Source organism: Acipenser ruthenus, chromosome 12 (assembly GCF_902713425.1).
Source record: "Acipenser ruthenus chromosome 12, fAciRut3.2 maternal haplotype, whole genome shotgun sequence".
NCBI classification, from domain to species: Eukaryota; Metazoa; Chordata; class Actinopteri; order Acipenseriformes; family Acipenseridae; genus Acipenser; species Acipenser ruthenus.
In genome coordinates, this window is record NC_081200.1 from 193,599 (window position 1) to 476,247 (window position 282,649).

The 282,649-nt window shown below is 46.3% G+C and overlaps 16 protein-coding genes across 41 annotated transcripts in view; 7 read left to right on the forward strand and 9 right to left on the reverse strand.

Moving 5' to 3' along the window:
• The window catches only part of LOC117419277 (IgGFc-binding protein-like), a 31,429-nt gene extending 16,284 nt beyond the window's left edge, over window positions 1-15,145 (forward strand). Inside the window, exons 37-66 of the mRNA XM_059034188.1 lie at window positions 1-213; window positions 453-1,017; window positions 1,124-1,323; window positions 2,172-2,461; window positions 2,583-2,857; window positions 2,969-3,025; window positions 3,238-3,375; window positions 3,547-3,803; window positions 3,908-4,091; window positions 4,557-4,804; window positions 5,011-5,188; window positions 5,444-5,552; window positions 5,677-5,777; window positions 6,188-6,364; window positions 6,761-6,963; window positions 7,511-7,655; window positions 8,046-8,287; window positions 8,577-8,741; window positions 8,985-9,112; window positions 9,205-9,473; window positions 9,788-9,996; window positions 10,275-10,419; window positions 10,777-11,024; window positions 11,528-11,657; window positions 11,872-12,034; window positions 12,429-12,608; window positions 13,660-13,790; window positions 13,952-14,151; window positions 14,337-14,472; window positions 14,794-15,145. The exon at window positions 1-213 is cut by the window's left edge and continues 386 nt beyond it. Of these exons, the coding sequence (XP_058890171.1) occupies window positions 1-213; window positions 453-1,017; window positions 1,124-1,323; window positions 2,172-2,461; window positions 2,583-2,857; window positions 2,969-3,025; window positions 3,238-3,375; window positions 3,547-3,803; window positions 3,908-4,091; window positions 4,557-4,804; window positions 5,011-5,188; window positions 5,444-5,552; window positions 5,677-5,777; window positions 6,188-6,364; window positions 6,761-6,963; window positions 7,511-7,655; window positions 8,046-8,287; window positions 8,577-8,741; window positions 8,985-9,112; window positions 9,205-9,473; window positions 9,788-9,996; window positions 10,275-10,419; window positions 10,777-11,024; window positions 11,528-11,657; window positions 11,872-12,034; window positions 12,429-12,608; window positions 13,660-13,790; window positions 13,952-14,151; window positions 14,337-14,472; window positions 14,794-14,819 (5,712 nt within the window). The 3' untranslated portion in view covers window positions 14,820-15,145. The remainder of the gene's footprint in view (window positions 214-452; window positions 1,018-1,123; window positions 1,324-2,171; window positions 2,462-2,582; window positions 2,858-2,968; window positions 3,026-3,237; window positions 3,376-3,546; window positions 3,804-3,907; window positions 4,092-4,556; window positions 4,805-5,010; window positions 5,189-5,443; window positions 5,553-5,676; window positions 5,778-6,187; window positions 6,365-6,760; window positions 6,964-7,510; window positions 7,656-8,045; window positions 8,288-8,576; window positions 8,742-8,984; window positions 9,113-9,204; window positions 9,474-9,787; window positions 9,997-10,274; window positions 10,420-10,776; window positions 11,025-11,527; window positions 11,658-11,871; window positions 12,035-12,428; window positions 12,609-13,659; window positions 13,791-13,951; window positions 14,152-14,336; window positions 14,473-14,793) is intronic.
• Window positions 15,146-19,320: 4,175 nt separating this feature from the next.
• On the forward strand, window positions 19,321-29,774 carry LOC117416736 (mucin-2-like). Its single transcript, XM_034924728.2, has 5 exons — window positions 19,321-19,511; window positions 20,415-20,546; window positions 20,960-27,571; window positions 27,858-27,946; window positions 28,388-29,774. Exons 1-5 carry the CDS (start codon window positions 19,454-19,456, stop codon window positions 28,460-28,462), a joined length of 6,966 nt encoding a protein of 2,321 aa, XP_034780619.2. The 5' UTR covers window positions 19,321-19,453; the 3' UTR covers window positions 28,463-29,774.
• Window positions 29,775-30,073: 299 nt separating this feature from the next.
• On the forward strand, window positions 30,074-38,047 carry capn10 (calpain 10). The gene is made up of 13 exons (XM_034028242.3): window positions 30,074-30,433; window positions 31,203-31,424; window positions 31,614-31,745; window positions 32,004-32,200; window positions 32,430-32,653; window positions 33,056-33,197; window positions 33,477-33,643; window positions 33,974-34,233; window positions 34,316-34,518; window positions 34,743-34,998; window positions 35,459-35,658; window positions 36,400-36,445; window positions 37,284-38,047. The coding sequence occupies exons 2-13, from the start codon at window positions 31,278-31,280 to the stop codon at window positions 37,311-37,313; spliced, it is 2,004 nt and encodes a 667-aa protein (XP_033884133.1). The 5' UTR covers window positions 30,074-30,433; window positions 31,203-31,277; the 3' UTR covers window positions 37,314-38,047.
• A 506-nt stretch (window positions 38,048-38,553) lies between these two features.
• On the reverse strand, window positions 38,554-44,423 carry LOC117416435 (phospholipid scramblase family member 5). The gene is made up of 8 exons (XM_034027490.3): window positions 44,298-44,423; window positions 42,523-42,832; window positions 42,202-42,276; window positions 41,044-41,236; window positions 40,500-40,611; window positions 40,263-40,362; window positions 39,932-39,990; window positions 38,554-39,533 (listed from the first exon to the last, which is right to left on the reverse strand). The coding sequence occupies exons 2-8, from the start codon at window positions 42,827-42,829 to the stop codon at window positions 39,507-39,509; spliced, it is 873 nt and encodes a 290-aa protein (XP_033883381.3). The 5' UTR covers window positions 42,830-42,832; window positions 44,298-44,423; the 3' UTR covers window positions 38,554-39,506.
• A 1,330-nt stretch (window positions 44,424-45,753) lies between these two features.
• chrng (cholinergic receptor, nicotinic, gamma) lies at window positions 45,754-56,620 on the reverse strand. Its single transcript, XM_059034221.1, has 12 exons — window positions 56,507-56,620; window positions 52,953-53,092; window positions 51,849-51,893; window positions 50,929-51,038; window positions 50,675-50,830; window positions 50,463-50,575; window positions 49,894-50,094; window positions 49,467-49,581; window positions 49,101-49,215; window positions 47,901-48,114; window positions 46,530-46,663; window positions 45,754-46,237 (listed from the first exon to the last, which is right to left on the reverse strand). Exons 1-12 carry the CDS (start codon window positions 56,562-56,564, stop codon window positions 46,073-46,075), a joined length of 1,566 nt encoding a protein of 521 aa, XP_058890204.1. The 5' UTR covers window positions 56,565-56,620; the 3' UTR covers window positions 45,754-46,072.
• A 594-nt stretch (window positions 56,621-57,214) lies between these two features.
• LOC117417397 (acetylcholine receptor subunit delta-like) lies at window positions 57,215-66,642 on the reverse strand. Of its 2 annotated transcripts, XM_059034222.1 has the most exons (12): window positions 66,435-66,642; window positions 65,353-65,498; window positions 65,123-65,167; window positions 64,358-64,467; window positions 63,512-63,667; window positions 63,091-63,206; window positions 61,423-61,623; window positions 60,257-60,368; window positions 59,200-59,314; window positions 58,807-59,017; window positions 58,355-58,479; window positions 57,215-57,616 (listed from the first exon to the last, which is right to left on the reverse strand). In XM_059034222.1, exons 1-12 carry the CDS (start codon window positions 66,490-66,492, stop codon window positions 57,434-57,436), a joined length of 1,578 nt encoding a protein of 525 aa, XP_058890205.1. In that variant the 5' UTR covers window positions 66,493-66,642; the 3' UTR covers window positions 57,215-57,433. The 2 variants fall into 2 exon arrangements, with proteins under 2 accessions (XP_058890205.1, XP_058890206.1); XM_059034223.1 differs by lacking the exons at window positions 64,358-64,467; window positions 66,435-66,642 and having other exon boundaries at window positions 57,216-57,616; window positions 65,353-65,482.
• Window positions 66,643-67,372: 730 nt separating this feature from the next.
• Window positions 67,373-78,011, reverse strand: prss56 (serine protease 56). Of its 2 annotated transcripts, none has more exons than XM_059034225.1 (16): window positions 77,736-78,011; window positions 76,059-76,217; window positions 75,619-75,807; window positions 75,391-75,444; window positions 75,103-75,289; window positions 74,669-74,777; window positions 74,399-74,558; window positions 73,951-74,093; window positions 73,472-73,631; window positions 73,003-73,176; window positions 72,006-72,176; window positions 71,472-71,656; window positions 71,145-71,349; window positions 70,848-70,910; window positions 70,368-70,474; window positions 67,373-69,511 (listed from the first exon to the last, which is right to left on the reverse strand). In XM_059034225.1, the coding sequence occupies exons 1-16, from the start codon at window positions 77,827-77,829 to the stop codon at window positions 68,354-68,356; spliced, it is 3,318 nt and encodes a 1,105-aa protein (XP_058890208.1). In that variant the 5' UTR covers window positions 77,830-78,011; the 3' UTR covers window positions 67,373-68,353. The 2 variants fall into 2 exon arrangements, with proteins under 2 accessions (XP_058890208.1, XP_058890207.1); XM_059034224.1 differs by having other exon boundaries at window positions 75,619-75,810.
• A 2,521-nt stretch (window positions 78,012-80,532) lies between these two features.
• Window positions 80,533-86,353, reverse strand: LOC117416860 (COP9 signalosome complex subunit 7b-like). 3 transcript variants are annotated; one of them, XM_034028298.3, is made up of 7 exons: window positions 86,068-86,353; window positions 84,877-85,049; window positions 82,674-82,749; window positions 82,493-82,581; window positions 81,984-82,189; window positions 81,479-81,584; window positions 80,533-81,117 (listed from the first exon to the last, which is right to left on the reverse strand). In XM_034028298.3, the coding sequence occupies exons 2-7, from the start codon at window positions 85,036-85,038 to the stop codon at window positions 80,959-80,961; spliced, it is 798 nt and encodes a 265-aa protein (XP_033884189.1). In that variant the 5' UTR covers window positions 85,039-85,049; window positions 86,068-86,353; the 3' UTR covers window positions 80,533-80,958. The 3 variants fall into 3 exon arrangements, with proteins under 3 accessions (XP_033884189.1, XP_033884190.1, XP_033884187.1); XM_034028299.3 differs by having other exon boundaries at window positions 81,984-82,186; window positions 86,057-86,350; XM_034028296.3 differs by having other exon boundaries at window positions 86,057-86,350.
• Window positions 86,354-98,527: 12,174 nt separating this feature from the next.
• Window positions 98,528-116,712, forward strand: vwa5b2 (von Willebrand factor A domain containing 5B2). 2 transcript variants are annotated; one of them, XM_034029131.3, is made up of 22 exons: window positions 98,528-98,825; window positions 103,645-103,810; window positions 104,111-104,272; window positions 104,544-104,769; window positions 104,868-105,016; window positions 106,252-106,383; window positions 106,705-106,829; window positions 107,354-107,530; window positions 108,028-108,138; window positions 109,976-110,178; window positions 110,719-110,833; window positions 110,974-111,159; window positions 111,394-111,583; window positions 111,867-112,117; window positions 112,344-112,569; window positions 113,013-113,333; window positions 113,545-113,682; window positions 113,782-113,910; window positions 114,006-114,056; window positions 114,836-114,935; window positions 115,214-115,337; window positions 115,491-116,712. In XM_034029131.3, the coding sequence occupies exons 2-22, from the start codon at window positions 103,672-103,674 to the stop codon at window positions 116,163-116,165; spliced, it is 3,930 nt and encodes a 1,309-aa protein (XP_033885022.3). In that variant the 5' UTR covers window positions 98,528-98,825; window positions 103,645-103,671; the 3' UTR covers window positions 116,166-116,712. The 2 variants fall into 2 exon arrangements, with proteins under 2 accessions (XP_033885022.3, XP_058890209.1); XM_059034226.1 differs by having other exon boundaries at window positions 111,397-111,583.
• A 791-nt stretch (window positions 116,713-117,503) lies between these two features.
• On the reverse strand, window positions 117,504-124,898 carry alg3 (ALG3 alpha-1,3- mannosyltransferase). Of its 2 annotated transcripts, none has more exons than XM_059034254.1 (9): window positions 124,546-124,898; window positions 123,327-123,426; window positions 122,222-122,369; window positions 121,400-121,560; window positions 120,764-120,884; window positions 120,402-120,607; window positions 119,928-120,005; window positions 119,495-119,638; window positions 117,504-118,260 (listed from the first exon to the last, which is right to left on the reverse strand). In XM_059034254.1, exons 1-9 carry the CDS (start codon window positions 124,733-124,735, stop codon window positions 118,110-118,112), a joined length of 1,299 nt encoding a protein of 432 aa, XP_058890237.1. In that variant the 5' UTR covers window positions 124,736-124,898; the 3' UTR covers window positions 117,504-118,109. The 2 variants fall into 2 exon arrangements, with proteins under 2 accessions (XP_058890237.1, XP_058890238.1); XM_059034255.1 differs by having other exon boundaries at window positions 118,119-118,260; window positions 119,495-119,647; window positions 119,893-120,005.
• A 147-nt stretch (window positions 124,899-125,045) lies between these two features.
• Window positions 125,046-174,472, forward strand: ece2a (endothelin converting enzyme 2a). Its single transcript, XM_034029161.3, has 3 exons — window positions 125,046-125,438; window positions 148,007-148,290; window positions 169,676-174,472. The coding sequence occupies exons 1-3, from the start codon at window positions 125,279-125,281 to the stop codon at window positions 169,958-169,960; spliced, it is 729 nt and encodes a 242-aa protein (XP_033885052.1). The 5' UTR covers window positions 125,046-125,278; the 3' UTR covers window positions 169,961-174,472.
• A 1,575-nt stretch (window positions 174,473-176,047) lies between these two features.
• camk2n1a (calcium/calmodulin-dependent protein kinase II inhibitor 1a) lies at window positions 176,048-179,062 on the reverse strand. Its single transcript, XM_034029162.3, has 2 exons — window positions 178,559-179,062; window positions 176,048-177,129 (listed from the first exon to the last, which is right to left on the reverse strand). Exons 1-2 carry the CDS (start codon window positions 178,722-178,724, stop codon window positions 177,059-177,061), a joined length of 237 nt encoding a protein of 78 aa, XP_033885053.1. The 5' UTR covers window positions 178,725-179,062; the 3' UTR covers window positions 176,048-177,058.
• Window positions 179,063-183,488: 4,426 nt separating this feature from the next.
• LOC117417178 (mitochondrial ubiquitin ligase activator of nfkb 1-A) lies at window positions 183,489-191,207 on the reverse strand. 4 transcript variants are annotated; one of them, XM_034924730.2, is made up of 5 exons: window positions 190,929-191,207; window positions 189,018-189,168; window positions 187,313-187,394; window positions 187,044-187,164; window positions 183,489-186,680 (listed from the first exon to the last, which is right to left on the reverse strand). In XM_034924730.2, exons 2-5 carry the CDS (start codon window positions 189,132-189,134, stop codon window positions 185,936-185,938), a joined length of 1,065 nt encoding a protein of 354 aa, XP_034780621.2. In that variant the 5' UTR covers window positions 189,135-189,168; window positions 190,929-191,207; the 3' UTR covers window positions 183,489-185,935. The 4 variants fall into 4 exon arrangements, with proteins under 4 accessions (XP_034780621.2, XP_034780620.2, XP_033885047.3 ...); XM_034924729.2 differs by having other exon boundaries at window positions 189,018-189,165; window positions 190,929-191,206; XM_034029156.3 differs by lacking the exon at window positions 190,929-191,207 and adding an exon at window positions 189,511-189,710 and having other exon boundaries at window positions 189,018-189,165.
• A 2,295-nt stretch (window positions 191,208-193,502) lies between these two features.
• On the reverse strand, window positions 193,503-233,910 carry LOC117417172 (endothelin-converting enzyme 2-like). 5 transcript variants are annotated; one of them, XR_009330657.1, is made up of 19 exons: window positions 215,189-215,332; window positions 212,518-212,662; window positions 211,997-212,212; window positions 206,508-206,632; window positions 205,541-205,687; window positions 204,936-205,001; window positions 203,826-204,014; window positions 200,977-201,119; window positions 200,543-200,657; window positions 199,841-199,951; window positions 199,150-199,248; window positions 198,910-198,987; window positions 198,632-198,735; window positions 197,804-197,914; window positions 197,377-197,444; window positions 196,946-197,136; window positions 196,488-196,583; window positions 194,072-196,161; window positions 193,503-193,890 (listed from the first exon to the last, which is right to left on the reverse strand). XR_009330657.1 is itself a non-coding variant. In XM_059034248.1 (19 exons), exons 1-19 carry the CDS (start codon window positions 233,544-233,546, stop codon window positions 195,985-195,987), a joined length of 2,301 nt encoding a protein of 766 aa, XP_058890231.1. In that variant the 5' UTR covers window positions 233,547-233,910; the 3' UTR covers window positions 193,503-195,984. The 5 variants fall into 5 exon arrangements, 3 of the variants coding, with proteins under 3 accessions (XP_058890231.1, XP_058890232.1, XP_058890230.1); XR_009330656.1 differs by having other exon boundaries at window positions 193,503-193,968; XM_059034248.1 differs by adding an exon at window positions 233,514-233,910 and having other exon boundaries at window positions 193,503-196,161; window positions 215,189-215,275.
• Window positions 233,911-242,240: 8,330 nt separating this feature from the next.
• Window positions 242,241-254,851, forward strand: LOC117417171 (26S proteasome non-ATPase regulatory subunit 2). Its single transcript, XM_059034246.1, has 21 exons — window positions 242,241-242,482; window positions 243,501-243,557; window positions 243,996-244,160; window positions 244,386-244,507; window positions 244,728-244,952; window positions 245,306-245,464; window positions 245,595-245,739; window positions 246,014-246,074; window positions 246,344-246,490; window positions 246,938-247,044; window positions 248,822-248,949; window positions 249,963-250,050; window positions 250,639-250,801; window positions 251,111-251,212; window positions 251,577-251,722; window positions 251,904-251,987; window positions 252,544-252,712; window positions 252,955-253,049; window positions 253,474-253,600; window positions 253,786-253,904; window positions 254,375-254,851. Exons 1-21 carry the CDS (start codon window positions 242,354-242,356, stop codon window positions 254,555-254,557), a joined length of 2,721 nt encoding a protein of 906 aa, XP_058890229.1. The 5' UTR covers window positions 242,241-242,353; the 3' UTR covers window positions 254,558-254,851.
• A 4,194-nt stretch (window positions 254,852-259,045) lies between these two features.
• The window catches only part of LOC117417165 (eukaryotic translation initiation factor 4 gamma 1-like), a 44,712-nt gene continuing 21,108 nt past the window's right edge, over window positions 259,046-282,649 (forward strand). Inside the window, exons 1-9 of one of the 13 annotated variants that reach the window (XM_059034228.1) lie at window positions 259,046-259,149; window positions 259,347-259,522; window positions 273,155-273,272; window positions 273,740-273,826; window positions 274,296-274,328; window positions 275,649-275,669; window positions 276,290-276,466; window positions 277,422-277,521; window positions 281,567-281,694. In XM_059034228.1, coding sequence (XP_058890211.1) covers window positions 273,198-273,272; window positions 273,740-273,826; window positions 274,296-274,328; window positions 275,649-275,669; window positions 276,290-276,466; window positions 277,422-277,521; window positions 281,567-281,694 — 621 coding nt within the window. In that variant the 5' untranslated portion in view covers window positions 259,046-259,149; window positions 259,347-259,522; window positions 273,155-273,197. Of the gene's footprint in view, window positions 259,523-264,149; window positions 264,171-273,154; window positions 273,273-273,424; window positions 273,481-273,739; window positions 273,877-274,295; window positions 274,329-275,648; window positions 275,670-276,289; window positions 276,467-277,421; window positions 277,522-281,566; window positions 281,695-282,649 lie in introns of those variants that run through there. The other 12 variants (XM_059034230.1, XM_059034227.1, XM_059034233.1 and 9 more) reach the window with 12 other exon arrangements.

Genomic DNA, 282,649 nt, shown 5'->3' on the forward strand with positions numbered 1-282,649 from the left:
AACACATTCGATAAAGCTACCCATCACTTCATGGGCACCTGCACCTATACATTAGCCAAGCTCTGCACTAATTCATCCTCGCTCCCATACTTCAACGTCGAAGCCAAGAATGAAAATCGGGGCCATCCTTCCATTTCCTATGTGCAGCAAGTTCACGTAGATGTTTACAATCACAGAATATCCATAGTGAGAGGGAACACTAGTAGAGTCTTGGTAAGTGTTGTGCCTTTCTTCCACAGCAGTATTTCAGCAAACCTCGAATGAGTGAAAACATAATGAAATATATATATATATATATATATATATATATATATATATATACTGTATATATATATATTCTTTTAATCATTTGTAAATCGAAAATGAAAACTTCCAAAACCCTGGCATGTCACATTTCTAGAGCTTGTATTTATTGCTTTTCTGGTATAATGTATTTCACCATTTCTCTCCAGGTTGATGGTGTTTGGAGGACTCTTCCTGTCACGCTACTTGGAGGGGCGATAACTGCGGGCAGGAGTGGGAGATATGTAGTTTTGGGGACCGATTTCAAGCTCACAGTTTCTTATGATACTGATCACACTGTGGAAGTGAAAGTGCCCAGCTCTTATTTCAATGGGACTTGTGGCATGTGTGGCAATTACAACAATCTAAGAGCAGACGAGTACATGAAACCTGATGGGTCACAAGCAAAAGATAGTAATGAGCTTGGAAACAGTTGGCAAGTTGAAGATGGTGATTCCAGCTGTATGCCCAATCCACCCCCAGACTTCTGTCTGCCAGAAGCAGAGGAGCTCTATGAAAGTGACCGTTTCTGTGGTCTGATCACTAAAAAGGATGGCCCTTTTGCCAACTGTCTCTCTGTTGTTAATCCGGAGAGCTTCTTTGAGAGCTGTGTTTTTGATATGTGTGCATTATCTGGAGCCCAGCATTTGCTGTGTGATGCTTTACAAGCATATGCAGATGCCTGCCAGAGTGCTGGGGTGAACATTCCTCCATGGAGAAATACTACCTTCTGTCGTAAGCAATTCCTCTTTACTTAACACCCACTATTCAAAACATAACAGCTGTAACATAATCGGAACCCTTTCGACAGTTAACCTTGTTTCATTTGCATTTGTTTTAGAAATCCCATGCCCAGCGAACAGTCATTACAACGTCTGCTCAAGCGCCTGTCCTGCAACCTGCACAGATCAGGGCGCGCCAGAGAACTGCAGCAGACCCTGCGTGGAGGGATGCGAGTGCAACAGAGGGTTTGTACTCAGTGGAGGGAGATGTGTTTCTCTTGACGCCTGTGGCTGCTGGCATAATGGCCAGTACTACGAGGTAAGGAGACTAATTGCACTTTGGAACTTCCTATTGGATGTTCTTGATAGACTTCGCACATAGACTTGCGTAAAAGCCAAGGCAATTTGTGTTCTGAGAGGAATACAACTAGCAAGAAGCAGCTTAGATACAGAAATGGTCAGCTTTGTTATTTTCTGATGAGTTACTTTTTGATGAGTTACTTTCTATATTTACACAGTGAAAACTATTTTACTCTCCTCTAAAAATCTGCCTTTGCTTTTGCTTTAAAACAGGGCCCTACCTGTTCAGTAATTCCATTTTCCTGCATTTTGTTGACAGAAAGATGAAGTTCTCATGGAAGAAAACTGTGAAAGAAGGTGTCAATGCCTGGGAAATTCATGGGCTTGCACACCAATGTCCTGTGGTCCTCAAGAAATCTGCAAAGTTCTAAATGGGCATTTGGGGTGTTATCCAGAAAGCACTGCTACTTGCCACATCTACGGTGACCCACACTATAAAACCTTTGATGGGAAACTTTACCATTTCCAGGGCGCTTGTAACTATACAGTGACGGAGACCTGTGGAAATACATCCGTCAGCTTCACAGTTACGACTCGAAACGAGCACAGGGGTAATCCAACGTGGACGGCCATCAACTCTGTTGCTCTTAAACTTGAAGATGTGCATATAGCTGTGAGAAAGAACAATCTGGTTTATGTGAGTTACATTTCACTGAACGGCTTTGCTTCACAATGCCTCTTCTTTTATGTAAACAGTTACAATCACCTTGGAATCGTTCATTCATATGTAAATCATTCATTCTTAAGAAAGTATGCACTTTCTCTGTTTCAGTTCTCTGCACAGTCATTTCAATTCATGTTTTGTAGGTGGACGATGTCCTGAAGACCACTCTTCCTTGGAGTCCCCGACCAGGGATAAGTGTATCTCAGAGTGGCTCTTATGTGGTGATTGACACCCACTTTGGCCTGCAGCTGAAGTTCAATGGAGACCATGAGCTTCTAGTCCACGTGACGGAGAGGTACCAAGGGAAGCTGTGTGGACTGTGTGGCACTTACACCAACAGCCAGAAAGATGACTTTATGAGGCCAGATAAAGTTGTGGTTCAGGATTTCAATGAGTTTGGGCACAGCTGGAGGGTGTCTGATGACAAGTGGCCGTAAGTGTTCTTTACTTTATGTTCGTACTTTACCTTCCATTAAAAGTTAGTAGGTGTGATAGATATATTTGTCCAGTATTCAAGGGAACTGGCCAGTGATCTGTTTCTGTTTTGTAAAAAGATGTGCTTCTGATCCGCCCCCACCTCCACCACTGTGCCCCCCAATCTTGGAACAAGAGGCTGAGCAGCACTGTGGGGTCCTCCTGGCTAAAGACGGACCATTTCAAACTTGCCATTCGTACATCCCACCGGTACAGTACTTTGAGAGCTGCGTCTATGACCAGTGTGCTACAACTGGAAGCACTGAACAGCTCTGCAATGCACTGGAATCATATGCTGCAGCCTGTGAAAATGCAGGAGTGAACCTTGGGGACTGGGAGAAAGACACTGTTTGCGGTAAACAGAATATCCTTTCTTATTATGAGACCGTCATGTTGTCCTAGCAGTATTATCCTAACTTCACCCAGCAGAATTATTATTCATTTGAATATAATTATTTCTTTGCAGAACGTCCCATCATCACAACACCAACTGCTGCATCAACTCCAACAGCCCTACCAGGAGGTACTGCACTAGTTGAAGTGTAATTCTTAAAACGCTCCAGTTGTTGTTTAAAAAGTTTGAACTTTGTAAGATAGCATACTGAGAGCACGTAAACAGCATGGTGATGAAACTGAAATTGATTCTGATTCGCCATTAATCAGATTGTTCATTATTACTTATAGAAGTGCATTATTACAATTCCATGTCCCACAATGTCATTGATCACATTCTAGGTTGTCCTATGGACTGCAACTTTGACAGTGGCTTATGTGAATGGACCCAGTCTACAACAGACAGGTTTGACTGGACAAGAATGCAAGGCGCAACACCTTCCCCGTACACAGGGCCATCTTATGACCACACCTCTGGAGGTAAGTGGCAGTGAAACATGTTGGATTAATGAGTGGTAGTCATGCTTTACTGGTTTCCTGCACAGATATATATATATATAAAATAAAAACTATAGAATTGATTCTGTTATTCATTTCAGGCAATGTTCTCTTACGTGGAAGTTATTTTATGATGTTGTTCTTGCTTTGCAGGCGGCCACTACGTTTATATTGAAGGCAATCTTGCTGACACAGGAGATGTAGCTCAACTGGTCAGTCCTGAATGCACGGCTACGGGGCCTCATTGCTTCCGATTCTGGTATCACATGTATGGAGTTGCTCGCACCATGGCCCTGAATGTGTATCTGGTTGAAAATTCAACTCCAGTACTGATGTGGACAGAAACAGGCAACAAAGGAGACAGGTGGAATTCAGCAGAGGTTGAACTGAACATCTCAGGAAGATTTAAGGTAAAGATTGTGCTTGGAAATACAACTGGGAATCACACCTTATCTGTACACTACAGGGTTACCATGCTTTTCTGATGCACACAATGAAAACATTCATTTTACAGATTATCTTAGAAGGAGTGAGGGGCAATGATTATCGATCTGATGTTGCTGTGGATGATGTGTCCATTGAATTCAGATCCTGCTCAGGTACTCCGACAGTCACGCCCCCCACACCCTCACCATCAACCACAACTACAACAGCAACAACCGTCACAACAATAGGATCCACGACTTCCGTGGAAACAGGTAAGGATTAGGGCCCACATGGTAAGAAACTGGAAACATTGTATCAATACATTCTACAGAGGTTTCATACAAAATGGACTCTATTTACCAGTTGCCAAAACCACCACAGCCCCATGGAGATACTGATCATGCAGGTTTCATTGCATATCTGAGTATGCAGAATTGAACAACCTGCTGACAATATAGCGATGGTACATTGTTCATATTTATATTAATTTATGTATATGTATTTTTATTTTTGAACTATATTTATAAACCTGTACTACAGATCTTATAGAGAAGAAAGAGATTCATAATCATCTTTATATACACAACAATGTCTTATCTTTGCTACGAAGCTCTTTGAATGAAGGGTTTGAATGCAGTAAAGGCTCTTGAGTCCATACAGTAGCAATCATTTAAAACACATTCCCTCAATCTGAAAGCTGCTAATCAATGCTGACTGCTCTTCAATTTTCCTCACAGGTCGCAAGAACTGCATTGCCTATGGAGATCCTCACTACACCACGTTTGACAACAGAGCCCACCACTTCATGGGAACATGCACCTACACCCTCGCCAAACTCTGCAGTGAATCATCTGCTCTGCCCTTCTTTGAAGTAACAACGACAAACGAGCACAGAGGAGGAAACACCAAAGTGTCTTATGTAAATTCAGTGCATGTAGATGTCTACAACAACACCATCTCAATGCTCAAGGCTAACAAAGTCAATGTAAGTGCTTTAATATTCTCCAACAGCTGAAATAGCTGTTATGAACTGATGTCAATGTCTTGGTTTGAACAATGGTAAAGTTTGGGGTTAGGAAAATATTTTAGTTTCATCATATTGGCCAAGGTAATGAATTATTAAACAAGTAATGATTCTTGTAATCATTCTTCATAGTGTTATTGTTCTCCTTGTTTGTGTGTTTTTAACAGCTAAATGGAAAGAGGGTAAATCTGCCAGTGTCGATAAAGGGGCAGCTAACAGTTGGTTTCAGTGGCCATCATGTTATGTTGGAAACTGACTTTGGGCTCTGGGTAAAGTTCGATGGAAACCATTTTGTTGAAGTATCATTGCCAGAGATATTCTCAGGACTCCTCTGTGGTTTATGTGGTAGGTACAGCTTAATAACACACATGCCTATCTGCAGCCAGTGCTTGTACCGTTTGTGTTTAGTCCTGGTCTCTCTTCTTGATGAATGTTTGTTAAATATATGCTGTGTCAAACTTAACCAATGCTCTAAAGCATTTGTGACATTGTAGAATTGTAGGATAGAACAACATTGTCTCAGTTGCTTTGTAGCAGGAGGTTTATAAAAGAAAACAAATACCAGTGAAGCAAACACAGTATGAAATGTTTGTGTTTTAGGGAATAACAACCATGACCCTGCTGATGACATCATCAAGCCTGATGGAAGCTTGGCAAACAGTTCCACTGCCCTTGGTAACAGCTGGAGAGTGCCAGATAACGACACAGAGTATGTCTGTTTTCTTTGCAAATGTACATAAAAACACATTGCAGTACAACAGCAATGTGTTTTTATAATATATTATCCTACTCAAAGTGTTAACAAATTGCCATGTCCTGCTTTATTACTAAAGGTGCTCTGATGGTACTGTTGGTGACACTGGTACATGTGATCCTGATGTTGAAACTAACGCACAGAAAAACACTGCCTGCGGAATCATCTCTGATCCAACAGGTACAACACGAAAGACACCAATAGACCTTTTCACAGGTTCTGAAGTACGACAGGTAACATACCTGGAAGTGATTACGATTACAATGAGCCCAAGCTGGACTTTAAGTTAAAGTGGTTGCACTTTAGATTACTGTATGTATATTAACCATATTTAACAGGGTAATAACTAGATAATTACCAATGGTTCCTGCTTTTGCATGATAAGTGTGTAATAACATGGACATGTTCTTTACCATGATTTTACCATGTAATTACATACAACACACAGCATATTAACCACTGTACATAAGAGCCAGGCTTGTATGCACAAGCAGTTTATGGAGCTTTGAGATTAACTGTTGCATATACACAGCACAGTCGCCTATAACATGATTAATCTGATGTTCCTGTTTTCCTCTGATTTTAACAAGGTGTGTTCCAGCACTGCCATGCTAAAGTACCTCCTGAGAATTTCTTTGAAAGCTGTGTGATGGACATGTGTGCTTCTGGAGGAGAGCCATCTTCCTTGTGCTCAGCTCTGCAGTCCTATGCTGACATGTGCACTCAAGCTGGAGTCTGTGTAGAATGGAGAAGCAGCACCTTCTGTCGTAAGTCACCTTCATGACTCAGAAAACAGTGCATTCAAACACAATGTATGGCTAGCAATAAAGAATGTACTATTCCTGTTTATTGTAATCTTGATTATTAAAACAAAATACACTTTACGTACAGTATTGAAAAAGTCCAGTTAATTCCAAAACGTTTTGAACTTAAACCATGAGGTTTAGAAGCCTGTTTGTTTCCTCTGCCTTCCTTTAATGGAACCTGCAGATGACTTTGCTTTTCCCAGGATATATCCATCAGTATGTGTCCTGAAGACTGGCTCCCTGCAGGCTTTCATTCAGTCTCCAGCTTGCTTTACAGCCCCCATGCATTAGTGTGTGTCTTTCTCGATTCTAGAGCCAGCATTACTAATTGTAACATTTCATTTTGTTTCTGTACAGCAATGTTATGCCCTGCTAGCAGTGAATTCAGGAGCTGTGGCACAGGATGCCCAGCTACATGCACTGATGTCACTGCTCCCAATAAATGCAGCCTTCCTCCAGCCGAAGGCTGCTTCTGTAAAGATGGGTACGTCCTGAGTGGAGATCGATGTGTTCCTCAGAGTGAGTGTGGCTGCAGAGATGAGAACAATGATTACCATCAGGTAACATTATTATTGATAAATACTTTGTATAGTTTTCGTATGATGTTACTGTTCAAAATTGATAATGTTACTCTATGATGTCACTTATTAAGTGATCAATTAAAAAGCTAGGGGTTTCAGATGACTACAAACGGCAGGACCTCCAATAACACACTGCTTTAGGACGAGTACTAGCGCAATACCTGTTCAAAGTATGTAGTGTATAGTGCGATGTGTTATTTCGTAAATGTCCAGTAGACGTGTTTATTGGGCAGCAGTGAGGAGTAGCGGTTAGGGCTCTGGACTCTTGACCGGAGGGTCGTGGGTTCAATCCCAGGTGGGGGACACTGCTGCTGTACCCTTCAGCAAGGTACTTTACCTAGATTGCTCCAGTAAAAACCCAACTGTATAAATGGGTAATTGTATGTAAAAATAATGTGTAAAAAAATAATGTAATTGTATGTAAAAATAATGTGATCTCTTGTTAGTCGCCCTGGATAAGGGTGTCTGCTAAGAAATAAATAATAATAATAATACTCTTCATTTTCTAATTGGATCTTCCCCCTAGCTTGGAGAGAGCTGGTTTACCTATGATAACTGCATTGAGCGCTGCCTGTGCAATGGGACCAACACAATCATGTGTGCAGAGTGGCAGTGCGGAGTTCAGGAGAGATGCGGAGTGCAGGATGGGGTTCTGGGCTGCCACACCACTGGTAATCCATTCATCTTGTCAACTTGCTTTTATACTTAAAAATATACTGTGTCTGTAAGAGATTTTCAAATCCCAAATAAAGTCTGCCATTGTTGTTTTCTAAACAGAATTGTGCAGTATACGCTTTTAACAGATCTTCTGGCGTTGATTTGATTAGCTTGTACCACCCCACAGCTGCTCCCCATTGCTCTGGGGCTTCATCCTGAATTGCAGCAACCAAAGTATTGTTGATGCAAACTAGGAGACTCCCTGCTGCTGCAAAGTACTTTATACTGTTGGCTTAATAAGTGCTGGTATGTCTCCACCTGCTTTATTGAATGGCAGTAAGTGTGCTGTAAATCATATGAAATGATTGGTACTGCTATAGAAAAGGCCTCTGTTTTAATTGCAGGAAGTGCTTCATGCCACGTTGCAGGAGACCCCCATTACTTCACCTTTGACAAGGTGATGCACACCTTCATGGGAACCTGTGCCTACACACTGGTGCGTGTGTGTGACGCCCGCAGTGTGACTCCCGTGACAATCACAGGGCTGAATGAGTACCGAGGGCAACCAGGAGCCACATACCTCAGAGAAGTCTATATCGACGTGTACAACACCAGGGTCACTGTGCAGAAAGGCAAAGCACTCTTGGTATGTCAAATCTTTATTTACAAAGACCATCTGCTCTTGCTCCTGTTGCATATTTTTTATATATATATATATATATATATATATATATATATATATATATATATATATATATATATACTGTATGTATATATATATATATGTATATATATATATATATATATATATATATATATATATATATATATATACTGTATATATATATATATATATATATATATATATATATATATATATATATATATATATACTGTATATATATTAACAAAATGTTTCCGTTGTGTCCTTTTAGTGGAATGGCCGGAGCATCAGCCCCCTGTCCCGCACCTTTAAAAGAGGAATCACAGTTACTACTCAAGGACTGTACACGCTGGTCCAGACTGATTTTGGAATGTCTGTCAAATTTGATGGAAATCACCACCTAGAAATAATTCTCCCGCATTCATATTCTTCCAAGGTATTGAACAGCCTTCTGAAACAATGGTTGTGACTTTTGTGAGCACCTAATATTTAACACTTTCCATAAACTACAGCACTGAGTAATCTAATCAAACAGTGCATACAAATCTCATCCTAAAATGTATATTTTACATCGTAGTTTTTGAAATTATATCTTAACATGATTTTTTCTTTTTGTTTTTGTTTTTAGCTCTTACCTTGCACAAGGCAATCTTGAAACCTGTATTTATTTTTTCTGCAGGTGTGTGGCATGTGTGGAAATTACAATGGTCTGCAGAATGATGAATTGCTCATGCCCGGCGGGCAGATGGCACACAACGTCTCCCAGTTTGGAAACAGCTGGAAGTCAGCTGCAGACAGTCCCTCAGGGTAAGAGAAGGGAATCTTCCATCTCTCAGCATTTCCAGCTGTCTTTCCTAAGGGGTGGATTTCATTTGTGCTGCTGTGTCTCATCACTGTAGGTGCCTGCCTGATGAGAGAGAGCACCTGGGCCCGCTCTGCACTGCGCTGGAGAAGCCTGAGATTGAAACGCAGTGCAAGGTGCTGCTGTCCGACACATTTAAACCTTGCCATCATTTGATCAGACCAGACCTTTTCATTGATAACTGTGTCTACGACATGTGCAAATATCATGGCATGGTGTCGACGTTGTGTGACATGATCCAAGTGTACGTAGACGGCTGTGTGAGTGAGGGGGTCCACATCAAATGGAGGAACAGCACCTTCTGTCGTAAGTTATGAATAAATCCTGAAATGTTCCTAGCTATTAATTGATGATCGTGTTACAGTATCTCTTCTATTGATCTCTACTAATGGAATACAGTAACAAGGCCTTTTCAGAATCCAGCATGGCTCTGCCTGTCAAAAGTACAGGTCATTTAGAGTAAGGCTGGCTGAAAGAGTGCATGGCAACCACATCCTATCCAGTAATATCCCACAGCTCCAAGGTCCCAGCAACAGCATTGATCTGGTTTGCCTCTGTTTCTTCATCCACCCTCCACACACAGAGCATGTTCTCATGCGCCTTTGTGTTTTCTGTTGCAGCTTTGTCATGCCCACAGAACAGCCACTACACACACTGTGTGCCTGCCTGCCAGCTCACCTGCAGTGACATCCATGAGTCGACTCCCTGTGATGAGCTAGCAGCATGCCGGGAAGGCTGCATGTGCAGCCAGGGCTATGTCCTGAGCGATGGCCAATGCGTTCCTGTGAGGGAGTGTGGTTGCAGGGATGAGGCCGGTAACTACTACAACGTAGGTGACTCTTGAAGAGTGTCCCACTGAACTGTATGGCATAAGAATTACACCCTGTATTGCCATGTGTTCTACAATGAATATTGTTCAGTGTTGTATATAGAATATTGTTTGCTGTATGTATACTGTATGTATGATTGTGTATATAGAATATTGTTTGATATATATATATATATATATATATATATATATATATATATATATATATATATATATATATATATCAAACAATATTCTATATAAACTATATATTAATTGTACCATTTGAAATGCTTCAGGCTGGCGATACCTGGATCACTGCCCATTGTGCCCAGACATGCAGATGTGGAGAAGGAGCACAGATCCAGTGTGATCCCTACAGCTGTGAAGCAGGGTCAATCTGCACCCTAAACAACAAAGGAGAGTTCAGATGCAAACCTACAGGTATGCAAGGCTTCTACAGACAGGCTTCATGACAGCCTGTGCCTCTCTCAAGACACATTTCTTTAAGCACAGTCAGTTAGTTGGTTGTTGTTTGGTTAGCAAATCTAATTTAACTGTAAAACCTGACAGCTATGTTGCTTTCCTGTTTCATTTCCCATTGCCCAGATTGTTTTGCATGATGTACCAATGGGAATGTTTTCTACAATAACTTGCTCGTGGGAGGATGGAAGGAATGACCAATGCTGTGTTTGCATGATATTCAAATATGAATGTTCCTCAATACAATGTGCTACAATGTTAAATTGGATTGTGCTGAATTGCAGTCTTGCTTTTGTCTCATTTGATTGGTGTTTTCAGGGTTTTCAAGGTGCTCTGTGAATGGGGATCCCCATTACCACACCTTCGACGGGCTTCTTCACCACTTCCAAGGCAATGAATCCTACACACTGGTCCGCACCTCAGATCTGCCCCAGAATCTGCCAGCATTCCACATAGCGGGCAGAAATGAACCCGTGAAGGAGAACAAAAAGCTCACCAACCTCCGGGAGCTCCGAGTGGAGGTGTACAACCACACGGTGCAGCTGCAACAGAGAAAGACCGTGGTGGTACGCTGGCATCTCTAGAAGCATGTGGCATGTTAGCTATAGTAAAACAGCATCTGCTCTTCTTAACAATTGCATAACTATAAAAGTAACGCTAGCTAACAAAACAATTCCATTAATCTTCCCCATTTTGCACTTCCATTGGCTACATAGGTCTTAATTTGGTTATTGACAGGAAAGAAGCTCTAGAGGAAATGACGCAGGTGCAAGGCAGTCTATAAACATGGCTTGCAAACAGAGATTTATTTAACCTAGTGCAGAAGCAGATATCACTTTTTAAAATGAAAATACATGTTTACTAAAAAAAGGTTTTTTTCAAAACTGCACATTTGAGCCCAATATAAAGAATGGATGAGCATGGCGGAGAACATGTGGTCAGCTACAATTACTTTAAGATACGCTTAGCAGGCAGAGCACCCCCTACCCTCGCAGGTGCTGCAGCATCTAACGGATTCCCGCTCACACGTCCGTACGCATGGCAATCTGTTCATCTTTCTTTCTTCCAGTTGGATGGTGAGAGAGTGTTCCCTCCAGCCTTCCCTCACGATGGACTCCGAGTCACTCTCAGAACCTCCAGGATACTCCTGGAGACGGACTTTGGCTTGTCGGTAGCCTTTGATGGAGCAGGGAATGCAGGTAACATAAGAACATAAGAACATAGCATGCTGCTGCCCCTGTGTGGTTATTCAAGCGTCATGTTAAACACAGTGTTGCGCTTGTATTGGCAGAAAGATCGTAATAGAGGGAGATTTTAAGCTGTCTGCAAATTGAACTGAGACATCTTAATTAAGATGGTCTTTAATTTCACTGGAATTGATTCTGTGTTTTTCCTTTTATTTCCTTTTATTAGATATAACTCTTCCCAACACGTACAAGAAAAGAGTAGGGGGCCTGTGTGGAGATTTTGATGGAAAGTACAAAAACGATTTTAGGAAGCCAGATGGCACCCGAGTTACAGATGTGAACGAGTTTGGAGAAAGTTGGAACGATCAGAAGAGTGCATTGATCATCAGGTACGAAGAACACAGCTTTGTAATTCTACTCCATTGAATAACCATTATCGATTATGTACAATCTTAGTGTCATTTCTTTCCCTGGTATTACAATATGTGTTTGACTACATTGGACCACATTTATCGAGGTAAAAGTAAACCTTGTAATCTTACAGAACAAGCAACAAACTACTTGGAAGGTTCATATAAGGATTTAAAATCATGTCATTTTTTTTAGTAATGTGAAATTATCAGATTTATTGTTCTTTAACAAAAAATTGCATTTTGGTGCCGAAACCATGGCCTGTATTTTCCATTATGTGCAACTTGCTGGTAACTTGCAAACTCCATTGTAGAACCTCGGGCCCATAGCGTCTGTGTAACAGTAACTTGATTCTCCATTACTGGTTCACAGCAGGGTAAGGGCGGCTCCAGAGGAACACGCTGATGATACTGAACTGAATACTGGCAGCATCACTGAGTGCGCAATGCAGATAAGTGTGATCACCAGCTCCCTCTACTGTGGAGCAATCTCCGACCCCCTGGGTCCGTTCCACCCCTGTCACAACGCCATTCCACCTGAAGTGTACCAAGCGTGAGTACATCAAGTGAACAGGGAGTGACATAATACAGCATCTATAGATGATCAACTCCTAAAAGAAAATGTTTTTATTATTCTACCAGCACAATTAAAAATTGGACTTTAAACCCCTTCAGAGACTGCAGTGCAGGGCTAGATTGGTCTAGGCAGTATCAATGTCCTTCTCTATTGCTCTAGGCAGTATCAGTGTTCTTCTCTATTGCTCTAGGTAGTCTCAGTGGTCTTCTCTATTGCTCTAGGCAGTATCAGTGTACTTCTCTATTGCTCTAGGTAGTCTCAGTGTTCTTCTCTATTGCTCTAGGCAGTCTCAGTGTCCTTCTCTATTGCTCTCGGCAGTCTCAGTGTCCTTCTCTATTGCTCTAGGCAGTCTCAGTGTACTTCTCTATTGCTCTAGGTAGTCTCAGTGTACTTCTCTATTGCTCTAGGCAGTATCAGTGTACTTCTCTATTGCTCTAGGCAGTCTCAGTGTACTTCTCTATTGCTCTAGGCAGTCTCAGTGTACTTCTCTATTGCTCTAGGCAGTCTCAGTGTCCTTCTCTATTGCCCTAGGCAGTCTCAGTGTACTTCTCTATTGCCCTAGGCAGTATCAGTGTACTTCTCTATTGCTCTAGGCAGTCTCAGTGCCCTTCTCTATTGCTCTAGGCAGTCTCAGTGTTCTTATCTATTGCTCTAGGCAGTCTCAGTGTTCTTCTCTATTGCTCTAGGCAGTCTCAGTGTCCTTCTCTATTGCTCTAGGCAGTCTCAGTGTCCTTCTCTATTGCTCTAGGCATTCTCAGTGTACTTCTCTATTGCTCTAGGCAGTCTCAGTGTCCTTCTCTATTGCTCTAGGCAGTCTCAGTGTTCTTATCTTCTGCATGACACTGTTCAGCAATGCACAATAAAAATGAGGAATTATGAATGTATTGCAAAATACCAGTAAGTAGGGTAAAATGAATAATGTTCTGAAGATTTCAGGGTTAGGGTTTTATGGAACGATGTACCAAAGCAGCAGTACTTTATTAAGCATATACCAGTTTCCAATTGAATTGTGTTGTGTCTCTTTTAGGAACTGTGTCTTTGACCAGTGCTCTTCATTCAATGACACTGGAATGCTGTGTTCCAGTCTGGAGCAGTATGCACTGGCCTGTCAGGAAAGAGGGATTGCCTTAGGAAACTGGAGAGAGATAACTCCTTGTGGTAATAACTAAAAACTACCATTCATAAATATAGTATGCTTAAGATATGTTATGGGCTCACCCGACAATTGCAGGGCTAGTCTGCCCAGTGAAACCTTGCACAGAAGAGAAGAGAACAGCTTTGTCCCTTTCAGCTTGAAGAGTCATGTTTCTCTTCCGCAGAGAGGAGGTGCCCAGTGAACAGTCAGTACAACGCCTGTGCCACTGCCTGCCCTGCCTCTTGCGGGGACCTGGCTGCCCCTTGGGATTGTGAAGCTCCATGTCTGGAGGGCTGTGAGTGTCTGCCTGGCTTTGTGCTCAGTGGCCTGGACTGTGTGCCCTACAAGGAGTGTGGCTGTCTCTACCGGAACATGTACTACAAGGTAAGAGCTGCGCTATATTCTATTGTAATGTCTAGCCTCTCCAGATGAACCAGGCTTCGTTAAGGAGCAGATACTGAGCTGCTGTTGATACAGTGGCTCCTGCTCTCTGAATCACTTAATACAGCAACGCTGTTGGAGTTTGTTTCACGGTGCACTGTGAACAATCTCTTTGTGTTTCCATGCAGGCTGGGGAGAGTTTCATCACAGTGGATTGCACTCAGAACTGCACCTGCACTCACACTTCAGTTCACTGTGTCCCAATGCAGTGTGCCTCCGATCAGATCTGCACCACTGCCAGCTTCATTCGAGGATGCTACAACGGTAAGAAAGGCTCACACTGGGGGGCGTGTTCTTGGTTGGCTGCTTGTTTTTAACACTGGAACACAGAACGTCATGTAAAAAAAAGCAAAGCTCAGTCTTCTTTAAGAAAAGTACCAGGGACTTATTCTTATAGTGAAACAAGATAATGAACAGCGGAGTGTTTTATAATAATGAACAAGTCTTATAATCTTAGACAGTGCTATGTGGTCAAGCTGTAAACATTCAGAAGTAAAATGTTGAATAAACTCCCTTCTGTAGACCTGTTAGTGCAGAGCTTGTTTGCAGCCCTGTTCTCAGTTTGCTGTAACCTTTCCCTTGTAGGGCTGCAGGGAAATGATCTGCTGTGAAGGGGAGGAGTGTTTCTACTAACCACAGTGAGTCTTGGAAAACCATCACACAGGCTCCAAACTGCCAGGGAACCCAGACAAACACACAAGCTTCTAACCCTGCATTTCATGAGAGCAGAAACAAATCTTATTATTAATAATAATAATAATAATAATAATAATAATAATAATAATAATAATAATAATAATAATAAAATCAGGAATGTGTGGAGTGCTTTTCGCTTTTTTAAAATTGTATTTGCGTTCTGTTAAAATGAAAGCTGTTTTGTAGGTTCATAGTAGTGGAGCGCTTGTAATTGCATTTAATAAACTCTTTTTTTTCTTAACATCTAGGAGTCTTTTCTTTATTAGCATGTTTGGTGTTATTATGTGATTATTGCAGGACTGAGCAGCAGCCCAAACAAGTTTCTTACTGTGCATATAGGATAGTTTCTTACTGTGCATATAGGATAGTTTCTTACTGTGCATATAGGATAGTTTCTTACTGTGCATATAGGATAGTTTCTTACTGTGCATATAGAATAGTTTCTTACTGTGCATATAGGATAGTTTCTTACTGTGCATATAGGATAGTTTCTTACTGTGCATATAGGATAGTTTCTTACTGTGCATATAGAATAGTTTCTTACTGTGCATATAGGATAGTTTCTTACTGTGCATATAGAATAGTTTCTTACTGTGCATATAGGATAGTTTCTTACTGTGCATATAGCATAGTTTCTTACTGTGCATATAGGATAGTTTCTTACTGTGCATATAGGATAGTTTCTTACTGTGCATATAGGATAGTTTCTTACTGTGCATATAGGATAGTTTCTTACTGTGCATATAGGATAGTTTCTTACTGTGCATATAGGATAGTTTCTTACTGTGCATATAGGATAGTTTCTTACTGTGCATATAGGATAGTTTCTTACTGTGCATATAGGATAGTTTCTTACTGTGCATATAGAATAGTTTCTTACTGTGCATATAGGATAGTTTCTTACTGTGCATATAGGATAGTTTCTTACTGTGCATATAGCATAGTTTCTTACTGTGCATATAGGATAGTTTCTTACTGTGCATATAGGATAGTTTCTTACTGTGCATATAGGATAGTTTCTTACTGTGCATATAGGATAGTTTCTTACTGTGCATATAGGATAGTTTCTTACTGTGCATATAGGATAGTTTCTTACTGTGCATATAGGATAGTTTCTTACTGTGCATATAGGATAGTTTCTTACTGTGCATATAGGATAGTTTCTTACTGTGCATATAGGATAGTTTCTTACTGTGCATATAGGATAGTTTCTTACTGTGCATATGGGATAGAGATACCCAATCACCCTCAAACACACAACTTCCCTGTCCGACAGCCACTTCCATCTTAATCTGAAAACAGAAAAACAAGAGCAGTCTTTCACAACACAATACTATCTAAACCAGGGTCGTCCAGCCACAAAATCAGCAACACCAATGGAACAGAATGTGAACACTGAGACTGTGACTGCAAACAGGTGTGGGCTATTCACACTACAAAGCTGACTTCATACTGTAGTTGACACTAAGACACTGCTTCAGTTTTCTTTGTGCTGTGTTAGTTGAGTTGTGTTTTGATTGTACCTTTTGAATACTGTACATGAAACCCATGAACTGTCTCAATGTGAATACTGCACGTGAAACCCATGAACGGTCTCAATGAGGTGAACACAGTACATTCCCTGTTTAGGCATTTCATTCCAACTACTTTGTGGCATTACTGTTGTCTACAGTTGATAAAAGTTCCTTTGATTCAACTGTGCTTCAAATTCCTCAGAGCTCTTAGAAAACATGAAAGATAAAAGCCTGTTGGTATTGTAAGAATGCCTGAAGCCACAACAGATTGTCAGACAGCTTTCCTGTGTGCTCTCAAGGAACACTACAAGGAAACAGACAAGGATGAAGAATGAAAAGAGAAGTCAAGTCCAGCACGTTTCAGACAGTGTGTCTTTCTAAAGACAGGAGTGAAGAATGAAAAGAGAAGTCAAGTCCAGCACGTTTCAGACAGTGTGTCTTTCTAAAGACAGGAGTGAAGAATGAAAAGAGAAGTCAAGTCCAGCACGTTTCAGACAGTGTGTCTTTCTAAAGACAGGAGTGAAGAATGAAAAGAGAAGTCAAGTCCAGCACGTTTCAGACAGTGTGTCTTTCTAAAGACAGGAGTGAAGAATGAAAAGAGAAGTCAAGTCCAGCACGTTTCAGACAGTGTGTCTTTCTAAAGACAGGAGTGAAGAATGAAAAGAGAAGTCAAGTCCAGCACGTTTCAGACAGTGTGTCTTTCTTCAGCTGGATGCAGTGTCTTGTGAATAGTGAGGTGGGGTTGATAATTACATGGCCTGTTCTTTAACAGAGCATGCACTTAACATTTCCTCATTGTTTAAGTGTCACCTGTGATAAAGATCTATCCATTCTGACAGTCCCAGAAGAAAAGCAGGGACAAAAACTCACGGTTGGGTTACTAAATACAGTAATGACATAGTCTGGCTTTAAAAAGAGCCAGAGGCATATTGCTTTGCAAAGAACAAAGAACAATGAGGGACAATCACAAAGGTAAAGCCCTTCCAAAAAAAAAAGTATTAGAAACAAATCGCAAACAGTGTGTGGCAGCAAGCAGGGCACTCAATGGTGTAAGGGAAAATTGGTGAAAACTGAAAAACAATATTAGTGAAAGTCAAAAATATGTTTATTGGTGTAATACAAGAATAGAACTATTTGAAGAAAGCAGAGACAAATGCTCTGGGTCACAGCGGGTGGAATCTGTGCCACAGACAATGGCTGCAATCACTTTTTAATAAAATAGAACACCCCCATAATGACATCATTTGAGACCCTCCCCACCTAAACCTGTGTACGTGGCCAGTCGCCAAGTCTCTGTTATCTCTGAGATTCTCCCATCCCCCCATGCAACCAAAACAGAGCAGAACAGAGACCCTTTCCACAAATGCCCATAAATGGTCATATTTGCTGTCCCTGCATTCCAAAATACCCCACCTAAACTCTGTGCTCAATATCTCTCTATTGAATGTACCATACATCCCAAATATTAATATGGACTATCAAATTTCCTTACACTGAGGAGAGGTGAGGGACTGTGTGTCTTTACAATACTCACTGGGGAGGGGTGAGGGACTGTGTGTCTTTACAATACTCACTGGGGAGAGGTGAGGGACTGTGTGTCTTTACAATACTCACTGGGGAGGGGTGAGGGACTGTGTGTCTTTACAATACTCACTGGGGAGGGGTGAGGGACTGTGTGTCTTTACAATACTCACTGGGGAGGGGTGAGGGACTGTGTGTCTTTACAATACTCACTGGGGAGGGGTGAGGGACTGTGTGTCTTTACAATACTCACTGGGGAGGGGTGAGGGACTGTGTGTCTTTACAATACTCACTGGGGAGGGGTGAGGGACTGTGTGTCTTTACAATACTCACTGGGGAGGGGTGAGGGACTGTGTGTCTTTACAATACTCACTGGGGAGGGGTGAGGGACTGTGTGTCTTTACAATACTCACTGGGGAGGGGTGAGGGACTGTGTGTCTTTACAATACTCACTGGGGAGGGGTGAGGGACTGTGTGTCTTTACAATACTCACTGGGGAGGGGTGAGGGACTGTGTGTCTTTACAATACTCACTGGGGAGGGGTGAGGGACTGTGTGTCTTTACAATACTCACTAGGGAGGGGTGAGGGACTGTGTGTCTTCCACTGCCAGTGCTAAACACACTGGGATAGAGGTGTTAGAGCTCAGAAACTGTTCCTTATTGTTTTTCTAAAGCAAAGTAAGTAGGACTAAGAAACCAAACAGAATAAACAGACAGAGACAGTAAATTGTTTATGTACTGCAAAGTGTACCTTTAACAAAGTTTAAATACATTTGATCAGTTCCTGGAAATGTTTAAAGCCTATAGATTTCAGATTCAGGGTAAGTATACTGCATGTAGGTAAAGCATTGCAAGAAGCCAAGTTAAAAGGTTAGCTATTAAGACTGCCACTACAATCTGTGTATGTTATTTGCTTGTGCTGTTTACAGTGAAGTAAGCTTTGGGTGGGAGGACTATCGTATGGGCCAGGCAGCTCCTTGCAGTGCGACCGAGGGCTGAATGAAACAGCAGGCTAGCAGCGGTTCATTGAACTTCGCATTCATGTGGAGTAGATCTTCCCAAGCTTGTATCATGTGTTGTGCTTTGCCATGGTTCCCCATGGTTTTAACAATGCTACACCATTCCCATCTGGCTTGCATGTGCTTTTGCTATGGTTTATTACACATTTACCATGGTATACCGCAGTGAGCTTTAATAAGAGAGGCATGCAGTTAAAGGGCTAATGAGCCGAGTCCTGAGTTGAACTATTTTGTGCACTAAGCAAGGCCAATTTAAAGGCTGCATGTAAACAAAATCAAACAGTGAGTGAAAAGAGGTAGTGAGTTCTGCTGTGCGTGGAAACAAGGGGCTTCCTTGTTCTTTGTTTTTCTCAAAGCAAACTGGCACCTTTAATAAAAGGAGTGGCTGTACAGAATCCTGGGAGGAAAGATTAAAACAAGAGGTTTCAAATCTTTTCTAAGATTGCAACCATGTGAGACTGGAAGAGAATACAGCTCCCATCTCCTGCTGTCACAATGTGGATCATTTTCCTGTGGCTTCTTACCCAAAACACTGATAGTCAGACCCCAGCAGGTAAGCAACTGTATATTAGTATACATATAGCATTGGAGTTATACAGTGAATGTACAGTTTTATCTTTTACCGCAGTGATATATTGGGGTTGTTTCACAATATTAACTAAAGCATTAGGTTTCATGATCTGTGTTTATGTATTTATTACTATTATTTGTGAAGGCAGGAAACACAGCTGCTGGTTTGCAGGCAGTTGTTCTGGTTCAAGAGCTGACCATGCTGGTGTAAAATACGGTTGGACCAGGGCTTCATTTAGAGTCTCTTTCTATAGCTTATTGAAAGGGGGTTATACAGTGGGGCCGCTTTACTGTTTCATGATTCTTGTGTTGCTAAGCTCTAGTACTGATTTGTAAATGCATAGAGAGTTATTCTTGAAATATAATTTGAGCATAGTTCATACAAAACCTGATCGTCAGATCACAAGACTTCAAACTACTATGATCGAGTAGAAATGTCACAACCTGCTGACTAATGCAATGCTCACACATTATTTTCACTTCTACTAATACTTTGTAGCGTTCGTGGGCATCTGTCCTCACAGATTCCCAGAACCACATTACTTTCTATGTCTTGTAGTGAGTGATTGTCAACATGCAGAGCTTTGCTATTGTAGTAAAGAGGATACATGGGAGCGGTGAAAGAGTCCAATGTTTTGAATTAATAGATGTTTTGAATGTGTAATCTTTGATCTGCTTCTGTTTTTTAATGCCATAGCAGTATGTTTGCAAGTAAATAAAGCAGAAAGTTATTTGTTTTTCAGTAACTATTATATATATATATTTTTTTTTTTTTTTTTTTTGAAGAGAGAACCTAAATATTTCTTTATACTTTTTCATATACTGTGAAATAGAGCAATTTAAGGTTTAGATTGCAATGAATTTGAACTTTATTTTTTCTGCTCAGGACAGTGTTCTGTGTCACCTACACTATGCTGTGCTGGATTGAATAACACCTGTCGGAGAGGACGCTGCTATTGTGATGAACAGTGTCTTCAAAGCAAGGACTGCTGCAGTGATTATATCAGCACATGTGCAGGTCAGGGGAGATGGCTTCAGGGTTTTAAGAAGCACAGATTGGCCTGTGGCTTACGTGCTCCACGAAGGCATTCCTGCAAAATGACTTTGTCCAAATTATTTAAAAAACTGGTAAAGTCTTGGGCCACCATCTTGGGGAAATTCAATTCTTTATATATTATTGCAAAATAGAATCAGCTGCATCAAAATTGGATATCTAAAAAAATATGATATCTCAGTGAAGTTATAAAAAATGGCCAAGTTAAAAATACAATTGGGACTAACTAAGCCATTCTTAATATATGTTCATGTTGATCTAGCTGTCTTTATGTCTATCAACAGTATGGTATCTAGCCTTTCTGAAGCATTTTGTGATTCAAATGAAATCTGAGTAAATACTTTTTTTTTTTTTTTTTATTTTGTTTTCAAATGCAGGAAAACAGACAGTAAGAACATCAGTATCAACAACTTTGGAAACACTGCCCACTCTCCAATCTACAGACACAACCACTCTGACCACATCTATCCCTGTGACCACTGTGGAAACACAGCCCACTCTCGACTCTTCACATACACCCACTCTGACTACATCTATCCCTATGACAACTGTGGAAACACTGCCCACTCTTGACTCTACAGATACAACCACTCTGACTACATCTATCCCTATAACAACTCTGGAAACACTGCCCACTCTTGACTCTACTGACACAACCACTATGACTACATCTACTCCTGTGACCACTGAGGAAACACAGTCCACCCTTGACTTTACAGATACAACCACTCTGACTACATCTATCTCTGTGACCACTGTGGAAACACTGCCCATTCTCCACTCTACAGACACTACCACTCTGACCACATCTATCCCTGTGACCACTGTGGAAACATTGCCCACTCTCCACTCTAGAGATACAACCACTCTGACTACATCTATCCCTATGACCGCTGTGGAAACACTGCCCACTCTCCACTCTACAGACACCACCACTCTGACTACATCTATCCCTATGACCGCTGTGGAAACACAGTCCACTCACCACTCTCCACATACAACCACTTTGACTACACCTTCTCCTGTGACAACTATGGAAACACAGCCCACTCTCCACTCTACAGACACCACCACTCTGACTATATCTACTCCTGTGACCACTATGGAAACACAGCCCACTCTCCACTCTACAGACACCACCACTCTGACTACATCTATCCCTGTGACCACTGTGGAAACACAGCCCACTCTCCACTCTACACATACAACCACTTTGACTACATCTACTCCCGTGACCACAATGGAAACACTGCCCACTCTCGACTCTACAGATACACCCACTCTGCCTACATCTATCCCTGTGACCACTGTGGAAACACAGCCCACTCTCCACTCTAGAGATACTACCACTCTGACCACATCTACTCCTGTGACCAAAGTGGAAACACTGCCCACTCTCGACTCTACAGACACCACCACTCTGACTACATCTAGTCCTGTGACCACTGTGGAAACACTGCCCACTCTCCACTCTACAGATACAACCACTTTGAATATATCTATCCCTGTAACTACTATGGAAACACTGCCCACTCTCCACTCTACAGACACTAGCACTCTGACTACATCTATCACTGTTACCACTAGTGAAACACAGCCCACCCTCCACTCTACAGACACCACCACTTTGACTACATCTTCTCCTGTGACAACTAGTGAAACACTGCCCACTCTCCACTCTACAGACACCACCACTCTGACTATATCTATTCCTGTGACCACTGTGGAAACACTGCCCACTCTCCACTCTACAGAAACAATCACTCCGACTACATCTAGTTCTTTGACCACTGTGGAAACACAGCGTACTCTCCACTCTACGGACACCACCACTCTGACTACATCTATCCCTGTGACCACTGTGGAAACACAGCCCACTCTCCACTCTACACATACAACCACTTTGACTACATCTACTCCCGTGACCACAATGGAAACACTGCCCACTCTCGACTCTACAGATACACCCACTCTGACTACATCTAGTCCTGTGACCACTGTGGAAACACAGCCCACTCTCCACTCTACACATACAATCACTTTGACTACATCTATTCCTGTGACCACTATGGAAACACTGCCCACTCTCCACTCTACAGACACTACCACTCTGACTACATCTCTGACTACATCTACATCTCTGACTACATCTACTCCCGTGACCACAATGGAAACACTGCCCACTCTCGACTCTACAGATACACCCACTCTGACTAAATCTACTCCTGTGACCACTATGGAAACACTGCCCACTCTCCACTCTACAGACACCACCACTCTGACTACATCTATCCCTGTGACCACTGTGGAAACACTGCCCACTCTCCACTCTACAGACACCACCACTCTGACTACATCTATCCCTGTGACCACTAGTGAAACACAGCCCACCCTCCACTCTACAGACACAATCACTCTGACTACATCTAGTCCTGTGACCACTGTGGAAACACTGCCCACTCTCCACTCTACAGACACCACCACTCTGACTACATCTATCCCTGTGACCACTAGTGAAACACAGCCCACCCTCCACTCTACAGACACAATCACTCTGTCTACATCTAGTCCTTTGACCACTGTGGAAACACAGCCCACTCTCCACTCTACACATACAACCACTTTGACAACATCTTCTCCTGTGACCACTAGTGAAACACTGCCCACTCTCCACTCTACAGACACCACCACTCTGACTACATCTATCCCTGTGACCACTGTGGAAACACTGCCCACTCTCCACTCTACAGACACAATCACTCCGACTACATCTAGTTCTTTGACCACTGTGGAAACACAGCCCACTCTCCACTCTACAGACACAATCACTCCGACTACATCTATCCCTGTGACCACTGTGGAAACACAGCCCACTCTCCACTCTACAGAAACCACCACTCTGACTACATCTATCCCTGTGACCACTGTGGAAACACTGCCCACTCTCCACTCTACAGACACAATCACTCTGACTAAATCTACTCCTGTGTCCACTATGGAAACACTGCCCACTCTCCACTCTACAGACACCACCACTCTGACTACATCTATCCCTGTGACCACTGTGGAAACACTGCCCACTCTCCACTCTACAGACACCACCACTCTGACTACATCTATCCCTGTGACCACTAGTGAAACACAGCCCACCCTCCACTCTACAGACACAATCACTCTGACTACATCTAGTCCTGTGACCACTGTGGAAACACTGCCCACTCTCCACTCTACAGACACCACCACTCTGACTACATCTATCCCTGTGACCACTAGTGAAACACAGCCCACCCTCCACTCTACAGACACAATCACTCTGACTACATCTAGTCCTTTGACCACTGTGGAAACACAGCCCACTCTCCACTCTACACATACAACCACTTTGACAACATCTTCTCCTGTGACCACTAGTGAAACACTGCCCACTCTCCACTCTACAGACACCACCACTCTGACTACATCTATCCCTGTGACCACTGTGGAAACACTGCCCACTCTCCACTCTACAGACACAATCACTCCGACTACATCTAGTTCTTTGACCACTGTGGAAACACAGCCCACTCTCCACTATACAGACACAATCACTCCGACTACATCTATCCCTGTGACCACTGTGGAAACACAGCCCACTCTCCACTCTACAGACACCACCACTCTGACTACATCTATCCCTGTGACCACTGTGGAAACACTGCCCACTCTCCACTCTACAGACACAATCACTCTGACTACATCTACTCCTGTGTCCACTATGGAAACACTGCCCACTCTCCACTCTACAGACACCACCACTCTGACTACATCTATCCTTGTGACCACTGTGGAAACACTGCCCACTCTCCACTCTACAGATACAACCACTTTGAATATATCTATCCCTGTGACTACTATGGAAACAAAGCCCACTCTCCACTCTACAGACACCACCACTCTGACTACATCTATCCCTGTGACCACTGTGGAAACACTGCCCACTCTCCACTCTACAGACACCACCACTCTGACTACATCTATCCCTGTGACCACTGTGGAAACACTGCCCACTCTCCACTCTACAGACACAATCACTCCGACTACATCTAGTTCTTTGACCACTGTGGAAACACAGCCCACTCTCGACTCTACAGATACACCCACTCTGACTAAATCTACTCCTGTGACCACTATGGAAACACTGCCCACTCTCCACTCTACAGACACCACCACTCTGACTACATCTATCCCTGTGACCACTGTGGAAACACTGCCCACTCTCCACTCTACAGACACCACCACTCTGACTACATCTATCCCTGTGACCACTAGTGAAACACAGCCCACCCTCCACTCTACAGACACAATCACTCTGACTACATCTAGTCCTGTGACCACTGTGGAAACACTGCCCACTCTCCACTCTACAGACACCACCACTCTGACTACATCTATCCCTGTGACCACTAGTGAAACACAGCCCACCCTCCACTCTACAGACACAATCACTCTGACTACATCTAGTCCTTTGACCACTGTGGAAACACAGCCCACTCTCCACTCTACACATACAACCACTTTGACTACATCTTCTCCTGTGACCACTAGTGAAACACTGCCCACTCTCCACTCTACAGACACCACCACTCTGACTACATCTATCCCTGTGACCACTGTGGAAACACTGCCCACTCTCCACTCTACAGACACAATCACTCCGACTACATCTAGTTCTTTGACCACTATGGAAACACAGCCCACTCTCCACTCTACAGACACCACCACTCTGACTACATCTATCCCTGTGACCACTGTGGAAACACAGCCCACTCTCCACTCTACACATACAACCACTTTGACTACATCTACTCCCGTGACCACAATGGAAACACTGCTCACTCTCGACTCTACAGATACACCCACTCTGACTACATCTAGTCCTGTGACCACTGTGGAAACACAGCCCACTCTCCACTCTACACATACAATCACTTTGACTACATCTATTCCTGTGACCACTATGGAAACACTGCCCACTCTCCACTCTACAGACACTACCACTCTGACTACATCTCTTACTACATCTACATCTCTGACTACATCTACTCCCGTGACAACAATGGAAACACTGCCCACTCTCGACTCTACAGACACCACCACTCTGACTACATCTATCCCTGTGACCACTGTGGAAACACTGCCCACTCTACACTCTACAGATACAACCACTTTGAATATATCTATCCCTGTGACTACTATGGAAACACAGCCCACTCTCCACTCTACAGACACCACCACTCTGACTACATCTATCCCTGTGACCACTGTGGAAACACTGCCCACTCTCCACTCTACAGACACCACCACTCTGACTACATCTATCCCTTTGACCACTGTGGAAACACTGCCCACTCTCCACTCTACAGACACCACCACTCTGACTACATCTATCCCTGTGACCACTGTGGAAACACAGCCCACCCTCCACTCTACAGACACAATCACTCTGACTACATCTAGTCCTTTGACCACTGTGGAAACACAGCCCACTCTCCACTCTACACATACAACCACTTTGACAACATCTTCTCCTGTGACCACTAGTGAAACACTGCCCACTCTCCACTCTACAGACACCACCACTCTGACTACATCTATCCCTGTGACCACTGTGGAAACACTGCCCACTCTCCACTCTACAGACACAATCACTCCGACTACATCTAGTTCTTTGACCACTGTGGAAACACAGCCCACTCTCCACTCTACAGTCACAATCACTCCGACTACATCTATCCCTGTGACCACTGTGGAAACACAGCCCACTCTCCACTCTACAGACACCACCACTCTGACTACATCTATCCCTGTGACCACTGTGGAAACACTGCCCACTCTCCACTCTACAGACACAATCACTCTGACTACATCTACTCCTGTGACCACTATGGAAACACAGCCCTCTCTCCACTCTACAGACACCACCTCTCTGACTACATCTATCCCTGTGACCACTGTGGAAACACAGCACACTCTCCACTCTAGAGATACCACCACTCTGACTACATCTACTCCTGTGACCACTATGGAAACACAGCCCACTCTCCACTCTACAGACACCACCACTCTGACTACATCTATCCCTGTGACCACTATGAATATAGTGTCTACCCTCGACTCTACAGATAACACCACGCTGAGTCCAATTATGAATACAACCTTCTTGACTACATCTGTGCTAGTAAGCACAACCCCTCTGAGTCCAGCTGTGAATACACTGCCTGCCCTTGTCTCAAAAGATATTACCTCTACCATAACCACTACACAACTGACAAACAACTCAACTACACTGTTTAAAAACATTACAAGTTCTTTGGACAACACACCACTTCCTGTCCTTGCAACCACAACAAATGCAACTCTGCTGAACAGTGCTGTTAATGATATAGAGACAAAGTCCTCTGCAAGCACATCTTCAGTTGTACCAGCTTCATCAACTCTTACTTCACCTGTCCCAGTCATGACCACAACTACAATGCCTCCACCTGACCCTACAAATAACACCCCCCTCACTACGAGAGTGACCAATTCTACAGCAACTAGCACTGCGACTAGTAATCATCTGACTGTGGCTAACATCACTGTAGTGACCTCAACACCAGCAGGAAGACAGCCTATAACTAGCCGTACAACTACCACAAGCAGGAAAGTTACTGAAATAGCAAACGCCATACAGAATGCATCTCATGTCACTACAGCTGTGACATTAACAGCTGCTGATGCAATCACAGCAACAACAATTCAGGATTCCGTTACAATGGAGAGAACAACCTGGACTTCATCTGCAGCAGCAGCAACCCCCAGTGTAACAACAGGGCAGAGTGGGACGAGTACAACCACAGAGGCTACAAATCAGATTCCTGAAGTAACAACAAAACAACCGGCAGACCTTTCCACAGCCCAAAGTGAGCCAGCAAAAGAAAAGGTAGCGAACAGCCTGGCACAACCCACAGGTGAATCTCAGAAAGCTTTGTTTGAAGGACAGCAGCATGGAGCATTCGTTTGGCAAAACACATTTTCATTTTGAGTTGATTCTTTTTGCATTCATTCACATCAAATAATGTTTTAATTACAAATGAGATTGTTAAAGTTTACATCATCTCACTGGCATGCATTTGCTTTAGACATCAGAAAAAGCATTGTAGCATCCATGTCTTATCCAGTATGTCTGATAAAACTAAAGTAACCTTCATGAATACTTTTTTAATCTAAACTATTTACCTTGCTTTTGTTTTGTAGGCACTCAGACACATGTTTTAAGAATGAATGTGTCCCTCCTCGCTTCTAACACAATAAATAATGAAACAGTAGAGAAAGCTATGGAATATGTAAGTATTGAAACAAGCTCACTTTATACTGCTAGTATACCCTCTCCTGGAGGTCAGGACCATCCAAACTTACACTCGTTGCATCCTCATGTAACAGTGTTTGAGGATATTGGTAATGTTCCAATGAAAAGAACGTTCAATGGAAAAAGTGATTAAAAATGAACTCTTTTAATCAGTGTCTGGTGTTTAGGCTGCCACATTCCCATATTTTTGGTAAGCCTGAACAGAAACATTTAAGCGATGGACGGGGCATTCTCAAGAAAATAAATAGTGGTATATTAAATTAAAAAAATTAAAAAATAAAATAGACATGAATTTACAATTGAGAATGAAACAGTATTTTACACTGGGGGTGGGGTTATTTTTACACAAGGGCTTGTCAATTGTCTATCGTATTTAATGTATTTTAAATTATATTTCCTCCTTTGTTTTTTTTTTCAGCTAAAAAACATCATGCAAGATCATTTCAAAGATGAACATTACACATTTAGGATTCTGAAAATACAGAAGAAATGAACTATACATGTTTTTATTCTCTTTATGAATCTGCAGCTCTAGACAAAATCTACATATTTTTGGAAGCTTGGCAACAAATCAAGGCCACTTTCTTTAGGAGTTAATGTGAAGCAGAATGCATTACTAATCTGTTTATCTTAAATCAGTATTCATGTAATCTAATATTTTGATGTATTAAACATTCTTACTAACTATTCCAGCTGGTTTTCTGAAGTCAAGCAGAATATTAGCATTGCTCTGTGCACAAGCCCACAGGTGAAGCATTCTGCACTGAAACCTGTGCAACACTGATATCGTTCCCCACCTTACTTCCCCAAGAAACAGCCTTTCAAAAGCCATCTTGCTGGAATAGTTAGTAAGCATGGCAAACACTGACCTAATCAGAAACAGCAACAGATACTAGTCATACAGAACACACAATATGATATTAAACCGTTAAGAAGTGTTGTATCAGGGGAATTGAGAGGACTCAAATTCTCTTTCGTTTTATTGGATTGGTACCACTGGTTCATGTTTAGCACTAAAGACATTTTATCATAACACATGAAAACATGAAGTGCACCCATTGCTTTATACTGTGTTGAATATGAACATTTTGCCTTTATTTGATTTAAAATATATATATATTTCTTAAAACTGGTGTTTCTTCACATTGTTAAATGTAACATTGTGTGCGTGTGTGCGTGTGTGCGTGCGTGCGTGTGTGTGTGTGTGTGTGTGTGTGATTGTATCTGCTATAAGGATACAAGTGTAAGATCACCTCTGTAATTTGTAATCTGGGTGGGTTATAAATACATGCAATACTTTAAAAACTGGATTATTAATACATCTTCACTGTACATATCTACACTACATTTCTTTTACTTTTATATTTCCAGTCCACTTTTGAGGAGTTGTATAAATGTGTAGGGAACCTGCAATAACCTTCAGATACTGTTCACCACAAAGCTGTTCTCACCACTACAAACTCGGGTTCAACAGGTAACTAGGCATGATGGGCAAGCTATCCCATGCATGAAGTGGCATCCAAAACCTTCGCCATTCTCTACTCTTGTTAAATGGGAATTTCCTCTCTATAATTTACAGAAAATACAGGTATACTGATATACCTCCTCTGGTCACCTCTCTAAATCTCAGTGTTCACAGGAAGCTGCAGTAGTGGTAGGCTCAGATGGGGTAGTTTTTATAAGACTAGTAAAGTTCAAAACGTATGACAGAATACGAATAATGTGTCTTTATTATTTTAAACCAGCACTTCCGAATGTTTGGCTGTGGCTTCCTTTTTGATAACGTGTCTCTTTACATTTCCACTTGCACCTTAAGAGGAGGCTTTTGAGGTCCTGAAAGAGGGTGATTCTAATAAACGCTATGACATCTTCAAATATATTAAATATATTGTGTTATTTGTTCATTATTAAAGTACCAATTGAATTAGTAAAATCTGCAAATGCCAGTTTTTGGTGCAAATATCATATTGACCCTTTTCAAGAGCAGTAAAAACGTTTAAAAAGAAGAAACCGATTTATTATTGTGATTAATTGATATACAAAACGAGTTTCAATTTAAACAAAGACGTCCCTGTCGCACTTCTTGGATGTATATGGTCAGCATCTGCTGCATGCAGTCTGGTGACGCTTGTGTCAGTGTGTTTGCAGGAAGCATCATCACTTTTCGTTTGCGAAAACTAAATAAAAATAAGAAAATACTTTTATAATAAGCAAGTGTGCTTTGGTTCAATGCACTGTGGTACACGCCTGCCTTTTTCTCATAGACCAACGTGTGGAGCATTCTGATGACATTTAAATTATATTTGAATATTTTCGCTGCTATATTCTATTTCTCCAGGAAGGAAGGGCTGGGAGGAGAATCCTCGGCGCTCGAGTGGCGGAGGTTCCGGGGAGGAGTTTGCACACCTCGGCAGAGACCGTCTTACAAAACAACTGCCTCTTGGATAAAAAAAAAGATAAAAAGGTATTTTTATGATATTTCTAAAAGGTTACTTTGTATGCAGTGATGTCTAAACGTAAAGAATAATGGAGAATATACGTCCACTTATACTAGACATCGACAACAATACTGGGTACATTATTATGTTTGTAAAACCGAGACAATATAGATATTTGGATTGTAAAAGCAGATCGTTTATTTACATGTGAAAATAAGGCTTTGCTAGAAAGAGTATAATACTAGAAATCCCGTTACTTGTATCAGCTAGTCATTCGTTTTCAGTTCCTTGTTTTGGCTCCCAGGCATTTCCCTTGCTGTCGTGTCGGCTGTCGAGATGCTTAGATTAATCTCGTCATGTTAGCTATCTGCCCTACCTGATCAAGCTGTAGTTTAAGGATTGAAGAGCATAATACATCTGTTTTTGCAAATGTGTTTATTTATTGATATACCGTCCTTACAAAATATTTGAACCGAACACATTATCTATGCGACTTGTGTCTGGATGCTGTCTGTAGCGCCCAGGTTGTGTAGACGCCCGTGACCTTACTGTCCAGACCGAGTCCAGCAGGTTCCCCAGGTTTAATTTAGCCTCCTGGGAGAGAGATTTTAGTAAATGTTCATCACTTACTTAACAGGTGTTAAATGCAGCGGCAGGTCAGATTGCTACTAGTATAGGAGGTCGACTTTAGTTTAAAGGGTGGATGTGAACTAATGTTTATACCAATGAATCACCAGTGCCTCTTTATCAAAAAGCACCTAATGCATCACAACTTGAATGATTTGTATTTTTCAGAAATGGCAGGACGATGAGGCAGTGCAGGGGTAAGGGTGAAGGACAAGGAAAGAGAAGGAGCGAGGCAGGCTGGAAATGGAGCTGAGGGGGCAGAGGAGGGCGCATGAGGAGGGAAATTTGTTCCAAGATCCTGATTTTCCTGCAGAGAACTCGTCCCTCTTTTCATGCTACTCCACTCCCATTTCGAAATTCCAGAGTCAGATCTCCTGGCTGCGCCCACAGGTGAGGATGAACTGGGAAGAAAATAAACAGAGTGAAACTGGATTGAGAGCTCGTCCCTGGCTGCTGTTTTCTTTGATACTTAATTTCACACACACAAAAAAAAAACATGCCGTGACTGTTTGGTGGCGAGTTACATGAATATAACATTAATACACTTATACATTTTTTTTTAAATATGTATATATCTAGGAACAGTGCCAGTCCCCGAGACTATTTTCTCCGATCCCTCAGGAGAGCCATGTGAAGCAGGGAATCCTGGGAGACTGCTGGTTCCTGTGTGCCTGCACCATGCTGGAAAAGAATAGACACCTGCTGGACAAGGTAGGACCCCCCAGTGCAGTCATACTGTATTGTTGCGGGTCCCATACAGTAATACAGGACTGTGTTGATACAATTCCGCAATAAAACTGTCTGGCCTGAAGAGATTGGGGGAGCAGGCTATGGAATGTTTGAATTCTGTTTACTCTCTTAATTCAGCTTTTCCATTAGTGAAACTTTTGATATTATAGTACAACAGTGTAGGCAGTGTAGCATAACAGTGCGTGTAAATGCTGCAGTATGACTGACGTGGTGTTGCAGGTGGTCCCATCTGGCCAGGCGGAGTGGGGAGACCAGGGCTACAGCGGCCGGTTCTGGTTCCGGTTCTGGCAGTTTGGCCACTGGGTGGAGGTGGAGGTGGACGATCGCTTACCCTGCATCGCAGACAGGCTGTGCTTCTCTCACTGCCGGTCCAGCAGCGTGTTCTGGGTCTCGCTGCTGGAAAAGGCGTACGCCAAGTAAGTGAATAGCAGCACTTGATCTGGGTTCCAAGGAGGATGAACTGTTCCCGCTGACACTTGTGGGATTGTTTTGCAGGCTCCGTGGCTCGTGTGAGACCCGCTGACACTTGTGGGATAGTTTTGCAGGCTCCATGGCTCGTGTGAGACCCGCTGATGCTTGTGGGATTGTTTTGCAGGCTCCGTGGCTCGTGTGAGACCCGCTGATGCTTGTGGGATTGTTTTGTAGGCTCCGTGGCTCGTACGAGAGGCTGTGGGCAGGGCAGGTCGCAGAGGCACTTGTTGATCTCACGGGAGGGCTGGCGGAGAGGTGGAGCCTGAAGGATTGCAGGAAGGAGGAGGAGGAGAGGGTGGAAGGGAACAGCCTCGTCCCGGAGAAACTGACGCTGGACAGCCTGGTGGACGTGAAGGATGGATGTGTAATGAGCTGCTCCGTTCACAGCTCCCCTGGAGGTAAGTGCTGTGGAGAGGGCAAAAAGGGGAGGCAGTTGGTTTGATAAACCCATAGAAATAATAACTGATGTTGGATGAAGTGAAAATACAGTAAACCAGCACAGACCAAGCCCAAGCAGGGTGCAGGCTGTCAGACATGAAAGACGGATGTAGCTCAGTGGTAAGAGCTGAGGGACTAGTAGTAGTGGTAGTAGTAGTGGTAGTGGTATCTAGCAGGTAGAAAGTGGTTAAAATTGAGTAAGTGCCAGACGGCCTGTCATAATCAATTTAAAAAATATTTCTGCCGTGACTTTCACTCGTCAAACTGGAGTCAGGATCAGAAGGAGGGATACCAGTAGCAGTTGTGTTTCAGTTCTGAATTGGGTCTGAAGGTGAATGGACTGGTCTCTCTCTGTGTTCCAGGTGCCAGTGAGCTGGGGGAATACCATGCCTACAATGTGATGGAGTGGGTTGATGTGAAGCTGCTGGGGGACCACAGGGTCCGGCTGCTGCGGATCCGCAATCCCTGGGGCCGGCGCTGCCGTGGGGGCCCCTGGGGGGCCAGGTCAGTCAGTGAGTCCATGTACAGGGGAGGGGAGGGGAGGGGAGGGAGGAGTCTGCATTCAGTGGAACTTTGGACTTGTGAAAAATAAGTCTAAATAAACAAGACACACAGGAACTGACTGCAAAGTTCATCTGGCATCTTGTACAACAGGAAAAAGGAAAAGGAAACATCTGGCTGTAATTCACATCTTTTTAATTCAAACCCCAGCAGGAATGGCATCATGTCACCCATGGCAGTGTAGTGCTAAAGCCTCCCGTTTGCTCTGGTTGTTTTCTGTAGTGGGCAGGGTTGGGGTCGGCTGGAGCTTGACTCTGCCGCTCGTCTGTTGTCTCACACCGAGGAGGGTGAATTCTGGGTAGAGGAAGAAGAGTTTTTCAAGGAGTTTGATGAGATCACTGTGGGTTATCCAATCGATGATAATGGACACCTTCGAAGCCTTCATACAGGTAGGCACCTGAAAACTGCAGTGTCCCTCTCTCCTTGTCAGTCTTACTGTGAAAAGTAATGTTCTTGTTTGTTTACTACATTCTTTCATAGTTTACCGTTCTATATGAAAACCACTATGTCCCTAACCCCAACCCCAACCCCAACCAGAAAACATTGCAGTATTCTAAGTGCATCACACAACCTCAAACTACATTTCTGGCCAAGCATTCCGTTTTCCTTTAAAATTTCCTCCCCATATTGCCAGGTTACTGAATGCATTGAGTCCTGTACAACTCCAAGGCCTTTCCATATGTGTTTATTGCTGTCCTCTTATCTGAAATTGCTTGCAGGGAAGGTGCTAACCCACAGCCAGCAGGTGCATGGGTCCTGGGTCAAAGGTCACTCTGCCGGAGGTTGCCGTAACAACAGCAGTTTTGTCAGCAACCCCAAGTTCTGGCTGCATGTGTGTGAGGCTGGGGAGGTGCTGGTCTCTGTGCTCCAGCGGTGTGTCTCGGGCTCCAGTGAAAATTGCAAGGTCGAGGGGAGGCAGCCAGGGGGCAGCACTGAACAGCACCAGCACTGCCAAGCAATAGGGCTGCATATATGGAAGGTAGGTGCCTCAACCGCACTCATTACCAGTACAAAGCTGAAAGCTGGAGATGTAATGTCAATGGTAATGATTGGTGTCCCAGGTGGAGAAAAGGCGTCTGAACCTGCAGAAGACCCTGAGTAAGACCCCCTGTGTGTTCACGCGCTGCCACGCCTACGACCGCGAGGTCACCCTGCGCTGCCAGCTCTCCCCCGGGTATTACCTCGTCATCCCCAGCACCTTCCTGCAGGACGTGGAGGCCACATTCCTGCTGCGGGTCTTCTCAGCCGGGACAGTCTCGCTCAGGTAGGGCTGCAACACCTCAGATAGCATCTCTCTGCAATCCTTTGGGTGTCCTTCTACATGCTGTGTTGTTACAGTTAATCTGCAGCCTATTTCAAACATATTATATGTCAGAAACCATTTGAGAGACAGACTTTATATTAGCAGGAGTTGACCACCAGTCTCATGGCTGCCATATTGCCTTTGTGTGAATTGTACATTGAGGGGCAGTAGTTTCTCTCCCACAGTGCAGTGAAGCTTCCCCCCTCTCCAGTGACCCCGATGGGCAGCCTCAGTGATGGAGAGTGGGAGACCAGCAGCTTGGAGGGGAAGTGGCTCAGAGGTGAGAGCACAGGGGGCAGCAGGAACTTCCCCACCCACCTGTTGAATCCACGCCTGCCCCTCACTGTGGCCTCGGAGCCAGGGCAACCCAACACCAGGATCACCCTGCGCCAGCACTGCCCTCCTGGGGAGTGCCAGGCCATTGGCTTCCATATCTACCAGGTAAGAGCAGCACCCAACACTGGCAATGTGTTTCAGATGGCATGGACTCTGTCAACCTTGAGCTGGACACGCTCCATCGTACTCTGGTTCAGTGTGTTTCAGATCGCATGGACTCTCTCAACCTTGAGCTCGTACTCTGGTTTATTCTAAACAGGTTTAGCCGAAAATGTCCAGTTTTATGAGGATCTTAAATATTTATTCAAAAAGTTTAATTATTTTTAGCACGTTGATGCATTGAGATCCACTGCCATTGCGTACACTGGTGAAAATCGGTGTAACATTTTAAATAAATACAAAAGTAAAACTTTATGTCTATCAAAACTAAGTCAAGTCTATTTTTTCTTGTAATTGTATGTTAGATTAAATGGTAAATGGCCATCCACAAAGAATGTTTAAAAGTTGAATCTATGAAACCTTCATTTGTGGTTTAAACTGTGTTAATAGGAATGTTGTGTTCCAGGTCCCGGGAGGCACTGAAGACCAGGATCAGGAATCTTTCCAGGATCGGGAGCCTCGGGCCAGCTGTGTCCCTCATCGCTACACACAGGAAGTGAGCATGTGGTGCTCCCTGTCTCCAGGAAGTTACATCATTGTTCCCTCCACATACCAGCCCGATTGCGAGGGATGCTTCACAGTCACCATATCAACCAAAATAGACAGGTACCAAAATAAGGTGGACCCTGTTCAGATTTGTAAAACTCTTAAAGCAGTAACAATGTCATAAAGAATGGGGCTGGGTATGTTGGTTCATGGCTGGTACAGGCATGGAATATCCATAAAGAATGGGGCTGGGTATGTTAGTTCATGGCTGGTACAGGCATGGAATATCCATAAAGAATGGGGCTGGGTATGTTAGTTCATGGCTGGTACAGGCATGGAATATCCATAAAGAATGGGGCTGGGTATGTTAGTTCATGGCTGGTACAGGCATGGAATATCCATAAAGAATGGGGCTGGGTATGTTAGTTCATGGCTGGTACAGGGAGTTTTGCTTGTGTAATGACTTTCTTTAACCGTGTAAAGCAAAGCCTTCCTGGCATTGCTGCGCTGACTCCCATCGGTCCTGACGCACACATAGGAGTGCAGTCAGTAAAACTGGCTGTCACTAGGGGTCGCTGATGCTTCAGTTAGGAATATAGATTTAGTTTGTGGAAGCAGATCATTAAAATGTTTGTAATGGAACAAATACCAGTAAACATTTCTTTCTTTTTTGCATATTTAGGATTCTGTATCAATGTTTAGAGTTTTTGGAAAATTCCAGTATTGAGCTGAGACAAATAGCAATGTTACGGATTTCAACAAACTTTAAATCGTCAAATAAAAAGGTGGATATTTTATAATATAATAAATTTGCATTTACTCGTCCTAATGAATAAATGTATATTTTTTGCTGTTATTTAGAAAACCAGTGAGAAGCAGAGAGAGTCTGGGACGACTCTTACAAGAGGTAGGTCCTTCCATCAGCCTTTGTACACTGAGAACGGGAGTGTAATGATCATCGCTTATCATTCAGTGGACATTCTGCATCATGCAAGCAGTCAATCTGGGGCATATTTTCTAAATCTTGAACTCCTATTGTTTTGAAAGGAGTATATCCCGTGGTAATATTCCGACCTGAGTAAGTTAAGAATGCAAGAGCTGCTGTTTGTTTTCTGCTCTGATTACGATATGCAGCTGGATGGAGACCAAGCTGTTCTATCGATGACATCCCTGTGCCACCTCAACCCAAACCAGCTGAACTAAATACAAGTCCCAGGGAGATCACTGAACGGGCATGCCTTTAGGGAGGGGGGGTTTGTAGGGTTAGGGGAGTTGATATGTCTCTCAGCTTGCATGCAGCCTGGTCCTTAGGGTTGACATGTCTCTCAGCTTGCATGCACCCTGCACCGCATGCAGCCTGGTCCTTAAGGTTGACATGTCTCTCAGCTTGCATGCACCCTGCACCGCATGCAGCCTGGTCCTTAAGGTTGACATGTCTCTCAGCTTGCATGCAGCCTGGTCCTTAGGGTTGACATGTCTCTCATTTTCTGTGTTCCACATTCATTATTTTTATTCTTCATTAAAAAAATAACATTTTACTTACAATAGATTACATAGACTATCATAAACAAATGTTTGATGTTTCATTTTCTATATTTTATAAAATGAGTAACAGAATGATTTCTATGTACTGTAGTTGCACATTTCCATGCAGTCCCATTCAAAGTGTTTGAGCAAGGCTTCACAGCTGAGAGAGTGGGTTTTAAAGCTGTACTGTGTCCCCTGTCTCTCACCCCTCGGGGCAGGTTTCCTACATCTCGGTGATGCGGAGCTAGGGATGGGAAGCTGTGATGACGTCAGCTCAGCGTTTGGCCACAGATGAAAGGGCCTGAGCAGGTCACAGCAGAACAAGGCCGGGAGCCTTTATTTTCCACTGGTGCCGCTTGAGATTTGCACATCACAGCCCTTCCATTCCCCTGGCACTAATCTGAGGCGACGTGACTCAGCGGTGTAAACAAGCAGCCCCGATTTGAAGAGGCTGAAACAAAAACAATCTCCTCCTCCCTTGACTCTGCAGAGAGAGTTCCTAGAGTGCTTTGAAGTTTTCCTGGGATGTACAGAGGAGAACCAAAGAGCCCGACCCAAAGCGACATGGTTCAGTGGGAAATTCCCATGTGTGACTGGACTCTCAGATTTGCTTCATCAGAAGAAGTTTTTCCATTCACAGATGCTGGATTCATGGCTTTCCACCTGACTGAACACCCTCATCGCCCCCCAGCTGATTACAGCACATATTGTAACATTTCCAGGGATGGAACTAGGACTCCTTTTGAATAGCAGTTTTAATATGTGCTTGATTAGCCCCAGTATATGCTGTAGGTAACAAGCTTGGGTGTGTCTCATGAAACTCGTGGTAAAACCAGTAATGGATCAAACTGTTATGCAATGGGAGTCTTATTTGCATTCCTGCATTTCACTTGCACACAGTTTACAAGACAAGCTTGTTTGTTTTATTTGTGCCTTTTTGTAGTTCACATTATTATTCATTAAAATAAATGAAATGATAGAAGTTGTGGCTGGTTGAGTGTGTGTGGGAGGGTAATGCTTATACTGTGTATAGTTTTATTATTTCACTTGTGAGTAACAGTACAAGCTTCATTTCTACCGGATGAATCTGGACTTTGTCTGTACTGCACAGGGTTACACTTCTCTTTTAAATCCCTCCTGTACATCTTAACTGGAAATCCATGCTGCTTTTCCTCTGGACGTTGAACTGGTAGCTTAGCCTACTGTACTGATACTGAACTAGCTAGAAACGCCCGCGTGTGTGTGTGTGTGTGTGTGACGGTACTGAGGAAGGAGGGGAGGTGTGTTTTTGTGTGTGTGATGGTGCTGAGGGAGGAGGGGAGGTGTGTGTGTGTGTGATTGTGGCCACAATTTGTGTGCTGCCCACATCTGCTCCTAAAGGGACTTGGACACACGTTGTACTTTGTTGGACGGATACTTCACAGCAAGACTGAATATTCCAAGACTAGGTTGAAGAATTTCTGAATATACAAACTCGACCAGCTTGGGTCAGTATTTTACAAAATCGTTTTTATTTATCAAATTAAAAAAGAAAAAGCATGAAAAGAAGGCTATTCTGAGTCTTGATTCAGAGGTGGCTGTAAACATGTAGCTCCTGCAATCAGTCAGTCACATGCAGGTACATGTTGCAGATCAGTATATACTGTAGTACAACACATGATTAGTAATGTGAGCCTCACCACATTGAGGAGCACAGATCAGGATATACTGTAGTACAACACAAGATTAGTAATGTGAGCCTCACCACATTGAGGAGCACAGATCAGGATATACTGTAGTACAACACATGATTAGTAATGTGAGCCTCACCACATTGAGGAGCACAGATCAGGATATACTGTAGTACAACACAAGATTAGTAATGTGAGCCTCACCACATTGAGGAGCACAGATCAGGATATACTGTAGTACAACACAAGATTAGTAATGTGAGCCTCACCACATTGAGGAGCACAGTGTGCTGCTCATGTTAACATACTGTACCTGCTTACATCAACATGCTGTCATTGTATAAAGTCCGGTGCCATTACATGCTTATGATGTCCTGAAGGGGGCTCCTTTGCTCTTTAAAGGTAGATTTTTTCAGGGCACTTTTTATGACACAGATTTCAGCTGGAATGATCCATAGGATTTCGATCTCAGGGTGAGCAGGTATGTGTCTGGTATTGGATTAAAGTTGAGTGCTTTACATTAGTTGAATATGCTGTGGGTGATCTAACCCTTCTGCGCATTGTCTGAATGGGGCTCTTGCACTGTGAATGCCTCTGTTAATAATCCTATCCATGCCCTGGCATTCAAACTGCTGCAATAATGTTTTCCGATACAAACGTGATTCTTAACGTTACTCCTTGTGCAGCCACTGTGACACCTTTCATTGTGACATCATGATCTCTCTGTGCTCCCATTGGTCAGGGCTGGCGCTCTGTACTCTTCCAGTATGTTCAGCTCATCTCAAAGAACATGTAGTTCTGTGTGTGAAAACAAAACACAGTAAACACAGTTATCCTTTTAAAATCCCAGCACAGAACTCCAACCTGTGTTTACAATGCAACAAAGAGTACATTTAAAAAAAAATATATATTATTCGTTAAAAACAGTTGTTTTGTTTTTTGTTGTTTGGGTTTTGTACCAAAACTGCATCATATCCCGGTGTGCTGAAATAAACTCCATCATATCCCAGTGTGCAGTAACAAGAGAACAGAACTCTTCTTGACTGAAATATTCATGAATTAGCTTGAGAGTCCTCTTGACAAACCAAGCCTTGCTGTTACTCATTCAGATTCCCACAGACAGTGTTTGTACTGAGCTGGATGTGAATATCCGCTCTGCAATGCAGGTGTGTATCTGTGTGTAGTTTCATACTTACCAGTAAGAACGCAGCAGCCAGTAACAGCACTTTGGTTTCCGGGCTCATTTCAGCTGGGACTGCAGAGAGAATAAGGGTGCTGTGTATTAATGGTGTGGATGGAGATTGTGACAATCCTCGTCTCGTAGCTGATCAGAGGGACTGCAGAAATAACAACTTGAAAACAGACCTGGATCCCTAGCCAGTGCTTATTTGAATTCCAGTTACTGCCATCCAAAATCTTATCTACAGCTACATAAAAACCGTTTGTAGATATTGTTACAGTTTCATTCATCAGTACAGAGGAAAGCAGAGTGAGGAGAGCTCACTATGTTAAGATAAGAAATCTTACCATCCAGCCCGAAGTATTCGTGGTCCATGTTGTACTCTTCATTGAAGCCAGGCCATTTTTTCCAAATCTTTCCCAATTTGTCTCCAATCTTGGACACCACCTGATTATTATTTGTTTTAAAAAGAAGGTTTTGTTTTTTATATAATTAGACACTAGTAATGAAATGATATTGTAAAACAAAATGTATTGAAAATAAAGTGTGTGAATATTCCATGTATACAGGAGGGGCTCCAGTACCTGAAACTCCTGGCTGGAGTAGCAACGACAGGGGCAGCAGGGGCCCTGAATCCTGATATAGGACGTCCCGTCCGAGTCGCTGAGCTCCATGAGGGGGGTAAACATGCTCCACCTGCAGCAGATGGACATGCAGGATTCAGGACACGAGCACACTGAGATTTTGTTGTAAAGATAAAGATAGCTGCTCATTTTCTCATGCTTCTAACAATCGTTTATTATTTTACGTGTCTATATATATATATATAATTTTTGTAGCCTGCAGTATTTAAATAATTGATTTAAAAAGCCAAAGAAAACAATTCAATATTTTAATCAGACAATTTGATCAGAACACCTACATAGATATGCAGTGCCGTGCAATATGTGTTCCTCCTCATAGCAAGAATATGTGCTAATGGCATTACGGGGCAAACTGAAGCCATGACCATATATGCTTATAACCTGTTCCACGATACAAAGGGGGCCACCTTCTAATGAGAGAGTGCTGTAAGATCTAGATAGATAAATAGGTATTGCACACAGACACCAATCACCCGTCCCTTACTTCTGACGCACAGTCCCGATGAGCTGGTGGTCAGGTGTGAACACTTGCATTTCCATCAGGCAGCAGCCCAGACAGCACGCATCAGCCCTCAGGGGCCTCTCAAACAGGAAGACCTCCTGCGCCATTCTGTCATACCCTCGGAGAGAGCAGGAGCGAGCGGGACCGCAGGAGAGCAGACACAGGCATGACGTGTCTGAGAGAGAGGGAGAGAGCAGACACAGGCATGACGTGTCTGAGAGAGAGAGGGAGAGAGCAGACACAGGCATGACGTGTCTGAGAGAGAGGGAGAGAGCAGACACAGGCATGACGTGTCTGAGAGAGAGGGAGAGAGCAGACACAGGCATGACGTGTCTGAGAGAGAGGGAGAGAGAGCAGACACAGGCATGACGTGTCTGAGAGAGAGGGAGAGAGCAGACACAGGCATGACGTGTCTGAGAGAGAGGGAGAGAGAGCAGACACAGGCATGACATGTCTGAGAGAGAGGGAGAGAGAGCAGACACAGGCATGACGTGTCTGAGAGAGAGGGAGAGAGCAGACACAGGCATGATGTGTCTGAGAGAGAGGGAGAGAGCAGACACAGGCATGACGTGTCTGAGAGAGAGGGAGAGAGCAGACACAGGCATGACGTGTCTGAGAGAGAGGGAGAGAGCAGACACAGGCATGACGTGTCTGAGAGAGAGGGAGAGAGCAGACACAGGCATGACGTGTCTGAGAGAGAGGGAGAGAGCAGACACAGGCATGACGTGTCTGAGAGAGAGGGAGAGAGCAGACACAGGCATGATGTGTCTGAGAGAGAGAGGGAGAGAGCAGACACAGGCATGACGTGTCTGAGAGAGAGGGAGAGAGAGCAGATACAGGCATGACGTGTCTGAGAGAGAGAGGGAGAGAGCAGACACAGGCATGATGTGTCTGAGAGAGAGGGAGAGAGAGCAGACACAGGCATGACGTGTCTGAGAGAGAGAGGGAGAGAGCAGACACAGGCATGACGTGTCTGAGAGAGAGGGAGAGCGGAGACACAGGCATGATGTCTCTGAGAGAGAGAGAGGAGGGGGTATGAGAGAGAGAGCAGACACAGGCATGATGTGTCTGAGAGAGAGGGAGAGAGGATCCGGGTGTTAGAGGCACAGGAATGACTGGGAGGATGTACAGGGCACTTACCTTCGACCACCACGTAGAGCTGACTCCCGGAAGCTGTGGAGATGCTGTAGGTCCTCCCAGGCTCACAGGCCAGTCCTGCAAAGCACAGTAAATCAACACATCAGCAGCTTTGACGGTTTAGAGATTCATACAAATACAACACAGTTTTAAGAGAAGACACTAGTCCAATCTAGCAACTTGGAATTTATCAAGGAGTGTTTTTTGTATTCGTAAAGCATTCATTAAAGCACCGTATAACAGGAATAGTTAAATAAAGAGTTACTGACACATGGCACCTGCAGATCTCTAATAGACTCAAGCAGAGTGCAGTGTTCCTCTCACCTTGGAGCCCCGGCCTGGCTATGATGCACAGCTGCTCCACGTCCGCTAAGAGAGCCAGGCTCTGCTCGCTGCTCTCCGTGGCGCCCGCTGGCTTGAGGACTCTGGGGATGCTGGACTGGGCCTCCGGCTCCGTCGTGCAACGCAGCTCCAGTGTCTCAGAGTCCCCCTGTCCTGCCTCCTCTCCCAGACTGTGCCGTGGCTCCTGGGACCCCCTTCTCCCTTGGCGTAAGGACCTGAAGAGCTGTTCGATGTGCTTCTCCCTCTGCAGCCTGCCGAAGGGGGGCGGCTGGGCCGTGATCACCGGCATCCTCTGAAATAGCACAGAAACATAAGAATAGAGCTATATCTTAATGGAGTGCATGCCAGCTGCTTAAAGGGATTCTAGCTGCTAGAAATCTTGCCCTGTCGAGAACGTCCTTCCATTCGCTATGCAGGGTCTTGAATGTGTGTGTGTGTGTGTGTGTGTGTGTGCGTGCGTGTGTGTCTGCATGTCTATGTGAGTGTGTGTGTGTCTGCATGTGTGAGTGTGTGTGCGCGAGTGTGTGTGTGTGTGTGTGTGTGTGTGTGTCTGCGTGTCTGCGTGTCTATATGAGTGTGTGCGTGTGTGTGTGTGTGTGTGTCTGCATGTCTATGTGAGTGTGTGTGTCTGCGTGTCTATATGAGTGTGTGCGTGTGTGTGTGAGTGTGTGTCTGCATGTCTATGTGAGTGTGTGTGTCTGCGTGTCTATGTGTGCGTGTGTGTGTCTGCATGTCTATGTGAGTGTGGGTGTGTGTCTGTGTGTGTGTGTGTGTGTGTCTGCATGTCTATGTGAGAGTGTGTGTGTGTGTGTCTGCGTGTCTATGTGTGCCTGTGTGTGTGTGTGTCTGCATGTCTATCTGAGTGTGTGCGTGTGTGTCTGCATGTCTATGTGAATGTGTGTGTGTCTGTGTGCATGTCTATGTGAGTGTGTGTGTGTCCGTGTGCATGTGTGTGTGTGTCTGCGTGTCTATGTGAGTGTGTGTGTGTCCGTGTGCATGTGTTCAGCGTGGCAGTTAGACTGAGATCTGGTCAGTCAAGAGCTCTGACCCCACTGGGTGAAACGTGGCTATGGTGGTGTGCACCCCTGCTTCACACATAGCAGTTGGTAAGACCTGTTCAGTGAAAGATATACATTTTCAACTATATCACAGTCTAACCTCATTTATTAATAATATAGTAAAATCGCCTTGTAGTTCTTTGTGCCCCGAACCAGTTTAGCAAAAAACATTCCTCGTATGATCGTCCAGCCCGTTCTCTGGAATGATGAGGCCCATCCACACAATAAATAAGCATTCCTCATTCATCGTCCAGCCCATTCTCCTCGTATCATCGTCCAGCCCGTTCTCTGGAATGATGAGGCCCATCCACACAATAAAAAAGCATTCCTCGTATCATCGTCCAGCCCGTTCTCTGGAATGATGAGGCCCATCCACACAATAAAAAAGCATTCCTCGTATGATCGTCCAGCCCGTTCTCTGGAATGATGAGGCCCATCCACACAATAAAAAAGCATTCCTCGTATCATCGTCCAGCCCGTTCTCCTCGTATCATTGTCCAGCCCGTTCTACAGTGTATTACATTGGAATGTTACACCCTGTCTGCAATCAACTATGCTATGCAGTTATTCAGTAGTTTGGTTTTACTCTCTCAAAGATACTGTGTCTACCTACAGTTTCATCACTGAATCACTCCTGAGAATGGAGCTGTGAGCGCCCAGAACAGAGTAGCACTTTAAAATCAATAAGAAACAGTTTACCTTTAAATCCTTCCACCCAGCCACAAGTGAACTGTGTCCTGTACGGTAGATCACAGAGGATGAAGCTTGCCTTCTGTTCTCAAGTCGCTGCTCTCTCTGTCTCCGATCCCTCTCTGTGTTCACTAACTTTCCCCTTCATCCCCCCTTCCCCACACATCCCTCGTTTCCATGCCAGCCAGCCGGATCTGTCTATTGTGACGGGATAAAGCCTGCACTCATCCATGAAGTCAGGATCCTCCTCCCAGGGGGTGGGGGTGGGGATCAGTACCCCTCTGGAGACTCCTGAGAGGGTGAAGTGAGGTGGGTCCCATAAAACAAGATTTACAGCCAATTAGGTCGAGCACTTGTAGTGTATCAGCAGGCATTGTAGGGGCCAAGTGGGACTATAAATACAGAAACGAGCTTCATGCCAAATCCAGGGTACTAGAACTCAGTTCTGTCCATGCTTCTGTGCAGAGCTTATCAAACTAACATCACAAGCAAAGAACCATTTCCATTTAACCACCGGACCACACAGCCTCGAGGAATGAGCCTTAATTGTGGACATGTAACTCGGCTGTGTGTTGATTCTTTTTGTACGTGAGAAATGTCTGGGTCAGATAGGTGTTGGAGGAGGATAAGGTTTTAGAGAGGAGTAGAGATAGCCAGAAACCTCAAAGTATATTTTCATTTGATAGAGGAGGAAAGATAACCAGAAATCTTTTAATTTCATACGCCACAGAATGGTATTTTAAGGGTTCAATTGACCGTTGCTATGATAACAGCCTATATTAGAATTGGAACTGGACAGATCCTAAAAGGCCCACACTTAAAAAATCAACACGTTTTACAAATTAAACCATGCAAATTGCTGCCAGACCCCCTCAAAAACCGCTTCCCCTCCCCTTGTATTTTCTTTTTCATCTTGCTGCCTTAGTGACAGCGTTTAAATCTCGTTGGACAAACACAGTGAGAGTGAGAGCGAGAGAAACGGCTGGGGAAGAAGCAGCAGTCTGTGTTTAACTAGCTAAAGAGAATGAAGGGGGTTGCTCAATAAACGCTAGCTGCCAGCAGTGTATCACAGACCACACAAAGGGGGCGAAGTGTGGATAGGCACTGTGACAGCCCCAATAAAACAGCTGCATATACTTCATTAACACTCCATAAGCTTTCTCAAAGACAAGACAAACAGACAAAGCAGTTTGAACATTTAATATGAAACTAATGGGCTGAACCAGCCGAGCCCCTACTGGCTGTCAGACAGACAGGCAGATCCAATCCTGACAGCGACACGCAGGAGGAAATGTGAGTCTGAGATCCAGTATCTCTTTAAAGCCAGGGCTTGCAGCTAACAGGGGGCAGGCTACACTGACAGATCCAACACTCCTGTCTCTCCAGACTGGAGCTGCCCAGTTTCATATGGCATACACTGTGAGAAACCCAATTCATCTAGACAAAAAAAACAGCATGGGAGAGGACTTCATCTTTTAATAGCATAGCACCAAAACCGTCCAATAAGACAAATAACAATAGCAATGGTGACAACTGCAAGAAGAAATAAAACCAACAACAAAAAGTCTCATCTGCAGCACTGCTATCTTTACCCCGAGGAAAACAGATTTCCTGGACTCAGGTCTCCATACAGTTGCTCTGCAGATCAGTGGCACCCCCATCCCCATCCCCATTCCCAGGCAGCAGTTCTGTAGCTTTGCAGATAAGAGTTCCCAGCTCCTCGGTTCAGTCTGTCAGTGAGGGACTCCCAGTGCCTCGCTTTCCCCAGTCCAGTGACTCTGCAGTTAGGGTAGGTACTTCTTGGGGTCCCCGGGGAAAGGCATGGAGGGCGCCTGGTTGAAGTGCCCCATGAGGAAGATGCCAATGGTGCCCAGGATGAAGAGCAGTGACATCACAAAGAAACACACCCTGTCAATCACCCGGCCCACCAGAAACCACTCCTCGTTCTCCTGAGAACACAGAACACAGGAGAGTCAGTTTCCTTCATTGAAACGACAGAACGTGACCACACGGAGCACTCCATTCTAACATTGAACTGTCATCTGCTTTAAATAACATGAGAACTAAGTAAGAATCCTCAGAACTGACAGGTTTCTTTTTTTCTCATCTATAGTTTTTAAGTGATGGAGAATCTGCAGTCTAACTGCACTTGGACTTGTCCCAACTTGGTACTTTTTCTTTCTTTAGTTTTCAGAAAACAATGTAAGTATATTTAATAAAATGAATAAATAAATTACTCACGCTGTCAAAATCATTCTGCTGGCGAGTTGCGGCCGCGATGTGAGCGCAGGAGTTGACACAGGAGCGAATCTCGGGCGCGGCGTGCGCCAGGCTGGTACACAGGTCCAGCGCAGTGCCCACCTCCAACTCTTGAGCTGGGGCATCAGGAGAGACTCACAAGATCAGCAGAGTGGTCTCTTTACTGCATGCTGTGCTATCTGAGATCCATTTCTTTAAATACTCATCATTTAAATACTCATCATTTAAATACTCATTGCTGATTTTCAAATGCAAAATTAATTTGTGTAAAATAACCCTCTGGATTGGGACAGCAGGCTGTTAAGTTGTCTGTTTACAGTACAGCCTGAATGATTTACTAGTTCACATTGTCTGCATTCAGAGTACAGTACATTCCATCTGACCCTTTGTGAATACAGACAGCCTGTAACTGACTTGTGTCTGTGTCTGTGTGCGTGTCTGTGTGCATGTCTGTGTCTGTGTGCGTGTGTGTGTGTCTGTGTCTGTGTGCGTGTCTGTGTGCATGTCTGTGTCTGTGTCTGTGTCTTTGTGTGTGTCTGTGTGTGTGTCTGTGTCTGTGTGTCTGTGTCTGTGTGCGTGCCTGTGTCTGTGTGCATGTTTGTGTCTGTGTGCTTGTCTGTGTGTGTGTCTGTGTCCGTGTCTGTGTGTGTGTCCGTGTCTGTGTGTGTGTCTGTGTCCGTGTGCGTGTCTGTGTCCATGTGCGTGTGTGTGTCTGTGTGTGTCTGTGTCCGTGTGCATGTCTGTGTGCGTGTGTCTGTGCTACAGAAACAGATCATCCAATGTGATTAATATTCTTTTGATTGCTTCTTTAGAGCAACCCATGGCAAGTGGTGCCACATGAGGAATAATTGCCATCATTTGGACTAATTTACTGTTGCAGTTAAAGCAATAATAGAGCAAAAGTGTCCAATGAAGTATTTAAACACCTGGTTGGAATTGACTTAAACAGTGAGTACACTGCAGTGTATCAATATGAAACCCTAACCCACCTGCACTGCAGTGTATCAATATGAAACCCTAACCCACCTGCACTGCAGCGTATCAATATGAAACCCTAACCCACCTGCACTGCAGCGTATCAATATGAAACCCTAACCCACCTGCACTGCAGTGTATCAATATGAAACCCTAACCCACCTGCACTGCAGTGTATCAATATGAAACCCTAACCCACCTGCACTGCAGTGTATCAATATGAAACCCTAACCCACCTGCACTGCAGTGTATCAATATGAAACCCTAACCCACCTGCACTGCAGCGTATCAATATGAAACCCTAACCCACCTGCACTGCAGCGTATCAATATGAAACCCTAACCCACCTGCACTGTTAGGCTCTTGAGAATTACTCACTGATCTTCTGCAGCACAGCCTTCATCAGCCCTTCCCTCTCTTTCTGATTCTTGAACATGAGCTCCGTGCGGGGGGTCTTCAGGACGTACTCGTCCGCCTTGGTGATGAGTCCCAGCGAGCTGCGCCTCCGCGGGGGGGCGGACCCGCAGGACTCCCCCTCCACGGACGGACGCATCTGCATGCGCAGGAGACGAGGCAGCAGATTCAGGAAGATCTGGGGGCAGACGCAGGAAGAGAGCTGTCAGCACTGCCATGTGGGCAGAAGGGCTGGGTCCAAATAACCAGCCGGCAGGAATCCGCCGACAAAACAATCATTCAACTCCAAACGAAGGATTGGGGTTAGTTTTTCTTAATGGGTACAAGCCACGTTAGTGAATACAGTGCATTTTAATGATCTTTAGCAAATCCTCTTTACAGAGAGCTGAGCTGAGCTGAGCTGAGCTGAGATGAGCTCTCTTACCTGCCGGACCTGTCTGGACATGCCGTGTGTGTGCTGGGCTGGGCTGGGCTGGGCTGGGCTGAGCTCTCTTACCTGCCGGACCTGTCTGGACATGCCGTGTGTGTGCTGGGCTGGGCTGGGCTGGGCTGGGCTGAGCTCTCTTACCTGCCGGACCTGTCTGGACATGCCGTGTGTGTGTTGGGCTGGGCTGGGCTGGGCTGGGCTGAGCTCTCTTACCTGCCGGACCTGTCTGGACATGCCGTGTGTGTGTTGGGCTGGGCTGGGCTGGGCTGGGCTGAGCTCTCTTACCTGCTGGACCTGTCTGGATATGCCGTGTGTGTGCTGGGCTGGGCTGGGCTGGGCTGAGCTGAGCTCTCTTACCTGCCGGACCTGTCTGGATATGCCGTGTGTGTGCTGGGCTGGGCTGGGCTGGGCTGAGTTGAGCTCTCTTACCTGCCGGACCTGTCTGGATATGCCGTGTGTGTGCTGGGCTGGGCTGGGCTGGGCTGGGCTGAGCTGAGCTCTCTTACCTGCCGGACCTGTCTGGATATGCCGTGTGTGTGCTGGGCTGGGCTGGGCTGGGCTGGGCTGGGCTGAGCTCTCTTACCTGCCGGACCTGTCTGGACATGCCATGTGTGGGCTGGGCTGGGCTGGGCTGGGCTGGGCTGGGCTGAGCTGAGCTCTCTTACCTGCCGGACCTGTCTGGACATGCCATGTGTGGGCTGGGCTGGGCTGGGCTGGGCTGAGCTGAGCTCTCTTACCTGCCGGACCTGTCTGGGCATGCCGTGTGTGTTGGGCGTCCGCAGAGAGATGTTTAACACGAGGACGCAGTTCATCACGGTGATGGTGGCCACACTCATTATGAACATCAGGTACCTGGGGAGAGGTTTACAGAGAAACACTGTTTCAGGGATACCTGGGGAGAGGTTTACAGAGAAACACTGTTTCAGGGATACCTGGGGAGAGGTTTACAGAGAAACACTGTTTCAGGGATACCTGGGGAGAGGTTTACAGAGAAACACTGTTTCAGGGATACCTGGGGAGAGGTTTACACCATGTATTTATTTAACTGCAGGAGACTCTAGGTGGGATTGGTGGGAGGTGGGGGGGAGTACAAGAGGTCTTACTTCCCAATGAGAGGCACAGCCAGGGAAGTTTCTGGAACCTTCTGCGCAATGAGGAAAAGGAAGACAGTCTGAGCCAGCAAGATGGAGATGGATACTGTGCACTTCTGTCCGCCCGCTAGGAGAAGAGAGAGAAAGAGAGAGAGAGAGAGAGAGAGAAAGGTGAATTCACTGATGGATGCAGAGACAGACAGGAGGGCCTGCAGGCACACTGTGTCGGGGGGACAGACAGGAGGGCCTGCAGGCACACTGTGTCGGGGGCACAGACAGGAGGGCCTGCAGGCACACTGTGTCGGGGGCACAGACAGGAGGGCCTGCAGGCACACTGTGTCAGGGGCACAGACAGGAGGGCCTGCAGGCACACTGTGTCGGGGGGGGGGGGGGGGACGGACAGACAGGAGGGCCTGCAGGCACACTGTGTCGGACGGACCCTTGGCAGGCAGGTAGTAGACGAGCAGTCCGAGTGAGGAGATGAGCACACAGGGCACGATCATGTTGATGATGTAGAAGAGAGGCTTCCTCTGGATGATCAGGAAGAACACCACCTCCTGGTACTCCAGCTCATCCTTGCTGAACCGCTCACTGATCACTTTCTTCGCTGGACGGTGCTTGATCGCCCACTCTCCATTCTCTGAAAATGAAAACAAGAACGTATTGCAATTTATTTATTTGGAAAATCCAACCTTAAATCACTGCCGTTATGTCTTCTCTTACAAATCCCTTTAAGAGATCAAGAGAACCTATTCAATTGCACTGTATTCTGTCCAAGGTTAGGTGTACAGAGGCTTGTGTATAATAGATCATCAGAACTAGATCACCATAGGTCTCTCGGATTCATTAGCAGGTTGCAAGAGCCCTGTATTGTAAGCTTGCCGGCCAGGTAGAGGTGTGTTTTTTTATATAGATCCCAATACTCTGGAGATGTGGAAATGCTAAATAGTATTACCACAGAAGCTTCAGCATCGTCAGTGCAGGCTGTGCCCCATGCTTGTGTCCTACCTGTAAAGGCAGCAGGGTCGATATCAATCCACTCAATGGTTTGTGTCTCCCCTGGTTTTATCTCCTCTTCTGTGAGAACCAGGTGGATCTCGTTGGCACTGTATGTCCGTGAGCTGAGAGAGAGACAGAAGGACAGAAAAGGAGAGAAGAAGAGTGGTTATAGAGAGATAGTAAAACTGAGAACATAAACTCACACGAGCACAGAGCCTCACCGGAAGACCATGGAGCAGTTCTGCCAGTCAAAGGGGAAGTAGTCGACGGTGATGGAGCAGGCACTGCGGTAGATAGCAGGGGGCAGCCAGTAGATGCAGCCAGAGGAGTATACCAGGGCATTGGCATAGAGTGCAATCTCAAAGTTACCATCCACACTGCAGGGGAGAGAAGGAGCAGTCAATGATTCAATAAGATACACCACTATGTTAGTTCTGCAGCTGTAGTTGGCACTGGCGCTGTGTTGGGCTCTCACTTGTTCTCCAGGACGATGTCTGGCAGCCAGATGCTCTTGGAAGGAACGCGGAGCAGCTCGATGTCCTCATGCTGAGAGCTGTTCCACTTCAGCCGGTAGTCACACCATTGCTGGGGTGGGAGACGGACATTACAGTGAGCTGGAGGTGGCGGACAGGGGGGCAAATATGAGCTGCCAGCTTGCTACTAATCAACTTAATTTCAGTTTCAGATCCCTGCTCTTGATCTGGTTCCAGTTTCAGATCCCTGCTCTTGATCTGGTTTCAGTTTCAGATCTCTGCTCTTGATCTAGTTCCAATTTTAGATCCCTGCTCTTGATCTGGTTTCAGTTTCAGATCTATGCTCTTGATCTGGTTCCAGTTTTAGATCCATGCTCTTGATCTGGTTTCAGTTTCAGATCCCTGCTCTTGATCTGGTTCCAGTTTTAGATCCCTGCTCTTGATCTGGTTTCAGTTTTAGATCCCTGATCTTGATCTGGTTTCAGTTTTGGATCTCTGTTCTTGATCTGGTTCCAGTTTCAGATCCCTGCTCTTGATCTGGTTTCAGTTTCAGACCTCTGCGCTTGATCTGGTTCCAGTTTTAGATCCATGCTCTTGATCTGGTTTCAGTTTCAGATCCCTGCTCTTGATCTGGTTTCAGTTTCAGATCCCTGCTCTTGATCTGGTTCCAGTTTCAGATCCCTGCTCTTGATCTGGTTTCAGTTTCAGATCCCTGCTCTTGATCTGGTTTCAGTTTCAGATCCCTGCTCTTGATCTGGTTTCAGTTTTAAATCTCTGCTCTTGATCTGGTTTCAGTTTCAGATCCCTGCTCTTGATTTGGTTCCCCTCAGCTCTTACTGCTAGACCACACTGCCCCTCCCACCCAGTTCCTCAGCACTAATCAATAGGTTTTGGTATTTCACTGTGTTGTGCAGTCAGTTACCATTTCAATCCACACGTTGGTCGTGAGAGTCTCTTCTCGTTCTTTCTGCAAATTAACAAAATAAAGGTTAAACCTCTGGATGGCAGAACCCATACACATCTCCCATACTTCTTTCATTTCCACCCCGTCTCTGGTTGCTGTGAACTTCTAACATGTGCATGCACGCATCCCCACCAGCAGACACTGGGATGCTCCAGGGTAAAGTCAGGCACACAATGAAAGCTAGCATGCACAGAGCACTCAGTAACTCTGGCCTGGACTGGGCTTCCCTCTCTTGAATACCTCTGGGATTGCTTCTCTAGTCTGGGAGGTAATGCGAAAGCAGCCACAGGGTCACAGGGTCACAGGGTCACAGGGTCACCCCCTGTCTCCTCCATTTAGATCATTTACTAATAATAACCGAGGTAGTGCCCGTCCCATCGTCTCCGGGATCATTCCCATGGATGTCAAGTCTCAAGGTTTACCCGTGAAACTCACGTTTTTTTGAGAGTCTCACAGCCATGCAATGGATTCTCATGTTTGTGCATAAGTTTGTTATTGTTTGCGAGGCTACAAAACCCTTTATACATGATACAGCGCTAAATCCAATACAACTGTCCAAGCGGATTATTTCATTTGGGGGGGGGGGTCACCATGAAGAGGTGTACATTACCATTCTATATTCCTGTAGCTGCTATGCAAACTCCCCCCTTACTCCAAAGATAGAATTGCCTTCTCAAAATGGCGGGTTTGTCTGTGCAAGCCTTCTATGTTTTTGTACACAACACGTCATTACTCGGACAGAGTCGAAGAAGAGGCTGCGTCACACTGTCACTGTCTCGTTCACTATTTCTATTTTTTATTTCTGTTTCTTTGTTTTATTTATTTTATTTCATCTTCACAAAAGGAGCAAAAACAGACAGTATTTTCTTTTCATGATAGTTGTTTTCTGTTATTCATGTCGTGTGTTTATGTCGTGTGTTCATGTCATGTGTTCATGTCGTGTGTTCATGTCGTGTGTTCATATCGTGTATTCATGTCGTGTGTTCATGTCGTGTGTTCATGTCGTGTATTCATGTTGTGTGCTTCACTCTCCGATAGCAGTGCTTGTGTTGCTGGACTCACCAGTGAGATGAGGTTGGTCAGGGTCATTTTCAGGGTGACCTGGATGACGTCCTCGTTGCGCTCGGCAGGTCGGATGTTCTTGTTGTACCCCTTCATCAGGTCCTTCAGCAGGGTCTCCTCCTGGTTTCGACTCAGCACCACTGAAACACCAGGTACTCGGCATAACTAACAAGCACGACACTGACCCCCCCCCCCCCCCCCTTCACTTACAGGGTGGAATCCATGCATTTACAATGCAACCCCCCCCCCCACCCCCCTTCACTTACAGGGTGGAATCCATGCATTTACAATGCAACCCCCACCCCACCCCCCTTCACTTACAGGGTGGAATCCATGCATTTACAATGCAACCCCCACCCCACCCCCCTTCACTTACAGGGTGGAATCCATGCATTTACAATGCAACCCCCCCCCCCACCCCCCTTCACTTACAGGGTGGAATCCATGCATTTACAATGCAACCCCCACCCCACCCCCCCTTCACTTACAGGGTGGAATCCATGCATTTACAATGCAACCCCCACCCCACCCCCCTTCACTTACAGGGTGGAATCCATGCATTTACAATGCAACCCCCACCCCACCCCCCTTCACTTACAGGGTGGAATCCATGCATTTACAATGCAACCCCCCCCCCCACCCCCCTTCACTTACAGGGTGGAATCCATGCATTTACAATGCAACCCCCCCCCCACCCCCCTTCACTTACAGGGTGGAATCCATGCATTTACAATGCAACCCCCACCCCACCCCCCTTCACTTACAGGGTGGAATCCATGCATTTACAATGCAACCCCCCCCCCCCCCACCCCCCTTCACTTACAGGGTGGAATCCATGCATTTACAATGCAACCCCCACCCCACCCCCCTTCACTTACAGGGTGGAATCCATGCATTTACAATGCAACCCCCCCCCCCCACCCCCCTTCACTTACAGGGTGGAATCCATGCATTTACAATGCAACCCCCCCCCCCACCCCCCTTCACTTACAGGGTGGAATCCATGCATTTACAATGCAACCCCCCCCCCCCCCCACCCCCCTTCACTTACAGGGTGGAATCCATGCATTTACAATGCAACCCCCACCCCACCCCCCTTCACTTACAGGGTGGAATCCATGCATTTACAATGCAACCCCCACCCCACCCCCCTTCACTTACAGGGTGGAATCCATGCATTTACAATGCAACCCCCCCCCCCCCACCCCCCTTCACTTACAGGGTGGAATCCATGCATTTACAATGCAACCCCCACCCCACCCCCCTTCACTTACAGGGTGGAATCCATGCATTTACAATGCAACCCCCCCCCCCACCCCCCTTCACTTACAGGGTGGAATCCATGCATTTACAATGCAACCCCCCCCCCCCACCCCCCTTCACTTACAGGGTGGAATCCATGCATTTACAATGCAACCCCCCCCCCACCCCCCTTCACTTACAGGGTGGAATCCATGCATTTACAATGCAACCCCCACCCCACCCCCCTTCACTTACAGGGTGGAATCCATGCATTTACAATGCAACCCCCACCCCACCCCCCTTCACTTACAGGGTGGAATCCATGCATTTACAATGCAACCCCCCCCCCCACCCCCCTTCACTTACAGGGTGGAATCCATGCATTTACAATGCAACCCCCCCCCCCACCCCCCTTCACTTACAGGGTGGAATCCATGCATTTACAATGCAACCCCCACCCCACTCCCCTTCACTTACAGGGTGGAATCCATGCATTTACAATGCAACCCCCCCCCCCCACCCCCCTTCACTTACAGGGTGGAATCCATGCATTTACAATGCAACCCCCACCCCACCCCCCTTCACTTACAGGGTGGAATCCATGCATTTACAATGCAACCCCCCCCCCCACCCCCCTTCACTTACAGGGTGGAAACCATGCATTTACAATGCAACCCCCCCCCCCACCCCCCTTCACTTACAGGGTGGAATCCATGCATTTACAATGCAACCCCCACCCCACCCCCCTTCACTTACAGGGTGGAATCCATGCATTTACAATGCAACCCCCACCCCACCCCCCTTCACTTACAGGGTGGAATCCATGCATTTACAATGCAACCCCCCCCCCCCCCCACCCCCCTTCACTTACAGGGTGGAATCCATGCATTTACAATGCAACCCCCCCCCCCCACCCCCCTTCACTTACAGGGTGGAATCCATGCATTTACAATGCAACCCCCACCCCACCCCCCTTCACTTACAGGGTGGAATCCATGCATTTACAATGCAACCCCCACCCCACCCCCCTTCACTTACAGGGTGGAATCCATGCATTTACAATGCAACCACCCCCCCACCCCCCTTCACTTACAGGGTGGAATCCATGCATTTACAATGCAACCCCCCCCCACCCCCCTTCACTTACAGGGAGGAATCCATGCATTTACAATGCAACCCCCACCCCACCCCCCCTTCACTTACAGGGTGGAATCCATGCATTTACAATGCAACCCCCACCCCACCCCCCTTCACTTACAGGGTGGAATCCATGCATTTACAATGCAATAGAGACACAAATGAATGATGTCTTAATGGAACCTGAGCCCCATGAAGAAATGGTTGAATCTGTTCAGATAACTGGGGGGGGGGGGCAGTTCTTGTTGTAATTGAATAGGTTTTCTCAATAAATTGTCAAGTCTAGATGATAATGTATTCCATAAAGTAGGTTAGCCCTTCTCAGGAAGAAGAAGCAATCACAACTGTGCATCCAAATGGTTCATTCACCTAGACTCTATAGACAAACGTTTAGCATCACCTAGAATTTCAGGATTGAGACATCATTAAATATATATATGAACATAATGAAATCTTTTATTAAACATTTGTGTCAGTATATGGAAAACTATGAAACGGTGTGTAATGCAATATGTTAACATAACATTATTCAGCAGGTTTCATTTGACTTTATGAAGCAGAATGAGTTCATTCTATAGGGCGATTCGAAACGTTTCCCATAGCTGTACTGTATCAAATCTAAATCTAAACAGCAGTTACTAAGTTATGATAAATGTCTTTACAAAAACGTGGTGCAGTTTTATTTTTTTTATCACAGCACTGTTATACCAGTCAAAAATACCAGCCAGCAGTTCAGCTAGAGTGATTTACTGCTGTGCATCGGAGACTCAATGTCAGAGCTGTCCCAACCACGTCTTACATTGTGTGCAATGAAAACTGAGGCCCCTGCAGCTCGCAAGACAAATAAAGAGGCTTCACTTCGAGACCCCGGAGTATCTTTCCAATCTGAGTAATAGCATGCCCCTCCCTGACCTCAAACAGTAGATAGATATATATATATACATACTTGAGAACAACAACAGAAAGTGAATGGATCCAGGCTCATCCCTTGCTATGCTGAGACAACTCAATTGTTTCAGCAATGCCTGTGCAGAACAATATATTCCACACATTTCTCTGCGCTTTCTCAGCTCTGTCATTCTTTCATTCGTGTCTAGTCCTGCCCTCCATGCTGAGCTTGACACTGTGATGAGCACTTTCACTCTATTATCCTAGACATTAGAGGGGAAGCGTACCTGTGTGCGAGCAGAGTATCAGGACCAGGGCCAGGGGAGGCAGTGCTGGAGTCCCCATGGCAGCAGCTTCTTCTGTGGAAGTGTCCGGGGCTGTGCTGTCCGTCTGTCTGTCTGTCTGTGTGTCTGTCACACAGCACCTCAGGGAGGGAGGGCAGTGTGTTTGTGGTGGGAAGATTATTTTGGGATCCCTGGCCTGTGCTCAGGGCCTGACCCAGCTGTCCTCCTGTGCATTGTCAGCTGTTAAAACAAACCCGGAGGGGACAGACAGGCAGGACGATGAGACGAAGGAAAAAGAAAGGCTGAGGAATCTATTGGGTCCACCTGCTGCATTGTGTATTACACAGTGCTGACTGCCGAGAAACACAATGTGTCACAGTTACAACTCCATGTGGATTCAAAGTTGTTCAGCTAAGTTATAAAAGTTTGAAATCACTTCTGCCCCTTTTCAAATTGAAGAGAGAAAAGCCAGACAGACTGGGGTGTGTGTGTGAGTGTGTTTTCGAGGAGGGCGCTGCGGATAGTACCCAGGTGCTCTGCAGTTTCACTCTGTGCCTGGAAGAGCTCAGACAGCTGGTCCTTCACACCGCACCAGCTGCAGCACCTCCATGCCAGGGTTAGACAGAGAACGACAGAGTGTGTCCGTCTCCAATGAATACTGAAACCTCCAACAATGAAAGGGTCTTGGTGTTAGATTTGTTTTAATGTTTCTGTTTATTCATTTATTTTACAATTGTCTTACACAGAAAAAAAGGATGAAAAATACATGCCCATGTAAAAAAAAAAAACAACCAAACAACCAAACAAACCCAGTGAGAGGCTTCCTGCAGCAGAGCAGAGCTGCTTCACAGCAGTACTTTCACATTAACGCTTCAGTCCTGCTGTTGTTTCCTGTTTGTTTAGCCCGATGTAACGATGAGTGGGGCGCCCCTAGAGGACCCGTCTGTTGCTCTCCAGGTAGTCGTAGGGGTCCCCTTCGAAGGGCAGGGGCGGAGGGTGGTTGTACATCCCCATAAAGAAGATGACGATGGTCCCCAGGATCATGACAGGCGTCACCAGGACGAGACAGAGTCGGTCCACAGTCCTTGCAATGCTGTTCCAGTTATCCTTCTCCTACACGGGAGGACAAGACTACTGTTACTCCAGCACTGCATGACAAAGCCAGCTGGACTGTCCAAGCTTATCAGAGCTTCCACACTGGCGTAACACACACAATCCCTCTGCCTGTATCTACACACACTCCCTCTACAGCCTCCCTCTGCCTGTATCTACACTGGAGTAACACACACACTCAATGCAGCCCCCCTCTGCAGTAACACACACACTCAATGCAGCCCCCCTCTGCAGTAACACACACTCTCAATACAGCCTCCCTCTGCAGTAACACACACTCTCAATACAGCCCCCCTCTGCAGTAACACACACTCTCAATACAGCCCCCCTCTGCAGTAACACACACTCTCAATACAGCCCCCCTCTGCAGTAACACACACTCTCAATACAGCCCCCCTCTGCAGTAACACACACTCTCAATACAGCCCCCCTCTGCAGTAACACACACTCTCAATACAGCCTCCCTCTGCAGTAACACACACTCTCAATACAGCCTCCCTCTGCAGTAACACACACTCTCAATACAGCCCCCCTCTGGAGTAACACACACTCTCAATACAGCCTCCCTCTGCACTAACACACACTCTCAATACAGCCCCCCTCTGGAGTAACACACACTCTCAATACAGCCTCCCTCTGCAGTAACACACACTCTCAATACAGCCTCCCTCTGACCGTATGATTGCAGGTTTAGATTTTGCAGGGTAGGTGACGTCACTGGCCGTTGCTGTTAGTTACCTCATTGTAATCGTTCTTGTCCTTCATGTTCTCGACGATATAGTTCGCCCCATCCACCGCAGGCTTCATCTCCGCCAACAGCTGGTCAGTCATGTCCAACTCGCTCTTGGCATTCGGTCTGTGTGCTGAAAGAGAAAAGCAAGCAAATTGCAGGGGTCAGAAAAAGAAAAGGCATCTACTGGAAATGCTGCCAGTACTGTATGTGTATCTCTTTATGTGTGTGTGTCGATGTGCATGTTTTTGTATATGAGTATGTGTGTGTGGGGGGGGGGGGGGGAGAGGTCTCAGTATGTGTGTGTGTGTGTCTCAGTGTGTGTGTGTGTGTCTCAGTGTGTGTGTGTGTGTGTGTCTCAGTGTGTGTGTGTGTGTGTCTCAGTGTGTGTGTGTGTGTGTCTCAGTGTGTGTGTGTGTGTCAGTGTGTCTCAGTGTGTGCCTCTCAGCAGCACATATACCTGCAGCAGGAGTGGCTCGACTGGTCAGACCGTGCCTCTCTGACTGCTTCTCGAACATGAGTTCGCTGCGGGACTTGACAGTGAAGTACTCCTCTGCCTTGGCGATGTATCCCACGGAGCTGCTGCGCCGCTGCAGGGCTCCCTCCCACTGCGGCTCGGAGTCTGCCGGGCGAGACATGTGCAGCAGCCTGGGCAAGCGCTCCAGGAAGAACTGTCCCGAGAAGCAAACATTTCACTGTTAATAATTAGTGTTACTGATATCAGAGCAGCCTCAACTCCTTAAAACAGCATCAATCTTGTAAGTTATGTGTGTCCAGCTCAATACACATTTCTGTTTGTGAATGGATTTTTGCTATATCAAGAAGGCTCTAGCTGTAGTGACACTGCAGATACCTCTTTGGTCCAGTCTGTCATGACGTGTGTGCTGGGCGTGCGGAAGTGAAGGTTCAGCACGATGACGCAGTTCAGCACCACCACTGTGACCAGCACCATGATGAACATCAGATACCTGCAGAGCAGGGGTGACACCAGCAACGTGTGAGTGACCACAAAGCACCCGAAATCACACCAGCAACGTGTGAGTGACCACAAAGCACTGGAAATCACACCAGCAACGTGTGAGTGCACACAAAGCACTGGAAATCACACCAGCAACGTGTGAGTGACCACAAAGCACCCGAAATCACACCAGCAACGTGTGAGTGACCACAAAGCACTGGAAATCACACCAGCAACGTGTGAGTGACCACAAAGCACCCGAAATCGCACCAGCAACGTGTGAGTGACCATAAAGCACTGGAAATCACACCAGCAACGTGTGAGTGCACACAAAGCACTGGAAATCACACCAGCAACGTGTGAGTGCACACAAAGCACTGGAAATCACACCAGCAATGTGTGAGTGACCACAAAGCACCCGAAATCACACCAGCAACGTGTGAGTGACCACAAAGCACTGGAAATCACACCAGCAACGTGTGAGTGACCACAAATCACCCGAAATCGCACCAGCAACGTGTGAGTGACCATAAAGCACTGGAAATCACACCAGCAACGTGTGAGTGCACACAAAGCACTGGAAATCACACCAGCAACGTGTGAGTGACCACAAAGCACCCGAAATCACACCAGCAACGTGTGAGTGACCACAAAGCACCCGAAATCACACCAGCAACGTGTGAGTGAACACAAAGCACCCGAAATCGCACCAGCAACGTGTGAGTGACCACAAAGCACTGGAAATCACACCTGCAACGTGTGAGTGACCACAAAGCACTGGAAATCACACCTGCAACGTGTGAGTGACCACAAAGCACCCGAAATCACACCTGCAACGTGTGAGTGACCACAAAGCACTGGAAATCACACCACAGTCCCAGGAATACATGATTTCCTCTTTTGTATGCATTTCTGCCTGTGTGTTACTGTGTGGCATTGTTAGGGCACCTACTTGACGATGAGGGGGATGGCCATTGAGGTCTCGGGCAGCCGCTGTGAGACAAGCAGCAGGAACACAGACTGAGCGAGGAGCACTGAGATCGACAGGGTCATCTTCTCACCACCTGCAGGGACACACACACACAGGATAATGAGATCAGTACCTCGAGCACACACACACACACACACACACACACAGACTGAGCGAGGAGCACTGAGATCGACAGGGTCATCTTCTCACCACCTGCAGGGACACACACACACAGGATAATGAGATCAGTACCTCGAGCACACACACACACACACACACACACACACACACACACAGACTGAGCGAGGAGCACTGAGATCGACAGGGTCATCTTCTCACCACCTGCAGGGACACACACACACAGGATAATGAGATCAGTACCTCGAGCACACACACACACACACACACACACACACACACACACACACACACACACACACACACACACACACAGACTGAGCGAGGAGCACTGAAGCTGGCACCTCCAGAAGACACAGTGTTCAGCTCCCCTATCCATTTAACTGGGCTGGAAGTTGCATTTCAGTGGACAGGTTCAGCATTTCAATTAACATATCTTCAATTAAACGCACTAATGAAAGCGTGCTAGACCAGACAAAGAGGGGGTTCTGATTGGTTGAAGTAGATGCAGATGCACCCAGATACCCAGCGATGAGTGTGTGTGTGTGTGTGTGTGTGTGTGTGTGTGTGTGTGTGTGTGAGTGTGTGTCTGTGTGGGTGGGTGTGTGTACGGGTGTGTGGGTGTGAGTGTGTGTCTGTGTGGGTGGGTGTGTGAGTGTGTGTGTGTGTGTGTGTGTGTGTGTGTGTGTGTGTGTGTGAGTGTGTGTCTGTGTGGGTGGGTGTGTGTACGGGTGTGTGGGTGTGAGTGTGTGTCTGTGTGTGTGGGTGTGAGTGTGTGTGTGTGTGTGTGTGTGTGTGAGTGTGTGTGTGTGTGTGTGTGTGTGTGTGTGTGTGTGTGAGTGTGTGTCTGTGTGGGTGGGTGTGTGTACGGGTGTGTGGGTGTGAGTGTGTGTGTGTGTGTGAGTGTGTGTGAGTGTGTGTGTGTGTGTGTTAGTGTGTGTGTGTGTGTGTGTGTGTGTGTGTGTGTATGTGGGTGTATGTGTCAGCGTGCGTGTGTGTGAGAGACTCACTGTCAGCTGGGAGGTAGTACACCAGCGATGCCATGAAGGAGATGAGGATGCTGGGTATGATGATGTTGATGATGTAGAACAGAGGCTTGCGCTTGATGATGAGGTAGAAGGTGATGTCCTGGTGCTTGCTGCTGTCCAGAGGGACGTCCTTGTGAATGTTCTTCCTGGCTGGTTTGTGGATAATCTCCCACTCGCCATTCTCTTCATGAGGGAGACAAAACAGTTAATTAAACTTTCATTCCTATTGGGAAAGTACTTTATTGGTTCTTATTTAATTGAACAAAAACTTTTCAACCTGTTCAAATAAAAACATAAGACGCTTCCAGTATTTTGGAAGATATTATAACCTCTTGAATATTAATCTTCATCGCTCATAGAATTGACAGATTGGTGAGCAGGCTGCAGGTTTACCGGAAGCACAGGACCTGCCTGCTGTGTTCAGCGTATTCCTGTAATACTGTCTTGCTATATTTCTTCGTCTGTTTAGCAGGGTTGGCAAGTTTATCCTGGAGCACAAAGTGTGTCTCTACAGAGTCTTTCTAGAGAGTCTCTACAGAGTCTCTACAGTGTCGCCACAGAGTGTCTCTACAGAGTCTTTCTAGAGAGTCTCTACAGAGTGTCTCTACAGAGTGTCTCTACAGAGTCTCTACAGTGTCTCCACAGAGTGTCTCTACAGAGTGTCTCTACAGTGTCTCTACAGTGTCCCTACAATGTCTCTACAGAGTGTCTATACAGTGTGTCTATACAGAGTGACTCTATAGAGTCTCTCTACAGAGTCTCTCTACAGAGTCTCTACAGTGTCCCTACAGAGTCTCTACAGTGTCTCCACAGAGTGTCTCTACAGAGTCTTTCTACAGAGTCTCTCTACAGTGTCTCTACAGTGTCTCTACAGAGTGTCTCTACAGAGTCTCTCTACAGTGTCTCTACAGAGTCTCTACAGAGTGTCTCTACAGAGTCTCTACAGTGTCTCTACAGAGTGTCTCTACAGAGTCCCTACAGTGTCTCTACAGAGTGTCTCTACAGTGTCTCTACAGAGTGTCCCTATAATGTCTCTACAGAGTGTCTATACAGAGTGTCTCTACAGAGTGTCCCTACAATGTCTCTACAGAGTGTCTATACAGTGTGTCTATACAGTGACTCTACAGAGTCTCTCTACAGAGTCTCTACAGAGTGCCCCTACAATGTCTCTACAGAGTGTCCCTGCAGAGTCTCTACAGTGTGTGTCTACAGAGTGTCCCTGCAGAGTCTCTACAGAGTGTCTCTACAGAGTCCCTACAGTGTCTCTACAGAGTCTCTCTACAGAGTCTCTACAGAGTGTCCCTACAATGTCTCTACAGTGTCTATTCAGTGTGACTCTACAGAGTGTCTCTACAGAGTCTCTACAGAGTGACTCTACAGAGTGTCTATACAGTGTCTATACAGAGTGACTCTACAGAGTGTCTCTACAGTGTCTCTACAGAGTGTCTCTACGGTGTCTATACAGTGTCTCTACAGTGTGTCTCTACAGAGTGTCTCTACAGACTCTCTACAGTGTGTCTCTACAGAGTGTCTCTACGGTGGCTCTACAGTGTGTCTCTACAGACTCTCTACAGTGTGTCTCTACAATTGTCTCTACGGTGTATCTACAGAGCCACACTAGCTGGTATCCAGAAGGAGACACACTGGTACCTGTGAAGCCAGCAGGATCAATGATAATCCACTCCACAGGGAAGTTCTCTGCAGTGTCTGGGTCCGTCTCCACCTTCAAGTGCATTCTTATCTCCTTGGCATTGTAGGTCAGAGAGCTGCATGAGAGAGCAGAGGAAAAAGGGACATGTGTGAGAGGAGAGAGAACAGAGGAGGTCATTTGAAAAACTTCTATTGCAGGAAAAATCCAAAACGTAGTGGAATTGGTTTCAAAATCTCAGACTGCAATTGCAATGCTGCTTTCAGGGCAGTTAAACAGGATACAGCACATTAGCATGAATATCTTTCAGAGGCTGTTTCCTCAGAAACCGCAATGAAAACTGCTGAGAATCTGGATGCACAGAGTATGATTTCTGATCCCTGACCCCCAGCTTTCAAACCCAAGCAGCACTGCCCTTACTACCTGAACTTGAGGGTGCAGTTCTGCCAGTCGAAAGGGAAGAAGTTGACGTTGATGGCACAGGAGCTCCGGAAGATAGCAGGAGGGAGCCAGTACATGTAGCCAGAGGGGTCCACCAGGACATTACAGTAATAGGCAACTTGGAACTGGGCATCGTTACTGCAGGGAGGAAGAAATAGATTTGAGCAATCTGAGAGACCCAGGGAGGAATAGACTTGAGCAATCTGAGAGACCCGGGGAGGAACAGACTTGAGCAATCTGAGAGACCCAGGGAGGAACAGACTTGAGCAATCTGAGAGACCCAGGGAGGAATAGACTTGAGCAATCTGAGAGACCCAGGGAGGAACAGACTTGAGCAATCTGAGAGACCCAGGGAGGAATAGACTTGAGCAATCTGAGAGACCCGGGGAGGAACATACTTGAGCAATCTGAGAGACCCAGGGAGGAACAGACTTGAGCAATCTGAGAGACCCGGGGAGGAAAAGACTTGAGCAATCTGAGAGACCAAGGGAGGAACAGACTTGAGCAATCTGAGAGACCAGGGAGGAACAGACTTGAGCAATCTGAGAGACCAAGGGAGGAACAGACTTGAGCAATCTGAGAGTCCCAGGGAGGAACAGACTTGAGCAATATGAGAGACCTCCAAAATAGACTGTAGAGGAATGCTATAGGGCCTGAACGTCATTCTCTTCAGAAGTGTAGGATCAAATACAAAGGAACTTATAGCATGATCTTTACCAGTACATACCAATGGTCACACGCTGGAGTAAATGGTCACATGATCCCCACGTGTACTGTATGCTTGGAATAATAAAGAACTACTGGAGGGGATCTCTGCAAGACTCTTACTTGTTCTCCAAGACGATCTCTGGGAGCCATACCAGTCTGGAAGGCAGCCTCAGAATGGAGATGTCATCAAACTCACTTGCATTCCAGGAGAGCCTGTGGTCATACCAGCCCTTCACAAAGGTATGAAAAGCAAGGCTTTAGGGTGGCGTCCAAGCTGGGGTAAGACTTCCTAACATAGCATCTTATTGATTGAGTAGTGCTTTGTACAGAGAAGACATCAGCACTAGAGTATTGCAGTGGGTCCAGAGGGGCAAGGCGACCCCAACCTGCAGAATGGGTCACTGCGATGAGGATTTAGATAGGGTCACTGTGATGAGGATTTAGATAGGGTCACTGTGATGAGGATTTAGATAGGGTCACTGCGATGAGGATTTAGATAGGGTCACTGCGATGAGGATTTAGATAGGGTCACTGCGATGAGGATTTAGATAGGGTCACTGCGATGAGGATTTAGATAGGGTCACTGCGATGAGGATTTAGATAGGGTCACTGCGATGAGGATTTAGATAGGGTCACTGCGATGAGGATTTAGATAGGGTCACTGCGATGAGGATTTAGATAGGGTCACTGCGATGAGGATTTAGATAGGGTCACTGCGATGAGGATTTAGATAGGGTCACTGCGATGAGGATTTAGATAGGGTCACTGCGATGAGGATTTAGATAGGGTCACTGCGATGATGACTGGTCTCTAAGACAGAGACAGATTATGTGACCACAGGGGGCGCTGACAGACAGACAGAAAGATTGAAATATATCCACTTACGTGCTCGATCCATACATTTGTGGTTAGCGTTTCATCGACTTCTTTCTACAAGATAAACATCATTCACAAGTCTACACCAGCAGCATCTTTGACACACAGCTACAGAGAGAACCTCCACATCATGAATTTCTAAGATTATTATAGAAATATGTTGTGCTACATAACTGAGTGAAGTTTTAATTAGAAGGAAGCTGCCTTGCTCCCGGGAGGGAGAGGCTGTGTGACTGTACCAGAGAGATGAGGTTGGAGAGGGTCAGAGCCAGGTACACGTCCACCACCTCATCCTGGGACTGGACGGGCCTCTGCTCCTTGTTGTAGGCGCGGTCCTTGAACAGGTGATTGAGGAGCCGCTCCTCCTGATTCCTGGCAGTGCTGACTGAAACACAGCAAAGCAGCAGACACTGTTACACACACACACAGATATACATGGACACACACACACACTGACACAGACACAGAGAGACACACACACGGACACAGAGACACAGAGAGACACACACAAACACGCACTGACACAGAGACACACAGTGAGACACACACACACACTTCAGGGCAGCTCATTGTCCTCATTTTCTCACTCCAGAAAGTCGTGTGAGTCGACAGAACAGAACATGTTGAGACACGACAGCCATTCAGAGTCAGGAGTTACGAAGCAGAAAACGCCAGGCCCTTTCCCAATCATAGTGCTGTCATTGCAAGAAATAACAAAGGTCCCATTCAAAGTGGGATCCTGTCGCTAAGCAGTGTCTAAGCTGCGTAAGGCCCTTCATAGACGTGTTTTGAAATGGATTCATTTCCGAGGGAAGGTAATGTGAGAGACACTGCTGGGGCTCGATTTACAGCAGGGAGCACATTTTCCTCTTTCTTAGCTCATCTATTGCTGGGTTGTATTTTCTAGTAGATTTGCACTGTAGCCTGTTCTGTGTGATTCAGGTATTATCAGTGTATCAGAAGTGTGAAAAATAGTGTGACAACAAGGGAGTAGCTGCACTAACAGCAACATCAATTACTTTCATCAGCACAAAAGGGAAAGATTACTCAGCACTTGTTTACAAGGGTAATATTCCATTAGATTATCAGTTCATACGAGGGGATCCTTCTAGAATGGAGGAGTGATTAACCCACAATATCTAGGTTACATTTAAGTGTATTTGATCACATTGCTGCTAGAAAGTGGGGCTCTGTTAATCAGCTTGGATGGAGTTGGTTCCTCCACTCCAGCTCTAGCTGGGAACGCTAAACAAACTGTCATTGTAGCTTTTGTTCCACCCAAGACTCCTACCTCCAAGAAAAAGATGAAATCTGTGCTTACCTGACACGCAAAGGGTCAACACCAGAGCAATGGACAGATAAAGATAAAGAGCTCTCATTGTTTGAATAAATGAGTTTCCACAGCAGTTCTCTTAGGCCCCTCAGCTCGCTTTGTGTGTTTCCTCAAGGACAGAGCCTCTGAAATTCACACAGGGGCTCGCAAAGTCTGACGGAGAGCAACAGGTGGGGAGAAACAGAAATGGGATCTACAGCTTCCTCCTGCAGGGGGAGGTGGGCAGATTGGATCTCCGAGCGAGTGTGGGGAGGGCTCTGGGAGAGTGATATGATGGTATGGTCTGCTGCCAGTTATCTGCAGGCTCAGTCCCCCAGTTGTAACCCTCAATCAGACTGCCTACCCCCTGTCAAACTGCAGTAAAGAGCTTGTGGGTTTAGGGGCAGGGCGTGTCCCCACAGTGGCCTCTCTCTCACTCGGTGCTGTCTGTTATTGGTGCCCCTGGGAGTTGTGGGCAAGGCGCTGTCAATCAAATCCTATAACAGCTGCTGTTCGGAAAGGCACAGGCCCAGAAACTCATTACCTTGAGCAGGCACAGTGCTCCCTGGGGTAGGGGTGAGACAATGAAAACACAGTTAAACCACAGGGTAGGGCAGACATTACCTTGAGTAGGCACAGTGCTCCCTGGGGTAGGGGTGAGACAATGAAAACACAGTTAAACCACAGGGTAGGGCAGACAGAAAGCCCTGGTACTTCTTACTCTTGCAGTGATATGTTTTTGCAAAGGGTTTTATTAGCAGCATATTTACTAAGTTTTGTGACAATGCAGAATTTTCATAAAACGGCATCACTGTGCAGAATGTTGAATTTAGAAAGAAATTGTGCAAACAAACACCACACAGAGTACATTAGAAAACACCAAGTTTATTTATTTTTTATTTTTTTTATTAAAAATGTTTAACAAAAATACAATATAATGCTCTCTATACAAATAAATATTTATTGGAAACTGCAGTCAAATTAGAAATTAGATTTCCAACGTTTTGAAAGGGTGAGCTTACAATATAAAAATATACATATACAAACAGCTGTACACTGCTATTAACATATATATATATATATATATATATATATATATATATATATATATATATATATATATATATATACACACACACACACACTGAACATCAAAATAAACTTATCACTATTATAACACATTTATTTTCGAAAAAAATAAGGTATATAAATGATGGACATTGACAACATGCTTTTGGTTTCTTTTTAATCACTCGATCATTCATCCTTGACCATGACACGCTTGAGTGACTATGACTGAAGCATATGCACTTAATCACCTCATTAGTGAGACAGTTGATTGGACGCTGGATATGGAGTGATTTCAGCTGTTGAATTGCAAGCTTGAATAAAAGCAATAAAGAAAATCACGGAAAAAAACAATATGCTGTCTGTCAAGAGAGCAGCGCCTTCGTGCAATCGGCATGTTGGAGGCTGGACTAGGGCAGCGTACTCTGGCTCGCCATCTTGGGTGCTCACAGCCAGCAATTTCAAACCTGGCGAGATGGTATAACCAGACACACCAAGAGCCATAACACCTACCCACCTGCCCAACACCTGCCCAAGATCGACAGATTATTTTGCAGCACCTTTGTGATGTCAATTATTAATCAGCACAATAAAAAGTCACTGCACCTGCTCTAAAAGAAAGTTTGTCATTTTTCAATGAATATGATTTTTCAATGAATTTTTCTAGTGAATTTTATCCAAATATAAGTGATAAGTTTCTTTTGATACTCAGTATATATATAACAGCATGACTTCCTTCAGTGTAGCTCACAGAAATGACTGGTCTGGATCGCACCCTAGGAGAACCCTTCCGATTCCTCCAGTGACACATTGTTCTTGCAGGGTTCTGTATTAAGTATTAAATATGCAATACTGTGTGGTCAGTGACTGGCTAGCCCCAGCCTTGTGGTTTCTCCGGCTCGCTCTGCTGCTCTGCTGCTCCTGCCTTGCAGTTTCTCCGGCTCACTCTGCTGCTCTGCTGCTCTGTTACTCCTGCCTTGCGGTTTCTCTGGCTCGTTCTGCTGCTCTGCTGCTCTGTTACTCCTGCCTTGCGGTTTCTCTGGCTCGCTCTGCTGCTCTGCTGCTCTGTTACTCCTGCCTTGCAGTTTCTCTGGCTCGCTCTGCTGCTCTGCTGCTCTGTTACTCCTGCCTTGCAGTTTCTCTGGCTCGCTCTGCTGCTCTGCTGCTCTGTTACTCCTGTCTTGCAGTTTCTCTGGCTCGCTCCACTGCTCTGCTGCTCTGTTGCTCCTGCCTTGCAGTTTCTCCGGCTCACTCTGCTGCTCTGCTGCTCTGCTGCTCCTGCCTTGCGGTTTCTCTGGCTCGCTCTGCTGCTCTGCTGCTCTGCTGCTCCTGCCTTGCGGTTTCTCTGGCTCGCTCTGCTGCTCTGCTGCTCTGTTACTCCTGCCTTGCAGTTTCTCTGGCTCGCTCTGCTGCTCTGCTGCTCTGTTACTCCTGCCTTGCAGTTTCTCTGGCTCGCTCTGCTGCTCTGCTGCTCTGTTACTCCTGCCTTGTGGTTTCTCTGGCTCGTTCTGCTGCTCTGCTGCTCTGTTGCTCCTGCCTTGCGGTTTCTCTGGCTCGCTCTGCTGCTCTGCTGCTCTGTTACTCCTGCCTTGCAGTTTCTCTGGCTCGCTCCACTGCTCTGCTGCTCTGTTGCTCCTGCCTTGCGGTTTCTCTGGCTCGCTCTGCTGCTCTGCTGCTCTGTTACTCCTGCCTTGCAGTTTCTCTGGCTCGCTCTGCTGCTCTGCTGCTCTGTTACTCCTGCCTTGCAGTTTCTCTGGCTCGCTCCACTGCTCTGCTGCTCTGTTGCTCCTGCCTTGCGGTTTCTCTGGCTCGTTCTGCTGCTCTGCTGCTCTGCTGCTCCTGCCTTGCGTCTTGGTGGCGTCCAGCGCCAGTGCGATGACCCTCGGCACGCTGCGGTAGAACGAGTCGCTCTCCAGCCCCACCAGACTGTAGAAGGTGACCTGGTGCCCCCCCACGGTGGCGTGAACCCGCGCCTCGTACAGACCCTTCTGATTCTTCGAGGCCATGTCCACCAGGACCTGAACGCACACAAACAAACACAAGCTCATTACATAACCACACTGTCTGGGATTTATTTCAGAATGGCTTTTGTCCACCTCCAACAGATTACACATTTATTCATTACTAATAGTGTTTAATATTACACATCTATTCATTGCTGATAGTGTTTAATATTACACATTTATTCATTACTGATAGTGTTTAATATTACACATTTATTCATTACTGATAGTGTTTAATATTACACATCTGTTCATTACTGATAGTGTTTAATATTACACATTTATTCATTACTGATAGTGTTTAATATTACACATTTATTCATTACTGATAGTGTTTAATATTACACATCTGTTCATTACTGATAGTGTTTAATATTACACATCTGTTCATTACTGATAGTGTTCAATATTACACATCTGTTCATCACTGATAGTGTTTAATATTACACATCTGTTCATTACTGATAGCGTTTAATATTACACATAATGTATAATACTGCCCCACAATCATGCAGAAAACCACTTGCTGGACATTCTAGGGATGCAGATTCTGCCAGATCTCTACTGATACCTTGCCTCCCACGAACACACCCCAGCATTGCCAGCAGTGAAACACTGGTACTGTGCTGGATCACACCGGGGTATACTGCTTCATAGCTGCCCAACTAAATATATATATATATATATATATATATTGTATACACACTACAGCTGACTGCTATATTTGACATGCATGCTTTGGATATTAACGGTTTAGGGAAAATACTAAACTAAAGAAATTGGAAAATGTTTTAAGGTTTAAGCTGTAAACTATTAACACCTCTGTGTGGTACCAGTCCTCCACCAGCGGGGGTGCTGTGCTTGTGCTCACCTCCTGGAAGGACATGGAGAGGCTGTGGGGGGGGATTCCGAGGATCCAGCAGTGCATTTCTCTCAGCAGACTGACGCGGAGGGCAGCCTCTCTGAGCGCGGGGCAACCTGCCACACACACACACACACACACATCACTTTGTTGAGCTAAACAAACAAGTTGATATGTAAAGTAAAACATTAAGTAGAGGTCAGGGGTCGTACTGCCATGAGAATGGTGCATTTTATACCAACGTCTGGCGCTGATCGCCATGACGATCACAAAGTGAGGCGCACTGTGGTAGCAGACAGGCCATCAAATGCAATGCTAACATGCCTATGATATATACCTGTCTTGACTTTTGGATAGCCCTGTCACTCCAGCAAGCATTTTTTTATATATTTTTGCACTATACTGTATGCTTGCTACATTTAATAGAAGCTATGAACCTCTTAACTTTATAGTGCAAACACAGGGTTCAGTCTCAGATGCCACCCTTACCCTTGCTGTTTTCCCCCAGTGCTTCCCTCCTGTGCCTGGCCCAGCGTTTCCTCCGATTCTCCCCTGCAAAGGACCCATTATTCATTATTCACTTATTCGCTTTGTAAGAAGTGCTCTTGCAAATACCTGCCCAGCAGCACTGACAGGCTGGGGGAGGTGGAGGTCAACAGAAACAACCCAGTAACCCTCAAACACCCCGAGTAATACTTCAGCAATCAAAACATTAAGCCTACATCTCTGCACAACAGCGCCACCCCCTGTCAGAATTGTAAAAGACACAAGAGAAGGGCTTCTTACCTCTGAGGTCAGAGGAAGGCCCTGCAGACTGGGTGGCTGGACTGGGTGCTGAGGAGGCTGCAGCAGGTCTGTGTGACACAGTGAACGCTGTGGATTCCTCCAGGCTGATCCGATCCTCAGTGCTGCTGGAGCCGAGCTGCACTCGCAATGTGTTTATTAGAGAGCGATAGTCTCCTTCCAGGCTCTGCAGCTCTGAGGCATCCTCCTGCAAGCAATTCAGACCAGAGGACTTCTTAACAATCAGGTCCCCACACTTTCATTTTGTGCTTTGATTGACTCCGTCCTCATGGTTTCAGCACTAAAACACAACAATCACTCTGGAATAACCTGAAGAAACAGCTGCTCCTCCAGCCCCAGTGTCTTAGCATCTCCGGCAATGGGGTCTTTATCCAGGTCCTCTGCCATCCCTCTGAGGTACTCCACCCAGTCCTCCATGCGTGGCCCCACCCCACCGAACAGGGCAGGGGGGTGGGGGGCAGTCTGCTGGGGCAGTGCAGTCTCCTGGACCTGCTCTTTTAGAAGAATAGTCCTGTTACTTAAGAGCTGGGCAGCATTGGGAGAATGAACAGAACTGAAGGTGTTTCTCAGGCATGAGCAGCTCACAAAATAAATAATGAATAGGGGAACAGCTACGAGCAAAAGCCAGTGACAGGACCTCTCAATACACGCCCAGCACCCAGTCATGCTGCAAGCTACAGGGTAGTCATGACTGCACTGCTGCAAACTGCTTTCATAAACTTTGCATCTTGGTGTATGTATGGAAAGGATTCCTCCGTGTTTGACCCCCCAGCAATTACAGTACAGCTGCTTGTAAAGCCTGCCTGCCTAATAATTCTGCTTATCCCTCTGTGGTTGCTGTACCTGTCTGTGAGGGAGCGTCCCTGCGCTCTCGCCTAGCGAAGGTGCTGCTGTAGATCTGCTCCATGAACTGCGGCAGGGTCTGTGTGAAGAAGGTCAGGTCCACCTTGTCTCTGATGAAATCCTCCGCCTGACGCAGCAGCTCCAGCAGGGTCTGCAGGAACGAACGCAGCTCTGCAAACACAACACGGGGGCCATGAGACAGATCCTCACACCAGCATACAGGGTGTGAGCAGAGAAGCTCAAAGCAGTCTGCAGGGCACTGAGCAGACAGGCTCAAACCAGCCTGCAGGGCACTGAGCAGAGAGAGGTTCAAACCAGCCTGCAGGGCACTGAGCAGAGAGAGACTCAAACCAGCCAGCAGGGCACTGAGCAGAGAGAGACTCAAACCAGCCTGCAGGGCACTGAGCAGAGAGAGACTCAAAACAGCCTGCGGGGCACTGAGCAGACAGGCTCAAACCAGCCTGCAGGGCACTGAACAGAGAGAGACTCAAACCAGCCTGCAGGGCACTGAGCAGAGAGAGACTCAAACCAGCCTGCAGGGCACTGAGCAGAGAGAGACTCAAAACCAGCCTGCGGGGAACTGAGCAGAGAGAATCTCAAACCAGCCTGCGGGGCACTGAGCAGAGAGAGACTCAAACCAGCCTGCAGGGCACTGAGCAGAGAGAGACTCAAACCAGCCTGCGGGGAACTGAGCAGAGAGAATCTCAAACCAGCCTGCAGGGCACTGAGCAGACAGGCTCAAACCAGCCTGCGGGGAACTGAGCAGAGAGAATCTCAAACCAGCCTGCGGGGCACTGAGCAGAGAGAGACTCAAACCAGCCTGCAGGGCACTGAGCAAAGAGACTCAAACCAGCCTGCAGGGCACTGAGCAGACAGGTTCAAACCAGCCTGCGGGGCACTGAGCAGAGAGACTCAAACCAGCCTGCGGGGCACTGAGCACAGGACCCTGTAAGCACTATAAACGAGCCCACACACCCACAACCACACACACACTTACGGCACTTCTTGTGCTGGCTGTGGCACTTCTCCTCAGCCAGGCGGGTGCAGGCAGTGTCCCCCAACGAGGGCGGGCAGGAGCCAGTGTAGAACTGGCACAGGTGGCCGAACTCTGACCTCTTCTGCTCTGCCTTCAACAGCTCAGGACAGGTAGGCTCCCGGCTCCCAGAGGCCTCTGGGAAAATAACAGTACAGCACATCAAACACTGCAAACCAGCGAGCCACTAAACTGGGATTTGAAAAGGAGATAGTCATGCTGTAGTGCTTGCCAGTCCCCCTGTTAGTGTTGCATATAACATGCCTTAAATACACGGGGCCCAATGTAACAGACTCACCTTCCCAAGCCATCCCATCTCTTGTTAACACAAAGAAAAGTTGCCTCAAGAATCACCAAAGGAGAGTGAGCGAGAGAGTGAAGCCAGCCAGATGGACAGCCAGAGACAGACAGTGTGATAGACAGAAGGACTCACTTTGTATCTCTGTGCTGACCCAGTCTGAGAAGGCTGTGAAGCGAGTGTACACGCCAGGCTTCCCTCGCTCCCCGCAGCCGTTCCCCCATGACGTGATCCCATAGAGCTGGAAGAGGCCAGTCTGAGGGTCCTGGCACATCAGAGGGCCCCCCGAATCACCCTGCCGAGGAGAAGAGATCCTGATCCAGTAACAAGAAGTGAGGTGCTCACTGCTCATCAAAAACATCTCAATATAAACTTCAGAAGATACATGCTTTATAACGTACATTCCTGTGGCTATTATACCGAGTGCCTCAAGTCATTAGTCCCAGCACAGTGGGATTTTAATTGCGACAGTGACTTTCAAGAACATACAGCACAAGTCACTAAGCACAGTAACACCTTGGCCAAAAACAGGGAAGACAGACGGCTTCAGATCGGAGCCTGGCTGCACTGAAGAAAGCAGTTAAAGAAGCATTAGGAAACACACTGAGAATAACCTGGCAGGAGTCGATGCCCCCAGAGAGGTACCCTGCACAGAACATAGTGCTGGTGAGAAGCTCCTTCCCCAGTGCGCTCTTACAGGTGCCCTGAGACAGGACTGGCACCTTGGCTTCCATCACCACATCTGCAGAGGGGCCATCTGTGTGAGAGAGTGAGAGAACGAGAGTGAGAGAACGAGAGCGAGAGACAGAGAGCGAGAGAGAGAGAGAGAGAGAGAGAGAGAGAGAGAGAGAGAGAGAGAGAGAGAGAGAGAGAGAGAGAGACATCAAACACTCCATCAGAGACATGCCAGGTAGACTAGCGTCAGGTCAAACGGATTCCCCAGAGACAGAATGTGAAAGAGTCTAAAAGGAAAACTAAAAGATCTAAAGAAGAATGCTAAAGCACTTAGAAAGAAAGAGATTATTTTGCGTGGTTATGTCAAACTAAGTGACAGTATCTCACCCTCGTACAGAGAGCCCCAGCCTGCCACGTAGCAGGCTGTGCCGACAGCGGGCTCCCCTTCTGCTGACGGGAGGCACACAGGGGCCACGTGACGGGACACGGGCACTGAAGAGGTCAGCTCCACCAGCGCAATGTCATTGTTGAAGCTCTTCTGGTTAAACTGAAAACAGAACAGCACTGTCAGTATACACACACTGCCTGGCAGGGAGCTCTGAACAGACACAAGGATGACATTGCAGTGCTCAGGAGGCAGGCAGGTCAGGGGCGTACCTTGGGGTGCGTGAGGATGCGATTCACCTGCAGGACCTGCTCCTCAGGGTCAGTCTGGGTGAGATCGTACTCTCCTACCACCACGCTCCACGAGTTCTCATTACGACTCCTGAAAGCACACAGCACGAGTTTAACCAGACTTCTTAATCCCTGCCGCAGGGTCACAGGAAACAGGGCTAGCACCGCCTGAGAGTGCCAAGAGATAGAGCAATAAGCAATTCGATTTCCTGAACATGAATGTCTCAAAACTGCTTTTTTCATATTATTCAGGCTGTCAGTTGACCCTCCATATTTACAGTCAGTTTTATAAATCCATGCACACTTTCATTTATCTAAAACCCCACCTCTGTACTGGATCAGCTACAACCCAGGACTATAAACAGGACAGTGGAGGGGCCACAAGAAAGGCAATGTGGACTGCAGTGTGGACTGACCCGGTGAAGCAGTGAGCCGCAGTCAGCACCCAGGATCTGTCCACCAGCACCCCCCCGCACATCATCCCTCCGTCCAGCTGCAGCGACACCAGCCAGGGCCACCCCCCCAGGGCCGCTGGAGACCCCCCCATGATACGGGAGCGAGGCTGCGTGACATTGGAAACCACTGCCTGCCGGCCACACACTCCTACAGAGAGAGGGGGAGGGGGGGTTAGCGTTCCAGAAAACCTCACATGCTTCAGCTCCTCTGCCTGACATGCCTTGTGATGTGCCAGCTGCAGTGCTCACCTTGGGTTTTAGTAGAGAAAACGGGTTCTAAATTCTTCACGGTGTTCATTAAACCTAAGAGAAGAAGAAACACAGTTACTTATTAAATATGCAAGTACAATGTGGAGTTTCATGGGATATGCTGCACTGGAATTCACTATATCTGAGCTACCCAACTCCATAACTCACTGCACTATACTGAACCCTGCTGCACAGTGGTTGTGCTGGAATGGACAGTGTGTAACTCACTGCACTGCAGAACGCGTGCGCTGCAGCTCTCCCTCATTACTCTCAGACAGCTCTCCTCAGCTGGGCAGCGCCGCCGGTAGAAACGGCACGTCTGACTCAGCGCCCAGTTCCGCTCCCTCTCATCTGATTGGCCCTGCGCTTGCCCAATCTCCTCGCAGCTTGGCTCCGCAGGCGGGACTGCTGGGGCAGCTACTGAGGAAATAGAAGAGATTCACCATATGGGTGCCGCCACATGCTGGGATAAAATCAATTCCTTTCATATCAAGGGTGTTCACATATCAATATCTAGTTGGAAAGCAATGCTGTTTGAGCTAAAGGGATCAGTAAAACTAAGTCATAAAACATAATTGCATTTCAGCAACCTTGTAACTAAAGCTGATTACAGTGTTTTACAAATGGCAGAGCAGAGGTAGGTGCTGCAGTGAATGTGTCCTCCTTACCGCAGGGACCGCTCCACTGTCCACAGTCCTGATACAGGCAGGGTGCACAGCCCTCACACTCCCGCTCCACCCGACTGCTCTCCGACACGGCGACATTCACAGCTGAGAGGGCACCAGCCAGGGCAGCCTCCAACACCACTGTGCCCCTCTCTGACAGGGCTGCAATCAGACAGAGACCATGAGCAAAGAGGAGCAGAGAGAGAAAGGGGGTGTGACAGAGAGAGAGAGAGAGAGAGGGAGAGGGAGAGAAAGAGAAAGGGGGTGAGAGGGAGGGAGAGAGAGAGGGAGAGGGAGAGAAAGAGAAAGAGAAAGGGGGTGAGAGGGAGGGAGAGAGAGAGGGGGAGAGAAAGAGAAAGGGGGGGAGGGAGAGAGGGAGAGAGAGAAGGGGTGTGAGGGAGAGAGTGAGAGGGAGAGAAAGGGGGTGAAAGGGAGAGAGAGGGGGCAGAGAGAAAGGGGTGAGAGGGAGAGAGAGAGAGGTGGTAAGAAGGAGATATGGAGAGAAAGAAGACTCAATCATTGCTGTACCACAATAAGTTATTGCAAGACAAAAGGAGAAGTGGGTTAAAGGTACACAGGGATGAAGAGAAAGAGGGAGAGAGAAAGGGAGACAGAGTCATTGACTCGTCCCCAGGGCTGAAATAATATCATCATGAGTCCCAGGGCAGCTGAACCAGTGTGGAGCAGTGATGAGTTCAGCTGAGCATCTTCAAACATGCTGCCCCTGTTACATGACAACACAGAGAGCCGCTAACGACGGGCAGCCTGGCTCAGGGTTTAATTAGACTGCCAGGGAAGCCCTTGCCAATCCTCTATGTAGCGTAGATATACATCAAGGGATCACGGGCTGGGTCTACAAAACAGCACAGGCTGTTCCAATGACAAGACAGAACGTGTGAAGGATATCTATCTGGGAATGTCTGAGATGGATACAATATTACAATCTGTAACTCTTTACCAACCACTAACTCTCCCTCAATGTGTACCCCTCTGTACTGTAACAGAGCCCCCAACTCTCCCTCAATCTCTACCCTACCTTACCCCAACACCCCCCTCTACACTTTAGACTAAAACACTAGACTCTTCTACAGTGTGTTCCATTGCTATTCTGTGAAAGCACATGGTCTGCTGCTTGGGAAGGTTGGTCCCTTCCTTTCTCAAGCAGCTCCTTTTTCTCAGACGACAACCTGAGGGACGCTGCAGAGAAACAGCGCAACTGGACCTCTGGTTTGTTTTTCAGCAGGCCTTCGGAGCACTTGGGAATTTGTGTTTCATGTTCCGGGGGTTATGCTGCGAAGGGAATAGAAAGCAGGCAATCCAGCCAGTGCTGCTCCTATCAGGCTGAAAACTCATCACTGCTTGTACTTTATTATAAAATCTCTACCGAGTCATTGAAGAATACATTAACCTTGTGCAATACACGCATAATCCCTGCATCTCTAAACATGAAACCCTTTACCATGAATACCAACCAGAACATCATCACACCAGCGCATCACCACGCTCCTGCAGGAGCAGACAGGCTGCTCCAGACAAACAGCAGGGTGATGGCAGAACAGAACATCACACCAGCGCATCACCACGCTCCTGCAGGAGCAGACAGGATGCTCCAGACAAACAGCAGGGCGATTGCAGAAGCAAGCAGCACAGTAACCAGCAGTAAAATAGTAAAACTCCCACCTTGCAGGGCGCTCTGGGGAAGCCGGGTCACTTCTCTGCCCGTTGGTGCAGCAGAACAGCAGGCCAGCATCAGCAACAAAAACACCAGCAGCATGGTCACCAGGATCAATATATTAATAATCTATACACTTTTATTGAGTTATTTACTGATGCAGATATTCCAAAACACTTCTCCCTTTGTTGAATGTGTGTCTCTCTCGTGCCTGTGCTGTAGGACGGAATCCCTTGTATTCTTTGCAAAGCTTTGCTCCCGCACTCACTCAGTGCGCATCTGTCTGCGAGTTTACATGGGGGACAATAGGTAGAGTGGAGCGGGGTATATATAGAGTACTCCGGGGCAGAGCAGAGGGGGGCTGTTTGGGGTTCCCATGGCCAATGCACAAACAGCTGAATTCATTAAGACAGTGACAGCAGAGCGAGTGTCACTTGCCAAGGCTGGAAATGAAAAGGGGTTTGGTGCTGTGCAGGGAAAAGGAGGGGGGCTGGGTGGGGGGATTGTTGTTTGAATTCATTAGCGCACGAGAAAGTTGGGGAGAGATGGCTTCGATCACACTGCTTGGAAGAGAGAGAAAGAGAGGGGACGTCTGCCATTCTGCCTGTTTCTCAAAGAAGGCATTGTCCTCTCGGTCCCTCTGAGCTGCCTACTTCAAAGCCGGCCCTTAACGATCACAGGACAGCCGCCTCCATTGATCATTTTCACGCTTTTATCTCCCAGAATAAAATATTGTCAGTTCAGATCACTTCTTTTAATCTTATTGGGTCGACTGGTTTATTATATAAATAAATTAACAATTAAATTTAAAAAAATAATAATAATCTCAGGATCTACCAAAGAGCAACCCAGTTTTTTTACTACAGCATTCCTTTTCATAAGAACACGAGTCTACCTGGAAATAACCAGGACACACCAGAGCATCACAAGGGGAATGAAACAAAGAGATGACAGCTGGGAGTAGAGACACCCATGAACTGATCTGTGGCTGCTTACCTGATACTTATAGGAACAATGTTCGAGAACGAACAGAAGGTAATGAAAGCATGCAGCACTATTATCATGAGGGAGGGGGCAGCGTCGACACAATAATCACTTAAAACAAACCGCTTACTAAAAATAAAAAGGTTTGGTAAAATGATTACAAAGCTGCTCTGAAATAATGAAGATCTTTGTTTGTTTCACAGCTGTTAAATAGTTCTAAAATCATTGAAACAAAAACCTTTCAATAATTCGTATTCATTTTCACAAACTTTTTGCCAAAGAGCTGCTCACCCCTAATGAGTGTCCTAACCCTGTCCCTCTCTTGCACATTTCCCAAGGGAAAAGGAATATTGCTTTTCCCTGTGGAGATGTGATGGGTTTTGTAAGGGCGTCAGTTCTTTCTCACTCCCCCTGCACTCATTAAAGCAGTCCAGATGAGCCCGTACTGAGCTAATTGTGCAGATGGTTATTTTATTCCTGTAATTACCCCTCGGCAGGGGGCTGCTGTGTGATTGTCCCTCACTAGCAGAGTCCCTGGAATTTCCCGAGGAGTAAAATAACTCTCATATCTGCACAGTCTGGGGGCTGACGCACTTTCAGAGCCAGCTGCAGGGTCCCTAGACCGCTCCTGCAGTTTAATAAGAGTTTGTCATGTGAGGTAGTTGCATAAAAAGATAACAATGATACAAATACAATGATAGAACCCCCAACGCCCTTGCTGAACAGTGAACAGAACTCCAGGTGCTTTAGGCCTGCTTATGAAATGATTACCCATTGTCCCAAACAAAGGGAACAATGAGAAGCAGGCTGCAGGGTTGAGAAAAAAAAAGCAACAGGACCTTGAGAATTACAAATGAACACTGAAGTCTGTTACACAATTGTTACTTGTAGTAATGATGGTCACATTGTACCATTAAATAGCAGTTAAAGTAGTAGTGTGTGATTTAAAAGGAAAAATAACAGTATTGAAAGTATTAAATGAGTAACACCACTGTATTAAATAAAAGGCATCCCTGAAAAAAGAGTGCAAGCAACCAAACTTTATTACACTTAAAAAAAACACAATACAAAAAAAAGTGTATCAAGTATTTTTCTTAGGCTCTTAACAGGTGTAAACTTTTGTTTGTTCAGCTAAAAAAAAAAAAAAAACCTTCAGCACAGGGATCCTTATCTAGAGCCCCTTTCACACTGGCACTCCTACCCTGCGTGAAGGTTTCACTTCCGCAAGGAACGTTTCTGTTTAGCCATATTTTTGTTGCTGAAGACACACCATGAGCCAGATTGCAGCAGGGATGAAGAAACATTTGCTCTAATCTACATTTGGACGGTTCAATCCAGAAAAGCTTGGATGGACGCGCCAGTAACAAGCTGCTTCCGGGGCATTGATACACGCATTGTGTACTTGCGTCTGTCACCCAGGTCAACCTGGCTTTATCAAAAGCAGTGTGAAATCACATACCCGACCCACATGACACCAGACCCTGACTCAGGTAGGTTCTGAGCCGGGTAGATCATGCCAGTGCGAAAGCGGCTTAAGAGATCAATGAAGGAAGAATTGTTCTTATTGGAATTAACAAACCAGCTTCTGCCAGCTGCAAATACAGAGAATTCACTGGGGGTCCTCTCTGCTCTATCGACAGCACATACTGTAGGCCATCCAGCTTGGGTCTGCAAAACAAGGCTATTTGAGAACTTTCTGAATTTCATTTTCCACAATCCAATAGCACACAGCATCGCTGGAACGAGAAACGATAAAGAAACTCAGAAACAAAAGAAAAAAACAAAAAACAGAAAAAACAAAAACACAAAAAACACTGCAAATGCCTGAAAAAAGTATTTATTCTTTTTCTTTTTTCCAGTCTGGCTCGGTGTGGTGGTGATCAGTGTGGAACAGGCTGGGGGGAGTTTGAGTCATAGCAGAGCATTCCCTGGTGGGGTGCTAGTGGCGGATGGGTGGTCAGTGTGGAACAGGCTGGGGGGAGTTTGAGTCGTAGCAGAGCATTCCCTGGTGGGGTGCTAGTGGCGGATGGGTGGTCAGTGTGGAACAGGCTGGGGGGAGTTTGAGTCGTAGCAGAGCATTCCCTGGTGGGGTGCTAGTGGCGGATGGGTGGTCAGTGTGGAACAGGCTGGGGGGAGTTTGAGTCGTAGCAGAGCATTCCCTGGTGGGGTGCTAGTGGCGGATGGGTGGTCAGTGTGGAACAGGCTGGGGGGAGTTTGAGTCGTAGCAGAGCATTCCCTGGTGGGGTGCTAGTGGCGGATGGGCACCAGCCCCTTCACTTTGGACATTTTCTTGAGGGGCTGTCTCTGCTCAGCGGGCTGAGCTGCATCCCGCTCCATCAGCTGGGGGTCCACTTCCTGGCTGGAGGTCGATGCCGAAGCTTTCAACGTCTTCTTTATATTTGTAACCTTGAAAAAATGAAGAGTGAATATTAGGGAACTGACAATGCATTGACACTTACAGGAGCCCCTTTTTCATTTTCATACATTCACTCTGGAGGAGGTATGCTTGTCTGTAATTCACCCATGTTGTCGCACTTGATTAGTGTGGAGTGTGGCAGTTTTAACTGGAACCTCTTTTATAAGAGCCATATTCTTTAAATGTGCCCCTTGGCTTAAGGATCTAGTCTTCTTTGCAGTGTACATTTTTCTGTGGGTGCAGCAGCAGGCAATGTGCTGCAAGGCACAAAGCTTCCTCCAGTGTTCTCATTATGTGGACACAAATGAGAAGGCACAACACTATGCTAACACATGAGTGGGCGCTGTTTACCTCTGTTTCCATTTGCTGCTGGGTCCTGTTGTGATTCTCTCTGCACAGATTGGCTCGGAGGACTTGCTGCTCAATACCCGACAAGACCGCCTCACAGCCGTCGCACCTGTAACATGAAGATATGCAAGTTGCAGAACATCAACCCAACACAACGTATCCTCCCTCCAGAGCAGGGACCAGAGCACCTGCAGGCTCCACTAAAGGCTGCCAATCCCATCTGGAACACAGGATAGAAGGGTAACAAAAGTTCACACATCATCCTAAATATTGCACAACACTGGTTGTGTTCTTGATCATCTAAAATAATGGTTGTGTTCTTGATCATTTAAAGGGTCTGAGAAGTTCTGGTTTGAGGACTTTCTCAACCTTGTTCAAGTAAAAGGACACTCCACAGTGCCTCTACCACTGTGTGTGTGTGTCTTTGACAGCCCTGTTTTAATGCTAGTAACAGCCACAGTATTCAGAGAGTCTGAACAGCAGCACTGTTTGAACGGACTCCACTGACCACTCCTGCAGCGTCTTCACGATGTCGCTGCTGTCCTTCCTCTGGATGTCACGTCCGATGCAGAGATCCACCTCAAACAGCTGGCTGCGCTGGTCCAGCTTCCCCTGGATGATGTCACTGTATACGGCTTCAATGATCAGATCCTCCAGCTCTCGCAGGTTCTTCATCTCCAGGTCTTTCAGCAGCACAGAATAAGGAATGCACTGCTAACCACAAGGCAGAGAATGATATTAACACACAAGAAAGAAGTGCAAAAGTACTGCTGTGTGAAAAGTCACATCACCTGCGAGTGTGGGCAACACAGTGAGAAGGTGCATAAAAACCACAATTCTCAGCCAAGCAGCTGTCATTATAGAACTGCTTGAACGTTACTGTCACAACCAATCAGATGCAAGAAAAAATTGCACATGGATGAGTGGTTTTTTGTAAGTTTTAAAAATCTCCCTGTTCTGGGGGATTATTGAAGTTTATTAAACAGTGCAATACAAATACAGGAGAAATCCCCATACCTTCATCCTGGCAGCCAGGCTAACTATGGTCAGGTGCTTCAATTTGTTCTTCTGGACTCCAGATAACTCAGGGAGACTTTCTTTATTCGCTGAAAGTAACCAAACAAAAAACACACACTATTTTAGTGTTATTTTCATTTATAAATAAGTGTTTGATATTTTATTGAATATATTGGTTTACCTGTATAATCAGGGTATGTTCCATAAGCAAACAGATTTAACAGCTGAAAATATCCTGCATAAGGTCCATTTGACAGCTAAGGAAAGAAATCAGATATATTACTTTGTGCCCTGCATGTACTCCTATCCAAGAGACAGAGACTCTCTACAAACAGCCATAGCTGTGAAAAACGTACTTTAACATGACAGGAGACTAGTTCTCATAAATTCACTAGCAACGTATTGCGACCTCTTGTGGTTATTGCAGTATTGCATGCATTATTCAAAAAACACAAAATTCTGTTTGTTACAAAATAATAAAATACAGCTAAACTATAATAGATACACTGATGATCTTAAAAAAAAAAAAAAAGGGGAACATTTTATCAGCAGTCGAAACGATACAAATTCTCTAATGATATGAAAGGCAAGTCTGTAAATAACAGATCCATGTTTTACATGCCCCACTTTCATGCTCACAGTACCCTGAAACTGTATAGACTGATCTCACTGCGACTGATTGAGAGATTTAAACAGGACTGGTTTAGGGTGCTGCAGGGTATACAGCATATTTAAAAAAAGGAAAACAATGTACAAAAAACAAAAAGAGATTGTTACTCAGTCACGTCACAAAAGTATTAACTTGTAGTTTTGCTGAAGTGAAGATAGGGTATGATTGATACGAGGGACATTCCATGACAAATCACCCCAGAAAGTTACTTTTAAAACCCTACTGTCTCCGATTTACATCAGACTTGGTTCAGTTTCATAAATCTCGACCACTATAAACTGGACTTCAACTTGGATGCAAAATGGAATTTGTTTGCAACTTCGCATGGCAAAGGCCCTTGTGGTGGTATTGGGGGGAAAAGTAAAGCGAAGACTGCAAAAACAAGCTTGCAGCATCCCACTGAGCCCTGAAGACATGGATTCATTCTGCAAGACTGCCTTCGACAGCATGACCTTCATCTGTGTGTCTGGAAAAGACATCACGGCCAATGCTGAACACCTAATACATGGGTTCAAGTCTGCATTAACCATAAAGGGCACTAAACGCCTGCATAGATTAATCCCCATTTCCCACACAGCTTCACCATATGTGACTCTGAAACTGTAAGCATCTCCTGGGATGGCTCTGATGAGTCCAAAGCTGGGGAAGAACATGCAGTTTTATATCAGAGAGGATGTTTTGTTTCTGTCATCTATGCAGATACATACTGGATGGGTCTGATTGAAAATGTCTAAGGCATTTGAGGACACTTACATCCAATTCACAGCAGTATGGCTGGCCAGTAAATGATGACGAATGCGGGGTACCCTGAGGCAACATTCTCTGCAGTGTTACGCTACGTTCCCGCTAGCCGCTTGCCACAAGCGAAATGTTTTCTCTTGTGGCTCAACTACTTTTCACCAAGTTCGTCACGGTGGCGAAGGCTTTGAAAAATGTACTTGTGTAAGACTACCAGCACAATAACTTTAAACGTGTGCTGGTAGAACGAATCAATACAGACTGTTTAGTTTGATTTCATTTCGTCCAATGAAAGCCCTTTAGCTTGTTCACGTAAAAATGTATGCAACAAACATTGTGCTTGGTGGGAGGACAGAGGTTCTAATTAGAAACAGTCAGCGGACAGCGCTGCTTGTAAAAACTTTTTTTTTTAAATCATGGCATCCGACTGGAAAAATTCTTGACGTTTTAAAAAAAATATTAATAAAATAAAAAAAGTTTGTTTTTTATTTAGTTGTTTGCTATCTCTTTAAAATGTGTTGAAATATATTTTGGAAATTGTAACAGTGGATTCGAAAGAAGAACAATTTAATAAAAAAAAAAAAACATTTATTATTTTAAGAAGGATTCGTCTCACTACGATATATTGAGTTTTAATGTCAGAATTGGTGCAATATTACTGCCAGTAGTCCCAGGTGAAAGAACACAGTGTTTTTCTAAGCACAGTAGTGGCTGTACCATCCTACCAATATTACTAATCACATTAGTACAAGCTTGTGTAACTAGAGCTGTGGTTGGTCAGGTAGGCATTAATATTAACATACACTAATAGCACTGTCCTGCAGTGGAAAGAAAACTGTGTCACAGTCAAAATAATGTAAAGCATTATGCAGTACATGAATATCTCTGCAAACCTATTCTGAATTTAGGAAACCTGTAATGACTGTAACCTGCTGGGTGATTAGTCACGGAATAAGCCATGATCAAACAGACTTGCCTCCTGGATGCAGGGCAGCTCCAGAAGCTCTCCGAAGACGTAGACCCCGGGGGCCTCCAGCACCTGGGTGATGAGAGCAGTCAGAGCGGCGCCTTTAGCACGCTTTGCTAACAGAATGAACTGCTCCAGAGGATTGTGGGTGGGTTTCTGCCCCTCTGCCATTACAAACAAATCTAAACAATTAAGAAAAAAAAAGACATTTCAGCAATCTTTCTCCTGCATCCTTTCATAACTTCCACTAGCATCAATAACCTTGTGCATGTTTACAGAACAACAATTTCAACTTATTCACACCAGCATGCCGGGAAAACCTTCTGACATCAGCTAAAAGACAAGAGTGTCCATTATCATAACAATGACATGAACACACAGCAATACACACCCATATCAAATAGAACATGTCCTCCATCCTGTTTGGCTGCTAACTGTGCAGTGTCAGATAGTTAAGAGGAGAACCAGCTGCTGAAATCTCATTTCATTCCGATGAGGGAAATCACCGTTTCAAAGGCATCATTTTAGAAGCTCAATAACACACTAGAAGGCGTGGGTTGATCTGATAACACACTTGTCAGGTTGTGAAGACACTCGGCTGTGCCTTATCAGTACAAGCCACTCCTCCTCACGTGCGGTATTGCTTACTGCTAACATTTCACCAAAGAACCTGAACACCTGTAATCTTATTTTTTCTTGAACCTTGAATTTAAAGGCTGTCTACAGGGTTAGAAACGATTGTTCCTGTGCATCCACTCCCTGACCCTCCCAAGCTGGCCTCAACCCCCTGTTTGGAAACCACTTTCACCCATGGAAAAGGAAATCTGAACCAGTGCAGTAGTGAACTGGCACTGGAGAGTACAATGTGGAAAACAGGAAAGATATAGAACAGACCGGGACACACCTGGGACAATTACAAATACAAACAAAAAAAACTGCACATGTAAACTTGCCATTAATTCACTATCGTTACACGCTTTAACAAATCTGTAAGAGAGCCCGATTTGAAATTATACTGTTGTTTTAAAAATACTGTAATTAGAATTCAAAGCGCGACAGTTTCATGTTTGGAGATAGTAAATCCAGCCGCTCACATTCCGGTTAACTAGAAATGTATTTATTTACAAGACAAAATAAAACTACACAGAGGTGCAGCTGGTATTAACGACAAATAATGTGTACGCTGTACCCGGATTTCACCTCTCGCTGGTAGGAAGTATGCTGTGTGACGATTTTGACTGGTCTTGTGTGCGTTTCTAAATATACTGTTTCCTCAACATGTTATCAAGCAGCCAAGGTGCAATCTTCCCGTCACACACGCGCACTTCTCTCTTTAGAACACAGTCCACACGGAAACACAGACCGCCTTATGCGCAACTTAAGGTTCCGGTGTTAGGAGAATTCCCTATTTCATAAAGAATGAATACTGTACATAGATTAAGCATATGCTGATGTACAACCCTGAGATCTTTGTTATATTGAATTCGTGTTCATTTCCAGGATTGAAATGGCCACCCCGACCTTACACCGAGCTTGCGAGATAAAAGACTGAAAGTACCAGCATGCATTGGGTGGGAGTTCAAACCACATATTAAAAAATAATAGTGTGAGAATACCTGTTGTCACTGCATGTTGATAACAGCAGTAACCACAGTATATGATTTAGAAACACGCACGCACTGTCTGCGTCCTTTTCACAGCGCTGTATCTGAACATTCCGTTTTTAAAATCCTGGATTAGATAACGTTCTTGACTTTATGCACGAAATTGTAGATGGTTGTCAGTAAAACAAGTGTTTCAACAGTTTGCTGTCGTGGTATAAATATTATTATATATTTCTTAGTAGATTTACAATTGTTACAAGTTATCACATTATTTTTACATATAATTACCCATTTATATAATTGGGTTTTTATTGGAACAATCTAGCTAAAGTACCTTACTCAAGGGTACAGCAGCAGTGTCCCCCACCTGGGATTGAACCCACGACCTTCCGGTCAAGAGTCCAGAGCCCTAACCACTACTCTACACTGCTGCCCTATGAATGCTAATCTTGCCGTTGAAAGGCGTGTGTATAACCGATCAGACTGCCAATGCTGGATTATTGATTATCGAAGGGAGTTGATGTGTTCTGTATATTCTATAGCGTGCTGGACCTGCATTCACTCTGTAGCTTCTTGTCACGTCACACAGTCCTGTGGCTGGGCAGTTTCCATGGAAACAACGTTTCGGTCCTCACAGTGTAACGAGGCAACAGAGGACATATGTTGTCTTTAAATCTGTCTATAATCAACTTGCCTTAAACACGCTGTATGAAGATGCCGCTCACTTAGTACTGTAAGAAAAGCGCTGTAAAAAAAATAAACTACAAACAACAACACCAGATATTCGTCATTACTTCCTGATGTAGCTGCTTGTGATTAAGGCCATGGTCAGTGCATCCTAGTGATGTGCCGTTCGTGAACGATTCGTTCTTTTTGAACGACTCATTACGATGAATCATAGGAATCGGATCAGAGTCCCGTCTGAATCGGTTCTTTTGATTGATCCAATGAACGAATTGCGTGACACACAGGAGTCGAGTTAACAGCCTATCAAAACTCATGATTCAGAAACGCTCGAGTCCGGCTGATTCATTGTAACAAGGAAACTGGGTTGTCTATCCCGTAGAGAATTATGAAACTGACCTGTATGGCCCATGTTTGTCGTGTGCAGAGGGTTAACGGTTTTGCTTCAAATAATTTGTATGTTTACCAGACAGTTCATATATTGCAGCAAAATGTAATATTGTTTGTCAAACTATATTTCATTTCATGTTTAAGAACCCAGACAACCAATTATATATTCTAGCTAACTATTTCCCGTTAGTGATGTGCATTTCGTGAACGATTCGTTCTTTTCCGTTCAAATAAACCTTCCTAACCAAGTGATCAGTCTACATTGATTGGTTTTGTTTCATTGAATCAGTGAATCAGATGAACGAATCTTTTGAATCGACTCAACAAACTGAATCAAATCTAAGACTGAATTGAAGCTGCTTGATGAGATTCTGGGATCAATAAGCTGCTAACAACCAAGCGAGCAAGAGAGGCCGAATGGCCTCCTCTCGTTTGTAAACTTTCTTATGTTCTTATGTTCTTAAATGAATCGAGTCAGTAAAAAGAATAGAACTGCGCACCACTAGTGCCTCTCTCCCCCGCTCCCCCTCCCCCTCCCTCTCTCCCCCGCTCCCCCTCCCCCTCCCTCTCTCCCCCGCTCTCCCTCCCTCTCCCTCTCTCCCTCTCTCCCCCGCTCCCCCTCCCTCTCCCTCTCTCCCCCGCTCCCCCTCCCTCTCTCCCCCGCTCCCCCTCCCTCTCCCTCTCTCCCCCGCTCTCCCTCCCTCTCCCTCTCTCCCCCGCTCTCCCTCCCTCTCTCCCCCGCTCCCCCTCCCTCTCTCCCCCGCTCCCCCTCCCCCTCCCTCTCTCCCCCGCTCCCCCTCCCCCTCCCTCTCTCCCCCGCTCTCCCTCCCTCTCCCTCTCTCCCCCGCTCCCCCTCCCTCTCTCCCCCGCTCCCCCTCCCCCTCCCTCTCTCCCCCGCTCCCCCTCCCTCTCCCTCTCTCCCCCGCCCCCGCTCCCCCTCCCTCTCTCCCCCGCTCCCCCTCCCCCTCCCTCTCTCCCCCGCTCTCCCTCCCTCTCCCTCTCTCCCTCTCTCCCCCGCTCCCCCTCCCTCTCCCTCTCTCCCCCGCTCCCTCTCCCTCTCTCCCCCGCCCCCCCTCCCTCTCTCCCCCGCTCCCCCTCCCTCTCCCTCTCTCCCCCGCTCCCCCTCCCTCTCTCCCCCTCCCCCTCCCTCTCTCCCCCGCTCTCCCTCCCTCTCCCTCTCTCCCCCGCTCCCTCTCCCTCTCTCCCCCACTCTCCCTCCCTCTCTCCCCCGCTCCCCCTCCCTCTCCCCCGCTCCCCCGCTCCCCCTCCCTCTCTCCCCCGCTCCCCCTCCCTCTCCCTCTCTCCCCCGCTCCCCCTCCCTCTCCCCCGCTCCCCCTCCCTCTCCCTCTCTCCCCCGCTCCCCCTCCCTCTCTCCCCCGCTCCCCCTCCCCCTCTTCCTCTCTTCCTCTCCCCCGCTCCCCCTCCCTCTCTCCCCCGCTCCCCCTCTCCCTCTCTCCCCCGCTCCCCCTCTCCCTCTCTCCCCCGCTCCCCCTCCCTCTCTCCCCCGCTCCCCCTCCCTCTCTCCCTCTCTTCCTCTCCCCCACTCCCTCTCCCTCTCTCCCCCGCTCTCTCTCCCTCTCTCCCCCGCTTCCCCTCCCTCTCTCCCTCTCTTCCTCTCCCCCGCTCCCCCGCTCCCCCTCCCTCTCTCCCCCGCTCCCCCTCCCTCCCTCTCTCTCTCTCCCCCTCCCTCTCAATTCAAATTCAAATTAAAATTAAAAAAATGCTTTATTGGCATGACAAATGGAATTGAGTTTTGCCAAAGCAATTCAACAATGAACATTATCACAAAACAATCCAGACAATACAATACAACAACAACCCTCCCATTTCCCTCTCTCCCACTCTCCCTCTCTCCCTCGCTCCCTCTCCCTCCCTCCCTCCCTCCCTCCCTCCCTCCCTGAGCTGGCACAGTGCTGCGGGCTCCATACCATGTTCCTCGCCTTTGTTTATTTATACATGATGCAAGTATTCATGCATTTGTTTATTTTCCTCCAGCTTGGAGTCTCCAAGGCAGCAGGTACACAGCACAGGCACTCCCGCTGCAGCCACAGCAGGGGAGAGGAAACATCCAGACTGCAGCTCAGCAAGGTGTGCAGACGGACCGCCCTGTACTGCCCGGCAGGATGACGGAGCTACAGCTCTTCTGATGGACTGGCACTGAACTCTAAAAAGGTAGCAAGTTTATTTCTTTTTTATCTATATATTTTTACTTTTGGAATGAGAGTTTGAGTGTTTTATGGTTATTTCCAAATTGTGTTGTAAAATAATTGTTAAGCAAGCAAGCTCAAGCTTGGAGTATATAAAAACCAAAGCTCTGACTGCAGGTTTTACTGCGCATTACTCTGAAGTGTAGTCGACACCTGTTAATATTGTTACTAAAGCCGTGCTGCTAGCAGGATACAGCTAGGAGCACTCCAGAGTCCTTCACTTAACCTTGTTGCTCACTAGCTTTCTAACGTTACCACGTCACAAACCTGGTGCCAGTGGCGCTCTGCAACAGGGTCCTGGAACTCAGAGACAGCTCCTTGCTGAAAGCTAGATAAAGGAGCTTGTGTCCGCGTCCAGCCTTCTTGAACACACTGACCTGTGAGTAGGACTGGAGCTTGTGTCCACGTCCAGCCTTCTTGAACACACTGACCTGTGAGTAGGACTGGAGCTTGTGTCCACGTCCAGCCTTCTTGAACACACTGACCTGTGAGTAAGACTGGAGCTTGTGTCCACGTCCAGCCTTCTTGAACACACTGACCTGTGAGTAGGACTGGAGCTTGTGTCCACGTCCAGCCTTCTTGAAGGACTGCAGAGAGTTCTGCATGGCTGTCTATTCTGCTGCTTTTTCTAAGCTGCTCCAGTCTGATGCTTCTCTCTGTGGATCTCTCCCCCAGCCCTCAGGCTCAGGGATTAGGTTATAAAGGCTTCAGTAACTGTGAGTGTGACTGCATTAACATTACCTGTACAGTAAAGCTTTCATAAAATAGAGAAGCTGAGGGAAACGGTTATGGTTAGCTTAATCATTAATCTGCAGGTGATAAAGATTATGAAGCAGCGCAGCAGTAAACTGCAAGATCAATAATCAGGGCCAGTGATGAGTTCCACTGCTACCACAAGCCTGGTGTGCAGAATTTATTCCAGACAGTGCCCTGGTGTCTTTACCAAGCTGTAATGAAGAAGAGTTTGAACTGCAGTCAAGCCCAGTCGTTGCAGCAGTTCTCATTCTCCATGTGTATTTTAAATTGAAGTACAACAGCAACGCTTTTCATCTATTTATTTACTCTGTACCAGCAAAGCACTGGCGCAGATTCACAATGCAAACACAATTAGAAAACGAACCAGCTCAGATGCTGACAAAGCAAACACAAGGAGATGCAATGAGATTAATGGATGGCCAGTCTAGCCTCCTCCTCCCTATTCAACCCCAGCTCTCATCTCTATCTCCTCTTTATTCAACCCCAGCTCTCATCTCTCTCTCTCCTCCCTATTCAACCCCAGCTCTCATCTCTCTTTCTCCTCCCTATTCAACCCCAGCTGATCGCTCTCTCTTCCTCTCTGACCTTCACAGACCCTCACAAGTACCGATGGAGCGTCAGCGATCGAGAAGCATCCCCATCCACAGTGCCACCTTGGGGCAGGAGGACCCTGCGAGCTGGAACGCTGTGGTCAGGCCCAAGTCTGCCAAGGGGCGCCGGCGATCCTCCCTGCAGATCCAAAGTGCTGGATACAGAGCACCGGACCCACCTCCCAGCATGCGAACAAGCAGAGCCAGGAGAAGCAGCCAGGAAAGCGATGGGCACAGCGATGGGCATAGCTACAGCGGACACAGTGATGGGCACAGCTACAGTGAGCCGCCACCTGACCCCACCATCGACCCTGAGGCCTGCCAGGGCTCGTACCTGGGGCAGAGTGGAAACTTGAGGAGAGGCAGCAGACAGGAGCAGGGCCCAGCCTGCAGGGGCCACAACAGGAGTGGGGCTCCCTCAGCCCCTGTAGACTTTGAACCCTTCCTCCTTCCCAGAACCACCCCCACCTTGAACAAGTACAGTGTGCTGCCTTCCATCAGACAAGGAGGCAGAGCCCTTACCCTGAACCATGAGGAGGGGCAGAGGAACAGAGGACAGGAGGCAGAGCCCTTACCTGAACCATGAGGGGGGGGGGGGCAGGGGACAGGAGGCAGAGCCCTTGCCCTGAACCATGAGGGGGGGGCAGGGGACAGGAGGCAGAGCCCTTACCCTGAACCATGAGGAGGGGCAGAGGAACAGAGGACAGGAGGCAGAGCCCTTGCCCTGAACAATGAGGGGGGGCAGAGGACAGGGGAGAGAACACAGCAGGACTGGATAAACAGTGTGTAAACTTGTGCACCACAATGTACTTTCTTGCTGTGTAACAATAAGAATATTAAAGCATGACAACGTTTTGTTCTCTGTACCAGGAAGCACAGTGTGTGTCGTGCCAATTGCTAAAACTATAATTCCCTGAATTTGTAGGTGCGCGAGTTCCCCTATAAACCTGCTTGCCACTAGATTACTGCCGGGCTCACAAAGCATGCTCTTGTTGCCACTTGCAGCAGCAGGGTGTTATAAAATGATCCGCTGTATAATATTAAAATAACCTTACAGCAGTTTTTGTATTTTTGTTTTCAATGTATTACTGTTAGTTTGAATTGTTACGCATTTTTAAAATGATAAAGTCATTGAGAAGCATGTGGCATTCATTTGCTTGAATGCCACAGTGCAATGAGTAGGCCTGTGACAGAGCCATGCAAGGGTGTCATGTCAGACACATTCCACTAGATGGCGCCAGCTCCCTGCTTGCTTGTTTGTTTGAGGACATGCAGCAGCACCTGGGAATATATTCTAGATTAATAAATATTGTATTGTGATGCTGTATTTTAAGGGTTCTTGGATGTGCCAGATGAAGTCAGTAAACAGCAAGGTAAAGCATGGTAGAAATGGGAAAAGCAACACGACCATGGAAAGGCGGCCCTCTGGGATGTCTTGCTTTGTGCATGCTGACACTTGGTGGATGATTGTTGTAGATCTGCTGTCACTGTGTTCGGTGCTTCAGTGACCTTGCTTGGTATCTCCCATTTTGTGTCAAATAGGTTCGTTTTAAGGGTGTTGAACTCTTTACCAGCAGCAGTGTAACCAGCCTGTCAATTCTCGAGACAGAAACACATAGCACCACACACACAGTAAAGACATCTTCATTTTTCTATTATTCTTTTTTTTTTTTATCTTAGACAAAAGCAAATGTGATAAAAACTTTGTTCCTTGCGTTTGGCCATGGTGAGGGGTACAGAAAGAGAGGCCAGTTCCCCTCATCAGCTCTCCTGCCCAACAGTGCAGCTGGAGACTGGGAGATTAGCTGGCATCAGGAATGGTCTTTGGTATAGAGGAGATTAGCTGGCATCAGGAATGGTCTTCGATATAGAGGAGATTAGCTGGCATCAGGAATGGTCTGCGGTATAGAGGAGATTAGCTGGCATCAGGAATGGTCTTCGATATAGAGGAGATTAGCTGGCATCAGGAATGGTCTGCGGTATAGAGGAGATTAGCTGGCATCAGGAATGGTCTGCGGTATAGAGGAGATTAGCTGGCATCAGGAATGGTCTGCGGTATAGAGGAGATTAGCTGGTATCAGGAATGGTCTGCGGTATAGAGGAGATTAGCTGGCATCAGGAATGGTCTGCGGTATAGAGGAGATTAGCTGGCATCAGGAATGGTCTGCGGTATAGAGGAGATTAGCTGGCATCAGGAATGGTCTTCGATATAGAGGAGATTAGCTGGCATCAGGAATGGAGGTCTGCGGTATAGAGGAGATTAGCTGGCATCAGGAATGGTCTGCGGTATAGAGGAGATTAGCTGGCATCAGGAATGGTCTTCGATATAGAGGAGATTAGCTGGCATCAGGAATGGAGGTCTTCGATATAGAGGAGATTAGCTGGCATCAGGAATGGTCTGCGGTATAGAGGAGATTAGCTGGCATCAGGAATGGTCTTTGGTATAGAGGAGATTAGCTGGCATCAGGAATGGTCTGCGGTATAGAGGAGATTAGCTGGTATCAGGAATGGTCGAGGAATGGAAAAGAAGAGGAACTATTATAATATATTCAGCGCTTCTCAGCCAGTCTCCTGTTGTGTCAATTATATAAATCTGGGAGAATGCTCTGTGCTACTCTCCGCTGACATTACTGGTTGCCTTGATTGTTTTGTAAAGAGCTTGGGTTGAGATGACATGATTAGTCATGGGAAGGCAGTGTTGGGTAACCAGGATGGTGCAATACCTCCTGTACAGAGTGAAACAAACAAGCAGCTGCAGTGAAAGTGAGGAACAGAGGCTGAGCCCTCCCTGGATACACACAGGGGGGTCTGACTGCATACACAGAGAGAGACAGACAGCAGAGTTACACTGCATCTGAGTGAGGAACAGAGGCTGAGCCCTCCCTGGATACACACAGGGGGGTCTGACTGCATACACAGAGAGAGACAGACAGCAGAGTTACACTGCATCTGAGAGAGGAACAGAGGCTGAGCCCTCCCTGGAGACACACAGGGGGGTCTGACTGTATACACAGAGAGAGACAGACAGCAGAGTTACACTGCATCTGAGAGAGGAACAGAGGCTGAGCCCTCCCTGGATACACACAGGGGGTCTGACTGCATACACAGAGAGACAGACAGCAGAGTTACACTGCATCTGAGAGAGGAACAGAGGCTGAGCCCTCCCTGGATACACACAGGGGGGTCTGACTGCATACACAGAGAGAGACAGACAGCAGAGTTACACTGCATCTGAGAGAGGAACAGAGGCTGAGCCCTCCCTGGATACACACAGGGGGTCTGACTGCATACACAGAGAGAGAGACAGACAGCAGAGTTACACTGCATCTGAGAGAGGAACAGAGGCTGAGCCCTCCCTGGATACACACAGGGGGTCTGACTGCATACACAGAGAGAGAGACAGACAGCAGAGTTACACTGCATCTGAGAGAGGAACAGAGGCTGAGCCCTCCCTGGATACACACAGGGGGGTCTGACTGCATACACAGAGAGAGACAGACAGCAGAGTTACACTGCTTATGAGTGAGGAACAGAGGCTGAGCCCTCCCTGGATACACACAGGGGGTCTGACTGCATACACAGAGAGAGAGACAGACAGCAGAGTTACACTGCATCTGAGAGAGGAACAGAGGCTGAGCCCTCCCTGGATACACACAGGGGGGTCTGACTGCATACACAGAGAGAGAGACAGACAGCAGAGTTACACTGCATCTGAGAGAGGAACAGAGGCTGAGCCCTCCCTGGATACACACAGGGGGTCTGACTGCATGCAGAGAGAGACAGACAGCAGAGTTACACTGCTTATGAGCTGCACTAGTCCTTGTGGTTTATTCACTCACTGAAAACAATGTGAAGCACAGGGAGGCTGTTAAGCGAGTATATGAGCCTTCCATTCTCTCTCCACCAGCACAGTGCAGAGAAGAGTGTGGCTGTAAACGAAGAAGTCATATAGATAGAGTGGTTGTGACAGGCCATTCTCCCCCAGGTCTATAAAGAAGTATTTAATGGCTGCAGGAGCAGGATGGGACATGGCTGAAACAAACTTCATCAGCGTTACTGTGAGACTGAGAGTTTGTGAGCTTGTGGATGAGTGTAAGAGCGCCCCCTGTACTGCTCCCCCAGCACAGAGCCGTATCTGTGAAATTCTGGAGAGATGGTTAAGCATGGTTGGCTATTTTTAATCATTCAAATGAATCTTCCTTTGGATTGAATTGCACTCTATTGTCCTCACTTAATCACCTGTAAACTTGAAGCAGAAGGATTTTTTCTTTGCGGTTTGACAAGCTGGCCTTTGCTCTACAGTTTCATGAAAACTCAGTGCATACGTTTAGCAGCCTTGATTGGAAACCTTGTCTTAGAACAGACTGTCCCCTGCCAGAGGGATTAACAGGGAGGAGAGAACCAGGTGCATTTTCATACTTGTCACACAAACAAAAAGCATCTCCCTCAGCAGAATACATGTTAATACCAGACTGCTGTAGAAACACAGCCAGCATCTCCCTCAGCAGAATACATGTTAATACCAGACTGCTGTAGAAACACAGCGAGCATCTCCCTCAGCAGAATACATGTTAATACCAGACTGCTGTAGAAACACAGCCAGCATCTCCCTCAGCAGAATACATGTTAATACCAGACTGCTGTAGAAACACAGCCAGCATCTCCCTCAGCAGAATACATGTGAATACCAGACTGCTGTAGAAACACAGCCAGCATCTCCCTCAGCAGAATACATGTTAATACCAGACTGCTGTAGAAACACAGCCAGCATCTCCCTCAGCAGAATACATGTTAATACCAGACTGCTGTAGAAACACAGCCAGCATCTCCCTCAGCAGAATACATGTTAATACCAGACTGCTGTAGAAACACAGCGAGCATCTCCCTCAGCAGAATACATGTGAATACCAGACTGCTGTAGAAACACAGCCAGCATCTCCCTCAGCAGAATACATGTTAATACCAGACTGCTCTAGAAACACAGCCAGCATCTCCCTCAGCAGAATACATGTTAATACCAGACTGCTGTAGAAACACAGCCAGCATCTCCCTCAGCAGAATACATGTTAATACCAGACTGCTGTAGAAACACAGCCAGCATCTCCCTCAGCAGAATACATGTTAATACCAGACTGCTGTAGAAACACAGCCAGCATCTCCCTCAGCAGAATACATGTTAATACCAGACTGCTGTAGAAACACAGCGAGCATCTCCCTCAGCAGAATACATGTGAATACCAGACTGCTGTAGAAACACAGCCAGCATCTCCCTCAGCAGAATACATGTTAATACCAGACTGCTGTAGAAACACAGCGAGCATCTCCCTCAGCAGAATACATGTGAATACCAGACTGCTGTAGAAACACAGCCAGCATCTCCCTCAGCAGAATACATGTTAATACCAGACTGCTGTAGAAACACAGCCAGCATCTCCCTCAGCAGAATACATGTTAATACCAGACTGCTGTAGAAACACAGCGAGCATCTCCCTCAGCAGAATACATGTTAATACCAGACTGCTGTAGAAACACAGCCAGCATCTCCCTCAGCAGAATACATGTTAATACCAGACTGCTGTAGAAACACAGCCAGCATCTCCCTCAGCAGAATACATGTTAATACCAGACTGCTGTAGAAACACAGCCAGCATCTCCCTCAGCAGAATACATGTTAATACCAGACTGCTGTAGAAACACAGCCAGCATCTCCCTCAGCAGAATACATGTTAATACCAGACTGCTGTAGAAACACAGCCAGCATCTCCCTCAGCAGAATACATGTTAATACCAGACTGCTGTAGAAACACAGCCAGCATCTCCCTCAGCAGAATACATGTTAATACCAGACTGCTGTAGAAACACAGCCAGCATCTCCCTCAGCAGAATACATGTTAATACCAGACTGCTGTAGAAACACAGCGAGCATCTCCCTCAGCAGAATACATGTTAATACCAGACTGCTGTAGAAACACAGCCAGCATCTCCCTCAGCAGAATACATGTTAATACCAGACTGCTGTAGAAACACAGCCAGCATCTCCCTCAGCAGAATACATGTTAATACCAGACTGCTGTAGAAACACAGCCAGCATCTCCCTCAGCAGAATACATGTTAATACCAGACTGCTGTAGAAACACAGCCAGTTTGAAGGTGTTCTATCTGTTCTCATTCATCATGCATGTTCCTGGAGGACTTAATAGAAGTAACGTATTATCAAAAACAAACCTCAAATCATTCAACTTGACGCATCAGTGTTCTATCACTTGCACAACTTACACCATTAGCTTATGTGATCCCCTGTGAGGCGAGGCCAGGCAGCTCTTTGCATTAATGAGAGTGTTGTTATGTGGGTTGAATGAAATCTGAACTGTCATGCACTTTGTATGCACCATGTAGGTCTCACATGTGCTGTGTAGCAGGAAGCATGTGTAACAGCAATAGCAATTAAACACAAATATCATACAAGATTAAAGAAAGATCTTGGTTTGCATGCCTTACCGTCCGGTCGTCTGTTATACACTTGCACTTCCTAGGTCATTTCAGCAGGAAGTGACATTGTCATGACCACTCGAACACCCTCTTTCAGCAGGAAGTAATATTTCTTACTTGTCACCCATAAACACTGCTGAGATGAAATGACATAGACAGTGCCACAGATTACCTGAAAGTAAGGAATACAAAGGGGGAGCTTTCTTTAACCTATATGGTACCAGACTAGATTTAGACAGTGAAATCTACAAACATCATGTTAACATGCAGCATGCAGGACGCATGGTCTTGTTATTGTTGAGATGCTGTATCTTTAAAACTGATTGCACATGGTTACAGTATCGTCTCACTCACCAGCAAGTCAGTGCGTGCAGACAGCCGCGCCACACCCTCTCCTCTCCATACATTACAATGTTATTTAATCTTGTACAGCTCAAACTAAATACATATGATTGTATTGCATTCTAGAGGACCACAGGGCTGATCGGTACTGACTCCACAATGCTGGGAATGTTCTGGACATGGAAAGGCTTTGTGACAGATCACAGAGCCAGCACTGGCTGCAGCAGGGCTGCACTGAAGTGAATTATCAGTTAGAGTCAAAAGCAATTACCTGGACATGTAACCAGCTGCCACACACTGTATTGTGTTCCTCTACTGATTTCTATATATACATACATACAGCAGGTATTAGGAATATGTAACTGGAATATGTATTTATCCTTTTCATATCATTAAATATTTAAAAAATGACTATAAAAAGGCATGCAACATGTAACTATGCATTTGAGAGAGAGAGAGAGAGAGGAGAGAGAGGAGAGAGAGAGAGAGGAGGAGAAAGGAGAGAGAGAGGAGAGAGAGTAGGAAAAAGGAGAGAGAGAGGGAGGGAGGAGAGAGAGAGGAGATAGAGAGGGAGGAGAGAGAGAGAGAGAGAGAGAGAGAGAGGAGAGAGAGAGAGAGGGAGGGAGCAGGGTAGCAGTAGGGAGCTTGCTCCTTGTATTCCTAGCACAGTCTTTGCACTGTAATGCGCGTTACTAGTATCTGATGGGCATCAAAGACTGTCAGACTTCTCTAGACTCAACAATAAGTAAAGAGAAAGTGGAAACCTCTAACAGAAAAGAATAAGACGTTTGCTACAAAAAGCAGGTAAGAAAGAAAGAAAGAAAGAAAGAAAGAAAGAAAGAAAGAAAGAAAGAAAGAAAACAAACCTGGATGAAATATTAAAAGCAGACGGCAAGGTAAGTAAGAGTGAGTTTCTTTTTCATTATTGTGTAACTTGAGAGGGAGGGACCAGCGGCGGTCTGTTCTCTTTGTGTCGAAACCAAGGCTTTAAACACATACTAGCTCACTGGATACAGTTGAGACTCTTTTCATTATGTAGGAAAGTGATTAGGCTTTAATACTGGCAACATGCTCTTTCAGGCTATTATTCTTAACTACTTCTCATAACGTGGTATCTTGAAAACTTAGTAAAAGAACATTATATATATATATATATATATATATATATATATATATATATATATATATATATATATATACACACTAAATACAACTTATATAACTCAGGTCCTGTTAGTGTTTCATTCAGCTATTGCCCATTTTCTCAATATGTGCTTTCAGTAATTTGGATTAATGTTGCTGGACCATTTAAGATTTCCTTGCTTTTTATATCTTTCTGTCTTGTTAATGCATTGATTTATCATTCGAATCAGAATCTCCATACGGTATGTTTTCAATTCTATCGATTTTAAAGACAACAAGATGCACAACAATCAAGTCATTAAAATGACACTGACTTGTATGTCAACTCATATATTATTATTATTATTATTATTACAAGCTGAAATTATATGAAATGATTCCAAATTGGTATTACAAAGTGAGAGTGTGTTTTGATCACTTCTGTACTTGGCTGGATGCAAGCTGTTGATCGATCTTGAGGCAGAATGGAACATATATTTATATAGTAGCTTTCACCAGGAGGGAGGCTGAGAGCACATGAGCTCGTTTAACACTGGTGCCCCGGCTCCAGCATCCCACATTGTCAAACCGAGTCCCAGCCAGCCCCCCTAACATACTGTCCTTGAACTGGAAGCTCATCTCACATTGAAAGGGTTGGTCGCTTTGTCGCCTGCTATGCACCTCACTTTCTCCTCAAACTCAGGAAGACTTTGTGTTAACCCTGTGTCTGTGTGTGTGGACAGGAGTAATTCATGAAACAATCTGAGTCCTTCTCAAAAAGCTTGTGGCGCTGCTCTGATCCTGCCCACTGATATCAGGCTCATTGGGGATTAATCTGTCCTGGCATGAGGCAGGGCTGCCAGTCAAAGAGGGGAGGGGGCTGGAATACTGCCTGGAGGCTACCAAGAGACAAGGAAAAGCCTGGCTCCAAAACTGGGCTGAGACACAGGACTAATTTATTAGCTGTTATGATTTACTTTATTCAGGCGTTAGTTCTGTGCTGGTGGTGTTTGTGAGTGTTGGTGTCTGAGTCAGTGAGTCAGGCTGCTTGTTGCAAAATCACATTTAAGATTCCCATTGTAGGGCCATTAGACTCGCTGCAGCTTTTACAATTCTATTTTCAAAATTCCATTCATTTCATGAGACCACGACTCGACTCATACTAAACCTGGGAATGGCTAACATTGCTGTTAAAACTTCAGCTGTACAATTGTAAGGAGAGTAGTGATTCCCCTAATACAAAGATTCATGGCAAGGAGTAAATGGCATTCAACCCATTACAAGCACGCCCTTGTGTGTCCTGGGCAGGCTCTCCACCCCAAACCTGTCTCTCCACACCATCAAGCAGGCTCTCCACCCCAAACCTGTCTCTCCACACCATCAAGCAGGCTCTCCACCCCAAACCTGTCTCTCCACACCATCAAGCTGGCTCTCCACCCCAAACCTGTGTCTCCACACCATCAAGCAGGCTCTCCACCCCATCAAGCAGGCTCTCCACTCCAAACCTGTCTCTCCACCCCATCAAGCAGGCTCTCCACCCCAAACCTGTCTCTACACACCATTAAGCAGGCTCTCCACCCCAAACTTGTCTCTCCACACCATCAAGCAGGCTCTCCACCCCAAACCTGTCTCTCCACACCATCAAGCAGACTCTCCACCCCAAACCTGTCTCTCCACACCATCAAGCAGGCTCTCCACCCCAAACCTGTCTCTCCACACCATCAAGCAGGCTCTCCACCCCAAACCTGTCTCTCCACACCATCAAGCAGGCTCTCCACCCCATAAAGCAGGCTCTCCACCCCAAACCTGTCTCTCCAGCACATCATCAATTGGCTCTGAAGTCCTCATCTAATGTTGCTAATGTGAATAAAACTGCCAGATGGGCTTTGTTGACTGGGGTTTGAATACAAATCTAAAAAGGCCATGTCCTTGGCTTGAGCAAACAGTTACCTGTGCTTCTGTAATCAAAGCTTTACTCAGCTGCACAGAACTTAATCATCCAAGAGAACGGATTCATTTTTGCACTCTGATTAGTTTTCTGTTGCTAAGTATTATGAATATTTATATGTATGTATTTATTTATTTATGTGCTTGTGTAAAGGGACCCTGGCAGCTGCCACTAGATTTACAATTAATTTATTAAGTGCCTCCTGGTGGTGATGAGAAAGACTGCAGTCACTCTAGTAATAGCAGTAGTACAGTAGTACCTAGCCAGCACTGCAGTAATACAAATAATAATAATACTAATGGAATTTCTTGAAAAAAAAACCTTGTATCGTTTTTAAATGAAGAAAACTCATAATTCAACAAATTAGAAGATGAAGTGTTCAGTGGTGCAGACTCCAGTAAAACTCTGCCTGTAAACTGTCTTGTTCCTGATGCCTGGACCAGTACTTGAGTAAACAGGATGAAGGATGTCATTGTGCAGCACCAGTGAACCAGCCTGGGTTGCAGCACCTCTGGTTTATTGGGTGTATCCAGGGATAGGGGGCTGGTACAACGCAGGATGGTTCCGCGGTGTTGTATCCCAGCGAGGTGCAGGTTAATCAGATCAGCCTCTTAGAGCTGGAAGCACCAGAGTGAGTCTTTGCTGAGAAGGAATGCAGCATGTTTCACAAGTCTGCTAAATAAACAAGTCTGGACCCAGCAGTCAAAGGGAAAGCAGGATGCTGCAGGGAGGGGGTTGTGCATGAGCCTGTGTAACACAAGAGATATACAGCGCAATGCTGGTTGGCTTTTTGTTTAAGCGTTATGAAATGCTAAAACACACCTGTGCAAGCCTAGAGAATAGAGTACAGCAGTTTGCTATGGTAGCCACACCTAAGCATGGATACCTTTGCTAATAACAATTTAACGCAGAATATTTGCTTTAAATATTTGCAGTTTCACACACATTTACTGCTCCTTACAATGATTAACCATTCTTGTACCATGCTTTACCACAGTTCCCAGTTAGCATGCTTTACTACACTCTTGTATGCTTTTACCACAGTGTAGAGCTTCTTCTCTATACAGTGGCGTATTACTCAGCACAGTAGCATCATGACTGAAATGGGTACCCATGGGATAATAACTGCTGGATGAGAAAGTAAAAGAATAGGTTTTCCATCAGGCTGCCCAGGTTTACTGTGAGTGTTGACCTAGCGGTTAATAAGTGAGCACAGTGTCAACAGGACCGCCTGCCTCCCTCCTCTGTTTCCACACAGCTGGAGGCTGCGATAGCCCGGCAACCAGCCGCCTGCATCTGTGCAAACACCGCGCCGCACTGAGAGCAAACCTGAAATGCATTCAAGTCTTTCATATGAGTGGGGCTCTTTATTTATCAGGCAGCTCACTTTGTGGCACTGATACTGCTGGAGAGGCAGCTGCCTGGTTCATACAGGACTCAGTGGCACTGATACTGCTGGAGAGGCAGCTGCCTGGTCCATACAGGACTCAGTGACACTGATACTGCTGGAGAGGCAGCTGCCTGGTTCATACAGGACTCAGTGGCACTGATACTGCTGGAGAGGCAGCTGTCTGATTCATACAGGACTCAGTGGCACTGATACTGCTGGAGAGGCAGCTGCCTGGTTCATACAGGACTCAGTGACACTGATACTGCTGGAGAGGCAGCTGTCTGATTCATACAGGACTCAGTGGCACTGATACTGCTGGAGAGGCAGCTGTCTGGTTCATACAGGACTCAGTGGCACTGATACTGCTGGAGAGGCAGCTGTCTGGTTCATACAGGACTCAGTGGCACTGATACTGCTGGAGAGGCAGCTGTCTGGTTCATACAGGACTCAGTGGCACTGATACTGCTGGAGAGGCAGCTGCCTGGTTCATACAGGACTCAGTGGCACTGATACTGCTGGAGAGGCAGCTGCTTGGTTCATACAGGACTCAGTGGCACTGATACTGCTAGAGAGGCAGCTGCCTGGTTCATACAGGACTCAGTGACACTGATACTGCTGGAGAGGCAGCTGTCTGGTTCATACAGGACTCAGTGGCACTGATACTGCTGGAGAGGCAGCTGCCTGGTTCATACAGGACTCAGTGACACTGATACTGCTGGAGAGGCAGCTGCCTGGTTCATACAGGACTCAGTGGCACTGATACTGCTGGAGAGGCAGCTGCCTGGTTCATACAGGACTCAGTGACACTGATACTGCTGGGGAGGCAGCTGCCTGGTTCATACAGGACTCAGTGGCACTGATACTGCTGGAGAGGCAGCTGCCTGGTTCATACAGGACTCAGTGACACTGTGACAGTGAGCTGCTTGGGTTCCTGCAGGATGCTGGAGAAGCAGAAGATGGCTGTGAAAGGAGTCAGAGGACAGAGTTACTTTGCAGTAGCACTGCAGACTATCTAGACTAGAAGGTAGGTTTTCACAGGAACAACTGCAGGAGAGTTTTTGAAAAGGGATCGGGGTGTTATGTAGGACAATATAAAGTTCATGTAAAATGTTTATAGCTGACTGCAACGTATGCCCAATGCTTTCCCTCATCTCCACTCTCCCGCTGTAGCGTATGCCCAATGCTTTCCCTCATCTCCACTCTCCCGCTGTAGCGTATGCCCATGTTTTCCCTCATTTCCACTCTCCTGCTGTAGGGTCTCTCTCTCTCTCGCTGGGTGAGGATGCCAGGACTGCTGAACCGCTCCTCCTGGGCTCCTCTGCTGCTCAAAGCCTCCTGTGTGAAGTCCTGTGCCAATGGCTACTTCCTGGGCCTCAATGCCCACCTCACCTACACCAACCCCGACAGCGAGCCCGTGGAAGGTAAGGAGCTGCTAGATGCCCTTGAGAGCACTGTGTAACAGCCTTGTGTCTGAAGGCTCTGTATCCCTGTGTGTCTGAAGGCTCTGTATCCCTGTGTGTCTGAAGGCTCTGTATCCCTATGTGTCTGAAGGCTCTGTATACCTGTGTGTCTGAAGGCTCTGTATCCGTGTGTCTGAAGGCTCTGTGTCCTGCATATCTGAAGGCTCTGTCCCTGTGTGTCCTGTGATCCTGTGTATCTGACAGCTCTGTGCCATGTCCCGTGTCCCTGCGTATCTGACTTCTCTGTGTCCCTGTGTGCAGGTGTGTTCGTGTACCCCCTGCAGGAGAGGGAGGTGGTGGTCGGGTTCGAGGCCATGACCGCGGGGAGGGTGCTCAGTGTTCAGATCCAGAGCCGAGCCAGGCCTGAAGACTGCTCTCTGGACTGCTGCGGGAGCTCCAGCATGGAGCTGCAGTGCACGAACGGTGAGCATCGGAGCTCACAAACTGTCCTTCTCTTGCTCCATGACTAGCTCAGAGCTTTTAGTCAAACCCCACACACAATAGGATTCTTTAGAAATGAACCTTTTGACCTGAATATCTGTCTGGTATTAAAATTACTGAGGGCAGGGAATTAGTAAAGGGTCCTTACACAGTAAAGAACAGCATGTGTGCATTTTACATTTTACCCTCAACATGGCAATGCACACATTCCCAGGCTGCGAAGAGGATATGAACAGTGTTCTTGTGCTTTTAGGACACCTGATTCTGGATGAAGACACGGAGCGAACCACTTTCATCATTGGCATTGGGGTGATCAGCCCCCTGGATATTGTGACAGTGATCATCAGCACCACCCAGGAGCTCCCCACGCTGGAGAATGGCGCAATCCACCTGCTGTTCCCTTCAGTGTTCACTCCCATAGTGACAGGCGAGACAGTGCAGACCAAGAGCGAGTCAGGGGGGAGTTGTGATGAGAACGGGTATGCAGATCAATATGAGCTTTGTTATATGAACATGTATTTGTTGTGCTGTTTTACTGTTTTTACTCTCTCTCTCTCTCTCGTTGTGTGCCCACCAGCTGTTTCAGAGCGGTGCCTGGGAAACAGGACAAACCGTCTGACTCTGCCCAGCTGTGTGCCCACACTATCTTCACAGGACAGGCAACGAATCCACAGCCCTACGAGATGAACTTCGAGCTGCTCGTCAGAGGGGCCTGTCTACTGGCCGGTAGGTCACTATGACACAGACAGAGAGGTGCTGGATAGGAGGAGAGGAGAGAAGAGAAGAGAGAGGGGTGCTGAATAACACAGGGAAGGGAGAGAAGAGAACAGAGACAGAGAGGGGTGCTGGATAACACAGGGAGAGAAAAGAGAGAGGAGGCACTGGATAACACAGGATGAGGAAGATGAGAGGAGAGAAGAGAATAGAGAGGGGTGCTGTATAACATAATGAGAGAAGAGAGGGAGAGAGAGTGGAGGACAGAGAGAAAAACAGACTGAGCTGCTGAATAACACAGGGAGAGAGAGTAAGAAGAGAGAGAGAAACAGATATACACAAATAGAGTAGAGACATAGAGAGAGACACTCAGAGAGTGAGAGACACATAGCGAGTGAGATATACAGAGTGAGAGTTACAGAGTGAGAGACACACAGAGAGTGACACATACAGAGTGAGAGATAGTGAGAGACACAGAGAGTGAGAGACACACAGAGTGTGAGAGATACACAGACTCATAGCAGATGACACTATAGAAGGTAGTCTGCTTGACATCTGCAATGTCTTTACCAAGCCATTAGACTCTTGATCTTGCATATCTTTTACTCAAGTCTCTGAAGCAGTAAATACTGTTTAAAGAACCGCACATTAGATTCACGAAGCCAGAAAACAATCAATCTAATTATCCCTGGAAAACCCCCTCCTCCCAACCCCGCTCCCCCCACAGTCACCCCTCTTGTGTGATTGTTCACAATCTTTTACAATAAAATATTCACTTAAGGGAAGGGGAGCCTAAAAGGCAAGGCAATCAATAGTCTGAGTCAGTGTAATAAAGTGATTTACCACAGGACACGATTCGCACCGACAGTCGTCTTTGTGAAATATGTCGGTGGGCTGGATTGCTTCAGTGCAGATTTGGAACGCTTCCAAATTCTGTTAGAGGGATGAGGAAGTGGTGAACTACAGTATTTAATCAGGATCAATTGGGCTCCTGGGGGAGGGAGGAAACCTTTCAGTGCTCTTGTTTTAATCAGACGGATTGGAGGAGCTGCTACTCTTTAGCACTCTGGCAGGGAAGACTGTGGACTATCCAAGTGAACGTGAATAACTGAACAGTTTGGTTATGTTGTGCTAGTGGTTAAAGTGTCCTTGGGGAAAGACACATGGTTGATTTCTGAGCCGATACCATGTTGAGTAGACCTGCATCAGTCATGCCTGAGCCTCACAGAGGGTCGCTGTTGTTTCAGGGTTGGAGAGCCCCACTCACGCCCTGAGAGCCGACGGGGACCCCAGTGCCAAGTCCGCCTCCGCCACCTACATCACACTGGCTGAAGAGCATCCCTACAACTGCAACCTGGAGATCATCCTGCACCTGAGCGGTGAGGCCACCGGGGGCGCTGTCTGGGGAGGGGAGGGAGAGGAGGAGGGGCTTCCAGTCAGGGTCTGAATCTGTGGTTCATTATTCTTTCTCCAGTGTTTCTTGGTCTAATGGACCCCAAGCACTTACTTTAATACTTGCCAGTAATACTTGGGCATAGATAAAGGGCAGTGTTAATCGTAGGGAAAACAAAACCAACGAGAGACAATGCAGACAGTACAAAGAGCACAGATCTGTGTGAAAACTGTAGATCTAGCTGTGTATTCCTAATTCAATAGCTTGTGTTCTCGCCCTGTACTGGTGGTGCTGTGCTGCTGCTCAGAGCCTCATACCCCCCATGTGCTGCTGGAAGAGGGGCGGCTCACCTTCCAGGAGTACGAACAGCACATCCGCGGCCGGAGAGACTTCATTCACTGCAGCAGGAAGGAGGCCGAGTCGGACAAGAGGGTGAGCGGGAGAGGGGCCAGAGAGAGGGGGGGAGCATCGAGGGGAGGGTCCCAGGGGAGCCGAGTGGAGGGCCAGGGAGAGCTGAGGGGAGGGGCCAGGGAGATTAAGGGTAGGGGCCAGGGAGAGCCGTGGGGAGAGTCGAGGGGAGGTGTCAAGGGGGGGCCCGAAAGCACTAGCATTAATTTAAATTTCACAGAGCACTAATATTGCTGTGTATGCATTACCCACACCTATAGTATGCATTTGTTCTATGCACAAACTGCTACAGCTACAGCTACAGCTTTGATCTGTTTATGCCACGGCATGCTACAGCACACATTTTAAAAGGATTTACTGCAGGTTTCTTTATTGGAAGGAACCAAGAACAGGTTTTTCAAGTCAGGAGAAAAATCCCAAGGCCGGGTTTAAGCAGGACTTTTGGAAGAACACAAAGGCTCTTAGCACTGAGGAAAGTCTTAAGAGAGCAGGAGATGTGGATTCTTTGTTGCTTGTTTTTGGTTTAACCACTTCACTCGTTCTCTCAGCTGGAGCTCGTGCGGAAGCGCTTCCACAAGGACATCCTGTTGAACCCGGTCCTGATGCTGAACTTCTGCCCAGACCTGCGTGGAGCCCCCGGCGACCTCCACAGGGTCACGCGGGAGCTGGTGTTCCTCATCGACCGGAGCGGCAGCATGAGCGGAGCCAACATCCACAAGATCAAGGTACCCAAGCCAGACCTCCCATTACCACTAATCCTAACCCTAACCCAACATCTACAAGATCAAGGTACCCGAGCCAGATCTCCCACTACCACTAACCCTAACCCAGCATCCACAAGATCAAGGTACCCGAGCCAGACCTCCCATTACCACTAATCCTAACCCTGACCCAACATCTACAAGATCAAGGTACCCAAGCCAGACCTCCCATTACCACTAATCCTAACCCTAACCCAACATCTACAAGATCAAGGTACCTGAGCCAGACCTCCCATTACCACTAACCCTAACCCAACATCTACAAGATCAAGGTACCCGAGCCAGATCTCCCACTACCACTAACCCTAACCCAGCATCCACAAGATCAAGGTACCCGAGCCAGACCTCCCACTCCCACTCCCACTACCACTACCACTGCAGACTTAATGGGCCTCAGCCTATGAAGTCAGTCCCAAAGTCTCTGAGCTGGACAGGTGTCCTCTCTTCCTCTCTCCTGACAGGAGGCGATGATCCTGGCTATCAAGAGCCTGCCCCCCGGGACCCTGCTGAACATCGTGGGCTTCGGATCCACCATCAAGACCCTCTTCTCCGCCAGCAGGGTCTGCAGTGAGGTGAGAGATCTGCAGTGTGCATGGGGACTTAGCCAGGACTCCATGGGTATCACCCTGCTCCTCTTGACTGAGAGAGTGGCCATGCAGTAGATTCATCCAGGACTCCATGGGTATCACCCTGCTCCTCTTCACTGAGAGAGTGTCCATGCAGCAGATTCAGCCAGAACTCCATGGGTATCACCCTGCTCCTTTTCACTGAGAGAGTGTCCATGCAGCAGATTCAGCCAGGACTCCATGGGTATCACCCTGCTCCTCTTCACTGAGAGAATGTCCATGCAGTAGATTCAGCCAGGACTCCATGGGTATCACCCTGCTCCTCCTCACTGAGAGAATGTCCATGCAGTAGATTCAGCCAGGACTCCATGGGTATCATCCTGCTCCTCCACTGAGAGAGTGTCCATGCAGCAGATCAAGGCACGTTGTACAGCCCCATAGCACCATACTGAATGTTTCACATAGGGATCATTGTACTGCTACTGTATGGATGAAGTCCTGCCAGTCCTGTTCTCTGGAGCATAAATGGATAGCTGAAATGCAGGCGTGCCTCCCAGCAATGTTCCCTCTAATTTCTTTTTGTACTGAGCGGACTACAAACTTCTCTGAGCACTACTTTTCTGTCAATGGGCAGCTTAGTTGAAAACTAAATAAGTGACGTCATAGTTAATATAAACTGCCCTACCAAACAATGATCACCAACAAACGTGATTGTCAGCAAATGCAACAAATAAACTCGAAAATATCAGCAAGAACAAGGCACTATAAATGTTCAAGATTTTAAATAAGGTTTTAACATCGTCCGACCACACCTTCCATCCTTTCAACGCCTTCCTATGAATTACCAAACAAAACCGCACTCACACACAGTATTACCTACAATCAAAGAGAAACGCAGGAAGCACACACCCATGCACTTATCAAAGAGAAACGCAGGAAGCACACCCCCATGCACTTATCAAAAAGTCCACGTACTACTATGACCAAACTTTTCTGCATTTGTATTTTTTTTTTTTAAATGGTGGTGTAAAGATGTTGCCATCTCTTTGAGTTTTAAGATAGTGAGGTCACATCTGTTGTAGGGATTTATGTTTCTATGTACTAAAAAAAATATACAATTTATTCCCATTTTTATAAAAAATACCGCCTACCTTTTCTTCTTTCCTTTGTGTTCGTTGTGGTAACTTAACATGCAGTCCAAATGAATAATAATAATACTAATACTAATAATAATAATAATAATAATAATAATGATTTGCAAGAGCCGTCTTCTCATCAGTGTTAAGTTTTACATGTCGAGAGATCAGTGGGTGGGCACTGCATGTCTTAAAACACACTCGATTGGCTATTGCTAGGTAGCTCTTTGTTTCTCTTAACCAATAGGATTTCCTTGATGTCCAAACTGATATATGCAAAGCAGGTGATTGATAACTCCCTGGCGGTGCAGCATTTATATCCAGAAAAAAATATATATTTTTAGAGTCCTAAAGCTAGAGGAGTGCTGTGTGTTACATTTTATGAAGTCAGCATGTGCGGTGCTGCACTGCCTGATATTATTCGTGCGTGGCCCCGCGAGTGTTCGCAGCTTAGAGGGAACATTGCCTCCCAGGTATCCCATTACAATAAGAGTTCTTATGCCTGAGTGAAACCCTGTCTCTCCGGGTGCCTGGACCCTGTAGCATGAAGGACACAGCTGTGTTCTCTCTCTCTGGAAGAAGCAGCAGGTTTGGTTCGGACACACTAGAGCAAGGTGGGGGCTGTTTAATATGCTAGAGAACACACATTTCCTTGAAGCCATCAACAGCAGCATCAGTGATGCTCAGTGTGTGTTTGGTGTTACCAGGACGCCCTCTCCTTGGCCTGCGAGTACCTTCAGAAGATGAGAGCTGACATGGGGGGCACCAACATACTGGGGGCTCTGAGCTGGGTGTTCCAGCAGCCAGTGCACCGGGGATACCCGCGGCAACTCTTCATCCTCACCGACGGCAAGGCCAGCAATGCAGGCAAGGTGATCGAGCTGGTGAGGAGGCACGCCAGCACTGCCAGGTAGCCACAGAATCATTCACTCATCTTTCCACCCTGCAGGGACGTTTCTACCTGGTTTAATGCTTCTGCACGCAATATTGATTGAGAAAGGTTTTGATAAATCTGCACAAACTAGGCTAGGAGTGCAATAAAGGAATATATTAAGGGCCAGACGTTAGCCTGGGTGCTGACATGTTACATGTTTTTCCGTTTCTAGCTCTGATGACAGTGCGGGATGTTGCTTCTAAATTCTTATTTCAGAAAGGTCCCACACAGCAATCACACTAAGTGTTTTTTCCTAAAGTCACAGTTAAACCGCTCACTGCGCTACAACTCCCCAGGGTACAACAGCAAACCTTTCAAGCTAATTTAATTTCCCCTGCATCTGTATTCTAGTGCTGGTAGCTCAGCGACAGCATTAAGGAATAGCTGAATGCCTTCCTGCTGGTGTTTTTAAATGTCTCCTCAGCTTCAGTACAATACTGTTGTCACTGCGGCTCCTCTTGTTGTACAGTCACACTCTTCTCTATCGTATCACGACTCCTCCGCCTCTCTCCTCAGGTGCTTCAGTATAGGGCTGGGTCCTCATGTCTGCCCTCGGCTTCTGAGGGGCGTGTCCAGGGTGACAGGTGGGACAGCAGAGTTCCTCAGCGATGGTGAGAGGGTGCAGCCCAAGGTGAGAACACACACACACTGCCCTCTAGTGCAGTGGAATAGACATTGCGAGGGGGTCCTGAAATAAAACGCTTTGGGGCTGATTCTGGTTCACTGATTGAGACTCCACTGGAAACCTGCTGTTCCTGCTCTCTACCTCAGCTCATCAAATCTCTTAAGAAAGCATTGGAACCAGCCCTCAGCGACGTGCGGATAGACTGGTACGTGCCAGACAATGTGGAGGCCCTGCTCTCGCCCAATGAGATTGCTCCTTTGTACCCGGGGGACCGCCTCATTGGTTACTGCACTGTTTACGACGTTTCTGCCTTTCGGAGCAAGAAGGCTGGTGTGAGTACAAAGTAAAGAGGGGTTAGGGGTATTTTAGAAAGAACATTGAGATTTCATTTGTATAGATGGCAACTCCAGAGCCAGACTGTATGCATACATTTCTTCATAGAAGTTTGGGTTAGGATTATGCGTAACTGTTTTTTAACATCCCCTATTATAGACTGATCTCTTACTCAAGGAAGTTCATATACTAGTCTCTATTATCAATACTCTTGCCTCTCCTCTCACTGTCAGCAGTCGAAGGCGCGGGGCTCAAAGGGGCAGGCACGGGGCTCGGTCAGCTCCGTGTCCCAGGATGACCTGTCCACCCCCTCGGCTGGAGAGCTCTGCCGCCCCCCTGAGCGCATTGACATCGAGGAGGCCCTGTGTGAGATCTCCCGCGAGATTTCATCTGAGTTCTCCTGCGCCAGCACGGCAGACACAGGTATTTATAGAACCACATTCAAGCTCCAGGAGGAATTTGCTTTACTTTGGGTTTCAGTCTCCCTTAGTAAGGTGAACCACACTTTGTTCTCTGGGTTTCTGCCATAAGAATGGAAGAGATGTCACGGCACTAATCCCTAACCAGCTTGTACTGGAGACGCCTCTGTTAAAGTCTACGTCAAATGAGTTCATTATGAACCCCCGAATTCAGCTGTGTGTCAGTTCATGAGATTGCACAGGGAATGGAAGCATTGCTTGGTTTCTGTATCCAGTGTCCGTTGCAGGTGGAGAGCTGGATTTCTCGAGTGACATTCGCAGACGGATCCTGCAGTCCTCTTATGTCCAGGAGCAGTACATCCTGACGCGGTGCTCAGTCAGCAGCGAGTCGCCCAGCTCTCGCGAGATCACCATGGAGACGGGCTCGCTGCCACAGGGTCTGGAGAAGGTGTCCCAGCAAGGCCCAAGGAGCCTGTCACGCTGGGAGTCACCATGGAAACCACCACAGCAAACCGAGGCAGGAGGAGTGAAACCTGAGGTATAAGAATGCCTCTCTCTAGGGTTAATACAGTAAAAGCAATGCCCAGAACCAGGCTGAGAGCAGCAGACACACACAGAATGAATTGAATGAACTTCCCCGCTCCAATGGCAGGCACAGACCCTCTGCTCTTGTCTGGTTCAGTGAGAGTTCCTGCTCCAATGGCAGGCACAGACCCTCTGCTCTTGTCTGGTTCAGTGAGACCCCCTGCTCTTGTCTGTTGCAGGTGACCATGGCGTCGGGCAGCTCGGAGGAGGCTCAGCGGAAGCAGAGGTCCCTGGCCCGCTCTGCCCTGTCCAGCCGCAGCTTCTCCTCCCCGCAGGGAGAGCTGGACATGCACCGGCTGAGACGCGCACTGGAGAAGGTGTCCTTCGACCAGGTTATGGGCGGGAGGCTGGAGGAGAGCGATGGGGCGACGCACTCCATGCCACGCAAGAGCCTGACCGGCTCCAGTGAGTACTGGCTTCTGAACGGCCTCTAATGCCAATGAAGATGTTTTTTTATTGCATTATGTTATTGTATTCTTCTGCAATCCAAATCTACAACGCTACAAAAATGAAGAGACTGCAAGTGACCTGTGTGTTACACATTCTCTTTCAGCATGCACATTCGTCTTAGCACCTGTCTTGGGGTTCTCACTCTGCTTGTGCTGGAATCTCCTTCTTGCAGATTCACTTTTCAGCACAGATTTGAAGAGACCTTTACTGTACGCCCTATAAAACACATCTCATCGGAGACCTGCAGCACGTGGCCAAACGCATCGCTGTTCTGCTTCTTACCATTTCATTTTTACAAGGGCAAATTTTAGCCTGTCCACAACAGCCTCCATTTTGTTGTTTGCATGGTGTCCTGGGCTTGACTAGTTTTTGAATGATGTTCCTCCTCTCACACACAGACAGCCTGCTGTTCCCTGCCTCCCCTCTAGACTGGGACTCCTTCACCGACCCTGAGTATCTCTTCTCTGCCCTGCCCCCCGAGGAGGCAGCCCCGCCTGGGACTGACGCCCCCACGATGCACTGCCGCTCCCTCATTCACGGCCTGATTGGTGGGGAGCCTGTGTCCTGGGAGGCGACAGCCAGTCTGGTGTCTCTGTTTGCTCCCAGGGCGGCGAGCAACCGGGGGGATGTCTGGGATGAGATGGGGCACCAACTGACCGCGCGCTCCGTCATCCGAGACTTCGAGATCATGGCAGAGAAAGAGGTGGAAATCGAGCATGGTGAGAATGCAGAACTGCAGAGATTAAACCAGCCAACCAAGTCAAGTTAAGAAAAGCATTGCCCCTTTCAGGATTGCCTACTGGAGATCCAAACACTTGGAGCAATTGAGTTTCAGATGCTTGTGTTTTCGAGCTATAACCATGCAAAGTGATGTTGGGAACGTGACGGTCTGTGCCGCTGCAGTTCAAATGTTTTCTGTCTTCTTCCCAGGGCCTGCCAAGAGGAACCGTCTGAAAGCCATTCAGACCAGCAAAGGCTGCAACACCATCTCCATGTACACCACCTTCACAGCGGTGGACTCCAGCACACAGGAGGGACTGCCTGCCTCGGTGGAAGTGCGCAATGCAGGTACTGCACTCACGCATTTCTTATTACAAACAGGCCTGTCAGCTTTCCCAGTCTATCTGCCAGTCGGGAGGTTTCGAACGCTCTTCATTCCCGTTGCAGGAGTGCGGTTCGGTCCTCGCAGGGGTTCTCGTTCAGGGAGCCGCCGTCAGAGAGCGTACTCCGTGGGTCTGGGGCGCCGGCCGTCCAGCCGGGACTCTGAGGAGCTGGACGATGCCTTCGCACCCACAGGTACCCGTCCCCGTACCCATCCCCGTACCCATCCCTTCCCCTCCCCCTCCCTCTCTTTGTAATGTTTTTTTTATTGTTTGTTCTCTCTTCCCCAGAGAGAGATGACACTCCAGCCTCTCCCTGCAGCACGATCTCCTGGGACAGCAGTGAGTGCCTCTCATCACCATCGACACGCTCATGAAAAGATTACTCACAAGAAACCTTGTGTCAGGGAAACAAGGACACTTTGCAAGAAAGCCTTCAGTCACTGACTATCCCATAGGGGTGCTTCCTCAAAGCAAATACAGACCTTTAAAAGAAGGGAGTGCAGCATAACATGCAAAAGAAATTCAGAAATATAGCCCAATATATAAGCCAGTAATAACCTTACTTTAAGAAATATTCTAATATCCACATAACCAGACCTATTTTGTTGCCAAACGAGAGAGACAGAGACAGAGAGTGAGAACAGTCCAGCAGCGAGTAATGCAAACAAGACCAATATATACAATAGTTCTTATACTAACCCTAACGCTAACGCTCTTCTCTCCCTGGTTGAAAGGTGAGGGTTAACGCTCTTCTCTCCCGGGTTGAAGGGTGAGGGTTAACGCTCTTCTCTCCCGGGTTGAAGGGTGAGGGTTAACGCTCTTCTCTCCCGGGTTGAAGGGTGAGGGTTAACGCTCTTCTCTCCCGGGTTGAAGGGTGAGGGTTAACGCTCTTCTCTCCCGTGTTGAAGGGTGAAGGTTAACGCTCTTCTCTCCAGTGTTGAAGGGTGAGGGTTAACTCTCTTCTCTCCCGGGTTGAAGGGTGAGGGTTAACGCTCTTCTCTCCAGTGTTGAAGGGTGAGGGTTAACGCTCTTCTCTCCCGGGTTGAAGGGTGAGGGTTAACGCTCTTCTCTCCAGTGTTGAAGGGTGAGGGTTAACGCTCTTCTCTCCCGTGTTGAAGGTCTCGGGGGCAGCTGGTACCCAGGCAGTCCCTCCGCCATGTCTGTGCGATCGCAGCCCTCGGTGGAGAGCAAGACTGTAGAGAGCTTCTTTGGGTCCAGGTGGGGAACGCCTCTTCAGTTACAGATTGTATTTTTTATTGGATAATGGCACTCAGTTCCTGGAAGCTAATTGGTCGTAAGTCAGGCCTTATTGCTTTGTAATGGCGCTTACAATTCTAAACTGAATAAGAATATAATTTTTAAAACAATGGCCACCAAAAAAAGCAGGAGTTTGCACTTTAAATATACATTTTGATTCAATAAAATATTTTATAACTTAACAATTTTCTTTCTGTCTTCCAAACAATTGACCCCTATTATCCCGTCTGTGTGTCCAGGTTCAGCCTGTCCAGGTTTCGGGGCTCCAGTTCTTCAGGAAAGCCACCACCCCTCAAACCGCAGTGTGTCTCAGCTGAGATGGAGGAGTCTCCTGAGACAGAGACCACAGACTACCTCTCTCTGGTAAGACCGGCTTCCACGTTCCTTCTCCGCAAGCACCCTGCTTGCGGAGATTCGTGGTTCATCAGGAACATGGAAGAGCTGTGAACTTGATAGCTGCTAGAGATTCCTCTGTGCAATATGGAAGTGCTAACCCCAACTCTCATCTCTCTCTAGGTGCGTCTCCAGCTGGCGTCGGGGGCGTTCCTCTTGAATGATCTCTACTCCGAGAAGGTCCAGATACCCCTGGAGCGTCTGAAGAGAGCATCTCCCTTCACCAGCCACCGCTCCAGCCTCAGCCCCCCATCCTGCTGCACCTCCCCACGGGCAGCAGCAGGCAGCACCCCCAAACCCACACTTTCCCAGCAGGAGCCTGGGAGCCTTAAAACCAACAACCGCAGAACCACCGGGGGTCCCTTTACTGAAGGGGACACCATCACCCTCCTTGACCCTGCACTGACCTCGGCTCCAGATTTCAGCGGAGTGCTGCAGCAGGCAGACAGCGGGCGCGGCTCCGAGACAGACGTGTGCGAGGGCTCCCCTGTCCAATCAGAGGCAGGCGTGGCGCCCTTCGACCTCTCCAGCGAGCAGCAGGCAGAGAGGGACCTGGAGGGCTCAAGCTGGGCGACGGCAGTGGCTCTGGCCTGGCTGGAGCACCGCTGCGCCGGCTTCTTCGTGGAGTGGGAGCTGGTCGCCGCCAAGGCCGACTCCTGGCTGCGCGCCCAGCAGCTGCCCGAGGGCATGGACCAGGCTGGCCTGAAGGGGGCAGCACGCCAGCTGTTCCTGCTGCTGCGCCACTGGGACGAGAACATCAAGCTCAACATTCTGTGCTACAACCCCAACAACATGTGAAACCAGCCCGCCCACTGCAAGGAAGATGAAGTGGTGTAAAGGTTACAACAGTCTCCTTACTGGCCCAAGACACCAGCCCATGTGAAATGAGTTCTGCTGGCCTCATTCGGTCTCAGAAATAAACCAAAAGAATAATAATCAAATATATAGGAGGCAGCACTTCAGTGAATCCTCGATGATCCAGTTGCACAGTGTTTGTGAATAGCTTGGAGATCCGATGTGGATGAAAGACACTACATACATGCAAAATGACAAACTATATACAAACCTCTCTCTGTAACAACCTCCACGGCCACTGATTCCAGTCTACTACAGGTAATCCTTGCATTGCAGGTCGATCCTGGCCCGCTATGTCTACGATTGCAATGCTGTGCTCAGTGATGCCTTAACAATCACCAAAAAGAAAATGATTCTATGAGACTGCAGGATGATCCCATGACGTGCATATTACATATAGTTTAAACATGCTCTTCATATATTGTAATGTTAGCTTATGTACAGCAACTTGCCAATTGCCCCATTAAAATTGTTTGTTTTAAAATGTTAATCTGCTTGTCTACTTGAATTGAATTTTTGAAAGTGCATTTCTAACAGTAAATACAGCAGCACACATAGAGCATCTAATAAAAGTACATGTCAGCTGCTTGCCTGGGTGTTGACTGAAGTCTTTTCAGTTTCTCTGCAAGCCTGTGAGTGAGAGGCTCCCCTGTAGTTTCAGGGATTGGGAATATCTTTAAAACTTTACAGTCAGACCAGACAAGACAACTGTAATGAAAAAACAGGTACTTTGCACTTACCTGTGAAATTCAGACATTTTGAAGTTGAAACTCAGCATAGCAATGCAATGTGATGCAAGACCCAGGGCCCGCAAACATCACCACAATCCTGGCTTGAAAATGAACAGATGAATAGATCCAGCCCCACCCCAGAAAGGAAAGCTACATTTGAAAGCATCAGTGCAAACTCCAGAAACAGAAAGCAGAAAGACTGGTTTGTTTTATTTTTTAAATATCAATATTGCTCAGTCACAGAATCCCCCAGTGGAAGCTCTCAGTGTTTCACACACTGTCCCGTCACACTGGAACCCACTTCTCATCCCGTGTGGGTCAGGGAGCTCCCTAATGCTGATCATCGACAGCACAGTGCAATGCAGCTGAAACACACACTGTCCCCTCGCACTGGAATCCTGTGTGGGTCAGGGAGCTCCCTAATGCTGAATCGTGGGCTCAACGACAGCACAGAAACACACACTGCAGGAAAAGCACCGTTCTTTTCTATTAAGTGTTTTTTAACCCCCCAAGCCCCCCCCCCCCCATTTTAAAAACCAAACAAAAAAGGTTGCACATGGAAAACTGAAACTTTATTAGAAACGAGTATTAGAAATGAGATTCTACTTTTTTGGGGTCCTTGTCAGTTTTCTTTGGCTCTTTGTCGCTGTTACTTCAGCAGCAGGTCGACTGGTGTCGAGTCTGTTTCCTATTCAAACACATTCTCAGAATATCAGATACAGCCTTTTCATCCAGTTAGCCACATTCAGCAAAAATAAACTCAAATGAAAAAAAAAGAAAACAATAAAACTATCACAAGGTCTTTTTCCCACGTCCAGCATTCTCAGGTTAATCTCAAGAGTCCCGATTGAACTGGCGAGGTGTGGAACAGCATTCCATACACTGCTGAAACCTGTTAAAGGTTTCAGATACAGAAATACCAATAGCACTGCATAGGGTCTCATGGGGGATAGCTTTAGCCTTGTACTCTCCTACCACTAGAGCACACTGCCGTTCCTTCCCTCAGAACATTCTGCTGAGTAGAGACTGAGAAAGCGCTGGACGGCTAGATTACACTAAGACTGGACTCTCTGTGCTTGCACTCTCCTTCTCCTCGTATGGGACTGGACGGGGAAGGGCCTGTTTGAACGGTCCTCCCATGGTGCTGGACGGGGGATCACTTGCGTTTGTGGAGGTCGACGGCAGCCTCCTCTCCGTACCACAGAGACAGCAGGATGATGAGATGGCAGGCGTGCAGCACAGCCGAGCTGTACACCGTGGAGGGATAGGTGTTCCAGGACAGCTCCACCAGCCCCAGGATCAGCACCCTGCAAACAGATATTCAATCACTGATCAAATCAGCACCTGCAAACAGATATTCAATCACTGATCAATCAGCACCCTGCAAACAGATATTCAATCACTGATCAATCAGCACCTGCAAACAGATAATCAATCACTGATCAATCAGCACCCTGCAAACAGATATTCAATCACTGATCAATCAGCACCCTGCAAACAGATATTCAATCACTGATCAATCAGCACCCTGCAAACAGATATTCAATCACTGATCAATCAGCACCTGCAAACAGATATTCAATCACTGATCAATCAGCACCCTGCAAACAGATATTCAATCACTGATCAATCAGCACCCTGCAAACAGTTATTCAATCACTGATCAATCAGCACCCTGCAAACAGATATTCAATCACTGATCAATCAGCACCTGCAAACAGATATTCAATCACTGATCAATCAGCACCCTGCAAACAGATATTCAATCACTGATCAATCAGCACCTGCAAACAGATATTCAATCACTGATCAATCAGCACCTGCAAACAGATATTCAATCACTGATCACCCTCTCAAAAGTGACATGCAATGCAGAGCAGATCACTTCTCCAATTAACTCCACAGGTACATTATTATTTTTATTATTATTATTTATTTCTTAGCAGACGCCCTTATCCAGGGCAACTTACAATTGTTACAAGATATCACATTATTTTTACATACAATTACCCATTTATATAGTTGGGTTTTTACTGGAGCAATCTAGGTAAAGTACCTTGCTCAAGGGTACAGCATCAGTGTCCCCCACCTGGGATTGAACCCACAACCCTCTGGTCAAGAGTCCAGAGCCCTGACCACTACTCCACACTGCTGCCATTAAACATACAAAAAGAATAAAGAAATAAAACTAGGACTGGTGCTTGATGCAAACATACTTCCAGAAAACATTTCAAATCAGTAATTTGAAATAAGGAAAATGACATTCACCTAGTTGATTATTTATTTTTACTGATTACAGCACTGCCCCTAGTAGCAAAACAGGAAATGACTGGCCTGTCTAAAATATCCCGTCTGGCCCCGGATCCACAAATAAAATGATGTGTTATACATAGAAAATGACTTGTGTAAAATCCTGGGACTGGAAGGACTCTTCTTAGTGCAGAATCCCATAGGGCTGTGGTGGGACTGTATTTAGCAGGGTTGTTTCATTGCACATGTGTTATCATCCTGGCACACGTCTCTGAATCAGAGGGGTCCTACCTGAGCAAGGGAGCCAGCTTTGTGACCCGGCCACTCCACAGCAGGTAGGGCAGCGTGTGGAAGTACCACACATAGAACTGGTAGTGCAGCGAGCGGCTGAAACACACCCCGATGAAGTTGGAGGTGAACAGCGTGTAGGTGATCTGTGCTGCGCTGTCAAGGAAGGGAAGTGGAACGATATGCAATGAGCGAGAAGACAGACAGACAGACACAGACAGACAGACAGGCAGACAGACAGACAGGCAGACAGGCAGGCAGGCAGACAGCCAGGCAGACAGGCAGGCAGGCAGACAGGCAAGCAGACATACATACATGACACGGCCACGTCTTAGTGATCTGAATCAGGCTCAAGTCTAAGCACTGAAGCCATGCCGGGAGACTCTGTAAATGAAACCCACTGTCTGAATTCCAGCAGTGCACCAATACAAGGATATGGTCAGCAGTGAGCTTCGGCGAGGTGTGTTTGCGCTGGGCTGGGTCCTTCAGCAGGGCGATGATGCTCTCCTCAGACCTGAAATACAACCAGGGGCACGGCTCAGTCCTGGGGCAGGGTGTGTGTGTGTGTGTGTGTGTGTGTGTGTGTGTGTGTGTGTGTGTGTGTGTGTGTGTGTGTGTGTGTGTGTGTGTATTATATATAGAGGCGAATCCTGCCAGTCCTGAAAGCAGCTCCCTGACTTTTCTGTGTGTGTGTGTGTGTGTGTGCGCGTGCGTGCGTGTGTATTATATATAGAGGCGAATCCTGCCAGTACTGAAAGCAGCTCCCTGACTTTTCTGTGTGTGTGTGCATGTATTATATATAGAGGCGAATCCTGCCAGTACTGAAAGCAGCTCCCTGACTTTTCTGTGTGTGTGTGCATGTATTATATATAGAGGCGAATCCTGCCAGTACTGAAAGCAGCTCCCTGACCTGTTCCAGCGGTAGAGAGTGAAGAGCAGCAGCATGGAGAGGTGCGCCCCCAGCAGGGCCAGGTGGAAATAGCGGCTGAGGAAGATCTCCTCCGGGAGGAAGCGCCAGTTCACAGTCCACTCGAAGAGGAACTGCCGGCCCAGGTCAAAGGAGCGGCTCACGTAGCCCAGCGGGTTCTCCAGCAGGAAGGGGAGGCCCAGCGCCACCTGGGGGCAAACAGAGCACAGCGTTCCACTTGGCAATAAAAAAAGTGACCAACTGCAGCTTACTTACACAAAATTACACACTACTGCTTACACACTATTACACACTATACCCAAGACAAGCAAGCTGCAGAATCTCTGTATTCACAGTAACTGTACCTGTATAGCTGCACAGAGGGAGAGCCTGGGGATGCTCCTCAGCAGCCCGAACTCACAGAGCAGCAGAAACAGCAGCCCGGGAGCGAACAGCAACACATTCATCTTCACAGACACTGCCAGACTGGAGGGAGGGGGACAGGGACAATGAGAGAGGAAGAAAGAGGCAGGGGCAGAGGGAGAGAGAGAGGCAGAAGGAGAGGGAGAGGCAGGGGCAGAGGGAGAGAGAGGCAGAAGGAGAGAGAGAGGCAGGGGCAGAAGGAGAGGGAGAGGCAGAAGGAGAGGGAGAGGCAGGGGCAGAGGGAAAGGGGGCAAGTTAATCAGGGCACTCCTTTCACAGACACTGCCAGACTGTGCAACAGGGGGAGGGGTACGCTAATCAATTAATAATTTAATCCTGTGAAACACGCTGGCATGCCCACTCCCTGTGTATTTTTAACCTGTTTCTAGACATATTTCTGCAGTGAAGGTGGCCTCCTGATGGTGAACTGCTATAACTGTTCTTATCCCCCTGTACCTTTTCAATTCCCCAGTGTACTACACTGAGTCCCCCTTTCACACTGCTGGCACTAACGTGTATCTGCATCATATTGCCTTGCGCTAACAGCCTCCCTGCAGCTCAGAGACCGCAGGACTTACCTGTAGAAGCAGCAGCCCAGCGTCCAGCGGCCATCCAGGAAGAGGTTGACCGCCACGAAGAGAAGCATCATGGCCACGGGGTCATTGAAGAGCCGCAGGATGAAGATGGAGTGGATCCGATAGGAGGCACAGCACATGAAGAAGAATACGAAGGGGGGCACCTGACGAACAGCATGAGGGTTAGGAGCAGCAGACAGGGAGTGTGGGAGAAACAGACAGGGAGTGTGGGAGAGACAGGCAGGGAGTGTGGGAGAGACAGGCAGGGAGGCAGGGAGTGTGGGAGAGACAGGCAGGCAGGGAGTGCGGGAGAGAGACAGGCAGGCAGGGAGGAGAGTGTGGGAGAGACAGGCAGGCAGGGAGGAGACTGTGGGAGGGACAGGCAGGCAGGCCGGCAGGGAGTGTGGGAGGGACAGGCAGGCAGGCAGGCCGACAGGGAGTGTGGGAGAGACAGGCAGGCAGGCAGGGAGTGAGACAGGCAGGGAGGAAGGCAAGGAGTGTGGGAGAGACAGGCAGGGAGTGTGGGAGAGACAGGCAGGGAGGCAGGCAAGGAGTGTGGGAGTGTGGCAAAGACAGAGGAACAGGGGAGTCTGGCAGACAGGCAGGCACAGAGACAGAGCTGTGACACAGGCAGGCCTTTCTTGTGCATGCAGATCAGACCAAATCTGAACAAATGCAAGAAGAAACTGAGCCACTCTGGACATTACAAAAGCAAAACAGACAAGAGAATTATTTCTCTTGTTCACAAATAAAGTGTATACAGATTTGCTTGAACCGTATAACAGGTTACAAGTAACAGAAAGCTTGTTTTGGGTCCTTGCTGACCTTGCTGGTGCGGAGGTAGATACGAAACACCAGGAGCAGCGTGATGAGGTAGAAGACAGCGAAGAGGTACTGACCCAGCCGAACATCCCTCCCCCGGCCAGTCACGTAGTACAGCACTGTGAAGATGTACACAAAGCCAGCTGGGTACCTGGGAAGAACAGAGCAACAGACTCAGGGACATGCGAGCACTGCAACACATACCAGAGCAACAGCATTCAGGGACATGCGAGCACAGCAACACATACCAGAGCAACAGGACTCAGGGACATGCGAGCACTGCAACACATACCAGAGCAACAGCATTCAGGGACATGCGAGCACAGCAACACATACCAGAGCAACAGCACTCAGGGACATGCAAGCACTGCAACACATACCAGAGCAACAGGACTCAGGGACATGCAAGCACAGCAACACATACCAGAGCAACAGGACTCAGGGACATGTGAGCACAGCAACACATACCAGAGCAACAGGACTCAGGGACATGCGAGCACAGCAACACCAGAGCAACAGGACTCAGGGACATGTGAGCACAGCAACACATACCAGAGCAACAGGACTCAGGGACATGCGAGCACAGCAACACATACCAGAGCAACAGGACTCAGGGACATGCGAGCACAGCCACACCTCACCACAGTCACTGCTTGCTCCCCAGGGACACAGAGCAGGGTGAACACGCTTTGGAATTCAGCTGCTGTAGCGACGGAGCTGTATAACCAGTGCACTGCACATGTGACCCCAGACTGACCCCTGAGCAACACCCTCTCATGCATACGTTTCAGGAAATCTTGCTGCCTGTATTAACATGGATTAGTGTGGAGATCCTGTGACTCAGTGAACAGTGAACAGCACAGCAGCTGCGGCAAAGAAACTCGCTCACTCTGAAAAAACACAAAGCGCTTTGCAACAGCTGCTCCACCTCCTTGTGATGTTTTTATTGAAGCACTGCGTTCAAATCTAAACCACGGTTAGTTCTACAACTCAGTGGCATAGTAGATTTGAGATCTAAGCACCTAGACACACTACTCCAGCGTAACAGCGGCGTGCAGTTTGAGTTCCTGTGCAGTGTTGAGAGTTGTATCTGTCAGTCAGCACTTACACCAAGGGGCCAGTGTCTCCTTTCAGCTGAGTGTAATCGTACGTTCCATTGATAACCCCCTCCACCTCATCCATGTAGGCTTTCCAATCAATCTCTGTATCTGAAAACACAACACAGCAGCTGGGCACTTACACACTGTACAGTATTGAGAGATACAAAGGGCAGCAGACTCCAGGGTACTGACTGGGACCTGATGCTTCCTTATTAGCACAATGGTCTCTCCAAAGTGAAATGTGTAGGAGAGTAGTCTGGGCTCTACAGTGCAACAGCAAAGCATGCATTATTCGCAAAGATAACCAGATTCTTCATCATAATTAAAGCTATACTGTATTTGGAATCCGTGTTGGAATACAAAAGCTCCCACAGATCATGTTTCTATTTGATTCTATTATTTTTCTAGCAGTTCTGAAACACAGCCCATGCTTGAATGGACAAGAGCAGCCACTGTAGCACGTGGGCAGCCTACAGTAGGTCTGAAGAGATACATTGATCTCACTATTTATACTTTCCAGATGAGCCAGTGCGGTGTTACTGTGCGTGCCGCACACACACACACGCACGCACTGACACGCACTGGTGTATTTCTAGAATCGACTGCACGGTTTCATGTGTATCGTGTGGATGCACAATGGAGGGGATCACGGCTCAAACAGACAGCAGCAGCAGTTTGGGAAGCGCGAGTCCAGCACCGCGGTAAAGTTAGCTCGACGCTCGATATTTGACATCATTAGTTTGATATTCTCACTGCATAGTGCATACAGACCCGGCATGTGGAAAAAGCCTTTTTTTAACCTTATTTACAGCCGCTATAGAGCTTTCAAAACAACTGGACATTAAGGAAGACTAATTGTGAATGATATCAAACTTATGTCGAATATTCGAACATCAAGCAACTTCAGTCCAGCTGCTGTGGAGGATTATGTGTGGGACACGGATAGGCACGCCGGCCACGCTACTCCGTGTGTTTGTACGTGTCACTGCAGTTACTAGATGCTGTGTTTTTGTTTGTTGTTTGTTAAAAACGAGTTGCACTGGGAGTTTCGTATCACAATGCAACAACGGTTTTCACTCGCCGCACTTCCTGATATCTGGATTTGCAGTTTTGCATTTCGCGGATTAGTTAAATAAACTATCTCCGTGGCAGCGGCTGTGCAAGGGAAGTACTCTTCTACAGCACTAGTGTCAGTACTGAGTGTGTATCGGGTGCAGTTTCACTTACATTCAACTCGGTGGATCACCCAGGCATTGATCCCGATCTCGGCGATCCAAAGTGCCGCGGTCACGAGCAGGGTATACTCGGGTTTGAACAGAACCCGCTGCTTATCCTTCCATAGAGCGCGCAGGGTCCCCCAAATCGGAGATGGGGGTCCCGCAGATCTCTTTCTCGCACCTCCTGCTCCAGCTGCCATCTCTCTGATTGACTCCTCGCTCTCTGCAGCCCACAGTGTCACGGCATAAAGTATCCCCCTCAGAAACACTTCCTGTGGCCGGGTCTGTAACTTACCCAGCCTTGTCGTGCCGTATTAATGGAGTGACGTTTCGCACGTTAACCAACGAATCTGTAGCCATTAAACTACACTACATCTTCACCTACCATGTGCCCAAAGAATTAAAAAAAGACGAAGAAAAGACAGGTACAGCCTCCGGTAGGCGGCGCGTATCAGCTTTGCACTTCCGGATGCTCCACGTGTGCATTTAAAGCCGGCTGACTCGCTGTCACTGAGTTGTTCGTGTTGTCCGCTTTTGGGGGTTCTGTCTAGCAGTGTCAATTTGTACTGCAAAAGGTCGCTGCCTTTGTTGCCAGTTTTTTGCTCAGATCTACAGAGGGAGGTGCTGTTCTGTCATCAGAGCGTCCCGTGCAGCTCTTTGTGTCTGCTCACGTGTGGAATCGCGGCGTTGTGCAACACCGGTAATACAGGAAAGCAGCACATTTTATCAAACAAGAACTGACAATGGAGCATTTGCCCGATAGCAACTCCAGATACAAAGACGTGGATTACTGGGACGAGAGGTACAAGCACGAAGAGTCGTTCGAGTGGTTTGGGAATTTCTATAACTTCAAACACTTACTGGAGCTGCATGTGGGCAAAGAAGACAGGATACTGGTGCTCGGTATGTACACGTGTCTGTATCTTTTACAGTAGAACGCGTGCGTGTTACAGTAGAACGCGTGCGTGTTACAGTAGAACGCGTGTTACAGCAGTACGCGTGCGTGTTACAGCAGTACGCGTGCGTGTTACAGCAGTACGCGTGCGTGTTACAGCAGTACGCGTGCGTGTTACAGCAGTACGCGTGCGTGTTACAGCAGTACGCGTGCGTGTTACAGCAGAACGCGTGCGTGTTACAGCAGAACGCGTGCGTGTTATAGCAGTACGCGTGCGTGTTACAGTAGAACGCGTGTTACAGCAGTACGTGTGAGTGTTAGGGGGAGGGTCCCATTTACTTCTAGCAGCCTAGCTTATGTTGCATTTCTCCGAGGCTGTTTTAAGAATATATATATATATGATATGTGTTTGTTGTTTGCGCTTTACCCTCAGAACTTCAAATCACATTTCACCTTCCATTTTCATGTATTTCAAACACATTTTCCATCCGACTAGTAAACCAATGCGGGTTTCACTGGAGTCTAACTCTCATACATGCAGGGTCTCCGTGGTCAACCAGACTCTCCGACACTAATAGGGAATGCCTGTAGAACCAAGTCCTTGCTCCACACCAGCATAATAAGCGTATCTGCTATCTCTCAGAATCTCTGCTAAACATACACGAAGTGGGGATGAAGTAACGAGACTACTTGCAATAGCACTTTTATACCACAAGGTGTCAGTGTAATAACGCGCCTGGGAAATCCGGCAGATACTCCGGATAGTTTACATGCAAATATTATAATATTACATATACAGTGCAAACCGCTTGCGCCAGAGTGCTGTGATACCCCTTACGCGCAAGTGTGCATGCTGTAATGTAAAATTAAATGTATTGGTTGGTGGGTAGTAATAAGCAATCAGCCCTCAGTAGACTGTATAGAAATATTTAGTATACTTGTCAACTCCACCAGAGGGCAGTGTTGCTCTGTCTTCTCTTCAGCACGCAAAGCAAGGCAGGCTGTATTGTGATTAGCACGAGTGAGGTTTACAGTTTGTGTCAGAGTGACTGGGGTTTTTCTAATGGTCCATTGCAGCAATGCACATAGCCCCCACTGATCTCTATGCTGTTTTCATGTTTTATGTGCTTAGCGTTTTATATTGGTGTATAGGTCTATCTATCAGCACTGATCTCTATGCTGTTTTCATGTTTTATGTGCTTAGCGCTTCATATTGGTGTATAGGTCTATCTATCAGGTGCTTGCTGCTTACGACGGAGTGCAGTTTGTTTTTATATAATCATTATTTGAAGAGTGGCAAAGCTGAAAACACACACACATAGTTGGGCTTCCACTTGCTGTCACATTTCTTCTGAAGGACTGTGATCCTAAAACCGCTGTGCCATGACACACACGCACACACACTAACGCACACACAAACACACACTGACACCAACACACACACACACACACACACACACACTGACACCAACACACACACACACACACACACTGACACAAACACACACACACACACATACACACACACACACACACACTGACACCAACACACACACACACACACACACACACACACACACACACGATTATATGAGACAGTCTTTCCTGAGGGGGACATGAAGGGCAGTGAAGAGGTTATGACTATTTTAACAAGCAAGCACACATTCTGCACAAATCCTTTTAAGAAAACCAGCTGCGTCAAGATAGAGTTCTCTTGTCTGTATTGCCGTGAAGCAGGCATGCTGTGATAGGATATCGAATGGAAAGATGTTTAAATGAATGTGAAAGAAGACCTGGAAATGAGCGCTTTTCTGATGTCACAGACTGGGATCAAGTATTGCATTGCTCTCCATGAGTACTGCTCTGAAACTGTGTGCACAGCACGTTGATGTGTTCAGACATGCGTTGGAGAAACATCCCTCCAGCCTGGTTGCATTGATTACAAATTCAATGAGAGTTTGACACGAGTTCTGAGTGCAGCAGAGGCAAGCCAGTCCATCTGCATGAAAAATGGCTGCTTTAATAATGAACATTGATTTGAATTGGGGTTACACTTTTGATTGCAAAGACCATGGCTCGCTTTTCAATAAGGCTTCATTGATGGAACTCGTTTTGGGGGGGGTTCTATTGCACGTTACTGCGCTGTTGAATGACTTTAATGTGACCGTGTCTGTCCATGACTGGCTCTTCAATTGAACTGAAACAAGGATCGGGCTGCTTTGAATGAGGGTGGCTGTCCAGGGCAGGGAGTAACTGTTTGTGATCTGGTTTTAATGTGGTGTGTATTGAGGGGAGTGAGTAACTGATGTGTTCTAGAACTGGAATTCTGTATACAGTGCATGTTCTTCTTATTTTATAGAAATTTACGTTTCAGATTTAATTATTTTCTCCCAGTTTGGAATGGCCAATTATTTTATTATACTCAGCTCACCGCTACCACCCCTGCCCTGACTCGGGAGGGCGAAGACGAACACACACTGTCCTCTGAAGCGTGTGCCGTCAGCCGACCGCTTTTTTTCACACTGCAGACTCGCCATGCAGCCACCCAAGAGCTACAGTGTCAGAGGACGACGCAGCTCCGGGCAGCTCAACACAAAAATAGGAGGAGTGGCAAACACTGTTGCAAAGGAATAGCCTGGACTCGAGCTTGCGACGTCCAGACTATTGGGCGCATCCTGCACTCTACGCAAGTGCTCTTACTGGATGCGCCACTCGGGAGCCCCACAGTGCATGTTTTCTGAGTTTTAGGATGGGGGGGGGGGTGTTGAATGAGGAGGAGGAGGATGGCAGTGTTGGAGGATGGGGAGTGTTGAAAGAGGATGTGGGTTGAAGGAGGATGGGGCTATTGAATGAGGAGGATGGGGGTGTTGGATGAGGAGGAGGATGGAGGTATTGAAGGAGGATGGGGGTGGGGGGTGTTTGAAGGAGGATGGGGGTGTTTGAAGGCGGATGGGGGTATTTGAAGGAGAAGGAGGATGGGGGGTGTTGAAGGAGAAGGAGGATGGGGCGGTGTTGAAGGAGGATGGGGGGTGTTTGAAGGCGGATGGGGGGGTGTTGAAGGCGGACGGGGGTGTTGAATGAGGAGGAGGATGGGGGTGTTTGAAGGAGGATGGGGTTGTTGAATGAGGAGGAGGATGGGGCGGTGTTGAAGGAGGATGGGGGTGTTTGAAGGCGGATGGGGGGGTGTTGAATGAGGAGGAGGAGGATGGGGGTGTTTTGAAGGCGGATGGGGGTGTTGAATGAGGAGGAGGATGGGGGGTGTTGAAGGAGGATGGGGGTGTTGAATGAGGAGGAGGATGGGGGGTGTTTTGAAGGCGGATGGGGGTGTTTGGCGGAGAAGGAGGATGGGGCGGTGTTGATGGAGAATGCTGTTCTTTCTGCAGTTCCGCTCCATGCTATTGTGCATTCAGGTCAGCGTTCCTTGTGAATGGAGATTGCCTTCGATCTCAGTCAGCTCAGCAAGCAAATGGAACCCTCCCTGCTCCAGGCAGGCAGGCGCTCGGAATACTAACTGCGTTTCCCGGGCAACAGAGTGGATAACGGATTGGTCTGGCACCGATCAGCACTCACGTAGAGGGAGCGCTGTGTGAGGGGATTGCCATTGTTAATGGTTAAATTTATCTAGGGCTTTTATACAGCTTTTCAAAAGCACATTACGTAACACAAAAAAACCCCGAAAATATGTTTATTTGCCGTAAGACGCAATCTTGTGTTGGCGGAGGACTGGACGGGGGATTATTAATAATAATAATAATAATAAGTTTAACATAGACTTGGACATAAACAGAGATCACATAATCCGTATTGTCTGTGTGTATCTGTGTAGTTTGTCATAGCGTATTTTGTGTGTGTGTGTGTGTGTGTGTGTGTGGTGACAGTGCTGGTCACCACACACACAGGAAAAGTGTGCACAGTGCTGGTCATCACACCACAGTGCTGGTCACCACACCACAGTGCTGGTCAAGGCTGGGATCGCCCTTGAGAGTGAGTGGTGTCCGGCAGGGCTACCAGAATGATCATATACAACATGGTGCTCACCCAGAGCAGCTATGTTATACAGTGTGTGTGACTCTCATCTAGCTTTAGTCTACTCCTTTTGCCTGTTTTTATAATGGCAAACTGTTCAAGCTTTTCTGTAAGGGCTGCTCTGGTTTGACTACAGATACGATCAGTCTGTCAAATCCTGATTATAATAATATGCAATTTTTCTCCAGTAAATATGAGAGCTGTCAGTTAGAAGGAAAAACTATTTGGTGTGTGTCAGAAAGGAAAGGAGACGAGTGTTGCTGACAGAAGCAGGTCATTAGAAGCAGCTTCTGCAGGATCCCTTTCTGCTTTTAATAAGCGAGAGCAGCACCTTTTCTTTTTTCCAACTGCATCTAAAATGCTGGCAGCGCTTGTGTTCGTTTTTAGGTTCCATATTAAACGTTTCGCTTTCAAAACCTTCTCTCTGTTACTCAGTATTTGGGCCGCTAGCTTCTCTAATTAGGGGTTTGTATTGTTTTACGCATGGCTTCACAGCACGGTCTCAATCTGCTTTTGTTTTTATTTATAATAATTTTTCCTTTTTTTGGACTTGAGCCATATAATATAAAACCTGCATTCAAAACAAACCTATTTCTTATGGGCTCCAGGTCCTAAAAATGAATAAAGACACAATCAACACAGATGACCTCAAAGTCTCAAACTGTGCCTATGCCTCCTCGGGGAGTTCATATCATTGCCACAGATGCCAGTGCAGGTTGAGTGTGGTGTAAGATCCCAGTGCTGTAGGTGTCAGCCCTTTCTCAAATAGCACTGCATGCAGATTCGGGAGAGACTTTCCACACAACTTCACAGTGCTTTTCAAAACACTTTTTCTTTTGCTTAATCTGTGTTTTTATTTCTCCTTGACTTTCTCTTAGCTTCAGGTAGTAATTGCAGTGCAGTTTGAGCTTCTCACAGTCTGTATTCAGAGTGCCATTTTACCTGATAACTTTCATAGTTTTAATCAGTGATCACTGAGGCTGAGAACAGTATTGACCGGATGACTATTGTATAACTAGAACGTCTGTAACTCGGTAGTGATTCAGTGGTGTATTCTTGGTCTCAACATGTAATATTGTATTTGTATGAATTAAATACATATAAAACCATTTTGGATGTATTTTATTTTAGTCACGTTTAGGGATGATCCTCTTTTTTGATCCTCCATCCAGACTGATTAAATGCTTTTACAGAAAGCATTTAAAGAGGTGAAGCACAACCCTTTAAAAACAATTGCTAGTATATTAGCCAGGATTTAGGATAAGAGAGCAGATGCCAGATGTGCACAACCAGAGACGTTGAAAGCATGTGGGATACAACAGCGGCGCAGTTTAACCTTCACAGAAATGCTTTCCATGAGAGGGAATGAGCCGATCCACTGACAATTCAATAAACCTTTTATACACCCTGAGATCACCAAGTCATCCATCAGCTTGAAGTCCATCTGAAACCGCTGTTGTCTTTCCCATGAAAAGAGCTTCCTCACCATTGGCCACCATTGGGTTGAGATGCAGTGAATGAGATGTGCAGGTGCCTGCACTGTGTGGGTTGAGATGCAGTGAATGAGCTGTGCAGGTGTCTGCACTGTGTGGGTTGAGATGCAGTGAATGAAATGTGCAGGTGCCTGCACTGTGTGGGTTGAGATGCAGTGAATGAGCTGTGCAGGTGTCTGCACTGTGTGGGTTGAGATGCAGTGAATGAGCTGTGCAGGTGTCTGCACTGTGTGGGTTGAGATGCAGTGAATGAGCTGTGCAGGTGTCTGCACTGTGTGGGTTGAGATGCAGTGAATGAGCTGTGCAGGCGTCTGCACTGTGTGGGTTGAGATGAAGTGAATGAGCTGTGCAGGTGTCTGCACTGTGCTCCTCAAACCATTCAAGCCTGACCCCTCTTGCCTGGTGGATAGGCACTTGTATTGTCTTGGCAGTACCCACTCCCATCTGAAACAATGGAAGCATGGCATTCAGAACAGCAGCTGCTACCACGTTACTCTGTCATTGCCCTACCATTGGATGAGGCCCATGCCATGACAAACTGGAAACCAATCCATGGCCAAATGTGTTTAAGCTGTTTGACCACGTACTACAGCAGGGAGGGGAAGAAGACATGCCTGTGTGACCCATTCTGTCGTTTCCTCGGTATGCTGTGCCTAATTAAGCACACAGTAAAACCTGGAATGGCTCAAATGCAGGGAACGGACAAAAATGCTGACCCAGTGCTGACCACAGGGAGTTTGTCCAGAGACTGTTGGTGTGTAATAATCACAAGCGTACTGTTTGTGTTTTTGTGACGTGGGTGGAATTCATCTTCCGAGACAGAGAAATGAAATTGCAATAACTTCCTGATTTATGTATGATCACTGATCTGGGGTGTGGTTAACCTGAGATCACAGGGTTCTGTCCACCTGGGCTTCACACTCTGCTGTGTTTGAAGGACGCTGTTGCTGGTTCTGTTGCTCCTGGGCTTCACACTGTGCTGTGTTTGCAGGATGCTGTTGCTGGTTCTGTTGCTCCTGGGCTTCACACTGTGCTGTGTTTGCAGGACGCTGTTGCTGGTTCTGTTGCTCCTGGGCTTCACACTGTACTGTGTTTGCAGGACGCTGTTGCTGGTTCTGTTGCTCCTGGGCTTCACACTGTGCTGTGTTTGCAGGACGCTGTTGCTGGTTCTGTTGCTCCTGGGTTTCACACTGTACTGTGTTTGCAGGATGCTGTTGCTGGTTCTGTTGTTCCTGGGCTTCACACTCTGCTGTTGCTGTCAGGGTTGTTCTTGTGTGCATGGGAGTGTGAAAGCAATCCCCTTGAGCCCCCAGTTATTCTATCCGCTCTGGCAGGAGTGCACCGTGGCTTTGCATGGATGACAGTTTGTCAATTTGATACAAGAGCCGGAATTGCTATCTAATTAATTACATTGCTGGATGATACAGAGCTGGGAGTTTCATTTGTCAAGGATAGACGTTTTATTATTTTACCCCCACCACCTCACCCCATAGTGTTGTGTTTTTTTTTGTTTGTTTGTTTGTTTGTTTTTTTTTAATAAGGAATATATTGAGCCAGAACACAGCTTTTGAGGTTCAGTCTCGCCTTCTGTGTGGAACAAGACAGTCTATGTTGGAGCTCAGATTTAAAGAGAGAAAGGACTTGTATCCCTGTCCTGGGACGACCTGGCCATCCTCTGACACAGATTCCCCAAGGGATCTCAGAGCTGCTCAGGTAGAGGGGTCCTCCTTGGAATGACAAGTTCAATCCATGTCTTGTCTCCTTTCATTTCTCACAATCTGCATCAGGAAGCGTTGGCTGATTTGCATATTGCTTTTCCCAACAGATAGTCTAATTGAACTGTAGCTTTCCTGTTGTTCTCAAATGAGTTCCCTTGCTGTGAACCTGCAGAGCTCAGTGCAGCTGCTCATTCACAATGCGCTCTTCAGAGTCCCCCTTTGCACCAGTGTGGAGAAACTGCACTGCAAACACAATGGGTGGATTTCAGTGTTGAATATGCATTGTCTGTAAGAGACCTAGTGTATGACTCAGACCCTTCGTCTCATTAATGGATTGCCCTGGCGGTCCCTAGACAGGGCAGGCACTGGGATGCACAGCCAGATTGCCCAATGAATCATTTCCAAGCCAGACATTGGGGGGCTCCTGATGTTTCTGGGCTGGATACACTTTGCTGCTCAGCGATTAGTGTCGGCTCTATTCCAGCAATGCTGCAGCACCGGCACGTCTTTACAGCTTGTCATTAGAGGGTGTTCTAGGCCCGTGTTTTAAATAAACAAAACTCAGCTCTGAATAGCAGCCAATCAGAGCTCCATGCCTGATATTGGCTTGAAGGGTCAGTAAAAGCAGGGCTGTGTGCTCCAAATCACAGCCAACTAATAACATGGGATTAATGCAGCGCTGTTTAAATGATAACGTGGGATTCATGCAGCTCTATAAATAACGTGGGATTAATGCAGCTCTTTTGTAAATAATGTGGGATTAATGCAGCTCTGTTCCATTCCCTGAGAATAGGAGTTCTTTCTCTTAACGCACTGATTTAAAAACTATGATCACATGCAGATTTGCAGAGGCAGACGAAGGCTTTAATTCAGATGCAGTCAGCAAACGCTGTACACAGGGAGAATCAGCTGCATCTGCTCAGTCCAGTAAATTACAAGGGCTTGGACTTCACCCTGAACCATACTGCCTTCGCTCTGCTTGCAACCTCGCTCCCTGGGCCCCCTCATCGCATCCTATGGTTTCTCATACCATTTCTATGCTGATGATGCTCAGATTTTCTCTCCTTCCCCACCTCTGACTCCACCATCTCCTCCTGTATCTCTACCTGTCTGTCTGCTATTTCCTCCTGGATGCACTCGCATCACCTCAAACTCAACCTCTCTAAATCTGACCTCCTTTTCTTTCCCTCCTTCTCCCCCTCCTCTGATCTCTCTATCTCTGTTCCTCTGGAATCTACCACAATCTCTCCCTCTTCCTCAGCTAAGAACCTTGGAGTCACCCTGGACCCCTGCCTCTCTTATTCCCAGCACATCTCCACTCTGGCACGCACTTGCCGATTCTTCCTGAGCAACATCCGAAGAATCCGACCCTTCCTCACCAACTATGCTACCCAGTTCCTGGTCCAGGCCCTGGTACTCTCCCGCCTAGACTACTGCAACTCCCTCCTGGCTGGCCTCCCTGCGTCCGCCACCCGTCCGCTCCAGCTCATCCCGAACTCCGCTGCCCGCCTGGTGTTCTCTCTGCCTCGCTTCTCCCACGCAACTCCACTACTCCGCTCACTCCACTGGCTACCGATCACCGCTCGCATCCAGTTCAAGACTCTTGTACTAGCCTACAGATGCCTTGACCAGACTGCACCCACTCTACCTCCAGACCCTCATCTCTCCCTACACCCCCACTCGACCTCTCCGCTCCGCCTGCACTAGAAGACTAGCTCTACCTCCGCTACGCTCCCCTGCCTCCAGAGCCCGCTCCTTCTCCACCCTTGCTCCGCAGTGGTGGAATGACCTTCCTACAGATGTCAGGACTGCCCAGTCCCTGACCACATTCTGGCGCCTCCTTAAGACTCGCCTCTTCAAACAGCACCTGTAGAACTCCTCTGTTTGTATCCTGGGACATTATCACCCTTCATGTAAATGTGCTTTATTTTGCTCTTATCTGCCCCCTATTTTACTGCATTTAATCCTGTACTTCAGAATACTGTAATCTGCCAAGTGTTTAACCTGTAGTACTTTGTATTTAATCATACCCTGATGTAACTATCACTATTATCTGCTGTATTATTGAATTGTGGTTTGTCACACTTATACTTTACTTGAACAAAAGTTATTGTATTTCTTGCTCTTATTGTATTACTTGTATTGTAACACTTGAAATGTATTTGCTTACGATTGTAAGTCGCCCTGGATAAGGGCGTCTGCTAAGAAATAAATAATAATAATAATAATAATTCTGAAATGAAGACGTCTCTCTTCTGCAGAAACTTCAATTATAAGAAACCTCCCCAGACAGGTTTGATGCACGCTTAATTTGTGCTTGGCCTTGGCGACATTAACTGTTTCTTCCTGGTATCCAATCACTTTTTGTGCGGTGGGTCACGTGACCTGAGTGCAGGTAGACCATGGGAATGAAACAGCACAGGTAGTGATTTACCAGAAGAAAAGAGGAGCTGGTGATGACACTCTGTTAAAACTTGCAGTGTGGTATGGGGAGATGTGGCAGCTGCTTAGGAAAGGTAGGTTTGGTCTGCCAGGTAACAGGGCTAGGCAGTGACAACCCATCTTCCTTACTGAGACAGTGCTGCATCTGCTAACATCTGGAGCATTCTAATCCCAGTGCCTGTCACCTGATCACACAGAGAGAGAGAGAGAGAGAGAGAAAGAATAAAGCAGATTCAATCAAATCCCTTTCCCGGGAAGCCTGCCAGAGACTGTCCCCTGTGCTAGATTAAACCTATTAGAAAAACCCTTCCAAGCGTAGCCTGACAGCAGGAGCTGGGATGTCAAGTACTGCATTAACTCCTTCACTGTGCTCACTGCACTGGAGCCCAGCAGACTCCTCATTAGGGTTTCCAAAGGGATAGAATTCCAGGCCCGGGGTTTGGGGGATTTAAAATTGATGTAAAATCCCTCATGGGCAATGGGGGGGGGGGGGGGGAGTCTTCAATATGGAACAGTATAAGCATGCACTGGCTTCATACAGTCTCTCACTGTAAGCTTGTCCGACTGCGCTTCTCTCTCTCTCCCTCATCAGACTGCTTGCTCAGTCAAACAACTGCAGCTTATTGCGTGTTGTGCTTGCAGCACGGTGCGTGTGTCGCCTTCCCTTGCAGGTGCACGCCTTGTCCTGTCACGCTGTTACTTTAAAAACTGTGATCTGATAGATTTTACAAACTCTTTGGCTTTTATGTTTTAATGCCCTTATTTGATTCTCATGCTAAAACCCAAATCGCCAGTTCAATAAAATCCGAATTCAACAAGCTAACCCTAAAAAAGCAAAATAATAGGCTAACGTCTTTCTTTGTGTCGGTAATTTTATTTTATGTGGAGCTGAAATTGAAAATGAACTCCTTTTATGTTGTAGTTATTATTATTTATTCACATAGTTACTGTATGTATTGATCATTTATATAAGGTCATGCATGATAAACACTTAAATGGACAAATATAACCTAACATAAAAGAAAAAAAATCTGCCAAGTACTAAGTCCATTAACCAGTTAAATTGCAAGTTTAGTTGTTCACAAGTAGCCTGACGCTTCAATAACATAAATAACTTAAATACATAGGCCTAATATGGAGTATGACTCCAGTAGAAAGTGGAGAAAGCAGGTCATCATCACTGTCATCTTGAAGCCATCACATGTTTCTGAAGAAACTTTTCATTTTTTTGTTGGAAGGTTAGAAGATTTTTACACAGTAGGCTCTAGTTGTGATCATCTTTTATGACGTCATCCCGTCGTCTTCGTCCGAGTCGGATTCCGAATCGGCTTCTTTCTCTGCTGCTGGTACTTCGGCTCGAGAGTTTGTGGGCTGCTTGGCATAAAGAACGTCCACCACAGCAAGATGAATGCCATGCGCGTAACATGATTCAGCAGGTATCAGCTTACCCACCTTCGCCATAACGGAGGCTCCATCGGCTGTCACACACACTCTGGGAAGACGGTTTATTCTCAACTAGTTCAACACAGGTTTCAGCTGGCATTCTACCATGTACACAAACAAGGCCTAAATTCCAACTTTTTCCTCCACTTTTTTTAAATTCTTCAGCGTCATACACATTGACATTCATGTACCGTCCACGTGCTGACGTATACTCCTCGCAAGTCAAACTAAATCTTTTGCCCTCTTCTTTCCTCTGAGCGATCTCTAACAGCGCTAAGCTGCGTAACTGATTACTATAATCCACCACTAACTTCTGAATAGTTGTAGGTGATTTTGGTGTATCTGAAAACCCTCTGGCTTCCATAGCTTCTCGCAAATCTGGCGATGTACAAAACGCTCTGAATGGCAATCCATTTCTGGCAGGCATCTGCGATAGTGTAGCTGCAAGTGATTTTGTCATTCACATTATAGTAATCAGTTATTTTTCTTTTTTCCAATGCTGACTCTCCAGCACTTGACTCCGTTTTTACTGTCTCTTGTGTAGATGTAGCAGGACCAGCAGCCTATTTCTTCGTAACTGTTTTGTGAACAGACTGTAGATGGGTATGAAGCGACTTTGTAGAGCCACCAGATTTAACCAGTGTGTGATCATGGAGTTCTGGGTTTCAGGTTTGGAATATAAGCTAATGTAAAGTACAACTGGAAAGCAGCATGTCGTTTGCAAGGCAATTTAGGGGTGGGTCCTGCAAACTGCATGTAATCCAGCGCCTGTCCAAACGGACCAGGCTGGCACGGATATTTGTTTTAGTAGCACATGTTTAGGAACGTTTAATATGAAGCTCCAGTTCTATTTTTCCTCTGGTCCGATGCCAGCCCGATAAGCGCCTACAATATATTTCCCTTGACACACAAATGAGAGAAATATAAAAACAAGTGTTTGATTAGTTTCTTCGAATCTCCTGAGTCGTTTCCCTGATCCTGCCTCGGGAGCAGCTCCAATAGATGATTAAATATCAGGGTCAGGCTAAGGATCCTCTCGCCTCCTCCCCCTCAAACTGCGGCTATAGCAATCTGCTCGGCACACCAGTGCTGGCATCTTGTTTGTGCTTTTCATGCCATGTGTTAATTGTTTCTCCTTGTCCTGTTCTTCCTGAAAGGAGGATAGGTAGTTTTTGAATATGTTTTTCACAGATATGCTTTCACACCTAGAGTCACAGAAAACTCAACTGAGAGAAAGTGTAATGCACTGGAATGGTGGTGCAAATCCCACCACAGTGTGAGCTGAGAAGTGTATCATCTGTGGATTGACCATGCTGCAGGCAGATAGACTTATGAAGAAGAAACAGGACGCCGGACTGAAAGCTACTTTGCAAGTAACCACAACATGTTCATTTTGCATTTCCAGTATCTGTGCTTGTGCCAGTGTTGCACATGTATTCACTGGATACGGAGGTTGCCCTGGTATACGGGTGCTGCTTCTGAGCTGGGATGATTACACCAAAGCCCTCCAGTTAAGCCATTTCTTTTGTCTGTTGTAATTACTAAGGCATAACAGCTGGGAGTCGGTTCTTGCATTCGCGAATATTCTCATGGATGTCTCATGATTTAAAAAAGCCACCTCCTGCCCTGTGATGTAACCGTTCTGGGGGGGGGGGGGGGGTTGCTGTGATTGTAAAAATGAGACTCTCTCTCTCTCTCTCTGCTCTACCGGCACAGCAGGGGAGCTACGGGGGGCGGGGTTGCTGTGATTGTAAATATGAGACCCTTTCTCTGCTCCACCGGCACCAGGGAGGGGGGCTTGCTGTGATTGTAAACTTGTAATAAATCTGTATCTGCAGTCTAACTCCATGACTCCTGCAGCTCTTTCATTCGGGGCTGCTGTTGCATCAGAGGCCTCTTTGCTGACATCCTCATCTTCTCACTGCGGCTCCGATGTCTTGGTATTCCCCTCCAGTGCAGCGTCAGGGTCTCTGTGCATTTGTGTGCAGGACACAAAACACTAACCCTGCAGCAGTCAGAGCACAGCACCGTGTTGCAGCTGCAGTAATCTGCCTTGATAAAGCTGGAGTATCTAGAAGCTTCCTTGTTCCAGTAATGGCATAGAGCTCTCTTTTGATATGCACACTAATACTGCAAAATATTACACAGCAGATTATTTGAGTCTGGTTAAATATGAAAAGCAATAACCACCTGTCATGAGACTAATAATAGCAGTCTGTGTGTCCTTTATATATAGTGTGTGTGTGTGTGTGTATATATATATATATATATATATATATATATATATATATATATATAATAAATATATATGGCAATAAAAAATGAAAACTATAATGCCATCTATAAACCACAAACCAGACAAAACCTTCACAGTGTAGTCTGGGCTGCTCTACTTTTTTGTGTAGAAGAATAACTGTCTGTTTTTTTTTAATTACATTGGGAAACTGGGGATTTGGCCTCCAAAGAGCTTGCGTCCTCTTTTCTCTCTCCCATGGTGGTGTTGGCTCACCTTAGTGGAAGATTTCGATGCTGGCGGCTGGGCAGGTGGGTTCCCATCCCAGCAGGATGCCCGTGTTTAATTTGCCCCTGATGGTTGTCCTTGTACCAGTTTATCCTGTGCTTCACTGCAGTACTTCCTGAGTCAGGAGAGCTGTTTGCTGACTGCAGGCATTGTCTTTAACCCGAGCCGTGGCTTGAGCTCTGCCTTCAGTAAGTTTCCTTTCACCAGGGAACTCGTTCTTTAATGCTGTCTCGCTAGTGATGTTAGAAATAAACAGAGCAGCCCTCTGCTGGGAAGCAGGTCTCGGGCAGGCTCCATCGTGCCTGATCATTCCACACTGAGCTGCAGGTGGTCCTTCACAGGGAAGTGGGGAAAGGTCCGTTCACCCCAGCATGCGTGCACACACACACACACACTGTGCTCCCTGTGAGGGACATACCCGTTCACCCCCCACGCGCACACACACGCGCACACCGTGCTCCCTGTGAGGGACATACCCGTTCACCCCCCACGCGCACACACACGCGCACACTGTGCTCCCTGTGAGGGACAGACCCGTTCACCTCGATATACACACACACACCGTGCTCCCTGTGAGGGACAGACCTGTTCACCCCGACACACACACACACACCATGCTCCCTGTGAGGGACAGACCCGTTCACCCCGGCACACACACACACACACACACCATGATCCCTGTGACGGACAGACCCGTTCACCCCAACACACACATACACATACACATACACATACACACACACACACACACACACCATGCTCCCTGTGAGGGACAGACCTGTTCACCCCAACACACACACACACACACTTTTTGCTCCCTGTGAGTGACAGCAGTTGGATTAGACCTCTACAGATCTCTCCAATGGATTAGATCTCTACAGCGATCTCCAACACCATTCTTTCTAAGAAACCTGATTTTAAATAATAATCATTTGTCACTTTTAGCGCTGTCTACCCATGACACCAGTCTGTCCCCTCCCAGTTCTGCAGTCATTGCCTCGCTTTTGTGACAGCTCCAACTGTGCAACCACATTCTGAAACTAATGCCAGTACCCTAGTATGATGTACAAAATCTGACCAAGCAAGGCATTCCTACTGGCTGTTGAACGATGTGGGTAAAACTGTGGTGTATAAACTATAGCATGTGTGTCATGCTAGTTATACCACCTGAAGCAGACATGTTTCTAGAACAATACTGGGGGAAAACAACTCTGAGGAGCAGCTGCTGCTATTGTTTCTATTCTGTGTCAGTGTGAAATTATAGGAAAGAAATGGGGAGAGAAATCTCCTTCTAGCCTAAATCCTCGTTTAGCACTGTATTCTCTCTCTCGTTATTGTACAATGGGAGTGGGTTCCTTGCATAATTAACAGCTCTTCAAAAGAATGCTGTTCCCCCTCCCTCCCACACACATGTACCATCCCATTGACACAATTCAGTATCCTGCAGGCAGATCTGACTGAGGGATCTGTTTTAAACAGCTCCCTCCCTCCTGGTGAGTACCTGAGTCAGAGTCTGCAGTACTGGAAAGAGAGAGAGGAGTCTGTAGTACTGGAAAGAGAGAGAGAGGAGTCTGTAGTACTGGAGAGAAGCAGACAGAGGAACGAGAGAGAGGGGGTGAGAAGGGAGTCTGCAGTACTGGAGAGAGAGGAGTCTGCAGTACTGGAGAGAGAGAGAGAGAGAGAGAGCGGAGAGTCTGCAGTACTGGAGAGAGCAGAGAGTCTACAGTACTAGAGAAAGAGAGGAGAGTCTGCAGTACTAGAGAGAGAGAGAGGAGAGTCTGCAGTACTGGAGAGAAGCAGGCAGAGGAGAGAGAGAGGGGGGGGTGAGAAGGGAGTCTGCAGTACTGGGGAGAAGCAGGTGGAGGAGAGAGAGAGAGACTAAGAGACTGCTGCTGCTGCTGGCACAGTGCCACTGGTCCAGTCATTTATTAATCACATCTTATTAAAGACAATTCCGTTGACACGCAGGGGCCAGCTCCCCCCAACCCTTTCCAATTCACACCTTGACAAGCAAGCAGTGAAAAATGTGGATCGTACTATAGCAGCAGAGTCCTCCTGGGAACCATCTTAGCGCTTATGTTAGTGTCATTCTTTAAAAGAGCGCTTGCCAGCTTTTCTTATCACATTAACATGGGTAGCATTGTCACTGTCGAAAAAGCCTGTGGGGTTCCAGAAGCATTCCGACCCAGCGGACAGCACACGAAACCCTGAGTATGTATAGAGGAGCGACTCCTGACACAGCTCCAACTCTTCATGAGCTTCTTAAGAGCCGAGCACTGACTGAACATGCCAAAGATCTTGAACCAGTAGCTGAGCGCTGTAAGATAGGCTTTCATCGTCCTGTCCAGGACATTAACATAACATTCAGAAGAACACAGTATGGCAGGGAATAGGTATTTGTGTGAGGCTTCAGACTGGAAGTGCATCATATAAAATGCAATCCACAAGGAAAATAATCACCATGGAAACGCAGGGTAGCAACTCAGGCTGCTCCTACATGCACAATTCTGAACATTTACTGAAGTAGGAGCTGCTGTTTGTTTATCTATATGTGTGTATATATATGTGTGTGTGTGTGTGTGTGTATGTATATGTGTGTATATATATAATGTGTGTAATGTGTATATATGCAATATATATAAGTCTGCTAAAATACAAACGCAGTATAATCAAGATTTATATGAAGATGCAATAAACCCATACATAACAATCATTGTCAGTCTCGTAGGCAAAGAAACTCCACACTAAAGTATTATTGAACCATTTTATTCCATTCACTGGTGTTCAGGTACCAAACGCTATTTGCATGCTGTGTTAAGTTTGGTGCTACTGGCCAGCTGTAAAGTGTTGCCCGTGTCATGCTGACAGTAGCTTTTGTTTTGAGAGATGCACATGTGGCGGGTTTCATTGAATTTTGTCCGTGTGATTTACTGGCGCCGTGGTTTAAATGGCAGCTTTCCATATTATAAACAGGATGTACTCTTTAGACATGAAAACAGTAAAACACATCTCAAAATAACGGCATGACACCATACTTCATGCTTTTAGAGGCGTCAGCATTCATGCGCAGAGCAGCTGAAGATTCAGTTACTTCCAGAATGGCTAGAAAATTAAAAACCCAAAAGTCTAGAATCATAAAAGAGAACAAGACCTTTGTTTTTCTCCATATATTGTGAAACAAAGCAGCACTAAGTTACAGTAAGTTGCTATTCACATGTAAATATCTGTTACGTATTTATTTATTTTTATATATATATATATATATATATATATATATATATATATATATATATATATATATCGAAATTGTGTGATTTATATTTCTGTGTTTTGGAAGACTTCAGTATAATATATATATAAAAATGCATGCACAATATTGATATAACATTTTCATATTGTTGCCCACCACTAATATTTCTATACTGTATATTGTAAAATATTTGTTATACTGACTTACCATGTAAGCGGATCAGTGCAGTGAGACTATATGAAGTAGGGTTTACCAGGTAAGCAGATCCATTGATTCCTGCAGAGGAGGTTTGACTTTGTGGTAATCCTTAAACATATCTGGCACCTCCATAGATTTGCCACAGAATCCGGTTTTAGTTCAGTGGAGAGGACATCACGATGCAGAGTCTTAATTCCAGGTATACCATGGGTTATTTACCCCAGTTCTGTTGTTTCCTGCAGCTTACCATGCTGTGCTTTACTATGGTTCAGAAATACTGTTCTGCTTTTCCGAACACATTGAGCTGGAAATAATAATTAAGCATTGTGTGGCTTACGTACTGTTCAGTGACCTCCTGAGTCCCTCAGGTCAGGCTGGATGAAGACTTCTGTTTTTATTAATCTTAATGGACTCCACATGCTTTGACAAGGAAACAAGCAACAAAAGGCTAGCAATTGGAAACGAATGACACTCTGCAGCCGGTCACATGCCCTCCTGCAGCTCCTTCTCTTACTGTACATGCAGTCCCTACCCCACTCACAAGGGTGAACCTGCCCAGCATGTTTCAGTTTTCGAAGCTCTTTAAAGGCTTGTTAGTTGTGTATGACGCAGCTGCAGTGTTCCAATGTTTGTGCTGTGGTCTGTTACCTTCCTGTTCCCCTGAGCAGATCAGCGGCTGTGCTCTGTCTTGCTGATGGAGGCTGGAGTCTGGCCTGTCCAGCTGTGGTGTATTGATGATGGCTCATGAATAAGGCCTGTTGGGCTGCAACTTGCTTTGAGCAAGACTAAGAGCTTCTAGATCCAGTGTACAGCATGGGTACAGCGCGGGGGTACAGCGCAGGTACAGCATTACAGATAAAGCATCGTTTTGTTTGTATACAGTGTTTCCCTCGCTATTCCATGATTTGGTAGTTTATGAATTTAATAATAATTTGCTTTTAGGCCATGTTGTACAGGTACTGTATTTAACTGGATATGGATCCTTTGCTAATTTTGCTGCTTTTCCATATTTCATAAGCAAACAGAGGCTTGATAGCAATATATTTGTAGAAGAAGATAGTTGGCTGATTTATAATGGTTCAGGTGCAGGTTTGAGATTTGGAAAACGTCCAGGAGCACCGTGCCTTATCCTTGGCATCTCCTGTCAACGTTCAACACACATGAGCAGGTTCATATCACCTCTCAAGGGGAAGGATGTTATTCCTAACCCCAGGCTGATGCTGTCTCTGTTGAAGGCTCCAGTCACCGCTGATAAACCAGGCAGTCAAGAGCTCCACAGCTTCCCCAGGTACTGCATGGCTGGGATGCCTGGGTCGCCACGGTAACGGGGATGAATCAGACGTGACATTTCGAATGCCAGCCTCATAGATTGGGTGACATTCAGTCTCTTGAGAGAGCGAGTGCGTCTGTAAAATAACAGGAACCTTTTAACTCATCCCCTCCTGGGAACCAGCTCCCCTTTTTGATAAATCTAGTGCACCACAATGTGATGATTTGACCTGGAAAGCCATCTCATCGTTTACCCTTTTCAAATATTTTATCTTTTCTGTGCCTTCTAAAGTATGTTTTATCTCAGTTTTCAACTGACAAAAAATCTATTAATTTCTCATTTTGAGCCGTTCCAGGTTTCGCTTCAAGCGTTAATTGTCAAGTGACCTCTGCGCTGATGCTGTGCAGCTCATTGGAATACCTGGAATGGATGAAAACATCCTGGAAGTGGAACTCCATGTGCCACATCCCTTGTTTCCACTGTGCACACGTCATCCTTTTGGAACCCTCATTGCAACTTTCTGACTGGCCCCCAGTCCTGCATCCGGGTTCGATTCCTCGCCTGCTTCACATATTTCATATTGTGCTCTATTAGTACAGGGAGGTGAGGATGGGGAGGTGTTGCATTAGAGGTGTGAGTGCTGCAAGCATGAGACGCCTCATTAGGAGGCTAATCCTCTGTGTGGAGCCGCTATCTTCTAATGACTTCCGGGGGGTGTTAATAAGCGTTAGTCACAGTGTTTAAAATATCAGCATTTCTCAGGGGTGTCGGAGAAAGGAAACCGCACAGCCCTTCATCTTCATGTCGCACCTTCTCACTTGCATGCCTGGCAGCTTGTGCTGTGAGCGCGCTGGCTGCAAGCCTCTCTACTCCTTACTGTGTTGTGTGTCCATGCTGTAATGGGCTGTCATTTTCAGGGACTACAGCAGAGACGGACGCAGCAGCAGTCCAGGTACTCCCCACACAGCACAGCATCAGCAGGCATCTTTTCAAATGGGTTTTGCAGTCTTCCATGGTGTATGGAACGCAGGTATTGAAAGGGACATACTGTCTTTGTGAACAAATCCCTTCTACAAGGAAGCCCATTGAAACTTACGGGTACCTACATCTCCCAAGTAGAGGACTATCTCCAAGTGTTTACAGATCCTTCCCCAGCACATTCACACACAGGCAGGACAGTCTGTCACACACAATGAAGTTTATTTACTTCTTTTATCACCAGGTTTGTGATTTTATTAAGTGTTTGTGAAAAGTGACAGATGGGCATCAGTGGAGACTGGAGTCGGCTGTTTATGTGAAGGAACAGTAAGTTACATTTCATTGAAACACACGCACACTTAGACACACATACAGAGCCAACTAGTCTCTACAATAGTGTAAACACAGAACGAAAACAAATACAAAAATAAACCTTGCCTAACTCATAATGTGTCACAAAGCCCTTTACTGTGGCATGAATGTAGAGACCTAATTCCAACACAAATGATTGCTTACATCTTATTGAAACACGCTTTCAGTTGGGATTTCCAAACAGACATGCTGTGAGTGATCTGATTCTAAACGTTTGGTGCTCGGCGAGCAAGTGCCCCTCCACCCTGCCCTGAATACCTGCTATTGAGTCCTGGCCACAGTGTGGATCAGAAGAGTGTACAGTGAGCTCTGCAGGGTGAGTTTGCACTCTGAGGGAGGGGGTGCTGCTCCAGCGGGTTGGATGTGAATGGGGTTTGCACTCTGATGGGGAGGGGGTGCTGCTCCAGCGGGTTGGATGTGAATGGGGTTTGCACTCTGATGGGGAGGGGGTGGTGCTCCAGCGGGTTGGATGTGAATGGGGTTTGCACTCTGAGGGAGGGGGGGCTGCTCCAGCGGGTTGGATGTGAATGGGGTTTGCATTCTGAGGGAGGGGGGGCTGCTCCAGCGGGTTGGATGTGAATGGGGTTTGCACTCTGAGGGAGGGGGGGCTGCTCCAGCGGGTTGGATGTGAATGGGGTTTGCACTCTGAGGGAGGGGGGGCTGCTCCAGCGGGTTGGATGTGAATGGGGTTTGCACTCTGAGGGAGGGGGTGGTGCTCCAGCGGGTTGGATGTGAATGGGGTTTGCACTCTGAGGGAGGGGGGGCTGCTCCAGCGGGTTGGATGTGAATGGGGTTTGCACTCTGAGGGAGGGGGGGCTGCTCCAGCGGGTTGGATGTGAATGGGGTTTGCACTCTGAGGGAGGGGGGGCTGTTCCAGCGGGTTGGATGTGAATGGGGTTTGCACTCTGAGGGAGGGGGGGCTGTTCCAGCGGGTTGGATGTGAATGGGGTTTGCACTCTGAGGGAGGGGGTGGTGCTCCAGCGGGTTGGATGTGAATGGGGTTTGCACTCTGAGGGAGGGGGGGCTGCTCCAGCGGGTTGGATGTGAATGGGGTTTGCACTCTGAGGGAGGGGGTGGTGCTCCAGTGGGTTGGATGTGAATGGGGTTTGCACTCTGAGGGAGGGGGTGGTGCTCCAGTGGGTTGGATGTGAATGGGGTTTGCACTCTGAGGGAGGGGGTGGTGCTCCAGCGGGTTGGATGTGAATGGGGTTTGCATTCTGAGGGAGGGGGGGCTGCTCCAGCGGGTTGGATGTGAATGGGGTTTGCACTCTGAGGGAGGGGGGGCTGCTCCAGCGGGTTGGATGTGAATGGGGTTTGCACTCTGAGGGAGGGGGGGCTGCTCCAGCGGGTTGGATGTGAATGGGGTTTGCACTCTGAGGGAGGGGGTGGTGCTCCAGCGGGTTGGATGTGAATGGGGTTTGCACTCTGAGGGAGGGGGTGGTGCTCCAGCGGGTTGGATGTGAATGGGATTTGCACTCTGAGGGAGGGGGGGCTGCTCCAGCGGGTTGGATGTGAATGGGGTTTGCACTCTGAGGGAGGGGGGGCTGCTCCAGCTGGTTGGATGTGAATGGGGTTTGTCCAGTTGGTTACTGTTTGTGTGAGTGAAGGTGGACCTGACCTGATCCCCGGATAGGATCGTATTTTTGACAGAGTTTTCTCTGCTGTTTGTTGCTGATTGACTGTTAAGCGTTCTTTGTGTGATTCTGGGTTCTGAATGAGGGCAGGTGTATCAGTAAGCAATAATCACAAATCTGCTGTATATCGTTCAAAACACTTCCCAATGCAAATTATTTGGGAATATTGTAGCGGTCTAAATACCAACATTGTTTAAACGCTGTGTACTCCTGTTGGGCAGCATGTGCCGTGAAGAGATTCATTCAGGGGATGCTCTGTTAGAGTGCAGTTTTGTTTCCAAACCGACATGTTGTGTGCGCTTATTAGTTGTGTAACTCTGAGCCTCAGCCTGCCAGCATGAGGGATAAAGTTGCATTACTGAGAGAGGGCTGTTTGGAAGCCGGAGCCTGTTGTTGTTGTTTGAATCATACTGGGCTCCAGATTGTATTGTTTGAGGCACTCGAGTGTGATGTTGATTCTGACAGTTTCACAATCCCTCGGTTAGATTGGCCCATATGGCGTGCTGCTGCAGTGATTTAAATTCACCTGCTGACAGAGTGTCTGTCTGTCTGTCTGTCTGTCTGTCTGTCTGTCTGTCTCTCTTTCTTTCTTTCTCTCTTGCTCGCTCTGTCTGTCTGTGTGTCTCTCTCTCTCTCTCTCTCGCTCTGTCTGTCTGTGTCTCTCTCTCTCTGTCTGTCTGTCTCTCTCTCTCTCTGTGTCTCTCATTGCAGTGGATCACTTATGATTCAGAGTATTTCATTATTTCACTACACTCTCACATTTGCAGAGAACATGGTTTGATAATTCTTACTTTATTGTGCGTGATTGTAAAACATGCTTTCCGTCCATTCATCCTTCCAAGAGACCAAATAGATAAGATCTGTGTGTGTCCTTCACCCTGCGTTACTCAGTAAGGAGATAGAGCTTATTGGCACACAGGGGCGCAAGGTGACATGCAAGCACTTGCACTTTTCAGCTCCAGGTCAGCTTTGGGTCTTGGTCCCTGTTGATTTTTCACGTCAATCTGTAAAGCAGAAGGAGGTCATGCCCCCCATGTTTTACAAGCCGCAGTGCGGATGCTTCGACGCTGTTGTCTGTGTAAAGCAATGGCAGCAGATACCAGCACACTAACTGACTATAACTGGAGTTGGAATAGCGAATTCATAATCCGCACTTGCTACGGCTCCACATGCTTGCATTACCTGTGCTGTCGAGTGCAGTCATGTGAATGTTCCTGTTCTTCTGCTGCAGGCTGTGGGAACAGTTCGATGAGCTCCGACATGCACAGCTGTGGCTTCACCTCCATCACCAACATCGACTACTCTGCAGTGTGCATCGAGGCCATGGCAGCGCGGCACAGAGGCTGCCCAGGAATGGACTGGCATCAGATGGACGCCCGCTCACTAACGTTTGCAGAGGGCAGCTTTGACGTGGTGCTGGAGAAGGGAACGCTGGACGCCATGATGGTGGAGGAGAAAGACCCCTGGCGCGTGTCTCCGGAGACCAGCGAGATGGTGCAGCAGGTTCTCAAGCAGGTATGAGACACAGCTGCACAAATACATACACTGTAGTGAAAGCACAGCAATGTGAAAGCATAGTAAATCATAGGGAAGCATTGTAAAGCATAGGGGAGGTATTCCAAAGCATAGTAAAAAGCCGGGTCGGAGTTTCCCAAAAACATAGCAAAGTGTATTAAAGCACAGTGAAAGCATGGTAAAGCACAGGGATGCCAAGTAAAGCACAGACAGTTCTGGTAAATTAGCCAGTCCAAAAACATGGCAAACCAGAAAGTTACTGAGTTCCTCCAGTCTGTGTCCACAGATCTCTCTGCTGGTACAGGCTGCTCCCCTTGTGCAGTACCAGCATAAACCAGTATGTGTGGGTGGGTGTCTGTGTGGTTGGTTCGTGCGGGTGGGTGGGTGTGGGTCGATGAGGTTCGTGCGGGTGGGTGTGATTCGTGAGAGTGTGTGCGCGTGTACATGCATACACACAGAGCTTTGTAGTACAAGTGGGTTACGTCTAGCCTTTTTATTTCTCCAATCAGATTGTATTTTTGACAAACCCTTCCTCCTCTTGTGTGTAGCACTGCATGCTGTACCAAATCTACACCCGTGATCTACATTATGTAATTAAGCAACTGATATGGGTTTGGTGACCAGCATGTAGATTGAGAGACTGAGAGGTACTTCTGTGCTTTTAAATGTTCCGGCTAAACAAGGGAATGAGGATTTCATATTGAATTCACCCCCCCACCCCCCCCCGAGAGCGAGGCTGACAGTGAGCTAATGAGCAGCGGGCTCTGCGAGACCCAGAGACGCTGAGAGCAGGAGCAGCACTTTCATCAGGAGCCACTTTGTGAATTTTACATTATATAAAAAAAAAAAAAAAAAAAAATCCTTTTGAAAATTGTCAGCGTGACGCAAATGAAACTGGCTTTGTAGAGGCTTCAAAAGCCCCTCTACTCCCCTGCATTAAAACACAGCTCAGTCTGGAAAGCACATTCTTACAATATAACCCTCCTGTGTCATATGTCTATACTGCACTGTACCTGACCTGCACAGACACCACTGCAAACAAACAACGTCCTGCTTTGGCTATGGGATTTATTTCAGGAAGTGCACACAAAGCCACAAACTCAAGTAGCTCTCAACTTGTCTATGAGCAAACAAGACAGGAGAGTCTGAAGGCAGAGGGAATTCTCCCTGAAACAGCTCTCCTCTTGAGCACAGTGAGAGGGGCTTCTTCCTGTACCTTGGGACTCCAAGACAAGTGCCTTGACTAATTGCCTCTAATGCTTGCATTAGGCACAGTTCTGTATTAATAATGAAGTCTGTGTGGTGCTGCAGTGTGCAGACTGGGAGGAATGTGCAGACAGGGAGTGTCTGAGCTGTGTGGTGCTACAGTGTGCAGACTGGGAGGAATGTGCAGACAGGGAGTGTCTGAGCTGTGTGGTGCTACAGTGTGCAGACAGGGAGTTGTTTCTTGTCACCTCCCCTCCTCCCTAACTGCATATTGTCCCCATGCAGGGGGAGCTGATTACAGTAGAGGAAGTAGATCAGGGTATACTTTTAGTCCAGCAAGGGCTCCCAACACACACACGCCCACCCACACACACATTTTGTTATCCCTAAACACTGTGGCACTGAGCCCTCCACTCTCCCCCCCCCCCCCCCCCATTCCTCCCACACCTCGCAGGGTTAACTCCACAGCCCGGCTCACTGAGATGTGAAATGTGTTTCTCAGCCTTGCATCCAGCATGAGTCACCCTCTCCGTTGCCAGGACAACACTCCTGGTATATCGGCGTCTACAAACACTTTGAATCCCTAACCTTTAGTCTTGTTTACAGTGCATTGACAATGCTGAGTGATGGCACTGCGTATACTCGTTTTGAAGGAGCTCTCTCTCTCTCTCTCTCTCTCTCTCTCTCTCTCATTTGCCAAATTACCCTTAAATAATGACATTAAAGACTAGGGATGGCAAGCTGCACAGTAAACAGTAGATTGTGTAAACCGCAGGCCATGTCTGATTCATTTTAATAAGCTTTCTACCCCCGCGCTCTCTTTGCAAATTACCTTTGTTCTGTTATATCAGTTGTATTGTTGCAGCTTGCTTGCTTGCTTTCTTTGTTTCTTTCTTTCTTTCTTTCTTTCTTGATTTCTTTCTTTCTTTTTCTCTCCTATCCTCCGTCACACTCGCTCCTGTGTTCTTTTCTCTTTACCCTCCTGTTTTACATCACCCTTGTTACTTCTACCCTCTCCCTCTCTCCCCTTTGCCCTGCCTCTCATCCTCCTCTCCCCCTTCTCCCTGCCTCTCTCCCTCTTCTCCCCCTTCTCCCTGCCTCTCATCCTCCTCCTCTCCCTCTCTCCCTCTTCTCCCCCTTCTCCCTGCCTCTCATCCTCCTCCTCTCCCTCTCTGCCTCTTCTCCCCCTTCTCCCTGCCTCTCCATCCTCCCCCTCTCCCCTTCGCCCTGCCTCTCATCCTCCCCCTCCCTCTCTCCCTGGAGGACAAAGTCGCCAAAATGAATGGTACATACTGAGTAAAAAGTGCCAGCCCCTGAAATACACTCCTATACCCAGATTGTGCATTGGCATGCAAGCAGGTATGATCTGAACTGTAAAGAGTGCAGATGTAACCCAGCTGTTCCTGTAAGACTGTGCTGCTTTAGAGCAACTCGGTCCCAGTGGCAGAGATGAAAAGCATGAGGGGAGGCATCAGACTTCCATCCAGTGATTATGTTGTGCCCTCTGCCTGTTCGAGGGGTGTGGATTGTTTCAGAGTGGATATTACCATTCCCTGGCTTACTGCTGTATCCGCTGTGCCCCCCTCTCGCTCCCTGTCTCTGTGTGTGTGTGCTGCAGTGGGTACTGCAGCTCCCTGCTGCATCAGCACTGTGGCGAAGGGACTGATTGCTGGCTAATCATTCGGCTCCAGTTCAGAGGAGCCACAAGGACAGAGAGTGAGGGGAATGCCAACACAGGGCTGAGTCACTGGCAGGGATCATGAGGGGTGTGTGTGTCTGTGGGGGGGGGGGGGGGGCAAGCAGGTTTGATGTTGAATCGCTTTACTCTCTGTGACACACTCACTGTCGCCTCGTTCTTCCATTTGTTTTTCTTCACCTCCTCCCTACACCTTCAGCCATCTGTTTAAAATACAAACAAACAAAAACTGAAATGAAAGTACTTTCAAAGTGGCTCAGTATACATCCTGAGCCCATCTGTCCAGCTCACATTGTGGCCATATCAACAACCATAGCCAATGCTGAACTCCAGGAGAGAAATGGTCCTCACAGACCGTTGATTTGCAGAACCCAGGTCAGTCTAATGGAGTAGCTCTCCTGAGTCTTCACTGAACCCAGTCTATTATAAAGTGCTTCCATTGGCTTGTGATATGAGCTGACCCCTCTGCTGTCTTTATTCGTGTGCTGTTTGTAGAGAGCTGCAGGTGTGTCTCACAGGGTCACAGCCTGCTCACTGTGGTCATTTAGAACAGTGTGAGGAAATGGCGCATGATGTAACATATCATAAAGAACTGCATTTACAAAGAGCCATTCAGTCCACTGGGGTAAGGACCATACGCTGGCTGCAGGAACGTGACTGAAATGGCATTTTCAGATGACTTGCTCGTTCAATCTCGGATTGGGCGACAGTGTTCCTGAGGTGGAGAGCAAAGCCGCTATGAAGAGCCATTCTTCACAGTTGACATTTCATTGATTCGTTCCTGCTTTACTTCCAGGAACTGATTATCCACAGTCATTGGAAAAACAGACTACAGTGGGCCACCTTTCATTACATTTAAAAGGGGAGTCATTTGGAGAGAGCACCGTGACCGCCCTCACCATTGCTCTGTTAACCTTTTCAGGTACACGGTCAGGTGCATAGTGTCTGCATTCAATTCCTTTAGATCTCCAGTACCTGTCTTCTGAGGGTAAGGTGCTGGGAATGTATTCCTGATCAGCTGCAGGTCGTACAGGAGGCAGTGGAGTGCGAGTGAGGCTGCAGATCGTACAGGAGGCAGTGGAGTGCGAGTGAGGCTGCAGATCGTACAGGAGGCAGTGGAGTGCGAGTGAGGCTGCAGATCGTACAGGAGGCAGTGGAGTGTGAGTGAGGCTGCAGATCGCACAGGAGGCAGTGGAGTGCGAGTGAGGCTGCAAATCGTACAGGAGGCAGTGGAGTGCGAGTGAGGCTGCAGATCGTACAGGAGGCAGTGGAGTGCGAGTGAGGCTGCAGATCGTACAGGAGGCAGTGGAGTGTGAGTGAGGCTGCAGATCGTACAGGAGGCAGTGGAGTGTGAGTGAGGCTGCAGATCGTACAGGAGGCAGTGGAGTGTGGGTGATGAAGCTGCAAATCCGTCACACTGGAGTTGAGAGATGAGGACCTGAGGGCTCAGCTTACTCAGCTTTCCTGACTCTGCCGAACTGCTAAAGGCAAAAACAAAACTGTTCATGTAACCAGAAACCATTAGGAGAGCATTGGAATTCTTAAAGCAACAGTAACAATTTACTGTTCCCCAGGACTTCAAACAGCACATCTGTGAACGTGTCTTTTATTCTTCATTTATCTGGCATAAAACTGTGGTGTCGCCTCAATACCATTTTTGAACTGGATCAGTGACAACGACTGTAGCAGCACGCTTGTCTATTTTGTATTAACATAACTTCATGTCCGTTTCATATCTATTGCAGTATTTAAAAAATAAGTCACTCGATGTAGACCAGCTGTGTTGGTAAAGTTTGGTTTGGATTGCCGCGGTGCTCAGTTACAGCACAGCCCTGGTACAACACATACAGTAGCAGGACTCTGTGCCGAAGCAATTGAAGCCAGATTGTGTGATTCTACGACACACACGCAGTCCTGGATGAGAGCTCATTCCCACAGGTTTGATAATGCTTGGGCGTTTCTATTGCGTTCTGGAAGCTGCTTTAATTGTTTCTGTGAGCAGATCAGGCAGTATTGTCGAGCAAGGTGCTTCCATTCTCTGTGCTTGTATTGAAGACCTGGAATGAGTTCCTGATGCTGCTTTCTGTCATGCTAGGTACTGAATTCAAGTCTGAGTCATAGAGGCATGGTAACAGGCAGGCCTGCTGTTTAGATAGGTTTTATGTAATGCATTCCAGACACACAAAGCACATTGCTGTTGCAGTTTCCTGGTCTGGCAGATCTCCAATGCAGGCAGCAGCAACCCTCTCCAGCTGTATTCGAGCCCCTGCAGGCTCTGCTGATGCCCCTAATAATTCTGACCTGGACCCCCATCATTCCTGAACCTATCCCAACCAGACAGAGACTGACAGCTGTGCTACTGCGTGCTGAACTGCGCTTTGTGTTCTGAATGTAAAATGGAGAGTGCTATCGGAATGGTGTGCAGCAATAGCCCTATTCTGTATCTCTAAGTGTCCTCAGGTTAATCCAATGGTATTATATTGGTACTGCAATGGAAGATGGAATGAAGCAGTAATTAGAAATGCATACAGGTAGTGAACAAAAAAATGGAAACAGCAATGTAAAGTCACTTAATAGGGCGTTGGGCCACTATGGTATCCTGCTCTGTGGAGTTCTCGGCGGACCGTTTTTGATGAAACTGGCTGCTCGCGCCCCAGGTTGAAATTTGCAGTTAATTGATCTGCAGTTGCTCGCCTGTTTTGCCTTGCACTTCAAATTAATGCACGGATATCACGATCCTGGAGTATGCGCTTCCGCCCACTGTTGCTCTTTGCTGATGATGTCTTTCCCTCGGAGTTCCACGCCGATGTCACCTTAGACACCGTTGCTCATGAAACATCAGCAAGTTGAGCTGTCTTGGTCATTGAAGCTCCTGCCAAACGCGCCCCAACAAACGCCCCTCTTTCAAAGTCAGCGAGGTCTCCTCTTGCAGCCATGCTAGCCATAATTATAGGCAACCAGGCCTCTCCAGCATTTTTATACATGACCCTAAGCATGCTGGGATGTTGTTTGCTTAATTAACCCATGAGCCACACCTGTGTGGAAGCCCTTGCTTTCAGTATACTTGGTGTCCCTCATTTACCCAGGTGTTTCCATTTTTTTAATTCAATACCTGTAGTTTATTGAGTTAGGCAACGAAGGCTAAGAAATTCTACGGTTCTCTACAGAAAACCAAGAACAAATTGTACATGCTAACACAGAGACTGACACACACACACACACACGCCTGAGCCCATCCTTCTGTTCCAGCGTTCTGTGTTCTCTGCGGATTAGGAGGAGGGGATTATTTGTTCCTGTACTGATGGTTACACTGCGATCCAGACACATCTGCCAGCTGCTTTTGTTTGGAGGGTTTGCCGCTTCAAGTGCTTTTAAAGGTGTAGCACTGCATTGACTTAAAAAAGAATTGAAGGTGCAGTGCTGGGAAAAGCATCATGTATTTGAGAGACATTGTCAGAGAGGGGCACTGGGGGAGGAAGCTTCAGCACATGTTTAATAATCCACCTCTACTGCTGAATGATTTTACCCCAGTTTTTCTCCCCAATTTGGAATCGGCAGTTGTATTTTTATTAATCCCAGTTCACCGCTGCAACCCCCCCGGCGACTCGGGGAACGGCAGCTGACACACGCGTCCTCCGAAACGTGTCCCTGCCTAGCCGTCTTTTTTCACACTGCAGATCCACAGCGAAGCCATCAGACCTATAGTGCCGGAAGACAACAGAGATCTGAATGGCTCCACAGCAGGCCCACAGGCACCCTATCAGCCACAGGAGTCGCTGGTGCGCGTTGAACCATGGATTGTCCTGCCGACCTAAGCCCTCCCTACCCGGGCAGCGCTCGACCAATTGTGCGCCACCCTCTGGGAACTCCCGGTCATGGTCGGCATTGACATAGCCTGGTTTCGAACCTTTGCATGTTTTGAAAAGATGGTCAGGAATAAAGCTAATACTGGTCAGAGAGGTGCAGCTGTCACTAGATATCTCACTGCTTGAGCTTGAGTTGCATCAATTTAACATTTTTAACACCTTAACTGGGTTTTAGTTATGGAATAATTAGGGTTCTGCTGGTCTTACCCGAGTCTTAATGATCTTGTGAGCCTGGCTGCATTCACAGCATTATAAAGCAGGAACTGTTCCAGCCGCAGTAACGAGTGGAATCCAGAACTTTCAGACACAACATTCACTGGGGCTCGGCTCTTATCTCGGTTTCCATGGAAACGAGCATCCGGTATTGACTAAGTGATGTTGCTATGGAAACGCGAGATGCCTACAGGGCTGCCATTAATTGGAAGGAATGAAATATGCGATTCCTGCTTTGGTGCAGTGGTCTGCTCACACTTTTCTGTTTTGAGGGGGTGACGAGGATTATGAGAGGAGGGGAATGTGGATGAGGATTATGAGAGGAGGGGAATGTGGATGAGGATTAAGAGAGGGAATGTGAATGAGGATTACGAGAGGGAATGTGGATGAAGATTATGAAAGCAGTTTCACCTCATAGTCCAAGTGAAAGCACAAAAGCAGCTCTTTCCACAGCACTTGCCATGGCTCTGTCCGGCGCACCCATCAGAGAGACTGTTGGCCACACGATTTGGAATTCAATGAGGATTCTTGGAGTCCTTCAGTGAAGGGCTTGCCAGATCATGTACCTTAAATCATGTACCTTAAATCATGTACCCTGAACACGACCAGCAGAGAGGCAGATCAGATCCAGTACCGCAGCTACAACCTGACTGTTCAAGTCTGCCCAGTCCTGGTGGATCAAGTTCAAAACCTGGACAAAATGTGCGTCTTTGATACAGAGCAGCTCCTGTGGGTCTGGATTGAAAACACATTGGTAAAGGAATTAAGACCTCTTTTGCACCCTGGCAATACTTGCATGTGCTTTGCTGTATTTATATAGATATAGATATAGATATTTATCTTTAGATGTTGACAAGTTTAGACAAGTTGTAAATGCTTCCAGTATTGTAACACTGAATTTAGTTTCACAATAAGTTGTGAAGCATTTCAAGTAAGTACAAAAGAGAAGAGGTCTTCATTCCTTTACCAGTTTTTTTTTTTTTTTTTTCCCCCACATTCGGAAAGAAGGTATTGAAAGAATCATCGGCTCAAGGCAATAGCACTCCAGTCAGATGCAGCGCCTGCCATCCCCTGCTGCTGCTGCTGCTTCAGTGTTTCAAACCTCATTTTGCTTTGGAGAGGAGAATAGAAAAATAATGGAATAATAATACAAGAAGGAGATGTGAGTGAGTGGTTTAATGAGCCTGGGGGCGAGCTGAGAGAGAGCCTCTCTGTCTGCTTCGTTAGTCTCTCATCACAGCTCTCTGTGTGAAGATCGCGCCGTTCCCCTGAGAACCTGTGCGCGGGACCAATACAAAAGCAATCATCCAGCCTGAAAAGTGGTGCCTGCCAATCTCAACCCTCGAAATCTGTCAGGGGAGAGAAAGAGAACAAGAGAAACGGCACTGAAGAACGCAGTGAGAATCAGTGAGGGAATGAAAGAGCACTGCAACCCAGCACTGAGCTAGTCAAACCCACCCGTCTTCTACACCACAGCCCAGCACTAATCACTGAGCTCCTCAAACCCACCGTCTTCTACACCACAGCCCAGCACTAACCACTGAGCTCCTCAAACCCACCATTTTCTACACCACAGCCCAGCACTAACCACTGAGCTCCTCAAACCCACCGTCTTCTACACCACAGCCCAGCACTAACCACTGAGCTCCTCAAACCCACTGTCTTCTACACTACACCACAGCCCAGCACTAACCTTTGAGCTCCTCAAACCCACCGTCTTCTACACCACAGCCCAGCACTAACCATTGAGCTAGTCAAACCCACCGTCTTCTACACCACAGCCCAGCACTAACCACTGAGCTCCTCAAACCCACCGTCTGTTTATTTCTGATCACCAGAGATCTGTCCATTTGAGGTGACAGCAGGGGAACAGGGAGCTCAATGAAAGGGGATCACATTTTTTTGTTTTCTTATATATTAGTTTTATTTTATTGCTGTTGCATCTGTAACCTACAAAATCATTTAAATTGCAAAGCAGATGTTATTTTTATGATCAGTTTCAGGGTATGAAATGAGCATTAGCTGTGAGCGACAGCACGGCTGCTGATCTGCATGGTGATCAGTGCAAATGTAGTTTGCAGTGTGCCTGCAGAAAGACAGCTTCACACTCTATACTGGGAAACTTCAAAGCACTTTCATATAAAAAACAAATGACAGCCGCAAACTAACATTGCAACTTTAAAGCAATGGAGACTGCCTGCAGATTGTTAGCCTAAACTTTCCACCAATTAAGACAAAACTTCTTTTACGAAACAAACAACCCTCACTGAAAACATGTATTAAGTTTGCTTGCATAAATATAGACTGGAAAATTTTTTGTCCTTTTCTGTTTCTTTTGTTTCCACTGCGTAGTGCAATCATTCTAACCACTGAGCTCCTCAAACCCACTGCCTTCCACACTGCAGCCCAGCACTCTAACCACTGAGCTACTCAAACCCACTGCCTTCCACACTGCAGCCCAGCACTAACCACTGAGCTCCTCAAACCCACTGCCTTCCACACTGCAGCCCAGCACTCTAACCACTGAGCTACTCAAACCCACTGCCTTCCACACTGCAGCCCAGCACTAACCACTGAGCTACTCAAACCCACTGCCTTCCACACTGCAGCCCAGCACTCTAACCACTGAGCTACTCAAACCCACTGCCTTCCACACTGCAGCCCAGCACTCTAACCACTGAGCTACTCAAACCCCCTGCCTTCCACACTGCAGCCCAGCACTAATCACTGAGCTACTCAAACCCACTGCCTTCCACACTGCAGCCCAGCACTCTAACCACTGAGCTACTCAAACCCACTGCCTTCCACACTGCAGCCCAGCACTAACCACTGAGCTACTCAAACCCACTGCCTTCCACACTGCAGCCCAGCACTAACCACTGAGCTACTCAAACCCGCTGCCTTCCACACTGCAGCCCAGCACTCTAACCACTGAGCTACTCAAACCCGCTGCCTTCCACACTGCAGCCCAGCACTCTAACCACTGAGCTACTCAAACCCACTGCCTTCCACACTGCAGCCCAGCACTCTAACCACTGAGCTACTCAAACCCACTGCCTTCCACACTGCAGCCCAGCACTCTAATCATAAGCTTCCACTGCTATCCTGTTTACAGAGTTAACAAAAATATCCATTTTAATGTTAATTATAATGAGGACCCCCCCCCCCCCCCTCAACTTGCCTATAAGCCTCTTAAATGGCGCAGTAGAAAGGCAGTTTTCTTTGTGGGGGTGTGAGGCACTATACTCTCGCTTTTGCGCTAATCTCACCCCTCCCCCTGCTCTTTGTGGGGGTGTGAGGCAGTATACTCTTGCTTTTGAGCTAATCTCTCCCCCCTCCCCCCCGCTCTTTGTGTTAGTGAGATTTACCGGATAAGAGGCTGCAGCAGAAGATGGAGCCTTGCTTATTGATCCCAGCAGTGGCTTCTCACCAGAGCTTAACCAGCGACATCTCGACACATTCATTAGCGCTGCTGAACAGCACACAAGCACACACTCGAACTTCTGAGAAAGAACTAAATCAAGTAGCGAAGGAAGGAAGGACAGGAATACAAGAGCAGGGTTCGGATTTGGTTATTTTGGCTGTAAACAAGAGTTCTAATCTAACAGCACTGGCTACAGTCAGGGTCAGTCCTGAATGATCCTCATATAAAAGCACTGCTGTCCGCCCTCCCTTCTCGTCATGTCCTAATGTCCAGTTAGTCTGGAGGCTTTGTGATGTGAACTGGCTGCAGACCACCAGAGCCATGCACAACCGGAGCTAAGCTTCGGCCGATTGACGTTTCATCAGTTCCGGGGTGTGTTTGGCGGTGCCCACAGTTTAGTTACACAGTCAGTAGGCAGGGCATGGATTGTGACAGCGGTTTTCGCTTGGGACTTGACATCTTCCAGTTTTTGGTATAGATGGTTTTGTAATGAGACAGACTGGGACGACGGGAACCTGGATTTTAACATCCAGGCTGTGCACTGGGGCGGGGGGGAGACACTACAGGAGTCCTCTTCCCTTTGCATGATAAACCAGACAGAGGCTTCGCAGGAAAGCATGTTTACAGGAGCTGTAATGCACACAGGGAAATGAAGAGCCTTTGTAGGGAAACATTTTCTCATTTAACATATTAATGGTTTTCATATTTAGCTTCAGTGAAGTAGTTTATCGCAGTTGTATTTTTTACTTAACTGAAGCATGACGCTGCACTAGCTCAGCACCTAGCAAATGCCCTTCAGTGGTGAACTTGTACTGTACTAGGAGCTAAGGGCATGTAGCCAACTGTTTAGAGTGGCTGTTTATTCCTGGTGGCAGTTTGATATTCATCTATACCTAAAATCTGCACACATCTAAAGAAACGCTTTATTCTGAAATACAAACGGTCAGCAACATAATCTGGTTGAGATGGTCCTCAGGGCTTTGTAATAAGTGTCATTAGTGGAGCTGAAAGATGAATAGTATAATGTAGAATATATATTTAATATAGAAGTTTGGTAGATGTTCACAGAAGCTAACTCCGAGATGCTATCAAGCCTTGCTTTTAAACTGCAGCAGCACAGTTGGCATGTGACTCTCCTGCTGGGCTGTGCTTTGCCTCCGGGCACTGGGATAGATCATCTCCTTGATGAGTGGAGCTGGTGGAAGGCAGAGCTTAGTCCTCCACACACTTATTTCAGTGAGAGAGTTATGGTGCAGCTCATCTTCAAAGCTGACCTCATTTTCTGACAGCTTTGAAACAGCGGTGCTAATTAATTTGCTACTCTCTCTTTCTCTGTCTGTCTCTCTCTCTCTGTCTCTCTCTCTCTTGCTCTCTTATCTTAAATGCAGGCTGTCTGCTTTTCTGGCAAGCATCAATCTGGATGGATCATCCTCCGCTAGCGTGCTTCACCCACTCAGCTAGCGTGCTGTACCCACACTGCAGCTCAAGATTAAACTTGCGGGGGCTGAGTGTTGGGCTTTCGTCAAGGGATCTGTTGGTCGAGTAGTCCTCTCTGTTTATGCACAAGCACACCTGCTTCATATGTCAATAAGGCCGCTCCTCAAACTTTTTTCTTGACCATAGTGTTTGTTCAAGCCAATGCTAAATTTTTTTGGAAGCCATGCATTACCACACTGGAGGCAGACAGGTTATCACTGCCATGCATTACCACACTGGAGACAGACAGGTTATCACTGCCATGCATTACCACACTGGAGACAGACAGGTTATCACTGCCATGCATTACCACACTGGAGGCAGACAGGTTATCACTGCCATGCATTACCACACTGGAGGCAGACAGGTTATCACTGCCATGCATTACCACACTGGAGACAGACAGGTTATCACTGCCATGCATTACCACACTGGAGACAGACAGGTTATCACTGCCATGCATTACCACACTGGAGACAGACAGGTTATCACTGCCATGCATTACCACACTGGAGACAGACAGGTTATCACTGCCATGCATTACCACACTGGAGACAGACAGGTTATCACTGCCATGCATTAGAACACTGGAGACAGACAGGTTATCACTGCCATGCATTACCACACTGGAGGCAGACAGGTTATCACTGCCATGCATTACCACACTGGAGACAGACAGGTTATCACTGCCATGCATTACCACACTGGAGACAGACAGGTTATCACTGCCATGCATTACCACACTGGAGACAGACAGGTTATCACTGCCATGCATTACCACACTGGAGGCAGACAGGTTATCACTGCCATGCATTACCACACTGGAGACAGACAGGTTATCACTGCCATGCATTACCACACTGGAGACAGACAGGTTATCACTGCCATGCATTACCACACTGGAGACAGTGAGGAAGACTTTGTCTGATACGTTTCCTGTGTTGTTTTCGTATTGCTACATGTTGAAACCACTGAGATAATGAGATTCTGAACAGGCCCAGCCTTGATCCGATCTCTTTCCTTAATAAATGATGAGCAGCTCACTAAATGAGTTTATCCAAGTGGGTGATACGTATAGAAGCAGAGAATTCAAACAAATGTAATAAAATGAATCAAAAATATGATTTCCAATGCGGAGGCCTCAGTTTCCTTTTATGTGCTGCTGGGCCTCGTCAGGTTTCCATAGCAACAGGTTTCTATGGAAACTAGCTGACCGTTCATGCTTCAGGGAAAACTGAGTCATACTTTTTGAAGCGATTTCGAGAAGCATTACCTTTTGTTTTATTGAATCATTTTAATACAGGAAAATACCTTGTTTGACTTGCATCATTAATGCAGAACGTTTGAATATTTAACTTGCAGGTGAGTGGATAAAGGGGGGGTTGGGAGCACACACTCAAACTGGCCAGCTGGTGGAAAGGAGTAATATCAAAAATAATCACAAACACTTTCCATGAAGTGCCTGACTGTGTATTTACATCGCAATTACTTCATGAATACAGGTGTACTTACACACAGATAGTGTTATTATGCACAGTTGCAATGTACTTAATGTGGCCACAGAAGAGCCAGTAGTCTTATGACCCTGTTTAGCTCCAGTGTTTAAAGTCAGCAGTCCTATAGGTATAGGTGTATACAATGTGATGCCTAAATAAATGAATGGCAGCACTATCTGTATTGCTGTTGGTGACCATATTGCAGACCCTTAAGCTTTATCAGGATAGTCACTGGAGGCGCTTTGAATTATCTTGAGCCGGACGCCTCTGTCTGTCAGCCAGAGACCCGCTGAGCTTGATGAGCAAAGCCGAGCCCCAGGACTGCAACCACAGAGCCGGCCTCAGCAAGACTGGACAAGGGCAGCGAGAACAAGAATGCCTACAGGACCTCATCCGAAACATATATATATATATATATATATATATATATATTAGACACACACACACACTCACTGTCAAAACCTAGGTGCATGTGAAAGCTATCGCGCGTGAGTTTTGCTGTTCCACCTTTGAAACGTTACCGGCTCCACTTTTGTTTTATAAATGAATAGATAATTAAATAGTGTACCTCTTGCACTTTATCAAAAGCTGTTTTTGGAGTGTTTGTTTTTCGCCATCATCGCTGAGTAATTAGGAGGCTCTGGTGTGGAAATGTGGAAAGGCTCAGTGGCTGCTGGTATAGTTGACCATGAGAAGTGATTCTCAACAGTGCTGTTAATGACAGTGCTGAAGAGGGCGGGTTTTAAACAGCATGCTTGCAGTTAAGTATTAATAAGCATGCTGTGCCTGGCGTCATGCCTCGGCTGCTGCTGGCTAACCCTGCCTCTGTTTTTCAGGCTGTAAACAGTGACAGGTGGTCACTGTCCTGGTTACAGCAGCTTTCTCCACGCAGCTCTGAGCCTTAATATCATCTCCCTCCTTAAGGATACAAGGACAAGAGTTTATGGTGAGGCAAATGTAGTCATTGGCATGTATTCTGTAATGTCGACAGGGGACAGAATCTGTAACGGCAGAGCAGCACACAACACTGGCGGGACCACAGGGCAGGCTATAGGTCTTGAAACAAGGCTGATTGGATAAGCCTGTGATCTGGGCATGCTGTACAGTCAATGGCATGGCTACCAAATCAGAACTCCATTCAACAGAGCATCTTCAGAGAAATGAAACGCTACCTCGGGAACACAGCTAGCACTGATAGTGATGGCTTTAATAAAGTCAGTTCACAAGCCTTGGATTGCTGCTGCATGAAAGAAGAAACAAACAAACATTCAGTTCTTTTATTTTAATTGTGTGGAGCCACCAAGCCAGGATTGGCCTCTCTCAAGCACATCTCTCAGAGGAGTCGTGGACACAGACTCTCTTCCACTGTGTCTGTCTTGCATCTCTGTTGTTTCCATGATTTCATTGGCAGGTAATTGGTTGAGGTTCCTTTGTGTGCTGAAGCAGATTGGGTTCCCTTGGGGGCAGCTCCTGGGCCAGCATTGTTCAGTCAGGGAGGTCCAGCGGGTTCGAGTCCCCTGCTCCTCTTACAGGCTTCCATTGAAATGAGAGTCCCTCAATCACTGGGCAGCTCAGCTTAGATGAGAGTTACAGAGGGGAATTGACAGGGATGAAAGGAGCTGCTTCACGAGAAGTAGAGCAGTTCTGTGTGCAGGTTTTCCGTTTCACTGCAACCATTATCCTGCAATGTATATTAATATATGTTGCAGTGAAGAGCCTTGCATGGATGGAAGGCATCGTTTAGACTATGACCATAATAAATCAAATCAATATTAAACCAACAATTACATTAGGATCTTACATAAGACAGTGGGATCTTCAGTAGGTAGTAAAGCTAGGAGGAGAACATGGTGCATCTGGGTCTGGGGAATCCTGTGGAACCACCTGGCCTGTCTCAGTGTGGCACCACTAAGCTGAGCTGAGCTGAGCTGGTGTCTCTTTCGCAGGTCACCCCAAGTCCCTGGAGGAGAGGGGGGGGGGGGAGGTAGTAAATCAACTGTTCATCTGTTAAGGAGGCGCCTGGAATAGAAATAGCAAATCAGCTGGGATTAAACCGCTGGAGCCAGCTGTGGAAGAAGTGCTGTTCCGAGACGGGCTGATTCTTCAGCATGCTTGCTTGGTTTAGAGTTGCACTGGACTGGGATTGGGAGAGGTGGGCGCAGTGCTTCAAGCCCCAGGAGGGGAGTAAAGAATCATGTGGTCAACTTAAACAATAAACTCTGTAGATTCCAACTGCAACTCGCCAGAGGATCTCCTGTTGAAGAAGGGCTTCTGCATGTGGTTTAAGAATAAATTGTGCGTTTCTTTGTAAATTGTCCTATAAACAATAGCCTGTCTTGTGTGGGGACGCTCCACCCCTTTACTGCAGCCTGTGCTGCTCTGTAATTTCCAATCACTTTCACTGAATGCCTGTTGACATTTAAGCTGTTAATGCCCCTGAAGAGCGGATATTTACAGTACTTCACACTTCCAACCATGTTTGATGAATAACACAAACCACATCTGCAAAGCTAAACAGATCCAAATCCACATCTGTGTTATAAGAAGGTGTAATTGGATCAGTTAATTTGAGGGCAGTGATTGCTCTGCTGCAGTGAAATTACAATTAACAGTAAGTGGCCCCATCATGCTTGTTTACCGTTTCAAGACAGTTAGCATTTATTATAGATATTTTCTTGCCTTTTCCTTACCTCGTATTATACAGTATATATTATACTATACTATAGGACAGGTGGTGCTAGCAGGGTTGAAAGGTCACAGCTGTGCATGATATGAGGTAAGAGGAAATCAAAGACAATGGACATGTTAGCATTGCACAGCATCACTGAATCAAATCAAAGACAGTGGACATGTTAGCATTGCACAGCACCACTGAATCAAATCAAAGACAATGGACATGTTAGCATTGCACAGCACCACTGAATCAAATCAAAGACAGTGGACATGTTAGCATTGCACAGCACCATTGAATCAAATCAAAGACAGTGGACATGTTAGCATTGCACAGCATCACTGAATCAAATCAAAGACAATGGACATGTTAGCATTGCACAGCACCACTGAATCAAATCAAAGACAATGGACATGTTAGCATTGCACAGCACCACTGAATCAAATCAAAGACAATGGACATGTTAGCATTGCACAGCACCACTGAATCAAATCAAAGACAATGGACATGTTAGCATTGCACAGCACCACTGAATCAAATCAAAGACAATGGACATGTTAGCATTGCACAGCACCACTGAATCAAATCAAAGACAATGGACATGTTAGCATTGCACAGCATCACTGAATCAAATCAAAGACAATGGACATGTTAGCATTGCACAGCACCACTGAATCAAATCAAAGACAGTGGACATGTTAGCATTGTTAGACAGCTTCAGGTGGAAGTGAGTACATTGAACTGTTGGAACAACAAACTATTACAACAAGATATTTCTTCATATCTGTGTCTTGAATTACTGATTACCTTGTGTGAGTTCAATAGAAACCATTAACATTTCTATTATGGAGCTGTATGTAGTAAATAGATTCACTGTACTGTAGCACTTGATTGAAAAAGCTGACTTATTTGTATTGGCAGAGTGAGTTAAATTGAGGGAGAGGGAGAGTAAATGTAAAATAGATCTAATCTAATATTGCAGGTCGGAAAAGTAGTTCAATAATTAAAACAACCCTCTGAGAAGGCTCCCGGTGGAACTGGGCTACAGCAAAAATAGAGTTATTTCAGATGAAAAGAAAAGAGAAAAATGTGGATACAATTAGCTGTGCCAACCTCTGGGAGAGCTGGGATAGCTCAGTCGAATTTGAAATAAGTGGGGAGCTGGGCACCATCAGAGAAACTGTGCTGGGAATGGACTGGGTTACAGTTACACTCCAGTAGATATCTCTACTGTACACTGTATATCCAGATGTTTCACTCTCTCCAGTAGATAGCTCTACTGTACACTGTGCATCCTCTCTGACAGTGTGGGTGGGAGTGTGATTGCTCTTTGATGTATTATTTAGAGTTGCTGGTAATTGCAGTCTGCAGTCCTCTCTCTGCAGTCCTCTGTTAATCTTTGCTGACAGTTCAAAGCGTGGAGCTGTCGAGATCTGTACAGCGTGACCCGCAGAGGCCAGCCCTAAAACAAGGCAGCTTTCTGAATGAATGCTGCGAGATGAACTTTATCAATTATGGATAATCTCTTCAAGTGCATGAATAAAAATACCCTCTTCCACTGCCGGTTAAGAGAGGGAGGTTTTCAGATTCACGGTTCGATTCTTTTGTTTGCAACGGATGATTGCACTGATTATCAGCAAACTGCAGAGCCAGATCCTGCTGAGTTACGATATACTTGTGGCTGCTGTAAAACACAGGATGGACTCTCCTGTAGGCACTGGCATGTGCCCTGGGCATGGCATCAGAGAGGTTCTGGATCACATCCTGCTCCAGGGGAAACACTTTCACTCATCCCTCATATAAGTCAACTGAGCTATGCCATTGTAAAAGTACAGCAAAGTGTAGTATAGCATAGTGGAACAGGGTTAAACATGATAAAGCATGGCAAATGCATAGTGTACGCATGGGAAATAGGGAATTACTGTGCAAATATAGCATTTCATAAGTCATGTGAAGCATGAGTGCAATGGCATATCCAGCCATGCATAATTACTGTATATTGTTCATTGTCTTTGCAGTGAAAGGGGAGTCATAGAGAAGGATGTTCAGTCTGATTAAAGTAAGATATTCTGAAGCCTTGGTTATCACTATTCTAAGATGCAGTGTATTGTTTATTGAAATATTCTGTATTCAGGTTTTGAATCCGAAGCCCTAGGGAACAGATGCAGGATCAGTGCATTTCTGTGGAAGTAATACAAGTTGTTGTAGAACACAGTTCTCTGTGAAAATGTTTGTGGGCAGGGAAATGGTTCAGATTCTTTGTTTTTCATGTATTTAAGAGTAAAGCTGTGTGAGACACCTGCAGATTAGGTGCCACATGTCAGTTTTCAGTCCCTGCAATACCTTAGCTGTTGTTGTTTGCACAGAGATCACTGGCCTACTTCTTTTCAAATGCAGACGTATTGATGTGTGTTGTTGTTTAGTTTTTCCAGTCTGGAAGAAAACAGGACTAACTTTTTGTCGTAAGCTTCTTTCTTTTGTATTCCTCAAAGCTATGGCCGATACCCCAGTTAAACTGGTGGGAGCTTTAGCTTTGTGACTGGTGGCTTGTACACTTCCATTCGGTAAGCGGTTCTGTCAGCATCAGAGCCTCAGCCTTGCACAGCACATACACAGATCTTCATGGGACTGATTTCTTTCTTTTGCTGTAACTTCTTGAGGGATTATGTTTGGTCATTTGAATACCACATCCTTCGCCTCTGTCGGTGACCCTGGATAAAACAGGGAACTCGTTCAGTGATTGGCATTGTGAATTCTACACATGCATTAAATATAAGAAAAAAAGAAGAAAAAAAACACTTGTATGTGTATTGCAGTTGTTTATTAAACAAAATGTGTCAAATAATCAATTTTGGCCAGATACCTGCCCAAGAACTCATTGAGCCTGACACATTAAGCCATTGGGCCTGTCCTCCAGGCAATAGCATAGACACATAGACACATTAGCAACAGAAAGCTGGCTGCATTAGCCCACATGTGCACTTGGATTCAACAGTGTTTTAAAATGCAGTTTTTATCTGGCATTATTGATTGCTTTGTGTGATTTCTGGCAGATTTGCTTAAAGTTCATTACTTGTAAAGAATAGTTAGGAAGGAATGAAGCGTTTAATGTGTCTAACCAGATTGTGTTTGTATACACATGCAGTGTCTCTAATTACGATAGGAAGAAGCAGGAGAAGCATCTCTCAGAGTCCCAGTGTCAGGCTGCAGGCTGCAGGCTATGAGTGCTGTGGGATGGAAAGAGGCTGATTTCAAATTCACTTTTACACTGAGAATAAAAGAAAGAAAGCATCTCTCCCAGCACGCTCTGCATTGACATGTCTGCATTGGCGTGTCTCTGCATTGGTGTGTCTCTGCATTGGCGTGTCTCTGCATTGGCGTTTCTCTGCATTGGCGTGTCTCTGCATTGGTGTTTCTCTGCATTGACATGTCTGCATTGGCGTGTCTCTGCATTGGCGTGTCTCTGCATTGGCGTGTCTCTGCATTGGCGTGTCTCTGCATTGGCTTTTCTCTGCATTGGCGTGTCTCTGCATTGGCGTGTCTCTGCATTGGCGTGTCTCTGCATTGGCTTTTCTCTGCATTGGCGTTTCTCTGCATTGGCGTTTCTCTGCATTGGCGTTTCTCTGCATTGGCGTGTCTCTGCATTGGCGTTTCTCTGCATTGGCGTGTCTCTGCATTGGCTTTTCTCTGCATTGGCGTTTCTCTGCATTGGCGTTTCTCTGCATTGGCGTGTCTCTGCATTGGCGTTTCTCTGCATTGGCGTTTCTCTGCATTGGCGTGTCTCTGCATTGGCGTTTCTCTGCATTGGCGTGTCTCTGCATTGGCTTTTCTCTGCATTGGCGTTTCTCTGCATTGGCATGTCTCTGCATTGGAGTTGTATTGCTGTTTCTTTTCCAAGCTGTGCTCCGCGAGGGAAGGGGATCTGTGATTCACTCACTTCATTGAGCCCATGGAATATGCCAGGGCTCCCCAGTCTCAGTAGTGGACACGGTCACACCATCCATTCATATCTGTCCAAGACCCTTCTTTCAGAGATGGCTGGACAGGTGCACTGTGCACTACATCATGATTGAGTAAAGGCTTGTTGTTCATTAAGAATCGCAAGGGATCTTGTGGGTCCATAGTTCATTAAGTGTATAGGTAGGGATGCATATGGAAAACAATTAGTATAGGATCTGGGGAAAAAACTACAAGCTAACCACTGCCTCCCTCCAAGTCTCTCAGCTCTAACCACTGCCTCCCTCTGAGTCCCTCAGCTCTAACCACTAGACCACACTGCATCCCTCCGAGTCCCTCAGCTCTAACCACTAGACCACATTGCCTCCCTCCCAGACCCTTAGCTCTATCCACTAGACCACACTGCCTCCCTCCCAGACCCTTAGCTCTATCCACTAGACCACACTGCCTCCCTCTGAGTCCCTCAGCTCTAACCACTAGACCACACTGCATCCCTCCGAGTCCCTCAGCTCTAACCACTAGACCACACTGCCTCCCTCCAAGTCCCTCAGCTCTAACCACTAGACCACATTGCCTCCCTCCCAGACCCTCAGCTCTAACCACTAGACCACACTGCCTCCCTCCCAGACCCTTAGCTCTATCCACTAGACCACACTGCCTCCATGCCAGACCCTCAGCTCTAACCACTAGTTGCAGAACGGTTGCTTTGCTGAACATCATTTATAGAAATACTAAAAGAAAGTCTCACTCTCCTGTCTGACTGCTAATGAAATCCCTGAAGTCTGGAGCGGAGATCAAATCCCTTTAAGATCCCAGGCTTCACTGCCCTTCATTCATTATCACTGACAGTAGGAGGGCTTTCCAGTTTTGTTCTGAATTTGTTAGAATTATTTTTCCAGGATGAGGAAGTGAGTGAGAGAGAGAGACTATTAACAGTCTATTAATTCTGAGATGTTAAGGCCTGCCCGTGCTTTATGCACATATTGGGGTCCGTGAATTAATAATGATGTCACACTTAGACAGGAGGATAAATGATCTGAGAGACACCATCACATGATAAGAGAGAGCAGCAAAGAAGAGATTCCAAGAAAACCCCAGTCATGGAACACAGCAAATGTTCCGCTGACATGGAACACAGCAAATGTTCCGCTGACATGGAACACAGCAAATGTTCCGCTGACATGGAACACAGCAAATGTTCCGCTGACATGGAACACAGCAAATGTTCCGCTGACATGGAACACAGCAATCAACTGTTTTTCTTTCGCTTAAAATTGGTAATCCCACGCGTGAAGAGGCCCCTCCTAGCAGATCTAATTGCTGTTGTTAGAGATCCTGGCTGTGTCTGCTTCTGATCTTGCTCCTCTCTTCTCTCCCCAGGTGAGCAGGGTGCTGAAGCCGGGCGGGCGATTCATCTCCATCACCTTCGCTCAGCCTCATTTCCGTAAGCAGCAGTACGCGCGGGAGGAGTTCGGCTGGTCTGTCCGTCACGACACCTACGGCAGTGGCTTCCACTACTTCCTGTACGTCATGACCAAGGGGGAGGCCCTGTCCCCAGAGGAGCGAGTGCTGCAGTCGAGGCTGGACGAGGGAGAGGGTCTGCAGCCCCCCCCGACCCTGCAGATCCCAGACACTGAGGACTTCCTCAACAATATCCAGGTCTGAGGCACAGGGGCCTCCAGAGATATCAGAGATATGCAATTCCCACCGAACAGAGATACTACAGGAGGGGTGTCCATGTCTCACCTGAAGGACCCCATCACCCCTGACCAGGACTAGGAGAAATCAAGCAGAATCAGTCAGAAGTACAATTGTGATGTCCATCAAAATAAACATTAACTGAAAGTAAAATAGAATATTGCAAAACGTTTTTCAAAATTAGTATTCTTCCCTAACTAAGATGGTTCAAACCCCATCACAGACCAGCTTCAACATGCATGTGGGGGTTGACATGCCCAGTATAAGAAACAGAATTCCCTGCATTATTGAGGGAGATATCATCTGACTGGGTACAGTGTAGCCATGTGATTGTCTCAGATATGTAATATATTTGTTTGAGTGAAATGGAAAATGAAGACTGAAGTGATTCATTGGCTTAAATATAGCCGTGCTGAACTGTGGCTGTGAGGCGAAAAGCCATTAATAAACCACAAATCATTTCTTTTTAATTCTCTACTCAAATGTAATTACAGTCTATTTTTAAGACAGAAAATGAGACTTTTTTACTTGCATTTTCTATCCATGCTTTTTAAAACTTGTACAATGTGTTCATTGTTTTTAAAGAGATGACGTGTTTATAATTATGCAGAGAACTGCACCATTGCAAAACAAGTCAGAATCTATGAAATCCAGCTTCATTTTCAGACTGCTTTTTGTTTTTTGTTTTTATTACCGTGTTACCATATTGTCTTCCTGTTCAACAGATGTTTCACCCAATAGTGCCTAATTTGAGAACTACAAGTGTTGAGAAGAAAGCTCACACAGAGCTGAGACATTTTTACACGCTCCGTAACTGCTGGGAACATCAACAGAAATTGAGTGTTCGAGGACATTGAAAAGATGTGCTGTGTGAATGCAGAGATGAGGAGTATCGTACAGCATTGTGCTGTGTATGAATGCAGAGATGAGGAGTATCGTACAGCATTGTGCTGTGTGTGAATGCAGAGATGAGGAGTATCGTACAGCATTGTGCTGTGTGTGAATGCAGAGATGAGGAGTATCGTACAGCATTGTGCAGTGTGTGAATGCAGAGATGAGGAGTATCGTACAGCATTGTGCTGTGTGTGAATGCAGAGATGAGGAGTATCGTACAGCATTGTGCTGTGTGTGAATGCAGAGATGAGGAGTATCGTACAGCATTGTGCTGTGTGTGAATGCAGAGATGAGGAGTATCGTACAGCATTGTGCTGTGTGTGAATGCAGAGATGAGGAGTATCGTACAGCATTGTGCAGTGTGTGAATGCAGAGATGAGGAGTATTGTACAACATTGCATTGAAAATATGTGTGTGTGAATGCAGAGATGAGGAGTATCGTACAGCATTGTGTAGTGTGTGAATGCAGAGATGAGGAGTATCGTACAGCATTGTGTGTGTGTGAATGCAGAGATGAGGAGTATCGTACAGCATTGTGTAGTGTGTGAATGCAGAGATGAGGAGTATCGTACAGCATTGTGCAGTGTGTGAATGCAGAGATGAGGAGTATCGTACAGCATTGTGCAGTGTGTGAATGCAGAGATGAGGAGTATCGTACAGCATTGTGTGTGTGTGAATGCAGAGATGAGGAGTATCGTACAGCATTGTGTAGTGTGTGAATGCAGAGATGAGGAGTATCGTACAGCATTGTGTGTGTGTGAATGCAGAGATGAGGAGTATCGTACAGCATTGTGCTGTGTGTGTGAATGCTGAGATGAAGAGTATCGTACAGCATTGTGCAGCAGCAGGAGGAGGAGGCTGGGAAGCTGCTCCTGGGCTTCCTCGAGAGGAGCTTGGAATCGGGTTGGTTGGTGGAGCAGCAGGTATAGAAAATAGAGGCTGTGAAAGAATGGGTTATTCACTCAGGATCAACATTCAGCAAAGTCCTGAAGATAGCTCTGTTGCAGATCAAAACATTTAATACTGATCTAGCTAGAGAATCTGTGTCGGCACCATGCTTTAGATGCCTTACAGAGAAAATAAGAAATAGTTTGCTGTTTTGCAATCTCTGTTTGTAGCCTGTCTGTTTCTGAACTGTAAAGGATTTGTAACGTCCTCTGCTGTGTGGCTGGCATGCTTTAAAAAAAAAAAAAAAAAAAACCTGCTCCCATCAGAGAACGTACCAGAATATTCTGTGCTTGTTCTTTATCACGCTGGCATGTGAGCATCACTGGAAATGTTAGATCTTTCCAAGTGGCTTTACTCCCAAAACAGCAGCTGCAGGCTAGATTCAGTGCAGGTTAATGAAGGTGAGCACTGGGCTTATACAGAGCAGGTAATCTGCATTGAACGGCACACAGGTATCTCCTGCACACTGAGCGCACAGTCCAGTTGCATCCTGAAGATACAGGGTGTGGCCACATTATTAGGAAGTGTCGAGCAATACATGGTAGAGGACACATCATGAGACAACCTTATGCAAAAGCGCTGGTCACTGCTGGAACATTGCCTGCAGGACTAGGACAGCTGACCTAACACTGAATACACAGGGACTGGTGCACCTGAACAGTGAGCAGGCACTGAGACAGGGTGAATCTTTATTAATAGAGGAGCACTCTGCAGTGCAGACCAAACATCCCTACAGCCAATGTGAAAATGAAATACGAATAGTCAATGTGTCAAAGGCAGTGTGGAAGTATCAGCCCAGCCCATTTAAAGGATGCCATCTGTGCAGTGGCTCTCTGTGAGAAAGCTGCATTCTGCCGTAGTTACGGTCCTGTCTCCTTGATGGTTTCCATGTGTATCTGAAAAAACACTGCAGGGCCCATCGCCGTGGTCTAAGAATCCTTTTGATCGTCATTTAATTTCTCCATCTCCAAGTTTCATTACTCTGAGCTGAATGGTTCTTAGTTTAAAACTTCTAAGAAGCTGGTTGATTTGATCAGTCTGTACCCAGCCGAGGTAAACCATAGCTGAGAGTATTTTACAGCACAGGGTAACAGCAGAGATTGCATCAACCACCTCCGTGGGGTCTGTGTTAGAACTAGCCCTGCGTAGACACCAGAACAATGCATATTTTGTTTATGTGTAATGTACAGTATGTGCAGGTCATGTTAGCATCCTCAGATAAGCACCATCAAGAGGCATTTCTTACAGCAAGGTGAATAACCTGAGGAGAGAAGGCAGACCCCAGTACTGCATAGCAAACCCAAAACCTTGATCTGTAATGATCAGGCATTACTGCACCCTGTAAGATATTCCCTGTTTCTGTTCCATGACTATCCTGCTCTGTAATGATCAGGCATTACTGCACCCTGTAAGATATTCCCTGTTTCTGTTCCATGACTATCCTGCTCTGTAATGATCAGGCATTACTGCACCCTGTAAGATATTCCCTGCTTCTGTTCCATGACTATCCTGCTCTGTAATGATCAGGCGTTACTGCATCCTGTAAGATATTCCCTTCTTCTGTTCCATGACTATCCTGCTCTGAAGCATTACTGTATTAATGAGATGTTGTGTTTAAGCATTCGGATTACAATGCAGGCGTGAGGAGAGAGAGCACTACTGGCCTGTCCCCCGGCAGCTACCCTGTGTTAATTGGTGGGCTGCTGACTGGCACGTTGCTGTTGATTGGGATCCGAGCTGCTATCAGAGATACTGGAGGCTCAACATGTAGCAAGCTTCCCTCCGGAGACGAGAAGGTCACAGGTGTGGTCCTGTCTGAATGCAAACAGCTGTGTGTGTGTGTGTGTGTGTGTGTGTGTGTGTGTGTGTGTGTGTGTGTGTGTGTGTGTGTGTGTGTGTGTGTGTGTGTGTGTGTGTGTGCATTGAATAGCGGTAGAATGTTAAGTTATCGGGTCCAATGAACGTGGAAAACCAATCACATCTGGTTAAATAATAATATTCAAGAGAAGGGAAGTTTAAGCATTTTTAAACTCAATACAATAAAGTCTTCTTGTCGCCAGCTCCGTAAACACCGGACCACAATTGAGACACATTTCTGTCACTTTCTTTCAAACAGAAAGCATCGTTCTGTTCGGACCAGTGCTCTCTTAGGACAAAATAGAAAAATACTGTAGTATGAGAAAATAATATATTATATACATCCTATTATTAAAAACTGGAAAACACAACAGCTCAGTGATTCTGTATGTTCAGACTCTGCTCCTAATGTTATTGAATTTCGATATTTTTCTCTTTTAGATGTTATATTTAAATGTTGCTTACTGACATTCTAGTAATCTGTTAACCCTCCTATAGTTTCCAATCAAATAATATGACTTTGTTTTATATTATATTCATTAATATTGTATTCATATTTGTGTTTATTACACGTTTTGCATTTTGGCACATTCCTTTCCATATATGTATTATGGAACAGTACAGTATATTATGTAATAATCGCGGTCCCAGCAGTACAATCCTGGAGAATTGTAATAAACATTTTATTTTTCGATGACAGAGAGTACCGTCGATACAGAGTCTCATATCTGTGTGTGTAATTGACAACTCGCAAACACCTATAAACTTTTTTTTTTTAAATAAACCAGTGGTTTGCACTTTTTTTTAAACGTATTTTGCATGTTCAGAAATAAAGAAATGTCCCGCTCCTTTTTAATGCATAGAGAGGCACGTTGTGTTCCTGTGCTCCACGAACCTGAATGATTCATCCCGAACCCCTTTATCAGTCGTTGTTCGTTGGCCACTCGGGGGTCGTTACAGTTCATTGCATTGTGTAACTGAGACACATGTGACTCACCGCGCAGTGCAGTGAAAAATATTGCATCTATTAACATTCCCGTATGAACCCGTGCAGTAGCACGTTCATTTCTCTTTATTATTATTATTATTATTATTATTATTATTATTATTATTATTATTATTATTATTATTATTATTTATTTATTTCTTAGCAGACAGTCGTAAACAAAAAATACATTTCAAGAATCACAGTACAAGTATTAATACAATTAAGAATTTTCTATGACAAATTCAGAACATTACCTGCTATACATTATATTTGATACATACATTTAGACTTCACTTTTGCGGCTACCAAAATTAGAGTAAGTTATCATAACAATATAGTTATAGTAGCAGTGTGTTTGAGTTCAGCTCCTTATCATCTTCATAGGATATGTAATGTGTTATTTACTCTTGCCGTGTATGCTGGTCCTGGCGGGCCTCGACGATTGGGGATGCTTTAACATGGTCATTGTTTATAGGATTTAAATAGAGCCAAGATACCCTCCCCCCCTCCACACACACCCCCCCACACCCCCACACCCACACACACACACATCACCGACCACCCACCCACCCCAGACTCACCTTGTAATGGGATATACAGCAATATAATGTTTGCAAAATAAATACAGCCCTCGAAATATTCTTTCACCATTTATTAATTCACCAATTACAGTGAAAATGGCATTGTAATTTACAATGAATCATTCTCAGAATGTCATGACATTATTTTTTGCTTCATTATAGTCATAGAATTATGTTTTATTTTTGAAAATATTAAGGTTTCATGCACAACAAACCATTGTATATTTATTTATGCATTTTTTTTATTTCTGTATTTATTTTCTTCAAAAGCATTGTACAAAAGAAATCAAATTAAAAAAAACAACAGCTTTTAAATGTCCACAGAATGTGTCAGATGCCAGCGAGTTATTCAATCACACTCGTAAACAGTGCAGTTTGATCTGCCATTTCAACAAACAAATCCATCAACAAAACTCAAATCACAGTATAAGAGTTATTAATAATAGTTTCACATTGATGTGTGCAAAAACCGAAACACATTCAAAAAGTCTGTTTTCACATTTCCAATACTGATATAGAATGAATTCAACGACAACAACGAGTATCCATTACTACTGTATATCTGACGGACGCGACATCCTGACCACAAATACAATAGTCTGCTGATGAATTGATTATAAGACTTAGACTAGCATATCATTTTACTTTTTAAATATTAATATATAAAAATACAAACATGAGTTTTGTTAAAAAGAAGCGTGCCGGGGGTGTGAATATTGGCACCTAAGTCGACACCAGGATCGGAAATTCATGTAAGAGATTGGGGGCGGGGGGGGCATGGCCAACTTTCTTTTTTTTTTTTTTTTTTTTGCAAAATCTGTTTTTTCTTTGTCTTTTTTAATGATTCATTTTATACAATCCCTGCTGGCGTTTTGCTTAAACAAATCTTCCTATAGTTCTTTATTTCGGACAGAGCGGGGCTTTACTGGTGTTTATGATGGTGGAACGTGAAAAAAATCTGAATAATAAATTCAGTTCTGTACATCGGATTTCATCTTATAACAAAAACAACAGTAATCCTTACTGACGTTCAGTAAAATATGTTGCTGGAAAGACGACTGCTAAATAAATAAATACATGAAGTATACATTGGACTCCTTTAATCAATTATTTTTCAATAGCATTGTTATTTACTCGACGGGGCAGCTCCATAGTAATACACAGTCTCTGCGTGCTTTCTCAAAGGGTACATACAGGTCTTAACAAAACGCTCAAGATCTGAACTGGACGTGCGTCTGACCTGCCCGTGCGTGATAGAAATGCCGCTCTCTGTTTGGAATGCATTCGGATTCGGCTGGTGCTGAAATGGACAGCTCTCTTTGAAAGCGGCTTTGCTTTTGATTAACCTTAGTTATGCATGTATTGAAATTAACTTGAAGCTCGTGAACTGTACAGCTATGGAATGGTGCTTACAATGGTTTCAACTTCCAGTTCATTCATTTTATTTATTTTTTTACAGCTCATCTCGGAAGAAAAAAATGGTGGTTCTGAAATGGCAAGTCCATCCATCGCAACACATCGGCTGAGGCGGAAAGACGGAGCCGCTCCGGTCAGACACCCCATCATTGTTTCTGAGCAGTGCTGGTTTGAAGAAATCAGTGTTGGTTTGGAGATTTGCCAGCAACCACAACAACCCCTCTTTCGCTTTCGCTCTTCTTTCCTCTTGTTTTCATCTTTCATCCGCCTTTCTTTTTCTTCTTTGTTTCTCTTTCTGTTTACAATCCACGAACACATGCACAGCCAAAAGTGCTTTCAAATCGGTTAGGAAAAAAAAAACGTGTTGTCAGTTTGTGTCGTTTACACGCCGGGCGAAGACTTGTCTGTCATTCCCTTCAGCACGTCGTCTATTCTGTCATCTTCAATAACCACTGCGGAGAGGAGCGGAGACAAAAACACAAACACAATGATTTCGATTCGGTTATGCAGCTTCACATGGAGCTCATCATTGCATTTCAGAATGAATAATAGCATTGGAACTGCCGCGATGATCAGCTTGAATCCTTATTTACGTGTGCCTGGAAGGGAGAGTACTTGTATGTGTACTTTGCTTTAATAGATCGCTTCGACAGGGCTGTTTGTGTGTATGAGTTTCTTAGGAAGTGCAGGCATGAGAATGATACCATTCAAATCACTGTCCAATAGAATGAAGCAATGCGGCGATCCTTTCTTTAGGAATGCACAATCGCCACTGTCAAGAGCAGATTCGTGTTTGGTTTCATTAAGACCCTGAAGAAGCGCTGGACTTGATTACATGCCAGTAGAGCTCTCGAAACGGTGGCGATTTCAACAGGCAACTGGTTTTAATTATTATTATTATTATTATTATTATTATTATTATTATTATTATTATTATTATTATTATTATTATTATCCCTTTGCGGGTTTGAATAACTGCACGCGAATCCCCAGGTAACAAGTCAGTGCTGCGCTTCGCTTCACTTCGGCGACACGCTGTTGCTCTGAAGACCGGATAGCTACGGGATAGCTTCATGTTGTCATTGACTAGGTCTGTTCAACAGTCATCAAACCCGCCTGAAGTGGAATGAAACATGTTTGATTTATTAACCCTTTAGAATAACAAACCAACAAAAATTCCGTGCGCATATTGATGCATCTACATAAGAATCGGGTAATTTGTAGTAACTTTTTAAAAGTGCTTTCAGCTTGTTTAAATATAAAAGCTTTTCTTGCAAATCGACGGACTAATACAAATACGCATCTTTATTGCACTGCACCAGTAGGATAGCTGTGAAATGATTAGCTTTCATGCATTACTGCTTAAACAAGCCCCTACTGATGAGACTGCCTTTGCGCAACTGATAAACAAGCGGAAAACCCGCGGTGAAATTATCCATAATATACCCGACATAATTAATCTGGGTGATTCATTTTGCAATTCGCCTATTGTTTTCAGGGCAGCCTGCTGTTGTTTTAAATACAATAGTATTTTTTTATACTCCTATAGGCTGCGTGCCCGGTATTCTCACAGAAACATATCGTCTGCAGGGTGAGCTGACTCGCAAAGATCCGATTCTATCATTCATCGATTCATTTTATTGGGATTTTTTTTATTATTCCTTCGTAGTTAGAAAAAAAATACATAAATAATGTGATGGCATGCAGCTTGATCAAAGATAGCAGTAATAATAATAATAATAATAATAATAATAATAATAATAATAATAATAATAATAATAATAATAATAATAATTAAACGGGTGCCTTTTGAGCTGCACTGTATCAATATTTGATCGACAGCATCTATTTAACATCATCATATTATGTCTAATCGCTTACCTCGCTTGGCTCTGCCGATCTGTCCCAGCTTAGGTGGTCTCTTGGGCTGCGACCCCCCGAAGAAGGTGTTGGTGTCTTGCAGTCGACAGCTGAAAGAAATCTGACTTTCACTATCAGTTCCGTAGCCAGCCATCTTCCCCTCGCTGTATGGCATGATCTCAGACATTATGGCACTACAAGTTTGGACAGCCGGACAGAGAAATACAAATCTTGTTTTGCGAGGCGGATTAGCGACGCTAAATTGTACTTTCTTCTGCAGTCCTCCAAAACTGCTGTAAAAGAGTCCTCCTCTTCTCGTTGTCGCCTGTGAAGACTCAGTGCAGTGTCTGGTTGCAGTATGGGATGCCGTGCCCTCTCAGGTTACTGTCACCGCCGCCGCTCTTGCTGCTGCTGCTGCTGCTGTGAATCTCTTGCAAAGACAGAGTGGAGTGTTCGCGTGTGCGCTCGAGATATCTTCTCGGAGAGGTCTGATGAGAAAGGTGGGAGACCCCGGGATCATAAAGGAAACCCAGGCGGAACAGTGAAGTCATCCATCCGGGTTACAATGAGAGGGGGAGAGGTGGGTGTGGGGGGGGGGGGGGGGGGGGGGGGATGTTTGGGTGTGTGGGGGGAGGGGGGAGTGGGGCGGGGGAGTCCGTAGGATAGGAAAGTAGTTAATCGAGTGACATCAACAGGCGAGATAGGAATAGTAATAAGAACTGCAGCAAAATAACAAGAAGCAATTTACACTCCAATTCCTGCAATAATTATTATTATTATTATTATTATTATTATTATTATTATTATTATTATTATTATTTATTCGTCCTAGTGCCATGATTATTTTACACTTCTGGTTTATATTTACTTTTTAATGGGGACTGTAGACCTATTACAAATAGATGCAGTTTGTTGTTTATTTTCTTTACAATTATTTAGCGCCGATGCGTTACATCAAACATTCTGCTGCATTCTGACGTTTAAAAACTGAAGCGCTATTACCGCTCACAGTGACTGGACATTAACCCTACAGTACCCTCGACTAGTCGAATCGGTCAGTGTGTTTTTAACCAGTGTAAATTAACGCAGGGATTGAAACCCATGCTGCTTAGCAAGGGCCTCGCTTTCTACTTCTGCGGGTTTCAGATGAATCACGTTGAATTTGAACAGCAGCAGCCACAGAACGAAGCTCCTGTGCGGGGCTGCACACGCTGCATGCGGTGCACACTGAGCGCTCCTGGTAAGGGTTGGGTATTCTTCCTTTGAATGTGATCAATCACGCAATCCCTGCACTCGAGTTAATAAGAGACCAGACGTGCTGTAACATCTTTGCACTGGTTACCATTGTCACAATGACACTGTGGTATCATAACCAAAACCCCGGCTCCTGGGGGAAAAGCTCATTTCCCTGTCAGTTAATAGCCCGTGTGTATATTCTTTGTGTTTCTTCACATTGCAGGGTTCAGCATGCGATAATAACTTTCACCACACGCGTGCGAGTGGACTAGCAGTCTCTGTCATAACAGATGGGTATCACGTTCAGTCACCACTGGCAAGACAGGTGGTCCAACCGAGTGCTGTAGTGGGCGCTCGGTTGGTAGGTGTTTCTGGGTCCTGGGTAGGTACTGGTGTTCCACGAGAGGTCGGGTTATGTTATGGCAGGTGTTTCCAAAGCGTTCTCTTAATCCCTGTACGTCACCCGCATATCTGTGTATCTCTTTATCAGCATACGATGCAAATCCATGGACAATAACACGGACATGCTGCAATACAAACAGAGACAGAGGGAGGGAGAGAGAGAGAGCACACACTCATGGAAAGTGCACAGTGTATTTTGTATTGGGAGCACTTTCCAGTAGGGATGATTTATCTCAGCAGAGTGCCTCTGTATGGGAGGACGCCGGATCTGCACGTCAATAGAGTCTTAATGATCTCACGCAGTATTGTGTTCGGGTCTGACGGCTGTCCCTGCAGCGCACGCTTACCGATTGTGCGTTAACAGCAGCGCCGCATCTGCAGCCCGATTGTTTGATTAATGAGTAATTAAGCTATATCTGCAGGTAATAAATTATGGGCAATTTAGCCGGCATTACAAATGCATGGGCTCAGGCTAGGATGTGCCTTACAATGCAGTGCTGTATGTAACCACTGCGAAACATTCATTGGACGGGCATGTTAACACCGCTGCTTTCTGTTTGAAAATGTTATAATATTCCAGCAATCTGTTGTCAGAATGCGAAGGAAAAACGCTGTCATAAAGAATGCGTCGCTTGGCTTTGCAGAAATGGGTATTTCAGACACACACAAAACCAGTGCATCGTTGTGTTTCTGAAATACAGTAAGAGAACAAAGGGTAGTTGGAATTGTGGACTATTGTGTACATTCGTTGTGTCCATTTGCACTTAATACTAAATAAGCACAAGGAAGAACGGCGTAGTGTCTTATATCCGCTATTCATTTATAAATCACCTGAAGAGCTTTTCATTTCTAAACTCCTTAATGAGCTATAGGCGGTACATTGCATTGGACGATATGGTTTCAACTACATTGGAATAAATGACAATAACAATGGTTCTTTATAGAACCTAAAACAGAATAATGGTTCCAGAAAAAGGGCTGGGGAGCATCTAGTTCTGTATATGCTGCTTTATATACAATGAACGTCGGGGAGGACGGGGATAGATGGTTTGGCATTACAACCTTAATCCTCTGAGGTTTGGCTGGGGTTTTTCTTTCGGCATTTGACGATTTTTTTCGCTCGAACGCGTCCACCTGATCGTGTCCTCCTACTGGCGCCCCTCTGCACCAATTACCGGAATGATTATTCAGGACCACGGACAGCGCTTCAAAACTCTGCCTGTAATCTCCCTATGATATCTGTCACCCTTCTACTGAGAGAGGAGAGAGATAGAGAGGGGGGAGAGAGAGGAGAGGGAGAGAGAGAGGAGAGAGGAGAAAGAGGGAGAGAGAGCGAGAGAGGGAGAGGGATAGAGAGGGAAAGAGAGGGAGAGAGTAAGAGAGGAGAGGAGAGAGAAGAAAGAGAGAGGGAGAGAGAGGGGGGAGAGAGTGAGCGAGAGAGGGAGAAAGAGGAGAGAGGGAGAGAGAGCGAGAGAGAGGAGAGGGATAGAGAGGGAGAGAGAGGAGCGGGAGAGAGAGCGAGAGAGTGAGGGAGAGGAGAGAGGAGAAAGAGAGAGAGGGAGAGAGAGGGGAGAGGGATAGAGATGGAGAGTGAGCGAGAGGAGAGGAATAGAGAGGGGGAGAGAGAGGAGAGGGAGAGAGAGCAGCCAAAACAAAAGGCGTTCCAAACGTAACGACATTGTTAGTCAAATAGCACAATAATATGTCTGTGTGCTCTCCATACACGCTGCGTCTGGTTTTTGTATTATTATTCTTTAACTCTCCAGGGTGAGTCTAAAACTAAAGTTATAATCGAGTGATTAGTGTGTGTCACTGTATACATGTCATCCCTAAGAAAGGTAACATAATGCCGCTCAGCGCATTGATTATACCCTGACGTGGTTGACACAATACCGAAGAGATGAGGCAGGGATATGTAAGGAGCGACATGAGCACACAGCACATGCGAGTATATCAGATCGCTAATGATTTCCTACACTGCTGCTTGGGTGGCCTTGGATTCTATTCTTGACTTCACTTAAAGAGTAAGTAGCGGGGTTCTGAAAAATACAGCGTTACTCATCCCCACGTGATTTTCATTTTCATTTCCAGTGTCAACATCCTGACAGCTTTTACAATTATAACTTTAAAGTCTGTTTCAAAGCTCTTTTCAAAATGGCTCTTTTAACACTGACGCAGATAACGGTGAAGCTCATTTTTGTATTATTATTATTATTTGTTTAATTAGCAGACGCCTTTAATCCAAGGCGACTTACAGAGACCAGGGTGAGTGAACTATGCATCAGCTGCAGAGTCACTTACAACTACATCTCACCCGAAAGACACAAGGAGGTTAAGTGACACACAATGAGTCAGTGGCTGAGGTGGGATTTGAACCGGGGACCTCCTGGTTACAGTCCCTTTTTTTAACCACTGGACCACACAGCCTCCGTGAAGTGACCTGGAGAAGCGGGTCCACCTAGTTCTAATTTCGGTACAGTGAAGTGACCTGCAGAAGTGGGTCCACCTAGTTCTAATTTCGGTACAGTGAAGTGACCTGCAGAAGTGGGTCCACCTAGTTCTAATTTCGGTACAGTGAAGTGACCTGCAGAAGTGGGTCCACGTAGTTCTGTTGACCCTCCAGACCACACACCTAGCTGCAGTGGCTTGAATTTAGCATGCTTTGACCTTCGTGACAGTTTCTCATATTGATCTAGTCCCCATTGCGCTCCCATCTGGAATACAGTCGATGCCCGATGACCTCTGGAATTATAATAACTGAGACACGGCCTGCTTATAGAAGCATTATATAATATTCTAATATCTCTTATACCAGTATAATAAAATATAAAAAACAGAAGTGAGGACAGGGACAAGCGTACATTTAAATGTCATCAATCAGAAAGCTATTGCGGGAGTATCCATCTTCAAATCCTCAATAAACAGAACGAAGAACATACAGTATGGTGACGTGTGGGAACATATTGATAATCCATTCATAACATCTGTCCCTGCAGCAAGAGGAAAGAGGGACGCACACACACAGACACACACTGATACAGAGACACACGCACTGACAGAGACTGACACAGCCACACTGATACAGACACACAAACACAGTGATAGACACACACTGACACAAACACTTATACATACAGACACACACACACTGACACAGACACTGATAGACAGACACGCACGCACACTGACGCACACACACTATATATATATATAGATGACAAGCGTTTTGGTCTTTCCTAGTTTAAAGAGGTCAATAATGTAATTCTTACACTCAGTATTACCATGACATGTACTCTTTTAAACATGCTTAGGCGATGTAACTTCTTCATAAACTAATAAAAAGATCTGTTGTTTAATATGTTTTTAACTAATGTTTTACACTGAAAACAGCCTGGTTGCCAGATGGACCCAGTCACTTTATACTGCATGACTTTGACAGGCACCTTGCAGAGCACTCAGCCAGTTTGATGAACTGGAATGTGGCATATATTTATTAGGGTGTCCTACTGGACGACACGGCAAGCATTAGGTCACTCTCTTGACCTGGATGTGCACCTTCAACTATAAACAACCAACAGCTGACCTCACGGTGGTCATTTTCCACTGGACACGTATCTGAGGTTAGGATAGTCAACGGGAGCTCTCTCTGCTATTCTGAGAGAGTCACGGGTCAACCTGTGAGACAGAGCTCCTTAATTGAGAGTTTCAGAGACTGTACGACAAGTAATCAAAGAGCCCGGTTTATTATGACAAAACCCCCTGTTAATGTTGCATTACTTCAGGGCTGCATGCGGGCGCATGTAACTTAACACTGACTTCACAAAGCTCCTTACAAGGCTTTCTTTACAGTGCAGTAAGGGAAACACTGTTGTAATGTTATCACAACATTAGAATTCAATCACATGAAACAAAACAAAACAAACTAAACTAAACGGACACTGTAGTGAGAACAATACAACCCTGCATATGCAGTAACACCTCCAATTAAAACAAAGCCATAACAACTAGGAGTCGTCGTTTATTTTGTAGCAGCATTTCCAGTTCTCCTTTTGGGAACAAAAGCTGCAGAGCTGCTGTGTTGTCTTCCATGGCTCTCCTGTTTTGGCGTGCTCCGCCAGGCCTGCTAGCCAGCTGACTGGATCGGTCTGTCGTCCCCCCCTTCGTTTTTATTGCTCCTTTGGGTCCTTGTTGTTTTGTGCGTGTTGTATTGTGATCAGCCCAATAACTGACTGCCAGACATTCCTTACTTACACTATGACTATCAGAATAATGATGGCTGGAACATCATTAGAATGCCATTGAAAGTCCTGATTAGTGACTTTATTGTTCTCTGCAAATTGCCCTTTATTTAGTAAAAAAATAAAAGAACAGGTCAAGCAAACGAGCAGGTCAGTGAAAGCTTGTCTGCTTCCCATCGCCTGCACTGTAGCAGAGGAGTGTAGTGGGAATCTGTCCTGCAGTGCTGAATAATACCAGCTGCTGGTGAGGCAGTCCTGAGTGTTGATTACGATTCTCTAGCGCGCTCGCTGGAATGGGATTCAGATATTAGCTGGGTGTCTACAGTAATTTGCAGTCACTCGCTGAGATCTTAACATGTCATGTTTAAAAGAGGTTTCTCAGAATTCTGCATACGCTCCACTTCCAAGAACAGCACTACTGTCAATTAATTTTGAATAACAATAAAAAAAAAACTCAGCAACGAGTCAGAATGTATCTTTGAGATGCTGGCGTGCAGCTGAAACTATCGAGACAGTGCTGTCACCACGTCCTCTCCACTAACGGCCTCAACTGGTAAACAATATGGTAACGATCATGTGAGACAGATCCATGCAGGGCTCAGCCAGGCTTGCTCTGCCGCTCAATAAACCACATGGTTTGGAAGCTATCCCCCAGTGCCACCTTGTGGACAGCTGACAAGATTCCTGGAATCTAACCCACAGACTGCAAACATTAATGCTTCCAATGCACAGCAATGGAGTGTTACTCTGAAGGGTAACCACAATGCAGCACACTCGCATTCAAGATACCTTTTATTTTACAGCAGAGTTTGAAAAAAAAAACAATTAAGAACTATAGAAATCATTTAAATAGACTAGATACCACTCCCTGTGTTTGAATTATTCGTAAAGACATGAAGTGAAACCCCTGAACACAGTGACATCTGGTGAGAAAATGTTTATTGCGCAGTATGGCGCTGGGCTGGAGCTGAGACTTCAGGATGAACTGTTACAATGTCACTGCTGCTCTCCTCTGTGCACACAGCATGTCACTGTGGGGCTGTCCAAACTGCAGAGCTGAGACTGCAGGATGAACTGTTACAATGTCACTGCTGCTCTCCTTCCTGCACATAGCATGTCACTGTGGGGCTGCAGAGCTGCGCGGTCCTGTGGGCTTGCAGCTCCACCAAGTCAAAAGGCACTTTCAGTTGTTTTATTATTACTGCTCTTTGCCATTGAAAAGCATGTCAGCTACTTTAACCCTACTCTGAACTACATGCTGTGACAGACAAGCTTCAGTTAAAGCTATTGGAATGACCCCATCTTCAGAGCTGTGAGCAGAGTTCTGATCTCACAGCCCAGAGCAGGGGCTCCGCCACAGCGTGCTGAACCCCTAAGCCAGGGTATGAAGATGCAGCTTCATACAGCATCCAACCCCATTGCCAGTGACCTTAGCCACACAACTCACACTTCACATTGATAAAAAAGGCTCTTCATGAATAATATTCATTAATAAAAAACAGTGTGTGTGCATAGACCAGGGTCAGGCCTGGTAGAGGGTCACTACCCTGGACACAGCGCTCCGGCAGATGGGGCAGTTTGGGGAGGGCAGTGCCTGGTAGCATCTGAAGCAGCAGCAGACATGTCCGCAGTTGAGGAGCACGCAGTCGCGGGGCCGGGACATGCAGATCACACAGGTGTTCTCCGTGATCTCTCCATCCCTCTCCTCTTCCTCCTCTCCTGCTGACTGCCTGACCCCCAGCCCTTCCAGACTCATCCTCTCAAACTCCCTGCGCCTCTCCTCTCTCTCTCGCTTCTCCCGCAGCCTCTTGTAGTGCCTCCATGCCACCACCAGCAGAAGCGCGGCCCCAGCCAGCCCGCACAGCGCTGCCAGAACCCGCCAGACCCCGGCGTGGCCCTCCTGCTCCCCCAGCAGGCTCTCGAAGTCTGAGGGGCTCAGGAAGTACTCGGAGCCATCGCTGGGCGGCCGCAGCTTGACCACACCGTCTGTGTCCAGGATGAGCTCTCCCACGCCAGTCAGCATGGCCCCCACCTTCACCATCTCCTCAGTCTCCAGCACACCCTTGTGCTTCTCCCCACTCAGGTAGTTCCCGATGATCTCGCTAAAGCCGTGCATCGCCTGGTGAAACTTCTCATGCACGACCTCCAGGTGCAGGCTGGATGCCTCCAGGGGGCTGAGGACCCGGACCGATCTACCAGCATGGGCCGTCACCAGGTCAAAGGGCACCGTGTACACCCGCTGGTGCAGGGTCTTCTCACTGTCCATCCTGTGGGGGTGGAGGGGAGAGAGTGAGGTCAACACCGTTGTTGAATTAGATAGATGTACACTGTGTTTCTGTGTGGGAGATTAGATAGAAAATGAGAGCTGCTTAAAACAAGACCTCTGCACAAACAGATGTGTCTCTACTTAAAACTTTTTATTTTAGAAACAAAACTGTTTCTGCTATCAAGTAGAAACAGTTTAGGTACTTTAAAGTAGACACCACCATTTACTAACGGTCTTATGTAAAGCACCCTGGCTGCTTCTCTTCATCCAATCAGGGAATAAGAGCTGGGTGAAGCTGAGGGGACCCCCTCCCTCCCCCCGTCTCCTACCAGCTGAGGGGACCCCCTCCCTTCCCGTCTCCTACCAGCTGCGGGCGATGTTGTTCCACACGAGCTTGTGTTCCTTCAGAATGAGTTTCTGGATGACTCCGAAGCAGTTCTCCTGGTACTGGCTCCTGAGCGGCTCCCCGAGCGGTTGCACTGCCCCTGGGAACAAGAGCACACCTGAGTGAGTCACCTGTCTGAGCCCTGAGCCCTGAGCCCTGCACCCTACCTGCACCCCTGCCTGGCTCTGTAGACAGTCCACAGTGCAGACAGAGCACCAAACTATATCAAGAACGAGGCTAGCATTTACCTTCAATAATAACGTACCGCAGACACTTCCCTGGCGTGGCGTTCAGGATGGCAGACAGCTGCTCGTCAAACCTTGGGGCGTCCTGGAAAACAAACCGAAAACAGAACGTAAACGACCGCGTGGTTACTGGAACCATGGGTGACAGTGGCCAGTGATCCTTTTGACTGAAACTCCTGGGCAAAACCAATCCCCCCCTTTCATATTCAGTAACACAAGTCAGTTTGGTATCTACGGTGAGTGTTTCATTCTAAAAGCAGCACAACAATTCTGTGTTTTAATGGTCAAAGAATTTAGTGTCTCAATCATAGGCCTCTAACTTTGTTAAACAGTAGGGGGAGACTGAAGGACTAACTGCTGAGCAAAGAGAAGCAAATGTTTATTTGTTTTATTTGTTTTTTTTTAAATTAAGAAGCTCTAAGAAACCAAACAAACCTTGCTGTTGTGAAGTTACGCTTTCAGAAATTACAGACCTACAAAACTGGGCAGATGTTTCATTATAAAATGTACAGTATGTATTATTATTATTATTATTATTATTATTATTATTATTATTATTATTATTATTTATTTCTTAGCAGACGCCCTTATCCAGGGTGACTTACAATCGTAAGCAAATACATTTCAAGGATCACAGTACAAGTAATAATACAATTAAGAGCAAGATAAATACAATGACTTTGGTTTTTAATAAAAAAAAAAAAAAAAAAAACATTTCTGAAGTAAAAATAGGATTCTGTTATTTTGCAATATCACGGCTTCAGATTATTACCAGCGCTTAACAGCAGTAACCTTTTATTTAGAGCTGCTGTTGAACTTGAACCCGTTCATGGCCCCCCAGCAACACAAACCCAGTAAAAATACATAAATCACCGTCTGAATAGAATTTAATTAATAGAGAATAAAACAAACCAAACTAACAATTTCCTAGCCTATATTTAATTACTCATTTTTTTGTAGTATCCAAACTGCCCAGTGTCTAACGCTAGCTGTTGTAAAGAGTGCTGAGGGGACTGTGGTGGGTCAAACCAATGTTCGTGTAGGGGCAGTTTAATTTATTTATTTTAAAACCATAACAAAATATAGAATCACAGCGTGGTCACACTGAGCAAAAAAAGTCGAGTGGCAAAATATATTGCCTCCCCTGTGCTCTGTGGGTTAGGTGCCAATGGACTCAATCAAGTTACAGTTCAACAGGAGAAAAAGTCATCAAGTACGACTCACAGGAATGGACCTGGGAGAGGCCATGTTGACAGAATTCCATCTAGAGATGGAGCACTTTCCCCCAAAACCAGCCCACATCCACAGAAAATCTAAGAAAGCACCCAGAGTCCCCTTCTTTAAGTTCTGTGTGGCTGCTTGTAAAGACCAGGATGGAAGTATTCCCCCTGCACTGTGCCCGCTAGCCCCTGCACAGTGCCCGCTAGCCCCTGCACTGTGCCCGCTAGCCCCTGCACTGTGCCCGCTAGCCCCTGCACTATGCCCGCTAGCCCCTGCACTGTGCTCGCTAGCCCCTGCACAGTGCTCGCTAGCCCCTGCACTGTGCTCGCTAGCCCCTGCACTGTGCCCGCTAGCCCCTGCACTGTGCCCGCTAGCCCCTGCACTGTGCCCGCTAGCCCCTGCACTGTGCTCGCTAGCCCCTGCACTGTGCTCGCTAGCCCCTGCACTGTGCTCGCTAGCCCCTGGCGTCTCCACAGTGCTTCGTTACCTTTAGCTTGCCCACAGTTTTGTTTTTCCTCTTGTAAATGTAGAAAAAGAGTCCTGATAACGCGACGCTGGAGCCTAGACAGGTGAGCTCCAACAAGCTAATGGGGATGCTGTCCATCTTCCAAAATCTGCAGCTTAATATGTTATCACTGCTGAAAAGAAAGAAAGAAAAAAACAGGAATTAAATTGAATTAGAACACACAGGGCTGGCTGCACAGAGTCAGACTGACACGACTACTGCACTAGATAATGTTACCTCAGACTAGCGCTAATCTGGGTCTGGAAACATCACTAATGTTATAGACTAGCGCTAATCCGGGTCTGGAAACATCACTAATGTTACCTTATAAGGTATCACTTCAGAAACACTAAAGCAGTGTTTGTCTTTTTAAATTCAGCACTATGAAGTGTTTTATAGTTATGGATGGCATACCCAAGGTACTAACTTAGCAAATATGCTAAGATGATTTCTGCACCACCAAGGGGAAATGTACCTTCACTTGTGTGATGCAATCGGTCACTCATCTCAAAGAAGAGAAGCTCTGCGGTGTTCTGATTTTGAATAGCTTTGTTCTCTGTGTGTACGGTAACCTCACACAGACAGACAGCAGCAAGGCGCGTGCAGGTCACCGCTGTGAGTGATACACTCTCTCACACAAGGTCACAATGAGTCAGTGTCTGATCTGGGATTTCAAGCAGAGATCTTGTCACCTATAGGCTTTACTGCCTGCTTAGACCAAACAAAGCATGGTACAGTGTCAGTAGAACGCACACACGTCCCAAAGCATGGTACAGTGTCAGTAGAACGCACACACGTCCCAAAGCATGGTACAGTGTCAGTAGAACACACACACGTCCCAAAGCATGGTACAGTGTCAGTAGAACGCACACACGTCCCAAAGCATGGTACAGTGTCAGTAGAACGCACACACGTCCCAAAGCACGGTACAGTGTCAGTAGAACGCACACACGTCCCAAAGCATGGTACAGTGTCAGTAGAGCACACACACGTCCCAAAGCATGGTACAGTGTCAGTAGAACGCACACACGTCCCAAAGCACGGTACAGTGTCAGTAGAACGCACACCCCTCCCTGCTTGGGGTTTAGCCTCAGTTAAATGCCCTCAGTATAAAAGCGGACTGCGACAGGGCTGCTCTTCGTACACAGGTCGTTTCAAATAATATGACTGCCTATTTAAATTTTGGACTTTGTTTTCTTTTAATCAATGAATTGTTGCAGTAAGGGGCACAGCATTGGTTAAACAGGGAAGACATTAAGACTCCCATTGTATAGCAGTCTGATCCATTCCAGGTTTTATGTGGAGCCTAAATCAGCCACAGTGTATAGGTTGCGTGCCGAGGCATATAAACTACCAACAAATAAAGAGTATGGCTGAAAGCGCACAGCAATGGGAGTCTCGTTATTCCGGAAGTAGGATACAGATCCTAGCTCATTAAAAGGACAAACACATTGAAATCCAGAATCCTCTTGTTTTGCAAAGATCGAAAGCGTTGCCTGAACATGTTGAAGTTTGTAAAGTACTAGCAATGACACATCTGTTATAGCCAAAGATATAACATTGCCTGCCTCTGCTGATTGTGTACGCACAGCGCTGACTGTGTTTCTGATATTCATTATTATTAGTTTCCTACGATTATAATAAATGCATGCCTAGCAGTCTATGTTTTTCTTCCGCTTCATTTAAATACACGGAAAATCCCTACAGAACAACCTCTTTCACTGCTCCCTGGGCTGTGTCATGCCAGCTCCCGGCACTTTCTCTTTCCCTTTCCCTGTTTATTTTGCACTGCGTCGGGGTTTCTTTTGTTTTACTGGGTTAAACAATCCTTTATATTAATTAAACACCAAAACTACAGGTGTGGTGGAATTGATCAAAAAAGTCAGCCTGTACCTTTCCCGACAGCTTCCTCCGAACCAGTCATTAGATCCTTCCTAGTGGTGAGGGCTCTGGACTCCTGCCCGGAGGGTCGTGGGTTCAATCCCAGGTGGGGGACACAGTTGCTGTACACTTGAGCAAGGTACTTTACCTAGATTGCTCCAGTTAAAACCCAACTGTATAAATGGGTAATTGTATGTAAAAATAATGTGATATCTTGTAACAATTGTAAGTCGCCCTGGATAAGGGCGTCGGCTAAGAAATAAATAATAATGATATTGCAATCTGGGAGTCGTAGTTCATTCAGTCCAGACAACAAGCCCCAGACGTCATTGCCTCCCTCCTATGCAGTGCTCGACGGGAACTGTAGTCCTACTGCGGGCACGCAGGAAAAAAGTGCTTACCGCGGTCAAACTTTTGTCAGTTTAAGAGAACATTATGCAGACAGTGTCACTAGTTTAACGATGGATATTCGGCATTTCTTTAAGAATCCACCTGAAGAAAAAAGATGCACAATCGAGGAAGGACAGAGGATTGTCTGAAGTGACAGAGGAAAGAACATATTTTTTTTCACAATTCTGCTGGTGTAATGTGACTTTAACTGATGAACAACAAAGTGGGTCATCTAAAATGTTGTGGGTGATCTACAGTTTGACTTGTTGGTGGTGATTTGTGCAGTAGTCAGTCACAACACTACAGCGTACTGTTTTCTGATGCTACAGAAGTCAAGTTTTGGCATTGGTACCACATTCTGATGATGTACCACTTTCTGGCCCTGCACCGGCTCTCCCTGGTTACTTTACAGCTAATCAGTTCAGGGAGTACTCAAAACAGACTCTAGCAGTGTGTCACGTGCACCAAGACATTCATCACCAGATCCATGTGATTGGATTGGAAAAGGACTTCAGTTACAGATCAGATATAGAACCTGCCCCCTGACAGTAAAGCCATTGTTTTATATTTGTATGTGCTGTAACTCTGCACATATTAGCAAGCTTGCCAGACACTGTGTCTGTCTGAAGTTGCTCCATTCCTCTGCAGTTCTTTCCATTGCAAGCCTGTGCTGAACCCTGTTCCAGGGCTGCTTCAGAGAGACTGCGGGGATGCTCTGAACCCTGTTCCAGGGCTGCTTCAGAGAGACTGCGGGGATGCTCTGAACCCTGTTCCAGGGCTGCTTCAGAGAGACTGCGGGGATGCTCTGAACCCTGTTCCAGGGCTGCTTCAGAGAGACTGCGGGGATGCTCTGAACCCTGTTCCAGGGCTGCTTCAGAGAGACTGCGGGGATGCTCTGAACCCTGTTCCAGGGCTGCTTCAGAGAGACTGCGGGGATGCTCTGAACCCTGTTCCAGGGCTGCTTCAGAGAGACTGCGGGGATGCTCTGAACCCTGTTCCAGGACTGCTTCAGAGAGACTGCGGGGATGCTCTGAACCCTGTTCCAGGGCTGCTTCAGAGAGACTGCGGGGATGCTCTGAACCCTGTTCCAGGGCTGCTTCAGAGAGACTGCGGGGATGCTCTGAACCCTGTTCCAGGACTGCTTCAGAGAGACTGCGGGGATGCTCTGAACCCTCTTCCAGGGCTGCTTCAGAGAGACTGCGGGGATGCTCTGAACCCTGTTCCAGGGCTGCTTCAGAGAGACTGCGGGGATGCTCTGAACCCTGTTCCAGGGCTGCTTCAGAGAGACTGCGGGGATGCTCTGAACCCTGTTCCAGGACTGCTTCAGAGAGACTGCGGGGATGCTCTGAACCCTGTTCCAGGACTGCTTCAGAGAGACTGCGGGGATGCTCTGAACCCTGTTCCAGGGCTGCTTCAGAGAGACTGCGGGGATGCTCTGAACCCTGTTCCAGGGCTGCTTCAGAGAGACTGCGGGGATGCTCTGAACCCTGTTCCAGGACTGCTTCAGAGAGACTGCGGGGATGCTCTGAACCCTGTTCCAGGACTGCTTCAGAGAGACTGCGGGGATGCTCTGAACCCTGTTCCAGGGCTGCTTCAGAGAGACTGCGGGGATGCTCTGAACCCTGTTCCAGGGCTGCTTCAGAGAGACTGCGGGGATGCTCTGAACCCTGTTCCAGGACTGCTTCAGAGAGACTGCGGGGATGCTCTGAACCCTGTTCCAGGACTGCTTCAGAGAGACTGCGGGGATGCTCTGAACCCTGTTCCAGGGCTGCTTCAGAGAGACTGCGGGGATGCTCTGAACCCTGTTCCAGGACTGCTTCAGAGAGACTGCGGGGATGCTCTGAACCCTGTTCCAGGGCTGCTTCAGAGAGACTGCGGGGATGCTCTGAACCCTGTTCCAGGGCTGCTTCAGAGAGACTGCGGGGATGCTCTGAACCCTGTTCCAGGGCTGCTTCAGAGAGACTGCGGGGATGCTCTGAACCCTGTTCCAGGGCTGCTTCAGTCAGCTTAGAGACTGCTTTACTCATGATGTGGTGTTCATGACATCCCAACCCTTATAAAAGTTCACCACAGTCAGTTTGCAATTTCATCTTTCTTTTCATGGTTGTTTTTTTCAATGGCTTCAGTACCGTGCTTTCACTGTGCTTTATTACACGGTGCTATGCTTTTACTTTGGGAAACGTTCAAACAAACCTCTTGCATTGTATATTTTTATTTTTTTGGTTTTTCAATAACCTCGTACAACAGCTGAATGCAAAGGGATTTAATCAACCCTCAGGTCAAATACAGTGTGTTTCTCCAACAATCAAAAAAACAAATGAACAAAAAAAGCCAGCAATCAAAAACAAATTCACATACAATCATAACAATTTCATTACATTAAACAAGGCTTAAGAATAACAAGATAACAACATACAAGCAGTCAGCTGGGCAGAGGTTTGAGAAACAGTGTGACACTGCAGAGGACCTGGAGTGGTTTGAGAAACATTGTGACAGTGCAGAGGACCTGGAGTGGTTTGAGAAACATTCTGACAGTGCAGAGGACCTGGAGCGGTTTGAGAAACAGTGTGACACTGCAGAGGACCTGGAGGGGTTTGAGAAACATTCTGACAGTGCAGAGGACCTGGAGGGGTTTGAGAAACAGTGTGACACTGCAGAGGACCTGGAGCGGTTTGAGAAAGAGTGACACTGCAGTGGACCTGTAGCGGTTTGAGAAAGAGTGTGACAGTGCAGAGGACCTGAAACAGTGTGACAGTGCAGAGGACCTGGAGCGCTTTGGACACTCCAGGACCTGAAACAGTGTGACACTGCAGAGGACCTGGAGCGGTTTGGACACTCCAGGACCTGCTCAGACCCTCCTGTTATCCGCAGTCTCGTCATCGTCTGGTCTTTCCTTCACAATAATGGCACTCTGTGGCTTCTTGCAGTTCTTGTTATTAATCCATAATGAATTACAAACTGATCTGGTTTACAATCGTGTCATTTAGCATTGGATCCACCCTTTATGTATCAGATATGTAAATGGAGATATTCACTGCATGTGGGAGAGTTGTTGACACTGGCTGTGTGTCTTCATAGACGCAATGCAGTGCTGAAGTGGACCTTGTCTTCCCTATCCAATGTAGCGGAACAGAACTGTGACGTCATTTAAGTACAAGTATAAATCTAGCAGGGTAAGGGCCAATCAGTTCACTCTGTACTTCAATGATGTCACAATGTGTACTTCCACAAATCACATTTAACTAAAAGGGTGAGCGCCGGAGTTTATGATCGGAACACTGTGAGAGAAGTGATGTGGCTAATCTGAAAGCAATGTCATACAAATGCACAAGACCAGGGACCGCTGACTGGGCAGTAAGCAGTTATTATATAGTATGTACCAGTGTACCCCCCGTTCTAGCCAGTGGGAGTCACTGTGGTGCCATGTCAAATTAAAGCGGAATTTTTTTTTTTTTTCACTGGCAGCATTTTAAAGAGACGTTCGTGTAAAACAGGGGCACCCAGCTTTCCTGAGGTCCGAATCAAAACGTATTCGACACTTAAAGGAAAACTCCTTTACAAATACGGTTATTATAGCCGTTTCCAGAACGTTGTGGATCAGCGTTGAGACCGCGCTGGCGTTTTCACCAGAGCACAGAGTTCTCATAAACTATGCTGATGCATTCCCAACTGGAAATGTGAACGTTTCAAATGGACCCTTAGTCGTAATTTAGCCATTTGATTGTTGGTGATCGACCTGGCTGAAAGAATCTGAATATTAGCTCTTTTGTTTCAATGGGGTGCTAGCACTATTTTGGTCTTCCTATAGTTTAACTTTTATTTGACAGAACTATAACTTTGTGCAGTAAATTGAGTGAACGGATTAATGCTGTGTGTAAATGACCATTCTTACTCGTTACTCAGCAGGGTGACAAACATTTTGAATATTTCTGTAGCCATTGTCTCAGTGTGCTCCCTGTGTGCTTCCTGTCTGCTTCCTGTCTGCTTCCTGTGTGTTTCCTGTGTGCTCCCTGTGTGCTCCCTGTGTGTTCTCTGTGTGCTCCCTGTGTGCTCCCTATGTGTTTCCTGTGTGTTTCCTGTGTGCTCCCTGTGTGTTCTCTGTGTGTTTCCTGTGTGTTCCCTGTGTGCACCCTGTGTGCTCCCTGTGTGTTCTCTGTGTGTTTCCTGTGTGTTCCCTGTGTGCACCCTGTGTGCTCCCTGTGTGTTCTCTGTGTGTTTCCTGTGTGTTCCCTGTGTGCACCCTGTGTGCTCCCTGTGTGTTCTCTGTGTGTTTCCTGTGTGCTCCCTGTGTGCTGGTTGAACAGACACAAAGCAGAGTGACACAGAAACACCAGACAATGCCTTCCAGAGTCGCACACCAACGCATGGTCCACTCTCACTAGACGGGGTCAAGACTTTGCCAGTCTTTTTTTTTTCTTTTTTCAGCTTTAATATCTTTACCAACAAACCAGTATGTATCCTTTGCAGAACACAGCTGTTATTATAAATATTTGATCAAAACAAGAACAACTTATATTTAACAGACAAGAACAAAGAATGTTCAGGGAATGGTGATGCGCTGTCATAATAAAGGACATAAATATAAAGACAGCCTGTATTGTAGCTCTCTTTCTCGCTCAGGTTTTTCTCTTGAATTCCAGCATTATTTTGTCTTTTCCACAGTAAAGTCCAGTGCTCTCTACCACACCTCGCAGCGCTGGCCCGAGTTCATCGGAGAGCCCGTGGGACACTTGAAATGTTCCGCAAAGTCTTTGGAGTTGGAGAGCGTGCCGATGACCCGGAACTTGGGGGGGCTGTGGGGGTCAGTCATCAGCCCCTCGTGGGCACTCTCGGGGGTCCGAACCGAGCACCAGACCTGGCGAGAATTAAACAGAGAAACAGGATGGGGATCCAGCAAAGGGGTACGGGCACCGTACCCTGGTACAGGGTCATAAACCAATAGCAATATTAGCATCACGTGTTATTAATATATAGGAACATATTATCAGCCTTTTCAATCCCCCTGTTTATTAGCACTGTAACCCTAAGAAATCCATGCTGCTGATGATGTGGAGTACCTAGAACAAGGTCAGCTCTTCTTTGTAAATTGTACACGATGCAGTTTGCATGCTTTATGAATGGCTTCTCTGCTGCTGGTGTTTTTGTTTGTGAGGTGACTCTTTGCTGCTCCGTCTGCCTCACCTGTGCAAATCCCACGAAGAAGAGCTGGTGGTTGTTGAGCCCCACGGCCGGGAGCAGCTTCTCCTCACCATTCCTCTGGAGCCACGACCGGTATGCCTGCGAGGGTCAGAAAGGATATTGGGAATTAAAGCAGTGACTGAGATACACACACTCGCACAGCAGAGGAGTGTGCTGGAAGTGCAAATCACCAGTCAACAGCTGCCCGTATCTTCACGTGCACTGCAAACGCATGACTTGTATATTATTGAAGCTAATATATTTGTATACAGAACAAGGTATCACTGTAGCTGTAGTACGTAGGTATGGCACAATGTATTATTTTGAACATTTGAACAACCATCATGTTATAAAGCAGTCCTTGTTTACAAAGACTGTAGCGTTGAGATGAAGTCTCCTCTGAGAAGAGAAGCTCAGAGGGTGTATTGAACCGTGAGCCTCTCCCTGCCTGGTGCACCTACGTGATAGGCAGCTTTGAGACCCCCGTTGTCAGCGATGTTCTCCCCCAGGGTTTGCTTGCCATTGATGTGCTCTGCGTTGATTGTGTACTGGGTGTACTGCTCCTCCATGCACTCTGTGCGGTTCTTAAAGGCCTCCAGCGAGGAATTCTGCCACCAGGGGCGAAGGTTCCCGTCCTTATCATATTCCCGTCCTGCCAGGAAGAAGGAAGCACAGCTGAGTGAGATGAGAATACGAAACGGCTGCAAAGCTTTTCAGTGCATTTATTCCTGTGTGACGCACAATGTGCCGACCAACGCTCATGACAGAGTTACAGTGGCAAGGAGCTCCCTTAGGGACACCGTGCTCTCTCTATCCGGACGCTATACAACACATCCCAGCGTCTTGTGTTGAAGTGTTCAGTGGAATCACATCCACACTGAAAGTGACAGACCTTGGTCATCGAAGGCGTGTGTTAACTCGTGACCCATCACCACTCCGATTCCACCAAAGTTCAGAGCCCTAGAAAGAAAACATGTCAAAAAGTAAAGTTTTCTGAAACAAAACTTCTTTCTTGCTCAAATTCCAAGGTGTGAAATGTCAATGCAATATGAAAGCCCTTGTCTGTTTAGACAAGTGTGTGTTTAAGACCATTGGTAGCAAAGGGTCTTCTGTATTTAGTGACTAATGTGCTGTGCAGATTTTCTATGATAAAACTTCCCCTGCCTGGTGTTATTTGCACTGGATTCTGCTCTATATTTAGTTTAGTTTAGAGGATCCGTTTTGATGCTTTCAGGTCCTGTATTGAATAAGCAGGGCTTGAGCTGAAACGCCAGACTGCTTGCATCTGCAGCTCTATGGCAGAACAGAGTTGGGCTTACTTGGGGTGGTCCCTGGCATAAAAGGGGGCCTGCAGGATGCCCGCTGGGAAGACGATCCCGTTCTTCGTCGGCATGTAATAAGCATTGACTGTAGGGGGCGTCATACTCCACCTGGACAGCAGAGAGAGAGAGAGAGAGAGAGAGAGAGAGGGAGCATGGACAACCTCATTCACCAGCGACGTTCCATTCTGCTCTATCAATTTACCAGGCAGAACAATGTGTAAGGTACTCCATACAGGACAATGTGTAAGGTACTCCACACACAGGACAATGTGTAAGGTACTCCACACACAGGACAATGTGTAAGGTACTCCACACAGGACAATGTGTAAGGTACTCCACACACAGGACAATGTGTAAGGTACTCCACACACAGGACAATGTGTAAGGTACTCCACACACAGGACAATGTGTAAGGTACTCCACACAGGACAATGTGTAAGGTACTCCACACACAGGACAATGTGTAAGGTACTCCACACAGGACAATGTGTAAGGTACTCCACACACAGGACAATGTGTAAGGTACTCCACACAAAGGACAATGTGTAAGGTACTCCACACACAGGACAATGTATAAGGTACTCCACACACTCCGCTCGGAGAGCCCTACAGGTTTCACAATAGTCCACAGCATCATGCTAGAGCTGAGAGACTGAGGCTGCTTCCACGCTGGAATGACCTGGGAGCCCAGAGCTTCCACATTCCTGCTGCTTTGACATGAAATGAGATTTTAAGTGCAGTATCCCACAGTACAACACCACAGGGAAAGCACAGAGACATGACTTTAATAAAGGAAAGGTCATTGTACTTCTCAGGTAAACTCACTGGTCCTTGTTGGGTGCTTTCCGGAGCTGGTCTGCCATCACTTTGGCTGAGAAGTTGTAGAAGTTCAACATGTTCTGGAAGAAGGAGTCTTCAGAAACGTCATACTGAGGAAAGAGAACAATACCGTCCATCACCCATCATCAACACAACAGAATCCAGTGCAGCATCCTTTATCAGTCATTGAAATGATCTAACATCAGTGCCCTCAGATTAGTATGAAGTGTCCTTTATCAGTCATTGAAATGATCTAACATCTGTGCCCTCAGATTAGTACTCACTCCATCATAAATATCGTCCAGATCTTTGTTATCCAGAATGAAATCAGGAAACCCGATCATGTCGTAGATGGCATCCGCCTGAAACAGGAAAGGTTTTTAATCATTTCCAGCACTTCTTTTTCGACAGTAGATTCTGTCGTCACACCTAAAGCACAGAGAAACACCAGCGCACTGCATGCCACCTGTGTCGTAGTTGTATACAATAAATAAATGCATGCATGGATTACAAGCATCCCTTACTTTTTCTTTAGCTGCTTGTCGGGTCTGGCTATCCATCCAGCTGAGCTCATCTAGTCCCTCCTTGAAAGCAGATCTGATTTCATTGATCATTCCCTCCGCCTGCGGGATAAAGAGGAAAGATAACACTGCAGTGAGACAGCCTAGGGTAGGCAGTACAGCACGACAGCAGACTGAAACACTGAAATCCATTTACTCCCACACCACGCGTGGCCCATTTATAATTCAGAGCTTTCAATACAGCTCAGTCCTTTAACTGTGAGGTGCACCAGCACTGTGGTACTGTTGATCTAAACTTTTAACTGCAGAGCCCATTCATTCCACAAGGTGGCAGTCACGCACATATAATTTCACAAACTCACAGCTCTCCTGTTTTCCTCATTGTTGAGTCAAGTGCCAACTCAGAACAATTTAGACCAAAAGCACGCTGTTAACATGGTGTTTCTATTTCAGGGAAAGTGTGGATATTGGAGTTGAGGTTTTGGCTGGATTAGAAATTAGTGAGGTTTGCTACAAGTTGGATTTTGGTAAAGGTTTGAACATTAAGCAAACAGCTGAAAAGTGTGTCTTTGGACCTGAAATAGGAAGTTACATGAATGGGAGTGGAGTGCTGATGAGACTGGTTTTATTATTGAGGGGTTGTTGTGTGTACTAAGGGTACAGGTAAGGGGATAGGGGAAGGCTGGGCACTCACAATCTCTTTGCTGTGCTTGTCGAATGTAGCCTTAACGAACAGCGCCCCCAAAGCAAAGCCCAGCGTGTCGTCCGTGTTTCCGATGCACGTCTGCCAGCGAGGCGTGCAGGACTGAAGGGAGAGAGGAGGAGCAATGAGAGGGAGAGAAAGAGAAAGACAGGAAGGGAGAATAGAGGGACATCTTTACACCTGCAGTATTACAGACTGGGTACTTAGAGGAGCAGAGATTCATTCTGTGGGTTTGATATGACTGAAGTGCAGGCTGCAGCTGCTCAGTGTGTTCGCTCAGTGATTGACAGCTCGCTAGCCTTTGCTAAAAGCCGTGTTCTGTTGCCATGGCAGCCACTGAAATTTCAATCAAGGCTGCTAGTTCAAGGCGCTCACAGAAAGGTACAGGCTGTTCCCGGGCTGTCAGACTGTCAGACTGTAAGCATAGACATCATCCCCTGTGCTCCCTCCACTTAATGAGAACATTTCACAGTACCTCTGCCTCACTGCGCTCCTCTCAGCTCTGCTTTTAAACACAAGCGTCTGCATTAACAGCAATGTAACTATTAACACACACACACACACACACACACACACCCCGCCAGTGCTGTCTGACAGGCCCTCTTAACCAAGCCAGTAAGTCTCTTCCCTGATGTACAAAACGGCACTTGAAGTGAACCAGACTAACGAAGCCCTGCTCCCCCATCCCCTCACCTTCTTGGTGCCGTACAGACTCTCAAGCAGCTTGTCCTGGGCGTTCTCGAAGCGCTGGTCCAGGCTGGAGGCTGTCTTCTGCACGAGGTTCCAGATCATGTAGTTGTTCAACAGGCTAAAACGGGAGAGCAAACATTGAGGGGCAGTGATAAGGTAAGGTTTCAAACCCTTGGCTAGCACTCCTTTAAAGAGCCCTACTAGTTGTTGGCTCAGCATCATCCACCGTGCACTCAATATACTGGAAGGAAGCCCCATTAGTTCCACTCCAGGAGCATTCCAGTAAATCCAGTTCCTGATGTGTTGCACAAACAGACACTTGAACAGAACATGGTCTGCAATGCTCTGAAGCAGCTCTGTTGAATTCCTGACTATGCTCAGTGTGCCCCACTCTATGCCCCTGCTGGTGTCAGGTGTAGGAGAGGGGGGCACCTCACCTCTTGTCAGTCTTGTTGATGAGCTCCGATACCTGCTGCAGGTACTCCCTGGCGTACACCACCACCAGCTCTGTGTCATTCAGGTCCAGCGGAGACAATGCTGAGGACAGGTAATCCAGCCAATTAATCACCGGAGCCAGAGTCTGCAACACAGTACGGAGCGAGAGAGTCAAAGAGCAATCTACACAGAGCAAGCTATACAGTTATACTGCAGTGTAGAGAGCTATCCACTGCACAGCGCTACACACTGCAGTGTAGAGAGCTATCCACTGCACAGAGCTATCTGCACACTGCCATGTCTGCTTCCTTTCCATTATTTATTAAATAAATAATAAAAAAAACACACATTTTAATTGTTTATGGTTTGTATGATACCAGCACATCCATTCAGTATGTGTTTTGTCCCCTTTTGATCCCCCACAATTTTTTGGTTTTGTTTTTGGAATATTAACATTTTTCAGCTGCTTATTGTGTTTTTATGCTTTTCGGTTCTGGCGACAATTTGATCTTTTGGACACTTGCCCGTGGGCAGAGACTGGAAACAATTCGCTTCGCCCAGCTGGCCTCTGCAACTCACCCACCCTGCCCCCAGGCTGGGAATGGAACCCCGAGGAGAACACTGAGCCCCAGCGCCCCCTGCCCCCAGGCTGGAAATGGAACCCCGTGGAGAACACTGAGCCCCAGCACCCCCTGCCCCCAGGCTGGGAATGGAACCCCGTGGAGAACACTGAGCCCCAGTGCACCCTGCCCCCAGGCTGGGAATGGAACCCCGTGGAGAACACTGAGCCCCAGTGCACCCTGCCCCCAGGCTGGGAATGGAACCCCGAGGAGAACACTGAGCCCCAGCGCCCCCTGCCCCCAGGCTGGGAATGGAACCCCGTGGAGAACACTGAGCCCCAGCGCCCCCTGCCCCCAGGCTGGGAATGGAACCCCGTGGAGAACACTGAGCCCCAGTGCCCCCTGCCCCCAGGCTGGGAATGGAACCCCGTGGAGAACAATGAGCCCCAGCGCCCCCTGCCCCCAAGCTTGTCTCTAGCAGATAATTAGGAAGATTCCATTCCATTCAAGAACGCACAGCAGCCCCTGCCAAATCTCAAAGTGCCAGGCTGTCGACATTTAAACACAGCTAATGGGCTCATCTTCAGGCTGCACATGTCTATTGTAATTAACCTTACTGTGGTCGTGCAAAACATATTCCACCTCTCTGCAATGCTAGCTGTTGCTTAGCAACTACAGAACCGCCACAGAAACAATAGGCCTTGGATTTAAAAAGCTTAATCAAAGAAACCAGGTAGCAGTGCCTACTGTCAAGTAAGATTCTGAAAGACCGCAACACCCATGATTTGTTTTTTTCAGTAAATATTTTTAAATATAGTGTTATACATCCCCCCCCCGTGTTGCTACACCTGTTTAAATAACATACCTGTCATTTTTCTTTTCATTGTTAACATCCTGACAACGTTTTACACTTTTCAGAACCCTGCTACTTACTCTTTAAATAACTTCCCCTTTTTGTGCAGTAAATTCAAATGGCATGTTCCGTAACACCCAGTGCCACTCTGTGACTACATGTCAGATCTTGTACCAAGCAGACCGTGTGTTAGTGGCATGGATCTCAGAATTTAAACCTATCCTGCCTGTCCACCTCCCTGTTCCTCCCTCAGTCTATTAGTAAGCCACAAGCAGCCTGTGACTAATTGACCAATTTCTGCAGGAATGCCTTCCCTGTTCACAGCCTGTGATTAAAATGCAGTTTGGCTGATGGTTTTATTCACCCGGCCATGTGACAGTGTGTAATCGCTCTGCCAGCTCTAATTCCAGGGCGGGTTACCAAAACCAATAGAATTTCATGACCTGCTTTCAGCCTAAACCAAGTCCATTCATCTCATTCATCCTGTTAATCGAATACCAACCATGCCAGCCTTGGAAGGGCGCTTGACTCTCTTCCTGCTGGTTTTAGACCTAGTACAATTAGTACAATTATTTTATTACTTTGAAGAAAAATTGCCTCTATTTGCGCTTGGTTCAAAATAAGAATCCTGAATATCCAATTGCAATGGAAGACATACGACTGAAACACTGGAGATGACTACATTTCACACTGGAAGAGACACAGTACTTTGTCAGTTATTACTGTTATAATACTTTTAACCAATTAACACATGTACTATATTAGGTTACATTGCTTTAGGAGACCTACATATTTTTCATAGCTTGAAACAAAAGTCACCTATCCTGCAGAAGAAGTATTTTGCAGTGTGATGTGCAGTGTTGTGCAGCATGCAATTTCTGAACTTGTTTGTATTTACTCGGGTCTCCTGTGTAAATAACGTAAAAAAGAAAGAACAAACCCTGAGCCTCTTCCCTGGAATTACAAACAGTTTGGAGCCGTGCAGCTCCACCCAGGGAGGGAGCAGGGAGGTAGTGCACCTCCGGGGAAGGGGAAGGGGAAGGGGAAGGGGGGGGGGGGGGGGGGGGCAGATTATTCTACATCACAAAACCACCACACGATTCTGCACAACTGGAATGCTGCTGATAAATCAGGCTATGACCAGTACAGTGCTTGTAAATCCATGAGAGCAGATGTCTATGTGAGTTTTCTACAGAGTTTCAGAAAACAGTTGCACCTTGCATCAACTGCTAAGATATGCCAACTATTTACAGACATCCTCTGCTCTGAATTCAGAGGCATGCTTATGTATAATGCACCAATTCACCAGATAGAAACTGCTTTTGACACAACGCCTTAAGGGAGTGGTAATGGTGCAGCTATCCCTGTAACAGCGCAGAGCAATTTCAGAAGGGTGGACAGATGGACAGACTCACAGAGTACGGTACGAGTACGGTACCTGCAGGTCCGCGACGGTCATCTTGTGGTAGATCTTCTCCTCGTCTCTCCGCTCGTCCTGTGGCACGGTGATGTTGGCCAGTGTGGTCTCGAAGTCCAGAATCTGCTGCATCTGCGCCTGCGTGGTGTTGTGATCCCCGCCCAGGAGCATGCCCAGCTCAGCCATGTACTCCAGGTACGCTGTCAACACCTGCCAACGAGGAGTTGGGATGAGAGGAACACCAGGAGCACCACCTGCTCAGTGAATGGAATACAGTCTGCAGACCCTGGGTCATCTCCACATCTCACTACCAAACGTGTGGGGCCACCTTTATCCTGCTGTAACACTTTACATGCAACTCGGCTCAAACCGCATTCAGTTATTCTGTTATTTAGAGTCGCCGTTGAGTAACTCAATACATTTTCTATTCATTTAACTTTTCTAGACTGTTCAGCAACAGCCTTTTTTGTAGTTTGTCAAAACCAACTTGTTTAGTTTGTGAATGCAGGCTTGCTGTTCATATAAAATGCATTTGGCTCTTTGATAAAGCTCCATACAGTAAGAATCATACACTGTGTGTTACACCCCGTATAACAGTTCACCACATTAAGTTTGCAGTGTTCCCCATGCTTTTCATATGAAGTTTTTGCAGCTGGGGTTCATTATCCTGACCAGCAGACTTCCAGCCCTCTAAGCAGCAGGGTTTGAAGACTGGTATTAGAGGCAGGGGGACTCGTTCTCCTTTAATAGGGCATGTCAGCAGCATATATATCCCCTGCCAAGGATACAAATAATGTATTGCATGTGTCTGTACTGCTGGAAAGTAGGTCAGAGTGTGCATAGGCAATGCTCTGATCACAAACATGGATAGCTTCATCAAACCTGCTGCACAAGACAAAGTCTTCTGTATTTGGAATAACCTTTTTACAACAAATATCTATGTAATGTGTAAGACCTTGTTAGTGCGTCAAAATGATCAACAGATGATAGCACCTTTGGAGCCCACAAAGACAGGCAGACTGAGTGTTGGACAGACCTCAATCACTCCCTCTATATTGTGTTAATGTCAGCGTTCCTGTCAGCAGTATGCCACGCCATCTTCAAGAGCCAATGGAGGAAACAGACACTCACCTTTTCATTGGCCGTCTTGTTGAGGTAATAATCCCGAGAGGGAAGGAACAGTCCCGACTGGTCGAGCTGGAAGGGAGGAAAACAGGGAGATGAACCCCCCAATCTGCCACCGGTAAGGAGACACCTGCACTCAGACCCTCAAGAGAGGAACCCCCCAATCTCCCAGTAGTAAGGAGACACCTGTGCTCACACCCTCAAGATAAGTACCCCCCAATCTGCCAGCTATAAGGAGACACCTGTGCTCACACCCTCAAGAGAGGAACTCCCCAATCTCCCAGCAGTAAGGAGACACCTGCGCTCACACCCTCAAGAGAGGAACCCCCCAATCTGCCAGCTATAAAGAGACACCTGTGCTCACACCCTCACTCATAGGAATTCAACATGCAATCCACAGATCAGTATTTTCGTGTATTTATTACATCCCTGTCTCATGTGCACAGGCCTCTCCAGACACCTGTGACAGAACGTCATCATGACAGCTCCCCTCCATTTAACAGCACCTAAGAATGCCTTGCCATGAACAGTGCTCTAAAGCTGTACAGGGCACTGCACTGCACTGAAGAGGGCACATCAGTAACAAGTCATGCGGTAATCTTCCCTCTCACCTGGATGACGTTGCTGTTGGAGTTCTTGGGGTCAACGCTCACATAGATGGTGAAGAAGGGCATAGCTCTGTAGGGTCCCGAGACGGTCTTCAGCACCTCCATGAAGTTGTCTTTATCCCAGGGGCCGGTGATGTTCCAACCGCCTATCTACAAATACAGGACGGAAGAGCATTCCCTTCATTTAACTGACAGACACACAGATGCAGCTTCATAGAAGCTAGGACTCGAGCACATCAAAGTAGAATATCAACTGAATAAATCCATTAAGAACTGGACCGAAAATCTTACAGAGCGAACCTCAGCATTGTAAAAGGGTAGAAAGACGTTTTTCACAGCATTCAAAAAAATAACATTTCATGTCTCATGTCTCCTTCAGATCAGTTCATATTCTGCTTTGGATGATAGAGGATTTGCCTCTGGGGGATTTTTCTGGTAATTCCTTCTGGATTATTTGAAAAAAGGATAAATAAACAACACAAAAGAGTAGAGAGAGAGACAGCAGAAAGTCTTATCAGTGTCACTAGCTTTCTTTCCTCCAAGTGTCATCAATCCATGGGGATGAAGGGAAAGGAAAGGATTTCCGCAGAAGCAGTTAAGAAAATAAATCGCTACGTAAGCAGAGAGGCCTGCACATTATGGGAGACAGTTAAGAGGCTGAGCAGCATGGCATTGATGAGTATCCTTGCTGGGACCACGGTGTAAAACCATTGGGCAGTGCTGCTCTTTTTAAATGAGACCATGAACTCTATTCATCGAACTGGAACCCTCTGAGACTGTGTTTTAAAAGGAAGTGAATACAGCTACAGTATTCTTCAAACTGTTCTTGAGTGCTGTTGTTCTCTTTAATATGAATCTAGAAAATTATACAAGCCTCTGCACTTTGCTTCGACTGGAGAGCAAGATGCTTTGCTGTTGGTTATTTTCTGTAACCCTGGTGTTATTTTGAAAGTTGTGGTTGAAGACCTACCTTGTTGATGAGGTCTATGAGTGGCTGGGCTCCCAGCTCCTCGATGCTCTGTTCGTTCAGGCAGGACAGGTAGTAGTGCTGGGTCTTCTTCTCTGCCTCGCTGCTCGAGTTAAACGTGGTGTTCTCTGCAGGGGAAGCACAGTGCTGTCAGCTAGCTCACACTGCGGGAGAGGACCTGGCACACACTATGAACTCAGACAGACCACAATCCTCAACAGCAAACGTTACACCTGTGAGAGATCATCACGTTGAACCAAGACAACCAAAACACAGACACGAAATTCAGGACAAGCATTACAGGAAAAAAAAACATGTGCTGCTCCACTGTTCTTTCTTTAATGATAAGTTACTTTGTTTCTGTTCTTTCTTTAATGATAAGTTACTTTGTTTCTGTTTTTTCTTTAATGATAAGTTACTTTGTTTCTGTTTTTTCTTTAATGATAAGTTACTTTGTTTCTGTTCTTTCTTTAATGATAAGTTACTTTGTTTCTGTTCTTTCTTTAATGATAAGTTACTTTGTTTCTGTTCTTTCTTTAATGATGTTACTTGGTTTCTGTTCTTTCTTTAATGATAAGTTACTTTGTTTCTGTTCTTTCTTTAATGATAAGTTACTTTGTTTCTGTTCTTTCTTTAATGATAAGTTACTTTGTTTCTGTTCTTCCTTTAATGATGTTACTTGGTTTCTGTTCTTTCTTTAATGATAAGTTACTTTGTTTCTGTTCTTTCGTTAATGATGTTACTTGGTTTCTGTTCTTTCTTTAATGATAAGTTACTTTGTTTCTGTTCTTTCTTTAATGATAAGTTACTTTGCAGATCTTCTGTCTCACGTTTTGGGAAGCATACTCAGTTTGCTCTTGGCTGTTATCTCACTTAACCAATTAGATCCATGAGGACTCTTATATCACAGGAGGAGACAGGGTCGTGTTTTTTTTTTTTCAAGTCAGTTTTGATTCATCAAATTAATTTTCAGCAGTTACTGAAAACGAAACACTACAAGTGGAAAGCATAACAAAACCAGAGAGCTGGGTAAAGACTTGCTCAGTTACAAAAGCACACGAGTGCAGAGCTTTTCACCAGAATTGTTTTCTCTATTCATGTTGCTCTTTTTTGTCATGTCAGCAGCTGTTTAAATGAGTCTGTATCATCCTGCCCTGAAGGTATAGCCACAGTATTCGTGTGGAGCCCTGGGTGCTGTGTGTTGAACTGCCTCAGGGCCTTCACTGCAGCCCCAAGTGAACGCCAGGAACATTTCTCCAAGGATGAGTTGCCTGGCAACACAGCAGCTGCAGGTTAGCAATAGATTAACGGGACTAACGCAGTTTGTGTTTGCAGTGGATGCAGCTCATAAAGAACAGGTGGTACACTCAGCTCCCAGGAGGAAACAGTCGCCCCTGTCAGATGGAATTAGCGCTTGTGACGTCATCACCAGTGTGTGGGAGAATACAATGTGGAACAGGGACTGTGCTACCGGTTACACTGACTTAACAGCATACCCGGTTATTGTTCATTTTCCTGTGAAATCAAATGTGAGATTTTGACATTAACACGTTGACTGGCAGGCGCTGTTGGTTATTTTGTTTCTTTGAGTTCAGCGTCAGTAAGGATTTCTGTCACCTGTGTTTTAATGCACTGGGGGGGGGGGGGGGGGAGTTTGGAACTTTACGGTGTATAACAGACAAGACTTGACCAATAGAATCCAGTGATTTTCTGTATGCCACCAGAACTCAAGTCATTTTCTGTATGCCACTGTGGCAAAGTGCCCCGCCCCTGTGTGCATTTGTGTGTTTTGTGTATGTATGCGTGCGTATGTAAATGTTGGTGTATAGTCATTGGTACACGGGATATAAACGGGTCTGTGTTTCACGTGTATTTAAATTGTGTATTTGTATTTAGGCACGGGGATGGCACATCACATCACGTGCAAGTAAAAAGTAATATGCGAGCACGGGAATTGCACTTTAATTAATTCACGTGCAGTTGTACCGAGATTCCAATTGAATGATTGACTAGCAATCGAATCTCGGTACAACTGCATAAAAGCTGCATGTTTTCACTCACTGGGGGTTGGTGTTCGGTGAGTGGAGAACGAGTGTGGAGAAGGAGAAAGTAAATAGTAAGAAAGTAAGAACGTAAATAACTGTCTCACTCACCGTGTTTCGTTTGTCTGTCTGTGCACTGTCTGTTTACTGTCTAGTCCGTTTTGTTTACCTGTTTATTTTGGCGCAAGTGCCGTGTCCTGTTTTTTGTGTTTTGTTACAAACGTTTATTTTCTGTCTGTTTATTCATTAAATGCTGAGCGAAAGCATTCGCTCAGCTCCACCAAACTCCACATCTCTCTGTCGTTTGTGTTCCTGTCTTCTGGTCTGACATCACCCACTCAGCCATTCTTGTCACAGCCACCAGAATGGCTTTTTCAGGGTTGATAAACATCACTGTTCTTATCGCTACCCAGGCAGCAGCATTGCAGTTTAACAGAATTCATTAAGGCTCTTCTTTATTTCTTTTCTGAACTAAATTGATAATCCTCTGTTGACTATAATCTAACATGTGCAAGGATCTGCTGGCTCGCTGATGCTAACCAGACCCTACTGTACCTGCTCATTAGCAGCTGATGTTCAGTGTCTGTTCTTATTAAACAATCTTCTACAATCCATCTTTGTCTTGTTCCAGATGCTCCTGTCAGTATAATTACATTGGGGGGGGCGGCAACTGACAAATTGCAGAGCCATTTCTTACTCTGTCGTTGATTCCACTGTTTCGTGTTTTATAATTAGCTGTGATCAGTTTCTCCTCCCCGGCCCCGCAGCAGGGCAATGGGAGTGACCGATAAACTGTGCTTAGAGTGTATGGGGCTTTACATACAGATGTGCTGTCAGCAAGCACTGTCCTAATGGAATATCAGAGGTAATAACTGCCATGGAGACAAGGGTTAAGGATTGTTGATTTTCATATGCAGTGGAGCGTGCAACCTGGGTTTTGAATGGGAGCATGTATACGTGCAGCAGGTGTTACAGCTAAGCAGTGGTGCAGAGTTATATAAGATTTAGGATTGCAGGGGGAATGAACACAGGAGAACACATAGTTCCTGCAGAACAGCATCAGATTGAGCCTGAATGTTGCATTTTGTTACTGTTGGTACCACACAGCTGTGCAGTCGACACACCAGGCTTCAATCATTCTTGACTACTCAGAGCTTAAAACATGAAGGCAGAATTTTAAAAAAAAAACTTCACGTGTTATTTATCTTTGTTGTATAGTACAGTAAATAAAAACCAAGAGATCGCAATGCACTTTATCAGTGTCCCAAGTGTGGACAGAGCCTTATTCTTACATTCCTTCTTTCTCAGCTACAAAACCGTCAACTTGGTTTCTGATCTATGAAATATCTACACATTGGCCCAAACACGTCAGACAATTTTTTTTGAAAAAAAAAAGAAAAAAAAAAAAAAAGCATTTGTCTTCTTGCCAAAAAAAAAAAAAAAGGCTTTATAAATCATGCATAATAATATATTCTTGCGAAGACCACTGAATATTTCATGAAGGTCATCAGCAGACTTCTTTGAAGTTTAGTTAAAAGGTAATTGTTCATCTGAATCAGCTGCGGATAAGGCTGACTCTGTGCACTTGCTTTGTTACTGCAATGTGTCTCGGCTTCTCTCAGAATAAAAGCAGATTGTAAGAACAGTACTCAAGACCTCGCTGCAGTGCTGTCTGGCTGCCTTCTCAGCCATACCACCCCCTCCTGGAGGTCTCCCATACAAGTACCAACCAGACCTAACTCTGCACAGAACCTAAGGTGGCATTGCTCACAAAGCAAATCAATCACTGACGTGACGGCCTGACCAGATTCTTTCAGTTCTCTTGTAAAGCACAGCCCTGCAGTTTCCACTTGGCTTTACTTAAACAACACGGAACGCAGCCAGCCCCCGCAGCACCACTGGCATGCCAGCCATTCCCCTGCCTACTGGAGCAGAACACTGATAGAAAGAAATCAATGCATGTGAGGGAGGAGCACATACTGGGGCAGCGCTGTGACAGGGCCCCAGTGCCTGTGAGGGAGGGGCGCATACTGGGGCAGCGCTGTGACAGGGCCCCAGTGCCTGTGAGGGAGGGGCGCATACTGGGGCAGCGCTGTGACAGGGCCCCAGTGCCTGTGAGGGAGGACGGCATACTGGGACAGCGCTGTGACAGGGCCCTAGTGCCTGTGAGGGAGGGGCGCATACTGGGGCAGCGCTGTGACAGGGCCCCAGTGCCTGTGAGGGAGGGGCGCATACTGGGGCAGCGCTGTGACAGGGCCCCAGTGCCTGTGAGGGAGGACGGCATACTGGGACAGCGCTGTGACAGGGCCCTAGTGCCTGTGAGGGAGGGGCGCATACTGGGGCAGCGCTGTGACAGGGCCCCAGTGCCTGTGAGGGAGGGGCGCATACTGGGGCAGCGCTGTGACAGGGCCCCAGTGCCTGTGAGGGAGGGGCGCATACTGGGGCAGCGCTGTGACAGGGCCCCAGTGCCTGTGAGGGAGGGGCGCATACTGGGGCAGCGCTGTGACAGGGCCCCAGTGCCTGTGAGGGAGGGGCGCATACTGGGGCAGCGCTGTGACAGGGCCCCAGTGCCTGTGAGGGAGGGGCGCATACTGGGGCAGCGCTGTGACAGGGCCCCAGTGCCTGTGAGGGAGGACGGCATACTGGGGCAGCGCTGTGACAGGGCCCTAGTGCCTGTGAGGGAGGACGGCATACTGGGGCAGCGCTGTGACAGGCCCCCAGTGCCTGTGAGGGAGGACAGCATAATGGGGCAGGTGGATACTTGCATCTTGAGACTTGAGTTTAGCTCCTTGAGTCTGGCAAGAAAGTTACAGTGGTGTTATATTTGCACTCAAACATTAAACTTAAACAGAAGACACGGCTCAAACAAGGAAAAAGTGTTGAGAGTGAAACGGATAGCTTTGAGGATATCTAGTATGTGACTGTCAAGTGAATTCCGGGCTCTTCCCACAGTAGTTCAGCGTGCCGTGGTGGAGAACAGTAGCAGGTGTGTTTACTCTGGCTTCAGTAACCGGGCTTGTGTAATTTAAATGCTTTAAAATATTTATTCAGTGATGAACTACAGTGACCCTTTAAAAAAATGTGGACAAGAATATATAAAGTATTGGTAAGAAAGAAGGACACGAGAAAGGTGATGCACAGAGTCAAAAAAGCATTTTTGTGCTTACTGTTCTACAAATGTAATCGCTGGGTGAGAGCTTGGTACTAGTGTTTTACGATGACGTTAGCTACAAGTACTTGTGTCGTCCCTACCTTACCCTGAAACAGCACCCACTGAAACAAGGTACATTCAAGAGGCCCAATTATAACTTATAACTCATGACTGATGACTCACCCAGCAGGTGTTTGAGGAGTCTGGTTCTGATGACTCACCCAGCAGGTGTTTGAGGATGGTCTGGTTCTGATGACTCACCCAGCAGCTGTTTGAGGAGTCTGGTTCTGATGACTCACCCAGCAGGTGTTTGAGGATGGCCTGGTTCTGGTCCCAGATGCTGTTGAAGGTACTCCAGCGAGAGCGCCCGTCAGGGAGTGGGTTCTTCTTCATCCAGCCCCCACAAGCGTACTGGTAGAAATCCTCGCAGGGATCCACGCTGCGGTCCAGGGCCTCGATGATCTTAGAGGACACCGTGATGCAGGCCTCTGTCAGGCACAGGGTGCGGGCCGGGTCTGGAACCAGCAACATTACACTTCACTACAGCTCAGTAACAACACACTGGTATTTAGATCTGTATACAGTCCCACCCTGAAGTTCTCAACGACGAAACGAAATCTGCAGAGCAAAAGCCAAAGAATGTATTTTCTCACCTGTGCTGTAGAGGATCCCCAGGGCCCCCAGCTCTCCTCTCACCTGTGCTGTAGCGGATCCCCAGAGCCCCTAGCTCCCCTCTCCTGTGCTGTAGTGGATCCCCAGGGCCCCCAGCTCTCTCACCTGTGCTGTAGCAGTTCCCCATGCCCCCCAGCTCTCCTCTCACCTGTGCTGTAGCGGATCCCCAGGGATACAGCACACCCGAACAAGGCCAGGACCGTCACCAGGAGCAAGCCAGTCAGGATCACCTCCAGCTGGGTCCTCCTGCCCATGGCACCCAGAGAGTGGACACCTCCCTTCCTGAAGCCGACCTGGGATTGGGGAGGAGGGAATACTTTATTATTTATTTTTGTTACTTTTGCAATTAATTAAAGGACCTGGTTGGTCCAGGACTGGAATATATTGAAACTGCCACAGGTGAGTACCACTGGTTTAACCCTATGCCATGAAGCAAAACCAGCAAAAGAATTTCAATCTGAAACAGTTATTTGCCCACCAGTGTCCTGGACAACAACATGTGTTAGTACAGTGAGAGATGGTCTGCCTTCCCAGAGCAGAAGAGGAAACAACACAATGTGATGATGAAAATGAAAACAAAAAGCAAACACATACACACCCTGTAAACTGTACATCAATTTGAGCACCGAGTCCAGTGCTCAGCGGGTCAATGTTTGTATTTGTCAGTCCCATTACCCTGGTCCGTGCCTGGGACAGAACTGATGAGCAAGATGCTGTTCTGCCCCGTGATCTCCTGAATTGCAGTCTGACTGAGTGAGATGCAGCCCTTCTCTGAATTGAGGATGTTATTTTGCACGTGGTTTAAGAGCCTGGACTGTGGGAAGTGTTTTCCTGGATGTTTAGTTTGGCTTTTGTTCTGTTTGAGTTCCATTTATTCAGGCCCCGAGGAGGAGTGTGTCAGTATGGCTCTCACTGAGACTCGGAGCACTTCTCTGTCACACTGAAGTCTGCTTTGAAACCAGCTTTCTTGACTAGTGTACCCTGCCTCCACTGTCAGATCTCATCTGTAAACTCACTGATCACTTCCAAATTACTAATGGCACGTCAGCCGCTGTCGTATCAAAGACTAAAGAGAGAAAAAACTGGAAACAAAAAGTACTGAAAGCTGAAGCACTAATCCCCTTAGCAAGGTAATAGTGTCAATGTGTGAATCAGTACAGATCAGTCTTTTAGAGTCTAATGTCTCCTCCACCATACTGCAGTGGCTTTGATTGCACGGTAGTGACAGCTAACCAGCGTGGTAAAATGTACCTTCAGAGTCCTATTCACACCAAGGCCTCCCAATCAAAGGACATCAAAGATGAAGGTGGCAGTAATCTGCACAGCACCCTGTTCCAATCCGAAAAAGAACCCTGAATGCTTTTTGTGGCTTTTGTGTTTTTTGTCCTTATGAGTAATTCAAAACCCTCACCACACATCTGAACAGTGCATGTCACAGAGCCAGAAAGCCACAGAACTACTGACAATCTTCAACATCCTCCCACGGTAGCCAGTGGTGGTTTATTGAATCGATGCAGAATAGGAAGGGGAAGCCAGTCCCAACAGATTATGTGCTTAAGTACATGTTTACTTCTCTCCTCCTGTGGTTACTGGCACCGCTGAGCTCCTATGCCTTTCTGCCTCCCCGCCACCCATCAGTCTTGTGTAACCCACAGCTAAGGCAGAGAGAAGCAGCTGTACACTGCAGCCCAAGAGTCATTAGAGACAGGAGATTTGATAGTTATCAGCTACTTCATTAAAACTTCATATACTTAATGTAGCTGATTAAAAAAACGGATTATCAGTTTGATCAATTAATTTTTTTAGAACAAAACAAGTAATTACTATTGGATGTGTTTGCATACTGAGTGAGGTGCTCTGGACAGCAACCCTACATGCAAGTCTGTATATCTGAATAACACTGAACCGTAGAGGAGCCTGCCTAAGTGCTGTCCAGCCAGCTTTCAGGAGCAACTGTAGCCAACTCATCAGTCATTCAATTAATGAGCGCTCTGGAGAGAGTTAACTGACAGCCAATGAAAAGAAAAGCTCTGAGCCCTGCAGTACAAGAGCCACCCATCGGCTGTTAAAAAGAGTAAGAATGTTATTGCAATACATGACCTTTTTGTTAACAAAAAACCTTCCATTCTCCAGCTCTGCAATGGCCCTGAGGAATGTTGGTGACTGAGACTCTCAATAGCGCCCACTTCTCCTGTCAACAATTTAAACAAACATGGAGCAGACAGGGGACCGCTAGCAATGCCAGGCAGGGGGGTGATTGCGGTTGTGTTGCTTGTATTGTTCCAGCAGAGTGATTGGATCAGCTCAAGAAGGCCTGCACAACAGCAGCAGTCTCTGGCACAGAGCCGTCATTCGCTGCGGACAATGAGAGGAAGCCAGACTCCTAGACTTGACTGTCGAGGAACAGAACATTCACACAGGAGCTGGTGCAATCCAATCCAGTAACATCTAGATTCAGATTATTAATACCACATGACTACCCAGGTGAGTATATAGTCAACACTAATGGAAGGCATGGTCAGAAAGCGCTGCTGAGAACAGGCAGCCAGTACTGTAGAGGGCACTAGTGGCACATTTAAAGGCAGAATTGTGCCCTCCTCAATATACCTTGTGAAAAGATACATGACTGATCAAGTCCTCTGAAACACTCCTGATCTGCAGCCTCGAGCCAGAGAGTAAATAGAATTGTATACCGAGTTATTAAACTGGATAGCTGGCTGGACAGCTAGATAACTAGGAATCTGTAACCCCTCACCCCGCCCCGCCACTCCCACCCCCCACTACATCACCCCCCCCCCTCGCCCCGCACCCCCACTCACCTCCACACAGTCCGGGGAAGCGGCACCATCGGCAGGGATATCAGGGACATCGTCGTCCTCGAAAGTTGCACGCTTGTAGTTCGACATCTGCAAAGTGAGGAGCAACAGAGAGTCTCTTAGGGTTTCCATGGTGTGAGAGAGGAGTGCGGTTCAGAGAGGGAGAGAGGCTGAGACACGGGGAGAGAAACAAGCACACAGCTGGCCACTCTCATGTCAACCTTCTAGAGTTTCCTCAACACACAAACCGCACAGGCTGAGGTGCACTGGCACCGGCACAGGAATTCTCATTGGGAAAAAAAAGAAACCGCAAGAAACAGTTTTACATAACCTAGAGTAGGAATGTGTTCTTAGGAGAGTGTGGAACGCGAGGGTACAGTAGGTGTGTCACTGTGATAGCAAGTAGCAGATACTCAGTGCGAGCTATGAATGAAACAAAATGTACAAGTCAACAGTATCAGTAGCTCCTGACTCAGGGAAAGCACACACTATGATACCGTACTATACTACTCGTGTGCAAGAAACTTCACTTTGCAAGCAATGGTAGCGCAACTGACAGAACCGCGGCCACCACAGATATCACATCATTCCACAAGCTGTGTGTGCAACGCTTAGCAAGGAGTATGCTGACTGCATTGGTGATTAAAATTGTCAAATTCTGTGATCCAAGTCTTACACCACATGTTTCCTGTCTTAAGTATCTGCAGATCACATTATGTGTCCAAGACAAACATTATCAATGTTACAGTAGTGTAGTTACACAATACTATGGTTATGGCAGGGAAAGAACTCATTAACAAGTCAGTAAAGAAGGCAGACTAGTAAAAATGAGTTTTGATTCCCCCAAAAACTCCTTTAAACCAAACCAACTCTCAAACCAACAACATGTGTAAAAACTGTATTTGTGTAGCTCTGTGTTTGTTTGTCTCCAGTAATGTCAGTAAAGGAAACTGACTCTCAGTGTGCCTCAGCCCTGCCTTCCTGCCAGTGATCCAGAAGGATTCTCACCATCATATCTCCACAGATGTTCACATCAAAGGCTTCTCCACTGAAGGCCAGGGAGTACATTTTCAAATCCTGACCATCGCCCTCTGGGAATGGTAAAGCTCATAGTAAAACATACCAAAAGAAACCCATGTCAAACCATGTTAATATAAGGTAAAAGCATGGAAAACTGCAAGAATACTGTGCCCACTTACACTGGTACACTTTTATAAGGACGAAGACCAGCTATAAAAATGTGTTGAGCACAGTAATACTTCCACTCAAAATCAGTATAACCAACAAGCTGACCAAATAAAAGACTTAAAACAATGTTGGGTGTTCTGGAAACTATTTCTCCAATTCATTTTTTTAAAGAGACGGTTTATCTTGGCCAAAAATGTCACTTCAATTGTTCATGGCAATAACAAGCTCCCTTGATTAACGTTACTGACGATTTCATGCAAATGAATAAGAAATTAGAAACGTAGAAAAAGCAAGATAACAGATAATTGCACAAAGGATTCTGATTATCATTGAAACTGATTCATGTGAAGCACGGTACAACCTGGCTAACACAAACGCGCGCAGATTATTTTCAGAGATTCTGGTTCTGTAAAAACAACCCCTTGGCTCCGGGCTGTACAGACCACCTGTGTGCTGTTTGGAGTCGACTGAGCCAAGCCCTCATGCACGCATTGGGAATTGAAACCAAAGTAAACAATTACCAAGGTCAGGAGCAGGACACCAATGGAATTGGACGAATATCCAAAGATGTTGTTTTAGGACCGTGACAGTTTGCTGCTTGAAGAATTTGACTCCTGCTGGCTCCAGTCCTCGGCATTCAAATGCTGATGAGGGAGAGCAAACTAACTAGCCTGGAACTTCAAGCATGGACGTGAGAACACGTCACTATAGAGACAAGCAACCATCTGAAGACCCTGCATTGAACCTTGAACCCTGAGCATGCTGCGAGGCTGGGAAGGGAAGGTTTTTAAAAGCTATACTACACTGTTCAGGCTGCATCACGCCAAATAATTGAGCTTGTTTTTCGTATGGCGGAGTTGCCTTTTATCCAAGAGCACTTAACTCCTCTCTGCAGTCAATGATCTTGATGTAATGCTGCTGCCCCAGGTGGAAGTGCTTACCACTAACTGTCAGCCTAATTGAGAACCACATCTGCAATGTGAAGCCTCAAAGTTATTTACAGCACTCACATTAACAGCAGTAACTGAACCACATGAACGGCACAGGAAGGTTTTGCTTTCCTGATAATTGTCAATAGGAATTAGTTCATGTTACACAGCTGAAACCCGAGCTGTTGTTAGAAGGTGAACAGGCAGTTCAAACAGCACAGGGCCTGTGCTGGGGATGGTTTAACCCAGATTGGGTTGCTGATAAAGAGAACCCAGGAGCTGCCAGGTTGATCCAGAAAGATTAGGGTGGGTGCACGCAGAGAACTGCTGAGGGTTTGTGAACTTCTGCCTTTGCATACAGTATCTGTAAATACCCCCCTATTCAAACTACTCCAAGAGCATACAGTATGAAATGCTCATTTAAATGACTGGGCTGGGAATACTCAAGAGCATACAGTATGAAATGTTGATTTAAATGACTGAATGCTAGTTTGGCCCTCTTTCAAAAGGAGTGGGATTGTGTTCCATTATATCTGTTGTTCTCATTGAAATCCCACACTCCCCATGGTCTGGTGGTCTCAAGCAATGTGACCTGGCAGGATCACCACATTCCCCTCTGACAGGAATTCACATAAAGCTATTCCAGCACAGCACACTTTCCTTGGTCGTTTTTGTTTCATGACGCTACTTTCCATATGCAGTCACTTACACATTTTCTATCTCTGTCTCAATGTATACATGTATAGTAAGCAACAGGAGAATTGGCATGGTTCTTTTCATCCCAAAATCAAAGTGTGCTGAGATACTGTGTAGCTATGCTTGGATACAAACAATCACAGGAGGACTAACTAACATTGACTAACGTGATTCTTACATTGGAAACAAATTGTGTTTGATTGCAGAAAACACACAGTCTGTGTTACGGAACAACACATGTTGTGTTACATTTAATACCAGCTGCGTTGTCCTTCAACACACTGCGGCACTAATTGAAACACTGTTGTCTTTGCAGAGTTAATAAAACTGATTCCTTGCCTGCAGTTCTGGTAGTTCCTCTTCTCAATACGACAGCAGGCATGAAGTGAATTCAACCTCTGCTGGGAATATTTCATCCTACCACATCCCGCTTCTGGAACTGAACCAGAGAGCTTAAAATCCAACACGGTCTGCTTCTCCTAAAGCTCAGAATTAATTAGCAGATGCTGTAAATCTGCACTAGAGAATGACTCCTTGCCTTTAAAACTGTCTCATTTATCAGCACCTGCTTCCACTGTCTTCAGCACACACAGCGGTGTGAGACACACTGCTGTGGCTTAACTGCAGAGGAGGGCAGCTCAGTGGGGCAAAAACACAGAAAAATGCTGCATTCAGACAGCACTATAAAGTTACAGAAATAGAAAACAGATTTTCATTACCGTATATATTAGTAACAGTTTTGTTGGCATGTTTTTTGTCTGGCGTTCAAACTGCAGTCACACAGGTTCTGCACAGTATTGCATGGCAGTGTCTGAACGGAAAGGTTTATTTAGTTATTTTCAAAGCTCATCAGTCTCATTCTAAGGCAAAGAAACATCATGAACTGGAAAAATGAGGTCAGAGTTACTGTCATTCACTGCCACTGCTGGAGGAGGAGAAATAAACTCTGTCTTGCCAAACTATTGACCTGTGTGGAGGTGTGAACTAGCTGCTGAAACATAACACCTCTAAAGAAGAGCTCCTAACCCTAACCCTAACCCTAACCCAAACACAACCCTAACCCAACCATAACAACAACCCTAACACAACCCTAACCCTAACACCGCTAAACCAGAGGTCCTAATCCAACCCAACCCTAACCCTAACACCTCTAAACCAGAGATCCTAACCCAACCCTAACCCTAACCCTAACACCTCTAAACCAGAGGTCCTAACCCTAACCCAACCCTAACCCTAACACCTCTAAACCAGAGGTCCTAACCCTAACCCAACCCTAACCCTAATACCTCTAAACCAGAGGTCCTAACCCAACCCAGCCCTAACCCTAACACCTCTAAACCAGAGGTCCTAACCCAACCCTAACCCTAACACCTCTAAACCAGAGGTCCTAACCCAACCCTAACCCTAACACCTCTAAACCAGAGGTTCTAACCCAACCCAACCTTAATCCAACCCTAACCCTAACCCTAACCCTAATACCTCTAAACCCTAACCCTAATACACTTCTAAAAACGCACCACAGGAAAACAAGTTCAAAATGGAACAATGAACCCTGCTGAAGATCATTAAGCCATCATGCGCTGAGTGATCATTAGCCATGAGTCAACACAAATATGAATGCACTGGACACTCAAAACAGCTCTAACGGCAACACATACATGTAGTGTGGGGTTTGGTGACGATTCCAGAACACAGACCAATCACCTCTCCGTGAACAGTGGTATGACAAAAACAAAAGGCATTGTGTTGTGTGTGGTTTGAAGGTTGGCATATCACATACTACAGGCTTGTGATCACACAGGTGGGTGTGCAGTGGAAGCAGAAAGATTATTAACAGGGTGTAGTGACTAGTTCTCAGTAGGAATGGTTTCTATAGAATGCAAGCACACAAGTGAACCATACCCAGCATGTGCTTATGACTAACATAGGAGGCAGCTTTTTCATTTGCTCTTGTGCTTGTTTCCCCCGCACCCACTGTACTAAAATCCTATCCTGTTAAAGAAAGCTTGCATGCCAGTGTCCATTAAAGGCTTTGAACTACCTGTCTGTCCCACCTCAGATGTCTGCTCCCCTCCACTCCCTAACTCACTGTAGCATCACTCTATCCATCATCTCCCCAAAGTGCTTTCATTTATCTCTCCCACTGCTATTGACCAGTTTGCTTGTGTATTCCATCGCAGCACTATAAAGGCTGCTTTTCCTGCAAATTGACATGCAGGCTAATGTTGCCAGCAGGCAGGGGGTGGTGATGATGTCAAACCACAGACAATCGATCACTGGTCTGAACAGTGGTATGAGAAAAACTACCAATATTGTGCTGTGTGTGGTTTGAATGATGGAACAACACTGCCACTTTGAACTCACAAGTCGGTGATGGCAGACTATGTGCACTGTATGTATAATGTGTGCTTTATACTTACAAACAGGGTGAAGTGGCTAGTTGTCAGTGCCAGTGTGAGCAACTCAAACGTGTACAAAAGTGCACATTAAACCTCTTTGAGGAGATTAGAGTGCAGACATATTCTTCATGAAAAGTCTTGACAATGTGATGCACCTCAAGATGCTCTTCATAAACCAACAGTCAGGTTTTACCCTCTTAGGTCTTGCTACACAGAATGCTTACACAGCAGTGAAGTGAGGGCCCCAGGTTAAGAAATAACCAAGCTAGACTGTTTCTGCTCCTTGCAGTCTTTTCCACGTGGGTGCAAAAGGCACCCGCAGAGTTTCTTTTATTTTGCACATCCAGAAACCCAGCTGACATGTTGTTCTGAGCTTTCACATTCACATTCAGATCACAACAAAATCACTTGAAACAGGAACTCACCCTACAACAGAGCAGTAGTGTGTGTTCTTGTTGTGGTGACAAAGTGTGCAGAAGCTCATTCTGGGTATGTGGAAAGAGGCTAACCTTCTCAGCCCCAGAAACAGTAGCTGTTTCAGATTGGGGATGTGACTCCATGTGACTCATGTGTGAAGTTCCTTGTGTACGCATGGGAAGTGGGATCATTTTGTACAGCGTGTTTCTGGGCTGAACCTGTGTGTTTAAAATGTGCATCAGTGAATGAAGCTTGCCTCGTGGACAACAAGTGTCCATCACCATGGGTCAGTGGGGATGCAATAGCCAACACCTGCATGTGCTAATGCACGACTACTCCATGACCTCAGCATTTGTTTCATGCAGGGCTATCACCTTTGGTAGATTCTAGGACTACCAGCCTTTAATGTTATCCCATCAGCAGGTTCCTAAACATGTTTTCTTTCCCCGTAGCAGTACGGGCTAAAGCAAGCTAACACACAGTGGACGGCAATTTAAGACAGTCATGATTCAATGCAATAAGCAGAATCGAAACTAGATCTCGTTTTAGTAAAATTTCAAGTCAGAAAGTAAATGCTTGTTTTGGGGAAAATTTAATTTAATGAGTTCAACGTGGTATAAATCCATGTATAAAATAAGTTTCTCCAGAAAAACAAATGGTGTCGAATATGCCAAAAGTACCAAACCAGCCCAACACAAGTTTACCGTGGTGTTTTTGCACAGTATTTTTGCACTTTTACCTGCTTTTTCCATGGTAATACCATGTATTAACCATACATTACCCTGGTTTACCATGTTAATTAATACACTTTACCATACCTCACTGTTCTTTACATTGCTTGACTATGCTATGCTTTCACTATGCTTTACTATGCTTTTACTGTTCATAACTTTTATAAGGGAGCTGTTGCAATGACATGACTTAGTGTATGCTACCCAATCAGCTAAAGAGCAAACACAGAAGTCATTGAATATACTTTGAGCTCGAAATACCACCTTTATGGGTTTATATTGCTTTTGTTTGCAATTCCTTCCAGTTTCTTCTGTCGAGATTTTACAGAAAATGATAAAAGAAAAATGCAAAAACATTTTTTTAAATGGCCGCATAAGAACAACTATTGCCAATTTAAATGTTTGCATGGAACCTACGTAAGCCAAAAGTCAAAATGTGGTCTCTATTGTGGTTCAGACAGCTCTCACCATGGGAATTGTACATTCAACTGATTTCTCAACACAGACTCCCCTCCCCAATACAGCTCCAGCATTCTTCTGCAATGACAGAGCCCTGGAGCTCTGCATGGTATGATCAAAAGGATATGAATTGGATGTGATGTTGTTGTTAGCCAGGGTAAAGCTGCCTGGTATTGAAGGTATATGTATTGTACCTGACAGCTCTGTGAAGCGGGTGGTATCTACCTTGGACAGGGTGCTGAGTGCCAGACTCTCCGCACACTGAACTACAGCAGGGCGCCTTGAGGGCACATAGTCTGCCATCCCCCTCAGGGACAGATCTCTCCACATTGGGGTAGTGGGAGGGCAGGGACAGATCTCTCCACGTTGGGGTAGTGGGAGGACAGGGACAGATCTCTCCACGTTGGGGTAGTGGGGAGGGCAGGGACAGATCTCTCCACGTTGGGGTAGTGGGAGGACAGGGACAGATCTCTCCACATTGGGGTAGTGGGGAGGGCAGGGACAGATCTCTCCACGTTGGGGTAGGGGGAGGGGGAGGGCAGGGACAGATCTGTCCACGTTGGGGTAGTGGGGAGGGCAGGGACAGATCTCTCCACGTTGGGGTAGTGGGAGGGCAGGGACAGATCTCTCCACATTGGGGTAGTGGGGAGGGCAGGGACAGATCTCTCCACATTGGGGTAGTGGGGAGGGCAGGGACAGATCTCTCCACGTTGGGGTAGGGGGAGGGGGAGGGCAGGGACAGATCTCTCCACGCTGGGGTAGTGGGAGGGCAGGGACAGGTCTCTCCACATTGGGGTAGTGGGAGGGCAGGGGGCAGTGTGGGGAGGTTTGATTTACTGCTTTCCTTGCTATAACTTCTCTTGGGTTAAATTGGATACCATATTTCAGATTCCAGAACTTTTATTTAGCACTAAAACAATAAAACTGAAATGTGAACTATTTAAAAACATTCAGAATTTGTACTTTGTTATCACGTTATGAGATTAACATTAACAATATGATTCCAGACTCAAATGGATACAATCCCAGCTGCCATGCTGTTTTACACAGCGTTCCATCTGGCCAGCTGGAAGCCTGCAGCTAGCCCAGTATCTGTGGTCACCCCAATAAGGAACGGGGAACTGGGATTCACTCTGGCTCAACACAGTCTCAGAGAAAAAGTCATAAAACTGCCATCCCTGTACCCCCACTCACTCCCCTGTCCCCAGGACACAGGAGCTGCGTGTACCCCCACTCACTCCCCATCTCCCAGCACACAGAAACTGCGTGAACCCCCACTCACTCCCCCGTCCCCAGCACACAGGAGCTGCGTGTACCCCCACTCACTCCCCATCCCCCAGCACACAGGAGCTGCGTGTACCCCCACTCACTCCCCCGTCCCCAGCACACAGGAGCTGCGTGTGCCCCACTCACTCCTCCACCCCCAGAACTTGCTGATGTCATTCACAAGGGCCCTGGGCAGAGAAACACAGGAAACCGAGGTACAAGACACACTTTCACAGGCTGCACACAGAAAGAAGTGACTGGGGTATTGAAAACACTCACAGGATGTGCCTAATTCAAGAAACATGCTGCTATCTGAGAGCATCTGAGACCAGTGCAAAACATGCTATTCCTGTCTCAACACAGCTTCTGTAAAACAAAGCTACAAAAGTAGACAAGAAAAGTCATCTGTGTTGCAATAATGTTACAAAGGCAGTTAGGTTAAGTGTTACCGTGCTGCTCTCTCTCCACAAACACACGCAGAGTGAAATGTGAAAACACTGTCCACCTCACTCTGCTAGAGAAGTACATACACCAACAAAGTGAGGGCAAAACTCATGTGCGAAAGAGTTCCCCTTTTACTCTTGCCCTGACTTTTGGGAAACATAAGTTATAAAATAATAGGGTTATAAAATAATTGTAGTTAGGAAACTAATGGGAGTCAATGCAATATCCTCACTAAGACAGTACAGTGGACAGGTGTGTCTGTGTCACTCCTTCCCTCTTGTGGAGCTCTCCAGTTCTCAGCTCCAGCAGTTCCTCCTAACCCTATAAACGGAGAGAGGCCCTCCCTAAAAAGAAGATGCTTTCTTCATCTACATCTTGAACAGGTTTGAAGGGCAGGCTCTGACTGGTAATGCTGCCTGTGCTGGTCTCATAATCACAAGCCCCCAGCTTGAGCAACTTTACGAGTAGCGGTACCTTGGTAACTGAATCCCTCCTGAAAGAAACTTGAAGAAACCTGAAAGAAAGCGAAAGCAGCGTCTGGCACCTACCTTCACAAGGATCTCAAGCTCCTCTGTGGTAAATCCAGAGGAAAGAAAAGGCTCTGTCCTGCTCTCAGGTCTGTCTCTTTAATAATATAAAAACATACAAACACACACACAGCCTTCAATACTCACAGACCACAGACACACACACACAGCCTTCAAGACTCACAGACCACAGACACACACACACAGCCTTCAAGACTCAGAGACCACAGACACACACACACAGCCTTCAAGACTCACAGACCACAGACACACACACACAGCCTTCAAGACTCACAGACCACACACACAGATAAACGGCTCTGCTGTGACTCTCAGAAAGGAGGCGGGCAGGAAGGAGAGGGAGGGGGTGACAGGGCAGAGAGGAGAGGGTAAGCTGGGTTTTTTTTGTTGGCAGGACTCTTTTTTTCTCGCTTTAATAAAGAACAGAAAGTTCTGAAAGAAAAAGAGGAAACACCCCCATCCCTTTCCCAGTTCCTGAGCGCCTCTGAATCAGTGGAGTGTGTGGATACAGAATGGAGCAGTGGACTGTGTCTAGCTAGCACACTGAGCCCACACTGTGCATTGCGCTGCACAGGATATCAAAACCTCTGTCTGTTTGTGATTAACTCTCTGAACAAGTCGGCCTTAACATTCTGCACTGGGAAACCAGAGACAAGAAATAAATGAATGAATCAATAAATAAATAGATGCCTGCTTACTTCATACAGGGTGATTGAATTAAGCAGGGCCGGGCAGTTCAGCTGTAGTATGTGAAGAATTAACGGTGTGTAGCAACAGGAAAAACAAATGCTAGTTTCCACAGGAGGGGATAGGGGGTGCTGTAATAAAAGCACAAAGCACACAGGCAAGCATGTACAGAGCCACACCCCGGGGGCAGTGGAGTGGTGAGAGTCAGGATAGCAGTCATGTACAGAGCCACGCCCCGGGGGCAGTGGAGTGGTGAGAGTCAGGATAGCAGTCATGTACAGAGCCACACTCCGGGGGCAGTGGAGTGGTGAGAGTCAGGATAGCAGTCATGTACAGAGCCACACCCCGGGGGCAGTGGAGTGGTGAGAGTCAGGATAGCAGTCATGTACAGAGCCACGCCCCGGGGGCAGTGGAGTGGTGAGAGACAGGATAGCAGTCATGTACAGAGCCACGCCCCGGGGGCAGTGGAGTGGTGAGAGTCAGGATAGCAGTCATGTACAGAGCCACACCCCGGGGGCAGTGGAGTGGTGAGAGTCAGGATAGCAGTCATGTACAGAGCCACACCCCGGGGACAGTGGAGTGGTGAGAGTCAGGATAGCAGTCATGTACAGAGCCACACCCCGGGGACAGTGGAGTGGTGAGAGTCAGGATAGCAGTCATGTACAGAGCCACACCCCGGGGACAGTGGAGTGGTGAGAGTCAGGATAGCAGTCATGTACAGAGCCACACCCCGGGGGCAGTGGAGTGGTGAGAGTCAGGATAGCAGTCATGTACAGAGCCACACTCCGGGGGCAGTGGAGTGGTGAGAGTCAGGATAGCAGTCATGTACAGAGCCACACCCCGGGGGCAGTGGAGTGGTGAGAGCAAGAATAGCAGTCATAGAGTTTCAGAGCTTCCCGGTATTGACTTGCACTCTTGTTAACGGAGTATTGATGGCAACGCGCTTTACATTTTAATGAACCTTTTTCCTCCTGAACGCACACACACATCACTAACTACCCAGAGGCAGCTCTCTCTATCTCTCTATATATCTCTCTATCTCCCTCTCCTTCTCTCTCCCTCTTGTTCTCTCTCTCTCCCCCTCTCTCTCCCTCCCTGTCTCTCTCTCTCCTTCTGGTTGTTTTAAATAATAGTAAATCATTGCGCGTTACATCTCTGTGTGCCAGTCTGATACTAAAGCAGTGCACAATGGTGTCACTTTGCAGTCCTGTCCAGACGGCTACAATATCCACACAAAAAAGAACGTATTCAATTTGTTTTCCGGCCATAATTCCCCGCCGTTATACTTACCAACTACTAGAGGGAGGAGGGGGCTGTCACACGGTGTCCATGGGCACAGCTGATTTCAAATGGATTCTAATGAGTGGTGAATGTGTCTCTGTGCTGGCAGACAATAAAGCATTGAGCACTGACCCCAAACCCTTCCCCCGTTTATCATTCATACACTGGCGGGCTTCCTTTCAGCTGCAGCTCTTTTACTGAGAATGATGAAGGAGTGTTAGTGCTGAGATTGAATGGCCCTCGCTTCTGGAAGCTCCTACAGCTTTACAGACCCGTGTGCAGCTGGAAGTCACTGCTGACCAACTGCAGTCATCAATCAACACCTTCCCTGATCGATATCATCTATCCACTTGATCTCCGAAGCACGCCCAGCCAATCTGACATCTTTAAGAGACTGCCCCGCGGTGCCCATGGTGAGGGGGTCTAGACACTAATCCAATACAAAAGTCTATATCAGGACTCAGGTGGCCAAGGCAAATCAAAAAGTTAGAGACGGTGCTGCAACAGATGAGAAGAAGTGTTGTGAATTCGTTAGGATTGTGTCCTACAGTGTAAATGTGAGGAGCTGTCCTCTGGCATTACATATTGCTTGAATTACTCTCCAGATACATGCTGTTCACTGTAATGGTGGGATTTAGGGTAAAGCCTGCACTGAGAAGGCTGTCACTCTAGTCCAAAACTGAGGATCTTTGCAGACAGTAACAGTAACAGTCTCTTTCAGTAAGCTTTGGTTCTGTTTTCAATAAGTAGAGAAATATTTTGTCTCATGCCTTCATCAGTGCTAATGTTACGGACAAAGCTCACAAAGCATTGCCAACGATTTGACAGATTTTCAAGAAGTTTGAGCATCACCTAAGAGCATTGGGCTAGCCTAGCATTCTGAATATGAGCTTTGCTGTAACATGGACAAATTCAGGGTCCTATTTCAAAGCCAGCGAAAAGGCAAAGTCACGTTTTCAGAGAGGAATACAAATATAATTAGCAAGTACGCAGCAGTTACTTTATTGTTGGAGTTAATTCCATCACGATTATTTTATTTCTTTTCAAATTTGCCTTCAGATGAAATGTAAAACTGAGGTCCTATTGTAAGGTGATGCATAGTTCACCCCCAAGTCTCTGAAAGTCACTTTGGATAAATCTGTCTGCTAAATGACTAATTAATAAATAGGGCTGAGCAGATTTGGAGACCAGCGCTCCTCAGGTAAAGAGAACAGGTGATTCCTGGAGAGCAGATCAGTGTCCTCAAGCCTCAGCTGCTCTCCGCACAGCAGTCTTGAGCGCTGTCCCTCAGGGGCTGGGGGTGTTGCTTTCTATCTGAAGAAACGTGTGTGTGTGTTTGAGTGTGAGTGTGTGTGTGTTTGAGTGTGAGTGTTTGTTTGAGTGTGAGTGTGAGTGTGTGATTGAGTGTGAGTGTGTGTGTTTCAGTGTGTGATTGAGTACGAGTGTGTCATGTTCAGAGTCACTGCAGGATCATTACAGAGCTCCACAAAAAAACTCAACTCAAGTTTGGATCAGGCAGTTTCATTCCATCTTGTCCTTTAACATATTATTTGGCTCACAAAATATGATAAGGCACATTGACATTGACCTACCTGATCAGATTTAGCACCTCCTCACATATTGGAAATGCATTTCAAAACACATTTCAAACAGTAAGTGAATTCATATGAAAAATATTTAACCCACAACAATCCATCCTGACTGACCTCTGCTCTGGATCGGAGGCAGGGCCCTGCTGTTTGAGCTCAGCCTTGCACCTGTCTAACTCTCACACCAGCCTCCCTGGTTTCTGAGCTCAGCCTTGCACCTGTCTAACTCTCACACCAGCCTCCCTGGTTTCTGAGCTCAGCCTTGCACCTGTCTAACTCTCACACCAGCCTCCCTGGTTTCTGAGCTCAGCCTTGCACCTGTCTAACTCTCACACCAGCATCCCTGGTTTCTGAGCACAGCCTTGCACCTGTCTAACTCTCACACCAGCCTCCCTGGTTTCTGAGCTCAGCCTTGCACCTGTCTAACTCTCACACCAGCCTCCCTGGTTTCTGAGTTCAGCCTTGCACCTGTCTAACTCTCACACCAGCCTCCCTGGTTTCTGAGCTCAGCCTTGCACCTGTCTAACTCTCACACCAACCTCCCTGGTTTCTGAGCTCAGCCTTGCACCTGTCTAACTCTCACACCAGCCTCCCTGGTTTCTGAGCTCAGCCTTGCACCTGTCTAACTCTCACACCAGCATCCCTGGTTTCTGAGCACAGCCTTGCACCTGTCTAACTCTCACACCAGCATCCCTGGTTTCTGAGCTCAGCCTTGCACCTGTCTAACTCTCACACCAGCATCCCTGGTTTCTGAGCTCAGCCTTGCACCTGTCTAACTCTCACACCAGCATCCCTGGTTTCTGAGTTCAGCCTTGCACCTGTCTAACTCTCACACCAGCCTCCCTGGTTTCTGAGCTCAGCCTTGCACCTGTCTAACTCTCACACCAGCCTCCCTGGTTTCTGAGCTCAGCCTTGCACCTGTCTAACTCTCACACCAGCCTCCCTGGTTTCTGAGCTCAGCCTTGCACCTGTCTAACTCTCACACCAGCCTCCCTGGTTTCTGAGCTCAGCCTTGCACCTGTCTAACTCTCACACCAGCCTCCCTGGTTTCTGAGCTCAGCCTTGCACCTGTCTAACTCTCACACCAGCCCCCCTGGATTCTGGGCTGAGATCCAGCAGCTTAATCAGCAGGCATCACTGTGTGCTCTGAAAGCTCTGTGACACAGTTAGGGCCTGATTCCATTAACTTTAACTAGGAAAGAAAAAAACATTAAATATTAATTAATTAAATTAGAGCACAGGGAGCAATTTTTTATTTTGATTCTGTTAACATTGAATCACTGATGAGTCCAAATAAAAATGGATCTGATCCACTTGCACCCTTGTTTGTTGCTTGAATGTTTGCTGCTTGAATGTTTGCTGCTTGAATTCTCCTCAAACCATCTTTCCCAGCTAAAGGTTAATTGAATTGGTCTTGAATAGACCTGAATTAAATACAAAGTATGGGGTGGAAATGGTGTGTTTAAGTACATTCTGTTTTCTATTTCACATTCAGACGCCTCTTCGTTAGCCCTGAGAACACATTGCAATAGTGTCTGGCTAGCTAACTCCAGAACATTCCAATTAAAATGTACTGCAGTGCAATGCAGCTGGCAGGGTGGCCTTGGAATCCTCGAGTGCTCGGCTGCTCTAGTGGAGATTAGGGGGCTACAGTAGCTGGCTGCACATTCTGCTCCGTCTGGCCTCCCTCTGCAGGGGGGCTTTATGCAGGGCCTGGGTTTGTGTGGCCCCCCTGTGCACTATGAGGCTCTGTCCCTCCTTATCTACATGACAGCAGAATCATCTTCCGCACACCCTGATCCGGAGATCCAGCAGGAATTAAGGAGGCTCAGGGTGAAATGGGGACTGGGAGTGTCACCCCTACCTCTGGGGACAGGAATCACGTGATGCTCCAGCTCCACAGTACTGCATATTATTAACCTTTAGATTATTTGTTTATTTAGCAGACGCCTTTATCCAAGACGACTTACAGAGACTAGGGTGTGTGAACTATGCATCAGCTGCAGAGTCACTTACAACTACGTCTCACCCGAAAGACGGAGCACAAGGAGGTTAAGTGACTTGCTCAGGGTTGCTTAGATGGCTCACATTTCCCATATGTATACCTCAGCTTGCCATGAAACTGACCTGCAATGCCCTGCCTATAGAGACACAGTATTATTATTATTATTATTATTATTATTATTCATTTCTTAGCAGACGCCCTTATCCAGGGCGACTTACAATTGTTACAAGATATCACATTATACATTATTTCACATTATACAGTTATCACATTATTTTTTTTTTACATACAATTGCCCATTTATACAGTTGGGTTTTTACTGGAGCAATCTAGGTAAAGTACCTTGCTCAAGGGTACAGCAGCAGTGTCCCCCACTGGGGATTGAACCCACAACCCTCCGGCAGTAATGCAATAACACTGTAATAAATGCATGGACTAAAGAAGATCATAAATTGCTAGCACTGTATGGGCAGGGGGAGGGGGACTGAACACTGAAGAGGTTTAGCCTGGACACCAGGATTAACACCCTTGTTCTTCTACTTCAATGATATTTAATATCCAAGGAGCAGACTAGACATGGGTTCTTTACAGCACAATGCCCCCTAGCACCACAGAGCTTCAGTGCCATATGCACTCAACCACCAAAGTACTGCTGAGAAGACCCAGCCTTTCCCAGCTTGGAGAAATGAAGACCCAGCCTTTCCCAGCTTGGAGAAATGAAGACCTAGCCTTGACCAGGTTGGAGAAATGAAGACCCAGCCTTGACCAGGTTGGAGAAATGAAGACCCAGCCTTGACCAGGTTGGAGAAATGAAGACCCAGCCTTGACCAGGTTGGAGAAATGAAGACCCAGCCTTGACCAGGTTGAAGAAATGAAGACCCAGCCTTGACCAGGTTGGAGAAATGAAGACCCAGCCTTGACCAGGTTGGAGAAATGAAGACCCAGCCTTGACCAGGTTGGAGAAATGAAGACCCAGCCTTGCCCAACTTGGAGAAATGAAGACCCAGCCTTGCCCAACTTGTTGAACTGATGAGATCCCGTTCCAAGCAAGCGTAGCAGAGCAACGACCCCTTGCACCTGGTTCTTGTTTTGTGCTCCCAGTTCATTAGCAGTGGTTTCCCAGCTGGACCTGCAGGAGCCTCCATACTAGCAGCTGTCAGCAGCGGCAGCTCCTTCACTTCAATGCTTTAATGGAACTGATGAAAGTGTACCACTGCCCCTGTGGTGGTCCTGTATGAAGTAGGAACAGCACAATCCACTTCAAGTGGTCTGATGTCCCCCCACAAGCAGCTCAGACAGGGATCCCTGGGGTCACTTATGGCTCTCCTGATATTCAGGGCTTTTTTAAAAAAAATGTTATTCAATTAGCACCAGGTGCTTAATCACACCCACCCACCAACCCCTTATGTCAAATTCTTGCTTTCAGATACAAAACTAAATGTAAGAGTGCTTCATCTGTGAAGTACTGTTTGCAAACAGCAGCAAATCTGCCTGCTTAACCACTGCAGGGCTGGTGACAAGCACACTGCATAAGCAGCGGGACGTTCATGCGCTTTGGCAGACTTTGCTATTGCTTTGGAGCAGTTCGGTGAATTTTTTTTTCTTTCTTTCTTGCAGGCTACAATGAAAGATGGGCTTTTCAATGACTTTGTTAAGATGTTGAATGTAATCAGGATTGAGGAAGCATGATGCAAAGTATCACTGAGGATTAGAAAGGAAGCCTGTTCACCTGTGAAGCTGTAGAAACACACGCAGCTCAATCCCATTCATTCAGTGACACGTGAAGCTGTAGAAACACACGCAGCTCAATCCCATTCATTCACAGTGACACGTGAAGATGTAGAGACACACGCAGCTCAATCCCATTCATTCAGTGACACGTGAAGCTGTAGAAACACACGCAGCTCAATCCCATTCATTCAGTGACACGTGAAGCTGTAGAAACACACGCAGCTCAATCCCATTCATTCAGTGACACGTGAAGCTGTAGAGACACATGCAGCTCAATCCCATTCATTCAGTGACACGTGAAGCTGTAGAGACACACGCAGCTCAATCCCATTCATTCAGTGACACGTGAAGCTGTAGAGACACATGCAGCTCAATCCCATTCATTCAGTGACACGTCAAGCTGTAGAAACGCTTGCTGTAATACTGGCAACAAAAACACTGTGCTTTTTAACAGACGCTTCAATTAATACATACAAAGTCAAAGAGAAGATACTGTAAGGGCTTTGCCTGTGGGGAAGGTCTTACCCAGCACAACACAGCCTTCTTATTTAGTCCTATAGCAGGTACAGTAGCATCCACAATGAAGTGTAAATGATATGCATTGAGGGCTCCCGAGTGGCGCATCCGGTAAAGGCTCTCCGCATGGAGTGCAGGATGCACCCTATAGCCTGGAGGTCGCCGGTTCGAGTCCAGACTATTCCACTGCCGACCTAGGACGGGAGCTCCCAGGGGGCGGCGCACAATTGCCTGAGCGCCGCCCGGGGCGGGAGAGGGTTTAGGTCGGCCAGGGTGTCCTCGGCTCACCGCGCACCAGCGACCCCTGTAGTCTGGCCGGGCGCCTGCGGGCTTGCCTGTAAACTGCCTGCAGCTGCGTTGTCCTCCTACGAGGTGGCTGCACGGTGAGTCTGCAGCGTGAAAAGAAGCGGTCAGCTTCGGAGGACAGCGTGTGTTTGTCTTCACCACTCCTGAGTCAGTGGAGGGGTGATAGCGGTGAGCCGAGCTTAAATAATAATTGGATATTCTAAATTGGGAGAAAATAATAACAAATAATTGCCCACTACTAAATTAAAAAAAAAAAAATGATATGCATTATAACACATTTTAAATGAGGCGTGTGCTGCAGGTTGTACTATAGCCTATATGTTGTGTAACAGGTTTGACAGGTTCAGTATAAGACGGTCCTTGAACAGAAAACGCTGCAGCTGTTGAACCGCGACAGGAAGCAGAGTTTGCTTAGTAACAACCACCTGTAGACCGGTCCGCAATTCGCGCTGTTCCCAGCGCGTCGGGCTTTAAAATCGATACTAAAATCGATTAATCTGATTTCATTAGCAACCGCACCACTATCGAATAATTTAAAACGCTTTGGCATGAGAGCTGTCGAATGTAAAAACAAAGAGATAAATGCGTTTTCTTTTTCGACGCGCTTTCACTCTGTTATAAGAAAACATGTTTACAACCGCAAAGCATGTGTTTATTATTTAATGCGCGTTTAAAACCGCAAAAGCATGTGTTTATTAAACATTATTACACATAAATCAATTCTGCAACAGTTAATCCCGTCGAATGCAGAATCATTCATTATCACCCGAACACACAGCAAGACCAGCATGAGCATAGATAGGTACTACACTTTTATATAGTGAGGTGCCTATGTGTTACTTCTCAGTTCAATCGTTTGAATATAATAATTAAAAAAAAAAAAAAAAAAAGAATCAACGAAACAATGCTATGTATTACATTCTCATACGAAAGGGCAAACAAAGCCCCTGGATTTGTGACTTATCATAATATAATAGTATCCTCTTATAATAAAGCTCTGACTGTATCCGAGATACAGAGTACGCAGCAGCAGCAGCAGCTGACATATGTTACTGATAATAATATTATTCAATGCTAGCAATATTATACAGGGAATATATATATGAATGAAAACAAACATGCTGATCGGCACTTACATTGTTCCTGAGGTCTTGCAAAGCTACGCTCATCGTGCAGTGGAAAGCGGCATTGGCGGAGAGTGGCTATGGTCTCTACCTCTTTAGATGCTGAGATGAAAGCTGATAGGATTTGCCGCTGCGATTCTTTGCCATGTCTCAGCTGCAGCGGGTCATCAGAATCGCCATCAGAAAGATGCGTAGAGACGGACCAGTACGCGCTACTCACTGGCTATTTATTATATTATAATGTACAAAGACAACTGCCTTTTTACTACAGCCCGCTACTGACGTTAACAACTGAAATCACATTTTCTAACACGATGCTTAACACTAGCACAGAGCTTTTCTATTGCATTAGGAGCTCGCTCTCGCTCTCGCTCTCTCTCTCTCTCTCTCTCTCTCTCTCTCTCTCTCTCTCTCTCTCTCCTCTCTCTCTCTCTCTCTCTCTCTCTCTCGCTCTCTCTCTCTCTCTCTCTCTCTCTCTCTCTCTCTCTCTCTCTCTCTCTCTTTCTCTCTCTCTCTCTCTCTCTCTCTCTCTCTCTCTCTTTGTTCTCTGTTCTTTCTCCTCGCGAGATGGTCATTATGACAACAACATCTATTGTAGCTGCGAGCCATCAGGCTGCATGTAGCATCAGGTGTGGCTGTGGGGAGCAATAGCAATTAAGATGAGGGTAGCGAGAGAGATGGAGAGGGAGACCGACAGTGGAGGTATGACACAGGCCAGGTTTTTGGGATGGAACCGCATAACAGTCTCGCGTTTTGATTGGTCCATGTCTGTCACATGAATATGTCATCACATGAGGATAAAGCTTGCAGGCATTTTTAACATTGTGATCAGAGAGAGAGAGAGTGATCTGCTTTCCACAACCTTACCATTAAAATATAATGTGGTATTATGCTGTACTGATATAACAAACTATGGGTAATTACTTTATATAAATTATCATGTTATGCACGAATGTAAGAATTGGCTTTCTGTGGTGGTGTACTTTTTTCTTTCAAGTAGCATATATCTATAATCGTGTTTGCGATATATTTTAATATAAAACATATACGCTATTGCAGTTTTCTTACAGGATACATTAGTTTATCTCTAATGTAATCACAGTTTTACATATAGACTGTCCCTGTTTTCATTTACGTCGCAAATTCTGGGCCGCTTTACTTTTCAGGTAATGTCCCAAATTCTTGGCCGATTTGGTTTGCAGATAACATCCCAAATTCTGGACCGCTTTGGTTTTTAGATAACGTCCCAAATTCTGGGCCGCTTTGGTTTTTAGATAACGTCCCAAATTCTGGGCCGCTTTGGTTTTTAGATAACGTCCCAAATTCTGGGTCGCTTTGGTTTTTAGATAACGTCCCAAATTCTGGGCCACTTTGATAACATCCCAATTTCTGGGCTGCTCTGGTTTTCAGATAACGTTCAGAATTCTGCATTTTCAAATTCAGGCCAGTTTTTGAGATATTCTGCTTAGCTGACAGCCGAGTTTCTAAGTCATGCATGCACAGTTTACCATAAACTGGACCGTTAATTCATTTAAGAGTACATGAATCAAAGTTAATTATTTTTTACTCTCCTCAGAAAACATTTAGGAACATGGTATACCAAAAAAAAAAAGGTCATCTCATTTGCTTATGTAATGTCCATCAATATATAGTGAGGCATAGGGGTTTATCAGAACTTCTGGGTTTAAGAGACCAGTGCCCTTCAACAACTTCAAATAAATCCTATTGTATTGTATTAGTCAGCATTTCCCTTATTTATTCCTGATCATTTATACTGCAGGTCAGGGGTTTTCAACCTTTTTTTGAAATTGTACCCCTTCTATCTGGAGGTTTCAGCTCGAGTACCCCTTTACAATTTTCGCTCAACTGAACGGTACCTCAGTTACAATAAAATGGAGAATAATCTGATGACCCCCCCCCCCCCCCCCCCCTCTGTTTATTTAATAAATTTGGGTGACAAACTGCTGGTTTAGGACAGAACAACAAACAGTAGGCTTAATTCTTAAAACTTTTAACTACAAGTATTTGGATGCACAGAATTAAAAAGACAAGTATTGGGTTAGGAGCATACCTATTTTTTTGTAACTTTGACGGCCTTTTTTAAATTGACAGCCTTTTGTGAAAGTGAAGGCCTTTTGATACCCAGCATACATTGCAATACCCAGCAAAGTTATACACTGATATTCTGATAGCACAGCAATTCAATTGAAGTTTGTAATTGGTGTGTTCCTCAAATACACAATAAAAAGTGATATTTATAGGTTATACAGGTTATACAGTGGTTTCGGACATCTAAGAACAGGTACTGCGAGCATCTGGATTCATACCCAGAGGTACTCTGTAGCCTCCTAGGACATTCACAGCTTGTTTGACACCCTCTTGTAGTTGCCCGTTTCTGCATATAAAGCAAAATGCTGTTTGTCAATCTCTGTTTTTTCTTATAAATCAGTCTTTGCAGGAATCATTCCAAAAACACTTGAATCAGTTAGGGACTACCAGTCTGACACTACAGGCCTTTAAATTGCAGTACCAATTTGCAAGTTGCTAAGTGGTTGCGTTCCTCAAATTTGCACTGCAAAGAGATATTTTAAAGAATAGGGTATATAGTGCTTTGTTTCGCCTCTGCTCGCTTTTGGTGCAAAACTATGCTCCGATACACTCAAGCTGATACTGTGATCACAAAACACTAGGAATAGACTTAAATTGGTGCTTCTGTTGCATAAATACACTACAAAATGTGCACACTTCAGGTCTTATATATAATGGACATTTTTTGTATGTATTTTGCTATAGGAAATCGCGGTCGGGGGGGGGGTCCTCCTATCGTACCCCATGAGTCCACATATCCTGGGCCAACAAACTCGCTAGTACTCTCTTTAGATGCACAACAGTCTTAGCTAAAGAAAATTGGTTCCTTCGAGTTCGTACGACCCACGACCGCCATTGGCCGAGCCTTACCCCAGTGGTGTTTTTATAATGGGATTTGCCATAGGGAAGGGGGTGGTCTCTTATCGTACCCGTATCTCCACGACCCCTGGGCCAGCGAACTCAGAAGGGCACTCTTTGTGTGCACAAGAGTCTTAGCTAAAGAAAGATATCGGCCATGGGTTCATACGCCACCCCACCGCCAGATGGTGGGCGTTGCCCCAAAGGGGTTTTATAATGGGATTTCCCATAGACATTTTTCAGGGTGCTATATCTCGGGTTCCGGGGGTCCCCGAGACTTGAAAATCGGTACGGAGGTCCACCTCGGGGCCCCTGTCGATCCCTCCAAGCGACGTGTCCCCAGCTAGAAAGGACACCAGTTTAGACTTTTTTTGACAACCTGGAGCTCAAAAGCTATTGGAAATGCAACCTTGACATTCCATCATGCTGAAAATGTGTAAATTTGTTGAAAATGTAGCATTTGAAAACGGGTGGCTCCTTGTGAAAGAGGGCCCCCAGACATGACCCTAGGAAGTTCAACCCGGTTTCTAGGCCCCAGGGTCATGGAGATATGACCCCGAAAAGGATAGTTTTTGGACATTTTTGACAGGGCGTATCTCGGGTTCTGTGGGGGTTAGGAACTTGATTTTTTTTTTGTGGCCGGGCCCCGTGGGGCCCCACACAAGGAGTCACCATTTTCATGGTTCAGATGCCAGGACGGCTTGGCAAAGTGAATTTTTTCGTCATGACATGAGTTTTTGGGTGAACCACCACACCGTTTTAGGGGGTGGTTTGGGGTGCTCCCCTGAGTCTATATCACTTTGAATGGTGGTTCTACGTGCTCGGGTTCGAGAGATATGCCTGAAATATGTTTTTCAACCCTGCTATAGACATGAATGAGGCTGAACACCCTGAACGCCCTGAAAATATTTTCTGCAAAGAATTGCTACGAAACTGAGCAAATTACATTCATGCTGTTCTAGTACCCTTCGAACGGTGGTTATAGGTACTCTAGTTCGAGAGATATGACTGAAAATGTGTTTTTTAACACTGGCATAGACATGAATGGGGCTGAATACCCGAAAATATATTTTGCAATGGTGGTGGTACACGTGTGTGGAGGGGAATTTGAGTGCAGGTTTTGCGCAAAAGAGGGGCGGGGAAAAGACTGGGAAGGGTAGAGTAAAAGAAAAATTACTACAATCATTTATTTTCACTATTAGTCTTTAATAAAGGAAAACGACTGCTTTAATTAATTTTCACGTATCTATTTCAGTGCAATGTAGTTTCTTCATGTAATAAGAAATACGTTTTTTTTTAACATTTACATTTTATTTCTGTTTTTTCATAAAAAAAAAAATAAAAAAATAAAAAAAAAAGATTTCTGGAAAGAGTAAAAAATACATTAACTTTGATTCATGTACTATGGGTTACTCTCAAATGAATTCACGATCCAGTTTATGGTAAACTCGGCTGTCAACTGAGTCCCCAAAACTGAGCTGAATTCGAAAATGCAAAGCGGCCCAGAATTTGGGACGCTATCTAAAAACCAAGGCGGCCCAGAATTTGGGACGTTATCTGCAAACCAAATCGGCCCAGAATTTGGGACGTTATCTAAAAACCAAAGCGGCCCAGAATTTGGGACGTTATCTAAAAACCAAAGCGGCCCAGAATTTGGGACGTTATCTGCAAACCAAATCGGCCCAGAATTTGGGACATTATCTGAAAAGCAAAGCAGCCCAGAATTTGCGACGTAAATGAAAACAGGGGCAGTCTATATGTAAAACTGTGATTACATTGGAGATAAACTAATGTATCCTCTAACAAAACTGCAATAGAGTATACATTTTATATTAAAATATATCGCAAACACGATTATAGATATATGCTACTTGAAAGAAAAAAGTACACCACCACAGAAAGCCAATTCTTACATTCGTGCATAACATCATAATTCATATAAAGTAATTACCCATAGTTTGTTATATCAGTACAGCGTAATACCAAATTATATTTTAATGGTAAGGTTGTGGAAACCAGATCTCTCTCTCTCTCTGATCACAATGTTAAAAATGCCTGCAAGCTTTTCCACTCGTGGGACGACATATTCATGTGACAGACATGGACCAATCAAAACGCGAGACTGTTATGCGGTTCCATCCCAAAAACCTGGCCTGTGTCATACCTCGACAGTGAGTGTGATTGCGTCATGTGGATAATGGGGAAGCGGATGGTAGTGGAAATATACAGTACAGCTGGCAATGGCACGGTTAAAGACAGGGCCGTGTGAGTGTCAGGTTTATATTTGTATTGTACAGCACAAGCAGCATGGATGAGTAGCTTGATAAGAGATACGCATGAAACACCATGTCTATATCGCTACTGTATATCTACATCTGTATACATCTGTCTATCTATAAGAAGGACATAAGAACATAAGAAAGTTTACAAACGAGAGGAGCCCCCATTCAGCCCATCTTGCTCGTTTGGTTGTTAATAGTTTATTGATCCCAGAATCTCATCAAGCAGCTTCTTGAAGGATCCTAGGGTGTCAGATTCAACAACATTACTGGGGAGTTGATTCCAGACCCTCACAATTCACTGTGGAAAAAAGTGCCTCCTATTTTCTTATATTCGTCAGATGTGTGTGTACAGTAAAGTACTGTGCTGTGCTGTCCTGTGCTGATCATGTGCTGTGCTGTGCTGTGCTGTGCTGTGCTGTGCTGTACTGTGCTGTGCTGTGCTGTGTCTACATGCTGCACACAATGCATTCAAACAAGTACAAAAAGTAAAGAAATAACCACTGGGCTCCACACTGCTCCATTTCTAGGTGCTGCCTCCTGGCATGTTCTGGATTAAAACAATACAGAATATGGGGACAGCATTCTCAAAGTCTTTTCAGCAAAGTGCACCTGTGATGGAATCAGAACTGCTTGGCAGCAAAGCTTCAGCCTGGCGCTCATTCACAGCTTGATCGGCTGTCCTTCACGTATCAGTGCGGCGCCCCTGAAAACTCTCAAAATAAACTAAAGCAAAACACAAATAAGACCTTCATGAAAATGTAATGACGTGCCCATGATTACTGCTGGACAGGCCAGGTCACACTCTGGAGCTTCATCAGACACAAGGTCTGTTCTGTGCTCGGGGTGAGAGCTCTCTGAATGCGCTTGTGACCCTTTTAATCACTTTAAATACAACCTCACAAATAATAGCCGTTTCGGTGCTGTGAAATATACTGTGACATTATCCAGCATTTCCCAACAGGACTATTATCATACAGGAATTAGAGAGTTCATTTTATAAATCTGCTTTCATTAAACAAGAACAGAACCAACGCTCGGAGACGAGGGCTCTAATCCATGACGCCACGGTTACAAAGCATCTGACCACCTGGTGGTGCTGTGTGCTACACAATAATCCCATTTAAAACGAACAGCAATTACAACTTTAGACATTCATGCTTTGCATGAAAAAAGAAATAACATGTAAGCAATTTAATGAATAATATTCTGATTGTATTGTATATCTTTGTATATCTTCTATGCAGTATATGAGGTCTCTGATAATTCTCTGGTCTCTGGTTTATACATTTTGGGATGACAGTAAAATTAAATTTTAGATCAATAAAATAGACTTTGATACTGTGTAGCCATTCTATAATAAATGAAAATGCCTTTATACGGTACAATCCTGAAATATCGAGGGAGCACTCAAATATTAGAACAATGAATAAAACCGTGAAACGAGATTTGTGTCCAATGAGATGTAGATGTATATCTCGGGGAGCTATTCTTGAGAATAAACACATCCAAATCCCAGTATAGCCCGTGCCTGCTGCTGACCGTGTGATCAGGTCTCAGTGAGTAACTGTCTCCAATGGATTGGGTGGGAGGTTAACCCCTTCAAGACACATACAGTGCTAATCCGCTGCATTCTGTGAGGTATAGAGCTGCCCCACACTGCCCCCTGCTGTTGATGGGTCTCAACTACACCCTTTCTCTTTGAGAAGGCAACTCAGCCTCCAAGCATCTCCAGTCTGTGGCTTCAAAGACGAAGGCCTCCATCAATGATAATAATACAGTATGATCATGTGAATACTGGACAAGCACACTGAGCCCAGAGCTAATTTCAAACAGCAGCCTGCCTGCGCTTTCATTCCCTCTGTCAGCCCAGAGCTCATTTCAAACAGCAGCCTGCCTGCGCTTTCATTCAGAGCCGATAGTTATTTGTTATTTGAACCCTTGTAACATGGTATATAATGCAATGGTAACATGGTGTATGTATATGTGCTCTAAATATATTCTGTCTAAGGCTGCTTCCACCCATATTGCTTGGCCAGTGCTTCATATCCGGCTCCTCCACTCTTTATACAGTAATTCTCCTTGAAGCTATAGCATTTGTTTATTCCTACAGCATTACACATTGACCACTAGAGGGAGACTGTCACCAGCCTGGCCGATCCAAAACATCACTAATGCAGTATATTAGTTTAACATTAACGTTTAGCTTTTTAAATGTATTTTATAACACAGCATGCTAGACGTATTCCCCTTCCTTTGCTCTGTCTGTAAAAGGAGCATGAAGTGAATCTCACTCATTGTTTGCCTCTCTCTCTGTTTTCTAAAGCTAACCTTGACTGAGGGTTATTAACCACACTAGCCTGCCTGCCCTCCTTTTTGCAGCTGCCTTTGTGAATGCCTCTCTTGTCTCATATGAAAGCCTGCACAGTAATTCTCTTCATCCCTGGGCTCTGGTTTGAAGCGACTCTCTCGTCTTTCTCATGGTGAGGCTGTCTGTCACACAGATACAGCACACTGAGTGCCTGCATCAGAATATTCCAATCTGTTCTAGCAGTACATCTGAGATCCATCAAAAGGCTGGCGCATCAGCACTAGAATATTACACTGATGAGGGTCTTTCACTGTCTCAGTTTGTGTATCAACATTCAGAGAGGCAGCCCGACAGAGTGCCTCCATACACCCCCATACTGTGATGCTCTTAATAATTCCCTTTCACGTTTCATCACAGCTGTGCAAGCGCTTCCCTAGATACGTGTTGAGAGCTATGTGTGACAGAGAGAGACAGACAGACTCCATCCATATGCACCCAGATTGTGAGACGCTGAAAACGTGTATTAAAACATGCCCTTGACAAGTTAAAACAATATTTCAAAATGGTGTAACATACAGACGGACTGACAGATAGATGGTCTCTATTTGCCTCCAGATTCCGATGCTACCAATAACTTGTGCTGAAGAAGGTCTTTGACAAGAGTCTCCGTATATCACGAGATAATAAGATACATTCAAACTGGTGCTAAAAGGTCCAGAGCAAGTTTCATCACAATTGGACAAGATGCTAAACTGATGCATCCTCACAATTGTTTCAAACACTAAACACTAAATAAAATAATAGTCAAAAGAAACATCAGTGCACAGAAGGAGAATAAACACTAGTGTAGGCATTACATTGTACAGTGTAGAGGGAAACATTCCTCTCAGAAAACTATTATTACACACTATAAATCCAACCAGTAGCTTTCTGTGGTTGTATTAATTAAAAACACACATTTAAACAAACCGCCAGGGGGCAGCGGTAATGTAAGACTTTAGCAGGTTCAAGGAATGCCAGAATGACAAGGCCACTACATTCAAAGCAGACGTGCTTTGGAATAGATTTCTTTTAATGATTAAGAATGAATGATTCTGATATAACAAAGACTAAAGTAATTTATTTAAAAAAAAAAAAAGAGCTGTGTTGTAGAGTTTGAGACAATTGACAGTTTCTCGGGATTGTGCTGCGCACACACCGTAGCCGGCTTGTCCCTGCTGAGACGCCGTCCATTCGGAGTGCTTTGCGTTTCCCAGCCTGCTCCGCGGCCCAGCTGCCAGTATCCGGAGTCGCTGAGGGACAGTGAGACTGCAAACATGGAGGAGGGCAAAAACAAAGAGAAAAGTCAGCCCGAAAAGACCGAGGAGAAGGGCCAGCAACCGGCCAGCAAGGACAAGGACAAGGACAAGGACAAAAAGGAGAAGGAGAAGGAGGAGCTGGAGCTGGTGAGGGCGCGCTCTTCCTAACTTTACACGCGTTTTTATTAGTGAGAGCGGGGAGCTTGGGTGAACAGGCTTCACATTATACTGAGTCACTGCCGCTGACAACATGGTGGTGGAGGCGCAGGCCGGGCTAACTAAACTGTGCAGTGCAGTACAGTACAATGTAACTGTTCGTGTGTTTCTCATACACTGACCCACGGGAGATAAAGAGATACCGCCGCTTATAAAAATAAAGAAAATAAAGAGAATTACGACAGGCGATGTATAGTCTGGCCGAGCATTCAAACCAAACATACATGGATGACACGGAATAATATGAACTACAGTAAGGACGTTAAGAGAATTAGTCATGACCTGCTGCTACCAGTTATGAACGTTGTTGTTTTAACTTAATATTTTAAAGAAACAAATAGCATGTTTGTTATTAAGTAAAAAGAACACACTGGTACGGTAACTAAACGTTACTGTGCTGCTATCGTATTTTTTAAAGTCAGGTGCATGTCTTCTGAAAACCGCTATTGGTAGCTCTAGTATTGACCGCACACATGTATTATATTAAGTGGTGTATCAGGTAGAAACCGTGTAGTGCCTGGAACTGAGTGACATGCATGTTGCTGTTTACATGAACTTCAGTGTTGGGCTCAGGAGGGATGGTTAGACCAACGATATCTTTCTTTAGACTACCCAGCCCGGGGACCTGACTGCTGTTGACTGATCAACTTTAATGTTACACACTGTTTATGTATTTTATGTGTGGTTACATTTGTTAACTATTAAATAAAAATAAATGAATAAAAACATGTTTATGAACAAATCTGAAGATGTTTATTATTTATGTTTCTCTTTGTTCTCTATTTTAATATTTTGTTTGTTTGCAAGTTCCCTGGCACGCACACCACACATCTATTGCTTGTGAAACTCCCATTCACTGAAGAATTGTGTACTGTTCCTGCGAGTGCCATGTAAACTGATGAAAACACTGTGCTTGTAGGGGTATTTTAACTGTGTTGTGTTCTTCCAGTCTGAAGAGGATAAACAGCTTCAGGAGGAGCTGGAGATGATGGTGGAGAGACTCGGTGTAAGTATGGATTCATTGAGCCTCCAGTTGGATTTTAATCTGGGTCCTTTGTAACAGTATGCATGTTTCCATATCCTATGTTCACATGAAATGCATACGAACAATGCATGTCCAGTAATTAGATATAGCAATACTTGGGGCCTGACTTCAGTACTGTGAGTGGACATCATCTTTGTATTTATAGAAGTAGGTTCCCTCTACTTACCACTAAAGCCTTTGAATATTTGTTCTGATTTTCTCTTGTTAAATTCTCATACGGTACTTGCTTTCTCCCGAGTTGTTCAGGAAGAGAGATGCAACAAGCTTATATATGATCTGAGATAAATAAAACAGAAACCAGTTGTCAGTTTGTAGCCTGTGATGAGAAGCATTCCCAGTTACACACAAGGGTAAAGGCCACTGTGTCCCGGTGCTCACCCCTTGTTTGTGTTCCCCCAGGAGGAGGACAGCTCTCTGTACCGCCCCGCTCTGGAGGAGCTCCGCCGGCTGATCCGCTCCTCCACCACCTCCATGACCTCCGTCCCCAAGCCACTCAAGTTCCTGCGGCCACACTACGCCAAGCTGAAGGAGATCTACGAGGGAATGGCCTCTGGAGACAACAAGGTGAGGCTGTGCTGGGCATGCAGAACTTCAGCCTGTCCTCCTTGCAGTGCAGGGCTTTCGAAGGCTCTGTAAGCACAAGCAGGTTTTTAATGTTTTTAAAACTGGATTTGTTGTGCCATTAGGTTTTTGAAAGGCTCAGGTTAAAGCTCAGTGAGACCAAGGAATATATCTGTTCCATACAGTTGTGTATGGATGTATGTAGTAATTATTGTTCTCTTTCTGCAGCATTTCTGTGCAGACGTCGTGTCTGTGCTGGCCATGACGATGAGCGGGGACAGGGAGTGTCTGAAGTACAGGCTGTTGGGGTCCCAGGAGGAGCTGGCTTCGTGGGGACATGAATACGTCAGGTAGGGAACACGGTCTGGGGCTTGGGGAGGGGCAAAGGTTGAGCAACTCAAACAGCACACCATTACACATTTCATAGCAGTATGCATGCCAACGTTTGATAGAGACTTCTGCTAAAGCAGCAGGTTCATTTAGCTTAGGAATAGATAGTAGTTCAGGCTTTATAATCGGTTTCAATGAATCTATCCGTACGCCCGGTTCTAAATTGGCTCGTGCTTGCAGGCACCTGGCTGGGGAGGTGGCGAAGGAGTGGCAGGAGGTTGATGAGAGTGATAAGAGCCAGCAGGACACTCTGCTCAAGCTGGTGAACGAGATCGTCCCGTACAACATGGGGCACAACGCGGAGCACGAGGCCTGCGACCTGCTCATGGAGATCGAGAGGCTGGACATGCTGGAGCTCTACATCGACGAGAACGCCTACTCCAAGGTCTGCCTGTACCTCACAAGGTAATACTGTGCTCATTACCCAGGGACAAGGCAGGGGGTGGGTGAACAGCAAAGAGTTTTACTGATCGTTTAACTGTAAATGCTACATGAAGATCTTGCATTGGTTTTTAATTCTGTAGATTCTTGCTGAATTGTAAACCACTGTAATTGATAACAAAGAACATACTGTAAAGCTGTATATAAATACTGAATCCAGTATATATTGAATATTGTTAACAGTTACTGTGTCTGGTTTACAGGGAATTGCACATTTTATTTTGCTTGTAGTGCATATATTACAGTTGTTCTAAATGAATGCATGCCTGAAACCCTGTTTGTTTGCCTGCCTGCCTCCCTCCCTCCTGCCCTCTCAGCTGTGTGAGCTATGTCCCGGAGCCAGAGAACTCTGCCCTGCTGAAATGCGCCCTGAATATCTTCCGCAAGTTTAGCCGCTATCCAGAGGCGCTGCGTCTGGCGTTGATGCTGAATGATATGGAGCTGGTGGAGAACATCTTCACCTCCTGTAAGGAAATGTGAGTGAGCTCAAGGGTTGTCTGTTGCGTTTTCAGAGCCTGTGGTGTTGTCAGATTTCTGCAGATTACACGTTAAGAAAAAAAAGAAATTCTAAGTCTGCTATCGCTCCACCCCCGCTGTGTTCTCTAGAGTTACTCAGAAGCAGATGGCGTACATGCTGGGCCGGCACGGCGTGTTCCTGGAGCTCAGTGAGGACGTGGAGGACTACGAGGACCTGACGGAAATCATGTCCAATGTCCAGCTCAACAGCAACTTCCTTGCCCTGGCTAGAGAGGTGCATCTGCTGTCCTACTGAATACAAAGAAAGTGTACAAGATACACTGACTAGACCACACTGATTCCCTGCAACTAAAGGATTTATTTTTTATGCCAAATAAGTTTAATTGGCTCTTTGGGAGGGGGGATGGAGTGGAAATAAGATTAAAAAAACCAAAAGGCATCTCCAGATTTGTGTTGATAATTCTCAGTTCTGTGATCAGTTAGTCAGTTGTTTGTTAAAGATGTCCTTCTTTGCCTTGTCATGTTAAATGTTGGTCTTCTCTTTTCAGTTGGATATCATGGAGCCCAAAGTGCCAGATGACATCTACAAAACACATTTAGAAAACAACAGTAAGTCAGACTTCAGCTCTTTGGTTCTTCAGAAAAAAACCTCATTACTTTACCTGTGCTTAGTTGTGCAGTCTGTATGACATCATAGTTTAATTTAAAGATTTAAACCAGAAACTCTAAATTGGTACTACAATAAAGCTACAACCAAGAGCACAATCTGCTTCATTAGAAAGTGACGAGTGATACTGAAGTTAGTTTTCTCCCCAGTGGATAGTTGGTTGGTCCCTCACTAGTAGTGCCATGTCCCCTGACCCTGTCTGTCTCTGCAGGGTTTGGGGGGAGTGGATCTCAGGTGGACTCTGCCCGGATGAACCTGGCCTCCTCCTTCGTCAATGGCTTTGTGAACGCAGCCTTCGGGCAGGACAAGCTGCTGACAGACGATGGGAACAAGTGGCTGTACAAGAACAAAGATCACGGTGAGACAGGCACAGGAGTGCCAGTGTGTGCCTTTCCTGTGGGTGTAGTTGTGCAACCCTAGGACTGTGAAATCATGACGCTGATGTCTATAGGGCTTTTAGTGAGACGTGCCGAACATCAGTTACATGTAGTTTTGTTATTTGGTACTTTTTAAAGCTTCTATAAGGATATCGGTTCCATATATATATATATATATATATATATATATATATATATATATATATATATATATATATATATATATATATATATATATATATAATTAAATTAAATTAAAGACAAACTTTCTCCTTGTCAGCTGCTTTGAAATGTGGGAAGGCTGCTTTTTCTCACTCTATTCAGTGGCTTGTCTTAGTATTCACGTATGTAAATGTTTTTGTGTTTGTGTGTGAGTCCGGATGCCTGCTGCTAATTCACTGGTGTGCTGCTGTGTTCCTGTATTGCAGGGATGCTGAGTGCCGCAGCTTCACTGGGAATGATCCTGCTCTGGGATGTTGACGGAGGGCTGACACAGATAGACAAGTACCTGTATTCATCAGAGGACTACATCAAGGTGAGGCAGGTTAACTGTGGCAGACAGTGAGGGCCCAATTCAATTAGGTGTCTTGCTCAAAATGTTGTTTTTCATTAGCTGTGTAAAAAGTGTTTTATTATCTTGATTCAAGAAGTGTTGATTTTTATGTTAATCAAATTTGCATGCTGTCACATACACCAGTTTACATCCAGAAGTGCAGATTTGTGAAATGGCAACGTAAACAAATTATTTGTATGCTGTCTGTCTGTATTCAGCTGGCATGGCTCACAGCAGTGGGTGATATATTGCAGTCTCGGCACAGTGCAGTGGGCATGGCTCACAGCAGTGGGTGATATATTGCAGTCTCTGCACAGTGCAGCGGGCATGGCTCACAGCAGTGGGTGATATATTGCAGTCTCTGCACAGTGCAGCTGGCATGGCTCACAGCAGTGGGTGATATATTGCAGTCTCGGCACAGTGCAGCTGGCAGGGCTCACAGCAGTGGGTGATATATTGCAGTCTCGGCACAGTGCAGCGGGCAGGGCTCACAGCAGTGGGTGATATATTGCAGTCTCTGCACAGTGCAGCTGGCAGGGCTCACAGCAGTGGGTGATATATTGCAGTCTCGGCACAGTGCAGCGGGCATGGCTCACAGCAGTGGGTGATATATTGCAGTCTCTGCACAGTGCAGCGGGCATGGCTCACAGCAGTGGGTGATATATTGCAGTCTCGGCACAGTGCAGCTGGCAGGGCTCACAGCAGTGGGTGATATATTGCAGTCTCTGCACAGTGCAGCGGGCATGGCTCACAGCAGTGGGTGATATATTGCAGTCTCGGCACAGTGCAGCAGGCAGGGCTCACAGCAGTGGGTGATATATTGCAGTCTCTGCACTGGACAGCGGGCAGGGCTCACAGCAGTGGGTGATATATTGCAGTCTCTGCACAGTGCAGCGGGCATGGCTCACAGCAGTGGGTGATATATTGCAGTCTCGGCACAGTGCAGCGGGCATGGCTCACAGCAGTGGGTGATATATTGCAGTCTCGGCACAGTGCAGCGGGCATGGCTCACAGCAGTGGGTGGTATATTGCAGTCTCTGCACAGTGCAGCGGGCATGGCTCACAGCAGTGGGTGATATATTGCAGTCTCGGCACAGTGCAGCGGGCATGGCTCACAGCAGTGGGTGATATATTGCAGTCTCGGCACAGTGCAGCGGGCATGGCTCACAGCAGTGGGTGATATATTGCAGTCTCTGCACAGTGCAGCTGGCAGGGCTCACAGCAGTGGGTGATATATTGCAGTCTTGACACAGGGCAGTGGGTAGGGCTCACAGCAGTGGGTGATATATTGCAGTCTCGGCACAGTGCAGCGGGCATGGCTCACAGCAGTGGGTGATATATTGCAGTCTCTGCACAGTGCAGCTGGCAGGGCTCACAGCAGTGGGTGATATATTGCAGTCTCGGCACAGTGCAGCGGGCATGGCTCACAGCAGTGGGTGATATATTGCAGTCTCGGCACAGTGCAGCGGGCATGGCTCACAGCAGTGGGTGATATATTGCAGTCTCTGCACAGTGCAGCTGGCAGGGCTCACAGCAGTGGGTGATATATTGCAGTCTCGGCACAGTGCAGCGGGCATGGCTCACAGCAGTGGGTGATATATTGCAGTCTCGGCACAGTGCAGCTGGCAGGGCTCACAGCAGTGGGTGATATATTGCAGTCTCGACACAGGGCAGTGGGTAGGGCTCACAGCAGTGGGTAGGGCTCACAGCAGTGGGTGATATATTGCAGTTTCATGAGTCTCACTGTCTCTCTCTACAGTCTGGTGCTCTGCTGGCCTGTGGAATTGTGAACTCGGGAGTGAGGAACGAGTGCGACCCGGCTCTGGCTCTGCTCTCAGACTATGTGCTGCACAACAGCAATGTCATGAGGATTGGTGCTATATTTGGGTAAGGGGCAAAAAGGACAAAGAATATATCAAGTCTCTGTGTCTTCATGCAACTGCAGCCTGGGGGAGTTCCCATTTGCTTACTGTGATGTGTTTTAGACTGACACAAATATGCACCGAAATAAACTCAAACATGCATTGATATATTAGAATACTTGACCAGGGTGAAAAACAGTAAACTGAGACAGACCTTAACAAAGTACAGGCTCAGTGAGCACAGCCTGGCCATCGATACCGGCTGACACAGGCAGACCTGGCTGCCCAAAGAGGACAGGGTGTGTGATCACTGTCAGCTCAATCAGGTCGAGACAGAGATACACTTTTTACTGCAGTGCACAAAATATAATAAAATAAAGGAAGCCTTCTTCCCGAAAATAAAACACCCCTGCACAGAATTCCCAGACCTGCCAGACCCAGAACTCCCTATCCTCTTAGGAGAGCAGACAAGCTGTATAGAAGAGGCAGCCCAGCACACAAGCGCCTGTCACAGCCTGAGGGACAGAGAGTGAACACTGAGGCTCCTCACACAGAGAGGGAGGGGAGAATAGTATAAAATACTATCAGCATTATTATAATTGTCGTTGTGGTTTTTGTTATTTTTGTTTTACTTGCTTTTATTGTTATATTTACTTAATGTTAATTGTTTAGTGTAAAAAGATGAAAATTTGTTATCGTTGCTTTGGCAGTACGATGTATTGGTCATGCCAATAAAGCAGTTTGAATTTGATAGTATACTAGAACACATGTATGTGGTACATATTGTTAAATGAACTTGCTTTTATTTAACTTTAACATAGACGCTTGGTTTAACACATTTTAGCCATTTGCATGTCACATTCAAGTCGTTTTTAACCTGTAAATCTCTCTCTCTCTCTCTCTCTCTCTCTCTCTCTCTCTCTGTCTGTCTCTCTCTCTCTCTCTCTCTCTCTCTCTCTCTCTCTCTCTCTCTCTCTCTCTCTCTCTCTCTCTCTCTCTCTCTCTCTCCCTCTCTCCCCCCCCCCCCCCCCCCTCCAGACTGGGACTGGCCTATGCAGGGTCCAATCGAGAAGACGTCTTGTCTCTGCTGCTGCCAGTGATGGGAGACTCTAAATCCAGCATGGAGGTAAGTAAGCACAGAACTGTGTCCGAGTAACTGCTTTTGCATGTATCTGAGCAGGGATGGCGATAAGATTCCCATTGCATAGCAGTTTGATCCATTCCTGGTTTTAGTATTTTAAAGTTTAAGAAATTTCTATGCAATAGGAGTCTTTATTTCCATCCCTGTATTATTAGTTTATTTAGCAGACACCTTTATCCAAGGGTGTGTGAACTATGCATCAGCTGCAGAGTCACTTACAACAATGTCTCACCCGAAAGACAGAGCACAAGGAGGTTAAGTGACTTGCTCAGGGTCACACAATGAGTCAGTGGCTGAGCTGGGATTTGAACCGGGGACCTCCTGGTTACAAGCCTGTTTCTTTAACCACTGGATCACACAGCCTCCTATATCTGTGCTATTAAAGCTCATGTCTTTTGAATTCAGTAAAGCTGTCTGTTACTCACAGGTTACTACATTCCTACCTCTTCAAACAATTTGTCATTCCAGCCGGGCATCTTTGGAGATTCAAGTGTTGTGTGGAGCGCATGTCCTCTTGGACACCGGCTGGTTAACGTTGTCTCTCCCCTTGTCCTCCTCCTGCTCTCCCTCTAGGTGGTTGGCGTGACTGCGCTGGCCTGTGGTATGATTGCCGTGGGTTCCTGTAACGGGGACGTCACCTCCACCATCGTACAGACCCTCATGGAGAAATCTGAGCAGGAGCTGAAGGACACCTACGCCAGGTGGCTTCCTCTCGGACTGGGCCTCAACCACCTGGGTAAGGAGAGACTGCACGCATTCTGGCACAGTGTGCTTGCACTAGCGTGAACAAAACCCGCTGACATTCCAGTTCATCAACGCGTGGCCAACATTTATGATATGCTGCAGAGCATCTGTGTTATTTATGACATACAAACTCAAACGCAGGTAGCAGTTGACTAGCGATTGCTGTGTGTGTTTGGCTTGAAGTCTTCTAGCTGGTTTGGGCAATGTGAAAGTCCACTCGGTGTCGTTCTAAAAGGAGGAGCTGTACAGTTGTGGCGGTTGTTGCTGTGGATGACCGTGGCTCTTGGATCTTCTTTTTCAGGTAAAGGAGAGGCGATTGAAACCACGCTGGCTGCGCTGCAGGTGGTCCCAGAACCCTTCCGCAGCTTTGCCAACACACTGGTGGATATCTGTGCCTACGCAGGTCGGTACCTCGACTTCCATACTGTTCTATACTAAGCAGAGGAGGTTTTCAGTCAATGTAAAGTGTGAATAATATTGCATACAAGATATATGATTGTTTTCTGGGTCTGGGTGAGAAATATTCTTAGTTTTCAATTTCCACTTCTCACCTGAAGAAGAGGCTTGTGTCATCTCTCAGGCTGGTGTATATAATTATTTGAATGGAAATTGCCGTGTATTGTCTGGCACTTCCCTGGTAGTGCCCGTGCTGGGAGCGCCAGTCCCTGCTGACCCCTGTGTGTATGTATATATGTGTATATATATATATATATATATATATATATATATATATATATATATATATATATAATATACCCTCTGCTCAGGTTCAGGCAACGTGCTGAAGGTCCAGCAGCTGCTCCACATCTGCAGCGAGCACTACGAAGCCAAGGAGAAGGAGGACGACAAGGACAAAAAGGACAAGAAAGATAAAGAGAAAAAGGAGAGCTCTGCAGACATGGGCTCCCACCAGGTACAGCCGGGCTTGCTAGGCTATAGCCCTTAATTGTGAAACTACTACTGCTAATAATACCAGCAGCCATTGAAGTACTGTAATCTGATGAGAAGCAGCTGCAGCGAGGAAAGAGAATGAGTCTAATTGATGGTAGCTGAATGATTGCTATCCTTGACTGCCCCCTCTGTCTCTCCTGTAGGGTGTTGCAGTGTTGGGCATCGCTCTGATTGCAATGGGTGAGGAAATCGGAGCGGAGATGGCTCTGCGAACGTTCGGGCATCTGGTCAGTGTTTCCTTACTCCTTACATGTCTAGTGTGTGTGCTCGGGCAGAGTGCTACTCGTTTTTTGTGCTGCAGCACATCTGTATTTAGCTCTTCCTGTACCAGGTGTGTTTCAGTGCGTTGGGTATTTGAACAAAGGGAGGAATCATTTGCTTCTCCTGTAATTAGTTCCCAGAAGCGAAGCAGAGCTGCAATGGGAGACCTCGGGCTCTGCAGGAAGTTATGCTAATGCATCAGTTGGTTTTAATTGCACACTAAAGACCATTGGAAGAATGACAGTCCTGGCTGAATCCTGGTGAAAAAGTACCTCCTACCCTGCTTAATTAACTGTAACTCCCCTCCCCATACAGGACATTGTGTTTTTGGGGGCTGTTATCTCTCAATAAGAGTGTGGTGGTGTTGGTGTTGGGTTTTTTTTTTTTTTTTTTAAATGAACTTCTACATGCATAGTTTTTACACTGATACTCTATGGCGCTACAGTTCCTGAAACACACACAGAGGTTGTGTTGCCCCAGGTTCCTCACTCCTCTCCCCTCTCTCTCTCCCTGCCTGTTCAGCTGCGGTACGGAGAGCCCACCCTTCGCAGAGCCGTCCCCCTGGCGCTCGCTCTCATCTCCGTCTCGAACCCACGTCTCAACATCCTGGACACACTCAGCAAGTTCTCTCACGATGCTGACCCCGAAGTCTCCTACAACTCCATCTTCGCCATGGGCATGGTGGGCAGCGGTGAGTCCAGCAAAAAACACTTCCTGAACCAGATCTGCTTCAGTGTGTGCTATTTGCACAAAGGGAGGAATCAAATCACTTACGTCTCCTGTAATTGCTTGTCAGAAGCTAAGCAGAGCTGCAGGAAAATCTCTGAATTCACTCGTTTACTTGCATAGAACATGTGATTTTACTGTAGTTTTATTGTTAAAGAAATAAATTAGTGTAAAACTAAGTAACAGTCCTGTATGTTTCATTTGCAGGAACAAACAATGCCCGTCTGGCAGCCATGCTGAGGCAGTTAGCACAGTATCACGCCAAGGACCCCAATAACCTCTTCATGGTTAGGCTGGCACAGGTGAGCCCCTACAACACCTTCTGTCATATCAGTGATGGCTCACGAAAATGCAGGCAGAGAGCCCGGTTTACTGGACCCTAGAGATGAGGTTACATAGAGAGGCACCGGTGTGCACATCATGTCTAACATGGTGTAAAGTTTGTGATCTTGCAATGATGGACCTGTATCTGCATAAACCCCTGAGAGTAGAGGACTTGAATTGGTTTTAACCTGGCTTGTATCCTCCATTGGAGGGTGTGTTTCATGCTTGTTTTGTGATCAGGCTCTGTGTGTTTGTGTTGGTTTGCAGGGTGTATTTTGTGATCAGGCTCAGTGTGTTTGTGTTGGTTTGCAGGCTCTGTTTTGTGATCAGGCTCAGTGTGTTTGTGTTGGTTTGCAGGGTGTGTTTTGTGATCATGCTCTGTGTGTTTGTGTTGGTTTGCAGGGTCTGACACACCTGGGGAAGGGAACGCTGACACTCTGCCCCTACCACAGCGACAGGCAGCTGATGAGCCAGGTAGCTGTAGCCGGACTGCTTACTGTCCTCGTCTCCTTCCTCGACGTCAAGAACAGTGAGTGCTTTCATTGAGTGAGGCTTCGTACCCAGCCTGTACGTGACCATGTGTATAGGGTACCACTGCACATGTGGGATTGGTTGCTCATTAAAAGCCTTTTTAAACATGTTTTTAATCTGTCCCAGGGGACTTTGTGGATTGATTTGATGACTTGTCTCTCCTCTTTCTTTGTTTTTTCTCAGTAATCCTTGGAAAGTCGCACTACGTCCTGTATGGGCTGGTGGCAGCTATGCAGCCCCGCATGCTAGTCACATTCGATGAGGAGCTGCGGCCCCTGCCGGTGTCTGTGAGAGTGGGACAGGTGAGGAGTCAAAACACTGAAGCTATTGATGATTCTGTAGCTGTTATTCCGCACTCTGCTCCAGTACCTTTTTACTGGATTAAATCATGCATTCATTTATTTAATATAGCACATCCCAGACCAGGATGCCGCACCTTGTGTAATGTCATTTAAAAATCCAGCACTGTAGACTTCTGCAATAAAATATGAAAATCAGTGCATAAGTGAAATGGTGAATATCACGCCAGAATGCCAGCCAGAAGCCAACCTTACCGCAGAAGATTATCTGATTTAAAAAAAATTATATATAAAGTGTTTTATTTATTGTTTTATTTACACTACTAGAATTGTCAAGTCGCACACCTGCAATGAAAATGGTATGGCTTTATTGTAGTGTGTTGAAGACAGTGCAATGCTCGCGACTCTTCCTGCTTTGGCTGAGAGAAGACTGTTGAAGTGATTCACTGTCTGTGCTCCTTCCCTCCTTGTAGGCTGTAGATGTTGTGGGCCAGGCTGGTAAACCCAAGGCCATCACAGGATTCCAGACCCACACCACGCCGGTGTTGCTGGCGCACGGAGAGCGGGCAGAGCTCGCCACAGAGGAGTACCTGCCTGTCACGCCCATCCTGGAGGGGTTCGTCATCCTGCGCAAGAACCCCAACTACGACGCCTGAGCCCCCCCCCCCCCCCCCAACACAGCTTTTACAGTGTGTGAACTCTCTGCCTCCCCATTCAGGGAGGGCATAACAACACCGTTATCTCAGTAACCAACAAAAAACAAGCAATGTGCTACCACATGCAAAAGAAATTAGAATAAGCCAAAAGAAAATGTGACTGTCTGCCAGGTGTTGCTGAAGGTGGCTTTGTTATTTGTTTTTTGTAATAAGGGCATGAAATATCTACACAAGTTTTGTTTTTGTTACAGTACTGTACAAGGTTATTAAATAAAGGTTCTTTTTTCTGGTCCACAGGGGTTGCCCTGGTATAACAAAGTATTCGCCTTGGATCAAGGTGTCTCCATGGTAAAAATAAATACCCCACCCCCCACAGCAGTGGATCTGTGAGCAGAATCATATGAGGACACGGTGCAGTTGATATATGAAATCAACTAGCTAGGTTGTTTTTTTTTTTTAATAAAGCTTTGGCTAGACATTTGTTTGTGAGCTATAGCGCTCTTACCTTTTGGCAATGGTTTGTGGGAAGGCGGTACCATTAATACTGTACAGTTTAAGGGTGGGACTGGTGCTATCTTTTGATAGACAGTCTCAAAGTTTGAGTACATGTTTACAAAGGTTGCCCCCTGCAGTATAGTGTTTACATTGCATTTCACAGCCGCGCTAATGCTGGAGGTTGTACCAGTTTCTAGACGAGCCTGGTCTGCACTTCAGCCTCTCCTCCTTTTCCACACCCTGGATGCGTCTACGATTTGAAAGGAATTCGTTCCCAGCATTTCTAGAGATCTTATCCAACATCTATTTCTATTTCAAAGGCATACTTCATACCGAAAGAGCACTTAACCCAACACACATTAATGAGAATCGAAATGCTTTTCAAAGTAGATGGCAGGTCCTTCACCCATGAGCAGTTTTCCACCAGCACCATTAAACATCTGTTTTAAACCAGCAGACCCTGAACACTTGTTTGAGCACAATGTGCAAGATTGTTTTTTACTCCAAAGCATTATTAGCACTATTTTCAAAACTCCACTTACTAATATGACTTTTTTTTTTCTTTTAAATATGTTTGAGGGGGGGGTATTTAGTAAGCAATTTCTGCTGTGCTAAATACACGTCTTTTTTTCTATACAGAAAAAAAGTTGATGTTATGAAGAACTGTCTCCAGGATTCACTTTAGTTGTTTTTTGCTAGTTCTGTAAAACTAGTAGTTTGATTTTTGCTTCACAAGCTTTGCAGGGTGAAGAATGCGATGTGAATATGGCCCTCGGGTATTTTTTTTTAATAAAGGAAGCATGGGCTTGGGAAATGACCTGGCTATTAAGAAATGCAACTCAAGTGTTTGGCAATGGCCGGAAAGTGGGAATAAATATAAAGAGGTATCTCTTCACATTCATACAAATACCACAAGGGGAAAGAAAATGCAAATACTGAGGACAAGTGTGTCTGAAATGCCAGACTACGGTAATCTGCCTGTTTTATGTATGGTTGCCTGTTCCAAATGATGACGGTGAAAACATTGCTCTTGGTATTGTGTCTAATGTGCATTTGTGTTTTTAATCCTTACTTGAACCTAAATCCAACACACGTGGGTACCTAACCTTACCTAAAGTAACATTAATCTTGGACTAAACAGAACCACTCTGATCCTTAATCCTCATGCTTAATGTTTGCTATAAATAACAAGGTGGTGTTTGTATTGCTATACAGTTCTCGTGTGCACATTGCATATGTACCAAGGTTGGACTGCTATGTTGTTGTGTCAGAAGAAGTATTAGATCCAATTCACTTACAAAGAGTGACACTGAGCATTAGCAGTACATCTGACAATGCTTTTAAAATACGGGAAACAGCATCTTATTAATTTAAGTAAGGACCGCTGTCTCAGGCAATAACATTGATACGAATATTGAACATGTGTGATTTTAGATCCCCTTCAGTCATCGTGTACACAATTGTACTGTATTTTTTTTTATAGGTATGGCAGGGCAACTTCTTGCACTCCATGGAATTCACACAAACCATTTTAAAATTTCAGAAAATGTAATTTGTGACAAAAAATGGAATATAGTTATTTTCTCCAAATGTACCTTGCTGTATGTTTTTTCCCCTGGCATGATGATTATTGTATGACACCTCAAGATGAAGAATATGGTTCTCTATAAATTGATAGGTATACCTGTGTGTTTCCAACCTGAGACTAGACTGGGATGCCCAGGGCAGCAGTGCAGTGGTGCACACTGCTGCTGCGCAGGCGTTTCCAGCAGACCCGCACTGCTGCTGCGCAGGCGTTTCCAGCAGACCCGCACTGCTGCTGCGCAGGCGTTTCCAGCAGAGACCCGCACTGCTGCTGCGCAGGCGTTTCCAGCAGAGACCCGCACTGCTGCTGCGCAGGCGTTTCCAGCAGACCCGCACTGCTGCTGCGCAGGCGTTTCCAGCAGACCCGCACTGCTGCTGCGCAGGCGTTTCCAGCAGAGACCCACACTGCTGCTGCGCAGGCGTTTCCAGCAGAGACCCACACTGCTGCTGCGCAGGCGTTTCCAGCAGACCCGCACTGCTGCTGCGCAGGCGTTTCCAGCAGACCCGCACTGCTGCTGCGCAGGCGTTTCCAGCAGACCCGCACTGCTGCTGCGCAGGCGTTTCCAGCAGACCCACACTGCTGCTGCGCAGGCGTTTCCAGCAGAGACCCGCACTGCTGCTGCGCAGGCGTTTCCAGCAGACCCGCACTGCTGCTGCGCAGGCGTTTCCAGCAGACCCACACTGCTGCTGCGCAGGCGTTTCCAGCAGAGACCCGCACTGCTGCTGCGCAGGCGTTTCCAGCAGACCCGCACTGCTGCTGTGCAGGCGTTTCCAGCAGAGACCCGCACTGCTCCTGCGCAGGCGTTTCCAGCAGACCCGCACTGCTGCTGCGCAGGCGTTTCCAGCAGACCCACACTGCTGCTGCGCAGGCGTTTCCAGCAGACCCACACTGCTGCTGCGCAGGCGTTTCCAGCAGAGACCCGCACTGCTGCTGCGCAGGCGTTTCCAGCAGAGACACGCACTGCTGCTGCGCAGGCGTTTCCAGCAGAGACCCGCACTGCTGCTGCGCAGGCGTTTCCAGCAGAGACCGGCACTGCTGCTGCTCAGGTGTTTCCAGCAGACCCGCACTGCTGCTGCGCAGGCGTTTCCAGCAGAGACCCGCACTGCTGCTGCGCAGGCGTTTCCAGCAGAGACCCGCACTGCTGCTGCGCAGGCGTTTCCAGCAGAGACCCGCACTGCTGCTGCTCAGGCGTTTCCAGCAGAGACCCGCACTGCTGCTGCTCAGGCGTTTCCAGCAGAGACCCGCACTGCTGCTGCGCAGGCGTTTCCAGCAGACCCGCACTGCTGCTGCGCAGGCGTTTCCAGCAGAGACCCGCACTGCTGCTGCGCAGGCGTTTCCAGCAGACCCGCACTGCTGCTGCGCAGGCGTTTCCAGCAGACCCACACTGCTGCTGTGCAGGCGTTTCCAGCAGACCCGCACTGCTGCTGCGCAGGCGTTTCCAGCAGACCCACACTGCTGCTGCGCAGGCGTTTCCAGCAGAGACCCGCACTGCTGCTGCGCAGGCGTTTCCAGCAGACCCGCACTGCTGCTGCGCAGGCGTTTCCAGCAGACCCGCACTGCTGCTGTGCAGGCGTTTCCAGCAGAGACCCGCACTGCTGCTGCGCAGGCGTTTCCAGCAGAGACCCACACTGCTGCTGCGCAGGCGTTTCCAGCAGAGACCCGCACTGCTGCTGCGCAGGCGTTTCCAGCAGAGACCGGCACTGCTGCTGCTCAGGTGTTTCCAGCAGACCCGCACTGCTGCTGCGCAGGCGTTTCCAGCAGAGACCCGCACTGCTGCTGCGCAGGCGTTTCCAGCAGAGACCCGCACTGCTGCTGCGCAGGCGTTTCCAGCAGACCCGCACTGCTGCTGCGCAGGCGTTTCCAGCAGACCCGCACTGCTGCTGCGCAGGCGTTTCCAGCAGGGTGGGGAAGGTAAGAAGGTACATACACGGGTCCTACTTCATGGTTCCTCATAAGCAAGAATGCTTTACAATGGGGAGAATCTTTGCCTGAGATCTGAAAAAAATAAACGGGAGCATTGTCAGTTCCTTTCTTTGGGAGTATGACTGATAAAACTGAGGCCAAAATAGTTCCAAAAACGGGACTTGACATGTGTGAGAATAAACGTGTAGTTCATTAGACTAACATTAACAGACAAATATATAAACAGAAACAATTATACTAACAAAAAACTACGTGCAACTATGACGCTGAGGTGACAATCCTGGTGCCACGCACTGCTCACGCAGCCGGTGAGTCACCGTTAGTCTCAAAGCAGAGGGCGGGCTCGGGTAAACGACTGACTTCACGGACTGGCATAACGTGTAGCCAATCCGTTCGCTTGCTCCTGCATCACATGACGGGGGTGAGGAAACCCCACCCCTAACTCACATTGTGATCGACGCGGATACGTCAGTTTCTCTTCCCCGCCGTCACGTGACGAAGGTGAAGGCATCCCCATTGTGATTATCCCGGAAACGCCGCGCGGGTTGCGTTCGGCTCCGTCCGGCTCTGCGGACTGAAGGAGAGAAAGGTAACGCAGTGGCGCCGCTCTTCAATCTGTGCGAAAAACTGAACCCCGTGGAAAGATCGCTGCTAATCCGTCTCCATCCGCACTTTAAACATGGAGATCGAGCTCGCCGGCTCGCACGGGCAGCAAACGCACTGTTTATAAGAGGTTCCCAGCGCTGTATTGTTATGTTTGATTTCTTCTTTTTTGTATGTTTCTAGGGATTTAAAAATCACACACACACTACTCTCCACCATCACCCACCCAGGGATAGGAAAACCCTCTCCCCGGATTTGAGTAGAGAAGGAATTGTAACACGCAAAAAGTGCATTTAAAGAAACTGAAGAAAAGCGGTCCTTTCTGTGCGAGTCCTCTCCCGTCTCTCTCGTTTTTTTTGGTAAGGAACTCCTGCTTAATTAATTAATTTTACGTGAACGGTGTGACATTGTGAGTTTTTGTCGATTTTGTGTTTTGTATTCCCGGTTAGATTTATTTGATTGCATGTTATGTTGAGCTAGATGTAAGCTCTGCTCTGTTTGTAAGCCGGTGTGTGTTTTTTTCACCCTTTACTGCGAGGTGTTTTATCGATCGGTTAAAATGAGTGTTTTTGCCGTACAGCCCGAGTCCTGCGTTTAACTCGCGTTGTGTTTCCCATTGAGAAGGCGTGGAGTAAGATTGAGAAATGCCATGCGCAGGTGTTTATATATATATATTAGTATTGTAATGTTGAAAACGTCTGTTTTTGATAATGCTGTGTAATGAAGCTGTTTCTCGTGTCAGCGTGTGACTCGTATCATTGAAACGCAAGCTGGTTTCGGTGGCACAGCGAGTGAGGCGAGAGATCAGTTTAGTAGGCCCCGTGCTTTAAAAAAAAAAAAAAAACAAACTATTTACGGTTAGTTTTTAGCAACTTTAAGGAACCGAGAGAGAATATTTACGTTTAAAAAAAGTGGATCGTTTCGGCTGCGTTGTGATGATTTAAGTGTTTTAAAGCCAGGTTGACACAGATGGAGGGTGCTAGGCCCCCCTCAGGATCCAGGCCCTCTTTGTTGAGGATTGCAGTGTAGTTTGTTGCTGCTTATTTCTGTGGTTTAATGTACTGGCTGCCGTGCGAGTAGGTGCGCCAGGCGAGACGCATTTAACAGGTGCTTCAATGTCAAGTTCCCCCTTTATTTAAGATAGGCAAACATTTTGAATTTGGTTCTGAAGTATGGCGCTGGCAGGGTCAGGGTAGTAGTTCTAGTCAGCAAGGACCGAGTTTCCATGTGCTTTTTTTTTTTTAAAAAATAACCTTTTTATTTGATGTATTTATTATTTTAAACAGTCAATGTTTTTATTTTCCACTCCTTCCGTTTTGACACGTATATTTCAAACACATGCCGTGAGAATGTATGAATCTGCTTCGGCTGTATGAAAATTGCCGTTAACCTAACAGGGAGTAATCCGAGTCTGTCATTGGTGACCAGCCCGTTTAAATGCATGCTACCCTGACGGTACAGCTGTGTAATTAACAAATTAATAACAGAAAGAGTTGGAGTTGTTGTACTTGTGTGTTAATCTCGCTTTTATGATATGGCACACTCTTCCTCCCAGTACTATATATTTTAGAATTCATATTGGTTTGCTTTGTTTACGGTATGTCATTGTTTTGGTCGACAGACGCACTGCTAAAGGGGAATTATAAACTGTCATTAAAAAAAAAAAAAAATACTAGCCTTCTACACATCCATGTTACGTTATAGCACGTTTTAAAATACTGTTTATAAAAAGTTCTGACTTGTGTTTTTGGTTTTGATACCTTGAAAGCATCGAAATTGAATTTTGGTGGAGGTCTGACCAGTTTTCTATGTCGTCTCGAACACAGTTTGTAGTGGCCAGTTGAACACAGTAAGGTATTGAGATATATGCAAAGTTATAATTCCTGATCAAATTTCATATCAAGACACATGTAATTGATTTGATTTTTCTTTGTAGTGGAGGTTTGTCTGGTTTTGCAAGCCCTGTTTTTACAGCGGTGGTGGTATTTTGTTTTATAAATATATTTAAACATGTTTTTGATTTTTATTGCGGGTTAATGTCCTACACTATTAATAGTTTGACACGGTTAAACTGTTGACTGTGAATTATGAGAATGATTTGTCATTGTTGCTGATAGTGTGAAAGGTTACTCCTCATAAATCTGGAGTCATCATATTCACGAACCGTCGTCACTTCCCCTGCTGTAATGACACGTTGTATAAAAAGTGAACGACCTGCTTTCATAAGTGGATCTTCGTTGTATTTAATTTATTCAGCACGCCTTGTTTCTGTTCACTTGGTTTTCTAGAAAGTAGAAAGAAAGCAGTGGCGTGCCCTTGGACTGACGTGTGCGTAGAGCCCCCTTTTACAGTAACATTATTACCCTTAGTAATCGGACAGAATGGGACCATTATTAGGTTCAAACTCCAGAATGTTAGCTTGCCATCGATTGTTTAAAAATAGCACATGTTGTAAAATTAAATACACCGTTGCTGTGAAATACATTTTATATCCACAAAATTAAAAATAAATAAATAAAACAAAGTATATTCTAGATATTGCAGAATCTGCCATTTAGCAGTTAACCCGTGTTTGCATACTTAATTGTGTAAGGCACTTGTCTGCTGGTGTAGAATGACACGTTGTATGGTACTAGCGTAATGGAGGCCTCAGCGAGCGCAAGGAGACGAGAAATCTCGATCCATTAAATAAAAAAGAAAAAAAAAAAGAAAATTCGAGGCGAATCCGTGCTGTCCAGTCGCCATAACGTGCTTTAGGTTTGACTGGTGGCGGTTGCTGCGTTTGTGTTTTAATGCGTTAGGACTAATGGTGGTTTGAATGACACGTGTGTGTCTGAGACAGCGAGCCGGGGACAGAAGCCGGGTGCGCACAAGCTGAGCAGGAACCACGTGGTGTGCCTGGAGCTCTGGGATCTGAAGCAAGCATGGCGCAGATTACTCAATACTGCGAGCCGCCTAGATCTCTGCATCGCGGTGCATTCCACTGTAATACAAAAAGCACTGTATACCGGTGAGATGTATCTGTTTACCCGTCATGCTCCGTACCTCGGTGCTGATAACTTCATTTATTTATTTTGCATCAGACACGTGGATATGGTACTTTTATTTAGACAGCGGTTTAGCACACTGGTATTGTATTTGTTGGTGTGGTGGGAGATGCAGCCTTGCATTGTAATTAGGTTGGCTTGGCGTCATTTCAAGCAGTTCATGCTTGGGGATTTCTTCGTACTCTACACAGGAGTCATTCTGTGAACCCTTTCCTGTCTAGAAAGCTGCTACCTGGATCACAGCCTCATCCCAGGCGCAGGGATTGTAGATTCGCAGGGTATATACACACTGAATAGTAAACGTGATGTATAGCTTTCTTTACAGTCTTATTTGATACACGACTTCCAATACATTTGTGTGCCTTCCCCATTACAGTGTGCTCCCTGAGTTTGGAATAATGTATTGGAATAAGGCCATGTTTGATACAGTGCCTCTGGGATGGAAATAAGACTCCCATTGCAGAGCACTTTGAGCCATTCCTGGTTTTACAAGTTTAACACACCCAAGCTTGATCCCTATACACTGTGCCTAATGAAGCTGCTTTGCAATAGGAGTCTTATTTCCATCCCTGTCTTGATGTGGAGCAGCCAGCCAAGCTTATTGTGAGTTCTCCCAGTTGGTAAAACGTCTAGACTCTTCAGTGCCTAAAAGCAGTAACTAAACCGTGCCTGAAGGAATGTAGTTGTGTTGCAATGAGATGTGATGGTGGACTCATACTGGCCTGTTTGAACATGACAGCTGTCAGTGTTCAGTTGGCTTGTTTACTGTTGTGTGCACACTCCGTTTTGTTTTTCATGGCAGTACACCTCATAACAGGTTACAGCAGACGAATCACGTGCACTGTGTGCACTACCTGGTGATTAACAGAGTGTTGGTATTTGCACATTCATGCTTGAATTGGATCACTTGTGTGTGACGTAGGCCTTTGAGTATAGCTGATAGAAGGCATAACCTACTTGAACAGAATGTTTTCCTAACTGTCTTGGATTTCAGATGCTTAAGACGTTCTTTAAATGGCAAGGTCCCGGTCTTTCAGTGATGCATCATGCCTGCATAGTCTTGGAATGACAGTGTAACTAACCTAGCCGTGGTATGAAGTCGTCTTTCAGATTTAGTGCAGAGTCCTGTGAGAGTGCAGGCTCTTGTGCAGTTTTCAGATGGGTGGCTTTGAGCCTTTGAGAGGAGAAAGTGAATATTGACAGTGTTGCTTTGATAATCCAGCGTTGTGAAGGTGTAGCACCTGCATGTGGTCTCCTGGGAAAGTGCTGTTGGCCTGAAATTGAGGCTTTGATGGGGTTGGGCAGTTCCTCGCTGAACTGCTTGTAAAGCAGCAGGCGGCTCTACTACAGATTTCAGCAAAACAAGTCGGTGCTGAAGAGGGCATTCACCTGGTGGTGTACTTCATGATCTGCTGTGTGACTGGATAATATGGGTTATAGTCTGCTCTGTCCAGCAGCCTGACAATCTTACCCTTAATGTTTGTACAGCACCATCACCACCACCACTCCAAAAGTACAGTGCAGCTCTTAGAAACCAGCCCCTGGATCTAGGAAAACTCAACCTGTGGAGAGCTGTGTGTGTGCAGGCGTGTCTGTGTGCGTGCTCTGAAAGGGTCTCTGCTCTCTGATGCTGGTGGGTGTGGTTTCTGCTCTTGCCTCTGCAGTGCAGCAGAGAGCCTGCGATCTGATATCCGTGCCTTCCTTCCACGTGTGCACCCTTCTCTCAGCCAGCCAGGGAGGAGGGACGGCTGCTCCTGCTCCTCCAGCCCCTCGCTTGCTTACTGTACTACAGTAGGGCCTGGCTATGTTTGGGCAATGCTCTGAGCCTGAAAGGGCACACAGATCTCCTGTGGCATTTTCCAGGGCAGGGTGCACTAACGTGCAGTGAATACCCTTCAACAGCTGCAGCGCTGTGGGCTTTGCAGCCGAGCATGCATCAAGTTGCAGAGTAATTGGCGGGGTAAGTGTTTTTTGTTTTTTTTTTTTAATTTTTTTATTTGAATTCTCTCTTGTCCCTCGTGTGTGTGGTGCTACATATGAATGTGTAAATAAAACCATTGTTCAGTAGTGGGGTGGGGCAGGGCTGGGCTGGAACTAAAATGAATATTAAAAAGGGTGTAGTGGTGGGAGTGGATCAGTAGTCACAGCCTAGTCTCAAATCTTAAGCAGAAATTCGGCTTGTGTGTGCAAGTCTATCTGACTGTGTGTGTTGGGGGGATGGACGAGATTCAGTCATGCAGTGCTGCTGTCAGCTGCACCTGATGCATTCGTACTTCATTTCTGGCTACATTATGTATAGTAATGTGCTGTGTTCGGTTTGTGTTTCAAAGTGGAACTGCTGCTCTGCCCTGGCAAGGATGTTCATTTTTTTGGTGCGACGCCTCTGGCAAGTTTAACTGTTTTAATGACAGCCTTCTTGGTTGAACCCCTGGCCTGTGTTACAGTAGCGTAATTAGTCCATGTTGCCCTGTGACTGGGAGGAGTCCAGTGGGATGGAGTTCATTCTCGCCCTGTGACTGGGAGGGGTCCAGTGGGATGGCGTTCATTCTCGTCCTGTGACTGGGAGGGGTCCAGTGGGATGGCGTTCATTCTCGCCCTGTGACTGGGAGGGGTCCAGTGGGATGGCGTTCATTCTCGCCCTGTGACTGGGAGGGGTCCAGTGGGATGGCGTTCATTCTCGTCCTGTGACTGGGAGGGGTCCAGTGGGATGGCGTTCATTCTCGCCCTGTGACTGGGAGGGGTCCAGTGGGATGGCGTTCATTCTCGCCCTGTGACTGGGAGGGGTCCAGTGGGATGGAGTTCATTCTCACCCTGTGACTGGGAGGGGTCCAGTGGGATGGAGTTCATTCTCGCCCTGTGACTGGGAGGGGTCCAGTGGGATGGAGTTCATTCTCACCCTGTGACTGGGAGGGGTCCAGTGGGATGGAGTTTATTCTCGCCCTGTGACTGGGAGGGGTCCAGTGGGATGGAGTTCATTCTCACCCTGTGACTGGGAGGGGTCCAGTGGGATGGAGTTCATTCTCGCCCTGTGACTGGGAGGGGTCCAGTGGGATGGAGTTCATTCTCGCCCTGTGACTGGGAGGGGTCCAGTGGGATGGAGTTCATTCTCACCCTGTGACTGGGAGGAGTCCAGTGGGATGGAGTTCATTCTCGTCCTGTGACTGGGAGGGGTCCAGTGGGATGGAGTTCATTCTCGCCCTGTGACTGGGAGGAGTCCAGTGGGATGGCGTTCATTCTCACCCTGTGACTGGGAGGAGTCCAGTGGGATGGAGTTCATTCTCGCCCTGTGACTGGGAGGAGTCCAGTGGGATGGCGTTCATTCTCGCCCTGTGACTGGGAGGAGTCCAGTGGGATGGAGTTCATTCTCGCCCTGTGACTGGGAGGGGTCCAGTGGGATGGAGTTCATTCTCGCCCTGTGACTGGGAGGAGTCCAGTGGGATGGAGTTCATTCTCACCCTGTGACTGGGAGGAGTCCAGTGGGATGGAGTTCATTCTCGCCCTGTGACTGGGAGGGGTCCAGTGGGATGGAGTTCATTCTCGCCCTGTGACTGGGAGGAGTCCAGTGGGATGGAGTTCATTCTCACCCTGTGACTGGGAGGGGTCCAGTGGGATGGAGTTCATTCTCGTCCTGTGACTGGGAGGGGTCCAGTGGGATGGCGTTCATTCTCGCCCTGTGACTGGGAGGGGTCCAGTGGGATGGCGTTCATTCTCGCCCTGCTCCTGCCTGCAGGTGTGAGAGGCTGGGCTGCAGTGCAGAAGGCTGCGTCTCGTCACGTCCGGGCTGCAGTGCCAATGAGGTGGCACTTGGATGGTGAGGAGTGACTAGAGATTGATCCCTGAGTGGGGCACCTGGTATTCTGGGGGTGTGATGCAGCGCTGAGGAAACGCGACTGGACTCTGAATTGGCGAGAGGAACAGAGGTTAATATGGAGCGTCTCTTCTAGCACACAGCGAGTGTGAGGGGTGTTACTGTCTCATTAGTGCCTGTTAATCGCTTCAATCTACTTGTCATTCTGTCTGAAGCGTCTCCCTTCCCATTGCTTCTCGGAACAGGGTTGTGCAGATATCAGGTATGTAACCCAGGGAGCGGTTTGGAAGGACAGTCGGCAGGCTTGAGTTGTTTCTGCCTCCTGCCTTGCTTGTGGGCTGCTGGCCCTCCTGTGTTAGAACGATGAAGAGTTTTCATTGAGTCCCGACTGCGTCATCTTGGAGAACGTGGTGTGACAGCTTTCTGTGCCCGTGCCTTGGTCTCGCTGCACCCTCACTGCACTTTCCATACCCGGCTGCCTTTGTTCACCAGCCATTAAGAGAAATGCACATCAATTGTATGTCCCTTCTGAATCGAAGCCGGGTTTTGTGTGTGTGTGTGTGTGTTCTGGCTGTTTCGTCAGTCTGTGTGTGTGGCACCATCGTACCAAAGATCCTGACTGGTTAAAAATACATATAGACCAATGTTTAGCACGACTTGCTTTCGATTGTCTGTGATTGTTTACTGCTTTTGAGTATTTAGACTTGGCTTTCCTTGCCTTTTTTAATTGAGCCAGTCGCATGATTCCACATATGTTGCTATGAGGGTTAATGGCTGTATTAAAGTGTCTGGTGATAGATTGACAATCAAGAGTAATGTCCTTGCTGTGTGAAAGTGTAGCTGTATCCTGTGCTCCCATCAGCCAGTATACCTTATAAAAGGAGCTAACCTCATTGTGTCTTCCAGTTACCTTAAACGTGTAACAGTTAGTCCAGATGGACAGTGGCGTGACAGCCCTGCATCCTAACTTTCTCTGGCAGAGACCAGAGAGCTGTGCAAGCCTGGGTCTGCTTTGTATGCATCTTCTATTGAGAGCTTGCTGATTTGCATGAGTTTGTAGAATTGCCTGTTTCATGTCTTTGCTCATGCAAGTGTGTGTGTGTGTGTGTGTGTGTGTGTGTTGGTGGGGATCAGGAGAGGGAGACATAAAGGACAGCTGTTGGGAGATTTTGCATCTTAATTCACCGAGCCCCCCCACCCTCTCTATTCATTTGTAATCCATGCTTAAATGGGTTGTGTGTGGATCAGGGTTAAATGGCATGCTGCCTCGTCCCCTCCCCCAGTGTGTGTGTGTGTGTGCGCGCGCCCCCACACTCTCGGCAGTTACACTGAGGGCTTTGAGCTCCTGAACCAGCACAGGCACCGACTGCACAAGCAGCAGGAGGGCGGGTGGGTTAAAGGGACAGCAGCCATTTTCCTACAAGCACGTTTTCATTGAGCACAGAGGGTCCTTTCTGTGATCGTGCATCAGATAAGAATCCACTTCCCAAAGCATCATCCCTCCCACCCCTTTAAACAGCAATGCTCATAAGCTTCAGACACAGCAACCTTTCACCCTGTGGCAGAAGTGTGTCCATTGTCCTCTATGGAGCCACAAGCCCACTGAGGGTCAGTGACCCATCTGCCATTGATTACTTTGGCCTGTGCTGTGCAGGGAAGGGGGTTGGGCCCCTGGAAACCTTCTGTTGGGCTGATCAGCTAGCAGATCAGCTGATGACCCTGGGTGTTTGTTTACTGTTCCAGCTGGCTGGACCCACCCCCTGTCCTGGCCGGTTAAGCCATGTGAACCAGCAGCAGGGCCACTGCAGCCCCAGCAGGGAGGTAAATAGCTTGGTCTTAAAGGTGTGCCAAGTGGTGAAAGGTTTGAGTTCTGCTTAAGTGTTTTAACTGTTAACAAATGCAGGCGTTGGCCTCAGTGTTTGTATAGTAGTAAGTGTGCAGTCTAAGCCAGTCTATTTCATATCGAATATTGCTTCACTGTTTTTTTTTTTTTTTCCATATCCAGTTAAGTGCTGAAAATGAAACGCAAATGAACGCCCTGTATATCCAGTGACACACATCCCAGCCAACACCTAACTGCTGTTAAACTGGCCCTCATGTTTCTGCAGGCCGCGATGGTCCGTCCCTTCGTGCCGCTGCAGTAAGCAGCTGGTGCAATGGTGCAGTTTGATTTAGTCCTCTAGGTGGATGCAGTAGACTATGTCTAAACGTCACTTATTAACTCAGCCTGTGGAGTCGCTCCCATAGTCTGCAGTGCTGTATCGTATCGGTCTGTGCCGGTACTTTTTAAGGCTGTACCCATTTCCCTTCAGAAAACTGTTTCACGATCGCCTCCATAGTTCTGTATTAGACAAATTCAGTAACGCTGTTGAATCCTGCCCTGTGAAACAAAGTGCTAAATGTCATGTGAGGGTATTTACTGTTGGATAGCTCGTCATTTATTAGATGCAAATGTGGAGTTGGTGCAGTGATCTGTATCTCAGTGGCAAGTGTAAGTCAGGATGTGACTAAGCAGCGTTGAAATACCGTGTGTGTGAGACCTCCGGATCACCTGCTGCAGGACTGGGGGAGACTCCATTCAGAGAGACCTCCGGAGCACCTGCTGCAGGACTGGTGGAGACTCCATTCAGAGAGACCTCCGGAGCACCTGCTGCAGGACTGGTGGAGACTCCATTCAGAGAGACCTCCGGATCACCTGCTGCAGGACTGGGGGAGACTCCATTCAGAGAGACCTCCGGATCACCTGCTGCAGGACTGGGGGAGACTCCATTCAGGGGAAAGGGCATCTATGTGTGTGAGACCTCCGGATCACCTGTTGCAGGACTGGGGAAGACTCCATTCAGAGACACCTCCAGATCACCTGCTGCCGGACTGGGAGAGACTCCATTCAGAGAGACCTCCAGATCACCTGCTGCAGGACTGGGAGAGACTCCATTCAGAGAGACCTCCGGATCACCTGCTGCCGGACTGGGGGAGACTCCATTCAGGGGTGAAGGCATCGCTGACTGTGCTTGGGAAGAAGTCTTTCATACTGCCTGGTTCCTTGAAGTCTTGCTGCAGAATAATCTGACAGGCCTGCATAATTACTTGACAGAATTACTGTTACCTCTCGTTGGATACGAAGTATATGGAGAGCTGCCTAACCTTATAAAACCCTACTGTCGGTCTCTCCCATGTGTGTTTCCTTAAAGTTGTAATCTCTCCCCATCTCTACAAGACCATGTGCAGTCGTTCTGCTCCCTGGCTTCTCCCTGTAGTGCATCCTTCATGAAGTGGTTACGGATTGATTTTTTTTCTTTGTGCGTTTTGCTTTCCTATGGCTTCCTGTGACTAGAAACCAGAACTTGACCCTTTCATTTCACCGCCTGGGTGCTTTCTTCAGTACGTGCTCTTGTTTTCCATGTTAGGAGCAGACCACAGGCAGTTGTCACCCTGATTTCGTATTCGATTATCGTATAGACAGTTATCAGCGATAATCGATGCATTGATGTTTTATTTTTCAAAATAAACGTTAGATAAACGTTTAACATTAAATCTAATAACTAAAAACGCTGTTGTGCATAAGAGTTAAACAAAAAGGCACGACTTGCATTCAAATTAGAACACTTCAGATTTATAAAAAAGAAATACAAAACGGACTTCCGTTTAACAACTTGAATATGCGTGCATCCGATTAGCATTATAATAATAATAATGAATACTATATTTTAACAGAAGTCATTTCTGAACTATGGTTGTTCAATACTGTTTACATTTTATGTCCAAAAGCAAAGCATTTGAATTACTCACAAACCCAGACTAATGTAGCTATCATACTAAATTCAGCCTCTTTTTCTATAATATTGCCACATAATCCAAACGCAACATGCTTTGAAATGATGTGGATTCTTTGTAATGGGGGTTGAAGTAGATGGGCATGGTTCTGTCTGCAGGAGGCCAGGCTTTATGCTCTTATCAGGTTTTAAACACATGGGGGGCGCCCCTACCCCACCCTCATTGACTGGACACGCACCGAGCAGCTGCTGAATCATGGGGAGTGCTGCAGAGCATGTGACTGCACAGCGGCTGGGAATGAATGAGCCTCAGATACTGGGGGCAGCATGATGTCAGGAGAGATGAAAAGGAAAGCAGAAGCTTTATTATACCAGCTCATACACTAAAAGTGTGTGTGTCTTGTGTAATAGATACTAGTTCAGGTTATTAAACTAGGAATCCCATCATCCAGTTATCTACCAGTGAGCTGATGTAAAAACTGTATCTCAGTCTGTATCACAAAGTAATTGATCACCTCCAGTAAACCCCCCCTGTGTTCAGAGATGTGAAAGGGATCTCTTTTTGGAGCATGCTTTGCAAGTCCTGTGCATTGATCCTGGTTTAAAACACAATGGATGGTTGGGTACTTTAATGCTCTCCTGACTTCACCTTTCCTTCCAGCTTTTGATACAGCTGGGATGGTGCTTTGAACAGGTGCCTCCAGGCTGTTGAAAGCGCAGTGTATCATATTCATAAATTTAAGATCCCCCAGTCCTGCATAAATTTCACCACAAAGATCGTTTTGGATTTAGTGCCATTTCCCTTCTTTACAAGGGCTGAAAGCAGCTGTGTCTGGCGAGTGTAAACCTGTTTTTACTGATTCTGAGCTGCATCCTCCTGGGGTCCTTGTGCCCATGCGCTGGTCTGACTTTCCAAACTGCCTGTCAGGATCTGGGATGAAGGCAGGTTTCAGCCCAGGTGTGCTGGATGTCTGGGCTGGGACAGTGCGTGGTTTTTGCACAGTGAGTGGTTTGCATGCTGTTGCAGTGATTTCACTTCAGCTGGCTGCTGCCTTACTTTTTTTCTCGTTGAAAGCTTAAGAATAGCAGCTGTTGCAGATCGCACTCTGGGTACAATAACTTCCCTGATTAATGGTGCTGGAAACTTTGAAAGAAAGGTAAACCGTATGTATATGTAAGAGTTAATAAATGAAATGAGAGTTTTCAACTTGGATATTGAAAGACTTATAGACCAAGTGTTTGTCATTGTTTATTTAGTTCCTTGTACTTTGTACGTGTGTTTGGTTTGGGTCAGAGGGTGTTTTTTGAGGTTTATTTTTAGGGCTATGGTTGTTAAATCTATATCTGTTTTAAAACTGTCGCTCAAGACTGAATATGCTCTATTATTACCGGTGGAGTTTATTGACTGAACTAAGTCTTTGCTTGTTGCGATTTGTGTAGTTCACTGTCTGCTGTTGGGATAGAAATATGGTTTTGAGTATTTTGCTGTTTTTAGAAGTCCAGATCTTGTAAGAGACCCTAGCTAGGTGAGCCAGATTTAAAAATAACATGCATGTGTGTCCAGTCACAGTCCCACAGGGCCATTCCATGCCAGGTTTAACAGGTAAATGACACCAACTAACCTGGGACCTGGGTGGAGGTTTATTTAATTGGTTCAATTAAACAATTAAGACCAGGAGTGGAAGGAGCAGCTTTGTGGAGGCTGACGTGTCTCCTGGCTTTGTGTCTTTCAAGGTAGAGAGGAGAGCCCCCGCTGGCTGACCGCCTGCACTCCTCCCCCTATGTGGGAGTCACGCCCCCCCCCCCCCCCCCCCCCCCCAGAGTTCAGCCTATCAGATTGTACCCAAAAGCAGCAGCAGTGTTGGTGTTTGGACTAGTTGTAGAAGAGAGCCGTTCTGTCCATACCTAAGGAAGTAGGAAAGAGTTCCACAGTTGCTGCAAGGTAGGAACATTAGTTTAGTTCTTTAAAGCATTAGAAACTGCCCTGGTCCCCAGACCTGCCCTCGGTCTGTTTCAGTGGTCAAGAGCCAGGAGAGTTGGAATAGGAGTTGTGTGACTAACTACCTGTGATCCCCACTAAGTGCTGGGTCCTCAATGCTAGAGCTCTCCACCCAATTCCAGTACATTGTGTTTGGCTGGGATTGAGCTTGGGCACTTTATCCAGACTGCAGGCATTGCTTCAGTCTGGCTCGTGGGCAGGCTACCCTCGCAGGCTTGTTGGTACTAGTCCCCTCTAACTGCAGGAAGAGGGCACGAGACCGGTGCTGTATCCACCATGGCCACTTGTATTGGCTGCTTTTGTCTGACTTCAGGACTGCTTTAAGAGGACTGAAGAGGAAACTTTTCAGCAGTGTCCGTTATACTTTTGTGTTCCGCGTTTTTCGTTTTTTATCTTTTATAAAAAAAAAATAAAAAAAAATTGACAACTGACACGCGTCAAAAATCACACTGGACATTTCCATCAATGCGTTCCATGCAAGTTTACCAACTAAAGCGTCACCATTTTCTGTCATTTATGATTAAGATTGTCTGCGTTAGGCAGTGTTTTAGCTGATGGACAGACAGTACTGGCGCACAAATTCACTGATACATACCTCTCTGCAGCAAACAGTGATTGTCCAGCAAAGCACAGCGCTCTGACAAACTCAAGTCATTCTGCACTCTCTTTATTAAAGGATGTGTAAAAGCTGCATAAATGGATTGCGTGTCTCTCAGTTCACTTTCTTGTTTTGGTTTCAATGTGTCTTATTTTTCAGTGTGTTTTGTATTGTCCACGTGAACCTCAATGCAGCAGTATTTGAGAATCACAGTTGAACGTTCTTTATTCCTCTGATGTCTAAACATCTGCTGTATCCTAGGATACAGTGTAGGGCTGCTTATTACAATGTCGGATAATATTGAATAATAGGCAGAAATCAGGTAGAAATCAGTAGAAACAGACATCCAGTTTAAAAAAAAAAAAAAAAAAAAAAAAATCCTGTTTGGTAAAATTCGGAATAAACCGGAAACGCGGAACACTAGTTATGCTTCAGCACGATAGAAAGAAATGAGATTTGTATGGTGAGGATGCACTGCTTTCACATTCAGGTGTTGCAGCTGTGGGGTTTAATTTGAGGCTGTGAACCACCAGCCCTGTGTTTTGTCTGTTTGGAAGGGGTTGGTATTTAATCAAGATTCTCACACTGTCGCCGATGTCATCTGTGATGTCATGACTCTAATGTGAACATGATGGCTGATCTTCCAGGAGCTAACAAGCTCCACTTTTTTTTTTCTTGGTGAGCTTTTATAAAATGGCTCCTTTTTTTAGAAAGTAAATCGGTGGTTGTTTTAATGGAATCTAAATGCTTCTGTTTTCTTTTTCAGGTTTCCAAGACGGTCCGGGCCTCCCTATGCAGCACCACATGAAATGAATAAAGCACCACAGCCTCTAACAGGACCCCCAACCGCCCCTCACCCCTCCCCTTCTCCTGGACTCTCACAGGTAACCGCTGCTCCACACACACACCTACACACACACACACACACGCAGCCTCTAACAGGACCCCCAACCGCCCCTCACCCCTCCCCTTCTCCTGGACTCTCACAGGTAACCGCTGCTCCACACACACACCTACACACACACACACACACAGCCTCTAACAGGACCCCCAACCGCCCCTCACCCCTCCCCTTCTCCTGGACTCTCACAGGTAACCGCTGCTCCACACCTACACACACATTCTCACACACACACACACACACAGCCTCTAACAGGACCCCCAACCGCCCCTCACCCCTCCCCTTCTCCTGGACACCTGCACACCTCACGGCCTTACAGAACTGTGAGCTCTACTCACCCCCCTTCAACTGAGAAACTCTCACATATTGGGTTTTGCTGCGTCTTGCTTCCTGGTTGTTCAGTGACAATGTGTGTGTTTCTGATGATTCGGTTGTCTTCTCTCTTTCTAGCCCACGTTTCCACCTGGTCAGCCAGCCCCCGTAGTCTTCGCCACCCCACAGCCGTCACAAATGAACACGCCTCCACAGCCTCGGCAGGTATGGAGCAGCACCAGGGTCTTTGTAGCAACAAACTTTCCAGGGAGGGGGTAAGAGGCAAATGCAGCTTACTTACAATGTGGCCAGATTACACCATCTTACTTTTCTCCCACTGGAGTTCTGTATACTGTCAATAACTAGATTTAAGAACTTGACTTGTAATGTGAAAAGTATTCAGGCTAGAATCTTTAAAGTGCTAATCTATTGTGTGAAACTGGCCTCTGGTACTCTGCCCTTTTTAAACCCCTGAATGTCTCAAGCTGGTAAGAGCTTCAGGTTTTGGGTTGTGGCTTGTTCAGTTGGTCCGCTGTGTCCTCTGAATCCTCCCAGAGAGCTGTGTGTGTTCTAAGAATCGCTGCCCTTGCTGTGCAGTCTCAGCTCTGTCTTGTGCTTCTGCTGTTGTGTGTGGTGATTAACAGGTTTGTTTAACCCTCTGTGTTTCTGACTGTTTCTCTCGCTGTCCCTCTAGTTTGCAGCAGGTCCTCGTGCTTTACACCAGCAGGTACTAACATTAATCCGGGGGGGGGGGGGGGGGGGCTCGCACATCCTGGGTAGGGGGGGTGGGGACCTTGCACATCCTGGGTAGGGTGGGGGGGGGGGGGGGGGGGGCGGGCCTCGGGCTTGGGCAGGGGGGGGGGCTCGCACATCCTGGGTTGGGGGGGGCACAGCACCAAGTAAGCCTGTCTTGTTTGTCTCCTGCATATCATCTTCACAAAGTTATCCGGGCAACTTTCTGATCACTATTTTATTAAACACTTTGAAAATGCTAAGTGTTCAAACACCAACTGTTTTACTTGGAAACTGCTGGTCACTCTGAAAACAAATGCATGCCAAGTCTTACAGCCCCCTGCCAGCAATGCAACAAGGAGCTGAGATTGTGAAAGCACCTCAAGGGGGTGGCACATGCCCAGTGAATCAGTCTTGGGGAGAGGTGTACACTTTTCACACTCTGATCACCACACTACACTGATGAAGACGTTCTAGGAAACCTTTCTCTACTAGTTCACTTGGACTCTAGTGTAACCTCTTATTTAACTGCTTCAAGTCCATTTTCTGTGGGTGCTGAATATCTCTGGCTTGGTCAGATCTTTAAGATTTATTACATTTTTTTCATGTCTGCATGAGTTGGTTTTTTCCTTTTGGAAATGCTAGGTTTGTCTTGCATGTAGATAACAGCTTTGCGTTGTCAGCCTACATGAAATACCTCCATGCCAGCGATCAGACAGAACATATGGAAAGAGTTAAGACTTGAAAAGCAGAGACTGAGGTGCTGGATCCAGTGAGGAGTTCTGCAGGACAGAGCGCACTGTACCCTTTTCTCCTGTATAAAGAGATATTAGAAATGATGTATATCGACCTAATAACAATTTTGCTACAATAAAGCTTTAAGACATGCACATTAGCCAAAGTAGTCAATTTCCAGTTTACTCTGCTTTTTACTTGTACAGTAACTACAAACTTTGATAGTGGGACTGTAGCAAGATTTCATGTGCTTCGAATGAGGTTAAACGAACACTAACAGAAGCATGTTGTGTTCCAGAAGCTTCGCTAGTTTTTCAGATTACTTTACAGTGGGATTACTTCACATCATGTTCTATATATTAAACCGTACTTCAGTTGGTGATGCTGTAGTGTGTGTTTTTTAGGGGTCTGTCTGTACATTTAGAATGGGGCATAGTTCTCTGCATGTTGCATGTGCTAATATAAAACACTGGGCTGCTTTTGATGTGCTCTGATTGGTGATGGGTAATGTTCTTTCTCCTGCTTTCTCTCTCTCTCTGCCTTTCATTGCTTCCTCTTGTGTGTGCATGTGCTGCTGAAGGGAGGATTCAGATCTCTGCAGGTAAATCACCTCTTCCGTCTTTATCAGGTTGACAGGTAGCTTTTACAGAGCCGCCGCGGCTTCTGTACCTACAGACAGGGCAAGGCTTCTCTGGCAGCATGACTGTCTTCATTTGAAAAGGGGTGCTGATGGTACCGCTGGTAGTCTTAAAATACGTAGGTGTGAAGATGCTTTTGACAATTGCAAGAAAAGGGTTTTTTTTTTTTTTTTTATTATATATATGCCGACACACACACACCACTGCAAGCCCTTGTTTAGTCTGTTGGGAGAATCTTAATCTGATAGGTTCCTGAATTGTAGGCGTTGAACCCTGTTCTCTACAGGCTCTAGTGGAAGTGTCATGTGATCAGATTGGGCTCGTTTACATGCAATATGAAGCGCATATTGAGTGGTGGTGAACGAGAGCCTCTTGCAGCACGTGCTCTTCAGGGTGTCACGGGGCACAGAGCGCAGTGCCCATGACTGAGCCTGTGTGGTTGCGTGGTCAGGCTTGCTAACTCTCTGCACATCTTGCCCATGCTGCAGGGCTTCTGTGGCCTGCCTGCTCTCTGCACTCAGTTCTGCAGTATTCTCTGCTCATCGTGCTGGCTAACTCCCTGCTCGTCTCGCCCCTCTCACAGCAGTACTATGCGAACAGGCCGCAGCCGCCGAGCAGCACTAGCAGAGTGCAGGCCAGCACGGCGCCCCGGCCCGTGGCCCCGACACACGTCTACCAGCCCGGCTCCCAGATGATGATGATCCCGCAGCAGCTCCCCTTCCCCACCTCGCAGGGCCCCTATTACATCCCAGGAGGACAGGTAAAGCTGGAGGAGGTCAATATATATGCAGTACAAGAATCTAGACACAAGGGGGCTGGTGTCACAGAACATGCATCAAGGTCCATCAAGTCCATCAAGGCTCATATGGTTCCTCTCGTTGTTACCCCAGATCTTTTATCTAGTCTGTTCAGAGATCCCAATGATTCAGCATTCACAGTGTGGCTTGGACCCATTCCATACCCTCAACTCACCACTCCCTATTCCTGTGTGAATGCAAAGTCATGCAAAATGCCATCTGGTTAACCAGTGCTGTCGTGATTAACCCTGACCTGTCTTAAGTCGCACTGGTGGGTGTGAGGGTTGGGGAATTAAATGTATTCCTGTTTTAGGAATGACTAGTCCACCTGACAGCCTGTTGGGATTGAATTGCACTAATAGAGTGCTTGTGTCCTTTTTGCTGATGCTAGCTTCCTTTCAATAGACTCTTTGTATTACACCACAATGGAGCCTGCCACAGCGTGGACCTGTCTAGGGATTTCTCTTCCAGGTTCTCATTCTTAAACTGGGCTCCTTTTATTTCATTTTAAATGCCACCCATTTTGAAAAACACCAAATTCTGACCAACCAGCAGAATGCATATACTGTGACACAAGCACTTTTATATACTGCAGCCAGCTGTCAGACTACCGGTGCCACTGATACGCCTTTCCGGTCTTCGCTGGTGTGATCTGCCATTGCTTGTGAAGGGTGCTGGGGTGATGTTCTTGGCACAGGTGACAGCATTGCCAAGGTTGGTGCCTCTGCCCTGGAGGCTTCTGGCTAAAGGGGTGAACAGTAGCCGTGTAGCCTTGCTGGTCGCTACTACCTCTAAACCACCCAACAGGGAGAATAGAAAGGCTTCATATCCTACTGGTAATCTGATTCAGGGTCTGATGCTATTCTTGTAAAACAGATCTCCTGTGTAACTGTGTTCCTTCTCTGCTTGTCTCTACAGTACCGCAATACATACGTAGCGCCTACCCAACAGTATCCCGTTCCCACCGGGACGCCCAGCTTTTACCCAGGCACCAGCCCTGCAGAATACGGTACTTACGGTAAGAGGGTCTCTCCGCGCCTCAAAGAGGATTAGAGCTGAAGGGTTCAGAACTGACTGTACATGAAAGTAAAGCCACGCTGTTTCGTTTTGTATTGCGTCCTTCGTGGTCCAACATCACGGTAATGAGAGAGAAACCAGGTTTAATATTTGTATTCGTGTTTAAAACGCACACTTTTGGCTTGTATAGTAACCCAGGGATTTGCCAGTTCTCAGCCCTTCAGTGGCCAGGTTTCCTTGCTAGTGCACACCCTCACCCTGCTTCTGCTCTTCTCTTACCTAGCGCAGGTCTTAGTAAGGTGAGGCACGGAGCTGGCTTTCAATTCTTTAATGGAGGGAGGGGATATTGGAGCATGTCAACCTTTTTTTTTTTTTTTTTTGCCTCTCTGGTTTCTCCCTAGCAATACAGTCTGCTTGCTGTTAATACCAGGTTAGAGTACGGTGAGCCCCAAAACACTCCAGCTGACTTAAACATGACCGATCACCCTGGGATACGGTTCTGGGCCTAAAAGGCTAACCTTGAGAAACAAAGGGAAGTGAAATCCTTTTAATATCCAGCCATCGAGAATCTGTTTGACGCTAATAAAGCAATACATATCCCTGATTCCACTCCTCCTAGTGTTTGGATGGCAGTTTTCCATGACGTGTGTGATGTGCTCACTCCTGTTTTAAACCCTCTTGCACCAGGGTGTGTAAGTCTTGCTGCCTTGTGCAAGTTTCAAGACTGTATTGCTGATGGGGAGTTGTGAGGATGGTGCTGTAAGGTTAACACGACTCGAGTCACAGGTGAGGTTTCCTCAGTGATTGTACACTGTGTATTTTTTTTAAAGGGTTGTAAGTAAAGCCTTTTCCTGTTAGGACTCTGTTAAATGACTTCCATTCTCAAATGGGACTAGGCTTTACTTTGTGGTGTTGGAGTATTTCTTTCAGTTCTGTCTACAGTATAAACAGAATGGAAGACTTGGTATACAGTAAAGTGAATACAGACTTGGACAGCACAGGCATGTGAAGGTGTCTGAACTGCACAAAATACAGCACATTTTAAACAAGCCAGAGAGGTGCAGTAAGTGACATTCATGTGGAGGCCTGTGCTTCTCAGGACCCACAGTACAGGCTGCTTAAAGCACCCTCACTTCAACATGTCTGCAGCCTCAATTCAAAAACTCTTAAGGAGTTGCATCAGAAAGTTTCATCCTTTAGCTGTTCATCAGAGTTTTGTTTGGTCTAGATTGTGATGGAAAGGTTTCTTTCTCTCCCAGTGTTTGTGCTGGATGTGGCTTCACAGCGTTGCTTGTGAGCTGGAACAGTTGGCATTCCTGAGCTGGAGACTGTTGGATTTGAAGAGACTAGTTTGGGACTGGAGCAGAGAGGGCAAGCTGTATCCCTCCCTCCTCTGTCTGTCTGTCTCTCTCTCACTCACACACAGAGTTCAGGATCCAATACCAGCTCTGCCAGGTTTACAATCCTGATGGCGATTCACATGTTAAGGGTAATTTCATAGTTGAGTTACTCAGCACTTTCTTTTGTAAGGGTCCTGCCTTGACAGGTTTGATAGTTTTTAGATGAGGGTGTTGCGATTCACTGTGTAGTTGCTGTGGCAGTTGAATGTTTCTCTGTACTGTACAGTTAATGAATTAACTGAAGGCTCGCTCGCCCCCCCCCCCCCCCCCCCCGCACCGCACAGTAAGTTTACTGGTATGCTATGCACAGGGCCTTCGTTGTGTTCCGCAGTCTGTTTTCTTACTTGGTACGACTTGTCATTTCAGTAATACATTGAGGAACATTGTAAAGTGCTCTTTAAACACTGTTCTTTGATTGACATTTAACACACATCTCCTAGAGAGCGCTTCCTCAAACTTTCATTTCTGTGTGGTTCTTTGTTTAAACCTACAAGGCAAGCTGCTGGAGTAATTAAAATGAAATTCACTGCACCCTGCTCTGTGAACTACAGCTGATGGTGTCCTAGTCGATCCACGGCATCTTGTCTAATCCAAACCGGAATACCGGATGTGATTGCAGCATTAATCTGTACCCCAATGTGCTCTTAGACAGGCTAGACTTTAACCGGATTGGAGTTGTGAGCAACCTCTGTCCCGTCCTGTCCCCCGTCCCCCGTCCCCTCCTGCAGTTAGTGCTCTCTGCTAGGACCAATAACAATCAGTATGTTTCATTGTATTTTTTGGATTACTTCACGACAGTGTGAATTCTGTGCACAGATAATTCTTTGCAGTGTTCTGAAGTGTGTTAAGACTTAACATTGCATAGTCCATATGACAAGGTTTCCCATAATAGATGGTAGTGGAAATTTTGTGAATCGGTCTAAAGGAAAGTTTGAATCCAGGAGCCTTGATTTTAGTGTCTCTGTCTCTTACCCAGTCTCTGTGGCGCTCTGTCTTGCTGCTTGATTACACTCTGAGGGTTATGACTATATTTAGGCTGTGATCTTCCAAGTCAACAATGCAGACACAGTAATGCGAGTCAGTTGAAATGCATGTCTCGGCAGCCATTGCTGAGTGAGCTCTGACTCGGGAGAAAATGCGCAATCTGCAGGAAATGCACAAATCCACCTGCTACTGAGCGTGAAGGGACGGGCTCTGGAGTGGGACAGGGAGATTTCTAGAAGGTATCTTTTAACTTGAATCTGAGGCTCTTACCATGTAGCAAGACGTGTGTAGAACAGTGCTTGTCTAGTGATCTTGGAACACCTCTTCAGAGAGAGAGAGATCGGTCAGTGTTGTCTTGAGGTTAGCGGTCCTGTGTTCTGGTACGTGTTTGCAGGTGGCAAACTCGTCTGTGTTGTCTTGCTTTCTCAGCCCCTGCCTCCTCACTCAGGCTGGTCCTGCTGTGGGTCGAGGAGATTGGCTGACAAAACGCTTATGTCTGTTTTAAGGGTATTATTACTGACTCTCCTGTACCTGCTTGAGATAATCCTAGTTACATTTTCAAAAAAATGTTTAATTGAATCTTTCAGACAAAGAACCGTATATGTGCACTCCAAGTAGTTTTGAGCTATTAAGTCTTATTTAAAGTGCTAAAGACAGTGTCCTCAGATGCATTATCTGAATCATACCTCTCCTTCTGTAGGCCTTCATCTTTCCTTAAATAATTTTTAGTGGGATTTATTTAGGTTTTACAGACTTTAAAAAAGAAAAAAAAAAATTGTAATGCAGAAGAGTATCTCCATCTGTGTGTGATTTTGTAGAACAGTATATATCACGTGACAAGTAATATTTTTCCAAAATACATTTACAATTTTAATTAAATTCATTAGGACAACATTACTTCTAGATTCACAATAAATTACAATAAACAAAATGAATCCACTGTGAAACGGCAGATGGTCACCGTGAACAGTGTTAGCGATTTTTAGCTTGTACTGCTTCTGTAATTGTTTCGCAGTCTCTAATCAGGTGTCATGGCATACCTTTCCCTCAAATAAAAGTACTGGCGACCATAATCAATGTTGTAATCAATTTATTTATATATACATGTAATAAAATCTGAATGTCAAATTAAAATAAGTCCATGCAGATCACAGTAATAATCAAAGCAAAGCTGCTTGTGTACGTTACATTATAACAAGGCAAAAAAAAAAAAAACCCTGCCTATAATCTGGCCTTCTAATAAACTTGCCTCGCGTGTACGTTTTGGAAACTTTGTGCCTGTTTTCTTCTCCCCCTTTCTGTTAATATATGACTTCCCTGCATCCCTGAGTTGTTTCAGTTTGTCTTTCCATTGATTCATAATTTGGAGTCTCTCTTCGTTGGTTGACAGTAAAATGAATGTGTCCGGCTGCAGTTTGGTTACACAGTGGTTCACTTGCTGTATAATGGAACGGGGCAAAAACCATTTATTTTATTTAGATTTAATTCACTTTGACACTTTTTTGTAACATGGATGATGAATATTTGATTATGGAACATATTTAGATGGACCTCTTCATGAAATTGGATTTGATAACAGCCTGGTCAGTAACTGCTGTTCCCTGGTTTAGACTCCCATTTCTAACCCTGCCATGTGTGTTTTCTTTCTTTGTCTCTCTCCAGCTGGCGCCTATTACCCAGCGCAGGGTGTGCAGCAGTACCCCCCGGCTGTCCCCGCTCCTACTGTCATGATGAACCCTGCGCAGCAAATACCTCCCAAAAGAGAGCGCAAGCAGGTACTGCAAACAAAGGTCTGGCTGCACTGTTTCTTCTGGGTTTGTACTAACCAGCTCACGCACGCACGCATGCCTCACTACCAGGCTGTTTGTGTGAGGTGGGCGGGTGGGAGGGAGGGTTTGGGAACTCTCTTGTATTAACCAAGGCCTTTTGTGTATTAAATTAAGATTTTGGGCAGGTATTTTTATTTTTTTTAAATTTGCTTAGTTTACAAATATGGAATAGACCTCTTCTATAAAAGAAGCTTGTAAGCTATCAATAGACTGGTTCCATACTAACTGCATGCTGTAGATGGTACCATATTGAGACATAATGTATTGAGTAATTTTGATCCCACATGTACTGCAGACAGTGACCTGTACACTAGATTGGAAACATGTTTGTTTTCCTGCCTTCCACAGGTGCTTCTGGGTGATTTCATTTTGGGTCTATCCTGAGCACGGCCCCATACTGCCTGCCCCTCAAACTGAATGCCCTCTTTCACTGCTCCGAACGGCTCTCTCTTTCACAGTCTTGCTAATTATCCTTCATTCTCTCCCCTGTTCAGTACTCCCACTTCAGCTAACCAGGCTCTCTCACTGCTAGGGTCCTGACAGGAGCTCTGCAGCTCTGGGGCATATTACTGAAACATCCGAACTGCCAGTCCTATCTTATCTTGGAGATCCAAGTGTCAGTTTAGGGGAATTCGTATTACAGAATAAGGATTCTGAACTCATTTTCCTGTCTTAAGATAGGAAATGGTGTATTACAGAACGTTTCTAACATTTAGGACAAGGTGGCACTTGTCCTATCTTAGATTTGAAAGAAAATCCATAGCTTGTAATGGTAATTCTTCATTTATTTTGAGTAAAATGAGACAAACAATACATAAGTATATCTGTAATTTACAGATCTAAGCGCTGTAATTACTGGACATTTGTTTTTACATACAAGGTAGCCTAATTTAAAAAAATATTGCTTGTACAAACA

Coding starts and splice junctions, on each gene's coding strand:
- LOC117416736 (XM_034924728.2), top strand. CDS start 19,454: ATGTGGATCATTTTCCTGTGGCTTCTTACCCAAAACACTGATAGTCAG. Junction 19,512..20,414: donor TGATAGTCAGACCCCAGCAG/GTAAGCAACTGT, acceptor TTTTCTGCTCAG/GACAGTGTTCTGTGTCACCT. Junction 27,572..27,857: donor CAGCCTGGCACAACCCACAG/GTGAATCTCAGA, acceptor TTTGTTTTGTAG/GCACTCAGACACATGTTTTA.
- capn10 (XM_034028242.3), top strand. CDS start 31,278: ATGGAGCTGAGGGGGCAGAGGAGGGCGCATGAGGAGGGAAATTTGTTC. Junction 31,746..32,003: donor ATAGACACCTGCTGGACAAG/GTAGGACCCCCC, acceptor GTGGTGTTGCAG/GTGGTCCCATCTGGCCAGGC. Junction 36,446..37,283: donor TGGGACGACTCTTACAAGAG/GTAGGTCCTTCC, acceptor CCCTCGGGGCAG/GTTTCCTACATCTCGGTGAT.
- LOC117416435 (XM_034027490.3), bottom strand. CDS start 42,829: ATGCCGGTGATCACGGCCCAGCCGCCCCCCTTCGGCAGGCTGCAGAGG. Junction 41,237..42,201: donor GCTCTACGTGGTGGTCGAAG/GTAAGTGCCCTG, acceptor CCTCTCTCTCAG/ACACGTCATGCCTGTGTCTG. Junction 39,991..40,262: donor CGAATACTTCGGGCTGGATG/GTAAGATTTCTT, acceptor TTCTCTCTGCAG/TCCCAGCTGAAATGAGCCCG.
- chrng (XM_059034221.1), bottom strand. CDS start 56,564: ATGGGGACTCCAGCACTGCCTCCCCTGGCCCTGGTCCTGATACTCTGC. Junction 53,093..56,506: donor GATACTCTGCTCGCACACAG/GTACGCTTCCCC, acceptor CTGGTGTTTCAG/TGGTGCTGAGTCGAAACCAG. Junction 46,238..46,529: donor AGCAGAATGATTTTGACAGC/GTGAGTAATTTA, acceptor CTGTGTTCTCAG/GAGAACGAGGAGTGGTTTCT.
- LOC117417397 (XM_059034222.1), bottom strand. CDS start 66,492: ATGAGAGCTCTTTATCTTTATCTGTCCATTGCTCTGGTGTTGACCCTT. Junction 59,018..59,199: donor TGACAGACTGGACCAAAGAG/GTATCTGCAGTG, acceptor TTCTCGGGACAG/TTCTTCCTGGAGCGCTTGCC. Junction 58,480..58,806: donor TCGAGCCACTCCTGCTGCAG/GTATATGTGCTG, acceptor TTTCTCTTTCAG/CACACAGACCGAATGCCAAG.
- prss56 (XM_059034224.1), bottom strand. CDS start 77,829: ATGCTGCTGGTGTTTTTGTTGCTGATGCTGGCCTGCTGTTCTGCTGCA. Junction 74,778..75,102: donor GCGGCTCACTGCTTCACCGG/GTCAGTCCACAC, acceptor GTGTGCTTTCAG/GAGTCGTAATGAGAACTCGT. Junction 74,559..74,668: donor GCATCCTCACGCACCCCAAG/GTACGCCCCTGA, acceptor TTCTGTTTTCAG/TTTAACCAGAAGAGCTTCAA.
- LOC117416860 (XM_034028298.3), bottom strand. CDS start 85,038: ATGGCAGAGGGGCAGAAACCCACCCACAATCCTCTGGAGCAGTTCATT. Junction 82,582..82,673: donor AACATACCCTGATTATACAG/GTAAACCAATAT, acceptor GGTTACTTTCAG/CGAATAAAGAAAGTCTCCCT. Junction 81,118..81,478: donor AGCAGCAAATGGAAACAGAG/GTAAACAGCGCC, acceptor CATTTTTTCAAG/GTTACAAATATAAAGAAGAC.
- vwa5b2 (XM_034029131.3), top strand. CDS start 103,672: ATGCCAGGACTGCTGAACCGCTCCTCCTGGGCTCCTCTGCTGCTCAAA. Junction 108,139..109,975: donor CCAGCAGGGTCTGCAGTGAG/GTGAGAGATCTG, acceptor TGGTGTTACCAG/GACGCCCTCTCCTTGGCCTG. Junction 110,834..110,973: donor GTGAGAGGGTGCAGCCCAAG/GTGAGAACACAC, acceptor TCTCTACCTCAG/CTCATCAAATCTCTTAAGAA.
- alg3 (XM_059034254.1), bottom strand. CDS start 124,735: ATGGCAGCTGGAGCAGGAGGTGCGAGAAAGAGATCTGCGGGACCCCCA. Junction 120,608..120,763: donor CCCTCTGTGCAGCTATACAG/GTACAGTTACTG, acceptor GTTTGCCCCCAG/GTGGCGCTGGGCCTCCCCTT. Junction 119,639..119,927: donor CCGAAGCTCACTGCTGACCA/TATCCTTGTATT, acceptor CAGCGCAGCACA/GATCACCTACACGCTGTTCA.
- ece2a (XM_034029161.3), top strand. CDS start 125,279: ATGGAGCATTTGCCCGATAGCAACTCCAGATACAAAGACGTGGATTAC. Junction 125,439..148,006: donor AGACAGGATACTGGTGCTCG/GTATGTACACGT, acceptor CTTCTGCTGCAG/GCTGTGGGAACAGTTCGATG. Junction 148,291..169,675: donor TGCAGCAGGTTCTCAAGCAG/GTATGAGACACA, acceptor TTCTCTCCCCAG/GTGAGCAGGGTGCTGAAGCC.
- camk2n1a (XM_034029162.3), bottom strand. CDS start 178,724: ATGTCTGAGATCATGCCATACAGCGAGGGGAAGATGGCTGGCTACGGA. Junction 177,130..178,558: donor GATCGGCAGAGCCAAGCGAG/GTAAGCGATTAG, acceptor TCCTCTCCGCAG/TGGTTATTGAAGATGACAGA.
- LOC117417178 (XM_034924730.2), bottom strand. CDS start 189,134: ATGGACAGCATCCCCATTAGCTTGTTGGAGCTCACCTGTCTAGGCTCC. Junction 187,395..189,017: donor AAACTGTGGGCAAGCTAAAG/GTAACGAAGCAC, acceptor TTTGTTTTCCAG/GACGCCCCAAGGTTTGACGA. Junction 186,681..187,043: donor AACAACATCGCCCGCAGCTG/GTAGGAGACGGG, acceptor CCACCCCCACAG/GATGGACAGTGAGAAGACCC.
- LOC117417172 (XM_059034247.1), bottom strand. CDS start 215,317: ATGGAAACCCTAAGAGACTCTCTGTTGCTCCTCACTTTGCAGATGTCG. Junction 200,658..200,976: donor ATCAACAAGACTGACAAGAG/GTGAGGTGCCCC, acceptor CTCCCGTTTTAG/CCTGTTGAACAACTACATGA. Junction 198,988..199,149: donor GACAAGCAGCTAAAGAAAAA/GTAAGGGATGCT, acceptor TTCCTGTTTCAG/GCGGATGCCATCTACGACAT.
- LOC117417171 (XM_059034246.1), top strand. CDS start 242,354: ATGGAGGAGGGCAAAAACAAAGAGAAAAGTCAGCCCGAAAAGACCGAG. Junction 246,491..246,937: donor GTACAAGAACAAAGATCACG/GTGAGACAGGCA, acceptor CCTGTATTGCAG/GGATGCTGAGTGCCGCAGCT. Junction 253,601..253,785: donor CTTCCTCGACGTCAAGAACA/GTGAGTGCTTTC, acceptor GTTTTTTCTCAG/TAATCCTTGGAAAGTCGCAC.